The sequence below is a fragment of the Ovis aries genome, chromosome 17 (assembly GCF_016772045.2).
Source record: "Ovis aries strain OAR_USU_Benz2616 breed Rambouillet chromosome 17, ARS-UI_Ramb_v3.0, whole genome shotgun sequence".
Taxonomy (NCBI): domain Eukaryota; kingdom Metazoa; phylum Chordata; class Mammalia; order Artiodactyla; family Bovidae; genus Ovis; species Ovis aries.
In genome coordinates, this window is record NC_056070.1 from 68,977,960 (window position 1) to 69,238,637 (window position 260,678).

Sequence of the window (260,678 nt, forward strand, 5' to 3'; positions counted from 1 at the left end):
ATGGACTTAGTGCCCATGGACTGAAGCACGCCAGGCGGCACACGGCGATACTCTTGCCGAAAAACTGGTTCACGTGTTATGCCAAATGTTGGCCCTCTACTTCCGGATTCTTGGTGACTGTGAGAGCGGCTGAGTGAATGCTAACACTCTATTGGCTGAATATCTGCCACGAGCCACCTCACGGGGAGTTAGCCAGCCTATGGGTGGGCCGTCCTGGAGTCAGGTGCTAGTTTCCATCCAATAAGAGGACACCAGCTGTAGAACCCGAACCTTCAGTCTTGGCCTGAGCAGAGAGGCCTAGGTAGCAAAACGTATGCTCCCGAGGAATGAACTTGATGGGAATCTTATTTTATTGGACAACAGGAGAAACAGGTAGGAAAAGCATTTTTTTTGTTTGTTCATTAGTATTTACTATTTCCTCTCTCATTCCTTAAAGGCTATATACTCATATAACAGGAAAGGGAAAACTGGATAGAAGAAATAGAAGTAAAATTGCAGAGTTGAGGCAGGAGGAAAAGTCACTATTAATACATGGATTTGAGGGGCCAACAGTAGACCATCATTGAACTTCACAATTAGCATTGGGTTTTCTAAAAGCCGAGGTAAAAAGATACAGGATCATCTGCCTAATACTAATTATTTAGAAATGAAGGGCACCTGTGTCTGAATCTTGTAGGCAGAGAATATCCTGCTATATCAGTAACAAGGGATATTGTGACCATCTAGCCATCAACAATTGGCAGCTGCCTCCCCTAAGCTGCACCTTGATGGGATTCAGGGTGCAAAATCTACAATACTAGCGCCAAAAGTTATGGTGCATTTTGAAGGAATGATTTCAATGAGTCCAGACGGCTTGCATCTTCCTATACATAAAAAAGTGCTAAATTCATTAACTTGAGATGTCTGCTTTTTTCTTAAATTAACAGTGATCTTACGATGTTCTCACTACCTGATTTCTGGTGTAAAAATTCCTATATATTCGGCTTCTCCCTTACCTCTTTAGAACAGTCCCTCAGAACTATCAGAGGTTGACTCTCGGGCTTAAGTCCTCCGTATGTTGGCCAAATGAAACATAATTCTCAGTTTTTAGGTTGTGCAAATTTTTTTCTTTTTTCAGCTGACGGAGTAAAGCAAAGCCTTTCCTAACTTTGAACTCTAATGTAATTTCTTACCTGGGATTTTATTTCAGGCAATGATGCCACAAAGTTGGCAGTACAGCTTGGTGGGGAGAGGAGTTTTTGTTATCAGTAGGATTGGGTTTGCTTTTAAAAAAAATTTTAGTGTATCTTATCCTAGACTGCAATTTCTTCAGCTGTAAAATGGTGATAATGACAGTATCTACCCAATTAAGCTGTGAAGATTAAATTGGATGTGTTGTATTGAAATTAGCGGGAAATCTTCTTGATTAATAGCTATTTGTCATGAGCAGTTCTAGGTGCAGGGGATAAAGTGATGAACAAACCAAAGACCCTTATCTTCAAATAGCTTTTACTTAACAATGGGATAGAAAGACAACAAACACTAAAAAAAAAAAGGATAAATAATTGCAGAGTGCTGTGGATAAAAACACTACAACAGATGCAAGGATAGATTTCATTTGACTGATTCAGCCATTTTCCAGAAAAGTCAAAGACAAAACGTTAAAATGCTTATCTTACAGGTGCATCTGTCAGGGCCTGAGGGAACTCGGTCCTGGTCTATAGATTTGTTCTACAAGCTATTGTGTATGCGAAGAGTCGGACAGGACTGAGCGACTGAACTGAACACGTTACAAATTTTTGTTTTTTTGCTTGCTTGTTTGAAAAGACTTCTTTTACCTGAGCTTTGGTGGAAGCAGTGTGAAATTGTATTTTGAGTAGAACCTTGAGCACGCTATATTTACTTGCATTATATTAAATTAGTTTTTTTTTTTTAGTTTTTTATTTTTTAAATTTTACAGTCTTTAATTCTTACATGCGTTCCCAAACATGAACCCCCTCCCACCTCCCTCCCCATAACATCTCTCTGGGTCATCCCCATGCACCAGCCCCAAGCATGCTGCATCCTGCGTCAGACATAGACTGGCGATTCAATTCTTACATGATAGTATACATGTTAGAATGTCATTCTCCCAAATCATCCCACCCTCTCCCTCTCCCTCTGAGTCCAAAAGTCCATTATACACATCTGTGTCTCTTTCCCTGTCTTGCATACAGGGTCGTCATTGCCATCTTCCTAAATTCCATATATATGTTAGTATACTGTATTGGTGTTTTTCTTTCTGGCTTACTTCACGCTGTATAATCGGCTCCAGTTTCATCCATCTCATCAGAACTGATTCAAACGAATTCTTTTTAACGGCTGAGTAATACTCCATTGTGTAGATGTACCACAGCTTTCTTATCCATTCATCTGCTGATGGACATCTAGGTTGTTTCCATGTCCTGGCTATAATAAACAGTGCTGCGATGAACATTGGGGTACATGTGTCTCTTTCAGTTCTGGTTTCCTCGGTGTGTATGCCCAGAAGTGGGATTGCTGGGTCATAAGGTAGGTCTATTTGCAATTTTTTAAGGAATCTCCACACTGTTCTCCATAGTGGCTGTACTAGTTTGCATTCCCACCAACAGTGTAGGAGGGTTCCCTTTTTAAATTAGTTTTATTCTGAGCACAATTACAGGTGAAAGATACTACCATTGTTCGAGCATTGCCTTGCCCCTGGCCGTAGAGCTAGGAAAAGATGCCTCGCCCAAAGGTTGACTTCCTCGCCCATTCGCAGATCCTGTTTCTCTCTTTTCCAGCTGGAGCGTCCCAGCTGCCGGCGTTCGGCTGATCTGCAGCCCCGCCCACCACCGGGGCGTGCCTACCGCCCCAGGCCACGCCCCTTGCTCCGACCGCCGGCAGAGGGCCGGAGCGTGCGCGCGCGTCCCCGCTCGCGGCCCGGCTCGGCGTCGGGAGCGCGCTCTGTGTGGCTGGTGCCGCCATGTTGTTGTGGTTGTGAGAAGGCGGTGGCGGAGGCGCAGCCGGTCGAGACGCTCCAGCGGCCCAGGCGCTGCCCCCCGCCAGCCCGGGCTGGGCGCCTCGAGGGGTGGCGGAGGCCGTGCCGAGACGGGCCTCGCCATGTTCTGCAGCCCGGTAAGGAAGCCCACCCCCACCCCCCCGCCCCGTCTACTCCGGGGGTGAGGAGGAGCTGGAGGAGGGGCCGTCCTCGGCCCCGGCGCCGCGGCTGTCACCCTCTGAGGAGGCGGCGACCCGCGGGGGGCTGGGGACGGCGTGCGTGGCCCGAGGAGGGTGGCCCGGACGGCGGCCGCGGCCGCCAGAGGGAGGCACGGGGAGCGGGAGCGCCGCGGCGGGGCCCGGCCCGGACCCTCGGCGCAGGGGAGGCGGGGTCCGGCCGGGGCGGCTTTTCCGGACCCGGTGGGGAAGGGCCCACGGGGACGAGGGCTGTGAGGCGCTCCCCGGTAGCGTCCGGGGAGATGCCCGCGGACTTCCAGGAGGTGAGCGTGCGGCCCTCACCCCGACCGGCCCCGTGGGCGTCCTCTGTGGCGGGAGGCCGGAGGTTGGGGGCCGCGGAGCCCCCGGGGCGAGCGCAGCGGGCCCGGGACTTGTGGGAAGGAGGAGTGGCCGCCCGGCTGTGGAGCAGGGCGTCCTCCTGAGCTGGTAGTCCTGGGGTGGGAAGGATGGCTCGGAGGTGCTTGAGAAAACTCAGCACTGGTGAGACTGCCTCACGAAAGGTTAGAGTGATTTCTCAGGTGAAAAATCCTGCCGCTTAGGACCCCTGGGATAGTATTGTTGGTTGTACTTTGGGCTGGAAAACTTGCCTCAAAATAGTAAGGGTACGTTTTATGGCCATTTTAATAAACTCCTCTGGGGTCTGATAACCTTACTTGTGAGTTTTCCCAGGAGCTGCTATGGGGGGTAATGATATCCAGGTGGTGTCTCCAGACTGAGGCCTAAATTCTTACCTGTTTCAGTATCTTGACAGACACTTTGTTGTATGACAGTGTCTGCTTTTTTTTTTGTTCCCCACAGTGAGGGAAAAAAAAGTGGGCTTGCTCTTCCAGTTGAACTTCACCTTCGTTTCTCACAATGTGGGCGATGGTGCCATCAAGGCCTGCGCTGAATTATGCGGGATGATTTTTGTTTTTAGTATAAAATAGTTGGGATTTATAGGTGTAGAGGTGTTGGGGGACCTCCCTCTTTCACATCCAAGGCTGTTCCAGTAGGGCTTTGCTCGGCGACCAGGTGAGGGATGCCAGCGTGTGTTGGTGTCAAGCAGAGTCTTCCCTTCTAAGGCTTGTGACTTGGGTGGGAAGAAGAGCTTAGAGAATGACACTGTTTGGAGTAAACCCAGTACAGTTTGTGATATTTAACTAAATTTGGAGGGTTCTAGAATTGTAGATTGGCTCCTTATGAAGGCTGCTTTCAGCTCTAATTAACTCCCTTATTTTCAGGTGGCCCAGAGCTGTTCATGTGACCAGTATGCTTCTGCAGCCCCACTTGTAGTTAATAGCAAGCCATAAGAGAACCCAAGTTTTCCCAGTTTGTAAACCAGGTTTTTTAGTTTGGTGGTTAACTAATTAAATACCAGTTGTCAGAAATAGTACAGACTGCCTGAAATGCTTATTCCAGGCCTCATGTGGGACCTGGTGAATACAAATCTCTGAGCCTTACAAAGCTTCCTGAGTGATTCTAGTCAGCCAGGTTTGTGAATGTCTGCTTTAAGTCACCTCTGGTATTCCAAAGGATTTCCAGTAATTATAACTCCTGAGAGTGTTTTTAACTGTTTATACAATTTGAGAGGTATGGAAAAGAGTGGAGCCTGAGCATCTCTTAAAATACAGTGGATTTAGGTATGGGAAGCAGATCGATTGCCAAAAATTATTTATGCACATCTTCAGGTACATGCTTCATAAAATTAGAGGTATATCCAGAGATATAATGAGCAATCCAGAGGACAGAAGCAGAGAGGCAGAGGCAGAAAGTCTGCTTGTGGGCCACAAAGAGCTCCACTGAAGCTGCTTTCCAACATCACTGTTGCACCTAAACTCTCTGATTCAGGTTTCTAGTAAAGTGGGGGTAGGGCTGGTGAATTAGCAGTCATTTGAGACTAGGGTTGTGAACCAGGAAGGTGTACTGTGGATTGTGAAAAGTTCTTGAAATACGCCTAAGGCTAAGAGGAGTGGAGAAGTCAGCTCTAAAGTCTGAGGTAGTTCTGGTTAATGCTTTCAGTCGGTAAAGTGGAGTGCTGAGTTACCAGAGGAAGTATTCATATTTCAGAGGGGGTGTGGTAAGGTTTGTTATAAGTTTGGAAGAGTTGGAAGAAAATACTGTAGAGAGCAGTGAAGGAGTTTGGTCAACATCCTGTTAAATCATAGTGTCGCACTGTTAGAGAAGCACACCCAGCTGTCCACTACGAGAGCCAGAGGCCTTGTATGTTTTGCTCTTTGGTATCTGGAGTAGTTAGCATAGTTCTCAGCATATATTATGCCCTCAGGTATTTGTTGAGTAAATGGATAGTATTGAGGTGGGAAAAAGAACCGTTTTGGTGGTTGATAACAGTGTTTGTTATTAAAAGCTATTTGATAATTTGCATTGAGTTAAAGAGTCAGATTTTTAGTCCTTGTGGTTTGCCTAAGAGATTCTGTTTTCTAAAGACTGTCATTGGACACTATCCTGTCCCTAGTTTTGGGGTCTTAAATCGGCCTTGGTTTTTTATTTTTAGGTTGTGGTGTTAATTGACTGCTGCTGGGAATGTCACTTCTCTAGACCTCCATTTTCTTATCCGTAAAATTAAAAGGTTTGTAATTATTGACCTAAAGTAGTTTCTCCAGCCTGATTTTGCAAGTCTTTATTAATTTGTAATTGTTATTTAGTATTAATCTCATATAGGTAGATGAACCTTCCGTTTTGGATTCTGCTTTTGACTTATGGATTATAGACATTGTCCAAAAGTGCTCTGGAAATTGCATGCATGTTGCAAGTGTTAAGCAGAAACAACATGCTTATGCTGTTGTAATTCACTTAGTGTTGAAATCAAAACGGATTTCACATAGAGAACTTCATAACTGAGTGTGAAGCCACAAGATTAAGAATGGTTTGGTGCAAGTTTGTGTAATTTCTGTGGTCAGTTGTTTGTTACAGATCACCCAATTCTGTAATTTTCTATGCTGAATTTATATGTAGTTTTATAATCAGTGAAACTGAAAATGAGATCAAATCCATACCCAGTTGAACCAAGATTCCCAATTTTAGAAGCTACCAGAATTGCTGACATTGTTATTTTTCATTTTAATTTTGTGCTTTTATCTTCACTTTTGCATCTAGAACCATAATGTAACTTTCAAGTTCGTATCAGACATTTAAAGAGAAAACTGCTGTAGCATGACAGTGGGTGACTAGTAAGTCCTGAGTTCAAGTCTGGGTTGTGCTCATTAGCTGTGTTTCTGGCAAACCGCATAAGCCTTCTGAGCTTCAGGTCCCTCATTAGTACAGTGAGGATGAAATGGAATGGTGTATATGAAAAGCAGTCTAAATGTCAGTGGGTGATGATGGAGCCCTGTTGTATTAGAATCCTGTTTCCCTGGAAGAGTTGACTTGTGGAGCAGTGGTAAATCTGGTGTCTGCTGTCAAGTGCCGACTTTAGTAATTTCACTAGGAAAGCCACGGAAAAGATTTCTGTTCTGTACTCTTGCTTGGAGAAACCTTTTAGCAGCACTTGCATCCAGTCTGCCAGTAGGAATGATCAGTGTTTCAAGAAACTGCAGAGGGATCTGAGATGTCTTAAGTTTGTGCCAAGGTTTGCAGGCTGCCCACTCCAGTATTCCTGGGCTTCCCTTGTGGCTCAGCTGGTAAAAAATCTGCCTGCAGTGCGAGAGACCTGGGTTCGATCCCTGCGTTGGGAAGATCCCCTGGAGAAGGGAAAGGCTACCCACTCCAGTGGAGAATTCCATGGACGGTATAGTCCATGGGGTTGAAAAGAGTCGGACATGACTGAGCGACTTTCACTTCACTTCACTTGCCTTTAGAGTACATTTGCTGGATTTCACCCATCTTTTTATGTTGGAAAGTGATAGGGTCAGGGAGTTTAGCACATTCTGTGTAATGTTTTAGGGCTGTGTTTAATGAAATCAATGTGGTGATTTCTAAAAAAAGAATTAGCACATAGAAAATGGTAAAATGAACAACTGATTTGGGAAAATTTATTATACGTTACTTCTGTTACTATATGTGTACTGTTGCCACATAAAATGTAATTTTATAATTACAGTCCCCCCACCCCCCACCCCGCTCTGTGCAGCTTTTGGGATCTTAGTTTCCAGACCAGGGATTGAACCGGACCCCTGCAATGAAAGCGCAGAATCCTAATCACTGGATCGCCAGGAAATTCCCAAATGTATTTTTTCTTGAGTTGTAAAACTTGGAAGCAGTTGCTCAGGGACACGGTACCGGGTACCCGAGCTTTGCAGTTAGGATGACTATAAAAATAGTGAGACATAAATGAAAAGTCACAAGAAAATTATGAGGTTTGGTTAAATTTAAAGCTGTTTTGTTAAGGGTGAAATACTGTGTGTGTGTTTGTGTTTGAGCTAGCACACGCAGTTACATCCGAATCTGCGACCCTCTGGGCTGTAGCCCACCAGGCTCCTTTGTGAGATTTTTCAAGGCAGGAATAGTGAAGTGGGTTGCTGTTTCCTCCTCCAGGGGATCTTTCCGACCCAGGGATCAAATCCACATCCCCTGCTTGGCAGGCGGATTCTTTACCTCTAAGCCACCTGCGAATCCACAACATACCTCATAGCTCTGTTATAAATTGTTGACTTAATGAACATAGTTAAGACAAACTTATGCTAATATTCTAACTCCTTTCCCTTAAATGGACTGTCTGGTAACTACAAAGATGTCGTCTCGTGGCGTGCATTATTGCATGGAGCATCATGTTGGTTGTATGTCCAGACCTAGATCTGTTACATGCCTGTTTGTTTCTTCATATAATGTTTAGAATGATTTTATTATGAGAGATAGTAGAAAGCTTTCCTGATTTCACTTATGTTCTAAATTTATTTTCTTTAGCTAATGCTTCTGTAATTTAGTTGCAGAAGATACATAAATTTATTTCTCTGAAATATTCATAGACTGATAATCTGGCAAATGTAAGGAGTTATAAGTATATTGATAAATCCTAACATTTGAAAGAATTGGTAGAAAGACAGGATGGTTTACTTGAAATAGGGTCATTCTTATTTTTTAGTTCATGCCTATCATGTTTCTATAAGATAAAACAAATTTGTAATTGTAAAGTATTTAGACTGATTCCACAAACCACATGGGGCAAAGTAGTGTGTTTAAAGTTTTAGAAGTCTACAGGGCAATAATTAAGGAGCTTTAATTTAATTTCATTTTAAATTTCAAAATGAAGTTTTTATTTCTGATTATGAAAGCTACAGTACATATTTGTATGAGTGTGTGTGAAACCTACAAAAAAAATGGAGATAATGTAGGAGAATGAAGGAAAGTAGAGCTGATCCCTCATCCCATTTAGATGTGATGTTTGGTGTTTGTCTTTTTTACTTATCTACTGAAATACTTAAGAGCAACTTCCCATGTCAAGTTGATGTTCCTTTAATGGGTGTTTAGTATTCTGTGATATGGGTGCAGCGTGGTTTACAGCAATTCCCTGTTAACGGACATTTCAGTTTTCCCTCATAAAATCATAAAACAGAGCTGTGATGAACTCCTTTGGTTTTTTTTTTTTTTTTTGCTGTACCAGATGGCTTGAAGAGTCTTAGTTCCCTGACCAGGGATCAAACCCATGTTCTCCTCAGTGGAAGTGAGTAGCCCTAACCACTGTATTGCCAGGGAAGTGTCTCGTTTGAGCTTTTAAAAAGACAATTATGCTGCTGTTTTCTCAGGCTAAATTCCTAAAAGTAGGGTTACCTGGCAAAGGGTTGTTTTTAAAATTTCAAAATACTCAGGGTATCCTCTAAATAGGGTGCTATTTTAAAGTCTCAGCAACAGTAATATCATTGTCCGATTCCAAATATTCTTTCTAGTGATTTACTACCTTTTAACTTGCCTGGAAAATCCATGGACAGAGGAGCCTGGTGGGCTGCAGTCCATGGGGTCCCTAAGAGTCAGACACGACTGAGCGACTTCACTTTCACTTTTCACTTTCATGTGTTGGAGAAGGAGTGGCAACCCACTCCAGTGTTCTTGCCTGGAGAATCCTAAGGACGGGGGAGCCTGGTGGGCTGCCGTCTGTGGGGTCGCACAGAGTCGGACACGACTGAAGTGACTTAGCAGCAGCTTGGTGGGAATTTAAAATAGTTTGGAAATTTCCTTTGTCCTTTTTTCATCATCAGCCCTTACTCTCTACAGCTTAGCTGTGGAAGGGGCAGGTGAAAATGGAAGGGCAATGATAGAGATTACTTAAAAATTATTGCGTGTTAATCCTCAATCCTTAACTATTTACTTTACAAATAATATGTATAGTAACTGGTTATTGTGTCTTATAAAATATAGAGAAAAAAATTAACAAGGATGAGAATTAAAGTTCAGATATCTTTCTCCTTTACTGCAGCGGAGCATCTTGGGTGCTCCTTGGGTGTACTGTGTTCTGCTTTGGATGTAACTGCTTTAGACACTTAAGATGTAATGTTGGGCTTTTATGGTTGACTGTTTCAGAGCTTTTCCACTAGTTCTGCAGGTGGTCCAGCCTAGTTGGATTAGGATAGTCTTCAGAGTGTCCCATGCTATTGAGCCACGTCTGCAATAAGGGCAAACATGAACCTTGCTCAGAAAGCACCAGTTGAGGCGCTTGATTTGAAAAGGGCCAATCAATGGGATCAGAGAAGGCCATGGCACCCCACTCCAGTACTCTTGCCTGGAAAATCCCAGGGACGGAGGAGCCTGGTGGGCTGCAGACCATGGGGTTGCACAGTGTCGGACATGACTGAGCGACTTCACTTTCACTTTCATGCACTGGAGAAGGAAATGGTAACCCACTCCAGTGTTCTTGCCTGGAGAATCCCAGAGACGAGGGAGCCTGGTGGGCTGCCGTCTATGGGGTCACATAGACACGACTGAAGCGACTTAGCAGCAGCAGCAGCAGTCGTGGGCTAGGAAGCAGTCTAAGTAAGTAGTCTACTTCTCTTAGAGATGAACTGAGACTGTGTAGAGTATATTTTAAAAAGTCTCTGCTTTATGGAAAGCAGTTTGGTTGTAACATTTTTGTTTTCTAAGAGCTTAGGTCTTGGAGACTGAAAAAGATGAATAATTGGTACGTACTAGCTTTCCTTTGCTTGCAAAATACCACAATTAACCTGTCACTCTTTAACTCCATTTGGAAGAGCCTGAGTCAGTAACTTAAATGCTTTCTTGGGCCAAAATTTTCTGAGTCCTGGATTAAAAGGTGACTTTTTTCTTAAAGTTTGAATATGTTCCTGTTTTCAAAAAATTTAAACTTCTAATTTTATGTTGGAATAGAGCCGATTAACAATGTTGTGGTGGTTTCAGGTGCACAGCCAAGTGACCCAGCCGTTCATACGCATGCCCGCTCTCACCCACACTCCCCTCGTCCAGGCTGCCCTGTGACATTGGGCAGAATTCTTCGTGGTTAAGTTCATAAGTTACTTTTGATTTGCCCCTCTCCTCCCTGCTGCTTAGTTATGAAATCTGGAAATGGTGCCTTTCCCCTACAAAAATGAGTCTCCCTCTCTCTTCCTATCATGGGGAGTTTAATTTCAGTAATTTTATATGGATTGGTCATTATCGGAGAAAGACGATATTGAAGTCTTCAAGATTGTGAAAAGGGCAACTTGTGCTTGCTTTTTGCTAGTTAAAAGAAGTTTTTTTTGCCAGTTAAAAGATAATTTATATTGAAGGTGATTGCTATATATAGTATTTTGGGGAAGAGGCCAGGTATTCCTTTTTACCTTAGGTAGCATGATTTACAAGCATGATGTCTGTTGTCACAGACATCTTAGATCCTCATTAGGGTTTGAGAGCATCATTTAATCACGGATATTGTGACTCCTTTGAGGCCACATGCCTCAAAGCAGTGTTTGACATCATGTTTGAAGACTGTAAGCCTGAAGAAGTAGGTGGTATGTAGTCGTTAACTCATGTCCGACTCTTTTGCGACCCTGTGGACTGTAGCCTGCCAGGCTTTTCTGTCCATGGGATTTTCCAGGCAAAAATACTGGAGTGGGTTGCCATTTCCTCCTCTAAGGGATCTTCCCCACCCGGGGATGGAACCCTCGTCTCCCGCATTGGCAGGTGGATTCTTTACCGCTGAGCCACCTAGGAAGCCTGCAGAAGTAGGTACTGATGGGTGTTCTCCTTCACTCCTCAGCACTTAATGTACTGCCTGGTATAAAGGAAGCTATCAATTTTATGGACTCTTTAAACTCTTACCTATATATTTACACATGTTAATAAACTATAGTCTTGTGAAACCAACACATCACTTTCTGCAGTTAGATTGTTCCTTCATCTGATGTGTACAGAAAACATTTCTGGGGGAGAGGTCATTAATTTTATATCAGCCTTTCAGATATCCTCTTTCTTTCTCTTCAGGATAGATGCATGGTGACAAGTCTTGATGTAATTCCTTTCATTGTGTGGGTTCCTCCTACTGGCAAGACGTGTGTGTGTGTGTGTGTGTGTGTGTGTGTGTGTGTGTGTGTGTATGTATGTATCTGTATTTATATAGTAGCTTGCTATTTGAAAAGGAAACATACTCAGTTTTTGGGTGTATAATGGTTCTTCAAACATGGACTGCAGGGTTTGCCATAGCATGAATGAAAAGGAGCAAATATAATTGCTGACACTTATTCTCTCCAGTTCCCTGTACCTGTGGTTTTGGTTTATTCCGAAAAAGGCTGAAAAAAATTAGTCTTCTGAAGAAGCTAGTCTGTTATTGCCCCTTTGATCCGCTGAACTTAAAATCATGTTTCCTAAGTGAACTAATATACTTTCTTTTTTTTTTCTAATATACTTTCATACATAAGAGAGACTCTATAAAGACAAGAATGGAAGTACTAATAGTGATTAGTTTCTGGCTGGAATAGTGACCATTTTCTGCCTCATATTATTCTGTCGTTTTCCAGTTTTCTGTAATGAACACGTGTTACTTTTTTTTTTGTTTCTCTTATAATTAGGGAAAACGTGCTATTTTAAAGTACATTTTAATGTCCTTAGTTTTCATTGGCTGGCTTATGAAGATCTAAATCAGTCAGCATTAAAAACATGGGTTGTGGACTTCCTTAGTGGTCCAGTGGTTGAGACTCCACACTTCCACTGAAGGGGGTATGGTGAGGAGGTTCTGCGTGCCATGGGGTGTGACCCTCCCCCCAAAAAAGAACATTAATTGACTCCAGTTCCTAAGAGTGGCAGCTGTAGGAAGCAGTATGGGAAAATGGGGCAGGCAAGCTGATTTGAACTTTCTTACTGTAAATTCCACTGTGACACTGAGGCAGTCTGGGCTTTGGTCACAGTTAAACACAAGACCTCCACCTGATATTTCCCTTCCTAATGAGCTGGTTGAGAATTACGAATGATATCTTGAAAAGTCAGATACTGTGAGCTTAAACACAGGACTCGTCCAGAATTCCTGGTTTTCCTGCTGACTTGCCATGTGGAGTAAGAACTGTAGCCCTGTGTGTATTTAAAAATGGGGAAAAAAAAATCAAATAGAATTACAGCAACTCAGATGTGATACTGATTTTGCACATGTAATTTGAACTGGAAGATACTTAGATAAATGACTTTTATTTTGACAGTTGGGGTTTTGGTGTTAATGTGTATGGCTGGGAGTTGAGCCACTGTAAGTTTATTTACTCATTCATTTGTTGATATTCTAGGGAGATCTATGTAATATATCCAGAGTTTAAGTGATTAGGAAAAGCCTATTCAGCTTTTGCTGTTTATTGAACATTATAGTAACTTCAGTTTTTGTATAGACAGATGATGTATCATTCAGAATGTAAGATTTCTGGGGTAGAACATTATTAACTGTCTGCCCTTTATTCTTTTAAAAAATAAGATTAAAGTTCAAGGGCAATCAAAGTAATAAAGGTAGGTACTAATATAAATTTATAGGCTTTTTTAGTTTAAAATTTTATACTAAAGATATATAGGTTTATTTAAAAGTTGATTAAGCCCATTTTTCTGTTCCCAAATCCCACAATCTTGGCTTTCTTTTTTAAAAGAAAATTTAAATATTTCAAAAATTCAGAATATGGAGAATAATTTAACAGACACCAAGGGCCTAATTTAAAAGATTTAGATTTAATAGATGTTGATGTCTTGTAAAATTTGCCTCAAAGAGGTATTTATATTTGTTTTTAAAAAGCAAAATATTACATAGTTGGAGTCCTTCCTGCATTCATCTTAAATCCTATTTCCATTATCCAGAGGTGGTTTTACCATTTTAGGCCATGCTGTGCTGTTTTATTCCTAAAGATGTCTGTGTGTTTGACATGTAGTATTAATGTGTTTCAAATGCATATAGTACCTTAGTGTATATATTCTGCTGTTTGAAAAAGCTTGAAATTTATCTATGTTAATATATGTGTGTTTGCTTAATAGCTATGTAGTACCCAGTTGTATGAATAGGATGTAATTTTAGTCCCATATTGTTTGTTTTCGATTAATATATAGATCTTAAAATTTGCCTTTAATATGATCAAGCTGTACATGGCTGATCTACAATTTTTTTCTCAATAATGTTTTTATAAACATCTTACCCTATTGCAAAATATTTACCTGTTTTTAAGGACTGTAGTTTTTTTGAACTTCTTATAGACACAGGACAGTTATTTACCCAGACCTTTACTGATGGACATCTGGGGATTTCGTTTTTTTTGCGGGGTGCGGGGGGGGGGTTACTTTTTCCCTGTATTACAAAAAGTGCTGTCTCTGATGGATATTCTTGTACTTTATCCTTTTGAACAGCTGTAGGGTAATTTGTATAGAAATAATTCTGCAGAGTAAATTTTGGGGGACTAGAACTGCATGCAATAAATATTGATGCTAAACCAGTATGTATATTTATAACTTTCTCAGGCCTGGTCTGTTCACTTAGGTTCGTTCAAAATTGGGTGCTATGTAAGAGGTGCTGAGCTGGGTAGTTTTGCCGTATAAAACAGCTAACATGTTAAAGTTGCATAGTAGAAGCTAGGAGGAGTTCAAGCTTTACTTAGGTAAGGCACATAGAGCTATGTTTGGGAAATAGTTTTAGTTTTGCTAGCACAGAATAGAAGATTCAAAATAAGTTTGTAAAGTGCTAAAAATTGAAATAAAATGTTAAAGTACTTGAAATTTCTTTTACTCTCTGTACTGAGCCCTTGCAGGGAAGAGATGTCCTGTGGCAGTGTGTGTAATTGGGAACAGGCAAAGATTGGAAATCAGTGAAAAATCTGTCCTGTACTCAGAATTAGGTAGTAAGGACCTGAATTAAGGTGGTGGCAGGGTGGTGATTTAGTTTGCTAATTTAAGCATTCTTAGTTGACAGCCTGAAGGAAATGCACATATACTTGTGAACTGGTTGAATGGGAAATTTAGTGGCAGGGAATCAGCGTTGGTGGGTTTTGGGCCTCAGAGACTAGTGATGGTACAAAAATGTAGAAATGGGACGGGGAGTTTGGAAAAGGACTGAAATGAAACCCTTCATACATTTAACGTTGAGACCAGGGAATATACAAGTAAAAATGTCTCACAGGAGCTCAGAGATAAGAATTTGAGGCAGGAAGAAAGGTAGGCCTTATCTGGATGAGATCTTGAACCTAGAAGAGCCAAAGATTGAGATCACATTTAGGGGAGTGGGAGAAGATCAAATTTTTTAAAAGCTGTTAAAATTAGGTTAATGAGGCATAGTGGAGGCCAAGGAGAAGAAATTTTCAAATGAGTGATAATTAAATTTGAGTGAGATGGGAAATACGTTAGTGATCCATACTACTCATCCATCATCATTTTCTTATGTATTTTTTAACATTTCTCCTCTTCACCCCAAGGCCTATTAAAAATTTATTTATTTGGTTGTGTTGGGTCTCAGATGCAGCATGTGGAATCTAGTTCCCTCACCAGGCATTGAAGTGCCCTGCATTGGTAGCATAGAGTCTCAGCCACTGAACCACCAGGGAAGTCCCCGTTTTCTTAGGATATGCCTTCAGAATATTGAAAGAGACGAGGAGTGTGACATGAGACAGCATGTGTGACACGTGTTGTTCAATAGAACTTTCTCCAGTTCCTTCTGACGCTTGATAACTGCTGTTCAGTACAAATTGAGCCTTGGAATCTGGCTAGTTGGAACAAGGAGCTAAACTGAACATTTTAATTAAATTTAAATAGCCACGTGGTTAGTGACTGCATGTTGGACAGCACTGCTTATGGACTCTGAAAATGAGACAGTGATGCAGATTAGCAGGAGGAGGAGATCTCAGGATAAAATAGAAGCATTTACTTATCTAAAACTTTTGTTGCAGTGCCATCAAACTTGCATTGGAATTAAGTATTTTGTTGCAAACCAAAGTTTTGCATTTTTGTATTGTTGGCTATAGTTGACAACTCTTTTATATAAAAGAGCAAAACTATTTTTAAGAGACTTAAGAGTCTGCACTTTCTTCATGATGTCCCTTCCCTTTTTTTCTTCTGTCTTGCTTTTTAAAGGTTATAATTCAATTTTATGGATGAAAGGATATTTATTGAGATATTTTGGATTTGTTTTCTTCTATTAAAGTAATTCGGAGAAGGCAATGGCAACCCACTCCAGTCCTCTTGCCTGGAAAATCCCATGGACAGAGGAGCCTGGTAGGCTGCAGTCTATGGGGTCACTAAGAGTCGGACACAACTGAGCGACTTCCCTTTCACTTTTCACTTCCATGCATTGGAGAAGGAAATGGCAACCCACTCCAGTGTTCTTGCCTGGAGAATCCCAGGGACGGGAATAACCCCAGTGGGCTGCCGTCTATGGGGTCACACAGAATTGGACACGACTGAAGCGACTTAGCATTAAAGTAACTGAAAGTTTCTTAGAACTCTCATTAGGGAGAGAGAGTACTAGTTATCCTTTAAATAAACCAATACCTTAGATACTTTATGGCTTGAGAATTGGTTTGCTTTCAGAATGATTGATGGTTTAAATTGAATGTTTGATGGCAGTGAGAGAACCTTTTTTACTCCGTGCTGTTCTGTGCTCAGTTGAGCCTGACTCTGCAACCCTGTGGACTGTAGCCTGCCAGGCTCCCCTGTCCACGGGATTTTCCACCAAGGATGCTGGAGTGGGCTGCCATTTCCCCCTCCAGGGGATCTTCCTCACTCAAGGATGGAACCCGTGTCTCTTGCGTCGCCTGCATTGGTAGGCAGATTCTTTACTGCTGTACCACCTGGGAAGCCTAAATGCACTACGTCTGCAAGAAGAAAAAGTAAGTGTATGTGGAAGAACCCATTCACAAGGCAGCGCTAACTGTGTGATTCCATTTTTATAAAGTTACCAGAACACTCCTGATAGATGGCAGCAGAAGTCAGATTAATGGTTATCTTTGGTAGTGAGCGCGGGGAGACTGGGGTTGCTAGTTACGTTCTGTATCTTCATCTGGGTAGTAATTTCATGGTTTGCTTTATGAGAATCATTGAGTTGTGTACTTAGGATGTATATACTTTTTTTGTATGTATGTAACACTTCAGTTTTAAACCTTTTACTGCCTCACATAATTTCAGTGAATATAATTTTCTTCAGCTTTTTAAGTTTTCTTCTACCTCTGTTCATACATGAATACACTTAATGGAGAAACCTATTTTATCTTTTCAAATTACAGTGTTAAACATGTGGAAGGGTGCATAAAACAAATGTATAGCTTAAATGAGTATATTGGAGGGACTTCCGGTGTTCCAGTGATTAAGACTCCAGGCTTCCACTGAAGGGGGCAGAGGTTCAATCCCTGGTCTGGGAACTAAGATCCTGTGTGCCTTCCTGCATGCTGTGTTGTGGGGCCAGAAAGGACATTGGAGGGTTTTGAGTGTGTCATGCCTATGTCTGTAAGAAGGGAAGGAATTGATAGAAGGCTAGAATGTTTGAAGAGAACAAAGTTTTGAGGACTCTCAGAATACCAGATCTGTACCTTGGCTTTGTCTTCACTTTGCTGTCTCTTTGGGAAAGTTACTTGACTTAATTTGGGCCTCAGATTTTTCTATAACAGTAGGGACAATACCTAACTTTTGCAAGGTGACTGGTGCAATTGAGGTAAAATTATAAGAACATAGAATAATATTATTAGGCGTTTAGGCCATTGAATTTTGGCCTCTGACATCACAGAACAGAATTGTGATAGGAAAAGAAAATGATTTGTACAAGGACACACAGTGATTAAGATCATTCGTTTAGATTGGCTTAAAAATTTCTGAGACTTCTAAGTATGCCAGACACTATTCTAAGCAGTTTGTATGTATTAAGTCATTTAATTGTCTGGGATTATTCCCAGCATGTGTGTGTGCTAAGTCTTTTCAGTTGTGTCGGACTCTTCGCGACTCCATGGACTCTAGCCTGCCAGGCGGCTCTGTCCATGGAATTTTCCAGGCAAGAATACTGGAGTGGGTTGCCATGCCCTCCTCCAGGGGATCTTCCTGACCCAGAGGTTGAACCCGAGTCTCTTTCCTGCATTGCCTGGGGGGTTCTTCACCACTGGTGCCACCCGGGAAGCCCCAATTATTATGTTTAATTATAATTATTCCAGTTTTACTGACGAAATCAAAGCAAAATGGGGTTAAGTAACTTGAGAGGTAGTTGAGTTCTTTGCTGTATTGCCCAGTTAAGTGAAAGTTCTTAAAGATTTTAGGCAAATGTTAAAGATCTTTTAATAATCTTTTGCAGGTTTTGTGAAGTAAAATTTTGGGTTTTTGAACCAAAATTAGAAAAGGAATCTTATTTATTGTGACTGTCGTGATTATGGGAAAGATTGATGTTAATATTTACTGTTTGAATTTTATTCCCTCTTTGACAAAGCTTATTTTCTTCTTAAAATACCTGCGATGTAAACACTAGATAGTTTTCTTTTAAAGATGGATTTGTTTTTTAATCCTACGTCAGTTTGTTTCTGCCTGCAGATACTGTTTAGATTTGTAGGCAAAATGTTACTGGAAGGGAGCTGTCAGGCTCGGAGGCAGCTCTAACAAGGTTTAGTGTTCTGCTTCGGTGGTTGCGATATCAGATCCCTGGTTTTCAGAACGATAATACAGATTCTGTCACATCTGTGGTTTGAAAAAAAAATTTAAAGTATAATCTGTATACAGTAAAAGTCACCCTTTTTGAGTACTGTTCTGCAGGTTTTGGAAACACATATGATCAGTACTCATCAAGATACAGGAGTTCCATCGTCTCAAAAATTTTCCTTCTGGTCCTTCAGTGAGAAGGACTCCCACTTCTTGTCTTGGCAGCTCCTGATGTGTTTTGTCACTATAGTGCTGTCTTTCCTAGAGTTTTATATAAATGGAATCATGCAGTATGTAACTTTTTGAGGTTGGCTGCTTTTATTTAACATAATGCACTTGGAGACATTCATACTTTGTGTATCAGGGATTACTTTTTATTGCTGAAGCATCCCATTGTATGGATGTATCCCAGTTTTTATGTTCACGTGCCAAGATCATTCAGGTGGTTTGCAGTTTTTGATAACTATGCCCAGAGCTGGTATAAACATATTCACACACATGTATGTGTGTGCCCATATTAATGTGTTTTCTCATGGTTTAAAAAAAAACCCTGGTGCCTAGAGGTGTTTTTAACTTTACTATGGAACCTTAAAAAGCTTGTAGTATTCACAGAATTTTGTTATTTTATCAAATCCCTCCCAAAATTTCACTCTTAGAATGAGAGTAATTTGTTATATAAATAACTTTACAGTGTAAACTGTAAATAGTACTTTTTAAATTAAGGACATAGGCACATGTGCTTAATCAGTGGGTATATTCAGTTATCAAACTCCTTAGTGCATAATTTCTTTTTTTTAAGTTTATTTTTAATTGGAGGATAATTGCTTTACGATATTGTGTTACTTTCTGCTGTACAGCAGTGTGAATCAGCCATAGGTATACCCATGTCCTCTCCCTCTTTAACATCCCTCCCACCTCCAACCCACTGCATAATTTCATATTTTGTTTTTAGTAGCTCTTGAATTATGAGCCCTTGACTTTCTTTTGTTCCTCCAGCTAGCAGAATGGTAATATAATTGGTTGTGAAAAGTCTTAAGGAGAACAGGCTTTGCACTGTAGACTCCCCCAAGATGATTGGAAATACTAACATTGGTGGCCTATTTCATGTGAACATGTCTTGAAACTTACAGTTTATGGTTGATTAGCTACTTGAATTAAATTATCCTGTTTGTGTAGTGACTGACCTTTCTTTTTCTAATGGTGTGAAGCCAAGAAAAAGGTAAGGCCATTTTACCTTGGAAAGGAAATTGCAGGCAAGTTTTGCAAATTAATATTGAGGTTCCAATTCTGACCCTTCAGAGGACTACAGAGACCACAGGTGATATGATTGAGCATGGTATGTGTGTATTTCTTTGATTAGTCTGAGTCTCAGGTTGAGCCTTTCAGAGACTGAGGTGTTTGGTATACAGAGCTACAGAGCTTCTTTCAGCAATGGACATTTCTTCTGAGTTAGAAACTGAATGAATGTTGTGTTTAGAACCAAGATGTATTGCACTTCAAATGTGAACCTTTGGTTAAGGGGATATCTCACTTGTGGGCTGTCATTTTCTAGCTATTTCCTGTGGAAATATCTACCTGGAGATGCCCAGTTTTGACAGTAATGGGGGTTGAAAGTAACCCTGCCTCTTCTGTATGTGGTTGTTGGATAGGGGTAAGACTTAGGCTCTTTACTTTGCCTGAGACTGCAGTATTGGTGATTCATGTTGAGAATTCCAGAATAGGGTTGCCAGAATTAGAAACATGGGAATATGGAGGTAGCAACTGTTATGGAATCAGTATTACAAATAAAATTTTATTTAGTTGTATTAGTTGCACACTGAATTTTCACTGCTACCTTGTGAAGTAGTCAGAGCAGGGGATACTATTAACTCTCACTTAACAGGTGAATAAATTGTGTGTAAAAGCTGTCATTAGTTGTCTGAGATTGCTCTGCTAGTGAGTAGCTGAACTAGAACTTCAGCCCCGATCCTCTGATACCAAGTTGGATGCTCTTTTCACTATTCCGGTTTAGTATGATGAATAAGAGCTCAGGCTTAGGTTTGGATCATGGTTCTACCACTAGTACTCTGATCTTAGACAAATTCCTTAACTTCTTGCTTCAGATTTCTCAATTTTAAAACAGGGATAACAGTATTCCGGGGGCTTTTGTTAGATTCAGCAAGTGCTTTTAACAGCTAGCACTCCATATAGGCCTGTTGTGATTGTTGCTACTGTTACTACAGTAATAACACTGCTTCTTTCCCTGAAAGCGTTATAACTGTCCAGTACTTTATTTGGAGCTAGGAGCTTTTGCATTCCTGCTCCGTGGAAGTACTTCAGTTGCACTGCATATCCACTTCCCCCATTCCCAACAATGCTTTACCTTCTCAGAACTAGAATTCCAAAAATTTATTAGTGAGTTCCTCTAAAAAGGTACAAAAATAGATTTTTCCCCTTAGAGATATTTGTTGAGCCTTCAGAGAATTCCTGGGTATCTCAAACTTTCTTTAACTTGATAATTCTTCAGCTAGCTTGCCTGATACAGAGAAAAATAATTTTTCCTTCAAGAGCATAAAAAACTTTAAAATATACCCATTTGCATAACACCTACTTAAACCAAGTTACCAGGAGATTTTACAGGACATTTTTGGACACTTGCGCTTAAGAGAATCTTTTAACATGATGCTGTATAAACCTGCTTGTGTTATTCCTTCTTTTACTGAGATACGTGAGTGGCTTGCTTGGATATGTATCTGTGTCCTTTCTTTGATAAATACTCGAGGGAGCCTTTTGAAATGCAGTGTTTTGGCCACCGTTGCAACTCTACAGAAATATGGTTTCATGATAAAGTTAACAGAAAGCACATTGGCAGCAGTCCAAAAGCTGACTCACCAAGGAGTAATGATAGACCCTTTGAAGGGAATGGCCTATCCCAGGGTCCTATTTCAAAGCTTCATACTAGAATACCATCAGTGAAAGTCAGCCAAGAAATCAAGATGAGATCTTACTTGTGTCTACTGGGAATAATGATAAGAAAGATTTCCATAGTAGGATGCAAGTAAGATGTTCCCCTAATGTTGTAAAACTTGGGGATGGACAACAACGTGAGGATACAGAACGGTGGTGGCCTTTGAGGGGCTGGGGTGCTGTTTCCTTTTCTGGGACTGGGTGAGAATAGTCTTGTCATGACGAAGGGTTAACTCAAGAAGCCCAGTGCTGAATCAGCTTTCTAGAGTTCGGGGAATAGACTTAGCTCAGTAAGCACAAGCATCATGTTCATGTCAGACACTAGCTACTGTTTCCTCCTTGAACAGGCTCGAAGAAACTGAAGCAAGACCAGAGTTGATTCAGTTTAGCGGAACAGACCCTTGGCCTACTAGCTGCGTGTTTCAGGAGTTAAAATGCTCTGAAAGGGGGCTTGCTTCAGAGTCATGAAGTATCTAAATCATTAGCTATCTCTGTGACTTGGGCAAGTTAACTTATGTTTTTGTGCCTTAGTTTCCCCCTTTGTAAAAAGGGATAATACGTTGTAGGGTTGTTTTAAGATTAAATGACTAATGTGAAGCATACAGAAGAGTTCTCTTATGTGTTGGCTCTTAAAATTGTTATGAACAAGGACCTTCTCCCATACACTATTTGCAGCTCTATATTTTTGTTATTTTTCATAAGCAGTATGACTAATAGAACTTTGTATTAAGGAATTTCTTTATCATAAATAAACTTGCTACTTATTAAAAAGAGTATCATTTTATTCCCTCAATTTGAGCCTGAAAGATAAGAATTAGTAGAGAGTGAGCCTTTTTCTATGTCTTACAGGTACTCAGATATTACTAAATGTAGGTCATCGTTTGAATTGAATTCTGAGTGTACATGCAGTTATGTAGAACAGAAACAGCTTGTGTAGGACTGGAAATGCCGGAAAGATAAAAACTGTAGAAGGTAGCAAACTGTCGTTTAAACTGCGTGGTGGATCAGCAAAGAATTTGAGGTTGCTGTGTTTTCTTAATAACAGTCAGTTGTTGTCAAATGACTAGCCCTGAAACAAAGTAATTTAAAACTTAGACTATGCTGCTGCTGCTAAGTCGCTTCAGTCATGTCCGACTCTGTGCGACCCCATAGGCTGTACAACCCCATAGATGGCAGCCCACCAGGCTCCCCCGTCCCTGGGATTCTCCAGGCAAGAACACTGGAGTGGGTTGCCATTTCCTTCTCCAATGCGTGAAAGTGAAGTCTCTCAGTCATGTCCAGCTCTTGGCGACCCCATGGACTGCAGCCCACCAGGCTCCTCCGTCCCTGGGATTCTCCAGGCAAGAGTACTGGAGTAGGGTGCCAGTGCCTTCTCCATAGAATATGTTGGGAAATTTGATTCCTTTTCACTTAAAAAAATGTCTCTTTAAGGAAGGAAGCCGGAATTCCCCAGTGGTCCAGTGGTCAGGATTCCACTGCAGGGGGCCTGGGATGGATCCCTGGTCAGGGAACTGGGATCCTGCATGCTATATGACACAGCCAGAAAAGGAAGGAAGCATTTCTCCAGAGATAATTAACTCCCCAAGTGTTGTATGATTCTTAGCCATTGCTGTGTTGACTGTATGTGAAAAGTGAAATCGCTCAGTCTTGTCCGACTCTTTGTGGCCCCATAGACTGTAGCTTACAAGGCTCCTCCATCCATGGGATTCTCCAGGCAAGAATACTGGACTGGGTTGCCATTTCCTTCTCCAGGGGATCTTCCTGACCCAGGGATCGAACCCAGGTCTCCTGCATCGCAGGCAGATGCTTTACCCTCTAAGCTACCAGGGAAGTCCGGTTGACTATATGATCACCAACAAATAAGTGTCTCAGATTAGTGCTATCAGAGAGTGAATTTTAAAAATGAGATTGCTTTGTCTCTTGCTAAACTATCATAAATATGTATATACGTTTGCTCATTAAGTGGACCTTTTCCTTTTTCCCCCTGTGTTTGGACTTTTTTGTAATTTTAGGTCAGTGATCTAGAGCCAAGGGTTAGATTTCCTTATTTTATACAATTTGGATGATATCTGGAGGATTATTGCTAATTCCTACATTGTGTTCTTTTTTTTTGTTTTGTTTTGTTTTTCCCCTACATTGTGTTCTTAAGCCGACACTTGATTATACTAGTAGTGAAAGGAGTGGGGTTTTCATTGGAGTTTTGTTTTTGAGATCCTTGCATTTGAGTTGTGAAATCAAGGTAACTTACAGAGGCAAGTTGCTGCTTTTGATTTATTCAGCAGGATTTTTCAGTCCTCATTTTCTTTTGCATAAAGGGTTGAGCACGTGTTAGACCTGGCCAATTTCGTGTCTGTATCACTTGTAGTACTGATTGGCATTTGACACAAAGGGCCAATAGGTGTTCTTTACTGGTATTGTTACACAGATGACAGGAGCAGGCTGTCAGTTTTCTGGATTTGTGAAGCTGGGACTGCCTCTAGTGGGAGGCAGGAGGTTTGCCTGCAGTGGGAGGGAATGAGCCCGAATGAGTCAAGAGGAGCCTGAGATAAAAGAACCGGATCCGGTGGCATTGAGACCTCGAGGCCCTACTGCCTGAAGTTCATTCTTTTTGTTTCTGTGCACCACTTTCATATTCTTCTGTGAGCCAGGCAGTTCTGACTTAAAAAAAAGAAAAAGGTTTATTTTTGGCTGTGCTGAGTCTTTGTTGCTGTGCAAGGGCTTTCTCGTGGTGAGGCGAGTTGGGCCCACTCTCCGGTCACGGTGCTGGGCTTGTTGCGGAGCACAGGCTCTAGGCCCGAGGGCTTCAGCAGGTGTGGTACTTGGGCTCAGTAGCTGTGGCTCGCAGGCTCTAAAGCACAGGCTCAGTGATCGTGCACAGGCTTAGTAGTTAGTTGCTCTGAGGCATGTGGGATCGTTCCAGATTAGCAATCAAACCCATGTCTCCTACTTGGCAGAGGGACTCTTTACTACTGAATCACCAGGGAAGCCCAGGCAGTTCTGATTTCAAGTTAGCTTGAGTTTCTTTCACTTAAAATTAAAAATTCTGATCAATATATCTAATATTAGTCTAATAACGTTTAAAGATAGTTTGGACTTTAATCTCAGGGTAAGCATTTAATATACATAGGTAAATTCAGTTTGTATATAAAATGATATTCCGAATCAGTGAAAATGATGACGTATTTTCAATTGTGTTAGGATTGGTATAGAATGGATCAGTGTTCTTTTCTGTTTATACCTGTACAATGTAGAGGTTTCCTTTAAAGAGGTTATAACCATAAGTAGTAGAGCAAAGGTAGAAATTAGATTATAATCATAATTTCACTCATCAGTCATGAATATCCTCTATTGTTTTCTCAAAAAGAGGCCATGGTAATTGTATAAAGGCTGCAGAAAGAGGGAGGAGAAAAAATGAAAAGTAGAATAGATAAAAGGAAGTGAAAAGTTCATATGCTGAGAATTAGTGAACCTCTAGTAATTGCTGTGGGTTCCGTGGATTGCCTACTTCTGAGTTCTATGTTAGACTCTTGTGAATGAATTGGTGACAGACATGAAAGGCTGAGGTTAAGATTCATGTGGTTATTAAGTATTCAGAGCAATTTTCTTGTGTTTTAAAATAAGCTGTTGGCATTATGTTTCCTTACAAAACCTGGTTCTTTCATTACTTGGCCCTAATTGCTTGATTGTAACATATAAGGGGAGAATGAAAGATACAGTTACTCAAAACTTTGTTTGAGAGTTGTTTTGGAAACCTTTGAATAATGGGATTAATGCGCAAGGCACTGCAGTGAACATGAAGAACTTTAAAATAATCTATTCCCAAAATAAACTTGACCACTGGGGAGAATGTCCTAAGCCAAGCATTTGAGAAGTCTGTGCTACACCGTCCAACTTTTAGCCTAATCTGTTTTAGCTGGCTTGCCCCAAGTAAACTGAAACTTCCTTTACTGTTCACTGTGGGTTAAATGCAGTTCCTGGAGCTTCATCGAAATGGTTTCAGTTATACAGATTCTCATGGTCATCCCTAAAGCCTGCATTCTTTGTTTTAGATTTACAATAAAATGATTTGTATCCCCAAACATGGTTTCACCAGTAATTGATAATATGATTTGGGGGCAAGACATTAACTTCTTAGAGCCCTATTCTAACTAAGATTTAGGAAAAAAACTTGCCTTATCTAGAGCATATGTTTATACCTTTGACTTTTTTTGCTAAATGGGGTCAGAGGGAGGCTTCATTGAAGTATAATGCACAAAATTAACTTTTTGTTTTTGCCCTGCTGCATGGTGTGCAGTATCTTAGTTCCCTAACTTGGGATCAAACCTGCATCCCCTGCAGTGGAAGTATGGAGTTTTAACCAGTGGACCGGCAGGGAATTTCCAAAATTGACTCATTTTTAACTATATAGTTTTGAGTTTTAAAAATTGTGTACAGTCATAAAAATACTCTTTCTGTTACTCCAGAAAGTTTGGATCACTGTCCTTTCCCGTCACTGCCTGTGGCAGTTACTAATCACTTTCAATAACCATAGTTTTGCCATTTTTCTAAAATGTCATATAAATGGAATAATATTAACGCAATGCATACTATTTTGTGTCTGCCCTCTTTGATTTAACATGATGCTTTGGAATTCACTCCTGTTGTTAAAAGTAGTATTAGGTGGTTCTGTTTAATTGTTGTGCAGTTGCCTAGTTGTCTTCAGTTCTTTGTAACCTCACAGACTGCAGCACGCCAGCATTACCTGCTCTCAACTATCTCTTGAGTTTGGCTCAATTAATGTCCATTGAGTTGGTGATGCCATCTAACCATCTCATCCTCTGACGCCCCCTTCTTTTGCCTTCAGTGTTTCCCAGCATCAGGGTCTTCTCCAGTGAGTCAGCTCTTCACGTCAGGTGGTCAGAGTACTGGAAGTTCAGTATCCGTCCTTCCAATGAATATTAAGGTTGATTCCCTTTAGGATTGACTGGTTTGATCTCCTTGCAGTCTAAGGACTCTCGAGTGTTCTCCAGCACTGTAATTCAAAAGCATCAATTCTTCGGCGCTCAGCCTTCTTTATGGTCCATCTCACATCCCGTACATGGCTACTGGAAGCACCGTAGCCTTAACAAGATGGACCTTTGTCAGCAAAGTAATGTCTCTGCTTTTTAATACGCTGTCTAGGTTTGTCATAGCTTGCCTTCTGAGGAGCAAGCGTCTTTTAATTTCATGGCTGCAGTCACCGTCCGCAGTAATTTTGGAGCCCAAGAAAATAAAATCTGTCACTGATTCCACTTTTCCCTTTCTGTTTGTTAATTGTAGTAGTATTCCATTGTATGGATATTCCACAGTTTCTTTGTTCACTAGTTGTGGATATTTGAGTTTCTAGTTTTTAGCTGGATAATAAAGTTCCTTATGTATGTTACAGGCCTTTGGGCATTTGTTTCAGTTTCTGTCATTTAAACACCTAGAAGTGGACATTACGGAGTTACATAGCAAATGTATGTTTATAACTTTGTAAGAAACTGCCCAGCTATTTTCCAAAGTGACTACGCTGTTTTTCATTCCCACCAGCAATGTATGAGAATTCTAGTTGTTCCACATTCTTTTTAACACTTGGTATTGTCTGTCCGTCTTTGGAGAAGGAAATGGCAACCCACTCCAGTACTCTTGCCTGGAAAATTCCATGGATGGAGGAGCCTGGTAGGCTATACAGTCCGTGAGGTCGCAAAATCACACGACTGAGCTACTTCACTTTCACTTTCAGTGTCAGTCTTTATTCAGCCATTCTTGTGGGTCTGTGGGCGTCCCAGGTGGCTCGGTGGTTAAGAATCTGCCTGCTAGTGCAAGAAATGGGTTTGATTCCTAGGTCTGGAAGATGCCTTGGAGGAGGAAATGGTAACCCACACCAGTATTCTTGCCTGGGAAATCGCGTGGACAGAGGAGCCTGGCGGGCTGCAGTCTGTGGGGTCACAGAAAATCAGACATGACTTAGCACGCGTGCATGTGGGTCTGTAGTGACATATTATTGTAGTTTTACTTTATAGTTTTCAGATGAGTAACACTGATCATCTTTTCATGTGCTTAATTGCTATTCATTTATCTTCTTTGAAGTGTTCTTTAAAATCTGCCCAGTTGAAAAATCAGGAATTTTTTTAAGTTGCATGAGTTCTTCATCTTTTCTAGGTTATTGTTGCTGTTGTTCAGTTGCTCTAAGTTGGGTCCGACTCTCTGCGACCCCATGGACTGCAGCACTGCCAGACTGTCCCTTGGAGTGTGCTCCAATTCATGTCCACTGAGTTGATGATACTGTGTAGTCAGTCTCATCCTCTCTCATCACCTTCTCTTGCCTTCAGTCTTGCCCAGCATCAGGATCGTGTCCAATGAGTTGGCTCTTCGCATCAGGTGGCCAGAGTATTGGAGCTTCACCATCATTTCTTACGTGAACATTCAGGATTGACTTACTTTGACATTCACCACCAGATACATCCATAACTGAGCATCGGCTCTGCTGTGGCCCCTGCGCGACGTTCTTTCTGGAGCCATTGATGATTGCTGTCTGCTCTTCCCCAGTAGCATATCTTTTTGCCTTTTCATGCTGTTCATAGGGTTCTCGAGGCAAGAACACTGGAGTGGGTTGCCATTCCCTCCTCTAGTGGACCACATTTTGTCAGAACTCTTCACTGTGACCTGTCCATCTCGGGTGGCCTGCACAGTATGGCTCATAGCTTCATTGAGTAGCCCACCTGCACCACCAAAAAGCTGTGCTCCATGAAGGGGATTTTCTGGATATGAATCCTTTATTACAGATTTTACAGATCATATTTTGTAGAATATGTTCTCATCATTTGTGGTTTTTCCCTTTTCATTTTCTTAATAGTATCTTTCAAAGATTGGAAATTTTAATTTTTATGAAGTGTTATTTGCTGACCTATTATATTTAATATTCTTTACAGTCTATCTCAGGAATCTTCTGTAGGCCTAAAGTCACTAATATTTTCTTAAATTTTCCTTCTGGGAGTTTTGTGGTTTTATGTTTTACATTTAGTTTTGTGAAACTGAAGTGTTTTACAACTTGAAGTAGTTAGTCTGTTTAATGAATGAGGTAAGGGTTAAGGGTCATCATTTTGTATACAGATTTCTAAAATTTCCTCTAGGCAATGCTCCAGCTGCAACCCACAAATTGACGCACTATGTCAGATATTGTCTAATTTCTCTTGTAATGTCCTTTTTTTGCTATGGATTATTTAGAAGTGTGTTGTTACTGATTTCTAATTTAATACCCTTGTGATCAGAGAACATACTCTGTAGGATTTCAGTCTTTTGAATTTGAGATTTATTTTGTGATGAGGCACATTATGGTGACTATGCTGTGTGTCCTTATCCTGCAGGTAGACATCGGTTTTGATTGATACCGTTGTTAGTCTTTTATATACTTAAGTTTTTTGGCCTGCTTGTACTGTCAGTTACTAAAAGAGGAGTGCTTAAGTCTCAAACTACATCTATAGATTCAGTTCTGTCAGTTTCTGCTTCATGTTTTTTGAAGTTCTGTCTTTAGGTGCGTATATAGTTCACAGTTGTGATGTGTTCTCAGTAAGTTAACCCTTTCATCATAATGACTTGTCCTACTTTGGTATTATTTGCTCTCCCCAAGGCAGCTTGGGGAAGGAAAGCTATGACCAATGTAGACAGCATATTAAAAAACAGACATTGCTTTGGCAACAAAAGTCCGTCTCGTCAAGGCTGTGGTTTTTCCAGTAGTCGTGTATGGATGTGAGAGTTGGACTATAAAGAAAGCTGAGCACAGAAGAATTGATGCTTTTGAGCTGTGGTGTTGAAGACTCTTGAGTCCCTTGGACTGCAAGGAGATCCAACCAGTCCATCCTAAAGGAGATCAGTCCTGGGCGTTCATTGGAAGGACTGATGCTGAAGCTGAAACTCCAATACTTTGGCCACCTGATGTGAAGAGCTGACTCATTGGAAAAGACCCTGATGCTGGGAGCGGGGGGACGACAGAGGATGAGATGGTTGGATGGCATCAGCGACTCGGTGGACATGAGTTTGATTGAACTCTGGGAGTTGTTGATGGACAGGGAGGCCTGGCGTGCTGCACTTCATGGGGTAGCAAAGAGTTGGACACAGCTGAGTGACTGAACTGAACTGAAAGGCAGCTTTATCTGACATGAGTATGGATAGCTCTTGTAGCTTTCTTTGGACTAGACTAGAATTTGGATGGTCTTTTTCCATCCTTTTAATTTCAAGCTATCTGTGTCTTTATATTTACAGTGTGTTTCTTATAGTTATCATATAGGTTTTCATGCAAAGAGTCAGACGTGGTTGACGCAACAGAGCACACATTGATCCTAGTTAGTTTAAGTTTTGCCTAAACTTGCTGCTTGTTTTCTTTTGTGGGGATCCGAGTGCTACATGATTATTCTGAACTAAAGGCATTTGATTTTCAACAATTTAGAAACAAGCCTTCTTGGAGTTTCCTTTATCTCTAAACAGAAACTTCTGGATTGAGGCTCCCATAAATCCTCTCTCCAGAGAAATTTACGGCCATGAAGAAAAATCGGTAAGACCACCTTATACTTGTGTAAACATTATCACAAACTTTCCTCTGTGTATTCCTCTAGAAATCTATATGTTGTTCCACATGGAATTCTTTTCATCTCCTACACTTTCTTTTATATTAAATGTATAAGCCTCTGCCTTTCACTGTTTAAAGAATCACTTCTTTTGGGCACTTTTCATACTGTTGTTCACTCGCTAAGTCGTGTCCGACTCTTCGTGACCCCATGGGCTGCAGCATGCCAGGCTTCCCTGTCCTTTACTGTCTCCCTGAATTTGCTCAGACTCATGTCCATTGAGTCAGTGATGCCATCCAACCATCTCATCCTCTGTCACTGCCTTCTGGTCTTGCCCTTTGCCAGCATCAGAGTCTTTACCAGTGAGTCGACTCTTCGCATCAGGTAGCCAAAGTATTAGAGCTTTAGTTTCAACGTCAGACCTACCAATGAATATTCAGGATTGATTTCCTATAGCGTTGACTGATTTGATCTTGATGTCAGAGGGACTCTCAAGAGTTTCTTCCAGCAACCCAGGATCAATTCTTCGGCGCTCAGCGTTTTTTACAGTCCAACTATCACATCTGTACCTGACTGCTGGAAAAACTGTAGCTTTGACTATACAGACCTTTGTTGGCAAAGTGATGTCTCTGCTTTTTAATATGCTGTCTAGGTTGGTCATAGCTTTTCTTCCAAGGAGCAAACATCTTTTAATTTCACGGCTGCAGTCTCCATCCTCAATGATTTTGGAGCCCAAGAAAATGAAATCTGTCACTATTTCTGCTTTTCCCTGTGTATTTGCCGTGAAGTGATGGGACCAGATGCCATGATGTTAGTTTTCGGAATGTTGAGTTTTAAGCCAGCTTTTTCACTCTCCTCTTTCACCTTTATCAAGAGGTTTTTTAGTTCCTCTTCAATTTCTGCCATTAATGTGATATCATCTGCATATCTGAGGTTCTTGATACATCTCCCAGCAATCTTAATTCCAGTTTGTGCTTCATCCAGCCCTGCTTCGCATGATGTACTCAGCATATAAATTAAATAAGCAGGGTGACAATATACAGCCTTGACATACTTCTTTCCCAAGTTTGAACCTGTTGGTTGCTCCATGTCTGGTTCTCACTGTTGCTTCTTGACCTTCATACATACTCGGGAGGCAGGTAAGGTAGTCTGGTAGTCCCCTCTCTTGGAGAATTTTCCAGTTAGTTAGGATCCACAAAGTCAAAAGGTTTTAGCATAGTCAGTGAAGCAAAAGTAGATGTTTTTCTGAAATTCCCTTGCTTTTTCTGTGATCCAGCAAATGTTGGTGATTTGATCTCTGATTCCTCTGCCTTTCCTCAACCCAACTTGTACATCTGGAAGTTCTCAGTTCCATGTACTATTGAAGCCTAGCTTGAAAGATTTGGAGTATTACCTTGCTGGCATGTGAATTGAGCACAGTTGTATGGTGGTTTGACCATTCTTTGGCATTGCCCTTCTTTGGGATTGGAGTGAAAACAGTATTTCCAGTCTTGTGGCCATTGCTGAATTTTCCAAATTTGCTAACATATTGAGTGCAGCACTTTAATTGCATCATCTTTTAGGATTTGAAATAGCTGAGTTGGAATTCCATTACCTCCACTAGCTTTGTTCATAATAACACTGCCTAAGGCCCACTTGACTTCTAGGTGAGTGACCACACCATCGTGGTTATCTGGGTCATGAAGACCTTTTTTATATAGCTCTTCTGTGTATTCTTGCCACCTCTTCTTAATGTCTTCTGCTTCTGTTAGGTCCTTACTGTTTCTGTCCTTTGTCATGCCCATCCTTGCATGAAATAGTCCCTTGATGTCTCCAGTTATCTTTGAAGAGATCTCTAGTCTTTCCTGTTCTGTTTTCATCTGTTTCTTTGCATTGTTCACGTAAGACTTTTTTCATCTCTCCTTGCTGTTCTGTGGAACTCTGCATTCAGTTGGGTATATCTTTTCCTTTCTGCTTTGCCTTTCCTTCTCTTTTTTCAGCTATTTATAAGGCCTCCTTAGACAACCACTTTGCCTTCCTGCATTTCTTTTTCTTTGGGATAGTTCTGGTCACCTCCTCCTTTACAGTGTTATGAACCTCTGTTCATAGTTCTTCAGGCACTCTGTCTACCAGATCTAGTCTGTTGAGTCTATTTGTTACGTCCACTGTGTAATCACAAGGGACTTTCTTCAATTTAAGACTGAATTTTGCTATAGGGAGCTCATGATCTAAGCCACAATCAGCTCCAAGCCTTACTGTATAGAGCTTCTCCATCTTCAGCTACAAAGAATATAATCAGTCTGATTTCGGTATTGACTATCTGGTGATATCTGTCTTTTGGGTTGTTGGAAGAAGGTGTTGCTATGACCAGTGTGTTGTCTTGTAAAACTTGATTAGCTTTTGCACGGCTTCATTTTGTACTCCAAGGCCAAACTCACTTGTTACTCTAAATATCTCTTGATTTCCTACTTTTGCATTCTGATCCCTTATGATGAAAAAGACATCTCTTTCGGTGTTAGTTCTAGAAGGTCTTGTAGGTCTTCATAGAATTGTTCAGCTTCTTTGGCTTTAGTGGTTGGGGCATAGACTGGGATTACTGTGATGTTGAATGGTTTGCCTTGGAAATGAACCGAGATCATTCTGTTATTTTTGAGGTTGCACCCAGGTACTGCATTTTGTTGACTATGAGGGTTACTCTATTTCTTCTAAGGGATTCTTGTCCAGAGTAGTAGCTGTAATGGTCATCTGAATTAAATTTGCCCATTCCTGTCCATTTAGTTGGCTGATTTCTAAAATGTTGATCTTGTCATCTCCTACTCGAGTATGTCTAATTTACCTTGATTCATGGTTCCTATGCAATACTGTTCTTTACAGCATTGGACTTTACTTTCAGCCCCAGACACATCCACAGCTAAGCATCATTTCTGCTTTGGCCCAGCCTCTGCCTTCTTTATGGAGCTCTTTCTCCTCTCTTCCCCAGTAGCATATTGGACAGCTACCAACTGGGGGGCAGGGGGGCTTATCCTCTGGTGTCATATTTTTTTGCCTTTACATACTGTTTATGGGGTTCTGAAGCAGGAATGCTGAGTGATTTGCCCTTCCCTTCTCCAGTGGACGATATTTTTTCAGAACTCTACCCCATAACCTGTCCTTCTTGGGTCACTGATTAGTGACAGCTCATTCTGTTCTTGTTCTATCAATATAAACACCTTTAGAAAAGGATTTTCTGTTGGTTTCCACCAGCTAGAATTCATTGGAATTTGGAAATAACTCAAGAGGACTAGCCTCTTAAAAGCCCACTTTAACCTTAGAAGAGGAAAGGTGATTCTAAGTGGCTTTTTTTTTCCTGCACGTGAGGGTGGCATTACATTTTCATATGTATTGCTTAGAGAAGAAATTGTGTCCAAAGGTATCTCTTGTGGCTGGGTCTTTATTTAGGACTGCAGGCATCAATTTTGTTTTCTTAGTAGTAGTAAGTCTCTACTTCCTCAGCATCTGAGAAAAGACCATTCATATAAGATTTAAAAAGTTGTACTGGGATTTGCATTAAAAGTTGCAGCACATAGCTAGTAGACTTGATAATTGTAACGTGTGATTTTCACCTACTTAGTAGGACCATCTTTGTTTACCAGAACCTTTATTTCTCTGGAACAAATCTTGGTGTCAGTTTTAGCAGTACTCAAGGACGAGTGCTAGCATTTAAATACTGACAGATGTCATTTCGTCATCATTATTTCCTGTCATTTTGTCATCATTTTTTAGTTCAGTTCAGTCGCTCAGTCGTGTCCGACTCTTTGCGACCCCACGCCAGGCCTCGCTGTCCATCACCAACTCCCGGAGTTCACTCAAACTTATGTCCATCGAGTCTGTGATGCCATCCAGCCATCTCATCCTCTCTCGTCCCCTTCTCCTCCTGCCCGCAATCTTTCCCAGCGTCAGGGTCTTTTCCAATGAGTCAGCTCTTCGCATTAGGTGGCTAAAGTATTGGAGTTTCAGCTTCAACATCAGTCCTTCCAATGAACACCCAAGACTGATCTCCTTTAGGTTGGACTGGTTGGATTTCCTTGCAGTCCAAGGGACTCTCAAGCGTCTTCTCCAACACCACAGTTCAAAAGCATCAATTCTTCGGCCCTCAGCTTTCTTTATAGTCCAGCTCTCTCATCCATACGTGACTACTGGAAAAACCACAGCCTTGACGAGACGGACCTTTGCTGACAAAGTAATGTCTCTGCTTTTTAATATGCTGTCTAGGTTGGTCATAACTTTCCTTCCAAGGAGTAAGCGTCTTTTAATTCCATGGCTGCAGTCACCATCTGCAGTGATTTTGGAGCCCCCCAAAATAAAGTCAGCCACCATTATTACTACTAGATAAAAGAAAGCTATAAAGATTTTGTGCGTTATTTAATACTTTTTGCTTTTGTTTTACAATTTTTAAAGTCTCGGTAAAAAGTCATTTTATAGGTAAATTGACATATCGAGTCTGTGATAGGTGGATAGTGAGATCTTTGTGTAGCTTGAAGACAGCTTATGAGTAAATAATAGTTGGAAACAATGGGATTTGAATAAGTGGCAGAGGATCATTTGATACGGAAATGTTGCTTATTTGTCTTGAGATTGGAAAGTACTTTTTCCCATCTGAAATCATCAGGTGTCATATGTGGCTAAAGCAGATGATTCAGGTGATTCATTTAGCAAAGATGAGTAAATACTGGTGTTATGTGGCATGAGATAAACCTTGAAGGAAGTGTTGGGAGCCTGAACTGTATAGGGCTATTGAGAACTTTCTTCAGAGCTATATATATATATAGCTCGCTCTCTCTATATATATAGCTCTTTCTTACACTAACCTCCTGATGTATGCAAAGATAAGATGTAACTTCTTGTTGTATTGAGAAATAAGTCCATGATGTTAAACAAGCATCTTTAAATTGATCATATAATTTAAAATAACTTTCATGTAGTCTAGGTAACTTAGAACTTTAAGGTTCTTCATTTTGATAGCAGTTATGAGTTCTCTGAAGTATTTTCTCTGCCTTGAAACATCTTCCTCTTTATTATCCTTGCTTGTTTTCTCTATAGGATTTGGCTTAGGTTTATTAATATAATAAACATTTACCAGATGCCACCTATTTACTGACACTGTTATGTCCTAGGCCTGTGGATGCAGTGGGAACCAGAATGACCTCATTCAGTTTGTAGCCTATAAAGGAAAGGAATAGGAATAGGAGTTGGGGGATTATCTTGTTTGTTTTTTAATAAAGTCTCCAAACTGATGAATGATTAGGACAAGTCTCCTGTCTTTTGGTATACTAGGGGTTTCAGCAGAATCTGTCTAGAAGTTCTCAATCGGCTGTTAATTTAAAGGGACTATATCGTGTCATACGTTAAGAGTGAAGGGAATTTTAACTAAAATCATGCTACTGGTTGTGGATACTAAAAGGTAGAGGTGCACAGTCTTATTTGCTTTTAAGAATACAAAGAAGGGATAGTTGCTTTGTACAGTTTTCTTCTTCTCTTCCCATAAGAGACAGTTTGTATCATGCTAAAATCTAGAATTATAGTTCTTAATGTTCGGGGAAATAGTATCATATGACTGCATAGCTTTGGTGGTAGTCTCTGGGTAATTGATTGTTTCCTCATTCTATGTTTCCTGTCCTTTTTCCTTTTACCCTCGGGGTGAAAACAGTTTGCTCAAAGCCCCCCTCTTCCTAATTCTTTTAGCATGGCACATTGTTATTCTCTGTACTAACAGTGCACCGCTTGACAGTGAATGCCATTATCTTGCCGTAGAGTTCTCACTGACACGTTTGGTTTGAAGTGGTTTAAACTGCCTGATTTTGTGTATGTTGACTGCAAAAGCTAGCCAAGAAGGGAGGAAGGAAAGTTTTTATCAAGAGGTTAATAAAATTATTGTTGTAAAACAGTGATATATGCCCAAGTAAGAAATTTGGCTCTTGAAAAATAATGTTTCTGGACTACTGATTTATATTGGCCTTTGGATGTGTTTCCAATCTTAGTTTTAATTTGTAGGAAATATTTTTCTAGGTTAAATTCAACCCAGTATAATTATGTTTATAATTTATTTCAGATATCTGACTTTATTAGGATACTGGTTGATGACTCTGTGCTTGCAATTTATTTCACTTGTGCTTTTCTTATTCTTGAAGACTTAGGTAATCTGCTTTAAAATTGGAGAACTCAGTGGGGACAGAGAGGGATGGACTGGGAATTTGGGGTTAGTACTTTCAAACTATTATGTTTAGAATGCATAAACAACAGGGTCTTACCGTATAGCGCAGGGAAATATATCCAATCTCCTGGAATAAGCCACAATAGAAAAGAATATTCAAAAATGTATGTATGTGTATAAATGAGTCACTTTGCTGTACAGCAGAAATTAGCACATCATTGTAAATTGACTATACTTCATTTAAAAACATTCAAAAAATGCATGAGAACACTAAAAAAAAATTTAAACTCACTAGTTCAGTTTTCTAAAACATTAGGTTACATACTATGTTAATTTAGTGACTTATTTATGCTAATTAAACCGTCTGTAATAAGCTAAAGAAAACATTTTGTTGGAGTCTTACTATGTAAAACTAAGCCCACCAGTAAGTTCATGGCTAATCTTAAGACTTTAGGAATACAAGGTTCTTAAGCTGAAGTCTGAATGTGGGAATTTAGTAAAGTCATTGTTCATGCTGAATTTGTCTGTTCGTATACTTTTTTTAGAAAGAAGCTGCAGGGTTTACTGTGTTTGTGTGGGTGTGGGGTCTCAGTTCCCTGACCCGAGATTGAACCCATGCCGCCTGCGTTGGGAGCTCAGTCTTAACCACTGGACCTCCGGGGAAGCTAATGCCGTCTATTCAGTATTGATTCCTACTGGCATTTAGAATATTTGAATGTTGTATTATGTTCATTGGGATATTTATTTTTTCCATCTACATAACAAAAAGGAAATGGCTGTTATTTAAACTTTCTGAATGCTAGGAAAAGAATCCTAGAGGCAAAGGAAATCATGTCAAGACCAGTGTGGTACCTCTATTAGGAGTAAAGATTTTTTTTTTAACCTCGTGTGTAAATAATTCTCTAGCATAGGGATTGTTCATACTTTGATTTAAAGCACAGATATGAAGTGCATTTGGTCTAAAGATTGTCGCTTAACCCATGGAGCCAACTTTGGCTCATCAAAACAGTGTCAGAACTGTCCCAATAGAAGGCGTGTCTTCTCTGAAAATATGAAGCCAGTGATTTGTATACACAAAGCAGCTTTTTACCACCACTGTCATTGGGTGAGGATAGCAGTAGGTTCATATGAAATCATTTTTGTTAGAATGTGATGGAGTGAACATAATTTCTACTAATTTTGTGATTTTTCTGCGAGAGTACTGAGGTGAATGTCCTTGAATTTGTTTCTTTGTAAGTGTCTTTATGTAGTGATAATCATAATTTCCCTGGGAATTGGAGTTCTTCTCTGCTTTTAGCAGATCCTGGGCAAACCAAGTAATACCCTCACTGATGCCTCACCTTCCTTGGTCTTGAAAGATGCACATCCATACAGGTGGGAGAAGGAACCAAGCTGTGGGCAGAGGTGCTAGGGAGGGGTCACAAGCCCAGGCTCAGTTTTTCCCCTTGTTTCTTAATACACTGTACATTGCTCTCTACGTCTTAAGCTTTCTTCAGTAGTATGTGTTAGAGACAGTTGCTTAATATTATAACATTCCCTATATAAACTTTGTTTTGTTGTTACTGTCTGTTGCAGTGAAGGTTTTTCTCTATCTCAGTGCACGCATGACTACTCAAGTTTATCAAGAGAAATAGTTACTGGGTTGTATGATATGCATGGCTATAGTTTTACCACACTGCCAAAATGGTGTTCAGAGGAGCTGTAACAGTTTTGTCCTACCAGAAGTGTATGCTGAAGTAGTCATTTTCCATGCTCATTTCAGAATTTGAAATTAAACAGAATCTTGTTGCCAGTCTTAGAGATGGAAAATAGTTATTGTCATTGTTTTCATTTGTATATTTCTGGTTATCTAGGTTGACCATATTTTCATATTTGTTGAACATTCGCATTTTTCCTGATTTCCTGTTATCATTTGTCTAATTTTTTCAGTTGGATTATTTTCAATCCATATGGATTATAGGAGCTTTTAAAAAGAATATGCTCAACTATTTTTAGGTTATTATAATCTAATCTCTGTTAACCATAAATTAGTTTTATAGAATTTAATATAAATGATCATTCCCAGATCTTTTATATGGATTTCTGAACTTATGATTATATTCAGTTTGTTATTAAGAAAGGGAACTTAAAAAATACTTGAGTTGTTGGCTAAAAAAATTTTGAAGTAGAGTTGAGTGGTTTCTGAGTAGTTACTTGGCAACTTCACTGTTTAACTAGAAAAAAATTTTTTTGTTTTAAATTGTGCAGTGGAAACACTGACACAGCAAGGTTAACAGTACTTGAATCTCTGAAATGAGATATAGCCCAGTGGAAGGAAGATAGCAGTAGCTGATCTACCCCTATCTGTTTCCATACTTGCCTCTTAAATGTTAGTTTTGTGGTTCTCTTTACCATTACATACATTGATTTTGGTTGATATTGCCCTGTACATGCAGATATTGTTTTGAATAAAGGACAACATCCAGAGTGTAGTGTTTTAGTTTTTGCCAAAGCCATATTAAATTTTTTTAGTCCCATAGTTCCCCCCAAAGGGGAAAAAAACTTGCAAGTTTATTTTTTCAAGCAGGCTAAGACAGAATAGGGGAGGATGTCTAACCTGATTTCTAGACTTTTTGTAGCACAGTTAATGTTACAGATTAGTCAAGATTACATGCTATTTGGTGGGAACTCCTGAGCCGTCTCTTCCTTCTTCCTTGCATGTGCCTTGATCTCATTGTGCACCTTTTTCTTAAAGTTCTACAGTGTTTGTTTTTTTTTTTCCCCCGCAAAGATATCCATCTCAGAGCTCCACTCATGTTAATGAAGGTTACAGGGACCAGTTAGTGGATCTGAATGCCAGTGCAATGTAAGTTAGTGTGTTGCATTGTAGATTTCGTATTTGAGCCAAGAACTTCTCTGAAAGTACTTTTTGTTTTAATTAAAAAACAACTGAGATAATGATATGCATGTAATGAAGTTAAGACTCCCACCCTTTCCCAGTCAGTTATGTACCCTAAAGAGAGAACCAACAATTTTGACTTCTGTTACTGCACTGCCTTTACTTTTGTGTTTAATTCCTTGGTAAAAGTTCTTTTGAAATTCTTTCTTTTGTTTGGTTGTAAATTTAATAGAACACTGGCATGGTGGACCTAACCTGTTAGTAAAGTTATAATCAGAGATTGCTTGGAAGACATGGAAATGAACAAGGCAGATTATGTGATTCACGTGATTCATAACATCGTTCTAGGGCAGTCTTACGCAGCCTTCCTCGAGTTCAGAATATACAACCTGTTTTCTTGTTTGGATTTTGTTTTTATCATATGAGAAAGAATGACGAATGTTCGTGTACCTATAGACTATTTATTAATCTTCTTTCACATTTGTGGCAAATTAAAAGTTTTCTGCTTTGATATTATTTCAGATTTAGTAAAATCTATGGAAGTAATATGAGGAGCTTACCAGTGTCCTTCACCAGTTGTTTACACTTTGTTTAATGTTTTATCATACTTTTTTTTACTTTTAACCATTTGAGAGTAAGTTTGAGGCACTGTGTCCTTATGCTTCTTTAGAGTTTATTTTGTAAGAATAAGGTAGAGAATATTTTCTTATATAACCACAGAGCAATCTTTTATGGGTTCTTCTTAAGTTTAATTTTGTGGATGATTTTATATCTGAGTTCTTGGATATATGTCGCAGTTGGCAAAATACTCATGTTACATCCAGTTCCTATACCATCAGAATTTTTAATGTTTTTACGTGTCTTGTAGTTGTTGCTTGTTTTGCTGTCAGTCAAGACATTTTGACATTTGAGAATCAAAATCCATCTAACTCATTTCTTGTATTTTATTGTGGTGTTGTCAGCAGGTGTACTGCATTCCAGCATCTTGACATAATTTTTTAATTGAGAGGTGCTAATCAGACTTTCCACAATTAATTGTGATCCACGCAGTCAAAGGCTTTGGCTTAGTCAATAAAGCAGAAATAGATGTTTTTCTGGCACACTCTTGCTTTTTCGATGATCCAGCGGATATTGGCAATTTGATCTCTGGTTCCTCTGCCTTTTCTAAAACCAGCTTGAACATCTGGAATTTCATGGTTCACGTATTGCTGAAGCCTGGCTTGGAGAATTTTGAGCATTACTTTACTAGCGTGGGAGATGAGTGCAATTGTGCGGTAGTTTGAGCATTCTTTGGCATTGCCTTTCTTTGGGATTGGAATGAAAACTGACCTTTTCCAGTCCTGTGGCCACTGCTGAGCTTTCCAAAGTTGCTGGCATATTGAGTGCAGCACTTTCACAGCATCATCTTTCAGGATTTGAAACAGCTCAACTGGAATTCCATCACCTCCACTAGCTTTGTTCGTAGTGATGCTTTCTAAGGCCCACTTGACTTCACATTCCAGGATGTCTGGCTTTAGGTGAGTGATGACACCATCGTGATTATCTGGGTCATGAAGTTCTTTTTGTACAGTTCTTCTGTGTATTCTTGCCACCTGTCCTTAATATCTTCTGCTTCTGTTAGGTCCAGACCATTTCTGTCCTTTATCGAGCCCATCTTTGCATGAAATGTTCCCTTGGTATCTCTAATTTTCTTGAGATCTCTAGTCTTTCTCATTCTCTTGTTTTCCTCTATTTCTTTGCACTGATCGCTGAGGAAGGCTTTCTTATCTCTCCTTGCTATTCTTTGCAACTCTGCATTCAAATGGGAATATCTTTCCTTTTCTCCTGTGCTTTTCGCTTCTCTTCTTTTCACAGCTATTTGTAAGGCCTCCTCAGACAGCCATTTTGCTTTTTGCCTTTTCCATGGGGATGGTCTTGATCCCTATCTCCTGTACAGTGTCACGAACCTCCATCTGTAGTTCATCATGTACTGTATCAGATCTAGTCCCTTAAATCTATTTCTCCCTTCGACTGTATAATCATAAGGGATTTGATTTAGGTCATACCTGAATGGTCTAGTGGTTTTTCCTACTTTCTTCCATTTAAGTCTGAATTTGGCAATAAGGCCAGCACAACTGGACATGGAACAACAGACTGGTTCTAAATATGAAAAGGAGTACGTCAAGGCTGTATGTTGTCACCCTTATTTTTTAACTTATATGCAGAGTACATCATGAGAAACACTGGGCTGGAAGAAGCACAAGCTGGAATCAAGATTGCCAGGAGAAATATGAGTAACCTCAGATATGTAGATGACACCACCCTTATGGCAGAAAGTGAAGAGGAACTCAAAAGCCTCTTGATGAAAGTGAAAGAGGAGAGTGAAAAAGTTGGCTTAAAGCTCAGCATTCAGAAAACCAAGATCATGGCATCTGGTCCCATCACTTCATGGCAAATAGATGGGGAAACAATGGAAACAGTGACAGACTTTATTTTCTTGGGCTCCAAAATCACTGCAGATGGTGACTGTAGCCATGAAATTAAAAGACACTTGCTTCTTGGAAGAAAAGCTATGACCAACCTAGACAGCATATTAAGAAGCAGACATTACTTTGCTGACAAAGGTCCGTCTAGTCAAGGCTATGGTTTTTCCAGTAGTCATGTATAGATGTGCGAGTTGGGCTATAAAGAAAGCTGAGCGCCGAAAGAATTGATGCTTTTGCACTGTGGTGTTGGAGAAGACTCTTGAGAGTCCCTTGGACTGCAAGGAGATCCAAAGAGTCCATCTTAAAGGAAATCAGTCCTGAATATTCATTGGAACGACTGATGCTGAAGCTGAAACTCTAATACTTTGGCTACCTGATGCAAAGAGCTGACTCATTGGAAAATACCCTGATGCTGGGAAAGATTGAAGGCAGGAAGAGATGGAGGTGACAGAGGATGAGATGGTTGGATAGCATCACCAACTCGATGGGCATTGAGTTGGAGCAAGCTCCGGGAGTTGGTGATGGACAGGGAGGCCTGGTGTGCTGCAGTCCATGTGGTCTCAAAGAGCTGGATGTGACTAAGCAACTGAACTGAATTTTTTCTCTTAATGCCTAAGTTTCAGTGTTTTATTGTACATTGTCATATTGGTAGAGTTTGAAAAATCTTACTGTTGTAGGGAAAAACTCAACTCAGGTGATCATTCACATCATGGTGAAGTGACTATCCTGGTATTTTAGAATCTAGAAAGATATGGGGTCTTTGATTTGGGGCAAATTACTTAGTCTTTTGGAGATTTGGAGTCCTCTCTCTGAAATAAGAATGAGTTGTCCTACCTCAGCATCCCTATGAAGATTAACTAGGATAATGTATGAAAAGTCCACAGCTCAGTGATTGGCACACAGTTCAGTAAATGTGTGCATGCCAAGTCACTTCAGTTGTGTCTGACTTTTTGTGACCCCATGGATTGTAGCCTGCCAGACTCCTCTGTTCATGAGATTTTCCAGGCAAGAATTCTAGAATGGGTTGCCATTTCCTTCTCCAGGGAATCTTCCCCACCCAGGGATCAAGCCCACTTCTCTCACGTCTCCTGCATTGGCAGGCATGTTCTTTACCACTAGCTCCACGTGGGAAGCTCCCCAGTAAATACTAGCTCTTAAATATGAAGATAATGGTGTTTATTCAAAATTTGGTTTTGTTTAACAAAATAATGAGAGATTCCTTTAGTCTGACTAAGCCTATATTACCTTATTATGATAGTATTAAATCAGAGCTCTGTGTACAGTATTTTAACTGTAGTTCTGAACTGTATGATTGATGTTTCTGTAATTAAGACCTTTCAAGAGTTATTCATGTATATTAATTTATTCTCCAGTAATTCATGTATTTTTTTGGTCAGGGGAGGTAATTAAATTTTGAGAGTTCAAGAAAGATCATTAGTGTGTGTGGTATAAGGAGTTATTGATACATATCAGGGCATTAGTATTAAGCTAACGTGTGATTACTAAGTGCCAGGTACACTTCTAGTTGCTTCTGTGTATTAGATCATTTAATCCTTACAATAATACTTTGAGGTATTGTTGCTGTCAGAAGGTTATTATGAAGAGTGACCTGCTCGAGATGACAGAACTAGTAAATGTCTGAATCAGGTTTTGAGGGGCTTCCCTCATGGCTCAGACGGTAAAGCATCTGCCTGCAATGAGGGAGACCCGGGTTCAGTCCCTGGGTCGGGAAGATCCCCTGAAGAAGGAAATGGCAACTCACTCCAGTCTTCTTGCCTGGAAAATCCCATGGACAGAGGAGCTTGGTGGGCTACAGTCTCAGTCTGTGGGGTCGTAAAGAGTCGGACACGACTGAGCGACTTCACTTTAGTTAGGTTGACTCTGAAGTTGTGCGGGAATGTCGAAAAACTAACACTTTATAATGCTAGTGTATGTTTTTAATTCTTAAACATTAAGAATTAAAAGTTCTGGAGGCTTTGTTTAAAACAGGAGATAATGCAGAGATACTGCATGGTCAAGCGGGAACCAACCGTATTCCTTTGCTCCACCACAAGCTGCGGGGAGCAAACAGAGGAAAGCAGGAGAGGCCGTGTTAAATGTGGATTTTTGCAAAAAAAAAAAAAAAAAAAAAAAAGATGCCCTTCTGATTAGGTGTACTGTCTGGTTAAATAATCCTTTCTCTCCTGTACTCATTCCAGGGAAAAGCATAGAAGCAGAGGACAGCTGTCTATCCACTCTGAAACCCTTTATTGTGTTGGTCTCTCTTCTATAGTCTGCACTTAAAATTGGAACAAGATTAGTTTTAAGAATAAAAGATTCTTTAACTTCTGTGGCTTTGTTACAGTGCTGACCCTAACCCCCTGATAAATCTTCTTTGAAAATCAAATAGTTTGGGTATACTTGGGAACTTTCAGGTACTTGTAGCCTCATTAATACACTGATCACATGGACCAGATTCTCTAGTCCAGTCAGCTTTTTGCTTCCTTGCCCTTATATTTGTGCTGGTGTCCATGACAACACGAGCTTACGGCCCAGCAGTGCGGGGCAAGCAGGCTTCCTTCCTGCCATGCAGTGTTTCCTGTACCAGATAGATGCCAGCCCCGAGGGCGGTGAGCCTGGGAGGTCAATGGGAAGACCTGGCTCCTGACTCGCCCTTTAGATTAGATTGCCTCAGTGCTGAAGTAGAAAGTTGGTAGAAAGCAGTGCCCGGCTTGAGGATATCTAACAAATGTTCAGCTTTAGGGTAAATGGATTTCTTGTTTTAACATCTCAGAGACTGTTAATGGCTTCAGTGTTACTATTGAATAATAATCTGTAGTAGAACATTATTTAGTGACACAAAAATTTCAACTTAATAGTCATTTATTTGCCTTGGTAAATTCTCTGCATTTTCCCATAGACTCCAATCCCTGTTTCTATTCAGTTTTCTGAGTTAATTTCTTTAAATAGAATATAAAATTGTATTATTAAAAAATGACCCCCTTCATCGTTTCCATTGGAGTTTTTAAATGCTTTTTAAAAATATATGTGTTACTGGTGGGGCTGAAAGACATTCTGAATAATTTGTGTTTTTTTTTTTGAATTTTAAAGATATTTTATCCCCTTTCCAGAAACTTGTCAAGCATCCGCATATACAGTGGAAAAAACTAAGCTACTTCTTGATAAGTATCTTAAGTAAGGATTAAGCTTCTTTATTATATACCTTCTTATTCTGTTACCTTTTTTCCTACTGATTTTTACTAATTCTACTAATTTCTACTAATTTTTCAGCCTCACCCTATTTTGTCTTCTGTGGATTTGGAGTTTTAATATTCTTATCAGCAGGGCGGAATCTTTTTTTTTCCTGAAGAGAATGCTGACAGTTTAAATGGTTATAGACATTGGATGTTTGAGTACCTACTGAGTGCCAGGATGCCTTTTCGGGAGACTTCTTTCCTTACCACACACTGTTTACCTTGCGGCTCAGGAGCTGTTTGCTCTCTTTTGTTTGTTGTTTACTTTTGTTTGCTTGTTTACTTGTTCTTAAAACTTTGAAGACTTTTGAAAATAAAATACTGGTTTTTAGAATATAAAATTTTGAATAATAGCACTGCATATATAAATTTTGGGTGACAGTGAAAGTGAAAATTGCTTAGTTGTGTCTGACTCCTTGTGATCCCATGGACTGTACAGTCCATAGACTTCTCCAGGCCAGAAAACTGAAATGGGTAGCCTTTCTCTTCTCCAGTGGATCTTCCCAACCCAGGGATCAAATCCGGGTCTCCTGCATTGCAGGCAGATTCTTTATCAGCTGAGCCACAGGGGAAGCCCATGTTAGTGAAGTACACATCAAAATGGATTTCATAAATGTGTATAAAAGGACTAACATCATTGAATGGTGGAATAAATGAATCAGTTATGATGCTTCAGTAGATATAAACCTTTTTGAAATCTAAGTCTCTGATTTGGAAACATATGTATAGTTCTGGCCATAATAAGGAGGAAGAAAAATTTGTGTTAATTTGTGAGCCCAGAAGTAAATTTTCCTTGGTCACTGGAGTACTGTTGTTTGTAAATTCGTTTCCTCTTTTCCCATAGAATTGTGGCACAGGACAGAATTTCAGAAATTTAAGATTCCCACCCCACCCCCAATTTTTTTTTCCAAAAATTAAGAATCTCAGAATGGCTACAGCATAGCATTAAACCAAGTGTGCATGGGTTGCAGACTCATGAAGCTGGCCCTGTCCTGAGTGACGTGTTCAGTTCTCCAACAGGTGACTTAGAACCTACACTTTGTAGTTGTGAATGCATACTTGTATATTTTACTGTCTTCATTTGATGAAAATGTCTAGAATTTAAAATAGCCTTAAAATGGTTTACATTAGTTTTATTTTGTAATGTAAGATCTGGTTAAGGAGTGTCACAGTTCAAATTTTTAGTACAAGTTTAAACAAAATCCTGCATCTAAAAGATGGGAAAGGGACTTTGGTCCTAAGTTGTGACTTGAAGTCATGTGCTTACCTCACTCTTGAGGTATAACCTTAGAAATCTTTTCAGGCATGCTAATTGAGGTTAGCTAAAACCGCTTTTAGCAAAAGCCACATGATACTTTTCCTGTTGAACTACATAGCCTTAAAATCTGAGGATACAATTTTAAATTAAGCTTTTGAGGTAGACATTATTCTGGGATGGTTTGGTGTATGGAGGTATAGCTTGGCTACTGTTTCATTCAGAAGAACAGTTGATGTGGACTTGCAGATGGTGCTGTACTTGTGATGATGATACTTTATTTTTAATAGGTGAAAAATATTGATGGGAGTTGAAACTAGAACTCCCTTTTTCTTCCAGATGGGAAATTGGAAATTTCTCAAAGATGCAGCGTTTCTTTTTTAATTGTTGCTTGTTACCAATAGACTAGTGAGTGGTTGAACAATTTTCTTGATGAAAGATGCAAGGTAACTGATGAAGCCACCACATAGCACATGCCTTTGATCATGTCATGAACTTGATCTCCTTGGAGGCAAGTTAACGTCATGGAAATTTCAGTACCTTAGAAGAACCTCAGACTTGACCCCAAACACTAGTCACCTGTAAATGTATGCTCTTTGGTTATAGGGGAGGTCAGGAGTTCATATGCATATCCTCAGGAGTCTGGGGACCTTGGGAGGATGGTGCATATGAGGTGGTTGGTTTTTATTTAAATGTTGTCAGGTTCAGCATTTGTTAAACTTAGTTGTAAAGTCTTTTTTTTTTTTTTTTTTTAACCTGAGGTTAAAGTTTACTGCTTTTGACATACAATTCTCTTAGTTTTGATAAATGCATGTTGTAGTATAACCAGCACTACAATTCTAATACAAAACAGTTCTGTTGCCCCAGAAGTGTCCCTCATATTTATTTTTATTTAAACCCTTCCTCCACCCCTCACCTCTGGCAACCACTGAACTTTTCCCTGTTCTCATATTTTTGTCTTTTCCAGAATGTCCTGAAGGTGGGATCATAATCATGTAACCCATGGATGTACCTATGAGAAAGCTTTTAGAGATGTCTGAATAACGCAGGCATGTGTGTCTACTTTTTCAACCACAGATTTATGAAATCAAGATACAGATCATATATTTCTTATAAAAACATGCAAGTTGATTCTGTTTGTTCACACTTGCTTAAACCAACACAAAATTAATGTAAATAAGATACCATATACAATGGCAAAGATCTGTATACATATTAAAATTACTTATAAATTAACCAAGTTGTATGACCTTTGCTAAAGACACTACTTTTGGATGAGGATTAGAGCCTCTGCTTTAGGATACTATTTCAGGATTTTTTTAACAGTTAAAATAGGTTTTATTTAGTGAAATACACAGATGGAAGTGTGCAGTTTGAGTTTCAATAAATATTTGCAACTCTGAAGCCACTACCTCAATCCTAATATAGAATTCATGCATCTTATTATAAAGTTCCCTCTTGCCCCTTTCTGGTTATTTCTTCTGCCTAAACTACTGTTCTTGTTTGTCAGTACAGATGAGTTTTATCTGCTTTTGAACTTCATTTAAATGGAATTGTATAGTATTCTTTTGTAACTTGCTGCTTTGAGTCAACATAATACTTTTGAGTTCATCCATACTGTTGTGAATGTCAGTAATTCATTTATGAAGTGAAGTGAAGTTGCTCAGTCGTGGCCAACTCTTTGCGACCCCATGGATTGTAGCCTACCAGGCTCCTCCATCCATGGGATTTTCTAGGCAAGAATACTGGACTGGGTTGCCATTTCCTTCTGCAGGAGATCTTCCTGATCCAGGGATTGAACCCGGGTCTCCCGCATTGTAGGCAGACGCTTTACCGTCTGAGCCACCAGGGTTTAAAATTCATTTACTGCTGAGTAGTATTCCAGCAATATTTCTATTCCAGTAGAAATATACCACAGTGTATTTGACCTGTTACTGAACACAGTTATGCGTTTTTTCCAGTTTGGGGCTATTGTGAGTAAAGCTTTGAACATCTGTCCAAGCCTTTCTGTGACCACGTGTTTTTCACTTCTTTTGGGTTAATACCAAGGAGTAAAATTGTTGGGTTATAGGATAAATGTACGTTTACCTTAATAAGCAGTTGCCAATCTGTTCTCCAAAGTGGTAATGCCAGTTCACATTTCCGTGAGCTGTGTGTGAGTTCCAGTTACCCAGCATGCTAGCCAGCATTTGCTCTTGTCATCTCTGTGTTACTCTGCTGGCTGTGAGAGATTATCTCATTGTGTTTTCATGTGCTTTTTGCGGATGACTGACAGTGCACATTTTTATCTGTTTATTGGGTTTTTATATATCTTTTGTGAAATTTCTGTTAAAATCTTTAACACGTTGAAAATTTTTTCTATTACTGATTTGTTAATTTTTTGAACAGTTCTTAACTTTTTAAAATTTTTATGTTTTGGCTACAGTGAGCGGTATGCAGGATGTTAGTTCCCTGACCAGGGATTGAATCCACTCCCTTTGATTGGGATTGTATTGGATTGTCAGCTCAGACTGAGAGAACTGATAATTTAGGGTTTGTGATTTATTTTGGTCGTCTTTACTGTCTTTCACAACTTCCTTATAATCCATCTTTGTTGGACTTAGTCCTGAGTGCTTGATGCTTGATATGTTTTGATGTTATTATTTACATACATTATATCTTTAATTTTCCCCATTGTATATAAATTTTTCTTTCAGTCTTGCTAAATCTTTGTAATCCTATGCATTATATATTTCTACATCAGACTTTAGGTTTATATAATATAGAATCATTGTTTTCTTAGCTTGAACATATTATCTTTATGAAAGGCTCTATTACTAGTAATGCTTCTTTCCTTAAGTGAAATTTGCTCAATTGCATCTGACTCTTTGTGAACTCATGGACTATACAGTCCTTGGAATTCTTCAGGGCAGAATACTGGAGTAGGTAGCCTATCCCTTCTCCAGTGGATCTTCCCAACTCAGGAATTGAACCAGGGTCTCCTTCATTGCTGGAGAAGGCAGTGGCACCCCACTCCAGCACTCTTGCCTGGAAAATCCCATGGATGGAGGAGCCTGGTGGGCCACAGTCCATGGGGTCTCGAAGAGTCGACACGACTGAGTGACTTCACTTTCACTTTTCACTTTCACGCATTGGAGAAGGAACTGGCAACCCACTCCAGTGTTCTTGCCTGGGGAATCCCAGGGACGGGGGAGCCTGGTGGGCTGCCGTCTATGGGGTCACAGAGTCGGACATGACTGAAGCAACTTAGCAGCAGCAGCAGCAGCAACTCCTCCATTGCAGTCGGATTCTTTACCAGCTGAGCTACCAGGGAAGCCCCCTTTCCTTAAAGTCTCCTTTTTTTTTTTTTTGTTTAAGTATAGCCAAACCCAGTTTTCCCTTTGTTAATACTTGCCTGACATCTTTCTTCATAATCTGTTTTCCAGATTTTTTGTTTCCTTAAATTTTCAGATGTGTGTTTCTAATAGCGTGTAGTTAAATTTTTTTTTTTCCCTTTTGGCTGCGCTCTGTGGCTTACAGGATCTTAGTTCCCCAACCAGGGATTGAACACAGGCCACTGAATTGAAGGTGCTTAATGCTAACCACTATACTACCAGGGAATTCTCTTGAGGTGGAATTTTAAATTTGAGGGCTGCTGAGTTGGTATAACTCAGTCACTCTTCAGTTCCATCAAATTACCCGCAGGGCAGATGCCAACCCAGATGTTGAACTGGACTCTGAATCTCAGTTTTCTTTTATGTCTCAGGGAATTTGATTTTGATAATAGCTCATTGTCTGTTTAGGTCTTTGCTTTGAAGAGAATTTTAAATATTTTATCTAGCTTTTTAAGTTGTCTTCAGTATGACTGGTGATTTGAATTATTGGGTGGTGTTGGAAGTATTTAAACCTTTGAGTTTTCTGCTTAGGATTCTATGATAAAATTTTGTCTGTTCTCATTCTTTCCAGCTAAAAATTAGAATTAAATAGGTAGACTTTAGTGAGGGTTGCCTTGGGTTATGGAATTGGGGTTAGGGATGCAATATGAATCGATGTTAGAGGTGAAGATATAACTATAAAATATTAATGTGAACTTTTCAGTCACATGCATTTTTGTGACTTCATCCTGGGATGAAAGCTGCTCTAACTTATCTGATACACTCCCATTAGTTTTATAGTGAACTGCAAGAAGCCTTGTTCCTTCTTTTGCTAGGTTGAGAAGCATTAGAATGAAGAATGGATGCAGGAGGGAGTTCTCTGGTGGTACAGTGGTTAGGACTTGGCAGTTTCACTGTTGGGGGCCTGCATTGGATCCCTGGTCGGGGAACTACAGATCCCACAAGCTGTGTGACAGTCAGTAAATAGATACATAAATCTTTAAAAAATGGATGCAAGAGAAACGTGCAACAGTGTTGGAATGAAAACCAGGGATGAAGGATCCTCAACCAACTTTAAAGCTCCTTGAAACTGCCATTTCATACCAGTGTGATAATCTGAAATATTTTATAATGTATTTTAAAAATCTTAGCTCTATTCAAGGTTGGATGAAAATGCAAGATGAATTCGAATTCTAAAGAAATCTTGAGTGACTCTTGGGTCTGCCAACTGGGTGACAAAAGGAATAATGTTAAAAACAGGCTGCTGAAACATTAGGATGAAAAGAATTTAGAAAAAAATTTCTAACTGATTTGACTATATGGGAAAGGTTAGAATCCGAGACGTACTAGATAAACTAGGAGTTAACATTTTTCATTGGGAGGAGGACATGATTAACCTAAATTGATGCATAGGTATCATGGTATAAAGATCACTTGATTCTTTTTTTAATACACATTATCCCCTGGAGCCCTGTTTTCTTTCTCTCATCTCCTGCTTCCATTCCTCCTTGTTCTTCTCACTTGACTGATTCAGACACTGCTGGGGGGTTGCAAACGGGTGTTCAGACCTCAGTGGCTTGATGTTAAGTACAATGAGATTAACGAGTTGTATTTTTTCTTTAAATGTTCACTTAGAAAAGAGTATAATCTCTATCTCTTTTCTCTCATTTCATCTCTAGGCCTCTGGGAGTTTATGCAACTCAGTAGTCCTCACAGTCCACATGCTCTTTGTTGTCGTGAGTCGCTCAGTCATGGCCGACTCTTTGTGACCCCATGGGCTGTAGCCGCCAGGTTCCTCTGTCCATGGGATTCTCCGGGCCAGAATACTGGAGTGGGTAACCTTTCCCTTCTCTAGGGGATCTTCCCAACCCAGGGAGTGAACCCAGGTCTCCCACATTGCAAGCATGTTCTTTACTAGCTGAGCCATCAGCGAAGTAGGTCTGCATAGATGCTTTATCCCAGGGCGTAAAAACTGGCTGTAGTTGCCCTTATTAATTGGTATGGTTCTGACTTCAGCTTTTCTCACTTTTGAAATGTTTACTTTTCTCTCAATTGCAATAAACGAAGTGTAAATTGTTCTCATTGCTGAAGTCACTGCTGTCTTTGATTTCTATTAACAGATCTTCGTAAAGTAAATATGAGTTCTGTATGAATTTGTTTCTGGAAATCAATTTATTTCTGGAAGTCAATTATTAAAGAAAATATTTGACTTTTAATGTTCATAAAATTGAATGTTTTACTTATTCTTTGAAGCTGTAACTTGAGTATAGTAGAATTTGATCGCTTAGAAATTTTCTAATTTCTAATGTGAGTTTGAAAGAAAAAATGTGGTATGATTTATACTGTCATCTCATGAAAAATTAATTCAAATGGGTATTTTTGTCAAGATATGTGCAGAACTTTAAAACTAAATTAAGTATACAGTATCTAAGAGCATTCTTTGTTCAGTTGATTCAGGAAATAGTAAACAGAATGATTTATATTTGAGTTAAAGTAATGCCCTAAATTGTGTAAAACAAACAAACAAAAAAAAACACCCACCCACAAAAACAAGCAAACCCTGATCTATATTAGTGATGATTTTGCTAAGAAAATCAGGCTGAATGTTTGAATCATCTGATTTTGTTATTTAGGACTTTGGGTTGCTGGTAATAGAAACTGAATTAGAGAGCTTAAATAACCAAAAAGAAAGGGATGGTTTTACTGGCAGAATACTGGAGCGGCTCACGTGACTGAACTGTGGCAGGCAGCTTGGGGCCTCTGAGGACTGGGAGTGTCTAAGGTACTGTAGCTTTGCACCTCTCTAGGCACTGGTGTGATTCTCCCAGGTTTCTCCTGGTTCATGGCTGCATAGTCCAAAGTCTCTTATTAGCTGTCTCAGTAATATTTTCCATGGTGCCTGCCCATTGGCCAAAAAAACAGCTCCATTTGTTAAGTAGTTAAGACCAAACAACCTAAGTACTTATTTCCTGACAGTTTAGTTTTTAAAAAAATTGATTCACGCAATTTGAAGGAGAATATTTTGATTTTCTGTGCATGTGGCTGTTGGATACTGCACAGATTCTCAAGCCTTAGAATCAGGTCAGACATTATACCTCTATTTCCTGTTCCACACTGATTGTTACATGGTGCTTGCTTTTTATCATAGCAGCTGCTAAATCTCCTGCTTCTTAAAGAAATGATGTCACTGAAAGGAATGTTTTGTGAGTTAATGGTGAAATTATGAATGACCTCAGATAGTCATTTGTGTGGTCTACTAGATGTCAGTTATTGCTGTTTCCCTTAAAAACTCAAAACCATCCTTACTGTTTTGAACTCACTGTGGTAGGTCCAGGGTGACTCGGTGAACTGATTGTCGTTGAAGAGGATTCTCATTGGTTCCCCCTTGGATCACGGGGTTGACGGAATAGGCTATGACTCAGTTAACCTGGGTTACTCACCCAACTCCTGTGCTTAGAAGGGCATAATATTCCATTGTATGGTTGTCAGTTTCCTTATTTCCAATTGTTTAAAAATTGTAAACAGGGCATAAATTAACATCTTGTATATCATTGACTGTTTCTATAGCATATAGATTCTGTTAAGTCTCAACACTTGAAAAAAATGTTTATGAAATTAAAAACATGATCATTTGTGCTTTAAAATTATCTGAGTAATTGAGGATCAGAGACCTAAACCTGAGAGCTGGAACTGTGACACTCTTAGAAGAAAACATAGGGGAAAGGTTTCATGACATTGCGTTCGGCAGATTTCTCTGGTATGACATCAGAAACACAGGCAGCAGAAGAAAGAACTAGGAAACTGTCAACCGAAGGAAAGACAACAAAGAATTAGAGAAAATATTGGTAAATTATGTCTGATAAAGGATTAATAGCTAGATTATATAGAGGATCACAACACCGTAAAACAACCCAACTAGAAATGGGCAAAGGATTTGAATAGACATTTTCCCAAACAGGTTACACAGATGGCCAGTAAGCACATGAAAAGAGGTGAGTATAACTGATCATTAGGGAAGTGCGAATCAAAACCTCAAGAAACCACTTCATACCCATTATTAGGATAGCTGTCATCAAAAATTGGAACAGTATTGATGCAGATTTAGAGAAATTAGAACCCCGGTGCATTGCTGATGGGAATGTGAAATAGTATAGCTGCGGTGGAAAACAATCTGGTGGTTCCTTAAAATATTAAACAGAATCATAATAGGATCCAAGAATTCCATTCCTTAGGCATCTACCCAAAGAAGGTAAATCAGGGACTCCTAACAGGTATTTGCACATCAGTGTTCATAGCACTGTTCGTAGCAGCTGAAAGGTAGCAACAGCCTGAATGCTTGTCGGTGGATGAGCGTATAAACACAGCGGTGTGTATGGCAGAGGGAAATGCTCAATATAAGTTAGCTGCTAATAAAAAATGCTTAACAGCTGCCACAATTGACGCATTAATGTGAGATTTTATTTGTTTTGAGAGTATTTTCTCACCTTGTTCTTTCCATCACTTAAGTCCAACTTTAAAAAAAAATAATTGTTCAGGTAGTATGCCAAATAGTACTTCTATATTTTTTGACTCTGTAGAGTTAACTGTGTGTGTGAGTGCAGTACTGTTGAGAGGATCTTTGCCAATTATTAGAAAGCATTAAATGTATATGATGGAAAAGTTATCTTGGCTTCAGATTGGAAGAAACAATTTTATAATCTCACCTTTGTTAAGAAAAAGTTGAGAGAAAGGGAGTCCAATTTTGGGGGTAGAAGCAAAATTATTACACAATGAATGGAACATGAGAAGGATGCATTAGGAGTGGCTTGATCAAAGAGTCCTGCTTGTACAGTATTATCAGTGATACCACAAACCTCTTTAGGAAGATTATTTGTGCTTTAAGAAGAGACATGTCATTGATGGATCAGAACATTTTGAGTAGCTCTTGAGGGAACTTGCTTCTGTATTTGAGAGAGTGAAGGAGGAAGAGGAGGAGGAGGGTGAGAAAATTGGGGGAGGGAAAGAAGTAGACTTGGGCAAAAGAGAATAGATGTTAAATCCTGTACACTTGGAAAAATGCAATGAAAGTTTAGTGGTTTGGATTATTAGTGAAGCTCTAGGGATCTGGTTGGTGAAGAAAGGGCCAGCCTGGGTATAGGAAGTAACATAAACAATGGCAAGGAATTTGGAATGAACATAGAATGTCCTAGAGGGGAAGAGTACAATGTTGGTTTGGGGGAGACCTTGTCATTAAGAAGGAAGAGCCTAATTTTGGGGAGGCCTTGTTGAGAGGTATGCACTAGACCTTGACAAGCACTGAGAGCGTCCTGAGAGTTGGGAATGTGTGGAGAGCAGCGGTTAATATTGCTTGGCTCAGCCAGTTATTTCTTCTTGGTTAGCCTCAAGTGCCTACAACTAACATTTTTGCTTCAGCAAAATCACATTACTTAAAAAAATATTTTGGACTTAGAAAGTTTATAATGAATAATGGAAACTTACACATCTGTCAGTCCCAGGGATTTCTTCTGTATGAAGAAAGGCAGGTAGAAATGTTGGATTTATGGTAAGAACTAGAATTAGAGGTTTTAAATGGGCATGGGTGTGCTTGAAACGTTTATTCAGTGGGTAGGTAATAGAAGGCTCTGGTTAATTTCTTGTATTGACTTAAATTGTGCTTTTTTTTTTTTTTTTAAATCCAGAAAGCAGTCATTGAGTATCTTTCTTGTCCTCATCAGAATTAGTATTCATTGAACACTGATTGGAAAATGTATTGATGTTATCTCCATTTTACAGATGAGGAGACTTGAGTGAACTTCCCAAAGTGATTCAAATAGGTTTGGAGCCAAAATTCACATCCAAAATGGTCTAATTCCAAAAACTGTTCTTACCTAGTAATTTGTATTGTAATGCATCTTGTGAACAGGTTGTGTATGGCCCTTGAGTTCAGATGTTCAGTAGGAAAATTACCTATGTAGCTAATCATAGTCTAGACAAACAGAAATGTAAATAATTATAATGGCATGTAGTGAGCTCTGTTATAAAATAGAGCTATGTTGAAACTGTACATTGAACTCTGAAGGGAAAACTTTCATAGTGAAATTACTGTTTTCAAACCAGATATTGAAGGATATGTAGTAAAGTGAAAGTTGCTCAGTCGTGTCCAGCTTTGCAACCCCGTGGATCTACAGTCCATGGGTTTCTACAGTCCATGGGATTCTCCAGGCCAGAATACTGGAGTGAGTAGCCTTTCCATACTTCTCCAGGGGATCTTCCCAACCCAGGGATCGAACCCAGGTCCCCCACATTGATTCTTTACCAGCTGAGCCAGCAGGGAAGCCCAAGAGTACTGGAGTAGGTAGCCTGTCCCTTCTCCAGCAGATCTTCCGGACCCAGGAATTGAACCAGGGTCTCCTCCATTGCAGGCGAATTCTTTACCAGCTGAGCTATAAGGGAGGCCTGGAAGGATATGTGGGAGTTATCCAGGAGGATTAGGTGGGATGTGTAAATGAGGCAGAAGTAGTAGCAGTGACAGAAACTCATGCGTGAAAGGTTGTCAAGAAGCCTCAAGTTGTTCATTCTGGGCATGTATGCGGTAGCACATATCTTTTTTGAGAGGGACATTTTATTAAAATGTCTGTTGACAGGATGGTTATGCCAGGTAATGTTCGAAAGAGGAATTGACCAGAATCATTTCTTAGCTGGTTATTTTGTTTCTTTAGTAATAGGTCTAAATAAATTTAATTCAACAAATGCTTGAGAACCAGTTTGCTAGACCAGTACTGGTGGCGTGAAATGGAAGGATGAAAATTGTGCATTTTGGAGAAAGCGATGGGAGATGGTGGCAGATGCTGTTGGAAATAGTGTCAGATAGTTTCCAGCCTTGAAGACCTAGGCTGACCAAGAGTCCCAGTGAAATGTTGAGAAAGAAGATACGGTGTGGAGAGGGAAGGGAGGCCAGTGGTGGCTTCTGCTTGGAATACGTGGAGTTGTGCTACATTGACAGTCCAGGAGTAGGTCTGGTATTCTGCTGCTGTGCCAGCAGTCGCTGTCAGGATTGGGGAAGTGGTGGACGTTTTCAGGTAGTAGCAGCAGAAACCTTGAGAGAAGCTGTCGTTTCTGTAGGGGAGGACTGGATGTTTGAGGCCCTGATCATGCCTGCTTTGAATGATTCAGACTTTTAATGGACTGGAAAAGTAGGTCTTATGAAGCAAAATGAGAGAATAAAGCAACTCGAGGAAAGACAGGTAAGTAGCAGTTTGTATTATGAAGGGTTTGCATTAGCGTACAGTGAGATACGAGAGCTTCCCAGGTGGCTCGGTGGTAAAGACTCTGCCTGCCAGTGCAGGAGATGCAGGAGACACGGGTTCAGTCCTTGGGTTGGGAAGATCCCCCGAAGTAGGAAATGGCAGCCCTCTCCAGTATTCTTGCCTGGAAAACTCCCTGGACCGAGGCGCCTGTGAGCTGCAGCCCGTGGGCCGCACGGAGTCTGATGAAGGCACGTGCGTGTGCTAGTGCGGTGTCTCCCGGACGCCACCTTAATACGCTGCTTACATGATGGGTGTTTTTGCAGTATCTGTATACCAAATGGTAATTTATCTTAAGATCAAGTTGATTTTTTTTTTTCCTTCTTTGATGATGTGTAAGTTTAATTATGTACCTTGAACTCAACAGCATTTCAGAGTCAATAGAATGAGGGGTGTTTTATCCAGTGTTCATTAGCACAAGTATATATATATTTCAAAGGCATTTATGTTACATTTAAACCATCTCACATATCACCAATAGTATGTATACCATACCATGGAAACAATTGAAAAAATACCTATATATTGTAGAATATAAGTTTTAGGTTAGATGTTGATGTTGTTCAGTCACTAAGTCATATCCAACTCTTTGCAAGTCCAAGGACTGCATCACACCAGGCTTCCCTTTCCTTCACTGTCTCCCAGACTTTGCTCAGACTCATGTCCTTTGAGTCGGTGATGCCATCCAACCATCTCATCCTCTGCTACTCCCTTCTCCTCCTGCCCTCGATCTTTTCTAGCATCAGGGTCTATCCAGTGAGTCAGCTCTTTGCATCAGGTGGCCACAGTATTAGAACTTCAACATCAGTCCTTCCAGTGAATATTCAAGGTTGATTAGGATTGACTGGTTTGATTTCCTTGCTGTTCAAGGGACTCTCAAGAGTCTTCTCTGGCACCACAGTTAAAAAGCATCAGTTCTTTGGTGCTCAGCCTTCTTTATGGTCCAACTCTCACATCCATACATGACTACTGGAAAAGCCATAGCTTAGACTATACGGACCTTTGTTGGCAAAGTGATGTCCCCTTTTAATACGCTGTCGAGGTTTGTCATAGTTTTTCTTCCAAGGAGCAAACATCTTTTAATATCATGGCTCCAGTCACCATCTGCTGTGGTTTTGAAGCCCAAGAAAATAAAATCAGTCACTGTTTCCATGTTTTCCCGTCTATTTGCCATAAGTGATGGGACTGGAAGCCATGATGTTAGTTTTTTGCAAGCTGAGTTTTAAGCTAGCTTTTTCACTTTTCTCTTTCACCTTCATCAAGAGACTCTTTAGTTCCTCTTCACTTTCTGCCAGTAGAGTGGTATCATCTGCATATCTGAGGTGGTTGATATTTTTCCTCGCAGTCTTGATTCCAGGTTGTGATTCATCAAGCCCGACATATTGCATGATGTGTACTCAGCATATAAGTTAAATAAGCAGGGTGGTAATATACAGCCTTGATGTACTCCTTTCCCAATTTAGAACCAGTCCATTGTTCCATGTCCAGTTCTAACTGTTGATTCTTGACCCGCATACAGGTTTCTCAGGAGACTAAGGTGGTCTGGAATTCCCATCTCTTTAAGAATTTTCTAGTTTGTTGTGATCCACACAGTCGAAAGCTTTAGCGTAGTCAATGAAGCCGAAGTAGATTTTGTGTGTGTGGAATTCCCTTTGTTTTTTCTGTGATCTGGTGGGTGTTGGCCATTTGATCTCTGGCTAGGTTAGATGTTGAAGAGTAAATCAGTAGAAAAGTGTAAACTCTTCCCAAGGTCTTTATATTTCTTTGCATGTTAGCATATGTGTGTCCTGGGTAAAAATGAAAGTAGTACAGGATATGTTGTCCATTCATTCATGGGCCTGATATTTACCAGAGAGCTTGAGTGATGCATTATTTCTTAGACCTTTATTAGACTTGAGTTTCATTGAACTTTAGTTCCTTTAGTTTCATGTTGGAAAATGCAAGAAACATGAGTGGCTCAGATTGATCTTGAAAGTGTGGTATTGTTCTTAGTAGTTATGTTCACATGCTTATTGGAAACTTGAGAATTCCAGTTACTTGTCTGTGTGGATTTTTTTTTTTTGCCCACACCATGCGGCATGCAGGAACTTAGTTTCCAACCAGGGATGGATCCTGTGTCCCTTGCAGTGAAAGCTCTGAGTCTTAACCACTGGACCACTAGGGGAGCCCCAGTACTTAAGTTTCTTGATGTCTAAGCAATATCCTTAGACTCCGCAGTGTGTTTAGAATAGGTTGATATTAGGCTGTGTGTTTCAACAGTTTTTAATTTTATTTTAGATAACTATTTTACTAATACTTGTATTTTAATGTGTTTTGTATAAATACAAGTAATTTAGCCAGTGTGCTGTTTCAAAAAGCCCCCATCCCCTTTTCTGATTAATGGGTTAAGCGAAATGATAGCTTAAGAATTCTTAAAATTCATGGTTTGGTTTGTCTTCAGTTTGAACCTATGACTTGTTTAAGGTTTTTAAAGTGGTTAAGTGCAGTTATTTAAGGAGAATCCTCTTTACTTAATAAGACAACTTTATTTCTTATTAGCTTAGGACTTTTGTTCTCCTTTTAAGTAAAGCATTTTCTGAATTCTACTTTTTGACTTGAGCTGAAAAAGTTTTTTATCCCTACATATATTTCAATGGCAGTTACATGTTTCCCTCTGTTTACATGAAATAAATGTCACTAGTTTAAAAGGGTGGGTTGTTTTCTGGGCATCTGTTGAATTGTATTGGTCCTAAAAGGATTCTTAAGAAGATGGTGTTCTGGTCTTTTGGCTCTTTAATAATTGAGGAGTACTGCTTCAAAAGAGTGGATATTTGAGCTCACCATTTTAAATAGAGCCCATGTTGTCGTGTGTGGTTATGAGAGGTTATTTGGGTCTTCACTGGCTTGTTTTCAAAAATATGAGTAGCCGCCTGCCTAGTTGCCAGAATATCACTTGTAGCTCAGATGATAAAGAATCTGCCTGCAATATGGGAGACTTGGGTTCGATTCCTGGGTTGGGAAGATCCCCTGGAGGAAGGCATGGCAACCCACTCCAGTATTCTTGCCTGGAGAATCGCCATGGACAGAGGAGCCTGGTGAGCTCCAGTCCATGGGGTTGCAAAGAGTTGGACACAACTGAGCAACTAAGCACAGCACACATAACTGGACCAGGGTAAGAGTGGATTCTTTTTGTTGCTCATATAGCCTCTACTCTTGGAATTTTGTCTCTCTTCTCTGAATGTGCCTGTTGGCTATCTGGAGTTGGACAGTTTATAATCGAGATGACAGCACTTAAAATCTGTTTCTTCTCTTTATTGTTAAGTTGTATGCTTAAAGGGTGGATTTGCATTTTCATTCAGCTTTCTGGTCCTTGTCCATTTTGTTGCCTATTATTCTGCATAAATCTAAGTAGAGGGAACCACAACTTTTCTAAGAATCTGTTTGTAGATGGAGAGAAGACCATTAATATTCCTATATATTATTGATAAACTAATAAGCAATATACAGATTAACTAGGTTTGGAATGCTGATAGCTATTTTTTGAGTGTAGTTTAATTCCAAATTTTTCTAGAATTGGTTTTGAGCATCCCAAGTACCTAGGCCTAATAGCAAAATCATGTCATTTATACATGGGCGAACTCTTGATTTCTATGGTAAGTTGACTTTCAAACTAAGTTGCTGTCTTCCTAGAAAAGAAACCTTTTATCCAGCTTGAGGGCAGAGGATTGGTATAAAAAGGGTGGGGTTTGGAGAATGTTCTTGCCCTTTTAGGGCAGGGTCCAGAAGCAAAGCATATTGGAATAAACAGTGTGAATTTGCACATTTCAAAATGACATTGGTAGTTGAATTTTGCATAATATTTTAGTTGCCTTTAACAAAAGTAAGGTTTTGTTCTTTGCTACCTATCTCATGATTAGTGGTCTTTTTCTGTTGGAGTACATAAGAAATTGGAGCTCATAATTTAAGCCTTATTAAAAAACCTTTTGAGAACCTATTGTAAACCTGCTCATCTTCATAGGTAGGAGTTGGTTATTTCAGTGTTTTGTCCAGGAAAATGCAGTTATAATTTTATTCTTGGACTTGTAGGAGGCATGGTCAGAATGTGCAGGCTCTGTTGAGATAATCACATGATGTTTTAAGGGGGGCAGAAGTCATTATAAGGTTATAATTAGGAAATTTTAAGTTTCCTTGAGGTATGAATTTCCTGAGTAGGAATCTTTTTTAAAAAATAGAACATTTGCCCTATGATTGCCCATGAGAACTTCAGTTTGGGATGGTGTAGGGAGAAAGGGGGACTGGGGGAAACAAAATTACTTCTTTCCTCTTCACTAAAAGTTAACTGAGAGCAAGTGGCAGGACATAAATGAGTGTGCAGGAATTTACCTTCTTTTATTAATTTCCCAAAGGTAGGCCTTGGAACTAGTCAAAGAAACAAAAGTCAAACATTTTCCCAACACTGGAGCTGGTCTTTCTGATCTTTCTATAGCAGTTATAAATATTGAACTACCCCTGGCACTTAGATAAAATGATCTTGCGTGGCTTTCAATTAATTTCTAGTGATTTGAATGCCTGGACTTTCTCTGTCAATAACCAAAACTTAAGTATTTGTTTTCTGATAGTTTGTTTTTTCTTTCTTAGGTGTTAGGGAACATCTCTCCATTTACCATGGTGAACCTAAATGTTGCCTCACAAAGCTAAATTTAAAATTCTTAATTTCAGTAGTAAAATAATATCTGCCTTGTGACTTTTGGTGGAGGATAGAGAGTCAGAAGATAACATTACAAATTACTCATAGAAATTTATAATCCTGTTAATAATTTTAATATATCTGAGTTAGTAGAATGAAGTGGATGTTTTCTTTAGAGAAGTGATTGTAGAGCAAGTCAAAACATTAAAACAATTCTTGAAATTATTTTTACCCTTTTTAGTAGACTGTATTATGTCTTCAGTTTTAATCTTTTCTGGTCACCACCAGAAAATGCCTTCACTGAACTTTTCAGGTCTGTATCCTACTTTTCTGTATATTCATTCTTTTAATTTTTGAGTTTGATATTGAAACTCAAACTGAAAATCTTCTACTTAAAAATAATTGTAATAGTGGAACTATATGTAACTTTGTTCTGTATTTTCCAAGTTTCCTGTAAATGTGTTATCATACTTGCATAATTTAAAAAATCAAAAGGAAAATAAGAAAATGTCTTCACCAAGACATCATGTATGATTTATGCATGATTTATGCTTCCCCTCTTCCTGTCTTTTCAATAGGGAGTAAGTTTAAAAGGGAAACACTTATAAGAAATAAGTGATTTTAAAAGGTACAAATCAAATTTGCTAAGGTTGATTTGATCAGTTGATCTTTCTGAGAAGGTGGTCAGGGCTTCCTTTTGCCTTCTTGAGATGTGAAAAGCAAAAAGGTACACCTGAAATGCAGTCAGATCTTAATATTTAAAAACACTAGAGCACAATTTCTTTGCTTTTGACTTCTCATATTTTGGGGTCCCTTTTGGAAAAAGCAGCTGTCAATGTTTGTCACTTAAGTGGAAACAAATGGTCCTAAGTATTGATCAGTAACTAAAATTCTGTGTGTTACAGCAGCACCTCCTTTGAGGAATGTATTTGAAACTTTTCCACATTTGAGAAAAAAACAAAACTGATAGAATGAACCACACTTTTGTACTACTGATGTATTCACAGAATTATACACGATCTATACTTGGTTATTATCTATTGAAATAGAACTTGTTAGAGTGAACATTGCCATAAATATTGCTGGTTCAAGAGACTTACTGCTTTTTGATAAAGAAATTAGATTATAACAGTTCATCTGACCATTTCTGAACAACTTACTGGATTTTTGTTTTTCAAGAAGATGGTTGTTTTTTTGCTTAGGAAATGATAATATTTTAACTGCTTATCTGTAGTCTACAGCTGGCAGAGGAATGCATAGTCTCATCGTGAACTTGTGTCTGGGTCCCTGAAAACACGCAGACCTTAATGTTTTTGAAAGAGGTGGGAAAGACATACAGCATCTTTTATTTTTTTTTTTTAAGTAAATTAATCTCATTTGGAAGTGTCACTGCACCAGAACACTGACTCAATTTCACATTTAGTTGTTTTTTTTTTTTCCACTTTTAAAAAAAACATGATCCTTATAAGTAGGGGGGAAAAGTCTAATTGAGAGCATTCAGCCATGCCTTTTGAACCGTTTCTTGGTTTTTATTTTCATTTATAGTTGACTTCAGCAGCAAAAGTTTTAGAAAGCTTGAGGTTTGGGATATTGTCCGGGGAGTAAGACCAAACCACAGTGGTTTTACTCAGCTGATAAGTTTTGGGATTTACTAGTGATTAAATCATCTCTCCACCATGGAGTAATCTCCCCAACATGCCATGGAATCCTAGTTTGGGAAGGTCATGTCATACATCAGCTATCCAGAGTCACCAGGCGCACATGAGGAAACACTGGGAACCTGAAGAGCCCACCCAGAGTGGTAGCAGTCGTAAAGCCACTTACTGAAAATTACCATCTGTTAATTATTTTGCCTCCACAGTCAAGTCTTGCTGTCAGTGTTTCTTAGTGTGTAATACATGTGCAGGAAAAGCCATTTCTTTCACATACAGTGAAAATGAAAGATTCTTTTAAAATGGCTCAGTGTTGTCTTCTTAAAGATTTGAACTCTCAATTATTCTTACATTTGACAGTGAGACAGGTCTGTAGGGAAAAAATTTCTTTTTTCTTCTGAAGTGAAAGCATACTGTAGCCCAGAAAGTGCTGCTTTAGCCCTTTCTTCCCCTGAATCCCACCCCCCACCCATATTATAGGAGGACTGACTTGAGTCTCTAAGTTTTCCTTGTGTATTTGGTTTAATCTAACTGGTTTTTGTAGTTTAGCTTCACATATTTTATTACAGAAATGGTCCACATTGGTGTGGCTCTTGGCCCTTGTTGAAGCGGATATAGTAGTGGCCTAAGATGACGGCAGATTGTTGCAGGTGTCCATTCCTCATTAGCCTTCTCGGGGCCTCCATGCCCTTCCTCATAATTTCTCATTATCTTCCTGAAGGACCTTGTGTACAGTAATATCTTGTATTTTAGTATTTAATAATCAAGTATGTCTATTTTTTGTTTCCTCTTAAAATAGATAAAATTCAATCCATAGTATATTACATGATTGTAAACAGTTTACCCTCTTACATCAGGTAACTTCAGAAAGTCCCCCCGCCCCCCCTTTTAACACTGCTCCCCGGATGGAACGTAAAAGTGACCATTATTAACTCTTACTCCAGTGCTGCGCAGGTTGTTCATCAGTGCTTAATGTGCTTACGAATCCATGGTCTTAGACGCGTGAGGTTATTGCTTAGATTTAACATGACCACTTTACATTCTACCTCTTCAAACGCATGGCTGGTATCACGGGATACTATCAGGCTTCATGAGACAGTAGCTTGTGGCACCAGAGAGCTTCCTTCAGACCTACTCTACATGCCTTTATCGGGCAGATAGTCCGAAGAGCCATGGGCAGTCTTTAAACTTTGGTTGGCAGTGTTTGACAGTGGCATACTTGTTCCCAGCTAAGGGGGTGTTTGGTTGTGGTACAAGGAGTCACTGCTGGCCTCGAAGCAGACCTGCCTGAGCCTTTCGTTGGGTCATCCTGTTGTTTGGTCCATGTCTTAGAGCTTTACACCTCTGGAACCTTTACCCACTTTGCTATTAATGGACTTATCCTATCTTTGACAGAATAAATTACCAAGTAATCTCTGAAACTATGTCACATGATTCTTGTAGTAGATAGTAATTTCTTTGAAATGGAACACCATTAATTCATTCTTACCCCTAGCTTTGACCTGTCTCTTGAATCTAATCCCATTTTACCCCTAATTACTGGCTGGACATATATTTATTTGCGAGGCCACCTTTAAAGCCAGTATATCCTATCTGGTGTTGCCTCCTTGGAAGCTGCTCTTCGGTTCTTAACAAAACCATTCTTTTTCTGCTCATTTCTAAGCTCAAAATTCTGCTTAGAATTTTGCGGTTATCTTCGCCAACTTGCTCTGCCTCCTTTTCTCATTCCTAATTAATTACCAAGCTTAAGCAATTAACGTTTTCCACTCTGGTGGTGCCTCTGCGTTTTTACTATCATTAAGATATTGGGCTCTTAGCAGTTCGTATCTGAACTCCTAGTCTGGAAACATCGTAAGTGACTTTTCCCCTTCAAACCATCCTGCTTGCTGCTTTCTCATTCGACCACTCTTGTGTTGTTGTTCTCCTGCTCAGGAAGCTTTTGGTTTTATGCCATCGAGTGAAATCTGAACTCACTGGCCTGGCATTGAAGGCCCACAGTGTGTGCTGTCTTTTTAGTCTAATTTCCCTGAATATGATTGCTCTTCTAACCTACTCTCTGTTGCTCAAAATGTGTCCTCTTCCCACTGTGGCATTAGTATCCATCCTCACTTGGTTTACCTCCCCTCTTTTTATTTAAATTCCACCTAATCTGTAAGACTAAGTCGTTCTCTGCCTCCTGTGAAGCCTCCCTGCTTGTCTCTTTCTCTGAACTCTGAGCACTTGCATGTCACTGGAGTGACCCAAGAAGTATCAGAGTGCTACAGCATTTATGGTGAAATGTCTCATCGTTTCTCGCATTAGTGCTTCCGTGGGATGTGCCATCATATACTAATATATTGTCTTATCTGGTTGTTTTTCAATAGCTAAGACAAAGAGACCCAGCATCTGTACTTTTTGACAAATGTTTTATTATCCTAAATAAAGTTCATAGATGATACAGTGTACCTACAGACATAATTTTAAAAAGTCAATAATAATCTTACTGTAGTATAAAGGAAAAATGAAAATAATTGTAATTTGTATTTCAATTTTCAAATACTAAGCAAAAACTATGCTTTAGCAACAAAAGTTCCTGCAGATTTAAAACCTTTAAACTTTCCTGCTCTACTGTGTTATACCTCATTAAACAACAGAACCAATATTGATAGTAGTATATTTTGTATCTCAAGTTGCAAATTATGAATAGCCTTAGTTCCCATATAGCATGTTGTTAATGTGGCCCAGCCTGAGTTGTAAAATTTAAAAGTTACTGGGAGACAAAAATACTACTTGTAAAGTGGTTCAGTTCAGTTCAGTCGCTCAGTCATGTCTGACTCTTTGCGAGCCCATGAATCGCAGAACGCCAGGCCTCCCTGTCCATCACCATCTCCTGGAATTCACTCAGACTCAACGTCCATCGAGTCCGTGATGCCATCCACCCATCTCATCCTCGGTCGTCCCCTTCTCCTCCTGCCCCCAATCCCTCCCAGCATCAGAGTCTTTTCCAATGAGTCAACTCTTTGCATGAGGTGGCCAAAGTACTGGAGCTTCAGCTTTAGCATCATTCCTTCCAAAGAAATCCCAGGGCTGATCTCCTTCAGAATGGACTGGTTGGATCTCCTTGCAGTCCAAGGGACTCTGAAGAGTCTTGTCCAATACCACAGTTCAAAAGCATCAATTCTTCAGCGCTCAGCCTTCTTCACAGTCCAGCTCTCACATCCATATATGACCGCAGGAAAAACCATAGCCTTGACTAGACAGACCTTAGTCGGCAAAGTAATGTCTCTGCTTTTGAATATACTATCTAGGTTGGTCATAACTTTTCTTCCAAGGAGTAAGCGTCTTTTAATTTGGTGGCTGCAATCACCATCTGCAGTGATTTTGGAGCCCCCCAAAATAAAGTCTGCCACTGTTTGCACTGTTTCCCCATCTATTCCCATGAAGTGATGGGACTGGATGCCATGATCTTCGTTTTCTGAATGTTGAGCTCTAAGCCAACTTTTTCACTCTTCTCTTTCACTTTCATCAAGAGGCTTTTGAGTTCCTCTTCACTTTCTGCCATAAGGGTGGTGTCATCTGCATATCTGAGGTTATTGATATTTCTCCTGGCAATCTTGATTCCAGCTTGTGTTTCTTCCAGTCCAGCGTTTCTCATGATGTACTCTGCATAGAAGTTAAATAAGCAGGGTGACAATATACAGCTTTGACTTACTCCTTTTCCTATTTGGAACCAGTCTGTTGTTCGTGTCCAGTTCTAACTGTGGCTTCCTGACCTGCATACAGATTTCTCAAGAGGCAAGTTAGGTGGTCTGGGTATTCCCGTCTCTTTCAGAATTTTACACAGCTTATTGTGATCCACACAGTCAAAGGCTTTGGCATAGTCAATAAAGCAGAAATAGATGTTTTTCTGGAACTCTCTTGCTTTTTCGATGATCCAGCGGATGTTGGCAATTTGATCTCTGGTTCCTGTGCCTTTTCTAAAACCAGCTTGAACATCAGGAAGTTAATGGTTCACGTATTGCTGAAGCCTGGCTTGGAGAATTTTGAGCATTACTTTACTAGTGTGTGAGATGAGTGCAATTGTGCGGTAGTTTGAGCATTCTTTGGCATTGCCTTTCTTTGGGATTGGAATGAAAACTGACCTTTTCCAGTCCTGTGGCCACTGCTGAGCTTTCCAAAGTTGCTGGCATATTGAGTGCAGCACTTTCACAGCATCATCTTTCAGGATTTGAAACAGCTCAACTGGAATTCCATCACCTCCACTAGCTTTGTTCGTAGTGATGCTTTCTAAGGCCCACTTGACTTCACATTCCAGGATGTCTGGCTCTAGGTGAGTGATCACATTATCATGATTATCTGGGTCATGAAGATCTTTTTTGTATAGTTCTTCTGTGTATTCTTGCCACCTCTTCTTAATATCTTCTGCTTCTGTTAGGTCCATACCATTTCTGTCCTTTATCGAGCCCATCTTTGCATGAAATGTTTCCTTGGTATCTCTGATTTTCCTGAAGAGATCTCTAGTCTTTCCCATTCTGTTGTTTTCCTCTATTTCTTTGCATTGATCGCTGACGAAGGCTTTCTTATCTCTTCTTGCTATTCTTTGGAAGTCTGCATTCAGATGCTTATATCTTTCCTTTGGTTAGAACATTTTATATTTACATATTTAGCCTCCTCTTATATGGTTCTTGTATAAAAAGTGTTTTCAGAGATTGTGAGAATAATGCAAAATGTTGACCGACTCCTTGATTTTAGGACTTTGATATTTTGTGCAGGGTTGTTCATATGTGTGACTTTATGTCGCATAAACAGCTCAAAAGGATAAGTTGTCTGCAAATACTGAGAGAAGTCTTTACAAAGGAAATCCGCCTGCAGCGCAGAAGACCTGGGTTTGATTCCTAGATCGGAAGATTCCCCTGGAGGCTGAAATGACCACCCACTCCAGTATTGTTGGCCTGGGGGGCTACAGTCCATGGGGTAGCTAGAGTCAGACATGACTTAGTGATTAAACAGTAGATTGACGAGGTCTTTTAGCTCTGTAAGGGTCAGATGTTGCCTCTTTGTGACAGGAGTTTTTTGTGTTTAGACTACACTTTGCCCTTCTGATCTTTTTTTCTTACACCAAAAAGATCCCTTGGTAGAGAAGCCAATAACATGCACAAATCAACTTCAACCACCGAGTCGAAGTCTAGATCTCCTGCAATTTTCTTAGTTTTTCAAAGTACTTGTTCTTTTAGTGGCAGAGATTTACCTGAGAAGCCATCAGAAATGATATTTGATTGACAGAGCAAAACTCTTAAAGAGGAGTATTTGCAGGTTCTGGGAACGTTCTGTATGGTTCCGCAGTTTCTAAAGGCATGTTAAGGCCCGAATTGGCCCATTTTGCACAATTAAGTATTCTAAAATGTGGTTCATTAAGAAGTTCACATTGTAGCAATTTAAAAATTAATGTATTGTCATGGCATTCCAGCTTGTAGAGAAAAGTCTAGTGGGAAAATCTAAGTGGCTTAACTGGATACTTAGGATATTTGTCATTGTTAAACTACTGGTTTTTCTTCTGCAGATTTTCTTGTGAAACCTTCAAATAGAAAAAGCTCTTCAGACAAACTTTATTTGGTAAGTTTGTTCCCCCTACCCTTCACCCTCTACTACACTCAGCTGTTTTGAGGCAGCAAAAGACAATTGACAGATTAATTTGGGGGCCCTGTTTGTCTGTGGGCATTTAAGTGAACTCTTGTATGTTCACTTTAATGTTAAATCTTAAAATTTGGTCTCTCCCCACCATCAGGACTCGAGCCATTGCCATAGTATGATACACTATGCCTAGAAACTTGGATTAAAGTTGAGATTAAATGAGTTGTGGCCTTAATCATTTGTTTAAAATAGTTTTAAACATGATCTTTTAAATTGCAACTTGATTCTTTGAGTTTTCTTAAATTGTTAAATCTGTTTGAAAATCAAGGCCTTGTTACTCAACTTCAGTTCAGTCTCTCAGTCGTGTCCGACTCTTTGCTACCCCATGAACTGCAGCACAGCAGGCCTCCCTGTCCATCACCAACTCCTGGAGTTTACCCAAACTCATGTCCATTGAGTCGGTGGTGCCATCTAACCATCTCATCCTCTGTCATCCCTTTCTCCTCCTACCTTCAGTCTTTCCCAGCGTCAGGGTCTTTTCCAGTGAGTCACCTCTTCATGTCAGGTGGCCAAAATAGTGGAGTTTCAGCTTCACCATCAGTCCTTCCAATGAACACTCAGGACTGATCTCCTTTAGGATGGAATGGTTGGATCTCCTTGCAGTCCAAGGGACTTTCAAGCGTCTTCTCCAACACCACAGTTCAAAAGCAACAATTCTTCGGCGCTTAGCTTTCTTTATAGTCCAACTCGCACATCCATATGACTACTGGAAAAACCATAGCCTTGACTAGACAGACCTTTGTTGGCAAAGTAATGTCTCTGCTTTTGAATATTCTGTCTAGGTTGGTCATAACTTTGCTTCCAAGGAGTAAGCGTCTTTTAATTTCGTGGCTGCAATCACCATCTGCAGTGATTTTGGAGCCCAAAAAAATAAAGTCTGCCACTGTTTCCCCATCTATTTGCCATGAAGTGATGGGACCAGATGCTATGATCTTCGTTTTCTGAATGTTGAGCTTTAAGCCAACTTTTTCGCTCTATGCTATGATCTTCGTTTTCTGAATGTTGAGCTTTAAGCCAACTTTTTCGCTCTCCTCTTTCACTTTCATCAAGAGGCTCTTTAGCTCCTCTTCACTTTCTGCCATAAGAGTGGTGTCATCTGCATATCTGAGGTTATTGATATTTCTCCTGGCAATCTTGATTCCAGCTTGTGTTTCTTCCAGTCCAGCGTTTCTCATGATGTACTCTGCATAGAAGTTAAATAAGCAGGGTGACAATATACAGCCTTGACGTACTCCTTTTCCTATTTGGAACCAGTCTGTTGTTCCATGTCCAGTTCTAACTGTTGCTTCCTGACCTGCATACAGATTTCTCAAGAGGCAGGTCAGGTGGTCTGGGTATTCCCATCTCTTTCAGAATTTTCCACAGTTTATTGTGATCCACACAGTCAAAGGCTTTGGCATAGTCAATAAAGCAGAAGTAGATGTTTTTCTGGCACTCTCTTGCTTTTTTCAATGATCCAGCGGATGTTGGCAATTTGATCTCTGGTTCCTCTGCCTTTTCTAAAACCAGCTTGAACATCTGAAAGTTCACGGTTCACGTATTGCTGAAGCCTGGCTTGGAGAATTTTGAGCATTACTCTACTAGCGTGTGAGATGAGTGCAATTTCAGTCTAGTCTGTTCCCACCCTGCAGCCAGAGCCTCCTTCACGCCACCTCAGGCCACGCTCCCAGGCACAGCTGTGTGAGGCTCTGTGCCCTGCTGCCGCCATGGCCTCTCTCCCCTTGCTTTCATTGATCATAAAGCATCTGCTTTGAATATTGAATCCCAGACTTGCAAAAATATGCAGTATTCGTGGAAGTTTAGTGAACTAGAAATGCTGGCTTTGCATGTAATGTATCTGTTTTATATATATATATATACACACACACACACACACACACACACACACACACACACATTTAGAAAGCTATTTATTAAAGTGATAGTGTTCTTAGTAGCCTGAGTTTCTTGTTCGGTGTTCCTCCCCCAGTATCATAGTTGTTTCTGAAAACCAGGTAAAGGCATTAGCGCGGCCCGAGTTTTCACTGAGCGCAGGATGTTGGGGTAAAAGACTTTCTTCTTTCATATTTTGTGTACTAAGTCAGTTCGGTTCCCACAGATGGGGAGATCCGTTCTGAATTTACAGGATTCACAAAAACATGCTGTATAATATTGTAAGAATTACATTGTTATATGCTGTATTTTCATTCACAAGTTGGTTTTAATTATTGCTTTATTATTTTCATCTAAGGTTTATGATAGTTTTCATGTTGTTGTCAACTTTAGGAGCGTGAGCTTTCGCAATTGTTTTTGCTCAGATAGGTTACGGCCAGGATGATTTTCGCAGCGCTTTAAAGGATTTTGGATTTGACTAGTGGGTTGGCTGGGTGACTCTCAGCTTTTTCTTGGCTGACTCTGGTCAAGTCCTTCGGTCCTTGTATATGGAGTTCCTTTAATTAGGGTATGGCCAAATGGGAAATTGGGCTTCTGAGGTGGTGCTAGTGGCAAAGACCACCCCCACCAATGGAGGAGATGCCTGAGATGCTGGCCCCATCTCTGGGTCAGGAAGATCCCGTGGAGGAGGGCACGCAACACGCTCCAGTGTTCCTGCCTGGAGAATTGCATGGACAGAGGAGCCTGGCGGGCTGCAGTCCACAGGGTCGCACAGTCAGACACGACTGAGCAACTTAGCACACACCTGGAAAATTACCAATTTTGTCCTTTTCCTCCCCTCAAGTTCCAGGCGTAAAGGAAAGAAAAGGCTTGCCAAGACACTGAAGAAGGGACGGAGATCTCTCCTCCTCACCTGGGCCTCCTGTCATGGTAAGTACGGAGAAACAGCAAGACAGCTGGACTTGAACTCTCCCCTGACAGTGAAGTGAATACTAGTGAGTTTACAGTTCCTGCCATCAGAACTGTCTGTTGTCTTTTATTGTTTACTTCGTATCACTAGTAATAATTTGAGTATTTTAGTGTCTTAGAGCAGTTTTGCTTCTACTCACTTTAATCGTGTGAGTTAGATATTGTCTGTTTTCAGTCAGGTAGTGTAAATAGATTCAAGAACAAATGTTTCTTGGACTTCAGGTTTCTTATTTCTTTTCTGGGAAGGAAGATACAGTAAGAAGCTTTTCTCTGTATGTGTTGCGTTGTGGAGAATTAATATGGTCATACACATATTCTTTATGAATTTACCTTTCTGGATGAAAGCGGTTCCCTGTCTTCCCTGTTTTTCCTCTTTAACATTGTTTTTATCCCAAAGAAGATGAAGTAGCTCTGCACAAGGCCTGCCTGCACCTGTGACTAAAACGAGTATATTTCAGTGACTTGCGAGCCATTTAGGACCCACTTGAGGCAGAGAAGTGGGAGCAGTGAGCCAGCTACATTTCTATCAGTCCCAAAAATATGTAGACAGAGCTTCAAGGCTTAAGGAAGAAATGGCCCTCTGTAATATTGTCCTGCTTCTACCTTGGTGATGTTCGCTAGATCCAAACTGTCATGCTGGCACACAAAGAAGGAATTGAAAAGGCCATGCTAATTTCAAGCATCATTGGGAACATGGATGGAAAGTGCCTTTCAACATTAAAAACAAACTAAAACCAAAAAACCTAGGTGTATAGAAGTCCCGTTAAAATGGGAAAGGTAACACCTGTCATTTTTAATCTTTGCCGGTTTTTTCTCAGTTTATGGTCACAACAGCTTTCTGATGTATCCTATACCCAAGTACTGATGAGCTTTTCTTTATGCTGTATTATTTTATTGGTTTTCACGAGTTTTTAATGAATTGAGAGCATTTGCCTAATGTTTATCTGATCTGTATGCCAGCGCTAGTGAGCCACCCGTGGCGGGCTCGTGAAAGCAGCTCTGCTGGGCACAGAAGGGTTGCGCTTCTCTGTGTTCCGCACAGCAGCCCTGTCCTTGCTCTGGTGCCCTGCAGATAGTCGTGTGTGCGCGCACCGTGTTCAGGGAGCCGGTGTGACCATGTGTTTAAAAAAAAGCTCTCATTAAGCAGCTTCATAGTAAGTCTTTAGAAGTGCTCATTGATAATCCTTCCGCCAGAGCCCGTGGTGGTATTCCTTTCTGACTAGTTTATGTGCCTGTGCATAGTTTATGTAGTTGGAATTAAAACATTAAATTTCTGTTTTGCTTATTTCACTAAATGAATTAAACATTTTTCTTTGATTCGTTGGACTCCTAATGATTTTTTACTAGCTACCTAACACTTTTCAAATTGTTGAACCATTGGTGTAAGTAGTATTAATTAATATTTTCTGTTTTAACTATTTGGTTAGTGTTCTTAATCCTTATTTTTCTGTGTAGAGAATTCAGAAGCACTGGTTTTTCTTGAATATCATCCTTTCATACTTAAAAAAAATTCTTGAATAAAATTGAGATCTTTTGGGGAGGCTAAGCATTAGGAAAATGTTTTTGTGTTTCATTATGGAAAAATCTCAAGCCTATGTAAATTGAAAATAGTATGATGAACCCTCCTAAGCCCCACATAGACATCAGCCAGATGCAGTAATCAGTTCATGACCACGTTTGTTCCTTCTGACTCCCCACCCCCACCTCTTTGGATTATGTTGAAAGAAATCACAAACATTATATCAACAGAAATTTTTATTTTTGACTTTTAATGCCACTTTTAAGAATGGTAACTAAAATTGACAATGAGACTGATAATCACTTTAAACTTTTACATTTTTTAAAATTTTTTTTGTTTTCTATTTTTTAAATTTTAAAATCTTCAGTTCTTACATGTGTTCCCAAACATGAACCCTCCTCCCACCTCCCTCCCCATAACATCTCTGTGGGTCATCCCCATGCACCAGCCCCAAGCATGCTGTATCCTGCATCAGACATAGACTGGCGATTCAATTCTTACATGATGGTATACATGGTAGAATGCCATTCTCCCAAATCATCCCACCCTCTCCCTCTCCCTCTGAGTCCAAAAGTCCGTTATACACAGCTGTGTCTCTTTCCCTGTCTTGCATACAGGGTCGTCATTGCCATCTTTCTAAATTCCATATATATGTGTTAGTATACTGTATTGGTGTTTTTCTTTCTGGCTTACTTCACTCTGTATAATCGGCTCCAGTTTCATCCATCTCATCAGAACTGATTCAAATGAATTCTTTTTAACGGCTGAGCAATACTCCATTGTGTTTCTACACATATGTGACTCTAAAGAGTAGTTTTTTTAAAATCCTGCAACATTTATACATAACTTTAGTTTATAGACATTTCCAGTGGTTAGCCTCTACTCCCCATGTTCTTTAAATATTTATCTTTAATGTTGACTTCCCCCTGACTTATAGACTGACTTCTGTTACCTACATAGCTTACCAAGTAGCAGAAGTTAGCCTGGGACGGTGGTGACTGATCTGTTTTCAAGATTTTATAGCGACCCCACATGGAGCTGGTAGGGATTAATAAGTATGAGATTCCACCATGCCCGGTGTTCCTCAGTGATATCAGGAAATTGACCAAGTGGATTATATTCTCTCTCTCTCATCCTAGTAAACTACTGCTTGTAGCTAGCCCAGGGTAAATTTGTTTTCAAGCCTCTTAACAGGTTAACACACCTGCCAGACTTTTCCTCGTCCTTGCCTTCGTCTCCTTCCAGCTCTTCCCCCATCAGCCATCTCAAGTTTGGCCTCCCTTTTACCTATGAAACTAAGTAAATATAATAAATTCGGCAGTTGATTCAGCTTATGTTTAGCTAAGTAATATTTTTACCATTCTTTTTGGAAAGTCAATAGTCTATCCTCAGTTCAGTTCATTTGCTCAGTCGTGTCCGACTCTTTGTGACCCCATGGACCGCAGCACGCCAGGCCTCCCTGTCCATCACCAACTGCTGGAGTCTACTCAAACTCATGTCCGTTGAGTCGGTGATGCCATCCAACCATCTCATCTTTTGTCGTCCCCTTCTCCTCCCCACTTCATGTTTCCCAACATCAGGGTCTTTTCCAGTGAGTCAGCTCTTCACATCAGGTGGCCAAAGTATTGGAGTTTCAGCTTCAGCATTAGTCCTTCCAGTGAATATTCAGGACTGATTTCCTTTAGGATGGACTGGTTGGATCTCCTTGCAGTCCAAGGGACTCTCAAGAGTCTTCTCCAGCACCCGAGTTCAAAAGCATCAATTCTTCGGCATTCAGCATTCTTTATAGTCCAACTCTCAGGATTAGGGTTAGTCTATCTTAATCCTTCGGAATTAAAGGCATTTTTATATACGGGGGGAAATCAGTTCAGAAGCTGTACATGTATTGTGTACTAGTACAGTCTTATAAAAAGAGCATATATTTTATTTGACTGTGAAAAATTATTTATGTTCTTGTCTTGCCAAATTCTCATATGTTGAAAAATCATTCATTCCAGTTTCAGTTTTCAGTAACTACTTAGATTATATACATTGGCCTGGAGTAGCATGCAAGTGAATGTGCCAGCAAAAATGAATTGGTAAACGGCTTCTCTGGGTTTTTTTTTTTTAAAGCATGCTATACTATTTTAATTCTACACTATTTAGAGGCCAGTAAAAATCTAGTTAGGAAATCACTTAAATGATCTGTGGAATGATCTTTAAGAGAATAAAAGTGTTTTGTTGTAGTTGTTTAGTTACTAAATATTGTCCAACTCTTTGTGACTCCATCAGTTGAAGCCTGCCAGGCTCCTCTGTCCATGGGATTTCCCCAGTGAGAATACTGGAGTGGATTACCATTTCCTACTCCTGGGGATCTTCCGACCTAGGGATCGAACCTGTGTCTCCTTCATTGGCAAGAGTGTGTCTTACCTCTGAGCAACCAGGGAAGCCCCCTTCTGTGTTTCAGTTCAGTTCAGTCGCTCAGTCGTGTCCGACTCTTTGTGACCCCATGAACTGCAGCACACCAGGCCTCCCTGTCCATCACCAATTCCTGGAGTTCGCCCGAACTCATGTGCATTGAGTCGGTGATGCCATCCAGCCATCTCATCCTCTGTCGTGCCCTTCTCCTCCTGCCCGCAATCCCTCCTAGCATCAAAGTCTTTTCCAATGAGTCAACTCTTCTCATGAGGTGGCCAAAGTATTGGAGCTTCAGCTTTAGCATCAGTCCTTCCAAAGAACACCCAGGACTGATCTCCTTTAGGATGGACTGGTTGGATCTCCTTGCAGTCCAAGGGACTGTCTAGAGTCTTCTCCCACACCACAGTTCAAAAGCATCAATTCTTTGGCGCTCAGCTTTCTTCACAGTCCAACTCTCACATCCATACAGGACCATTGGAAAAACCATAGCCTTGACTAGACGGACCTTTGTTGGCAAAGTAACGTCTCTGCTTTTGAATATGCTATCTAGATTGGTCATAACTTTCCTTCCAAGGAGTAAGCGTCTTTTAATTTCATGGCTGCAGTCACCATCTGCAGTGATTTTGGAGCCCAAGAAAATAAAGTCTGTCACTGTTTCCCCATCTCTTTGCCAGGAAGTGATGGGACCAGATGCCATGATCTTAGTTTTCTGAATGTTGAGCTTTAAGCCAACTTTTTCACTCTCCACTTTCACTTTTATCAAGAGGCTCTTTAGTTCCTCTTCACTTTCTGCCATAAGAGTGGTGTCATCTGCATGTCTGAGGTTATTGATATTTCTCCCGGCAGTCTTGATTCCAGCTTGTGCTTCCTCCAGCCCAGCGTTTCTCATGATGTACTCTGCATATAAGTTAAATAAGCAGGGTGGCAATATACAGCCTTGATGTACTTCTTTTCCTGTTTGGAACCAGTCTGTTGTTCCATGTCCAGTTCTAACTGTTGCTTCTTGACATGTATACAGATTTTTCAGGAGGCAGGTCAGGTGGTCTGGTATTCCCATCTCTTTCAGAATTTTCCAGTTTATTGTGAACCACACAGTCAAAGGCTTTGGTATAGTCAATAAAGCAGAAGTAGATGTTTTTCTCAAACTCTGTTGCTTTTTTGATGTTGGCAGTTTGGTCTCTGGTTCCTCTGCCTTTTCTAAAACCAGCTTGAACATCTGGAATTTCACAGTTCACATACTGTTGGAGCCTGGCTTGGAGAATTTTGAGCATTACTTTACTAGCGTGTGAGATGAGTGCAATTGTGTGGTAGTTTGAGCATTCTTTGGCATTGCCTTTCTTTGGGATTGGAATGAAAACTGACCTTTCCCAGTCCTGTGGCCACTGCTGCTGAGTTTTCCAAATTTGCTGGCATATTGAGTGCAGCACTTTCACAGCATCATCTTTTAGGATTTGAAATAGTTCAGATGGAATTCTGTCACCTCCACTAGCTTTATAGTGATGCTTCCTAAGGCCCACTTGACTTCACATTCCAGGATGTTTGGCTCTAGGGTTGTGATCACATGATCGTGATTATCGTGTTATCACATGGGTCGTGAAGATCTTTTTTGTGCAGTACTTCTGTGTATTCCTGCCACTTCTTAATGTCTTCTGCTTCTGTTAGGGCCATACTGTTTCTGTCCTTTATTGTCCATTTCTGTCCTTTATTGCCCATCTGTGCATGAAAAATTCTCTTGGTAGCTCTCATTTTCTTGAATAGATCTCTAGTCTTTCCCATTCTATTGTTTTTCTCTATTTCTTTGCATTGATCACTGAGGAAGGCTTTCTTATATTTCCTTGCTGTTCTTTGGAACTCTGCATTCAAATGGGTATATCTTTCCTTTTCTCCTTTGCCTTTCACTTCTTTTCTTTTCATAGCTATTTGTAAGGCCTCCTCAGACAACAGTTTTGCCCTTTTGCATTTCTTTTTTTGGGGGATGGTCTTGATCACTGTCTCCTGTACAGTGTCATGAACATCCATCCTTAGTTCTTCCGGCACTCTATCAGATCTAATCCCTTGAATCTATTTGTTACTTCCACTGTATAATTGTAAGTGATTTGATTTAGAAGTCAAAGCTGAGAAACCCTTAAAATGTTCATAAATTCATTTTAAAAGTAACAATACCAATTTCCCATAACATTTTAAGTGAAAAGTAACGTTTTTCTCATCCAGCAATAATTAATGTAAAAGAGTGATGTTTTACATTTTTACAGTTTAAAAAAATATTTGGTTTAATAGATGATAGCTGGATTCTCTTATCTACTTCCTCATCTGATTTGTTACAGTGTATTTTTTGAAATGAAGTAAATCCAGGCTTACTCAGTAGTTAGAAAATGAAAGAGTACTTTAGTAATTTTTCCAGGTAGTTATATTTGTCTGTTACACATCAAAAGTTGACAAGTGTCAGTTCTTTGAAGGTTAGTTGCAATGTGGAATTTGAAGTCATGTCAGTGAACTTTTTGTTCAGACCATCAGTTGTCTTGCACTTTAAATGGATCTCCTATCCATGCATGATTTTGTAACATCATGAACAGGTAATTTTGAAAATAATGAATAATGAGAAAATGAGTAATGCAGGTCTTCCAAAGGTAGACCTATTTTGCAATAAAATTTATTTTAAAAATCACACTGGTAGTATTGCCACTGGGCATATCAGGAAAGTATTTGGTACTGGAAAGCTGTAAAGTTCCTTCCGGCAGATGATGGCCTTTCAAAATTCTAATTTTCTCATTAAAACTTCATCACTGGCAACTGATGGCATTTGAAGAAAAGACCTGCTGAAGTCCGAATTACCATAGTTTGTCAGTTCTTTTCACTTGCAAATGGTGCTCATTGATCTGCAAAAGAAGTTGCTAGTTCAGCTTGTAACTGAAACAGTTGCACAAGTGCTTTACCTTGAGACAGCCATAATACTTCAGTGTGCAGCAGAAGGCTTTCATGTGTATTTCCTGTTTATTTATTTTTTAATATTTTATTTGATATATTTATTGGACATGCAGCATGTGGGATCTTAGTTCCCCAACCAGGGATTGAACGCATGCTCCCTCCATTGGGAGCTTAGAGTCTCAACCACTGGACCACCAGGGAAGTCCCTGTTTCCTCTTTAAAAAAGAAAAAGACTTAAGGGTCAGAATGTAATAAAATTGATCATTTTTCTCCTACTTGTTACCAAGGACATTCAGAGTGCCACTGCTAGATTATAATAAGGGGCCAGCAGGTTTACCCACTGAAGCTCTCTGTGCTGTTTGTACAAATGTCAATGCAGAGAAAAAAGGCTATTATCACAGGCTTAGTATTTAAAAAAGTCTCAGTATTACTGTGACTGTGATTTTAACCTTATAGAGGCCCTGAAAGGGTCTCAGAATCCGCAGATCACATTTTGAGAACCCTTCTATTAGAGTGTATGCTTAAAATTGCTATTGTTCTTATAAAACTTGCTGTGTAAATAATTTCATCATAATTTACCCCTGGACTTCCCAGTAGATTCCTTTTCCCCCTGATCTTTGTATACCATACAAATTTATAATGTAAAAGACTGGTTTTATGTAAGTTACGAGTAGTTCAAGTACCATTTAGATTATAATTTAATTTTTTTTGAGATTGCCTTGTGAAAGTGAAGTTGCTCAGTCGTGTCCGACTCTTTTGTGACCCCATGGACTGTAGCCTATCAGGCTCTTCTGTCCATGGGATTTTCCAGGCAAGAGTGCTGGAGTGGATTGCCATTTCCTTCTCCAGGGGATCTTCCCAACCCAGGAATTGAACCCGGGTCTCCTGCATTGCAGGCAGACGCTTTACTGTCTGAGCCACCAGGGAAGCCCTTAATAGAAATAAATATGTAATACAAAGATTAAACTAGGGGTAGTGGTTCACACACGTTTTCAGTTTGAGGATTCAGTTTTTCAGTTTACATTGAAAAGAAAGCAGTTTTTGTTATGGAAAGTTCCCATATAACCAGAGTAGACACTGAGGTATAGTGAACTCTCACTTAAAGTTCCATGTATTAATCCCCTCATAGACAGCTGTTTCATTTATGCTCCGTTCACTTCCTTGTTACCCTTCCCCCTCCAAATGTTTTGAGTCATATTCCAGATATTGGTCATATCATTTCATTCTTAAATAATAATTCAGAATGCATCTTTTAAAAATAAAGATTATAACTTAAGAGAAAAAAGCCACTATATCTTAGTTTCTCCTAAAAGTAATATACTAACAACTTATTAGTGCTTAATAGAAATGTTCTTAACCTCTTTGACTTTCTTTGGTATTGATGTTTTTTCCATTTAGAGGCACCTGGATTTTCATTGTGATTATGCTACTAGACATGGCAGAAAAACCAAACATGGAGTAGAAGCTTTGAAATTATTTGAACATTTGGGTTTTTTCCAGGATGAAGAGACTCGGCACAGCCTTGAGTGCATCCAGGCCAATCAGATCTTTCCCAGGAAGCAGCTGATCCGGGAGGATGAGAATCTTCAGGTAATTCCAGGCCACATTTGATTGTGAAACAAGTATGAAGCATCATAGTGACAATGTAGCAGAGCCAGTGGATTGAAGTAATGCCCTGCATGTAGGAATACATCTTAGAGAAATGTAGTTTTTTCCCTAAACCACACACATGACAGAAATGTATGCTGGAAAACATCTCTTTTAGAAGGACTTTCCCACTGAGGTGTGGTCATCTCTGTGTCATTCCTTCTTGAGTCTTAAATGTGAATAACTAGGTTTTTGAATCTTGCAGGTGTAAACCCATCCTCTTTAGGTCCCGTACCCATTTATGTGCTGTCTTTGGTGACAGTGTTTATAGTCCATTCACCTGACCTGTGTTTAAAGGCTTTGCTTTACTACTTCAGGACTCTGAAGCATTTCTTCTTCCACTTTGAAGGTCCCTTTTCTTGAACTTCATGGAGAAAGCACAGAGTACGTGGGCCGTGCTGAGGATGCCGTCATTGCCCTTTCTAATTACAGACTTCACATCAAGTTCAAGGAGTCGCTTGTTAATGTAAGTGCTATCAGCTGTTCTTCCACTAACGTAGATGGAGAAAGGAAGTAAAAAACCTTAAGTTTCTCACGAGAGGAGTGTTAATAGGGTTCAGCATGAAAACATTGTGTACTCTGCTTTTTTCTCAATTTAAGCACTGGGGACGCTACATTAGCAAGCAGCTCTTTCGCTTGATTAAAATGGTATATGTAGTTGTCAGCTGAGGTGTCCATTGTTAGCAACACTGCATGATTTGCAGCTGGTAATGCTGTATCGTCGAGATTTGTAATGGTGCAGAAGCTGGGTGGGCTTTTATTTCTCAATTTTTAGTCGTTACCGACTGCCTCAGGTGAGAAAATTTCCTAGACCTTAATGTCAAATGCTAACAGTTCTGTCAAGAAAGTACAGTGGTGATAGCAAACATCCTTTCCCAACAACACCGGGAGATGACTGTGCACGTGGACATCACCAAAGGGTCAATACCAAAATTGAGTTGATTATATTGTTTGTAGCCGAAGATGAAGAAGCTCTGCACAGTCAACAAAAACAAGACTTGGAGCTGACTGTGGCTCAAATCATGAGCTCCTTATTGCAAAATTCAGTCTTAAACTGAAGAAAGTGGGGAAAACCACTAGGCCATTCAGGTATGCATTAAGTCACTTTAGTCATGTCTGACTCTGAGTGACCCTATGGTCTGTAGCCCACCAGACTCCTCTGTCGAGGGGATTCTCCAGGCATGACTACTAGAGTGGGTTGCCATTTCCTTCTCCAGGGCATCTTCCCAACCCAGGGATCGAACCTGCATCTTTTACTTCTCCCGCATTGGCAGGCAGGTTCTTGACCACTAGCACCACCTCCTAAATCAAATCCCTTATGATTATTCAGTGCAGGGGATGAATACTATAGACAGAAGTTTATAACATTGTACAGGAGCCAGTGACCAAAACCACCCCAGAGAAAAAGAAATGTGAGGAGGAAAAGTGGTTGTCTGAAGAAGCTTTACAAATAGCTGAGGAAAGAAGAGAAGCAAAAAGCAAAGGAGAAAGGGAAAGATTTACCTAACTGAATGAAGAGTTCCAGAGAACAGCAAGGAGACACAGGACCTTCTTAAATGAACAATACAAAGAAGTAGAGGAAAACAACAGAATGGGAAAGATGCGTGATCTCTTCAGGAAGATTGGAGATATCAAGGGAACATTTCATGCGAAGATGGGCATGATAAAGGACAGAAATGGAAAGAACCTAACAGAAGCAGAAGAGATTAAGAAGATGTGGCAAGAATACACAAAAGAACTATACAAAAAAGTTCTTAATCACCCAAATGACCACAGTGGTGTGGTCACATCACCTCGAGCCAGACAACCTGGAGTGTGGAGTCAAGTGGGCCTTAGGAAGCATCGCTATGAACAAAGCTAGTGGAGGTAATGGAATTCCAGCTGAGTTGTTTAAAATCCTAAAAGTTGATGCAGTTAAAGTCCTACACGCAGTATGTCAGCAAATTTGGAAAACTCAGCAATGGCCACAGGACTGGAAAAGCTTAATTTTCATTGCAATCCCAAAGAAGGGCTATGCCAAAGAATGTTCAAACTGCCATACAGTTGTGCTCATTTCGCACGCTAGTAAGGTTATGCTCAAAATTCTTCAAGCTAGGCTTCAGTACATGAACCGAGAACTACCAGATATACAAGTTGGGTTTAGAAAAGGCAGAGAACCAGAGGTCAGATTGTCAACATTTGTTGAATCATAGAGAAAGCAGGGCTTCCCTGGTGGCTCAGTTGGTAAAGAATCCGCCTGCCATGTGGGAGACCTGGGTTCAGTCCCTGGGTTGGGAAGATCGCCTGGAAGAGGGCATGGCAACCCACTCCAGTATTGTTGCCTGGGGAATCCCCATGGACAGAGGAACCTCGCAGGCTACAGTCCGTGGAGTCACAAAGAGATGGACGTGACTGAGCAACTAAGTGCACAGATAAAACAAGGGAATTCTAGAAAAACATCTGCTTCATTGACTATGCTATAAAGCCTTTGACTGTGTGGATCACAACAAACTGGAAGAGTCTTAGAGATGTGAATACCAGACTACCATAACCTGTCTCCTGAGAAACCTGTTTATGGGTTAAGAAACAACAGTTAGAACCCTATATGGAACAGCTTACAGGTTCAAACTAGGGACAGGAGTATGATAAGTCTGTATATTATCACCCTGTTCATTCAGTTTGTATGCGGAGTAATCATGCGAAATGCCAAGGTGGGTGAATCACAAGCTGGAGTCAAGATCGCCAGGAGAAATGTTAACAGTCTCAGAAATGCAGATGATACACTCTAATGGCAGAAAGCGAAGAGGAACTGAAGAGCCTCTTGATGAGGGTGGAAAAGCTTAAAACTCAACATTCAGTAAGATCATGGCATCAGGTCCCATCATTTCATGGCAAACAGAAGGGGGAAAAGTGGAAACAGTGATGGATTTTATTTTCGTGGGTTCTAAAATCACTGTGGATGGTGACTGCAGCCATGAAATTAAAAGACGCTTGTTCCTCGAAAGGGAATGCATGACAAACCCAAGTAGCGTATTAAAAAGTGGAAACATCGCTTTTCCAACAAAGGTCTGTCTAGTGAAAGCTGTGGCTTTTCCAGTAGTCACCTATGGATGTGAGAGTAGGACCTTAAAGAAGGCTGAGCACTGAAGAGTTGATGCTTTCAAACTGTGGTGTCAGAGAAGACTCGAGAGTCCTGTGGACTGCAAGGAGATCAAAACAGTCCATCCTAAAGGAGGCCAACCCTGACTGTTCATTGGAAGGGCTGATGCTGAAGTACTTTTGCCACCTGATGGCAAAGAGCTGACTCATTGAAAAAGACCCTGACGCTGGGAAAGAGTGAAAGCAAAAGGACAAGAGGGTGGTAGAGCGCAAGATGGTTAGATAGTATCACCTACTCCATGAACATGAATTTGAGCAATCTCCAGGAGATAGAGTACACTACTATAGCGGCTCAGACGGTAAAGCGTCTGTAATGCAGGAGACCCAGGTTCGATCCCTGGGTTGGGAAGATCCCCTGGAGAAGGAAATGGCAGCCCACCCCATTATTCTTGCCTGGGAAATCCCATGGACCGCGGAGGCTGGTAGGCTACCATCCATGGGGTCGCAAAGAGTAGAACACGACTGAGCGACTTCACAGGAGATAGTGTAGAACAGGAAAGCCTGGCTTGCTGTAGTCCATGGGGTCGCAAAGAGTTGGACCCAACTTAGCAACTGAACAGCAACGTCAAATGATGAGATGTACTTTGAGTTCAGTGCAGGCTTCTGTTACAGAATGAAGTGACTCACGTCGTCTTAGTGGTATAAGGACAGATGTTAAATAAAATGTTTATTTGCGTAATATACTGTGTATTGCTGAAGAGAGGGAAAGCTCAACTTTTGCGTGCATTCCTTTTCAATTAAGAGGGTATTCTCAGTGAACTGGGTCTTCCAGCACTATTGCCATCCTTAGTATTTTTCAGTAAACTTGTCTTCCAGCACAGAAATGCCAAAGTTCATGTATTCTAACCAAATGAACGCTGCCTTCTTTCCTCATTGAACAGTGTTGTGGCTCTTTGCACTTTGGTTCTACCACAAAGAAGTGTACTATGACATCTTATAAAAGCTCAGGACTGTCCCTTCATTCAGATAGTGTGTTTGGGAGCTCATTTTGGGATTCTTAGAAAGTTGTTTTACTCAGCCATCCAAGTTACCCAGTTCCTTCATCATATTTTTTCCTTGTCAAGACTCGAATGGCTGACATTTTCTTTGTGGTTGGTGGTTATTGTTTTAGTGTTGATGACTGTCCTGTGCCGTTAAGCGTTTACATCCAGGAGTCACTGTGGCCTGAATTCCTTCGGGCCTGTAGATTTGGGCTATGATCGTAGCTCTTGTCTTAGTTTTCTGTCAGCTAAAAATACACACTGGATTCACCAAGGCAAGAGGCATATTGTGCTTTCATACCATGTACCGCTGTTCAGAAGGGTCTGTTTGGAATTGAGTGGCCCTGATAAGAGGGGACAGGATGGAATCTCCTATGATATTCCAGCAACCAGACCCTACCAGCTCCTGTGGAAATAATGACAGCAATATTTAGTAGAATTACCCAATTTAATTTTGTGTTTTAATGTCTAGAATTGGTGAAATTTAATTAAATTGCATGTGGAGATAACGTAGTTTTCTATCATTGCATTTTTTCATGCAGTCCCGTCTCTCAGCTTTTTGGTTTATGGCCAGGTATTTCAGAGACTATTTTTAGATCTGTTGGGGTAGAGGATCTATTGGAGAGAAAGCATGCATTGGATCATGTCATTGACCAACCTAAAGGCCTTCAGTCTTTCTTGATTTCTTCTGAAATGAAATCACTTAACACGGTGTCACCCTAAGTGGTGTGATCCTTGGTCCTTTACAGCTTTTCTGCCTCACTCTCTCTCGCCTTCTCTCCTTTGTATTAGTAAAACCACCCTCTTTGGGCTCTCAGACACACCTTATACCTCTGAATTTTCTCTTCTCCTACCCAAGGAACTTTTCTTCATCTGTCAAAACCCAGTTCAGGTGATAATGTTCTTCTGTGAAGCCTTTCTCGGTCCCAGCTCCCTCCCTGACAGTTTATTACCCTCTCTCCTGACCTTTTCTGTGTCTTGAACACAGTTTGACAACTTTTACCAGATATGTTGTAATTTTTTGTTTGTTCATCTTTGTATCTTTAGAATCCAGTGTGTTTACTTGTGCCATAGTATTCAGTAAATATTAAGTGAATTGAAGTTAATAATGGGTTTGAAATAGATATTAGACCATTTTAAAATTTTTTCTGGGTTTAAAGCTCATTTTAAGTCATCTTTTTCTCTAAGCCTTCATCATCTTTTTCTCCAGCAGTAGCTGTATGAGTAGGTTGTTTACTGGAATTGTTGGTCCCCGAACTGTGATTGAGATACAGTGTTTAAGAAAACTTACCCTTGTTTTTAACTTGTGACCCGTTTCTTCACCAAAGTGTTTTCCATTTAGCATGATAACCCTCTAAGGCACAGAGGCTGCCTGTCGCTTTTTTAAAAGCCCAAGGTAATGGCTCTGCACTGAAAAATGGTTGTGCAAAAGCATTTTGTAGTTGCAGTGATTTTAAATAATTCAGATTGGAAGAGACTAGGACTTCTTTGTACAAATAAGTTAATCCCATCACAGCGCCAAGCTCCTAAAACCTGTGGTCACTCCAGGAAACCATGGCTCCTCCTATTCTGGTCCTCCCTCAGCAGATGAGTATTTCAGTAAAATCTGTGATACTAAGAGACCCCTCCCCTAAAGGTTACTATATCTAAATCAAACATATCTCAACCATCAAAACTCAGATGTGTCAGTATGTATTGTGGCATGCTCCAGTTTGCATCATTTAGTATGTCTTCAAATGAACACATGTAACTCTTAAATGACTTACACCATCAAGCTTTACATAGTTGTCTGATATCATATATTCTCTTAATCTCACAGCACATTGAGATACATCATATTGTAATGCACATACATTATATCAACTTTCCAATTTCTAGGGTAAAGAACCTCCAGTATAGTTCAGTTGTAGCATTTAAGGTATGAATTGCTCCTATTCCATGCTTTTCCCAGACTGTATTTTTACATATGTATAGGTATATTTCTTTGCTCAGCCAATTTACAAACAAGTAAGTGTTCAAGTGAAGATAATGAAATTTTAAAACGATTTTTGTTGTGTAATTCAATAGACCGCCTCTCAGTCTGCTGCTTCTGAAATCCCAGTAAGTAGCATGAGAATTGTAGGCGGTTGTTGCACCTGTGCTTGGGAACAAACTGGTTTTGAGTGTCAGATGCTCACCTTGCCAATCAGCAAAATGTGTCCTCTCTGCATGAGTCCCTTTCCTCATATTAGAGAAAGTTCTAGTGGTTTTGTACATGAGGACAGTTTGTGGAGTGGGGGTAAAGCCCCATAGTCCCATGAGCAGATGGAATTGTGACTTTCAAAAAATGTAAACTGAAGTTCAACCAGAAGTAAGGACCACGTTAGTACTTAAAAGGACAGTAAAATTCCATTTCTAGACTGGTCTGTTAATGCTTCTTAGGAACAAGCTGGAAGTACACCTGGAAACACCTTCCTTAGCATTTCCCACATTTTTTACATTGCTAACTGTTGTACGTTGAAAATCTTTGTTACTCTCCAAGCATCAGAAGTAGGTTATTGTTAATGATGCCCTTTGGCCTTAGCATTCATAAATCAGAGGAGGCTTCTGAAAACACATGTTGGAAGAGTACGTTGTAAATACCAGAAGTGAGCAATAAAGAATTTGAGTCTTTAACCTGTGACCATTTTCTTCTGACTGGTTTTTAAATCGTTAGAACCCAGATCATTCACGGTGTGTTATATAGATTTTAGGTTAAGACTCATTACATTATTTTTACTCTGTTACTGCCATTTTTACTTGCAATGTGTATGCAAGGTTAATACTTCCTCATTCAGTCTCTAAAAAGGGCATTTGTTATTAAAAAGTATGCATTATCCCCCTTTTAAATTCTGGTGCTTAGTAATTCACACATATACAGACCCAGAATGAACTATGGTAAATACAGTAGGAAATAACATAAAATTCCCTCTGGAATGAGTACTGCGACTCTCTTATACTTATGCATGTCTATTATGTTCTTAAACTGCCTCTGTCCTGCTCTTTTGGATTGATGCTCTCATGAGTTTTGGTGTATGTAAGGTAACTTTTGACCTTTAGAGGAATTGATTAACAGCACTGGAGTGTGTTTGATGTATTTTAAGCATGAGTTTGGTGGGTTTTATAGGGAGAAAAGCACTGTAATGGGAGAGAGAATTGCCTGGCGGGAAGGCGGCAGAGAAGAAAGGAGCAAAATGAGGATGCGCTGGTGCAAAGCACTGAACCATTGGGTTAGGGAGGACATGACTGTGACTTCAGAGTTCTTAGAATTGCCTCTAGAGAATCTTGGTTGGTTTACATTCTGTTTTCCGCTTAAGATCCCTGGTGAAGAGCCTGCTTAATAGTGAAAGAAAAACTGAAGTAGTGCTCACACAGAAGGGAAGGGCGTCCTAGAGGAAGAACGGAGCACCATGTATGTTGTTGGCAGGGCCCTGAGCTGGAAGGCAGCCACGGATTCTGGTCCTGACTCTGCCACCAGCTTTAGTGAAGTGTCTTAACCTCACTGAGCTGTAAAATGGCCTGCCTCATGAACGTGTATCTCTTTGCTGTTGGGTCTGTCTAGTGACAGAAATGGTAGGGATCCTCCTCATATGTGATGAAAGCTGAGAAACCTGAATCAGTGGTCTTGCCTTTAAAGAAGTAGAGAAGCTTATTTTATATTTTGGTTGGCTGGATGAAGAGGAAAAGCTAGCTAGCTTTCACCTTTTTCAAAGGGAAGGGAAGGCAATCTCGAGGGTGGGGTGGGTGCATTGAAGAGTAACATTGAAATGAAAGGGGAAGAAAAAAGGGAGCTGTTCATCTGATACAAAAGCAAGTGTTTCTCTTTTATGCCCTTGTTCTTGCTGCACATTAAACTTCCTTGCATGTGATAATCTGCACGATTATTAAAATCTGTTTTCTCTATCTATGACTTGAATACACGTGGTTGTTGTGATTTGGTAGGATCGTTATACTAGCAACCAGTATTTCTATCCTTCTTTCTTTTTTTTTTTTAATACCCTTCTTTCTTAAGTTTGCAGTTTTAAAGTACATGAAACATTGCACACTGGGAGCATGTGGGCAGCGAGTGCTCTGCATGCTCTGGGGTGTTGCATCTTTGTATTTTAGAAGTCTGAACCTAGGCTCTTGGGCTCTAGTCCAAATAGGAGGGATGTAAAACTTTTATTTTTTGTAGCAAAATAGCACAGGCTGGTCCATTCCCTCCAGCATCTGGTAATAATGTTAGTAGGTTTTCAGGTTTTCTAGTTATAAGGTAGGGTGTTGGAGGGGACATGGAACAGGTGATTGCTGTGAGAGCCTGTGGATTTGTAAAGCTCACTCTCACTCCACCCCAGGCTCTTCCCATTCCCTCTGCCCGGGCCTTCCTAAGCTGGGACCACCAGAAAGCAAAGGCTGGTGGCATATGGGAAGGTTAGAGGATTGTCCAAGGAAGTTGGTAAGCAGGCAGAATTTTGGTTGATAAAATTTTTAAAAATTAAAATTAGAACTCAAGCCTCTGAACTGCCGGTCTGGCATCTCTTTTCCTTTTTGTTTTTAGGGGAATGTTGGGGGAGAACAGGGACTGTAGGTTTAAAAAACAAAAAACATAACATGAGTGTCCCAGAATACACAGAGGACTGGCCTGAGGGAAGGTCAGTGTCCCCTTCTGATCTCTCAATCTCCTGTTAGGCCTTCACAGTTCATCCCTACTGAGATGTTGTTGTTGTTCCTTCTTAGATGTACAGGTCTTGAAGGAATTTTTAACTGCATCAGCTCTGCTTTCTCACAGTACCTTGGGGTAGAGGACCTAAAAACAGAGGGCCAAAGGTCCTTTTTCTTTCTCTGAACACAGGCAGGAATTCTTAGTCTTTCTCTTACTTCTGGTCCTATTATAAAGGAATTTTGTAGATAAATCTAGAAGGCTCTACTCTGAAGTAGAACTCTCAGCCATAACCTGAGTAACAGTATTTTGTTTTCTTTTTTTGAATCCCTGCCCCAGTTTCTTTTTGTTTGTCCGACGTGTCCATCATACAGGCTTCTTTCCACATCTTTGTTCTGAGAGTTCCCAGCTAACTTTGGTGACCACACAGTGTGGCAGGGTTTGCCCGAAGCCTGTTTCTGAAACGGGCTCAGCTAGCAGCGCTCTCTTGTTTCTTTCTATGCTGGAGGAGACTGCCTCCTCCTCATGTAAAACACGAAATGCTGGAATGCTCCTTGCAGCTCCCAGAGCCACATTTTGATTGGGCTTGATACAGCGTAAAAAGATCCTTTTTCAACAAGTGAGAGCATCCACTACAATTTTTACCAGGTTCTCTTTAAAAGTTTTGGGAATTGGAAATTTTTGAGGTCAGGGGGTTGTCAGGAAAAGTTGAGGGACAGATGGAGGGTTCTAACACCAGCTTGAGGACTTATCACCCTCTTCAGATGCTTTCCCTCCTGTCTGCCTCCCTTCTCTGATCCCCCTCCACTGTCATGCTGATCTTGTTTCAGTGTCAGATGACCAGATTGGCAGAGAGAGAACCATCCCAGCTTACTCATACCTTGAGCCCTACTTGGCAAACAGGGCTCCTCAGCTTGTCTTTTGAAACACATTAAACCTAGCTGATGAGGCCACTGTTGAGAGGGTAACAGGCAGGAAGGCCAAGGGTCTCCAAATGGAGGAAATAGCCTGCAAGTGTCAGACATTTTTATCTCCCTTAAGCGGCATGAAGAAACAAACTAGCGATATTTTTTTTCCTTCTCTATACAAATTTAAAAAGAGGTTTCTCTTATAATTCTGTGTTGCCATAATGACACCTGGTTTCACTTAAAGTTAACCATTTCCTTTTTCTTATAAAAATGTTTATCTTAAGCTATGCTAATGTACTATACATTTACCCCAAACTCTGTCTTCAAGTCGGTTCCACCTTTTGGGCTCAGAACCTCCTTGATAAACCAGTATGTTATACTCTGATATAATCTATAATCTATATAAGACACTATTTACATAATGTTCTGCCCTTCAAAATTCAAGTTAATCCTTTTATGGCCCAAGATAAACCATTTAGAACCAAGATTATCCCAAAATACATCTTATGGGTGACGGGCCTGGTGCCATTCTAAGTTTTGAGACATTCCTTCCTTTCATTAACAGACTGCTGGTGACTATATAACATCCAGCTAAAGACTAGCAGGGAGATACTCTTTCTGCCCCCTTCTGATGCCTATGTCAAAAGCTTTCTTTATCTCCTTTATACTTTAATAAAACTTTATTACACAAAAGCTCTGAGTGATCAAGCCTCATCTCTGGCCCCAGATTAAATTCTCCTCCGGGGGCCAAAAATCCCGGCGTCATAATTCAACAACAACCTTTCACTGTGAGAGCTGTCCCTCCTCTTCTGCTGAGCAGAGCGCCTGCCCAGCAGCTCCGTCTGCTGTCTTGGGCTTTCTGTGCTACCGCAGGCAGTTCAGACCTCCAGTCTTTTTCATGTTGCTGCTTTGCTGACACAAAGGCCCAGGCCCACCTTGTCGTTGGGATAGGCGACAAGTATAGTCCCACTAGTATCTTGATCTGCAGCTCTTTTTTGTCAACAGGACAGGATTAACTGTTCTGGTTCCCTTCAGCTTCTGTGTCACTGCAAATCACAGCTAGCTCTAGCATCATAAAGTGGTGCTTTGAGAGAGAAGATTGTACGTTTGTTGCCGGAGAGATGACACGTTTCTGTATTTCCTTGTCCTTCGAGATGCGGTGCCTCCTCTTTGTTTGTTGTCCTTGTGCTGTGACGTGACTTGAGGGCATTGACTAGAGGCTGAGGAAGGGAAGCCCGAGTCACCCAGTAGATCACTTGAGTGCTGCGGAGTCACAGGAGTATGCAGTTCTGTGCTGCTTTCTCCTGTAGAGCTTTCTAGTCACTCTTGCTGGACACTTTGCAGAACTGCAGGGGCAATGCCTTTTTGACTAAGGGAACTTCATCTTTTTTTAATTGCAGATTCCATTGCAGCTTATAGAAAGTGTTGAATGCCGAGATATATTTCAGCTTCATTTGACTTGCAAAGACTGCAAAGTTATCAGGTATGTGACATGTTTATGCTGTTGTTTAGTGTGGAAAATACTTTTTAAAGGGTGGATTCATGATTTGATAACAAAAACTGCTTTTGAGGGTCAGCCTAGTAAGGAACATTTTTCTGAGTAGTTAGTCCCTGAAATATTTTGTCTTCAGGCTACTTTGTTACTGGAAAGATATGTTTTCTTTTTTATTTGGATATAACTGTAAATTTGCAAAATAAGTACAAAGATAAAAATCATAAAGAGCACTAGTACTGTTAACACTTTGCCCCATTTGTGTTATTTTGTATGTGTGTGAGAAATTCTTGTTCTGAACAATTTGAAAGTAAGGTATGTAATCATGGCTCTTTGCCCCAAAATACTGTAGTGTGCTTTCTTAAGAATAGGGGTATTTTGTTACATAACCACAATATCATTATCAGCTTCAGTTTTACACTCGTAATGATTTTATCCAGTCTGCTACACATGTTCTAATTCTGTCAGTTGACCAAATAATGCCCTTTATAGCATTGCCCCTACCTCATTCAGAGCAAGATTCAGTCAAGGGCACATACTGTATCTAGTTGCCATGATTCTGTAGCTTTCTTCAATCTGGAATGTTTTGCATCACCTTTCTTTATCTTTTTGACATTAGCACTTTGAAGAAAACAATCTTTTATTATAATAGAATGCTTTTCTGTCCAGTGTTTCCTTAGGAATAAATTGAGGTTGTACATTTTCAGCTGGAATACTGTACACGTGAGGTTGTGTTCTCTTCAGGCTATTGTATTACAGCTGGAGGCAAACAGTGCCCACCTGTTCTTACTAGTGATGTTAGTTTTGATCGCTCTTTCAAGGAATCACCCGTTTTCTGTGTAATTTCTGTATTTTCTCCGTTGCAACTGATAGCAGTTTGGGAGGCACTTTAAGACTCTACAGATGTCCTGCTGCTCGTCAAATTTCTTCAGTGTTGGCTTCATCGTTACAATGGTTGAAAAGGGATGACTGAAATGCATTTTAAATTTAGTAGCTCTCCCAGTTTTTAGCTCCCCCAGTTTGTTTTATTTTTATGACCTATTCTAGAGTGCCAGTAAACATTGTGTGGCCATGTTGATAAGTAACACTAGTTGGGATGAGAGAGAGGTTTAAATGACCTCCTTGTTTGTTTGTTTTTTCCAATTTTTATTGGAGTATAGTTGATTCCTCCTTGGTTTTAAGGTAAATATTTAGGTTGCTTTTTAGCCATTGAGATTTGGCTTGCTTTTGATAGATACTGGTTATAACTTACAGTTTAAAAAGCTTGTGTATTAATTACTCAGTTTTAAATACTGCATTTGAAAAGATTAAGTATTTTTTACAGTTTTAATTATTTTAAATTATTTTAATCTCCTAGTTATATATATGCACTGAAATTGCACTTGATAATAGAATTGTTTTGGTCTCTACATGGTCACAGCTGAGAGTTTCAGTGTAATGTATCTGATTTTCAATCGGAAGTTGCTGATTTATTTTAATTGCTAAGTAGATTACTTTTGAAATTATTCCCTAATTGGCTAAAAGTAATACTGTGAACTGTTTCTGAGTTTGGCGTGATATGTCGTAACAAAACAAAAACGGAACATCTTTCTTGAGAGGGACAACCATAAAGCTTTGGTGGGAGAAGTGGAATGAAACCCCATTCCTGGAAGAGGGACTGCTATTTTACTTCAATAATTTTCACTAATCAGGCTCAGAAGAGGTTTTATTCGTCTTAAAAAAAAAAGTTTTTCCACATGTCTAGCTTTCTTCTTGACATTTTGCATCATTGACTAAAATTTGTTGAATGTGTTTTTTCAAATTATAAATCATAAACATTAGACCACCTCTATACTAATGATTTTTAACTGTAATTATTGTTTCACTGTGAGTAGGCACTCTTGAGATGGTGGCTTCCCTTAGATTTCATTGTCAGCTGTCTTCTGATCACATTTGTGCTTGTTTGGCTTTACAAAGGTGTCAGTTCTCAACCTTTGAGCAGTGTCAAGAGTGGCTTAAGAGACTGAACAATGCAATCCGACCACCTGCTAAAATAGAAGACCTCTTCTCGTTTGCATACCATGCTTGGTGCATGGAGGTCTACGCCAGTGAAAAAGAGCAACACGGAGACCTGTGCAGGCCAGGTAGGCCTTCCTAAATGTGCAAATGGTGGCTTTACTGAATTACTGCTTGAGACACCCTTACAGGAAATGAGACTCCTAAAATTGATGTATTTATTAATCAGTGTACTTTTCACGGTGCACCTAGCATGTGCTCATCATTTTTCTAAGCTCATTATAAGGTGTTTTCTACTTTTCACGGGTAAGAATTGACGTCCCAATTTACTGAGACTAAAAATACTGAGGGTATGGGTGTTACGGAAACCCGCTGGAAGGGAGCCATGAGTGTTGTTTGTGAAGACTTCATGTTAGAAGTGGCGTTTGAGTAGGCTTTGAAGATTGGAAAGCTGTTACTGATGATAGAATGGGGAAAAGGATTTTAGAGCAAGTAGCATTAACAAAGGTGGAGGTGTGAGGTAAGGCCACAGAATAATGGATTACAAAGTGACCTTTTGCTGTCTTCGAATTTTCAAGTCCTAGATAACCTTTTGTAGGTAATCTAGGAGTCTGGGTTCCAGACTTCCTGACTCCTTATGAAATCTTTGTCATACTCACCGTGTTTCTCTCTCAAAAATGGCTCTGACCAAGTTCATGTCATTTCTCTGTGTAATTTTCTATAAATTGTGTGTTGCCATAAATAGAAGTTTGCTGATCTACCACTGAGTCTTAAAAGATATGTTCAGCTTGAAAACAATGACTTGAATTGCTAAGCTATGAAACGATGTGAGCTTCCTTCTAATCCAGTTTACTTTAGAGATTTTTTTTCCTTTAAACCTTAATTTTCAATCCTGAACCTTCAATCTTAACACTCCTGCTCTGGGTTGTGTTAAACATGGGAGGCTAATCTAACAAGGCTTGTATCCTTTTGTGTCCTGGCTCATTTACTGGTCAAAGCTTTTGGTTCATATGTTTAATTAAATCATAGCAAACAGATATGTTTAAAGGTTCTTTATACTTTTGTTTGACCCTCATGACCTTGTCAAACGGTCAGAGTAGCCTGGTGTTTCTGTTTTGGGAGCCAGAGAAATGAAGACTCAGAGGCAAAGCCTGGTGCACAGTCCCACTCAGTGAAACTATGAGCCATGCCTTGTAGGGCCACCCAAGACGAATGGGTCATGATGGAGAGTTCTGACAAAACGTGGTCTACGGAGAAGGGAATGGCAAACCACTTTGGTATTCTTGCCTTGAGAACCCCATGAACAATATGAAAAAGGGAAAAGATGTGATACTGAAAGATGAACTCCCTGGGTTGGTAGGTGCCTGATATGCTCCTGGAGAAGAGTGGAGAAATAGTTCCAGAAAGAATGAAGAGGCTGAGCCAAAGTGAAAACAACGCCTAATTGTGGATGTGGCTGGTGATGGAAGTAAAGTCTGATGCTATGAAGAACTGTATTACATAGGAACCTGGAATGTCAGGTCCATGAATCAAGATAAATTGGAAGTGGTCAGACAGGAGATGGCAATAGTGAACATCGACATTTCAGGATTCAGTGAACTAAAGTGGACTGGAATGGGTGAATTTAATTCAGATGACCATTCTATGTACTACTGTGGACAAGAATCCCTTAGAAGAAATGGAGCAATCCTCATAGTCAACAAAGAGTCTGAAATGCAGTACTTGGGTGCAATCTCAAAACGACAGAATCTCTGTTTTCAAGGCAAACCATTGAATATCACAGTAATCCAAGTCTGTGCCCCAACCACTAATGCCAAAGAAGCTAAAGGTGAATGGTTCTATGAAGACCTAAAAGACCTTCTACAACTAACACCAAAAAGAGATGTCCTTTTCATCATAGGGGACTGAAATGCAAAAGTAGGAAGTCAGGAGCTACCTGGAGTAACAGGCAAGTTTGGCCTTGAGGTACAAAATGAAGCAGGTAAAAGGCTAACAGCTTTGCCAAGAGAACGCACTGGTCATAGCAAACACCCTCTTCCAACAACACAAGAGACTGTGCATGGCCATCACCAGATGGGCAACACTGAAAGCAGATGGATTCTGTTCTTTGCAGCCAAAGATGGAGAAGCCCTGTACAGTCAGCAAAAACAAGACCAGAGCTGACTGTGGCTCAGACCATGAATCCTTATTGCCAAATTCAGACTGAAATTGGAGAAAGTAGGAAAAACCACTAGACCATTCAGGTATGACCTAAATCAGATCCCCTATGATTACACAGTGGAAGTGAGAAATAGATTCAGGGATTAGATGTGATAGACAGAATGCCTGAAGAACTGTGGACAGAGGTTCCTAACATTGTATAGGAGGCCAGGATCAAAACCATCCCCAAGAAACAGAAATGCAAACAGGCAAAATGGCTGTCTGGGGAGGTCTTACAAATCGCTGAGAAAAGAAGAGAAGCAAGAGGCAAAGAAGAAAAGGAAAGATAGATCCATCTGAATGTAGAGTTCGAAGGAGTAGCAAGGAGAAAGATAAGAAAGCCTTCTTAAGTGATCAGTGCAAAGAAATAGGGAAAACAATAGAATGGGAAAGACTAGAGATCTCTTCAAGAAAATTAGAGATACCAAGGAAACATTTCATGCAAAGATGGGCTCAGTAAAGGACAGAAACGGTATGGACCTAACAGAACCAGAGGATATTAAGAAGAGGTGGCAAGAATACACAGAAGAACTATACAAAAAAGATCTTCATGACCCAGATAATCACGATGGTGAAACCAACAAGCACTTAGAGCCAGACATCCTGGCATGCAAGGTCAGGGGGCCCTTAGGAAGCATCACTACAAAGCCTAGTGGAGGTGATGGAATTCCAGTTGAGCTATTTCAAATCCTGAAAGATGATGCTGTGAAGGTGCTGCACTTATTTGAGCAAATTTGGAAAACTCAGCAGTGGCCACAGGACTGGAAAAGATCAGTTTTCATTCCAATCCCAAAGAATGGCAATGCCAAAGAATGCCCAAACTACTGCACAACAGTACTCATCTCACACGCTAGCAAAGTAATGCTCAAAATTCTCCAGGCTAGGCTTCAATAGTACATGAACTGAGAACTTGCAGATGTTTAAGCTAGATTTAGAAAAGGCAGAGGAACCAGAGATCAAATTGCCAACCAACATCTGTTTGATCATAGATAAAGCAAGAGAATTCCAGAAAAAATCTTCATTGACTATGATAAAGCCTTTGACTGTGTGGATCACAGCAAACAGTGGAAAATTCAAGAGAATACCAGACCACCATGCCTGCCTGAGAAATCTGTATGCAGGTCAAGAAGCAACAGTTAGAACCAGACATAGAGAAACGGACTGGTTCAAAATTGAGAAAGGAGTATGTCAAGGCTGTATATTGTCACCCTGCTTATTTAACTTATGTGCAGAGTACATCATGTGAAACGTGGGGCTGGATGAAGCACAAGCTGGAATCAAGATTACCGGGAGAAACATCATAACCTTAGATATGCAGATGACACCACCCTTATGGCAGAAAGCAAAGAAGAACTAGAGAGCCTCTTGATGAAAGTAAAAGAGGAGAGTGAAAAAGCTGGCTCAACATTCAAAAAACGAAGATCATGTCATCCAGTCTCATCACTTCGTGGCAAATAGATGGGAAAACAATGACAGACTTGATTTTCTTGGGCTCCAAAATCACTGCAGATGGTGACTGCAGCCATGAAATTAAAAGATGCTTGCTCCTTGGAAGAAAAGCTATGACCAACCTCGACAGCATATTAAAAAGCAGAGACATCACTTTACTGGTATTTCCAGTAGTCAAGTATGGATGTGAGAGTTGGACCATGAAGAAAGCTGAGCACTGCAGAATTGATGCTTTTGAACTGTGGTGTTGGAGGAGACTCTTGAGATTCCTTTGGACTGCAAGGAGACAAACCAATCAGTCCAAAAGGAAATCAGTTCTGCATATTCATTGGAAGGACTCAAGCTGAAGCTCCAATACTTCGGCCACCTGACGCGAAGAACTGACTTATTGGAGGTGACCTTGATGCTGGAAAGATTGAAAAGGCTGGAGGAGAAGAGGACCACAGAGAAAGAGATGGCTGGATGGCATCACTGACTTGATGGACATGAGTTTGAGTAAGCTCTGGGAGTTGGTGATGGACAGGGAGGCCTGGCCTGCTGCAGTCCATGGGGTCACAAAGAGTTGGACACGACTGAGCAGCTGAACTGAACCGCAGGGCATTGACAGAGCCAGAACTTGAAAGCAGTTCTTAGTTATTGGGAATTGATTGTATGATGTGCCATGGATATGAGGTGAAAAACAGGCAGCTGCCCTTGGGGAGCCTCAGGGAAAGTCTTAGGAATCTCGGTTTCCCACATGCGTGGTCAGCCAGGGGAACGAACCCACAGTGGTTCCCACAAGTCACTGACAACAAGCCTTGGAAGGTGATGAGAATGTGCCTAAGCTCTCTCTCATTTCACTCCCTTATCCGTTCCACCTTTCTTTTTCCTTCTTTATATGCCATTGGTTTTTTTGTTTGTTTGTTTGTTTATGGGTCTTTTCCTTTTGTTTTTGAGTTTTTAAAGTAATTTTACGTCCAAATTTGTGAATTTTACATGTATATTTGCTAAGTTTTTAGCTATTACATCTTTTTTTTTTTTGAGTTGTTTTTATTTGGCCACACCACATGACATATGGGATCTTAATTCCCTGTGAAAGTCGCTCAGTCATGTCTGACTCTTTGCGACCCCATGGACTATACAGTCCACGGACTGAATTCTCCAGGCCAGAGTACTGGAATGGGTAGCCTTTCCCTTCTCCAGGGGATCTTCCCAATCCAGGAATCGAACTCAGGTCTCCCTCATTGCCCTGACCAGGGATCAGATCTGTGCTTCCTGCAGTAGACGCACGGAATCTTAACCACTGGACAGCCAGAGAAGTCCCCGTTACATCTTTTCCTTTTTTTTTAATGCAGATGTCTCAGACTGTATTCTTTGGCTGTGGTGGGTTTTCATGGTTGTGCATGGGCTTTCTCTAGTTGTGGCGAGCAGGGGCTGCTCTTCATTTCAGTGCACGGGCTTCTCACTGCGGTGGCCTCTTTCGCTGTGGAGCACGGGCGCTAGGTAGGTGGGCTTCGGGAGGGGTGGCTTGCGGGCTGTAGAGCAGAGCCTTGGGCCGAGTTGCTCCGTGGCATACGAGGTCTTCCCAGACCGGGGAAGACCAGGGAGTCTCTGGGCAAGGCGGGGTCTTTTTCTTTCTTTTAGTACTTATTCATTTTGGGCTGTACAGGGTGTTTGCTGCTGTGCAGGCTTTCCTCTAGTGGTGGCCAGCGGGGGCCGTGCTCTGTCGCAGCGTGCAGGCCTCTCATTGCTATGGCTTCCCTTGTTGTGGAGCATGGGCTTCAAGAATTCCAGCACCTGGACGCAATAGTCGCGGCTCCCGGGGCCTGGCGCACAGGCTCATTAACCGTGGTGCTGCGGGTTCAGTTGCTGCATGGCGTGTGTGGCATCTTCCCGAATCAGGGATCGAACCTGTGTCTGCTGCATTGGCAGGTGGATTCTTTAAGCACTGAGCCACCAGGGAAGCCCCCAGTATGTCTTAGGGATTAGATTGTTTAATCTCTGCCATTTCCTTGGATGATGAAGTTATCGGGTGTACCTTGTTGTATTGTGTTAAGAAGTGATTGTGTGTACCTTGTATTATGTTATATAAGAACTTTGATTTAAGGCTCCTAATTCCAAAAGGCATTTCCTAGTTTTGGGCTTTAGTGTTTAGTTAACAGTGTTTTTAGTTTCAGTTAACAGTGTTTCGTTAACAAGGGTTGAACTTGACCTAACCTGTTTCTCGCACAACCACAGACTGCAAATTCCTCATCGTTAGGTGATTCCTTCTTTCCTTGATGACTTAATTTCTTTAGGATTCGAGTCAGCTCTTAGAATATTCCTAAGATGTGCCAGGTCCGAACTCACTCCTGTTTGCTGACTACAGCTGGCTTTGTCCTGAGCTACGGTGGCCTTGGCTCCCAGCCCTTTCTTTCCTGAAGATTTCTGGTGTCCGTTGGCCGCCAGGACGTCCACAGTTTCCTGCTTTTTTCGTGGGTTTGTGGATGGAGGCATTTGGGGGGCAAAATACTGATTTAGGGACTAGAAAACCTGAATTCAAACCTGTACTCTGACATTTAATTTTTGAAATGGCACTGGGCAAGCTGTTTCTACTTCCGTTTCCCATGTTCCTCAGAGTGTGGGACATTTTTCTTCTTCCTGCCCAAGCTGATCTGTATATTTTGAAAATCAGCTCTGTTTCAGTTCAGTAAATGCTTGAGTGCCTCCTGAGTGTCATGCTTATGAAAACATCTTGGAAAGTATGAATATATAAAATGATACCATTGGAACTGACTCCAAGACTACAGGTTGTATTTTGTTTTTACTGTGCGTGCTCCACACCGAAGTCAGCCTGCTGCAAGTCATATGCAGTCTTGACTTGAACTCCAGTGACTTGGTTTGAATACATGTGTATATGTATGCCTTTTTCCTTTCATATATTTTCACTGTGAAGTACAGAGGAAAAACTTGCCCATGAAAAATACTGTGGTGGCATTTTTAAAGCCAGTCAACCTAGTTCTTCTGTCTCTAGCCAATATTGTTGAGTATTGGTAGTGGCTACAGCATTACTCACCAGTTAGGAGCAGACCAGACAACCACATTCTTTTAAGTCATCTTTAGGTGAGACAGCACCTGAGATGTTTCAGAGTCATGCCATTTTTAAACCTGCCCCAGGACATGAGATCACAGGCATAGACTCTGAAGGGTAAAAGTTAGTTTAGTCTTTCAGAGGTTATTAAAACCTTTTATGGACTCTTCTCTGCCTAGCCTGTTAAGAGTAGAATGTGTCAGAGAGGAGGGAAATGGGAAAATTATATCATTACCTTGTTTTCGTGTAAATCTTAGTTTCTGACTGTTGAACCTGTCATAGTTAGCCAGCCATGCTGTGGCCACGTTGCTCAGCCTTAATCCGTTTTGGAGGAAGTCTCCATAATGCTGTTGGAGTTCTTTGCAAAACTCTTGACTGTGCTGTTGGCCCCATTTCAAAGTCTAAATAAGAATGGACGCAAGCTGTGTGCTCCACATCCTTCTCGTTTCAGCTGTCTTCTTGGTGGTAGTTCTGGATGCGAGCATTGATCTGGAGTCTGACAGATGCCTGGGCAATTGAGTTGCTGGTGTAGTGGCATCAGACCCGCCTCTCTGGCCTCTTCTCTGTGAATTGCCTGATTAGCACCTTTTGATTAACCCCGAACAGCATGACTCCGGGCCGTACACTGTTGTGCAGCTGCCTGCCTAGATGAAGTAAAAGCCCTTGTCAGCAGAGTCTGCTTTCCGTGTTTGACCGCAGTCCCGTAATTGTGCATCTAGACGACTGGACTGGGCCCTGTGCTCACAGAAAAGAAGGGTTCTGCTCTCCATATTTGAAAATCTGGAGGCTGTTTCTCACCTTCTCTGACTCTGGTACTGATCTTCCTCACAGCTTGGGTACGGGCCTGGCCTTTCTGCCCCAGGCCTTTAGGTTACATATAGTTGTAGGTGTGAGTGAGTACTCAGAACCGCCCCGGGAGCTAGACTTTTTGGGGGAAATTTTTGTAGACTGCTGGTTGATAACTGTATTTATGGTAGAGGGACTTACTGCTTTAAAGAAAAGTTTTTATTCTTATTAAAATAATTGCTGGACTGTATGTAGTATAAGAAATACAAAATGTTAAAGAGGTACAGACCGTTATTTGGGGATGGGGAAGGCCCATAGGAAGGGTCAAAATGGAAATAAAAAGCAACAAATAAATTGGGGTATCACAGCATATGTGATGTTGAATTGGTGGAGATACGAGAATTCTAAGAGGGGAGTTCTTGAGGAAAACACAGCAATATCTGTGCTTGGCTTGCACTTTTCTGGCAGGGTGAGCAAAAGCCAGTTGAATTACTCTGTTTATGTAAGGTCTGCTGCCCAGTTTTTTTTCAAGCAATGGTTTTCAAACTGCAGGTTGTGATCCACCAGCGGGTCATGAAATCGAAGTTTTAAGAAATGAAGTATGAAATGAAACACTTAGGATAGAAAACATCAATGAGTCACACACACAGTAAGGGTCAGTATTGTTTTATGAAACTCTTAAAAAATACATTGTATTGAATTGTGGTGTAAAACATTCTTACTGTAGGTTGTGATGGTCGAATTCAAAGTTGATGAAGTCACTGCTTTAGAGAATACAAAGAGAATTTAAACTCACTCTTTGTTCTCAAGGAACTTGCAATAACAGATTTTTTAAAATGATGGCTACTCAGTATATGTTTGCAGCTCAGTTTCATGCTGGGAATGGGAATTCTAAACCCATTCTTGGGCAATAGTTCTATGTAAAAAACTGTCTGAGGAGGAGGGGAGGGAGGTGGAGATGGTTACTCTTAAATTTATAGGATTCTATTTAGGGTGTCTGGGTATCCATTAAGATAGAGGTACTAATGTAAATGACCACTAAGTAAATACCTTTTTACATTTTTCAGAGACTTGGAACTATATTCCAAGTTGGGAGAAAATTTGTCATTAATTAATGAACTTGAAGTTGCCATAGTTCTACAGCTTTTGTATTGTGATTCTAAGTGAAAAGACTCCCTGTCTAGAATTCTTGATGGTCACCATTCCTTACAGTTTGTAGACAGATGGCACTCCCAATTCAGATAGCTTTTTCCTGTTTGAAAGATTGTATCACTTTTAAAACTTTGCCAGAATGGAGTTGAGTCAGTTGACTATTTCCTCTTGCATCTCTGAACCTCATCTTTTTATAGCTATCCTTCAGGAAACATACAGTACCTAGTTTAAGCTCAAGAAGAGCAGTTTAAATGGGAAATAGTTTTATAGACTTGTCCTTCATTCAAGTAATTGCCGTTTCCTATTCTGAAGCTCTTCTCCCTGGGAGAGCAAAACTCGGATCACCAGTGCCGGCTGTTCTGTGCTTTCGTTATTGTAGTTTCTCCCAGAGCCCACCAGTGTTTTATAGCCTATAATGCTATGTATATGTTAGAGGTACTGCTGAGTGGTTTGTTTTGTTGTTTATTCTTTATAAAATTACTGTTCTAGGACTCTGTTCTCATGGAAGGAAATACTTCAGATTTAATGACTTTTATATTTGGTTCATTTCTGCCTGTGTAGCTCGCTGTCTTAAGGAAGAAGGAGCCAAATCCACGAGGGCAAATGTAGGCAGGTTATACTTGTTTTGGGTGGATGTTCTTACAAATGCTCGGCGTTCTAGTTAGAAGTATGGTGTTTCTTGAGATTCCTGGATACAGGCAGTTAAAGTCCTATAATCTTTTATTTATTGGCTGTGCTGGGTTTTTGTTATTGCTTGGCTTTTCGTGGGGGCTATTCTCTATGGTACACGGGCTTGTCATTGTGGTGGCCTCTCTTGTTGCAGAGCATGGGCTGTAGAAGTGCAGGCTTTCAGTAGTTGGCAGCTTGTGGGTTCAGTAGTTTCGACTCTGGGCTCTGGAGCACAGGCTTCATAGCTGTGGCACAGAGGCCTGGCTGTTCGAGGCATGTGGGATCTTCTTGGACCATGGGTTGAATTCATATCTCCTGCATGGGCAAGCAGATTCCTTACCACTGAGCCACCAGGGAACCCCATGGTCTTTTAACTGCAATTCTGTAATCTTTAAGGTTCTGAAAATCAAAGATTTTAATTTTATTTGGTGATTTGACTTGATCTGAGCTAGCTATTTGCTGCTTTATTTAACCCACTTAGTTTGAGTTAACCATGTATTTCACTGTAAAGATGTTAATGTTTGTTTAATGCTTTTGAGATCATTAACCCAGCGTTGCCAACAAAGATCTGTCTAGTCAAAGCTATGGTTTTTCCAGTAGTCATGTATGGATCTGAGAGTTGGACTATAAAGAAAGCTGAGCGCCGAATAATTGATGCTTTTGAACTGTGGTGTTAGAGAAGACTATAGAGAGTCCCTTGGACAGCAAGGAGATCCAACTAGTCCATCCTAAAGGAAATCAGTCCTGAATATTCGTTGGAAAGACTGATGCTGAAGCTGAAACTCCCAATACTTTGGCCACTTGATGCCAAGAACTGACTCATTTGAAAAGATGCTGATGCTGGGAAAGATTGAAGGCAGGAGGAGAGGGGGACGACAGAGGATGAGGTGGTTGGATGGCTTCACCAACTCGATGGACATTGAGTTTGAGCAAACTCCAGGAGTTGGTGAAGGACAGGGAAGCCTGGTGTGCTGCAGTCCATGGGGTTTCAAAGAATCGGACATGACTGAGCAACTGAACTGATAATACATATCCCACCTTAAAATCCAGAAAGCTCGATTTTTGAAATCTGGCCCAGAGGGTTTCTCATGAAGAGTTACAGATCCATGTTACTCGTCTTGGTGAACTTACTGATTTTATTTCTTATGTATACCATCAGTCTGAGTGTGGAAATAGGAAGCTAGCCAGTATAGTGACAAGAACATGGGTTTTGGGATCAGACAGAGCTGCCATCATAATCTCCCCAGTCTGTTTTATTCTCTGTAACATGCGCTCGGTGATACTGCCCTTAAATTTGATAGTAGTGATTAGATGAGATTATTAATTCCTTCTTAACTTTTTAAATTTATGTTTAATTGAAGAGATACTATTCTTGATCAGAATTTCCTCATATTTTAATAGTCTTATCCCAGCAGAGATTTGTTTTAAAACTAAATATGGTATTTATTACAATACTTTAAAAAACTAAGGGTACCAGTGCTTTTATTCCAACTGTTTTGCAAAATCATACTCATTTCTTCCTTTCTCCTTTCTTTGGTCCCTAGGGGAACATGTAACGTCAAGGTTTAAAAACGAAGTGGAGCGGATGGGTTTTGATATGAACAACGCCTGGAGGATTTCTAACATCAATGAGAAGTACAAGTGAGTTGTATTTGGTCCCTGTGGACCGCTACCTTTTCAAGAAATCCCAATTCTCATGTGGCAGAACATTTGAATTTAAAATTTTTCTTCAAAACAGTTTTTATTAAATATAAGTGCATGATTTTCAGAGTACTTGTTGAGCCTTCTGTTTCCATTGCTATCACTGGAGTGGAAAGAGATTCTTACTTAGTAGGATCCTGGAGTCTTCCTTCCGGTCCCCTCCAGGCCTCTCTTCTGGCACATGTACGTCTAGATACCTATAGGCAGGCAGTTTCTGTTGTCCTCATCACTACTTGATAAAACACTTAGGAGCTGGTTTTTACGTACTTTTACCCCAGATCGTATGAAAAGGCTTAAGTCTTATTCTGTTCTTTAATTCATTGATCTAAAACTAATGTCAAAGCTATGATTGTGTAACCTTTAAATATTAATGGAAACATTATTAAATATTTCCTTGGAACGTATAAGAACTTTGATAGGGAAGGGCAGTTAATTAACTATGATTTTGGTGATTCAAATTTCTATAAAATGAAAGAAAGTTGTCCAGAATTTTTAAGTTAACGTATCCTTCTCCCCCTAAGTTTCCCTGCCGCAGCTGGAGACATTAATCACTCTGTTATCTTTCCAGCTGCCTCAAATTATGATAGCTGTTTTCTTGGACTGTTTGTGGGTAGCCATCAGAGCATTTCATTTTTTGCTGGAAAAACTGCAGCTAATTACTATATACAGCTCTTAACACGGACCTTGGCCAAGGAGGTGTTGCCAAGAATCAGGAGCTACGGATGTGTCATGCCTTGGCCTGTTCTCAGCTGACAAGTCAAAGGAGAGAAGCACGGTGGGAGGGGGGTCCTCAGGGAGCCTGCGGCTGTGACTTTGCTCACATGTAACCCACCTTTCCTATACTGGAGACTGCTTATCTGCCAAGTGAGCAGCTCACACTTGGTTAAGAGCTGACTACTGGGTAATGTAATACTTAGAGGACAGGAGTATAGTGATCCAAATATTGAGTGACATAAGACAAACAAAACACCTACTAATATTTTCCCTAATGAAAACAGCTTTTTAAAACACAACACTGTAAGTCAACTGTAAGATAAAATAAAAATTAAATTAAAAAACACTGGCTTCCCCCCCGCCTTGAGTGTAGTTCTGAAGTGTGTTTTATAGAAATGATGATTAATAGCATACTCACATCACTGACCTGGCTTAATGGGGCTGTGATGGTGTATGCAGGTGGGGCTGACCCACCATGCTGCATCTGTATACCCACAGCTGCACCTGTCACCTACAATTAGGATACCTTGTTTGGTTCACATCAAGCAACACATTAGTAATCCTATGAGGTCTCTGGGAAGTCGAAACTGTGGGCTCTTGCACTGCTTGTTTCCCTGAAAGACTGAGGGCCTGGTAGAGTAACACAGACTTCCAGCTCTGCAGTTAAACTGGGTACCTGTGTAGTTAGAAATGATCCATATATTGGTTACAACAGTTGGGAGTCCCTTTTTTTCATTGATTGTTAAGATGGCCAGATTTCTGAAAGGCGGCATCAAGTGGAACAGTCCAAGATAGTATCACTTGGCGTGTGTAACGCTTAGGGCAGCCCACTCCATTAAGCAGGGCGGAACTTCGAGTCTTGCTCCTTGCTGCCTTTGTAACTGGCTCTGGGGTAGCTTGATGCACACCCTTACCCTGGCTCACTTGAGTCTCTCCTCCTCCTTCCCTTCTCCCTCTTCTTCACCGTCCCTGTTAGGCTGTGTGGAAGCTATCCACAGGAGCTCATAGTGCCTGCCTGGATCACTGACAAAGAACTGGAAAGTGTCGCAGGCTTCCGGTCCTGGAAGCGCATCCCTGCTGTCGTCTACAGGTGAGGAAGCCTGGCCAGGCCCAGCTTGGTCTGTGCTGCTGCCCAGTGCCTTTGGTCTGTGCCTCTGGCGCGGCTAGCCTGGGGGTGGGGTGGGGCTGCTTCAGGGAGCTCTCCAGGCTATTGCGCACCTCCTCACGGGTAGAGTTGCCCATCCGGGCATGTACCGGGCAGCGCTTCACTGGGGCACTGCCTGATGATGCAGCTGGCACTGAGAAGAAAATTTTGGTTAAAAAATGGCTGGATTTACTATTTCAAGATCCTTCTGACATTGGTTTTTAAAAATGTTTATTCATTATGTCTGCGCTGGGTCTTCGTTGCTGCATGGACTTGCTCTAGTTGAGGCGAGTGGGGTCTCCTCTCTAGTTGCGGTCCACAGACTTCGCATTTGCAGTGGTTTCTCTTGTTGCGGAGCCTGGGCTCTAGGGCAGTGGGCTTCAGTAGTTGTGGCGCACAGGCTCAGTAGCTGTGGTGCAGGGGCTGCTCCACAGCCTGTGGGATCTTCAGGACCAGGGATCGAACCTGTGTCTCCTGCATTGGCAGGCACATTTTTTACCACTGGGCCACCAGGGAAGCCCTCTTCTGACATCCTATGGGAAGATAATGTAGTCACTGCTTTTAGCTTCAGTTGATGACCTTTGGATTGAGAGAGGAGTCCTGGACTGTGAGAATGGGGAATGTAGATTTGTGATTGTCTTTGTGGTTGAAATATTGCCACACGGAAGAAGTTTGTTTTGAGAGGGAGCATTTAGAGAAGGCTAGTGCTTGGCTGGTTAGAAGATACTAGAGATTAGAGGCAGGAGAGTCAAGGGAGCCAAATTCTAGAAGGGGTGGTGGTGTGGTAACAAGCGCAGGTGTTAGAACTCGTCTTCTCTCTGACCCGCCTTGCTGTGCCACCTTGAGCAAGTTCCCTGACTGACCTCAGTCTGTTCCTATGATGTTCTCAGTTCACAGGTATGCTGTGACATCTGAAAGACTCTGTAAGCCAAGGCTTCCTAATCAGTGTCTGGAGTAGATTGTATTCCTGAGGGCTGCTTTTATAATTCAGTGACTAGCTGAGTTCTCACAAATCATGTGAAGTTTTTAAGAAGTCATTCCCTCATGTTTTGGAACAATTTCAGATGTCCTTGTAATATCCACAGTCCCCATTTCATTTTCCCCATTTGCAGGCTTTATGGACTCTCCTTGAATTTGGGCCAAACCAGTGAGGCTTAGTTAGAAGCTCATGCCAGGAGGAAGTCCATTGAAATACTGAGGTGGTAAGAAGGGGTTTAAAACTTCTTGTATAATTCCTAGTGAGGTAACCAGCTTGTTTTCTTAGTCCATGGAAGGCAGATTTTAGTGGCCATCCCAAAGAGGGAGAGATGTGAAAGTACAAAGTTGCTTCTGGCCCAGTGAAAGTCGTTCAGTTGTGTCTGACTCTCTGTGACCTCCTGGACTGTAACCTGCCAGACCCTTCTGTCCATGGAATCCTCCAGGCAGGAATACTGGAGTGGGTAGCCATTCGCTTCCCCTGGGGTTCTTCCCGACCCAGGGATCAAACCCAGGTCTCCTGCATTGCAGGCAGGTTCTTTATTATCTGAGCCACCAGGGAAACCCATTAAATTTTCAATCTGTTTTCATCACTGTTGTTTTCAGACACCTCTAGAAAAGTAGGTCACCAAATTTACCTATCATTCAAGTGGTAAGGCTGACAACAGGAATTAGAGAGCAGCGCAAGCTGAAAGGATTTAGGAGTCTTACCAGGGATCGGCCCAGCTCAAATAGGGAAAGCTGCCAGCTGCTGCTGTGCGGCCAGCAGCTGTGTTAGATCAGCAGCCCTGTCATTTGCGGAGTTTGCTGACTTTGACCGTAAGGGGAAAGGACTCTCATCTCAAAGCAAGGGTCGTTCAGTGAAATTCTCCCTGTTGGTAGAGAGGCCTAAAAGTGTAGGCCGAAGAAAGACTTAGAATAAACACGGGAAGCTTCTTTTCCCTTCCAGAGTTTATGCTGGAGAGAATGAGCTCAGGTGGCAGGATGCTTCTGAATCCAACATGTGTTTACTAAATGTAGTTGTCTGTCGATCGCTAATGACTCTTGAGGTTGCTGGCCACACTTAACTTGAAAGCACCACATTGAACCAGCATCTGATCAGTGCTTTCTCCCATGGTGACGAGAGTGCTTAATTGGCTTTATTATTGAAGATGGAGATTGCGTTAACACAGCAAGACAGTGCAAAGGCTGCCCATCTGTAGTGCAAGTCACAGCTCTCTCTCAATGAGTGATTATTAGAAACTTCTAGTCATGGGGCTGTCTGGTGGCTCTGATGGTAGACAATCTGCTGCAACGCAGGAGACCCGGGCTCCATCCCTGGGTCAGAAAGATCTCACGGAGAAGGGAATGGCAACTCACTCCAGTATTCCTGGCTGGGAAATCCCACAGACAGAGGAGCCTGGAGGGCTACAGTCCGTGGAGTCAGAGTTGGACACAACTTAGCAACTAACACTTTTACTTTTCTAGTCATTTAGGGAGTTTGAAACTTCGGGATAGTTTAAACATTTGTATCTTTCTATATGTAAAATTGAAGAATACACTGTTTAGTAGGGGACTCATCCATTGAACATCTGAAGTTTTATTTTTCCGGCTCTGTTTTAAAATGATAGAAACACTCTAGTGATTTTTAGTACAGTGTTTTTGTTCTCTTTCATGCTACCTAAGCATTTAGAAGACTGCGGAAGCTGGTTTTTGCAGCAGTTCAGTTGCGATCTAGCTATCATACTATGACCCTTAAAACCCAAGACCCAGGCTGACGAGTGCCATCTACTGTTCTCGAGCGTTGCTGGGAAAAATTTCGGAAGAAAAGGATGTGCAGCAAAGGCCCCACCAGCCTATTTTGTAAAGAGCTGCCGCCCCTCAGCTCATTGGTTACCCAGCATCTATTATTGTATGCTAGTAGGCATTTTAAGAATCAATGAGGTTTTATTTATAGTTTGGCTCCATTCAACAGTTGACCTAATTGTTGTGTTGGCAATACACAAGTACTTTCTATTATTTGTCTCTCCTAATGAGGGAGGATTTAAAAACGACAAACAAACTGATGATTCCAGTGGAATTTATTGTTGCCAAATTTAATTTTATTGTTTGAGTTTTAGGATTAAAAACAAAAAATGTTCTCACATTGTCCTTTGAACAAAACATATAGATGCAGTAGTCTGTTTAAAAACCCGTCTGTGCATAAGGCATCCACATATGTTCTACGTGGATGAATGTGCATTTGGAAACAATTTTAATGGAGTAAAGAACAGAGACTGTTCTCTCTAGGATATAGAATTTGGGAGATACTAAAATTTTTTGCTTACTAGCTTTTTACTCATTGACTTTTATAGTGAACTGACTACTTCTGTAGCACGTAAGCGGCTTTCTTGAGCTGCCACGTACAGTCCACCTTTTCAGTGTGTGCAGCTCAGTGGTTTAAGTATGTTCACTGTGCTGTGCGACCGTCACCACACTTCCTTTAGTGTGCTCTCCCCGCCCTGAAAAGCAGCCCCCGGCCCGTTAGCAGACACTCCCCGTTCCCTCCTCACACCCCCTCGCTCTGGGTTATCAGTAAATCTACTACTGTCTCTATAGAGCTTCTTGTTCTGGACACTGTATAAACGGAATCATAATGTGGTCTTTTGTGACTGACTTTTCACTTTGGAGCAATAACATACTCAAGGTTCATCCATGTTGTGTTATATATTAGAGCTTGATTTCTTTTTGTCACCAAATTACATTACCCTTACAACTTCTTAGTTGCTAAAATTCCTAATTAGGAAAAGCTTGGATAGACAATATGATTTCTGGTCTTTTTTTCGTGAAAAGAGATCTTATCAGAGTATGGCTTATTGATGTTTTATGCTATTCATTTCCATCTGCCTATAGTAAGAGCAGTTGTGACTCATGAAATCTCAGGAGGTTTTGTAAAGCAGTCCACTGTGGGCCAGGTAAATATTTCAGTCCCAAATGTGGGATCTTGTTTTGAAAAGAATCCTCAAGCCAGCCATAATTGCACAGTTGCTATGCTGGGTCCTCAGAAGTCAGGAGGAAACAGATGTTTGTCTTAGCATCCATTAAGCTTGGATATGCAGGTGTAGTATTAAAAAGGAGAGATTATTGCTTCATTATTAAGTAGCAGAATTAGTGTGGTGTTGGTATTTTTTTTTTTACCCAATTTTCCAAAAGCAGTTTTTCATATAGTCTTCATGAATATTTTGTTTTCTGTAAGAATACATATTTATCATTTCGTTGGTTATTCTACAAAGGTCTCTAAAATGGTATGATAATCCAGAAAGATTCAGATAGATTTCATTATTCTTGATGGTTTATAAGACTTCTGCCCTGGGAGGCCTTGAAGTTAACCCATCACGTACCATTCATTAAGGCATTTAAAATCTACTGTGTCACTTTTTGTATGAGCTCAGAGTATCCGAATGGGGCCATGGCGTTGGGTACAGTTGTCGTCTTGTTCCCCGCACAGGCACCAGAGCAACGGAGCCGTCATTGCCCGCTGTGGACAGCCAGAGGTCAGCTGGTGGGGCTGGAGGAATGCTGACGATGAGCACCTGGTGCAGTCTGTAGCCAGAGCTTGTGCCTCTGACTCCCGATCCAGTGGCAGCAAGCCGTCGGCTAGGAACAGTCCCCGAGACTTCCCCTGTGCAGGAGACCTCTCTGACGTGGAGTTTGGTAAGGAGTCCCTGGGCCTCTGGCAGCAAGTTTTTATAGCATCTGAGAAGCTTTTCTTGAAATGGCCTTTTTCTTTTAAGACAGAATTTGGTTTCATAGAAGAGCGAGAGTGAAGCTTCAGTTAGTGAGATTGTTTGGGGAGTCATGTATCTTGGCAAAAACCAGAAGACCTTCTCTTTCAAACTTGGTTAAGAGGGCTAGAGTGTTGTCTTTCTTGCCATCGTGACAAGATGGACTGTACATGTGATAGGGGACCTACAATGTTTCCAGACCATGAGGGAAACATTGGGCTTACGTTGCAGTCATTCTAGGTAGAACTGAAGTATAAGAGATTGTAGGCAAAATAGAAAACAAACTCGGGAGAGAAGTCCCATTGTATTTAGGTAGTTTGGGTTAGGTGGACTTCACTTAATCGAACTTCTTGGGTACTGTAATAAGTGTCTTTCGTTTTTATTTTGCAACAATTCTGAGATAGGTTCATTTCGTTTTTTCTTCCTGCTCCTGTTGTCCCCAGATTCTTCTCTGTCAAATGCTTCAGGAGCAGAGAGTTTAGCCATCCAGCCACAGAAGCTTTTGATCTTGGACGCACGCTCCTATGCAGCCGCGGTGGCAAACCGAGCCAAAGGAGGAGGTTGTGAGTGCCCAGGTGAGGCGCACAGTGCTTCTGTCCTTGGGAGTCCTGCCCACGCCCTCCTGGGTCGTAGTGCTCAACTCAAAATGAATGGAAAGCCATGTTCCTCAGCCTGTCCTGAGAGAGCCGCAGCTCCTTGGATTCACAGTACTGCGTGCTCTTCTCATGGGAGAAATGGAGATTGGAGTGCAGTGAAACCACAGATTCTTCCTGGTGCCAGCCTTTTGGTGATAAGGAAAGTCCCTTAAGAAGGCCTGTTAGGTTTGGAAGCTGCTTCTTTGGTGACTTGATTTCTCAGCCTTCTAAAAGCTTTTTATTGTGTTTGACATTGGGTATGCTCATCACTGGCCCCATGGAAAAGTCCTCACATGGCTTTTACTTGAAAAACATGGGGTAGAAATTGAAGTAAATACAACTCTAGTGAAGCACCTCAGTCCTGACTTACAGCAGCCCCAGTGTTTGCATACTGGCTTTCTCCGAGGAGGGACCTCTTGGGTGCCAGTTGTGTGCCGATGGAGCAGGTAGAGGCACTAAGCTCCTTATTCAGATGTGAACTAATTGCCGGAAAAAGCAGTTTGAGCACAGAATTTGAATGCATAAGTATGTGGTCCTGCCATGATGCAGGTTAGCAGAGACCCAAGAGGTAAACCTGGGGTAAGGTAGAAAAGTGTGTGTGGGCCCTCCGTCATTCAGTCATGTCAGACTCTTCATGACAGCATCAGCTGCAGCCCACCAGGCTCCTCTGTCCATTGCATTTCCCAGGCAGGACTTCCCGAGTGGGTTGCTATTTCTTATTCCAGGGGCTCTTGCTGACATAGGGATCGAACCCACATCTCCTGCCTTGGCAGGTGGATTCTTCACCACTGAGCCACCTGAGAGACCCTAAAGTGGAAGTCAGAGCTTTTTTTTTTTTTTTTAATAAAAGCTTCTATTTTATGTCATTATCTTCTTCACATGGAGAAGGGAATGGCAGTCCACTCCAGTATTCTTGCCTGGAGAATTCCATGGACAGAGAAACCTGGCAGGCTGTAGTCTGTGGGGTCGCAAAGAGTCGGACACAACTGAGCGACTGACACATCCACACGTCTTTTTCAGAAATCCTTTCTTTTCGAAAAGATGGCTAGAAATCAAGCGCTGTTTTCATCTCATAGAAAAGGACTGGGCTAATAGGCATCAAACACCAGCATCTCATCAGTCAGCAGCTACAGTGGATTGTTTTATAGCCAGTTTGCTCCTTTTGAACTTGGTGTTGTGGATGTTAAATTCACCATATTTGTGTTCTCTCTGTTGCTCTCTCCAGAGTATTACCCAAACTGTGAAGTTGTCTTTATGGGGATGGCAAATATTCATTCAATTCGGAGGAGTTTTCAGTCTCTGCGTTTGCTGTGCACTCAGATGCCAGATCCGGGAAAGTAAGACCTTGGCCTTGGCTTTAAGTTTGCACTGCCCTTTTTTTTTCTTTTTTAATGAGTTGGAGGGGGTCTTTCTACTTTTTTGGTAAACTTCAGTTTTACCATGAGTCCGTGGGTGTTCTCCTTCCTGTGTGAGGATCATTCAGCAAAAAGGAGGAGCTGGGAGAAAAATCTAGCCCTTTGAAAGGTATGGAAATGTGCAGCAGAGAATAGGTCTCAAACCCTCAGAGTGGAAGCACCGCTGCCTTACTTTTCCTGGGCCCTCTTCTTTCTCTTCTCCATGTTTTTGACTCAGAGTAACTTAATTCTTTGTTTTCTGACATCCTGTAGTGACACTTAACCTCCTCTGAACTGGAGTGTTTTACCGTGAACAGTAAAAGTGTATTCATCATGTTCTAGAAAGGGTTAAACTTTTAAACATGCCAGGAGATCAGCTCCTTTTACATTTGCTTATGATTTTAAACTGCTTTCTTATTTACTAAAAACATTACCATGATTTTTATTGCTTATTAAAAATGAATGGCTGGCATTTGCTGTGAGGAAGATGAAATAACACCCTTCCCCACAAGGGAACTGTTTGAATACAAGATAAATTAGGAGGAACACTCTGTAAAAACAAATATGGACAGATAAATATTTGAAGGCCCCAGCTTCACTATTTCGGAAGCTGGAAATGGTGCCGGAGGATAGAGTTTTCTCCTTTCTGGTGTTTGTGCTAGAGCCCGTAGCAGTTTCCCTGAGTTCTGTTGAGTAGATCTCATGACTGCATTAATTTTGCAGCATTCTTTGATTGATTAAATCAAATGGTGGCTGCCTGAATCACTTGTATGAACTCCTGGTAGCAAATGATCAATTTCATCATAGTTGCAATTAGCCAAGAGGGTGAAGCAGTTGTCCTTGGGGAAAAGCCTGACCAGAGAAGTGATGGCTGTCTTGCCTGAGGGTCAGCAGTTTGCATCTGCTACGCGAACTTAGAGCCCAGCTAGTAGTGCTCCCTTCCCTGCTGATGGCACACACAGTCTGCTCAGGTCCAGGGTGCCTGCCACTGACTGCGTGACTTGAGCCAAGGGGCTTCATTCCTGTGGTTATCAGTTTGTCCTGCCTATAAAAAGGAGAGCGTCAGTACTCCCTGATCTCTAATATCTTCCATAGGTTAAAAGTCTTTCTTAAAAAGCTGTTTTTAAGCTCCTGAGTCACGAAGATGTAGTTAACTAGCCCTTGTTTGGCCCACATGGATGTCAGAGAGGAAGGAGTTTGTAGAGGAAGAAGGAGATGGCTTGTCTGTATTCGGCACAGATCACAGCGCATCACTGACGCGTCCCTGTGGATGAAGAGGCGCTGTGGCCGTGGCGGGAGCAGCCATAAGCCGGCCTCCTGACACTTGGTGTGCATCTGGGCAGGGCCCGGGCCTGGGTGTGTTTCTCTCTCAGATTTTGAGAACAGGACGAGGGAGGCTGCAGCGTCAGCACCTCCTCCGTCGGCAGATTTGGGTGCAGTTCCTGTGTTAGGCTGGAGACACCGACCGGGTTGTAAGGATGAGTCAGTCAGGTTCAAGAGAACCGGGTTCTCAGTGGCTGTTTCTCCAGGGGCCAGGAGGTAACTTGCCATTTGTTCTCCGAAGCCCCACCTTTCAGTTTTCTTTTTCAAGACTGTATGAGGAATAAGAACGAAGAATCCACCTGCAAAAAATGTTTCTCAGGTATTTAATAGGCCATAGAAAGTCTTGAGATTCAATTTTTACCCACGACTTAAAAAGTAGGAACCTTCAGTGTATGCTAGGCACTGCACAAGGCAAATGTGACTGTGCCTGAGGCAGTGTCTGCCCTCTTAGGAGTCAGTCTGGTTGGTAGAACAAGCCAGTCCTTGTGAAGCCAGTGCTTATGCAGTACGTTCTGTTGTCTGTTTGCCTGGAAAGACCCTCTCTTTGGGCTATTCCAGAAATTCATACTTATCCGACTCGTCACAGCAAAAGCCTTCTCATAGTCCCCTGACAGAAGTATTGATTCCCTCCTCAGACTCAGTGTTTGAAGGGCTGGACTATGGCCTTAACCACAGATCTGATGATGATTTGGAGAAATTTGAGCTTTTTGTTGGGGGTGGGGAGTAGAATTCTTGGCAGGGCAGAAGAAACAAAATGTCAGCACAATTTTAAAAAAACCTATTGTCATCATTCCCAAGGGGTAATTCTTGGGATCTGATACTTTTTGAAAGCCTTTTGAAAAAAGAGTTTTTTTGATCCCTGCTGAATCCAGTCTTTTTTTTTTTTTTTTTTACTTTATTTTACTTCATAATACTGTATTGGTTTTGCCATACATTGACATGAATCCGCCATGGGTTGAATCCAATCTTCACTAAGCCCAGTAACAATGTGCAGCCGTTGGCTACTCATTTGTGTAAGTCTAAATCATTAGTTTGGGCCTACCCAGTTCTAATCCATAAACATTCAAGACTGGATCAGCAGTGGTAGGTGATGTTATCTGCACTGTTTTTGGAGTGGCGTCCAACTTGTATCTTGTTGTAAAAGTGTTGGTCCCTTGGTCATGTCTGTCTCTTTGCGACCCCATGGACTGTGGCCCACCAGGCTCCTCTGTCCATGGGATTCTCTGGTTAAGAACACTGGAGTGGGTTGCCATTCCCTTCTCCAGGGGATCTTCCTGACCCGGGGATTGAACCAAGGTCTCCTGCATTGTAGGCAGATTCTTTACCATCTGAGCCACTAGGGAAGCCACTGTATCTTGTTACAGAAACATACTGCTTTAAAGGTATTTAATTATTTTATTTGTGTATGCCAAGTCATGGGTGCAGCATGTGGGGTCTTGAGTTGCGTATGTGAACTTGTAGTTGCAGCATGTGGGATCTAGCCCCCAGACCAGGATCGAACCCTGGCCCCCTGCATCGGGAGTGCAGAGTCTTAGCTGGACCACCAGGGAAGTCCCCACAGACATAGATATTTGAGTTTTCCTTTTTTTTTTTTTTTGAGAACTTGTTAGGCAGAGTTGCTGATTATTAAATATAAATATTTTCTCTTTTCCATCTCAGAAGTGGTTGCATTTTTTTCTTTAGGAGAAAATTCCAGAAAGAACTAGCTTTACTGGGTAGATACAACTCTTTACAGACTGAAAATTATTAACTCTCCCTGGGTAATTAGGAGTAAGATTTTTGGAACAAAAGGTGGCCCTGTTAATTACTGTCCTGTTTCTAAGGCTTTCCTGCATTGCATGGTAGCGCCTGGGCCTAATCCTTGTATGTACTTTATAAAGACAGAGATTTTCTGCTTGTTGTATTTGGAGGGAAATGTCTTTGGGAATTGCTTTTTAGTTTGATGGGTATTTGGCATGATCCAGTGTCTCATGGAAAGCGGCATTTCCTGTCCGCTTGTGTTTGGTTTTTCAGTTGGCTCTCCGCTCTCGAGAGCACCAAGTGGCTGCATCACCTGTCTGTGCTGCTGAAGTCGGCGCTCCTGGTGGTGCATGCCGTGGACCGCGACCAGCGGCCTGTGCTGGTGCACTGTTCCGACGGCTGGGACCGGACCCCCCAGATTGTAGCGCTGGCGAAGCTCCTGCTGGACCCTTACTACCGGACCATCGAGGTAGGGCGGAACACTTCAGGGTCACCAGGGGACGCCGGGCAGGGTTTTAGCATAAGTCTTGGTTGAGGTGGTCCTCCAGTCAAAGTGGAATTCCTGTGGTTTAGAATCACTGCTCCTTTACCTTGAGCTGAATTGTGGTAGTACCTACCACAGTGCCTGTTCCTCTTAAAAGGGGGTGGATTGTAGATAACAAGGTACTAAGCATACAGACATATTTTCCTTTACAGAATATCTACTTGGAAAAGTTTTGGCTACCCCGGAAAATGGGGTTTCTGTAGGAAGGATCTTGACGTGCTTATTAGGATAATGGGTCTAAATATCACCACAGTGTTCTGTGGAGAAAGAACCCTGTTGTGAAATATCACCTGTTGGGCTAGAGAGACAAGAAAAACCTTGAAGGTACCCTAAAATATATGTAAATCTGGGATAGGGAAAGATTTTACAAACATGACTTCATAAGTGTAACATGAAAGAAATTTAAAAATAAGATATGAAGGGGACAAAAGTGTGACTTTTTAATAGTGAATGAAGCACTAAAAATAGTCTTAACAAACACTTGGATAAACGCTTAGTTACCACTCCTCTGCTGATTGGGGAGTGGAGGCAGGGGAATTGGGAAACCGTCCTAAGTATGTGTCCCGTCGTTTGGTCACGGGGCTGGGTTGGGGCTCCTGATGGGCTGAGTGGAGGCCGTTGAAAGGGATTCCTGCTGGTGGCCTTGGGTTCAGGACAGTCGTAGTTTGGATAGATAGGCACAAACAGGTCTCTCATGGGTGCTTCCCCGCAGGGTTTCCAGGTCCTCGTGGAGATGGAGTGGCTGGATTTTGGCCACAAGTTTGCTGACCGGTGTGGTCACGGGGAGAACGCGGATGATCTGAATGAGCGCTGCCCAGTGTTTTTGCAGTGGCTTGACTGTGTTCATCAGCTTCAGAGGCAATTTCCATGCTCTTTTGAGTTCAATGAAGCATTCCTTGTGAGTCTGTGCTTGTGATTCTTCATTTTGGGGACCTTCTAAATTCATAGGAGTATCAGTGTAAGTGTTAGTGGGCCAGTTTTCACATTAAACAGCATCCTTTCTAGATTTAATTAAGGGGCTATTCTTTTTTTATTTTAGAAAAAAGGTAACACAGGTGTTTGTTCATTTAATGAATCCATGTGCACTAAGTTTATGTAAAGTCTTTGAGTTGTTCCAGATGTAGCTTTAAAAATGGATAATAGAAGCACTAAATAGTAGTTAAAAATAGAAACAATAGGTTTTCGTCTGCTCCCTCCAGTCAGTCACACTAACCCGCCTGGGTCTATTCCCCACTCTCTGCTCCTGACCTTTGAAGGAGGACACACTGGCCTTGCCCTCTTCCAGCCTCCCTCCACCTGGGCACCAGCTTCCACGCCCTCCTCTGCTCAGCTTCACGGCTTCAGCATTCCTGCTTCCTGCCCTCTGTCGGCCCATTCCCGCTTTTCCGGATCACTGCCGTCGGCATACAAGCCGGGTGCAGTGCCTCCTATCTCAGCACGCCTGTTCCTGGATCCTGCGTCCTCTCGAGCTGCAAGCTCATGTCTTGTTTCTTCACAGCAGAGCTCCTTGGGCCTGCTACATTTGCTCTCCCAAGTTTTTCTCGCCTTCTCTCTTAAACCTGGTTCAGCCAGGTGTTCACCCCACTTTACCAGAGCTGCTCTTGTTAAGGTCACCAGTGATCTTCACGTCGCTAACCCAGTGATCAGTTTTCAGTCACCTTTTAAAGAATTGGCAGTATGATTGACAGGTAACATTTTGTTAGTTTCAGGCATACAACAGCGACTTGACACTTACACATATTGCTGGTTAGCTAGTCCAGCCGCTCAGTCGCATCCGACTCTATACGACCCAGTGAACCGCAGCGCGCCAGGCCTCCCTGTCCATCACCAACTGCCGGAGTCCACCCAAACCCATGTGCATCGAGTCGGTGATGCCATCCAGCCATCTCATCCTTTGTCGTCCCCTTCTTCTGCCCTCAGTCTTACCCAGCATCAGGGTCTTTTCAGATGAGTCAGCTCTTCGCATCAGGTGGCCAAAGTACTGGAGTTTCAGCTTTAACATCAGTCCTTCCAATGAACACCCAAGACTGGTCTCCTTTAGGATGGACTGGTTGGATCTCCCTGCAGTCCAAGGGACTCTCAAGAGTCTTCTCCAACACCACAGTTCAAAAGCATCAATTCTTTGGTACTCAGCTTTCTTTATAGTCCAGCTCTCACATCTGCTAGAAGATACTGCAAAACCTAGTTCACGTTTGTCACCGTGCATAGTGATGAAGTTTTCTCTTGTGATGAGAGCTTTTAAGATGTGCTGTCCTGGCAGCTTTCAGATTTATAGCGCAGTATTACTATCTTACGTCCGACCCCCAACTTAGATCCTCCTAACTCACGTCCCCTCCTGCTGACTTGTCTTATAATAGGAAGTTTGTACCTTTTGACTTGTCTTCCTCTTTGGTTCATCGCTAACTTTTGGCATAATTGAGTCACCCCTGTCTGAAACACTTTCTTCAGTTGACTTCTAGCACACACTGTTAGTTCTCTGCTTCACCAGCTGGTCCTGTCTGTCTCCTCAGCCGGTTCTTTCTTGCCGCCCACTTCTGAACGTTGGAGTGCCCCAGAGTTCAGGCTCCTTCTCTAGGGATTCATCCAGTCCTCTGGCTTTAATTGCTATCTGTGATTCCCACATGTATAGTCTTCAGCCTAGACCTCTGTCTCTACATAACTCCGGGCTCTGATCCACTTGTGACTGCTCAGGATCTCCACTTGAATGTCTTAATGATATTTCATTTTCAGAACTTAGTTCTTAATATCTATATCTCCCCACCTCAACTGTCTTCCTTCTCAGCAAATGGCAACTCAATCCTTCAGTTCATTTAGGGCAAAGCTTTTATGTTGTCCTCAACTTTCCTTTCATATTCCGCATTCAGTCTGTTGGCAGACTCTGTCGTCATGCTTTAAACATGTGTCTAGACCTGGTAACTCACCGCTGTCTGTGCTCTTCCCAGCACTGGTCTAGGCCGCCATCAGCTGTTGCCCCAGGTGCAGATAGGCCATCCAGCAGCCTCAGAGGTCCTTCTGAAACGTGACGCAGACTGTGTCTTTCCTGTCAGGAAACCTCTAGTGACTCTGCTTTTCCACACAGTAAAAGTCACAGTCCCTCTAAGGCCTGCAGGGCTCTGCAGAGGTTACCGTCCAGGCTTCTTCCCCCCCGCCCTTCACCTTGTGCAGTGTCCGCCCGTCACACTGGCCTCCTCCAGTTCCTCAGCAGCTGCAAGCCTGTGCTCCCCTCAGGACCATGGTGCTCGCGGTTGCTACTGCCTGGAGTGGCCTCCCAGTTCTGCCCCCCAGTGCGCATACGCCCTGCTCTCCCCTCTTCAGCAGGCCTCTGCCGCCGAGGCCTCTCCCACTGCCCTGCGTGTGCCCCACCTCCTTCCTGCCCTCCTGCCTCATTGTGCATCGCACTGCCCGTGCCTCCCTAGGGCAGGAGAGCAGGCTTCTCACTGCTGCTCCTCTGCACTCACAGACACGTCTGCGCTGCTCCATAGCAGCGTGTTGAAGAAGCTGTTCTGAAGTGTGCCCTCAGTTCAGACTTGGCGGCGCACTGACCCGCTCTTGTGCCCAGTTAACTTAGGACCTCGGAAGTTGTTTACAGGGCGGCTAAGAGGATGGGGGTGCCAACGCCCTTTTGAGTCAGGAGTGATGGTGGTCGGGGTTGTGAGGAGGCTGCAAGTTGGTTCCCCTATCCTTCCCGAGTGTGAGCTGAAGTGCACATCAGGGGTGTTGAGGAAGGTGGCTCTGCTGGGCTGACTTCCCCCCAGAAAACATGTATCCCTTGCTTGACTTTGCTTCATGTTGGATCTCAGGTGAAACTGGTGCAGCATACCTATTCCTGCCTCTTTGGAACATTCCTGTGCAACAACGCCAAGGAGAGAGGAGAGAAGCACACTCAGGAACGGACTTGTTCTGTGTGGTCGCTGCTTCGGGCGGGCAACAAGGCTTTCAAAAACCTACTCTATTCCTCTCAGTCAGAGGCCGTATGTATCCTTCAGCCTTTTTGCTCTCAGCAGCAGAATAAATTCGGGGATGGGGACACATGGGGTCCTTTCAAGAAGCGGCTGTTTTCTCGAAGGCCTCTCGGTGGTCTCTGGATAGCTTAGTTGCCTTTTTTTTCCAACCACTCTGTCCCGAGAAAGGCCTGTTTTCTGGTTATGCTTTGCCCTGCTTCCAGCCCCTCTTTGTTTGGGGTGGTGTGACCTAACACATGTCTCTACTTGGCCACTCTAGATAATAGAGTCTTTTCTAAGCGTCTCTGCCAGAGGTTAACCTACTCCCAGCATCTCCTGACAAGTAGAGGGGCACTTAGGTCATTCCCCTGGATGCCTGACAGCTCAGAAGGTGCTGCAGGCCCCCCGCAGCTTCCCAGTGTCAACAGGCAGTGATACCCACTGCAGCTTCTGCCTCAGCAGAAAGCTGCATGTGACGCTGGCATGTCTGTCTGATTCTCCGCTCACATGGAGAACTGGCAGCTCCTTTAAGACTTTGCTCCTCAAAGGAACACCTTCTGTTAAGCAGAGAGAAGGAAGCACGCACATCTGTGCATTGGTCCGTGGTCTCGTTCCTCGTGTCAGAGTGCACCTTAAATTCTAAGTCACAAGGAGGCTAATCCGAGGTTATATTGATTTGCTGGACTGTTAATGGATAACTTCTTACTTCAGTTAAGTAGTCCAAGGAAAGATTGGAGCTAGCTGCTTCTCTCTCTCCTGTGCCTGCTAGACAAGTAGCAGTATGGAAGAAAGCTTCCTTCCTTCCTTTCCACATGATTAACTTAGATGATCCTATAAAACAGGTTTGACAGTGTGTTCTGAAGCCAGACTCTATACCAGGGAACAGACAATCACCATCTAGCAGAATGACTCACTTTCTTGTGCAGTAAAAGCAACAAATTAAGCTGAGAAAAGCCAGTCGTTCAGTAAAGGTGACCTAAGAAATAACTAATGAGCAGTGGAGTTTTGAAAAATGTTTAGATTTCACAGAGGCTCTCGGGTGAAAAATGTCTACTGCCTGCTCTTGGCCCCAGATAAGAGGTGCATTCGCTCATGTAATGGCTTTTAGAGATCTTGGAGGACTGCTGGGCATTCCCACTTGTGCTTGCTCTTCCCCTCGTTTCTAGACATTTCTGGCAGACCTGTGGGAGCGTGTTTGAACCAGTGCCCCCGCTGTCTCCTCAGGTGCTGTACCCTGTGTGCCACGTGCGCAACCTGATGCTGTGGAGCGCCGTGTACCTGCCCTGCCCGTCCCCGTCCACCCCCGTGGACGACAGCTGTGCGCCGTATCCAGCCCCAGGCTCCAGCCCCGACGACCCGCCCCTGAGTCGGTGAGCCTGGGGCTGATGCCGAGTCCTCAGGTCCTTCGTGGGTGTATTCCTGTGTTGGGGTGTACGCAGGGATGGTCGGAGATTTTGACATTGTCTGGCTCCACACGTCTTTCTTAGCTCTCTTGAGGTTTTCTCAGGGAAGGTGTAAGGGTTTGGAGCTGTGAGGCTCTGGATCGCTTGAGCCTTGTCCCTGAAGAGTACTGGGCACCCTTTCCGCTCTGTTCTTGGGCAGTTTCTCAGTGATGGAGCAGATCCTCTGGGTTTCTGTGACCCTCTGGCTTGAGTTGCAGCCACAGCTCTGTGCTCCTGCCTCTGTGCCGTGACTTGTCACCTTGCCCTTGAAAGGCAGAGTTTATCAGATGATAGTCTGCTTTGCAACCTATGACTTAGCTTCATTGAATTCAGACTGATGAGCAATAATTTAAAATATTGTACTGTCAGAAAACCAGCAACGCTACTTTTCTTTGCTACTAATTGAGAAATGCAGAAGCATCATGAAGATTGTCTTTCTGAAACCGTGTTTGGTGTTAGTTCATCTGTATGTGTTGGGCATGGGGTAGGGGAGGTGCCCGAGAGTAGAAGGTCTCAGCCTGGACCTCCTCTGCCTGCCGCAGCCTGAGCCTTATTCCAGATATGCCACAGCTCCTTGAGTAGCTGTGATGGAGCCAGTGAGGAAATGACTGCCTGTTAAAACCTGTTGTCTCTGACTTCCCCCAGAACAACCTCAGATCCTTATTTCCCCCAAACTCCTTTCTTTAGGCTACCAAAGACCCGATCATTTGACAATCTGACCACCACCTGTGACAACACAGTGCCTCTGGCCAGCCGGCGCAGCAGTGACCCAAGCCTCAACGAGAAGTGGCAGGAGCACCGTCGCTCGCTGGAACTGAGCACCCTGGCCGGTCCTGGGGAGGAGCCTGTGGAGCCTGACAGCCTGGGGAAACCGACCAAAGTGCTGGGTGGTGCCGAGCTGTCTGTTGCAGCTGGAGTAGCTGAGGGGCAGATGGAGAACATTTTGCAAGAGGCCACCAAAGAGGAGAGTGGGGTAGAGGAGCCTGCCCACAGAGGGGTGCAGGAGGTCAAAGAGGAGGCTCTGTTAGAGGAGGGGAGCAGGGGTAAGAGCCCCGAGGGCTCAGCCTGTGAACTTGGTCAGCAGCCAGAGGTGGGTGAGGCTACCCTAAGGAGCCACCCAGGCACCAGCCTTCCTGGGCTCACACAGGGTGTTCCTGAGCAGGGTGGGCACACTGTTCTCCCCAGTTCTCTCCAGGAGCCCCCCAGGGGAGAGCTTTCCCAGGAGGTCCCTGTGGAACTGTCTCAGATAGGAGCTACGGCAGAGGCCAGGGAGGAGGCATCCCTTCCCGTCTCAGCAGCTGTGGAGGTTGACTCGGGTACCTCACAGTCAAGTTCTCTGCCCTCCCAAGTTTCATTTGAGACCAGAGGACCAAACATGGATGGGTCTGTGGACATGTTAATGGAAGATAAAGTGAAGTCAGACAGCGGGCCCCAGGGCCATCATAGACCTGGCCCAGTCCACAGTGGCCGGCTCGGTGGCAAGGACGTGCTTCCTCCAGCCGTGGAGCCCAGGCCTGCAGAGAGAAGCCTGGCCGAGAGGCCCCAGCTGGGGCCTGCGGTGCACAGGACTTCCCCCGGCAGCGCCCGGAGCCCAGCACATTCTCCTAGTGCCTTGCCTTTAGCTGAATGTAAGGAGGGGCTTGTGTGCAACGGTGCCCCAGAGACTGAAAATAAGGCCTCGGAGAAGCCCCCAGGGCTTAGTACCCTCCAGAAGTACCCCACCCCCAATGGACACTGCGCCAACGGGGAGACCGGGAGGAGCAAGGACTCCCTGAGCCGCCAGCTGTCGGCCACAAGCTGCAGCTCTGCCCACGTCCACGCGAGGAGCTTGCACCCCAAGTGGCTGCATGGCCACTCGGGGAGACGGTCGGCCGCTGGCAGCCCTGAGCAGCCTTCCCGCAGCCACCTGGACGACGACGGTATGCCCGTGTACACGGACACGATCCAGCAGCGCCTGCGTCAGATTGAGTCGGGCCACCAGCAGGAAGTGGAGACCTTGAAGAAACAAGTCCAGGAGCTGAGGAGTCGCCTGGAGAGCCAGTACCTGACCAGCTCCCTGCGCTTCAACGGGGACTTTGGGGATGAAGTGGTGAGTACACCGTGGTGCCTCCGTAGCTGCACAGGAGATGGGCACGCTGTGGCGGGCGCCCTCTGTCCGGATTTCAGAAGCAGTCGGAAAGGTTTAGAGCAGCCCCGGTGAGAGGCTGCTGCACCTGGCTCCTGCCAGGTGCTGCTCTCCCGCCGGCGTACCCTCCGCAGGCGTCCTGTCTACAGGAGAGGCAGGAAGCGAGTGCACACTCGCTGTGTGGCGGGTCAGTTCTCTGTGCAGAGAGGGTCAGGCCTTGAAGAGCGTGAACTCGCAGAATGACATTCGTCCAGCAACACCAGATATGCCTGTCGAGTCACAGTGCCTGTACTAACCCCAATAGCTAGTGAGCGGTTAGTCCCCACCCCCCAAGTACCGTGAGCTGTGGCTTGGAAGGTCTAGTTCTTTTTAAACATATTTGTGCCCATCTTGTGGCAGGTGGTGGCAGTAGAGAAGGGAAGGAGGATTGGTTTCTAGCACAGTCGGGAGTTAGTGCAGATGGGCCTGGGGACTGGAGGGGGGAGTACCTGAGGGGAGGGTCTCAGGGAGACACTCTGCTTCCTGGTGGGTCTGACTCGGCGTGATTAAGAACAGGTATGAGTCTGGCTCTGAATCAGTCAGCGTACATTAAAGGCGGGCTCATCCAGTGACTTCACTTCAAACTGACTTGGTTTTTTCATTTTCCGGGAGAGTCCTTCAGAGAAAGGAGGACACGCCAAAGCACTGTTTCAGCACACAGGTGTCAGTGGCAGGGTTAGATTGGCAGGTCCCCTGGAGAAGCCGACACGGCGTTCCCCCTCCACCCTGGTCACTTCTGCCTACTCACTCCCTGGAGCCCGAGCGAGGGCTGCCCCTCCACTCGAGAGTCACTGCACCCGGCCTTAGATCTGTGTATCTCTCTTCCAGCTGAGCTCAACCCTGTCTCTGCACCTGCTCAACCCAGCTCTCGATGGCTGAGGCACCTAGAGATTCAGCAGCCCTAACACCCAGGCCCGCCCACATTCCCCGTGCTCCCTTCTTTGCCAAGCTCTTTCTTCTTCTGGGAGGAGACCAGGTTCATTCTGTTCAGCTGTGTTTGTTTGCCAACAGACTTCAATTCCCGACTCGGAAAGCAATCTGGATCAGAACTGTTTGTCTCGCTGCAGCACAGAGATTTTCTCTGAAGCCAGCTGGGAGCAGGTGGATAAACAGGACGCGGAGGTACAGGCTCAGCCCCTGTTCTGAGTGCCAGCCCTGCAAGTGTTCGCGTCCTTCTCCGCCCCCACCGTCTGTCCCCCCGCCCCAGCCAGGGGAGACCTCGCCACACACTCGGCCCTCTCTGAGTCTCAGCACCTGTGCATCCCTGTCACGTCTGGAGTTTCTAAGCCAGGGAGACTTGAGCCAGCCCTCTTTCCTCAGTGCCTCTGCACTAGAGCGTTGCCCACTCACAGCGACCAGGCTGCTCTGGCTGCCTCTTGATCTCAAGGGAGTTTGGAGTCCCCTCGAGGGGAACAGTTTGGACGCCTTTCTTGTACTGCTGACATCAGGCCTGACTGGCTGGCACCACTGGAGCCGGTGTGGTCCTTGTGACCCTTGCTGCCCCAGCATGGCTCCACTGGCTCCAGCTGGGTGGCCCATCTCCTGTCGCTGACCTGGCCCCAATGTTTTACAGATGACCCGTTGGCTCCCTGACCACCTGGCCGCCCACTGCTACGCCTGCGACAGTGCCTTCTGGCTTGCCAGCCGGAAGCACCACTGCAGGTACCCCTGGGGGCAGTGGCGGGGCGGGCGGGGTGTGGGGGCCGAGGCTGGGGCAGAGCCTGCGGACGGAGATGCGGGCATCTGGCTGGCAGACCCAAGGGTCTTCAGGACCCTGGCCCACCTTTTGTGCTTCTGAAATCGGTGTTTGCAGGACTTCATTTGATGTCTGTCTTCCATTTTAGAGTGATTGTAAGTTTTGAAATGTACATACGATGTCCCTTTTTGTTTTTTCCTCCTTGATTGGTGAACAGTAGCTGTTGCCACCCGAACCGCCACTCCGTATTCTAGAGTGACCGTGCCTCCCGTGCAGCACAGCTGCTGTGGGCAAGAGCTTTCCTGCTGTGGGCGGGGAGCTTCATTCGCCTGCCCCCTGCCCTGCTCCCTGGCCTCATACTCCTTGGGGGTGGGGGGCTGGTGGGGACTGGCTGAGAACACAGTTTTCGGTCCACAAGGCTCTTTCTTCTTTTTGGGCTGCAGAGTGAGTGGCTACGGATGCTTTGCTCCAGGTGGGGTGGTGACTGGAGAATGGTGTTCCTGGGATAGGAATTTGATCTGAATTGTGACAGAGCTCACCCGCATGAGTGGACCTGGTTTAAAATGGAACCACCTATCTGTCCAGCGATGATGCTTCCAGGACTGTGTATCTCCCCGCCCTCACCCCAAGCCCAGATGTCTGTAGTTGGCTTCTCCTCTGAGCTCTCTCTCCCCTCCTTGCAGGGACACTGATCGTGTTGATCAAACGTGGTGAGCATTTGCAACAGCTTGTCTGTGGTGTCTGCACATCTCCAGTAACTTCTCCACACTAACGCTCCCATTCCCCCTCTCTGCACTCACTGGGATGAAGCTTGGGGCTGGGAGCGCAGGCAGGTGGGGCTGGGGGCGTGGAGGCACCATAGCCGCTGGCTGAGGAGACCACTGGAGCTGGTCAGGCTGCAGCCGAGGGTGCGCCTGCTGACTGCACAGGTCAGGCGAGCCATCTGGCTGATGGCAAGAGAGGTGTTTCAGCAGGGGCTGGTCTTGTGAAGTGGCCAGTAGAGGGGTATTTAGAGCTTTGTCTTTTGGGTCAGTCAGTCCCTGAGATGCCAGAATAGTACTGGCATCACTACTCTTTAAGAAAAAAAAAAAAAGAGCCCAGGACCAAACAGAGGTGGTCTTTCCAGAGAACTGCTAGCATTGAAAACTGCAAGACCAGACCCCACGTGGCATCCATCAGGATTGCCTGAGAGAGGTCAGATAGACAAGCTTAGCTTATCAAATTCATGTCAGGCCTTTGAGCTGAATTCCAGCAGGTATGTGAAATAAATATACACATTCAGAAATAGATTGAGGCAGTTTCTCTCTGTAACCACAGGTTTCTTACTGATACATGCTTTTCAGAAACAGTTATGAATTACTGCATTCCAGAGGATGAAGTCTTGTGTGTTGGTTTTCATTCCGTCTTTTCATTGCCCCTTTCCTTTTGTGGTATTCTTTCGTCCACAAAGGGTATTCAGCATTCTCTTTCGTGCTTAAGTGGCCCTTAATCCAGCAGTGGGTTTCCGTTCTGAGGAGCATAAAGGAGAGGTCGTGAGTGATGCTGGCTGAGGAGGAGTTCCCCTTTAGCTTTTGACCCTACGTCATTGGAGGGCTGCATCAGACTCCTTGGAGTCTCCTGTTGGGCTTATTGGGGTTGCTTTTAGGGCCTCCCCAGGGTGGGGCTGTAAGGGGAGCAGAACCTCAGCCTCTGCCAGCTCCCGTTCCTGGAGGCCATACAGAGCATCTGTTTGGGTGTGCAGACACCTGTGCTGCACACACGCGTCAGAGCTGGGCTTTCAAATGGAGGAAGGGTGAGAGGTCAGGGTGCAGTCAGACTTTCAGAGAGCAGATCCTCCCTGGAGATGCATGCAGGCAGCAGAGTGACCCACAAAAGTGACTGACCCTTGTCTGATCGGGGGTGTGTGTGCACGCGTGTTCACCTGCATTGTCCTCTCACCCTGAGCGTGTGGCACTGGTTGCTCGTCTCCTGGCTTCGCATGCCGGCAGCACAGCAGTCCTAGATGGCAGCAGCCTGCTCTGTTACTGCCTGCGAGCCTTTGGGCACGGGCTTCTCACTCCCCAGGTGGGCTGGAGGTTTCTCTCATCTGAGCGGCTCGGAGACCGATTGAACTGGTCTCTGGCCTCTTCATGATGTCGAGCTACACAGAGGCCATTGCTCAGGTGGTGTGGCCACAGGGTTTTCCTGGGCCGAGACTCAGCCATCGAGCCCAGTAGCTGCCTTCCGCCCTGGGCCCGTTTGCTTTCATGGCTCTCTGTTGAGCAGTGCCTTCTGACAGCTGGTAACCGTGAGCTGTAGTGATAAGGCAGCCAAGTGTCCTGGACCCTAAAGTGAAAGTGCTGTGCGACTGTGCTCGGGAGGGCTCCCTTCCCTGCCTGGCTTCTTCCTGGGTCAGACCCACCGGACTGTTTGGTGTAGAGGAGTCTCCGTCTCCAGCATATAGGAGTTGCATACCGGGAAGCCCCGTCTTCGGAAGCTGGTTCCCCAGCCTGTCTCTGCTGCTGACGCTAACTCTGCTTTTGTTTTTTCTCATCTCAAGGAACTGTGGGAACGTATTCTGCTCCAGCTGTTGTAACCAGAAGGTTCCAGTTCCCAGCCAGCAGCTCTTTGAACCTAGCCGAGTGTGCAAGTCTTGCTATAGCAGCCTGCATCCCACAAGCTCCAGCATTGACCTTGAACTGGATAAGCCCATTGCTGCCACTTCAAACTGAAGCTCCGTGACCTGGGGCGGGCGGAGGCCAAGCTGCTCCCCTGACAGGCCCACGCAGCCTGGGCAGACCTAGAGGCCCGTGCGCTTTGGAATGGGGGCGTGAGCCAGCTGTGCAGAATGGCGGCCCTTTGGGGTGTGCCGCTGGGATGTGCTGAGTCCTCCCTTCCCATCCCGCCCCCACTTTTTTTCCCCTCCATTTTCTATCCTCCTTCTGCCTCCAAAAAAGAAAAAAGTACCCTGGTTGTCTTAAAAAAAAAAAAAGAAAAAGAAATTTTTTTTTTTTTTTTTTTTTTACGAAAGACCAGAGGCTGCCAGCTGTCAAGCGATGCTGAGCGGTGCTTTGTTCTTCAGGATGGGAGGAGGCTGGTTGAGTCAGGAGTGGAGGCCTGAGCTAGATAGCAGGGAATAACGCCGGTACTGCTGTTTGTGACCAATCCTCGTTACCACCGCCACAATCAAAGCTGAGTGGAAACCTTTGCTTCTGAGGACGCCGAGAGCATCTGCCCTAAGAGCAGTGCCCCTGTGCCCTCTCCCTGCCGAGAGGGGCTGGGCCAGTCCTGCCACAGGCAGAGGAGTGGGAGTGGGGTTGGGAGGGGGCACCCTCCAGAGGCCCTGAGAGGGCTGGCCGTGGGTGGCTGGCATCTCCTTCTCCACAGGATTCTCTTGTTATATCGTTAAGGGACCCAGGTGTCTGGGCTCCCCTCACTGTCAGTGGTTGGCCCCCTCAGCCAGGCCGGCAGCTCTTCCCACCCTTGGGCGTCAGACCAGCCAGAGCACAGCACCCTGCTGCTGCGGTCAGGGCCAGAGTGCGCACTGAGCCTGGGGAGCGCCTGAAAGCCCCCTCACAGGCCTGGTCCCCCAAACACTCTCTTCTTCGGCCAGCACAGGGAAGTCCAGACTCAGAGTTCCCAAGCCGCCCCACTCCCAAACAATCCTGGATCTCCTCCTCGAGGGTAGAATCGGTCTTTCAGAGTGCAATCGTCTAGAAAGGGGAGTGTGTCCCACAGAACCAGCCTTCCTCCACCGCCCTTTGGAGCCCGGCCCTGCTGTTGTGCTGCTTGTCGGCCGCAAGACGTGGTGACTGCAGGGTTCCTTAGAGAAGGGACATAGCCCGTCGGAGATGCAAGGCACCTCTCCTCAGCAAGCTTTGATGTGGCCCTTTGATAAGGCACTCAAAGAGCCTTAAATCAGGATTTGTGGTGGAGGTGGCTATGGAGAAGGGTGGAGCAGAGTTGAGGTGTGTGCTTTGTGATCTTGGTGTCCATGTTTGTGCCTGCCCTCCCTCCCTGGGGAAGGGCCCTGCTCGGCGCTGCAAAAAGCTGCTAACTGGTAACGGGGCGGATTGTGGTGAGCAGTGGGGGTGCAGCCTGGGAACTCTCCCGACCTTTTGGGAGCAGCTCCCTGGCGAAGGGTAAGTTGTGTCTCAGGAAGGTGGCTCCTGTGTGTGCCTGGGTATAGCTAAGACTTGGCCCGAAGCCTTCCCTGGAGCTGTCAGTCCAGGCAAAGCCAAGGGCACCTGAGCACGGCTGACTTTCCAGTGGCAGCTGGCTGCTCAGAATTTGCATTGAGTGAAACAGGGTGTAAGTTCTCCTCCACACTCGGTGTGGTCAGGCCTTGCAGGTTGGGAGAAGTCAGTCTAATTGAAGATTGTGCAGTTCCTAGTGACAGGTGCCAAGAGGTAATGATTACGGGTTTCTTGGGTCTGATGTACAGTGTGAATAAATGCTTGCAGCTCTTAGCCCTTTTTTGATCAATGAAGCACTTTTTTATTAATATTTTTCTTTGTATGTAAAGGAGGAACCGTAACTCTCCGTAGCTGTACATATAACCCTTTTCTCCTAAAGAGGAGTCGATCAGCGCTCCTGTATTTTTCATTTTTTGTCAAAGCAAGAAGTAAATACTTTAGAACTGTTAAATATATAAATAAAGTGAATAAAGTTTAGTGTTCCGCATGGTAGCGTTTGCTAGCACGTTCTGATTTTTCTCCCTGTGGTTTTATTTCCCTTCATCCCATTTCCCTCTGACACCAAAGCAATTTGAGGTGCTGCTGAGAAACTGAACTTTGACACAGGAAAGCTAGATTTCTTTTTAGCTCTAGACCTTGGCAAGCAGCCTGCACCGTGATGCCCACACACTAAAGCACATTTCCTTGATGGGTTTTGCCCCTATGATCTCCAAAGTTAAAAAGGCAAAGCACACAGTCAGCTATTCTTCCTTATCCGAAGAACTGAGTGTCAACGGTAATTAAAACTACCTCTGTCCTCCAGGCTTTTTTTTCCCTGCTGTTACTCTGATTTCAGCCAGTGCTCCGGCCCCTTAGCCCCACACACCAAGGGAGCATCGGCAGCGCCTGCAGCTGCAAGTGAGCACCGAGGCCTGTGTGCAGTGGAGACTGAACGGGGTTTGCGGGAGGGCGGCCAGAAAGCACCCTGCCTCTGCCTGTCCTTGGCAGAGACTCCTTGGGGCAGAGGAGACCGAACTGGGTGTGAGTGGACTGTGTGCATAAGTAGAGGCCGCCTGCCGCCTCCTCCAAGAGGGAGGAACCTCCGCCTCTTAGATCTGCAACAGTTGGCAAGGCCGTAGCTTCCCGTCACTTCCTGACTTGCTCCTGCTCTCTGTAGAGGGATTTTCTTGCCCATGTCACTGTTGGGCACCCTTCCCGCCCCTTGGGCCTCTGGGGGACATAACGTGGTGTAGTTCTTCCCAAGGGGGGGTAGGTACCAAGCAGTGCCCAGCTCGGGTCGCCAGCCTTACATCTGAGGTGAATTGTGGGCTCTTGACAAGTGGCCTGCGGTGAGCCACCTGAGCGCCTCCCAGGGTCGCTCTCTGGATGTACTCACTGCTTAAAGTACACACACACTTAAACACACTCCAGCTGGTTCCAGGCTGAGATCTGTGTGTGCCACGTGGCAGGTGTGTGAGGGAGGTGCCACTTCAGCGGCCTGCAGTCCATCAGGGAGCTGTCTGGGCTTAGACCACTTTGTGAAAACCTGAGTGTGTGTCTGCAGAGCTCCTGTTCCTGAGGGCTAATGGTTCAGCCCTTGGTAAGTTAGAAATGCTGGGAGAATCTAACAAAGCTGTCGGGGCCACAGATGGGGAACTGCGGGCGTTAGGATGGATGACACCTGCAGTATGGGCAGAAGGCAGGCAACTGCCCCCTGAGGGAGGCTGTACGTGGAAGAATTGGTTATCCGAGGACACGGCCAGTGTTCCTCACTCAGGGCTCTCTGAGCCCTGGAGCACTAAAGGTGACCTTGAGGTGCCAGGTCGTCATTGTCATCTCCGGATTTGCCTTTCCTGGGTCTCAGTAGTTCCCTGCTTTCTGTACTTTGGTCTTGATCCCAGTCCAAAAAAATGATAGAGTTGCAGTGATCCACTAAGACTTCCTAGTAAAGGTGTACAGAAAATTGATTTTGCAAAAATGCTCATTATTTCGGCATTAGCAAAGAATAGTCTAAAGAATTAGACACTGGCACATTTAAAAGGGAATGAACAAAATGCTCCCAGAGCATCCAGCTATCAAAAAAAAAAAAAATCAAAATGGGAGTAGAGAGTAAACCCTAGAATACAGTTTTCAGGCCACTTGGCTTGATACACCCGGCTTGGCCCGCGAGGCTGGGTGATGCCCTGCCCCTGAAAGCCCCGGGTAGCGGAATGCCGTGTCTGCCGAGGCTGCGGCTGCCGGTGATGATGGGCCTGGGCTGTGCAGCAAAATGACTGAGTCTCCCCTTGGAGTTTGGAAAACATGGCGGGGTCTAGCTGTTTGATTTCATTGTCTAAGAGCATCTGTTCTAAGGAGCTAACCGATGAGCTATCTGGAGGGCAGGTGAAACGCGAGAGGCGGCAGGTCCGCTCCCAAGCCTCGGACTCCTTGAGACGGTCTCCCTGGCCCTGGTGCCCCGGGCTGTGCTGCCTGTGTCCCCTCCCTTGTTTGGGGTCTGCTGCTGCTGCCTGTTGTGCAGATACCAGCTGCTTCCCAGTCAAACGGGGCTCTTCTAGGTTAGGCAGCTGGTCAGAGCCGTGAGGGGAAACGGTACCCTCCGAAGTAGGAATTAACAAAGGTTTTAAGTGCTGTTGTATTTTATTTACCACTTACTGTCTTTTCTATCATATCCATGTTCTTGGCTTCCGTTACATTGCTCGTGGCAGTTGGCATTTTAGTTGTATTTTCAGTGAAATTTTACATCAGCTTTCAAAATTGACTTGTAACTGCTTCCAGACTGGTTTTAAGATTTTTTTCTAAATGCAGAACTTAACCCCTGAGGCTTGGATCCTGGTGAAATAGCCTGTTGCTGCTGACAGTGGTGCCTGCTACTGCCTGGACTCTGCTGTAGACTGACTGTGTAAACCAAGGAGAGACCGTTTCCACCCACAGTTGTTCAGCCCCTTGCACGGTGCTTCGCTAGTCAGGCGCGTGGCCCATGTTTAGGCGCCTGGAGTAAATCCACTCTTCCCCTTAGTCTGTTCAGGAGACAGAGGGGCCTGGCCAGGAGGCGATAGCAGGAGTCCCCATCTGTGTCTCAGAGGCCTGGGATTTGGAATCCTGACGTTCGAGGCGGGTCAGGGACCTCAGGTGGGTAGGTGTGTGGCCTTCATCCTCTTCTGTGGGGACCAAGCCTCAGCCCTTTTTCGTATTGGGCTTCCACGTAAGATCTGATTTGAAGAAAGATTTGGATGATTAAAATTACTGAGTTAACCTGCCCTCCTGGTTTTATTTTTTACAGTGGTTCTTGTTGGTTATCTGTTTTAAGAACAGCAGTGTGTACATGTGAATTCCAAACTCCCAAACTGTCCTTTCCTGCCTCACCCCACCCTTCCCCTCTGCTAACCATGCATTCATTCTGTTTTGTGAATAGTTTTGATTTGCATTTCTCTAACAATTATTGGTGATGAGCATATTTTTATGTGGCTGTTGGCCATCTGTATATCTTCTGTGGGAAAATGTGTAGGTTTTCTGCCCTTTTGATTGTTTTTGTTGTTGTTAGTGAGTTGTGTGAGCTGTTGGGTGACCAATCCCTTGTGGGTCACGTTGTTTGTGATGCCCTTTGTTGTGTAAAAGCTTTCACGTTTAATTGGGTCCCCTTTATTTTTGTTTTTATTCCCATAACTCTGGGAGATGGACTGAAAAAGATATTGCTGCTGTTTGTTTATATCAAAGAGTATTCTGCCCATGTTTTCCTCTAAGAGTTTTATAGTATCTGGTCTTACATTTAGGTGTTTAATCCATTTTGAGTTTGTGATGCTTTGTTGAGAAAAATGAGATTGAGGGAGCAGCAAAGATTCAGCCAGGGTTACCAGTGAAAGCAAAATGTGAATAAGAAATATTCTCTCCTGATGCCTTCCCCTCACAGCTCTTGGGCTTCCAGAAAGCAGCCTTCGATAAATAGTTATTCTAACCTGGTTCTCTTTGAATTAGCCAAATCAGAAATCTTGGAGATGAGCCTAGCAGTCACTACACAAAAGCTTAAACTAAGTCCTCCGATCCCTGGTACCAAAATCAAAAAGTTTTGATATCATATATAATCCATTTTTTTTTCCTTTTAACCTTTCCAGTACCTAAAAACAATGTTAATAAGAATGAACTAAATTCATGTCATAATGTCTTAAAATCAGTGCAGTGGTAAGGGTCAGAGTGGGGAAGCATTTCTGACTAGTGCAATTTGTGAACTCAGTTGTCCAATTCATACCTGTTTTTATTTGGAATGCTATAGAGGAAAAAGCCTGATTTTTATCTATGTAAGTGGAAATAGTTACAGCTTGTCTGCAGTCTCTGGTTATAGACAAAACTGAAGTAGATGCTTGAAAAAAAGGGTTAATAGAGGACTATCCAGGACCTGCTTTCAGGCCTTTTCTTCCAAACATCAGGTGAGAAACACCCAAAGGTTATAATCACTAAAATTACACATGGTGACAGCCCCTAGCAGCCAGGTGTGGTGACCCCAGCACCAGGCTTGCGCCCTACCTGCAGGCTCCAGCAGCCTGAGCCACGCACGCTGCGTCTCTGAGCGTACCTGTTCCGTGTGATTTTCACTGTTTAATATGACACCTGGAGGGAGGGAGTGCAGGGAACCTCTGAGGTGCTGCCACAAAAGCCAGTCTCAAAACCAGTTATTGGGTGTGAAGACTCGGGGGTTTCTGAGCCCACAAGCTTGGGGTGGAATCCAGTCCTGCAGCACCAGCTGAGCGCCTCCTCAGCTGGACTGGAGTGCTGGCTCTGGGGTGGGGTCGATGATGAGGACCTAGTAAGTGCTCCCCGCCCCTCTGTCCATGAGACAAGGTGACTTTCACTGCTGGCGGACATTGGGAATGATCAGAGCCAGACGGGCTCCTGTCTCACCACTCTTAAAACTTGAAGACAGCTGGCCCTGCCCTGGGTCTTCCACCCTACAGAGGTAACATTCTGATCTGAGTTTACTTACAGTAACGTGCAACTGTGTCACTACTCGAAGACTTCGGAGTTCACATGTAAACTTTAATATCGATATATTTTAATGGATGCAGGTCTGGAGGTGCACTGCTGCTTTAGAATCCCCTAACAGCAGTGGGAAAGAGGGGCCAGAGAAAAACTGCTTGGAGCTGAGGTGGCCTCAGTTTGCCGAACAGCTGGCGAGGTTTAGGTTCCTGACTGAAGACTGCATGAGCCAGGAGCTGCACAGAGCCGCTGGCTCTGCAGGCTGCGCAGCAGGGGAGGGAGAGTGAGGGGGCCTTGCCTCTGCGCAGCGCGGATGTCTGAGGCACGGGCCTGGGCCGGGCTGTGTCTGCTCTTAGCAGGTGAGCCTAAGGTTGCAAACGAGTGATGACCTCGCCTTCAGCTCACCCCGCTTGCCATCTCCAAGGCCGGAGGAGCGCGGGGGGCGGGGGGGGGGGGGGAACATACTTAAGGCTTCGTCACCCAAATTAAAAGACTGAGTTAATTATAAATGGTTCCTCTACTGTACTTTGCCTGTTGGACAGTCATCCCCTAGAACTGGAGTCTTTCAAGTCCCCCTTCGATGCTGGTACCTGCCGACACACTCTACTGGGGCGGCTCCCAGTTTTGAAGTTCCTGCCAGCCCTGGGGACCCAACCGGGGTGACATTTCTGTTCTTTCATTTGACTTGACGGACCAACCAGCTGCTGCCTCAGACATCTGTGCCCAACACATGTGCTCTGGGGTCCCCAAAGACCTGCCATGCCTGCTGGCTCTTCTGCCTCTGCAGCTGGCCTTCCAGGCTGTGCCAGACTGTCCCGTCCTTGCTCCTGTGTGGTGCTGGTGTTCCTGACGCTCAGTTGTCTGCTCTCCTTCCACACATGCTTCCTTGGAGACGTGTATAAATCAAGGTACTTTATTAACAACAGTTCCATCCATGTCTCTGCCAGAAACGCACTGAAGGCCTCCTTCCCCAGGGGCTCGGAGAAGCTGTTAAGGCACCAGCTATTCCCCTGAGCAGCCCGAGGCATCAGCCCGAGGGACTAGTTCCCAGGGGCCTAGGACTCTGCTCACCCAGTCTTGTCAGCTGGAAGGAGGGCTGAGCCCGAAGGCCTGTAGCCTGGGCCTTGTCGCCAGTCCTCTGCGCGCCGGGCCTAAGGTGCTGGGATGGCGCAGTTCCTTCCCAGTCAGCCTGCAGCAGTTGCGAACCTGATGCCACTCTGCCTTCCTCGCCCCCACGTCCAGGTAGGAAGTTAACCTCCTCTTTCCAGACGGTAGCTGAATTCCTCCCCAAAGCCCCGCCCGCCTTAGGAAGTTCTGAGCCACACTAGGCAGGAAGGAACCTTGGCAGCTAAAGCAACTGCCCATGGCTCCTGTGCGCTGCCGAGGCGGGGAGGGCGAGGGGGTGAATCCTTTCCCTCTCCTTACATGGACATGTGGATCACCCTTGCCTCTCATGTCCTCCGTAGCTCTGCCCTCCAAAGAAAGCCCTCTAAACTTGCGGAGATCACTGCCAAGGCCTAAAAAGCTGAGGACAAGAGCCTGGGTGTCTGAAGTCACCTGTTTGCCCTTCATCTCTGGGGCCCTAACTGAGACCTCAGCTTACACTTTGCTTCTGACAGCTCTGGGTATACCAGCTGACTCACTCTTTTAACAACTAATGAGACCAGTGGTTCTGCACAGCCTTCTTTGGTGACTTAGATGCATCCCTATCCCAGGAGATAATGTGGCATTTCTGTCTCTGGCACTGCCGTCTGTTAGGAAGACTGGGCAGATAAAAGATCCTCATTATCCAGAAAGAACTGGGACCTGGAAAGCCCTTTTAGAACTAACCCACTGTAGACAGAGACCAGAGTTTCACATAGGAAATAGTGAAAAAGGCTTGATTGGAACAAGTATCTATAAGTAGAGTGTATTTGCAACTATGAGCTAATTCTTTGAGTATTTTATATATATATTTCCATGCTAAACTTATGTGATTGTACACAGGACATGGTTTCATGTTTGATTCCCATAGCACAGTCAGCCACAAGGGAGGCTTTTAGTCAAGGCTGTCTCCAGTTTTCCAGAGAGCTTCCCTTCAGCCCTTTGATAGTCAAACCACCCGCCATGCAGCTCTTCTCACCTGTTCCTGGACCTCGTTCTGAGTCCTCACTGGCCAGGGGCTGCACCCATTGGTAAGTGGCAGCAGACACCAACTCCATCGGGCTTGAGACAACTCTCAGCCTGAAGAAGCCAGAGTGGGTGTTTGCCTAGGCCCGTGCTACCCTAATCCAGAGATCGTGGGACCTGTGTTCTGGCTCTTTCGCTGATTTAGGCTCTGGCCCTGACCACTCCAGGCTGTTCTCCTCTGTGGGGAAGTTTGTCTGGTTAACCCACAAAGCTGTGGAGGAACCAATGAGGAAATAGTTGTGTTTTACAAAGTTAATTGCCATGCAGCCTGGGGGGCAGCATCCTGAAAGCGCGCACTTGAACTTCTGCTCTGCCGGAGTGCCCCCCATACCTGCTTTCCCATGTCGTCCAGAGTTGGAGGGGGCAGGAACCCTTCTTGTTTGCTAGGCAGTCGGCCTGCTCCAAGGCAAGGAACTTCTCTCGCCTGTACCTGCCCAACTGGAGGGAGAAGGGGGACGTGTCGGGCTCTCAGTGCTCACAGGATTCCTGGCCACCTCTAGCCAGGGTGGTCCCCAGTGTGAACTAGCGAAGATCCAGCCACTGTGGTGGGCAGTGTGACCGGGGACAGCGTCTCTGGCTGGGTGGCCCTGCCTGGGAGCCTCACTTCCAGGGCAGGTGAGGGCTAAGCCACAGGCCGCGGTGCTGGCGCCTCACCTCCATTCTGGGCAGTGGCGACCCCTGAACTTCCCAAACACAAACCTCTTGATGCCTGCCCATCTTTGGAAAGGAGAGCCACCAGAGGTGCCTCCAGGGAGCAGAGTATGGGCTCAGACAGCAGGTACAGCAGGTGGGGGAGGTGAACCCCGTGGTCCGAGTAAGGGTGAACTTCTGGAGGGGCCCTCCGCCACCCTTTCCTCCACAGCACCGCCCGGCCTGCTCCCAGAGCCCTCTCTGGGCCAGGAGTCCCTCCTGCCTGCCCACCACTGTGCCCACGGCTGCTTCTCCCCCACTGCTTCTGCTCCAAACCCCCGTCACCTTGGCAAGTCCTCCAGGACAGCCTCGCCCAAAGGCAGTGAAAGCACACAAGCCAAAAACAGCGGGGCAAGGGGTCAACAGTCTGAAATGTTCCCCTGCAGAGCATAACCAAGCAGTGAGTGAAGGAGCTGGTTGCGTACACAGATGCGTGGGTGAATCCCCGTACACTGGATGGAGGAAGAGGAAATTCTCTGCCAAATGATTCCATTCTTTAGAAGTTCAGAATCGGGCAAAAGTGTTATTTTCAGGTGCAAAGACATGGTAACTACAAAAGCCAGGGCCCTGGCCCCGTCTAGAGGTCGGAGAGGATGAGTGACCTTCCGGAGAGTGGTGGGTTTCACGACGGCTCATCTCATAACTCATCAACCTCTGCACTTTAATGTACTTTTCTAGTCATGTTATTTTACAAAGGTAAAACCACCACCCAGTCCCTCCGTATCTTGGGCTTCTCAGGGCATCGACCTCTTGGCATGCACACTTCTCCCGTGATCGGTCAGCCTCAGTGGGGAGCTGTCAAGGCCTGAGAAGCAGCGTTGGCTCAACCGCGCGGGTGGCCCTGGGTCGATGAGCGGAGGGCCGCCGTCATTCCCCCCGGGGGGTGAGCTTGCCCCAGCCCAACTGCCTTCCCAGGGAAGTGTGTGTCAGTCTGGAGCACGGGCTTCCTGGCTGCAGCAGCCTGGCCCTGTGTGGGTCTTACCCGACCCAGGTCTGCTGCTCATGAACGGGATCTGCTATGATGAGTGGCCCCAGCGCCCGAGGTCTAACTTAAAGCAGGTGGGGTACTCCTGGTTTCCACTGCTTATACAATGTGGTCATCTGTCCACTTACCTGGAGTTGGTGGGGGACCATTACAGGGACCTCCCCACGCCTGGAAACCTTTGATTATGTACAGGGAGAACAGTCAAATAGCAAAAAACGAACCCCTACTTCATGTCAGGCACCTCAGTAGCCGAGGCAGAGAAAGCCAGAATCCCGTGCTCGTGGAGAAGGCTGTCTGCAGAAGATGGTAAGCGTGAGGACGCTGCGGGAACCTGCAGCAAGCCAGGAGAGGGTCCCTAGGGAAGCAGTGTGCAAACTAGGGCCTGAGGGATGAAGAGGAGACAAGAAGCCGATCCGCTGAGCATGTGCTGTGTGCTAAGCCCCTTTTGTCCAGACCACCACTGTTTAAGATAGGTGTTCTCATCCCCATGTTACAGATGCAGCAGCTGAGGCCCAGCGAGATGAAGAGCCCTATCCAAGGTCGCTCAGCTAACCTGCAGCAGAATGAGGACTTAAACTCCAGTCTGATGATCCAAAAGCCAGGCAGTGAGGCTGCTGCTGTCACAGACAAGGCCAGAAGTGGGGGTGGCCTCAGTGGATCCAGAGCCGCAGACGTGCAGGCCCAGCAGGGACCTGAAGGGAAGTGACAGGACTCAGCGAGCACTGCTGAGGCAGAGGGGCAGGACGCGCTGCAAGCTCCGCCCTGACCAGCTGGACGGACAGCATCCGCTGGGTCATTTACTGCAGTGGAGAATGAGGGGAAGGAGAGAGGTTTAGAGGGGAAAAACATCTAAACTTGATGTACTCTACTTCATAAAATAAAACTGGGGTAATCCCATGCCTAGAAACTCCCTCTCTTCAAGCCTCAATCCCAGTGTTCTCTCCACCCATTCCTGCCCCTCCTCCCGGCGTCCTAAGGCCTCCAGTTCTCTTCTGACCCTCCAGCCTTCTACTACCTCACATCGGAGTTGGGAGGCCCCCCATCTGCCCCCTGGCCCCCCGGGCTTTGTTCAGGCCTCTCCTGATGCTCCCTCCGCTGTAGAGGCCCCGCCCAGGGAGGAGCTGCTTGTGTGCTGAGCTCCTCAGGGTGGAGTCTTCCCCCAACCCCTCCCCCGCCACCAGGACCCAGGACATTCTGTGCGCACAGCCTCCACAGTCACACGGCTCAGGAGGGCCTTGTCTTGGTCTAATGCGCTTCTACTGCAGTTCCAAATATATTCCTACTGGATATAACAAGGGGCCCATGTTTTCATCTTGGATTAGGTCCTGACACTAGCTGTCCTGTCCCTGGATTGTAATGGTGTCGACCCTGAGTGGCAGGCAGCCTTTCCCAGCTGCGGGAGCGAGCCTCATTTCTAGCTAGGAAGGCCCACTGTTTCAAAGCAGGAGATCAAATAGAGCTCACCCACTCTGTTTCTATGAAATACGGTTTTATGTGCAGTTCTACGCTTCTTCATGGGTAATAACTTAGGAGGGAACCTAGGGAACAGAATACAGAAACAACAGATTACGGGCCATTAACTGCGGTTAATTGTTTCTTTACAGCCTAGTGCGGAGGCGCATCTGGGTTGCTTTGCCCTTGCAGTCACAGGTAGGGAAGGAGGTCTGCTTAAGCATAACCTAGCAGCTGGTGGCCCCAGCCTGGCTCCCAAAGCAGGCAGTGCTGTCACGGCCTCACTCCAGCTAAACAGTGCTTCTCCCGAGCCTCATCATCGAGCAATCGTGGGCCGCTTTCCTGAGGTCCCGTCGGCTCTCAGGTGTGCAGGCGGCCCACGTGCTGTCCAGGTGCCCTGCAGCAGCAGCCTTTGGGTGTAGCCCACGCTTGCGCCCAGTAAGCTGGACGAGCCTGCCACTCAGGCTCCGACAGCTGCAGGCCACTGCTTACTTTAGTGAACACCTGTTTAAAAGAAGAAATGAACTGAAAAAGTGCTGGACACTTCACTCAAGAGAGGCCCCCCTGGTGAGCACTGTGGGCCTGCCCGTCCCGATGAGCCACCGGATGGAGCACCAGGACCGCTGAGAGAGAGGCCTCCAGAGTCACTCCCCAGAGCAGCAACCCGAGCGACGGGACGAGCACACAGAAGAGAAAATCCAGCCCCACGTTCCTTTGCTCAGAGACACAGCCTGTCTCCATCCAGACTGGCTATGGAAGGCCTTCTGGAATGCACTCGGTCATCCTGTCACCCTCTGTTGCGCTGATCCATGTAATTCAGCTGTCCCGCCCCAGGAGCGTGGCTGACCTCCTTCAGTTCACAAACTACAGCCCAGATTCCTTGCTCTGACAGCAGCTGGCCTCCCAGGCATACTCAGCTGTTCTTCACCCCATGGAACTTCTCCCCTTAACTCTTCTCATCCGTCTCCTCTCCCTCAACTTGCACATTTCTGAGTGCCTGTCCTTGCTAGACCTGGGGGACATGGAGGGAGGGAAATAAGCCGGGTCCTCAGCCTGAGCTTTCCACCTAGTGAGTCCATGGGTTATGCGGACCTTCATGGTAAACCCTGAGGAGGGCTGTGACAGGGCTCTGAGCCCGCATCAGGAAGGGTTTCCCTGAGGAGTGTGATTTCTGTGGACAGAAAGAGGTGGTAACCAGGCACCAACCGGGGGCAGGAGAGGCTGCGAAGAGGGCACACTGCGGCCAGGCCAGCAGGGCCGTGGGCCAGAAGCGAGGCCCTTTGCAGGGAGGCACTGTAAGGCCAGTGGGGCTGAAGAGCAGGGGGCGGAGGGGGATGGGCTTGGCTCAGACAAGCCAAGTCTGGGCTCGAAGAGGACGGTCTATGTCCCTAGAGCTGTGGGAAGCCTCTGAGGGGTTTTCAGCGAGAACACCGGAATTGTGTTTTCAAGAACCTTCAGGAGGAGGTACAGGGCCTTCGTGCTCAGGGTGAGAAGGGAGCAGCCATACCGTAAAGAAAAGTATCTGCCCTGCAGAGAGGGGAGAAGCGCACGGGAAGGACGACCATGCCACCTGCTGGAGGGTTTGCGTGCTCAGAGGGAGGTGGGGGCTGGGGCTGGACATGGGGGAGAGAGGCAGTGACAAGGCAGGCAGGGGATGGGCACCTTCTCGCTCACCCCCGAGAAAAGAGGTGGCCGAGGACTGAGCCAAAGGCCAGGGAGAAGAAAGGAGCTGGCAAAGCAGGCCAGGAAGGAGAGGAAAAAGGAAAGCAAGGCAATATGCTGCCGATCTCTAGGGAAGAAAGTATGTCAGGAAGGGCCAACCCTGGAGGATAAACAGAAGCAGCCCCACGAAGAGAAAAGAAAAGAAAAGAAAGGCAAAGGGAACAGGAAGCCCACAGCCCAGAGGGCAGAGCGCCCCGGAGCTCTGGGAGCTGGAGTCGGGGAGGAAGCCTGGAGGCTGGCGGATCAAGAGGGGCCTCAGTAAGGAGTTTGGACACGGATCCTGAGGGCCAGCGGAGGGCTGTTAGAAGTTTCTTTTTAGCTAGAAACAAGATTTATGCTCCTTGTAAATAAAACAAGATGAACCCCCCCCACACACACACAAAAAAACACAAAACTCTAGCAACAAAGGTATATGTTAACAAGTGAAAGTTCTGCCAAATGCCCCTCCTTCGGTATTGTTCCAGACCTCTTGCTGTCACTCACCAACATCGTTAGTTATGTGCAAACAGGATTCCGCTGCATACAATCTCCGCACCTTTCCCCATTCGGTCAGCAGCCATCTCGAGTGTCCGTCTGGGTGGATACACGCAACATGCCCGCGGGGGTGAACGGCTGGACCGTCCGCCACAGCCTGCAGGTGTGAACGGCTGGACCTTCCGCCACAGCCTGCGGGGGTGCTTCTGCCGAGGGTGCTCATTTATTTTCTGTAACCTAAACAGGCTGTGGAGGCACCTAAGGAGAGGAGTGTTCCCCGGGGCTCTGCGACCCGGGTTGGTTCTACCATTAAGTACCTGGCTTTGGGGGTGACACGACCCCTCCTGGGCCTCAGTTTCCCGGTTCACTGCGTGCTGGGCACTATTAACTCATAAAACAAGGTGAGTGTTGATATTTCTCATTGGTGAAGGGCTTTAGCTAGAGGACCGTCGTGATTAGATTTGTGCTTCAGAAGGATCACTCGGGTTGCAGTCTGAAAAATTCCTTGCTCTTCTCATCCACATTTATAAAAAAAAGAATCTTAGTCTGTCAAGGCCTAGTTCAGTTTCCTCTTCCAAAAGTGCTCTCTCCAGCACACAACCTCTTAACTGGAATTCTCCTCTGCCCAGTTCTCCCCTAGAACATAAAACCCCTAGAAGTTGAGAGTCATGCTTTTCATCCTTGCATCCTCCACAGGAGTAAGTCTGTACAAGGACTTAGGAAATCTCGGCAGAGCTGTCCATGCACTAAAGAAGTCATTTTGGTTGACAAATAATTGGCCACTCAATACTTGTTTGGGACCCGAGCCTCCCTTTGATACGGAGTTTTAGCCACAGGCCTCGAGACGCGTATGATTAAGCACTGCAGGTGGTATTTTCCTGGCTCTGAAAGGCTCTGACCTGCCCTGCCTGGAGTGCTGATGTTGAATGAGACTGTCTGGAAAGACGCCCTAAAAGCCAGCCAGGTGTATTGTCCCTGGGCTTTAAGAAGATCCTGCAATTCGGAAGCCTGAGAGCTTCCTTTTCACCTTGCACAATACACTGATAGCTTTGCCTTCACTGGACTATTGCTGTATAGGAATGAGTGACCTGCTTTTTCTTTCCTTTGAAAGTTTTGCTCATTAAATACAGTTTTCTTAGATCCATGCGTTTAGTGTTATGGAAATAAAAAGCTTGCATTGAACACCTGCAACTTGAAGATCAGTTCTTCTGTTTCATAATTTAAAATAACTTACAAAATGGAAACAAATGGGACCTAATTAAACTTAAAAGCTTTTGTATAGCAAATGAAACCAAAACTGAAATGAAAAGACGACCCACAGAATGGAAGAAAATGTTTGCCAACAGAGCAACCAACCAAGGGATTAATCTCCAAAATTTACAAACAGCTCATGAAACTCACTATCAAAAACACAACCCAATCAAAAAATGGTCAGAAGATCTGAACAGACATTTCTCCAAAGAAGACATACAGACGGCCAACAGCCTCATAAAAAGATGCTCATCACCACTAATTATTAGAGAAAGGCAAATCAAAACTGTAATGAGGTTACCACCTCATACTGGCCAGAATGGACATCATTAAAGACTCAACAAATAAGAAATGCTGGAGAGGGTGTGATGAAAAGGGAAGCCTCCCACACTGCTGGTGGGAGTGCAGACTGACACAGCCACTGTGGAGGGCAGCACGGAGGCCCCCTGAAAACTAAAAATAAGAGTTGCCATATGATCCAGCAATCCCGCTCCTGGGCATACACTCAGACAAAACTATAATCTGGAAAGATACACGCACATCTAAGTCCACAGCGCTATTCACAATAGCCAAGGTGCGGAAGCAACCTCAGTGTCCACTGACAGATGAATGGACACAAAAGATGGGATATGCGTATTATAATGGGATATTACTCAGTCGTTAAAAAGAATGAGATGATGCCATCTGCAGCAACGAGGACAGACCTAGAGATTACCCTACTGAGTGAAGTCAGTCAGAAAGACTCACACACCAGGTGATGTCACTTACAAATGAACACATCTGCAAAACAGACGGACGCACAGAGGACAGACTGGGGTTGCTGGGGGGCCGGAGGGGCAGGGAGGCGTTGGGAGTCTGGGATTAGCAGATGCGAACTATTATATATACAGGATGGTTAAAAAACAAGGTCTTACTGTATAACATAGGGAACTGTATTCAATATCCTGCAATAAGCTATAATGGAAAACAATATGAGAAAGAATATATATGAGTCACTTTGCTGTACAGCAGAAATTAACACATTATAAATTAACTATACTTCAATAAAATTTTTTAAAAGAAATCAATAACAGGAGATACTGTGGGAAAATCACATATATGTGGAAACCACACAACACACACCAAAACAACCAAGAGGTCAAAGAAGAAAATTAGGAAATTCAAGGAAAATTGGGAAATTCTTTGAGATAAATAAAAACAAGAACAGAGTGTATCAAGTTATTCAATGCAGCTAAAGCTTAGATGGAAAGTTATGGTTATAAATGTTATCCTTAAAAAAAACCTCTAATTAATTATTAACCATATACCTTAAGAGGCTTCCTTGGTAGCTCAACTGGTAAAGAATCAGCCTGCAGTGCAGGAGACCCCGGTTCGATTCCTGGGTCAGGAAGATCCCCTGGAGAAGGGACAGGCTACCCACTCCACAGTTTTCTTGGGCTTCCCTGGTGGCTCAGATGTTAAGGAATCTGCCTGCAATGCAGGAGACCTGGATCGGGAAGATCCCCTGGAGAAGAGAATGGCTACTCACTCCAGTATTCTTGCCTGGAGAATTCCATGACAGAGGAGCCTGGTGGGCTATAGACCATGGGGTCGCAAAAGGTTGGACACAACTGAACAACTAACACTTTCTATATACTAAGCACATATACCTTAAGAAACTAAAAAAGATGTGCAAAATAAACCCAAAGCAAGCAAGAGGGAACAATACACATTCTAGCAGAAATAAATTAAGTAGAGAACAGAAAAACAATAGAAAAAAAATGGATGAAATAACAAGCTGATTCTTTGGAAAGACCAACCTGACAAACCATCCGTTGGAAAGGCCAAGGGAAAAGAGAAAAGAGTCAAATTATGAAAAGATGGAATGAGAGAGAGACATGATAGCCATTCTTATAGCAATAAAAAAAATCAGAGGATTTTATGAACAAATGTAAGCTAACAAATTAGATAACCTAGGTGAAATGAAAATATCCATATAAAGACACAAACCACTGAAAAGGAATCAAGAAGAAAAAGAAAGCCTGAACAGGCCTGTAAAGCGAAAGGACTGTATCAGTAATCAAGCACTTCCCATAAGGAAGAGCCCAGAGCCAGATAGCTTTACTGCTGAAATCTACCAAACGTATATGAATGAGAACCCACGAACTTGTTACAAACAACAACACAAAAGGAGGGCCTTCCCTGGTGGTCTAGCGGCGACCCGGGTTCCGTCTCAGGTCCGGGAAGAGCCCACGTGCCACGGAGCGACTGAGCCTGCGCACCACGGCGACTGAGCCTGCGCTCTGGAGCCCGGGGACCGACTGCAGCTGTCGAGCCCACGCGCCTTAGGGCCCGTGCTCCGCAGCAAGAGAAGCCCCCGCAACAGAAGCCTGTGCACCGCAACCAGGAGTAAGCCTGCTCCCCACAGCGAGAGAGCAGCCCGCACAGCAAGGGAGACCCCGCACAGCCAGGAAGAAACACATGATCAAAGAGAAAAGATGGCAACACTCCCCACATCGATTCACTTTGATTCACGGACCTAACATTCCAGGCTGGTATGCAATACGGTTCTTTACAGCATCGGACTTTACTTTCACCACCAGACACATCCACAACTGAACGTCGTTTCCGCCTTGGCCCAGCCTCTTAATTCTTTCTGGAGCTATTTCTCTGCTCTCCTCCAACAGCATATTGGACACCTACAGACCTGGGGGACTCATCTTCTGGTGTCATATCTTTTTGCCTTTTCATACTGTTCATGGGGTTCTCAAGGCAAGAATACCGAAGTGGTTTGCCATTCCCTTCTCCAGTGGACTATTTTGTCAGAACTCCCCACCATGACCTATCCATCTTTGGTGGCCTGCACAGCATGGTTCATAGCTTCACTGAGGAACCAGAAATAGCCAACATCCGTTGGAGCATAGAAAAAACAAGGAAATTCCAGGAAATATCTGCGTCATTGACTATGCTAAAGCCTTAGACTGTGTGGATCACAACCAACTGTGGAAAATTCTTAGAGACGGGAATAAGACCACCTTATTTGCCTCCTGAGAAACCTGTATGCAGGTCAAGAAGCAAGTTAGAACCAGACATGGAACAACTGGCTGGTTCAAAATTGGGAAAGGAGTACATCAAGATTGTATATTGTCACCCTGCTTATTTAACTTCTATGCAGAATACATCATGAAAAATGCTGGGCTGGAAGAATCTCAAACTGGAACCAAGACTGCCAGGAGGAATATCAACAACCTCAGATATGCAGATGATACCACTCTACTGGCAGAGAGTGAAGAGGAACTAAAGAGTCTCTTGATGACAGTGAAAGAGGAGAGTGAAAAGCTCGCTTAAAACTCAACATTCAAAAAACTAAGATCATGGCATCCAGTCCCATCACTTCATGCAAATAGATGGGGAAAAAGTGAAGACAGTGGCAGATTTTATTTTCGTGGGCTCCAAAATCACTCTGGACAGTGACTGCAGCCATAAAATTAAAAGACTCTTGCTCCTTGGAAGAAAAACTATGACAAACCTAGACAACGCATTAAAAAAACAGAGACCTCACTGTGCCATCTAGTTAAAGCTATGGTTTTTCCAGTAGTCATGTATGTATGGATGTGAGCGTTGGATCATAAAGAAGGCTGAGCACTGAAGAACTGATGCTTTCGAACTGTGATATTGGAGAAGACTCTTGAGAGTCCCTTGGACTGCAAAGATATCAAATCAGTCAATCCTAAAGGAAATCAACCCTGAATATTCACTGGATTGATGCTGAAGCTCCAATACTTTGGTTACCTAATGCAAAGAGTCGACTCATTTGAAAAGACCCTAATGCTGGGAAAGATCAAAGGCAGGAGGAGAAGGGGACGACAGAGGATGAGATGGTTGGATGGCATCACCGACTTAATGGACATGAGTCTAAGCAAACTCTGGGAGATAGTGAAGGACAGGGAATCCTGGTGTGCTGCAGTGTGAGGTTGCGAAGAGTTGGACATGACTTAGTTACTGAACAACAATACTCCCCAGTCTGCATATTCAGTGCAATTCCTATCAAAATCCTAGGTGCCTCTTTTGCAGGAATTGGCAAATTAATCCTAAAATTAATGTAAGGGAGGGGCTTCCCTGGTGGCCCAGTTGTACAGAATCTGCCTGCTAATGCAAGAGACACGGGTTCCATCTCTGATCCGGGAAGATCCCACGCGCCGCAGGCCAAGTCAGCCCAGCACCACACCTACTAAGCCTGTGCTCTGGGGCCTGGGAACTGCAACTACCGAGCTCACGCGCCCAGCTTCGGGAGCCCACGTGCCCTTTCGCCCGTGCTCCACAGGAAAAGCCCCCACCCCCGCTCAAAGCCGTGGAGACCAGTCCCGTCAAAATAAATAAACAATTTTTTAAAATTAATGCACAGGACCCAGAATTGCCAAAACAATCTTGAACAAAACGGGAAGATGCACACTTCTCTGATCGCAGAACTTAACAAAGGGCACATGATCAAGACAACGTGCCGGTGACAGAAGGATATAGATACGTGTATGTGTGCGCGCGTGTGCGTGTGCATATATACATAGAGAACAGAATAGAGATTTGAGCCTATAAATAAACCCTCACAGGTTCGGGTAACTGATTTTTGACAGAGGTAACATGACAATTCAATGGGAGAAACAGTCTTTTCAACACTTTTGTTCTTGGATCAATGGCTAGTCTCATCTCATGCAAAAGAATGAAGTCGGGTCCCTACCTCACACGATATATCCAAGTTAACTCAAAATGGACTGAAGATCCACACGTAAGTATAAAATTCTTAGTGAAAAACCACACTCGTATAACATCATCACCTTGAATTGGCAATGATTTCTTAGATAGGAGAGCAAAAGCACAAGCAACAGAGAAAAAACAGGCTGTATTTCATCAGAATTAAAGCCTTTTGTGATTTGAAGGGCGTCATCGAGACAATCCACAGAATGGAAGAAAGTATCTGAATGTCAGGTGTCTTTTAAAGGACTTGTATCCAGAATATATAAAGAAGGCCTACAACTACTGTAAGAGGAAAACCCACTTTTTAAATGGGCATAGGATTAGAACAGACAATTCCCCCAAAGAAATACAAATGGCCAACAAGCACATGAAAAGGTGTTCACCGTCAGTCAACAGGGAAATGCAAATCAAAACCACAGTGAGCGATCATTTCACACAATGGCACCGCACTCCAGCACTCTTGCCTGGAAAATCCCCTGGACGGAGGAGCCTGGTGGGCTGCAGTCCATGGGGTCGCTGAGAGTTGGACACGACTCAGTGACTTCACTTTCACGCATTGGAGAATGAAATGGCAACCCACTCCAGTGTTCTTGCCTGGAGAATCCCAGGGACGGCGGAGCCCGGTGGGCTGCCGTCTATGGGGTCGCACAGAGTCAGACACGACTGCAGCAATTTAGCAGCAGCAGCAGGATGGTTTGAAACAAAAAATGCTTGGGGAGACGGAAAGGACAAGGCACAGATGTGGAGAAGTCAGAGCTCTCAGATACTTTTGTTGGGAATACAAAACAGTGCAGCTGGTATGAAAAGAGTTTGGCAGGTAATCAAAAAGTTCATATCAGGATTATTTTTAACAGCAAAAAGGTGGTAACCCAAATGTCCACTGGCGGAGGAATGGAGAGCAAACTGCGGCGTAGCCATGCAGTGGAGTACTGTTCAGCCATAGAGAGGAATCAAGCACGGACGTGAGGCACAGCGTGGACGGCTATCACACTGTTTACTAAATGAAAGACGTCAGACACCAAAGGCCATACGCTGTCTGACTCCATTTGTGGTGGCAGTCAAATCCACGGAGGCGACAGATGGATGGGGGACAGAGGACGGGGAGGAACAGAGGGTGAACGACGGCTAACGAGCGAGCGGCTCCTCTCGGGGTGACAGGCATGTTTTGGAATTGGCGGTGATGGCTGCACAACTTTATGACCATGCTAAAACCTACCAATTGGTGTGTTTCCAAGTGGTGAACTGTATGTGCATGTAAACAGACATTCCATCTAAAAAAGATGGTTGGAGTTCAGGCCAAGATGGCAGAGCAGGAAGGCCTGAGCTCCCCTCCTCCATGGGCGGTGCCCAAATCACAGCTACTTACAGAGTGACCACTGCTGAGGAAGACCAGGACCCAGATACCAAGGAGGGGCCACGTGGCCAGATGGGCAGGCGGGGTGGAGCGGCACAGCCAAGACCCACACCTCTGAGTGGGGGCCACAACCTGGAAGGTAAGTACTACTGCAGCAGCTCTCAGCAAGGAGCTGTGGGTCTGAGCCCCACACTGGGCTCCCCAGCCCTGGGGTCCTGCCCCAGTAAGACGAGCCCACAGAACATTTGGCTTTGAAGGCCAACAAGGCTTACTTTTGGGAGTCCCAGAGGACTGTGGGAGAGACTCCACTCTTACAGGGTGCACACAAAATCTCACATGCTCCAGGCCCCAGGGCTGAGGCACCAGTGGGTGAATACCAGCCTCAGGACCACCGCAGCCCTGCAGCCTGCTGTGGTGGGACCTAGCCCACCTATCAACAGGCCAGCGCTGGCCCTGGGACCACCTGGGCCCCTGCTGCCCACCCGCAGGCCACCACCAGCTCTGAGACATTGTGGGCCTATCTGCCAGCCACCCTGGGGTCTGGTCCCCCCACCTGTGGGCCAACACAAGGCTTGGGACACCCCATATCCTGTAGCTAGCTGTGTCAGGAAATGGCCCTGTCTACCAGCAGACCCACACGAGCTCCAGGATCCCCAGGGCCCTGCGGCCAGAGCTCTGGGAACTGGATCTGCCCACCAGTGAGCCAGCCCGAGCCCCAGTAACCCCAGGCCCTCGGCTACACCCCCCAGCAGTTCAACAGCAGCTCTGGGGCCCCTAGGCCTTGCAGTCAGAGCCCACAGGACCTAGCACTGCCTGCCAGTGTGCAGACACCAGGCCCAGGACCCACTTCACCCACTGATGGGAGGCTCCAGCACGGTGACCCTAGGCCCTGATCTCACCCTCCAGCAGGGGGACACTAGCCCCAGGACGACCACAGCTCCACAGCCTGCCTTGTCAAGGCCCAGCCAACATCCCAGCAGCAGCTCCGGGACCCCCACCGCAGATCCCCCCTGAACCCAGCCCTGCCCACCAGCAGGTCAGCTCTGGGACGCCTTGGGCCTCTCAGCCAGCAGCCCTGGAATCCATCCTCACCGCTCCCAGCAGGCCAATACCACCTCCACGGGACCTCGGTCTCCTCGGTTAGCTCTGCCAGATCCAGCCCACTCACCACTGCCCCAGAACCAGCTCCGGGACACCTCGAACCCACAGCCAGCCACGTAGGAACTGACCCCACCTACCAGAGGGCCAACAGTAGGTCCAAAGACCCTGGCCCCACCACCTACTGTCCCAGAACCTGGCTCTGTCGGCGGGCCGGCACTAACCCTGAGACCCACCAGGCCCTGCCAACCAGAGGCCGCAGCCTCCTCCCCTGGCAGGGCCTGGCAACCTGACTGGACCGGGGACCTGCCACACCCACCATGCCGCCCACCATAACAGAAGGACCCGTGCAGCCTACACGGGGCACTCCGAGAGCACGTGGACCTGGTGAGCAAGGGGCACAGTGCTGGACACAGAGGACATCACCCACAAAAGGCCACTTCGCCAAACTTGGGAAATAGAACCAACTTACTAGAGACAGAAATAAAAACAGCAAATTTGGCAAAATGAGGCAACAGAGGAACACGTCCTACACAAAGGAAGAAGATAAAACCCAGAAGAACTAAGGGAAATGGAGCCACAGGTAACCTACCGGCTACAGAGCTCAAAGTAATGACCATAAAGATGGTCAAACAGCTCAGAAGAAGGATGAGCACAGCGAGAAGGTGGACAAAGAGTTAAAAGCTACACAGAAGAACCAAACAGAGCGAAGAACACGATAACTGAAATTTAAAACACATGAGAAGGAGTCAGTAGATTGGAAGATGCAGAAGAATGATCAGTTGAGATCACTGAAGCTGAACAGAGAAAAGAACAGAAAGACATGAGGCCAGTTTAAGAGTCCTCTGGGACAACGTCAAGCATACTAATATTTGTATTATAGAGATCCCAGAAGGAGAAGAAAGGGGTGGAGAATATATCTGAAGATATAAGAGCTAAAAATTTCCCTAACCCAGGAAAGGAAACAGACATCCAGGTCCAAGAAATACAGGATAAACTGAAAAGGGATCACATCAAAACACACTGCAATTAAAATGGCAAAAATGAAAGATAAAGATACTATTAAGAGCCGCAAAGGGAAAGCAGCAAGTTATGTATAAAGGAAATCCCATTAAGTCTGCCAGCTGAATTTTCAGCAGAAACTCTGAAGACCAGAAAGGAGTGGCAACTATATATTTAAAGTGATGAAAGGGAAAAACCTACAACCAAGAAAACTCTATTCAGCAAAGTTTCCATTCAGGACTTGATAGAGAAAACAAAAGTTTTACAGACAAGCAAAGACTAAAAAAGTTCACCTCCAAACTAGCTTTACAAGAAATGTTAAAGGGACTTCTCTAAGCAAAAAACAAAAGGCCACAACTAAAAACATGAAAATTACAGAAATCAAATGCTCACTGATAACAGGAAGCACACAGAGAAGGTAGTAAATCAATCACATACAAGCTAATAGGAAGGTTAAAAGAAAGCAGTAAACCAGTCTGTATCCACAATAAGTACTTAAGGGCTACGCAAAACAAAAGACGTAAAATATGTCAAAACCAGTGATCATGGGAGAAGGGGGATATTAAGGAGGGGTCATTAAAATGCATTTGAAATTAAGAGATCAGCAAGTTAAAATGATCATGTATACAGACATGCTGTTACATACAAACCTCATGGTAGCCACAAACCCCAAAATAATAGATACATGCACAGAAAAGGTAAAGGAATTCAAACATCAAATCATAAAAGACGCCATCAGATCACAAAGCCAGAGAACAAAAGAAGAAAGGGGCAGAAATGAAGTGCAACAGCGCCAGCAAAACAATTCACAGGGCGACAAGCACGCTTCTATCAATGACCACTTTACATGTAAATGGACAGACAACTCTAATAAAAAGACACAGAGCAGCTGCACCGATGAAAAAACAAGACCCATATATACTTATGGTGCCCACAGAGACTCACTCCAGATCTGAAGACACAGACTGAAAGGGAGGGGCGGGAAAAGGGCACGCCGTGAAAATGGAAATCAAAAGAAAGCTGAGGCAGCAACGCTTAGAGCAGACAAAACAGACTTTCCAACAAAGACTGTAATAAGAGACAGAGAAGGGATCAATCCAAGAAGAAGATGTAAGCATTCTAAGCACATATGCACCCAACACAGGAACACCTGAACACACGCAGCAAATATCAAGTGCGGCAACTCACGAGGCCGCAGAGTCGGACACGACTGAGCGACTGAACTGAACTGAGCTATTAAGTGGCAGAAAGGGAGAGGCTGACAGTAACACAATGATCGGAGGGGACCCCACTTCCGTCAATGGGCAGATCATCTGGACAGAAAATCAGTATGGAGACACTGCCTTGGACGACGTACTAGACCAAACGCAATACACATATATATGTATAAAACATTCCCTCCAAAAGCAGCAGAAAACACATTCAAGTGCATACAAAACATTCTTCAGGAGAGATCACATGCTAGACAACAAGTGTCAGTAAGTTCAAGAAAACTGAAACTGCATCCAGCATCTTTCCCACCACAATGCTGTAAGACTAGAAATCAACTATAAGAAAAAACTGCAAAAAAATGCAAACACGTGGAGGGTAAACAATATGCGGCAAATATATGACAAAGGTCCATACAGGAAAAGCTGCGGTTTTCCCAGCAGTCGTATAAGGATGTGAGAGCTGGTCCATAAAGGAGGCTGAGCACCGAAGAACTGATGCCTTTGAACTGTGGTGCTGGAGAAAACTCTTGAGTCCCTTGGACTGCAAGGAGATCAAACCAGTCAATCCTAAAGGAAATCAGTCCTGAATATTCATTGGAAGGACTGATGCTGAAGCTCCAACACTCTGGCCACCTGACGCAAAGACGTGACTCACTGGAAAAGACTGATGCTGGGAAAGACGGAAGGCTAAAGGAGAAGGGGTCAGTAGAGGATGAGACAGTTAGACAGCATCACTAACTCAATGGACACGATCTGGGCAAACTCTGGGACAGGGAAGCTGGCATGCTACATTCCATAGGGTTGCAAAGAGTTGGACACGATTTGGGGGCTGAACAACAAACAATATGCTACTAAACAACCACTGAAGACGTCAGAGAAGAAAGTTAAAAAACACCTGGAGATGAATGAAAATGAGGCTACAACAATCCAAAATCTGTGAGGTGTAGCAGAAGCAGTTCCAAGAGGGAAATTCATATTTATGCAAGCCTACCTCAGGAAACAAGAGAAATCTCCAAGAAGAACTGAACCCTGCACCTAATGGGATTTTAAAAAGGAGAGCGAACAAAACCGAAAGTTAGTAGCAGGAAGGAAACCATAAAGAGCAGAAATAAATGAAATAGAGACTTAAAAAACAATAGAAGAGATCAGTGAAACTAATCTTATCTTTGATAAGATAAACAAAATGGACAAACCTTTAGCTAGACTCATCAAGAAAAAGAGGGCCCACATCAGTAAAATCAGTAATGAAAAAAGAGAAGCCACAATCAACACCACAAAAGTACAAAGGATAAGATTACTATGAACAACTATATGCCAACAAAATGGACAACTAGAAGAAATGAACAGATTCCTAGAAATGTACAGTCTCCCAAGACCCAACCTGGAAGAAACAGAAAACATAAAAAATTTACCAGTAATTAAACTGAATTAGTAATAAAAAAAAAAAATCCCAACAAACAAAAGTCCAGGACTAGATGGCTTCACAGGTGAATTCTACCAAACATTTAGGGAAGAGTTAATACCAATCCTTCCCAAACTATTCAAAAAATTGCAGAGGAAAGAAAGCTTCCAAACTCACTCTATAAGGCCAGCATAATTTGAACGTATCCCCGTTAGTCACTTGGATATTTGGGGTTCTTACAATAACATGTGCAGTCACTCGATGTGTTTACTGAGTAAGTCCTATATCTAGTCCCTTTTCAACAAATAAAGATTGGTGGGGGGAATATCTACAGCATACTGATGAAGTCACACTTTGAATTTTCTCAATGCCTCTTAACTACAGTCTTTCTGTGCTGTGCACTGAGGTGGCTGAGGTTAACACAGCCCCTGGCAAATATGAGAACATGACTTCAGAGAAATCTGGCTTTCTGGTATAGCTTTTCTAGGTGTAAGTTACAGCAAACCTCTGAATGATGCCTTCTTGCAATTCTCTCTCCCTTTCATTTTTAAAGCTCTACTGGTAATTTACTGTGTAATGTCTTACTCACTTTCCAGCTCTTTAACCTTTCTCTTGGCAGGAAGCAGTTGCTTTTTGTTTGTTTAATGAGAAAAGATGTTAGAAAGGCCTGCCTCAGATGTCTTATATTATTGTATTCAGTTCATGCTCAGATTGTAAGTATCCTGAATCTTAAATTAGGGATCTTCTCAGTCAGAGGCTATTAGTACTTACATATTTGCATTAGGTTAGTATGAACTAAAGGAAGGGGGAAAAAAAGCCTCTCATGGGGCTGAGTTGGACTATGTTCTCATAGGACTTCTAAACCAATTTTGGTAACTGTCATTTTCCAAGCATCAAAACGTAGAAAGGGCCTCAAAATATGGACTGTCAGCAACGTGGCAAATCACCTCTCAGATCCATGTACAGATGTACCACGGTGCAATCACAGAGAGGCAGTTTAAAAATCTATTTCCTTTGAAATCTTTTCTATTAAATGATAAACATTAAGAATAAAATCATTTTACATGTCAACAAAGTTCATAGCAGCAAACAGAACTAAGTAGCCAAACACAACATTTCTGTGTTTGAGCATTCAATACCTTCCCTAGGGCACTCAAGCAGGCAGCAGCCTGTCACCACACAGCCCCTGTCATTTCCTGTTCCAGTTCATTAAACCCCAGGCTTTCCCCAGAAACATACAACCCACATGGAGATTCCTCTGCCAGTCGGAAAAGATCAATTCAAAGGATGCATAAATTGATACGCCACTTTGGAGTGGGCATGAACGCCATAATCCTACACAGGCAATTGTGTTTTAGGTTGATAGCATGTGGGCAAAAGCAGCAGGAGCCTAAGTTTAGACCTTGTATTCGGGGTTTCTTTCATACTGACTGGCTTCTCTGTGGCTGCCAATGAATGGATCAAGTTCAAAAGCTAAAGCCAAGTTGGCAATTTTTTATCTTTGCCTTCCTCTCTAAAAAAAAATACAATAAATAAGTAAGGATATAGCCAATTTACACACACAGGCTGATGAAAAACTTCAATCATTTGTCTTTCCTTCTCAGTGATACTTAAAATGCTAGGATTTCAGAGTCACATTCACAAACACTTTTATAAACACCACTGATCCCCTCCCCCCCCCCAAAATCACATGGCTACTGTATGCCCCAATGGAAATGAGGATAACAGCTTAATGCAGAAGTGAGAGGGCTCAAAACCACCTAGCTGGCATACTCCCCTTAGCCGCGAGCGAGGCACCTGGGATTGCGAAGCAGCACTGAGCTTTCAGAAGCTTGTTGCTGACAGGAGTGGAAAGACAGGCTCCTCCATCTCCCTTTCTTTCCTGCTTCTAATGTCGTGGGCAAAATGTCTGCTTTTATTGTTCTGAAGTGGCCAAAACCACTGCCATAAAATGTGCAAAGCAAATTATATATACACATTCTCCTCCTAAAATGCCACCTCCTTTGTGACGCTGTCTTGAGTCCCCATTCAGAATGCAGAACTCCCTTCTCTACATGCCATCATATAATTTCTACCTCCATTAATGTTTGCAAACTGTTTTCGATTCGAGTAATGTGTTCACAGGTCTCCCTCTCTTACCAAACTCCCTCTCTCTGAAAAGTTCCACAGCTCAGGGACCAAGTCTTTATGTCTCTGGTCCCTACAAGGCCAAGCAGAGTTCTTTATAAATGGTAGGAGCAAAATAAATGTTTGATGAATGAATAAATATGGTGGTGTCAGATTCATGATGGCTAGAAGTTATGATGATGTTAAGAGCAGCTGCTCCTCCACTTCAATCTCTTTTCTCTGCATTTGGCATCATGATTATGTGCACTGAAGAAGGAGAGAGATTTAGAGATTACATTTTATATTCAATATGTCTATTTTGATAATGCTCAAGTAAAAACTGTCTTTTGGAAATATTTCCAGTGTTAAACTGAATTTGGTGGGGAAAAGTTTCAGTCAGTCAGACAAAAGGCATCTCTGCTTTCGGGGATGGCAGTGTGCTCTCACACACCAGGAAAAAAAAAAAAAAAAAACACGGCAAAATACTAAAAGTTGAGAGGACTCCACAAGTCTCTCACCATAACACGAGGTGCTACCTACAAAAATTGCCAAGAAGAAAGAAGGAACCCTAAATAGTCTTTGGTCCTCAAAAGCGGAAGTCTGCCTAGATGCTAATGAGTGAGTGACAGCTGTTTCAGGTGCACGGAGTACAGGAGACACACGTGTCTACAGAGGGAAAGGTCAACTTTAGACAATGAAAAGTCATCTCAAAAGAGACGTTCCCCCTCCATTTGCATCTGTTTCACATGTTGTTTATTACTGGATATAGGATTTGGCAAAACTGTAACAACTGGTTATTTGTAAATTTCTAAACAATGATCACTTTCTCCTACAACAAAGGTTTTTTCCTTCCAAAACAAACAAGATACTTTGCTTTGACAGGGGCAAGTTCCAATCTCTTAGCACTGAAAGGCATAAAAGAAGATGGAAAATTGTTTGAAATACCATATAGCACTTTTGAGTTTATGAGGCCATTATCCCAAGGGCTGGATTTAATCAAAAGATGAAGAGTACAAGCTCAAAAGCTTAGCTGACAAGAAGCAAGTCTTGGGATTTTTGTGTTTAAGCTGTAAGCCAGGTTCTCAGAAAAGTAATCAGGAACTAGACTGGCTGGAAACAAGAAAGAGCCTTGAAGTGAGAGGTGTGATACCATGGGTTGTAGCTGTGATTTGGTCTCTCAAAAACTCTGGCGACCTTGAGCAAATTACCCAAACTCTCATCTGTAAAGTTCCTTCATAATTTCTAAAGCCCCATAAGTTTTTTTCATTATTTAAACAAAACATTTAAAATATTTTTTATTTGGCTGCACCGGGTCTTAGTTGCAGCATGCGAACCCTTTGTTGCGGCATGCAGAATCTAGCTCCCTGACCAGGGATGGAACCCAGGCCCCCTGCACTGGAGCGTCTTAGCCACTGGACCACGAGGGACACATACGTACATGCAAGCTCAGTCATGTCCGACGCTGCGACCCCACAGACTATAGCTCGCCAGGCACCTCTGTCCGTGGAATTTTCCAGGCAAGAAAATGGGAGTGGGGTGTCATTTCCCTCCTTCTCCAGGGGCTCTTCCTGACCCAAGGATCTAACCTGTCCCTCTTTCGTCTCTTGCACTGGCAGGCAGATTCTTCACCACTGTGCCACCTGGGAAGCCTAGCATGATCCATTTTTAATTGTCTAACGTTGCTCCTTAAGTCATCTATTAGTTCATCCAACAATATGAATACTTATTGAATACCCTCAATAAATATAATAAAGGACAGTTTCTGTCCCCAAAGAGTGGTTCAGTCAGTGAGGAAAGTGACGGTTTCACCCACAGCTGCTTGTGCTCATTTATCCATTTCAGTTCTAAACAAAGGTCACAAAGGAACGCAGAAGGGACAATGAATGGAAAGGAGTAGGAGAAACTCCACAGAAGCTCTTGGGAGGAAAAGAGGGTAATTTATCATTTCAGTCCATCAAATTTATTGAGTGATTACTGTGTGTGAGCCACTGTGCTGGGCACTGGGGATCCTGTGGGGACCTGAAGAGATGAGACCTTTAATGAAGCTTACTTGTATTCTTGGTGGTGAAGAAAGAAAAACAGGTTAACACATAAATGAGATCCAGATTGCGCTTAGTTCTAGGAAGAAAACAGTGATAAGGAGAGAGAATAATGGTATGTGTCTGTGGTGGGGACTTCATCAGCACAGGGAAGGATCTTTGGAGATGGTGGTGATCGGCTGACTGAGAACTGGAGGCAGGTGAGAATGAGCACAGCCAGCACAGCAGGGTTAGCGGCCCAGCCAGAGCGAAGCAGGAAAACGCTGGGACCGGAAAGGGCTGGAGCAGAGAGACCATCTGCATGGGAGCTTAAAGAGCAGTTACTTTTGGAAAACGTAGAATTAGAGTGGAATGGCTGACCCTTGAACAACACGGGTTTGAACTGCATGGGTCCATCTACACGCTGACTGTTGCCAATAAATAGTAACTCTACGATCCACAGCTGGCTTAAACTTCAGAGGCGAATCTCAGATGAGGGTGGCTGACTACAAATTTACACTCAGATTTTTGACTGTGAGGGCTGTCAGCACCGCGACACCCCAGTTGTTCAAGGGTCCACGGTAGTTCTCAACTAAGGGTGATTTTGCCGCCCAGGGGACATCTGACAATGTCTGAAAATATTCTGAGTTGTCAAATGATTTGGATTTGAGCCGGGCGGGTACTACTGCTGAGACTGAGAAAACCTGCACTGAAGGAATTGGCTGCCCAAAGATGGGTTTTAGCCGTTATGTTATAAACTCACGGTTTTGCCAACTTGGATCTTTTTTTTTTTTTTTAACTGTGAAAACAAATTAAAAGTAGGTTTCAAGGGACTTCCCTGGCAGCCCAGTGATTAAGAATCTGCCTTCTAATGCCGGGACACAGGTTCGAACTCTTGTGGAGGAACTAGAATCCCACATGCTGCGGGGCTGCTAAGCCTGCCGACCGCAGCAAAAGATGCCACAATGAAGATGCCACGTGCTACAACTAAGACCAGACACAGCCAAAGTTAAATGAAATAAATACTAAAAAAAAAATAGATTCCAAGTGACCCGCCGCTTCATCCACTCTCGCAGGAAACCCCACTGCAGAGGTTCGGGGGCTCTGCGGCCCGCGGAGGATCTCCACAAGATTCTCCGTGTGCAGCGGCACCCGTGGGAACTGGGCCTGAGGGGACGCACCCCACTGCTCACGGGGGTTAGCCCTGCGCAAGGGACGAGGTGAGGGGCAGTGAGAGAGGAGTACATGTTAAGTGCTTATTTCCAAAATCACCAACGCGTATTAAAAATAAGGCAAAGCGGGGTCCACACCGGGAAGAACTAGAGATGCCCTCCGGCGCGCAACCTCCGTGGCCTGGGCCTCCAGCGCCCTTCGTCGCCGTCAGCCCGCTCTCTCGGGCGCTTGCCTCCCGCCCCCTGCGCCGCCCCCGCGCGGGCGCCCTGGCCTCTCTGGGACCCCTCGCTCCGGGCCTCGCCCAACACGAACCCCACCGTCCCCCAGGCTCCAACCCAGGGCCCTCGCTGCCCGCGAGATGCTCGCCGCCGCTCTCTCCCCTCAGCCGGCAGGCGTCTCCTCGACGTAAGGTTTACCGCGCGGAGCGGCCCCGAGCCGAGAGCCCCGTCGAGGTCCGCGTGCGGCGCCTCGAGCTCGGCGCGCGTCCCTCAAGCCGGAGCGAGCCCTCAGAAAAGCGAGAAGCGCCGCAGAACCGACGCCGCGCCGGCGGCCTGACGGCTCGGCTCGTGGGCTGCAAACCGCCGCCCGGCCGGGCACGCGGACCCGGCGTGGGGGGCGGGGCTAGCTGGGGGCGTGCCAGTCAACGGGCGCCCTCATTTGCATATGCATGAGACGGCGCGAGGCCGGTCGCTCGGAGCGCGAGAATTAATGAATTATTCACGAAGCGTCTCGTCTCGCCCCGCCCAGGAAGGCCTCGGTGACTGTTCACAAGCGTCAGAGGCGAGTTTCAGCCAGAAAAGGCGGTTGAGGCCCAGTCACCGGAAGGCGTCAAGCGGCTGAGGTGAGAGCTGCCCAAACGCGAGGAATACAGTTCTCTTAGGGTTTTGTGTTTTTTTTCGTTTCTTTCTACCTGAGGCTTTAAGTTTGATTTGAAAGTATTTCTCTTGAGGCCCGAAGTACTCTGAGGAGTAGCAAGAAAGCCGGGGCTGAGAGAAAGGACAGAGGAAACCCCCAGGTTCCATTTTCCCCCAAACGCTTGATGATGAAAAATGTCACATTTACTGAGGGGTCGGGGGCAGGGGTGGGGGGGGGGGGGAAAGAATTGTGCTGGAAACACTCACATTTCCACTATCAAGGTAGCTTTTAAATGAAATATCGGTGGAAAAGAAGGAATCAATTCTGGGGGAGGGGGCAGTGGCAGCCCCCAAAACCGATACCTGCATGCTGCAACACGCAGTCAGATGGGGAGCTTTGGGGATTATCTTCTCTATCAGGTTTTCTCCAGCCTTTTGCCAGAATCAATGGCTGGCGCAGACCAAGAGGGGAGCGAGGAGGGTGTGAGTCCCCACGGGCTGACCTCAAGTTTGTCTTTCGCCTTATCCAGGATTTGCCATTTAATCTGGACTTTAGTTTCCCAAACAGTGCAGAGTGTATCTTGAAACTCAAGACTAGCCAGTCACCAAAATGTGTTCAGTTGTGCAGAGCGCTGGACTCGGTGTGCAGTAGTACATCGTGTACTTGGCTGATGAAATCGAAGAAAAAGTAAAGGAGTTTTAATCTAATTAGGATAATCTGATTTCTCCTCCACTGGGCCATAAATCTCTTGAGATGGGAACAGTATTTTACATCTTTGTAAGCCTACTCAAAGATTCGTGCATGGTAGTCACCCAGTAAATGTTGAATAGAATGAATAAATGAAGTAGCATGAAGAAGATATTAAAAAACCAAAAGAGCATGAACAAATACCCAGTTAATACGGTGGAAACCATTTACTCTGAGTGAGCGGGGAGTAGGGGAATTAACAGGACCAAATGGGATTTGTTAAAATAGAGAATAATAATTTATGGGACCAAACTCTGTGAAACCTCTGAGTAACAGGGTGAATTTTGGCAAACAAAGTCCCTTTGCTGGATTTTCCTGGTCTTTGTAGTTTTATATTTTACATTTAAATCTATGATCCATTTTTAATTAATATTATTATGTGATGTCAGATTTAGGTTGAGGGGTTTGGGGGTTTTTTGGTCTATGGATGTCCTGTTGTTCCAGCACTATTTGTTAAAAAGACCATCCTTCCTCCACTGAATTGACTTTCCTTTTCTTTAAACCTGAAGGGAATGGGTTAGTTGCAGAGAATGTCTCCTCTTCCTTCCAACTTTATGATGCAAGCCCATTTATGTTGACATGTACTTCCTTTGAGTAAAGCCATCCTTCATATCATATACATGTAAGGAAGGTCATCTAGCTGCATTTTAGAATCCAGCTATTGGATATTATTCCTTTGCTCGAAAATGGATTTTCTTGTTTTAAAAAAAAAAACACAAAATGGTCTTGAAAGATTGGGAAAGATGGGTCGAAATCATTAGGAAATCAACTGTTATTGCCTTTGGGCACATGTAATGAAACTGTTTTTGTGTGTCACTCAGAATGCCACCTCCCCTTCCACACACGCCCCTCCCCCCAACTCCCGCCTTCCTAGGAGGCTTAGGCCTTCAGAAACTAAACAATAGCTGGTTAATCTTTATCTGAATCTTGGATTCACACAGGAAAGGGTAAAGTAGTTATTGTGTCTCTATTTTAAATAGGCCAATTGACACGTAGGTCAAGAGGTAAGCCCAGGGTGAGTCTTTATCTGAGAAAACACAGAAATGTTGCCTTTTTCAGGATCATAATCCTCATCGGAGCAGACATATCAAGCATAAGAATGAATGGTATTGAGGCCCTGTGAAGTTTCAGATGTGTGTGAATCCAATACACGAGTAAAGTGTAAGACAAATGTCAAAGACATTTGAAAGTTAGAGTTCTGTTCTTAAAACTCACAGTTTCGAAATCTCTTAGGTTTTTAGATAATGAGTCAGAACAAGGGGATAAAAAATCAGAATAATTCTCTGAGAATCCATGATCTATGGAGTCATAAACTCCTGGGACTGTCATCTTGTAAGCTTTCAAAATTAAGCAGTTTGTACTTGAATAGGAGACCTCCACAAAACACCTGCTCAAAGGGAAAACAACAGTTGCAACAGAATAGTTAGAAGTTGAAAGGAAACTAGCTATTTAAAACAATTATTTAGATCTTTTTTGCCTTCCTGAAGCCAGCTTATTTTAGAACATGGAAAAGAGACACTACCATGTTTAGAAACCAGCAAGAAAGCTCAGCAACTAGGAAGGTGCTGGTAGTGCATTATTTTGGATGCAGTGAAAGCAAGGGAATTTAATTGTGCTGAGTCACTGTAGGAAAACCCCTAAATTATGAGTCAGTTTTCTTGATTTTTATTCTCAGTTCTGCCACTAAGTGGTTGATTGACCTTGAATAAATCAACTGACTTCTCTGGACCTTGATTTTTTTCATCTAGAAAAATAAATGTTTGGACTAGATCATTCAAAGTTCCTTCTGCCTCTAAAATTCTATAATTCTTTTCTAGACCCTTAATTCTTCCTTGTCCCTGTATTACTTCTCTATTGATCCAGCATATATATTTTTTAGCACCTACCGACTTTATTCCAGAACCGCATGATGCAAATCACTGCAGATGGTGACTGCAGTCATGACATTAAAAGATGCTTGCTCCTTGGAAGGAAAGCTATGACACACCTAGACAGTGTATTAAAAAGCAGAGACATGACTTTGCCAACAAAGATCTGCATAGTCAAAGCTATGGTTTTTCCAGTAGTCATGTACAGAGAGAGAGTTGGACCATAAAGAATGCTGAGTGCCGAAGAATGGATGCTTTCAAACTGTGGTGCTGGAGAAGACTCTTTAGTCCCTTGGACTGCAAGGAGAGCAAATCAGTCAATCCTAAAGGAAATCAATCCTGAATATTCATTGGAAGGACTGGTGCTGATGCTCCAATACTTTGGCCACCTGATGCAAAGAGCTGACTCACTGGAAACGAGCCTGATGCTGGGAGAGATTGGAGGCAAGAGGAGGAGAGGGCGGCACAGGATGAGATGGTTAGATAGCATAATCAACTCAATGGACATGAGTTTGAGTAAACTCCAGAAGATAGTGGAGGACAGAGGACCCTGGTGTGCTACAGTCCATGGCTTTGCAAAGAGGCAGACCACTTAGCAACTGAAAAACAACCACCGACTTTATTCCAGTCCTGCCTGGTGCTGACGACTCCAGAATGATCTAAACTAGACACAAACGTTTATATATGATTCCACTCTTAGGAAATAAATGTCCAGAATAGGCAAACTGATAGAGATGAAAAGTAGATTAATGGTTGCAAGGAGTCAGGGGAGGCAAAAATGAGGCGTGATTGCTAGTGGAAATAGGGTTTCTTGTAGGGTAACAAAACTCTTCTGAAATTAGATAGCAGTGATGGTTGCAAAACTCCATGAATATACGAAAACCTGCTGAAGTATACCTTAAAACCTAAAAAATAAAGAACAAACTAAGCAGATACAACTTTGCCCTCATGTTATCTCACAGCAGGGTGGGATGGATACATAAATGCAAAATGATACGGTATATATTACAACATGCACATAACTGGGACTTGATGGTGAACCAGGGAATAATTCCTTGAGAAACTGACACTAACCCCATGTCTAGAAGGTGAGTAGGAATTGGAAAGGAAGGAGGATATTTCAGGCAGAGGGAACATTGCAAAAACCTGAAAGCTGAGAGAATATAGGTTAATTAAGATAAAGTTCATGGGGTTGCAAAGAGTCAGACCCGACCAAGCGATTAACACTTGTTTTGGGCTTCCCTGGTGGCTCAGTGGTAAAGAATCTGCCTGCAATGCTGAAGACCCAGGTTCAGTCCTGAACTGAGCAACTAACACTTTCAAAGTAGACAAGGGACTCCCCTGTTTGGGAAGAATCCGCCTGCCAATGCAGGGGACATGGGTTTGATCTCTGGTCCAGGAAGATCCCACATGCCACAGAGCAGCCAAGTCCATGTGCCACACACAACTACTGAGCCCATGTTTACAGCCTGTCAGCTGCAACTGCTGGTGCCAGCACACCTCGAGCCCATGCTTTGCAACCAGAGAAGCCACCACAGTGAGAAGCCCACACACTGCAACTAGAGTAACCGCTCATGAGCAGCCAAAAATAAATCCATTAATTAAAAATTTAAAAGTAGATGAGAATAGCTGATGCATAAAAGTATACGGGAAAATGGTTAGAGATGTGGCTAAGGAGGATTGAGCCCAATCTTGAGAAGTTTGGATTTCATCCTGAGGGCACCAGGGGCCCACGGAAGCATTTCAGTCCAGGAAATTTCAGAGTCCTGTTGGTAATCTAAGAAGAATACTCTGGCTGCAATACCAAGAACAGACTGGAGATGGGTAAGGCCAATGACAGACTGGTGGTTGAACAAATCCAGGCGAAAGATGAAGCTGATCTGATCTAAAGCAGAGATGACAACCATGTGCATCAAGTAAGGAGTGGACGCTTGAGAAACATTAGGAGACTGGCTGTAGGAATGAGGAGGGAACAGAGCTGAGTCAGAGTTTTTAGGCTTGAGAAACCCAGGTATTTGATGCTGTCATCCACTCAGCTAAGGAACAGAAATCGGTTTAGGGCAAAAGGATTCACATTTGGATATGCTGGGAAAATCCAGCTGAAACTGGTTCATAGTCAGAGGTACAGATCTGCAACTCCCCAGCAAAACCTAGGTCGGGGTATACATATAAGAGTTGTTAGAATAGAATAGTAATTGAAACAGTGAGAATGTATTTGTTCACCCAGGGAGTGTGTTTAAAATGTTAAAAAGAAAAAAGCTAGGACAGAACCGTGAAGAGCACCAAAAGCTTAAAATGGGGCAAGGAAAAAAGCCTGAAGATGACAGTGAGAAGGAACAACTGGGAGGTGGGAAGAAAACAAGTTCAGACACAAATGTCAGATTTAAAACTAAACGTGCATATAATGAAATGTGTGTCGGACAGTGTTCCAAATGCCTTACAAATAATATTTAGTCCTCACAACAACCCTGGAATGTAGATACTATTCAGTTTAGTCGCTCAGTCGTATCTGACTCTTTGCGATCCCATGAATCACAGCATGCCAGGCCTCCCTGTCCATCACCAACTCGCAGAGTTCACCCAAACTCATGTCCATCAAGTCGGTGATGCCATCCAGCCATCTCATCCTCTGTCGTCCCCTTCTCCTCCTGCCCCCAATCCCTCCCAGCATCAGAGTCTTTTCCAAATGAGTCAACTCTTCGCATGAGGTGGCCAAAGTATTGGACTTTCAGGTTTAGCATCAGTCCTTCCAAAGAACACCCAGGACTGATCTCCTTTAGGATGGACTGGTTGGATCTCCTTGCAGTCCAAGGGACTCTCCAGAGTCTTCTCCAACACCACAGTTCAAAAGCATCAATTCTTCGGCACTCAGCTTTCTTCACAGTCCAACTTTCACATCCATACATGACCACTGGAAAAACCATAGCCTTGACTAGACGGACCTTTGTTGGCAAAGTAATGTCTCTGCTTTTGAATATGCTATCTAGGTTGGTCATAACTTTCCTTCTAAGGAGTAAGTGTCTTTTAATTTCATGGCTGCAATCACCATCTGCAGTGATTTTGGAGCTGCCCAAAAATAAAGTCTGACACTGTTTCCACATCTATTTGCCATGAACTGATGGGATACCATGATCTTAGTTTTCTGAATGTTGAGCTTTAAGTCAACTTTTTCACTCTCTTTCACTTTCATCAAGAGGCTTTTAGTTCCTCTTTGCTTTCTGCCATAAGGGTGATGTTATCTGCATATCTGAGGTTATTGATATTTCTCCTGGCAATCTTAATTCCAGCTTGTGTTTCTTCCAGCCCAGATTTTTCATGATGTACTCTACATATAAGTTAAATAAGCAGGGTGACAATATACAGCCTTGATGTACTCCTTTTCCTATTCAGAACCAGTCTGTTGTTCCATGTCCAGTTCTAACTGTGGCTTCCTGACCTGCATACAGGTTTCTCAAGAGGCAGGTCAGGTGGTCTGGTATTCCCATCTCTTTCAGAATTTTCCAGTTTCTTGTGATCCACACAGTCAAAGGCTTTGGCATAGTCAATAAAGCAGAAGTAGATGTTTTTCTGGAACTCTCTTGCTTTTTCGATGATCCAGCGGATGTTGGCAATTTGATCTCTGGTTCCTCTGCCTTTTCTAAAACCAGCTTGAACATCAGGGAGTTCACAGTTCATGTATTGCTGAAGCCTGGCTTGGAGAATTTTGAGCATGACTTTACTAGCATGTGAGAACAGTGCAATTATGTGGTAGTTTGAGCATTCTTTGGCATTGCCTTTTTTGGGGATTGGAGTGAAAACTGACCTTTTCCAGTCCTGTGTCCACTGCTGAGTTTTCCAAATTTGCTGGCATATTGAGTGCAGCACTTTCACAGCATCATCTTTCAGGATTTGAAATAGCTCAACTGGAATTCCATCACCTCCACTAGCTTTGTTCGTAGTGATGCTTTCTAAGGTCCACTTGACTTCTTTATAAGGCCCACTTGACTTCACATTCCAGGATGTCTGGCTCTAGATTAGTGTTCACACCATCATGATTATCTTGGTCTTGAAGATCTTTTTTGTACAGATCTTCTGTGTATTCTTGCCACCTCTTCTTAATATCTTCTGCTTCTGTTAGGTCCATACCATTTCTGTCCTTTATCAAGCCCATCTTTGCATGAAATGTTCCCTTGGTAGCTCTAATTTTCATGAAGAGATCTCTAGTCTTTCCCATTCTGTTGTTTTCCTCTATTTCTTTGCATTGATTGCTGAGGAAGTCTTTCTTATCTCTCCTTGCTATTCTGTGGAACTCTGCATTCAGATGCTTATGTATTTCCTTTTCTCCTTTGCTTTTCACTTCTTTTCACAGCTATTTATAAGGCCTCCCCAGACAGCCATTTTGCTTTTTTGCATTTCTTTTCCATGGGGATGGTCTTGATCCCTGTCTCCTGTACAGTGTCACGCACCTCCGTCCATAGTTCATCAGGCACTCTGTCAGATCTAGTCCCTTTAACCTATTTCTCACTTCCACTGTATAATCATAAGAAATTTGATTTAGGTCATACCTGAATAGATACTATCACTGACTGTATTTTACAGATGGGGAAACTGAGGCAAACGTGTGCATGAAACAGCATAGCAATCGGAGTGCAGACTGGGGCTCGATCCCAGGCAGTTTGGCTCTACAGATGTTCATGTGCCTAACCACTATGCTGTGTTTCCTCTCCAGATAAATACATGTCCTGATGAACACTATAGGAGCCCTGAAAAGCTGGGTTTACTGTCTCCTTTTACAAAAAGGATCCCGAGGCCCAGCAAGACTAAGTAATTTGACCAAAACATAGAGTTGCTAGGTAGTTGAGCAGAATTCGAACCCAGGTTCCTTAACTCCAAAGACTTTCTCCCAGACTGCACTAGCAGTGCAGTTAATTTTCTCTGTATACATGCATATGTGTCTGGAAAATTTAACTTCACTAATTTTATAAATGTTAATTCCGCAGATAAGTACCAAATGCTTAATAGTGATTAGCTTTGAAACCCTTCTCAAAAGCAAGTATCCTGGAGGTTTGGGCTTTCGGCGATAATATCAATTTAAACCAGGTTATTCATATATTCCAAATACATGGATGTAGTAAATGCATTGTGTTCTAATAGCCTGATATTGTATTCAGGACTTGATTTTCTAGAAATGCCATCAGAATACCTTGCCATCATAGAGAAATTATTTAAAAACACACCAATATAGAAAGCCACTTGAAATAATTATTCCCTATTATTTATTGTCTCTAATAACTACCTCAACGAAATGAAGTTGATCAGTCGTGTCCGACTCTTTGCAACCCCATGGACTGTAGCCTACTACACTCCTCCGTCCATGGGATTTTCCAGGCAAGAGTACTGGAGTAGGTTGCCATTTCCTTCTCCAGAGGATCTTCCTGCCCCAGGGATCGAACCCAGGTCTCCCAGGGAAGTGGTAGTTTATCTTGGTTTACTGGGTCAAAACTGGAGTGTAAACTTTTGTAGTTACTTATTTTTCCCATTTTATTTCTTGAAGTTGTAAAGGAGACAGTGATCATATTGAGTCAGTTTTGAAGGTTATGCTCAAAAACGAAGGTTATAATCTGAAGTCAACAAAAGACACCTTGGGATCTTTAAGGGCCAAAGGACTATCAGGTGGTTGTCAGTCTCATTTAAATCTTGTAAAAGGGTGTCCCCTAGTGCTACTCTGAAGAAGTAAATTGAGAGAAATTATTACCTGTTTATAATCTCTATCACCACCTTGTGGCAGTGTCCTTAAATAATACTGCCCTCCTTTATTTGCAAAATCGTTGAGAATCGTGTGTTAATTTATACACAAAATCAAGTCACAGGCTCTCCTAGGTGATCCAGAATTTCTTGAAGTGGTTTATTTTACTAATATTTTGGTCAGAACTCCATAAAATCTTGAAACTACAATTAAGTCCTTTAAAAAGAAAAAGGGAAATTTGCTTCTTTTTTGTTAGTGAAGTGATAGAGTGAAAACCGTATGTATTTTTAAACATAAATGCTTTTTTATTGTGGTAAAATGTATATAACAAAATTTATCATCTCAGCCACCATTGAGCGTGTAACTGAGTGGCACTAAGTGCATTCACAGCGTTTGGACAACCTTTACCACTACCCCTTTCTAACAATTTTACATCATCCTGAGTGAAATTATGTACAAATTGAGCTCCCCATTCCTTCCACCCTGTAGCCCCTGGTGACCTCTGTTCTCTTCTCTGTCACCATGAATCTGACTCTATTCATACAAATGGAATCATGTGATAGGCATCCTTTTGTGTCTGGTTTATTTCATTTAGCATAATGTTTTCAAATTTACCCATGTTGCAACATATATCATAATTTCATTACTTTTTGATACTGAATAACATTCCATTGTATATACCGTACTTAAAAGCCCACTCAGCTGTTCCTGGGCCTTTGGGTTGTTTCTGCCTGTTGACTACTATAAATAATACTGCTCTGAACATTGGTGTGTGTCTGTTTGAATCCCTCCTTTCAATACTTTTTGGGCTTCCCTGGTGGCTCAGATGATAAAGAATCTGCCTGCAATACAGGAGATATGGGTTTGATCCCTGGGTGGGGAAGACCTCCTGGAGAAGGAAATGGCAACCCACTCCAGTATTCTTGCCTGGGAAATCCAATGGACAGGAGCCTGGTGGGCAGCAGTTCATGGGATCACAAAGAGTTGGATACAACTGAGCAACTAACACTTTTTGATACTTCTGAGTTTAGAAGTGGAAGTGCTGGTGGTATGGTAAACCTATTGACCCTTTTGAGGAACTGCCATCCTGCTTTCTACAGCAGCTGCACCACCTTACATTCCTACCAGCAGTGTACAAGGAGCCCAGTCTTGCCCCATCTTCACCTACACTTGTTACTTTCCATCTTGTTTGAATAGCCATCCTAATGGGTATGAAACTCTAATTTTTGAGTTGACTTTGAAAATCAATTATATGTGAAGTTAATTCAAGAAATACTTTTTAAGCCCCTGTTATAAAGAGAGCACTGTTAACACTCTGAGGGACTAACAAAGATGAGTAAAATACATTGTTGAATCTTTAGGGGATTTGTAATTTATTCTCCAGATGTATTTGGGAACTAGTAAGTCAGCTTATATTTTCCTTGGGTGGTTGGAAAAACTAATCCAGAGATCTTACTCTAATTTATAGAAAATTGGTAGTGGAGATGTTTATTAAACTGATTTTCCAAAGAATACAATCAAATGCTAATTATACAGTTCTTTGGAAGATGTATAAGAAAAGGATTATGTTAGGCAAGGTCTCTAATTAATTTTTTTTTCTACAGGTTAGATTTGTTAAAAGAATCCTGATACATTACTATCATGGCCACTGTTCAGCTCTCTCGCTCTATCAGAATTCACAAGACATCTAAGGTATTTATTAAGAATTAAAAGAAAATCAATGACTATTTAGTGAGTTAATTCAGAATCATGACTTTAATCTTTGGTGTTTTTTAAAACAGCAGCTTTATCAGTTAATTGGCACATAATATCCTGGCAGAGTATGTATACATTTTAACTGGCTAATGGACTGAGGATGTTCAGGAAATTAGAATAGATTCCTATGAAGTAACTTCCTGGGTGCTTATTTCATGTTTATGTATCTAGACTTTCTAGAGTAAAAGAGTTTTGTGAAGTTATAAGTCCGGAGAACTACCAGTTGAGGGAAGAGTTCTAGATTTCAGGCTTGAAGCATCTTCAGATGAAGGTTCATCTCATGAGACATTCAAAAAACGAAGATCATGGCATCCAGTCGCATCATGGCAAATAGAGGGGAAACAGTGGAAACCATGACAGATTTTATTTTCTCAGGCACCAAAACCACTGCCGATGGTGGCTGCAGCCACAAAATTATAAGGTGCTTGCTCCTTGGAAGAAAAGCTATGACAAACCTAGACAGAATATTAAAAAGCAGAGACATTACTTTGCCAACAAAGGTCTGTATAGTCAAAGCTACCATTTTTCCAGTAGTCATGTATAGATGTGAGAGTTGGACCATAAAGAAGGCTCAGCGCCAAAGAATTGGTGCTTTTGGGCTGTGTTGTTGGAGAAGACTCCTGAGAGTCCCTTGGATTTCAAGGAGATCAAACCAGTCAATCCTAAAGGAAATCAATCCTGAATATTCATTAGAAGGACTGATGCTGAAGCTGAAGCTCCAATGCTTTGGCCGCCTGATGTGAAGAACTGACTCTTTGGAAAGGACCCTGATGCTGGGAAAGATTGAAGGCAGGAGGAGAAAGGGAAGACATAGGACAAGATGGTTGGATGGCATCACTGACTCAGTGGACATGAGTTTGAGCAGGCCCCAGGAGATAGTGGAGGACAGGGAAGCCTGGCGTGCTGCAGTCCATGGGGTTGCAAAGAATCAGACACTGAGTGACTGAACAACAGCAAGAGTAAAAGAAATCAGAAACCAAAAAAAAATATTTAAAGAGAAAGGTTCTTTGTTAGACATTCACTTCCTGACACAATTAGGAAGCTTCTGATACACACTGATGCAATTATAAGAACTGAAGGAGAGGGCACTGAGAGAAGCTAGGACCCTGAGGGAGCACGCCAGGGCCAGGCAGCCTTGCTGGGCTCACCTTGGCAGTTTATCTTGTCCCATGACAGCCATTAATGAACCATTCATTTATTCACTGAGAGCTTAGTATTACGTAATAGATATGTAACACTGTGTTCTTTCCTGAGAGAATTTAAAAAAAAAACAGAATCTTCATGTTCCAGAAGTTTATAATCTGGTTGGGGAAATGACTTACAGGAGGTAAGTCAATATACAATGCAGTATACGCATTAAATGTTTGTGACAAGAGTAAAACAATACAAACGATAGAAATTTAGGGATTGTTGTATAGACTAGAATGGTTTGTATATTCCTCAGGAGGGAGACAAGATTTAAGGTGGGCCTTAAATAATGAAAAGGGTTAGGATGGAGGAGAGAGAAGAGAATTCCATGAGGAAAAACTAGCATATGCCTTGGCTCAAGTAAGTAATGAGCATGGCGTGTTTCAGCGAGTAACAAAGAACCCATCCTTACTGGAGTGGGGCTTCATCATGTTGGACAGAAGTAGGAAAATTCATGGAATAGGAACTTTGGGGACAAATTAGTGTGGATCTTAAAAGCCAGGCCAAGTAAGGAGCCTATGCTTTATTCTGAAGTCAGTGGAAAGTCAGCAGTTTTACCAGGACAGTTGAGTAAATTACTGTTTTAAGAATATTAAGCTGTAGCAGAGGTAGGAAGGATTGAAGTTGAAGGAGAATTAGGGCAGAGAGAAAGCCGTCATCTTTCTGGCTTGAATTCAGTACATTCAACAAGCAGACTCCTGATCTCATCGGATTTCCTAAGTGTGCTTCCTTCCTGGGGTGAAAATGCTTAGCTGGGTAGATGAATTGCAATCAGTTTGGCAGTTATTTTTTGCGCTGTCAATTAACACATTGACCTTTTGATATAAACAGATCTTTGTCTTTGTAGTTTGGACTGCATGAACTACTTCTCCCAGCAAATTTCAAGTGACTGTATGATTTTGCTATTTTTTTTTTTACTGAAAACAACAATAATTACTATAGAAGCTAACATTTATTCAGCACTTACATGTGTTGGGCACTGTGCCAAGGGCTTGGTATTATTATTTCAATTAAGCCTTGAAACAAGGAGAAAACTGAAGCTCAGAGAAATACTATAACTTGCCATAGGGCTTCCCTAGTGGCTCAGATGGTAAAGAATCTGCCTGCAATGTGGGAGATCCGGGTTCAGTCCCTGGTTCGGGAAGATCCACTGGAGAAGGAAATGGCAACCCACTCCAGTATTCTTGCCTGGAGAATCCCATGGACAGAGGAGCCTGGTGGGCTACAGTTTATGTGGTTGAAAGAGCTGGACATGACTGAGCAACTAACACACACATGTAACTTGATGGCTGAGCTCTAGAGTCCATGGGGTCACAAAGAGTCGGACACGACTGAGCGACTCACACACAGACAGCTTGACAGTTGAGCTGTCCAACATTACTTACGTCATTAGCACACTTTCTGATTAAAATAACTTATAATAGTTTTCTATTATTAAGCCACAGTATTTTCATGTATTAGACATTTATGAAAATGTGCATGATACCCCTTAAAATATTAGACCAGTTGAGCTGAGAAAAAAATTCCTGGAGTATAGAAAAATAACAATTCTAGAGGCCTTTTCCAATCATTGATCTTCATTACTACAAATGGCCCTTTTGATTCCATATTTAAAATAAATGTCTTTATATTTTTAGATTATTTAATTTTACAGATGGTTATTACTGAAGTATTGTCTCTAAGTTTTGGCATGTTTTCAGTAAGTTATTATATATACATATCATGCCAGCTATTACCCAGTTAACCCCAAAGAACCTTAATTTCTCAGAATCTATGGGTACAAAAAGCAATTTTCCGTAAAATTTTACACACTTACATGCAGACACGTGCACATTCCATATCAAATTCCCTTTGAACTGTGATCTTTCCTACTTCTGCTATAGCTTAATATTCCTAAAACAATTATTCTACTGACCCGATCAAACCTGCTGCCTTTCCACTGGTTACAGAATACAAATAAATAGCCTTAGGCTGGCTTTAAGATCTCTATTAATTTTTCCCCCCAAATTCCTCTCATACATGCAAGAGTAATAATTATATCTTTTTAAAAACTGAATATAATGTAGTTTGACCAAAAGGATGAACTGATAATTCATTTCACTATATAGTGTACCCAGGAAGCAGCTTACATTGCAAAATCATGTCCAGAATGTCCAGAAGACATTCTAGAACCAGATCTGGATACAGAAAAGCTTTGGGGGCGTTCTCTTTCATCTAAAGGCATATTCGTGGGTAGTACCTGCCTCCAGGTAACAGAATTACTAAAACTGAACAGTTGAAACTGCATACCATAGTTTAAAGACCTCTGAATTTGAACAAGGTTGTTGGAGCTTTACCATCCTGGCTTCTAGTAACATGGACTCATCTCACCTGCTTTTGCATCTTGTATAGGGGCAGTCATGCAGTAGTACTCATTTGTGCCAGGTTTCCTGTGCTCAGCTTCACGTGTGAGAGTCACCTACAGTGCAGAACTTTTGCTTAAGCAAAGCACAAAAGGTGAAAACACATGGTAGCAGAATAGTCGATGAAGAGCAGCTGCGTGTGGCTAAAGAGTAGGGTGCGTGGGAGAGGATGAAGGGGGGTCGCTGGGAGATGAGGCAAGAAAACTGGGCAGAGCTAAGGTTTTGACAGTTCCCAAATGCCGCACTTGAACTCTATCCTGTGTGAACGCTGGGAGTGTTATGATAAGATTTGTATTCTTTCAAGTGAATGATGACGGCAACGTGAAGGACAGATTGAAAAGAATGACTGGCGGGGAGGTCAGAGGCTGCTGCAGTGGTAAAGGGAAGAAATGAGCACGTCCTGAGCCAAGTCAGTGAGAAGAGAAAGGAGACAACGAGTTGCTTCTAGATAGCGTTAAGAGTGCTGAGCGATTGGATATGGAGTATGGAGGGGCGTGAGAAGCCAAAGGTGACTCTGCGTCTAGCTTGGATGATTTGACTGAAGTGGACACTGATTCATTTGTTTGAGGTTGAAGCTTGGGATCAGGTTTCAGTCAGGGTGAGAGAGAGAAACTGAGAGGTCTACAAAGTGGTCTGGGCATAGATGTTGGGAAAATAGACATGGAAGTCAAGCTCAGAACAGAAATAAGGACATTTTCTCTGTACTGGCTGCAGGTAAAGCAATGAGACTAGACGAAATGACTCAAGAAGAGAGAGCTATAGAAAGAGAAAAGACTGGAGACAGAATTCTGGGGTGGGAGCAACACCCAGAAAATGCAGAAAACCCGAAGGGAAAAAAAAGAGACTGAAATAGCTATGGAGGATAGATGGGGGAAAAAAAAACAAGAAAATAGTGTTATGGAAGCTGAGAGCGAGTGTGGGCAAAAGTGTCAGACACTGCAGTAGAGTCGCACGTATGGGGACTGAGATGAGGCCGATGATAGGATTGCTTGGCGACTGGAGAGGAGAGAACAGGATGGAGGGGTAAAGGGCGGGTGGCAGCGCCCTCTGAGTGAGTGAAAGGGAGGATCACATCATCAGACTCCCAGTTTTGCCTCAGATCCACAGATCATTGTAAAATAAATTATATTAGTCTTGACTTACTTGACTACCTGTCTCTACCTTTCTTCTCTACCTTGCCAGTGAAGATCTAATTTAAAGCAATATTCAAAGGCTTGTTTCCTTTTGCTTATCTCGAAAGGTATCAGACTTGAGGTCTTGAAAAGTCTTTCCATTTTGCTTGTGGTAATGACATGATGGGCTGACTATATTAAAGAATACTAATCTTTTTCATTTTTTCCTCCCTCCTAGAAAACAGTTTTCCCATCTCAAATCACTAACGAGCATGAGTCACTGATAATGGTGAAGAAACTTTTTGCTACTTCTATCTCGTGTATAACGTATCTACGGGGCCTATTTCCAGAGAGCTCTTACGGAGAACGCCATTTGGATGGTAAAGTCTAACTAAATGGTTACTTTGGCTGGTGCGGCCCTTTCCCTCTATTTGGCAGGAGTACACTTTAATTTCTCATGGAGTGTGGTAATTCCAGGTCATGGGCCTGTTTGTCAGGATCAATTTGCTAATTCATTTTCCATTTTAATTTCACTCTGTGTAGTGGTTTTACCTGTAGGAACCATTAGTTCCTGGCTAGATACCAAATGACAGGCTGAAGAAAAAAAGAAATCTGTATGGACAAGCCCAGTAATTCTAAACTACACCCACAAAAGCAGTGGCCAGGTTGGAACCTCTGTGGGTGCTGTACGTTCACACTGTTCTGTGTGTCAACTTTGAGACAGACTTCCGCATTGAGGAACTTTCATTGAGAAGTTTTTAAAAATTCTTTCTGTTCACATGTAGAAATAAGCTGGGAAAAAATGCATACCCATCCCAAACCCATCTGTTGATTGACATGGAGATGTCAGCAATCACTATTCCAATCAGTTCTGTTCTTTTCTCTATTTTCTCTCTCTTCTAGTTTTCCTCCTTTTATTTCTTATGTCCTTAAATTTATGATCTCATTTCCTTGTATTACAAGCTGTTTCTGTCTCCTTTCCTTCTCTTGTATGAAGAAGAATGTACCTAGCTAGGACTCTTCAGTTTTTCAAAAATCTTATTTTTAAAAAAAGCTAGATTGTGATAACCATTCAGAAAATCTTGCTGATTTGTCACCAAAGTGGGAGAGTATCATTTGGAAAATAAATATAGAGGGCTTAGGGGGCTACAAGTTTCCTTGTAAGATGTTATTTTTCAAAATCTAATTTTACTTTGTTTCTCACATCTGTATTTAATGATAACTTAGGCCTCATTCCAATTTATTTTTTCTTAAACACCATTTGCTTCTCTACATGCGCATCAGTGAAATCCATGTGTGCTGTAAACACAAAAGCATATTTGCAGTTGTGACAGCCTCATTTGTGTTGTGCTCTTCTGGCCAGGATAGAAATCTGTAATAGTGAAAATGTTTCTATGCAGCATATAATTGTCATTTCTCCTCTTGTTTGGAATATAGAATTGGAGAAAGCCACGTTTGGGGTAATTAATTAAGCACTTACTGTGTGCCAATCACTAACCCATGCATGGAGGGCAATACCATTGTTTACACCTTTATCTTTTGTGATAGTTTTAATGGAAGTTATATATTTTCCTCTCAGTTTTTATACTTAAAGTAGCACATGACATCAAAATGCCCAGTAATAATTTTCATATCCCTCAACAGCAACAGAGGTAACATCAGTTTTAGAATAGGAAAACACTATGAAAAGGAGAAGTGATTTATACGAAGTCATACATGAATCAGTAATCAATTTAAGACTAATCTAAACCAGACTGTTAATGCTTTTCTTATTCTTCCTTCCTATAGTAAGGTGGTTGAATTTCAGATGGAAATTAATATCTGAGGAATAACCCCTGAAAAATTTCTTATCCCTTTTTTCCCCCCACTGAGAGAAATACCAGATAAGTGATTTGAGATTGAGGTGTATATTTTAAATTGCTTGATATAGCTGGTCTCAGTACTACCTCATGATAACTTAAAATTCAGCAGAAGCAGAGAAGTGACACATTGATCTCACAATCACCTCAGTTGTGTACCCTGTAGAAGAGGAGACTGCTAATCTATAATAAAAACGGGAACTAAGCCAGTCATCAACACAGGATTTGCTTTAAAATTAGACATTTAGAGATTCAAAATGTTTTTATAAGCTATAAAACTAAGTACGTGGTATAAATAAAATCATGAAAGGAAATACCCTTATTTAGCATGGATAGTTTTAGTACAGCAGACTATGTTTCTATTTTTGTAGACCTCAGTTTAAAAATCCTCCGAGAAGATAAAAAATGTCCTGGGTCACTGCATATTATCAAGTGGTAAGTAACTGAAATTCCACCAAAGTTAAACAGCATTATTTTTATTATGGCTGAAATTACCCATAAGACTTTATTTGGTAAGATCATTTCCTTAAAACTGTTGCCTTCTTCTTTTCTTTCTATCCATGTATTTTTTTTTTTACAACTTCCTAGAAATGTGTAACAATTATCCAATGTTATTTTAAGGTACTGATTTAGGTTTTTTTTTTTTTTTTTAAGAATACTGACTTTATACAAGGAAGAAAAATATCAATCAAAATTTGATTACTTATCAAATACATGTCAGTGCACTAAACATTACAGGATGCAAAAAGAAAAATAAGATGTGATTCCCTACCTCAAAATTGCTTACGTATTATTTATTATAAGTACTGTTAATACATTAAGACATACTAGGAGTTTCTAGAAAATGATTAAATGGGTGAAAGGTGAGGTGGTTATCAACTTAAAGTATTTCAAAGCAAAAAAAGTAAATTGGTTTTGTACTTGGGATTCTTTTTGACTTTGCATCTGATCCAAATTGACATCAAGCATTTATTTCTTGACAGGATTCAAGGTTGTTTTGATGCTTTGGAAAAGAGATACGTAAGAACGTCTTTAAATTTATACCAGGATCAAAGACTCACCCTTTATCCCTTTAAAAGAAGATTTTAGCCTTTATTTTGTTGTGTTTTAACAGTACCCCAGTTCCTACATACGCCTTCATGAACCAGCTTCTTTTACTTTGTGTCTCTGTTGTCCTGTTGATGTCTCGTTTACATCAGTTAGAAGTGACACCCTCAGTTTTCTCTTTTACATACGTGTATCTTTTTGACCACAGAATTTCCTCTGAAGTCACTGGAAGAGACCCACAGGATGTGGGACAGGGGAGACAAGAATCTGGCATTCAGCACATTGTGCTGCTTCAAAATCGTGGTGATGCAATGTGCAGATATGAAAAGAAAAAGTGGAATTGAATACTTGATTTTTATTCTGTGTTAGTTATTTCATTGTCTATGTTTGGCACATGTATATAACCTGTTCCCTCAAAATAGCTAGTATTATAGCTTGAATTTTGAAAAATGCAACCTGAATTTTAAGTGCATTAGATTTTCCTCACTGCCCAAGACAGCTGCGAAGGGTATAAAAATTAGAAGCTCCAGTCTAGTGGAAGAGATAATTTAATAAATGAACTTTGCACCGCTGCTTCCTCCTTTTCCCCATCTGTGTCTTTTTACCCCTTTTCAATTCCTATTCCGTTAAGAAAACTTAAGGTGAGTAAGCCTTACATTGGATTATTTAGTTGCACTGATACATTTCCTTTTTCATTGAACATTTATTACTAATGAGTTATTCAGCACTGACCGGGAGGTTGAGGAATGCAAGAATAAAACAGATTTGAGATTGTGCACACAAAGAGCTTATGACCAAGGCAAAAGATGAATGACATTCATATGCACAACTGATGATCAGCTCGTGAACACTGGTGTGGCTGTACCTTTTGTTAAAATACTGAAGTACTCTATATCCAGTGCTAAATAAATGCTTCTCTGAGGCCCCAAACGACTCCCACCATGTCCTCCCCCTCACCCCACCAGTCTCTGGGGAGTCTTGGATCTCCCTAGACTGTTCCATAACCTAGCAATTAAAGGGATGACAGCTGGCTCAGGGGGAGCTTCCAGGAACCCAGCCTAAGGCTAAGCTGGCACCTTTTCTGATTGGTCTCTACCTGTGCCAGGATGGGCTATTAAATTTTGAGTTTTTTCATATCAGTTTGATATTTTTATTTAAAAAATTATCTTTATCACAAGTATAAATAATCATGATATTCATTAGAAAGTGATGTAATGCCAAAGGCAAGATACTGGTCATGTGCAAAGGAAGTATGGAAAAGGTGGGATTACAGCCAGTGAGAGGCATGAGGGAAGTCTTTGGGAGAAAATGACTCCTGAGATTTGAAGGCCCTTAGTATTTAGATGGGTTGAGAGGGGTAGAAGGCCATCATCAGTACACCAAACAGCACTCATTCATTCTCCTGTCCATTCATTGAGCAACATTTCTTGAGTGTCCATCATTGAGGGGCAGTGCAATGTAGGTAAGAGCTCAAGGCTTGGAAAAAGCCAGCCTGAAGTGAATCTTAGTTCTGCCACTTAATTCCTGTGTCTTGGCATGTAACCTACCTCTTAGGGTTTCTTTACAGTAATATTAGAACCTACCTCAGGGTTGTTTGAGAATTAAATAAGTTAATAGTCCAAGGCAGCAGTTTTCAAATGTTAGCTTGCATCAGAGTCACCTGGAGGGCCTGGTAAAACACACATTGCCAGGTTCCACCCCCAAATTTCTGGTGTGAGAATTTTCATTTCAGATGAGTTCCAAGTGATGCTGAGACTGCTGGCCTAGGGATCACACTTTCTAAGGCATCAATCTCACCATTGTTCACCAAGTTCAAGCCACACAAGGATTCTAGAACATGCTGAGTGCCTTTAACCTTTGTACATATTGTTACTTTTCCTGCAAAAGTTTCTTCCCTACCCCACACCCTTTATCTGGCTAATTCCAATTTATCCTTCATGTCCCAGCCTAAATATTTACTTCCTCCGAAAGGCTTTCCTTGACAAGCCCCGGCCCCCTGCCACCCTTCTCCCAGCCTAGATTGTCCATCTGTTTAATGTTCATAACCTAACTGCTTCATAGCAATGAACACACTTGTGATGATGTACCTGTGTGTGTGTGTGTGGTTTTTTTTTCTGTCCTCTCCTGCTGGTCTGCATGTTCCCTGAGATCAGGGGCCATTTCTACTTTTGAATGAATGAATGAGCTATTACTTAATGTAAGTTAGAGTTTCACTGGGTAGTCTTAAAATCAACTGTATGCAGTAACCAAAATGGCCACACAGCGTCACTAAAGTTTTAGTCCTTTGGGTGAAATAGGTGGATAATTTGATACGAAGTTATGGTCCTGAAAATTTTCTCATCTGTATCACAGTGTTTAAAAGTTTGTGATAGACTTGATTCTGTCTCTGTATCTCTGTATTCTGTTATTCTTTCAAACAGAGAGAATCTGATTTGTAATGTATACGTAGGGAGGGCAGGGGTTTTGTAGAACTCATATCAGACTTCAGATTTTTAACTCTAGTAGATTCCTTTCCAAGGGCAAAATGTTTTAGAGATGCTTATGGCATATTTAACTCTTATCATGAATTATTTTGTGTATCTTTTGCCTCCCAAACTAGAATGTATTAAGTATAGTTATCTTTTTTTTTCATCCTTCCCCTCCCCAGCAGAACTCACTTGGATGAATGGATTAGTATCCATTTCTCTGACCTTTTGAATATTTTTTCTACCCAAATTTTTGGAACATCTCTGATGTCATAGTTTAACTAGACTTTATTGAAAAAAACAATAACACAGGTGCAAGTGTGTAGTAACAACAGTTTTCTCTTCTCTTACAGCTACACATGGCAGTACTAACAGTAAGTACACATTTAAACTAAGCCTGTGTCTCTGCTTCATTGTCTTTTGGCAAGTGAAAGGTTCAGCTGTGTACTGTGTCCCATCCTCCTTGAATTTCATTGTCTGTCCTATGACATTTTGGAATAAAAAAAAAACTCTATCAGAACTTTTACTAAAATGTCATAGTCTATATATTTCTTTGGTATATTATAATAACTGAGGAAATATATAGGCTATACTGTCTGTTCTATCTACTAGCTATCAGGATTTCATTTTCTGAGTTACTTTACAGACTCAAAGTTCCTTGTTTTTGAAGTGTTGCAGACTTTTCTGAAGTTTTGTATGCTGCTGGCTGTAGCATGGTATATGTCATTAAGAACAGAAGGAAAATATGAGACAATACTACTGAGAGTCTTAGATGTATAAATTATTTTAAAATTTTAAAACCATAACCAATTTTTTAGAATTTATTTGTAGCTCAGCTGCAGTAATTGTAAAATACCTGGCTGTCAATTTCCTTACAGTCAGTGTTCATGGAAACTCCAAAGCCTCTCTGTGTTCACAGAATTAGGGCTTATTCCACCTCTAGCTTGAAATGTGTATCTCAAGATATATATAATCTATGCATATATGTGTTTTAGTACTCAATTAATATAGCACAAACTGAACTCTTCACATAGCAAATGTATTCTGTGAGGAGTAATCTAGTTTCAGAAATTAAATGCTGTTTATTTTTCCTTAAATAGCTTTACACAAATCCCAAGGAACCTGAGGTAAGAACACAGAGAGAGACGGGCAGTGTATGTATATTTAAATATGTTTACCTGAGTTGAGGCCATAGATTATGTCACTAGACTACCAAATGAGCAAAGTAACTCATAGTGAGCTGTTTCTGTGTGTTTTATTATAAATGTCACCAATTCTTTATTATGCGGTTTAAAAAAACTACCTAGCAGTACTGGGAGAAAAACACTGAGTGGAACCGAAGCCTATTCCCTAACACCTTAACGGTGAGAATCTGACTTATGAAGACCGCCTTTCCTTTTCATTTTGACTGATGCTGAATCCTTTCTATTTGTGGTCTTTGGGGCATAAAAGTGCTAAACCTTTTTTTTTTTAAAGACTAACTGAATTCTCCCGCTCTGACCTTCTCATAGATTTCCAAGCCATACCTTTTTCCTTCTCTCTGTAAATTTCTTCCCTCTGCTTATTGAATCCTATTCATCCTCAACGCCAACTTATGTCTGAAACTTCCATGAGAGCCTCTTTGATTATTTTGTTCACACTAAGTTCTTGCTTCTCTGAATTCCCTTTCCCAGTAGGACCTCACAATTCAACACTCTTGATTCCTATAGATTACTTTATCTTCCTAGCCAGACTGTGAATTCTTGAGGACAAGGGTCTTGTCTTCTTTTCATCCCCCAGAGTGACTGTCAGTGTGCTGAGTACACAGCGGTTACCTGTGCTGCTTTGAACAGCAGCCGAGGTCACAGCCCAGGAACGGAGGGAGATGCCCTTCCTCCTTTCTTCTCATTCTGACCTCTATTTTCCTCTCAGCTTTCTTTCCTCTTCCCCTTTCCTTGCTTTCAATTTTCTTTCCCTAAGCCTATGAATTTAGCCTAAATGGTGACCTTCACAGCTAAGCTGAGCATTTTTTTAGCCTTTACTATTCACTCTTTGGCAAGATTATAAATAGCTGTTTGAGCAAGGCCGAGAAAACTGGTGCGTGCAGGTGGGTAACAATTCCTCAGTGCCCAAGCTACCTCTGTATATCTCTATCTCTAGTTTAGTTCTCAGGGGTTTTTCCAGTACATTTGAAAAGTTTCCCAAAGTAAGGTCTCCAATAAATTGTTAATAAATTGGTCATTTCCTTCATGCAATAAATTACTAAGTTTTTTTCTGCATGCCAAACTCCTGGTCTGAAATTTTTTGAGGCTTTTTGAGGTAGTACAATGCTTAGGAAATTGGGCTTATCTACAGAAAAATATCACAGAGTGGGAAGAAAACTTAAATGAAATTTGATGTAGGCAATATATATAATAAAGTTAGAAAGCAAAATCTGCTTATTATATGATAAGTTCTAAGCCATCATTTATGACCCAGAAAAAATATTCTGAACTCTTACGTATTGTTTCCTATAGCAATGATCCCTAACCTCTGTGTTCATGGAACACTTTTGATTACTAGATAATTTGGTGGCATGTTTAAGAGGATTAAAAGACTCAAAAAGACTCCACACATCTCAGCAATAATTATGGTATAACTATGGCACAGCGATGCTCATAGCCAGAGAGTATCCATGGGTTACACTGTTTCATGATTGCTCTTTAGCATCAAGACACTGAGAGAACTATTTACGTCTTTGATCTCACTCTTTTATATACTCTCAAAACAACATTCTCACATAAACAGTCTTATCTAATATGGTGCCATGTTTCTTAACTCATATTGGTAGAAGCGTAGCCTCCCTTAAGCAGAATCGCACAAATAATAACAACATTAATATTTACCTGAAGCAAAAAAGCACATTACACATGGACTGAAATTTGCAGTGCTCCTGTGAAGAGCTGTCATGGTACACCAGCTGAGAGCCTCTGGCTTAAACAAGTGTGCTTATTCTGTCCAGAGACCCGCGGAGTTTGGGGCATTACACAAAGCTGTGGTGCTTCTGTACCTGAGGTTTTGTCCTGGTTGCTCCATCTCAAGAAAGATGAACTGACAAAAGTAGCTAAAGCAGTGAAGAGGGACAGTGTAGCTTTCCTGCAGATGCATGCTGCGGAATGGGTGGAGGGTATTAATAAGATGTGTAACCTAACACATGCTAGACCCATAAAGAATTACTGTGTTTTAATAAAAGACGCTTGTTCCTTGGAAGAAACGCTGTGACAAACCTAGAGAGTATAAAAAGCAGAGACACCACTTTGCCAACAAAGGTCCGTCTGGTCAAAGCTATAGTTTTTCCAGTAGTCACGTATGGATATGAGAGTTGGACCATAAAGAAGACTGAGCGCCAAAGAACTGATGCTTTAGATTGTGGTGTTGGAGAAGGCTCTTGGGAGTCCCTTGGACTGCACGGAGATCCAACCAGTCAATCTTAAAGGAAATCAACCCTGAATATCCATTAGAATGACTGATGCTTAATCTGAAGCTCCAATACTCTGGCCACCTGATGTGAAGAGCCAGCTCGTTGGAACAGACCCTGATGCTGGGAAGGATTGAGGGCAGGAGGAAAAGGGGGTGACAGAGGACGAGATGGTTGGATGGCATCACCGACTCAGTGGACATGAATGTGAGCGAACTCCAGGAGATGGTGAAGGACAGGAAAGCATGGCATGCTGCAGTCCGTGGAGTTGCAGAGTCGGACCCAACTGACACCACAACACAGATCTTGCCATTTCGCCATCTGGTTTTCTTTGGGACTATTAGAGGTGGTCAACTCCACTTTTAATAGATCATTTCAGGAACTGAAATACAGAGGGTCCCTGTTTCTAGCCACAATATACTTTTGGAGACTTTTTAAATTCTGTAAGATGAAATCCAATTGAGTGTGAACTCTATCCTGGCTGACTATTTATTCATTCACCAAGTATTAATTAGGTTCCACTTATGTGTCTGACACACAGGAATTAATGGGATAGACAAGGTCCCTGCTGTCTGGAAGCTTACATTAAGCTTATGAAGGAGGATAAACAATAAACAAGTAAACAAAAGTTAGCAACAGTTTCAGATACATCATAAAGCTATGAAAATAAAAGAAGATGGTATGCTGGAGAGTGCCAAGTGGGAATGGAGGAAAAAAGATTGGAGAGCAGTCCCTGGAAGGTCTCCCTGAGGGGCCACTGTTTGAGCTGAGACTCAGTGGCCAGAAGAGCCGCCCTGTGCAGGCTTGTGAAAGGCAACAGCATGGGACTGGCATAACAATACAGGAGTTAACACTGCAGATGTCAGAGTCAGATCCCAGCTCTGCTGCTCACTAGCTTCATCTGTAATGGTGTCGTGCCTGCTCCCAGTCTGGCTATGTATAGATGAACAGATGTAGGTCCACTCCAGTGCTCTTGCCTGGAGAATCCCAGGGACGGGGGAGCCTGGTGGGCTGCCGTCTATGGGGTCATGCAGAGTTGGACACGACTGATGTGACTTAGCAGCAGCAGAGCATTTAGGGAAGTGCCCAAGTTGCATGATGACTATCATCAACTGGAGACAACATACCCCAGAGGGCAGTTGTGTGGAGGCCTGAAGGCAGGAAGGCATCTTGTATGTTCATGGACAGAGAGGCTGCCCTGGACCTGGAGCTGGGTGAGTGGGGAGGAAGGAAGAGGCAAGAGAGAAGGTCAGAGAGGTTGGCAGGGCACAGATGAGTCAGGCCAGTGGACCAAAGTAAACCGGATTTTATCCTGAGGGCAGTGGGAAACCATTAACAAAGGAGCAACACGGTCTGATTTGCATTTTCCAAACTCTTTTTGGCCATAGAACAGAGAATGAATTTGGAGGAGGAGGAATAGTTTGGAAGCAAGCAGATCAGATGGAAAGAGCTGGTCTTGGCTTGGATGGGGTGAAGAGAATGGAGGTGAAGAGAACCAGATGGCCTGGGGATGCGCTTTGGAGACAGGCCTGAAGTCTTGCCAGTGGGTTGGAACATGGAGGGAGAATGAAAGGCTGTATATATTGCTGTTGTTCTGGTCCATGTGGATACATTCAGTATGATTAATAGAAACCATTGGTAAGCAACTTAAAGGCTCATCTTTATTAGGCAACACGTTAATCTGAAAAGCAGGAGAATGTTTTATGAGCTGTTAAGAAGAGACTAGTGCCTGCTGTAAATAAACCGTCTTTGATCAATCAGACACAGATTGAAGTTATTAAGGATGAGCATCTTCTGTAAAACAATTGGACTTCCCTGGTGGCTCACAGTAGTCTGCCTGTGATGCAGGAGACCTGGGTTCAATTCCTGGGTCAGGAAGATCCCCTGGAGAAGGGAATGGCTACACACTCTAGTATTCTTGCCTGGAGAATTCCATGGAGCTAGAATTCCATGCAGCCTGATGGGCTGCAGTCCCTGGGGTCGAAAAGAATCAGACACAACTAACACACACAGTGTAAAACAATTACAAACATGCCTCTTCTATCAGTTGCCCTACAGACCAAATGAGAAAGTATCAATTTTTTATCAACCACTACAGGATCTACTCTTGGTACAATTAAAAGATAGCTTGGAGCATCAAAAAGCTAGACCTGGTTGGGAAACATGGGCGGGCAGGAAAAACAGGCATTGTTTACCTGACAGGGCAACTACACCCTCATCCACGAAGAAGGGTGTTATGTATCTAGCCTGTCTGGAGGAAACCTGTTGCCGTAGGCTCCTCCGGTCATACATCTCTCTTACTGGACTCTCGAAGCAGCCTTCTGATCTTGGTTTAATTTCTCACATAGATTGTTTTGCTAGAAAATTTTTTTTTCTCTTAAAATTAACTCCATTACAAATTAGTCTTTTAATAATGTAAGCAGCATGAGCCAGTATCCCCAGAACCCGCTGACTGTGATTAATGGGACACCAAATATCAGATAGAAACAGGTAACAAGAACGTCCACTGGAGAAGGGAATGGCAAGCCACTTCAGTATTCTTGCCTTGAGAACCCCATGAACAGTATGAAAAGGCAAAATGATAGGATACCAAAGAGGAACTCCCCAGGTCATTAGGTGCCCAATATGCTACTGGAGGTCAGTGGAGAAATAACCCCAGAAAGAATGAAGGGATGGAGCCAAAGCAAAAACAATACCCAGCTGTGGATGTGACTGGTGATAGAAACAAGATCCAATGCTGTAAAAAGCAATATTGCATTGGAACCTGGAATGTCAGGTCCGTGAATCAAGGCAAATTGGAAGTGGTCAAACAAGAGATGGCAAGGGTGAATGTCGACATTCTAGGAATCAGCGAACTAAAATGGACTGGAATGGGTGAATTTAACTCAGATGACCATTATATCTAGTACTGCGGGCAGGAATCCCTCAGAAGAAATGGAGTAGCCATCATGGTCAACAAAAGAGTCTGAAATGCAGTACTTGGATGCAATCTCAAAAACGATAGAATGATCTCTATTCGTCTCCAAGGCAAACCATTCAATATCACAGTAATCCAAGTCTATGCCCTAACCAGTAACGCTGAAGAAGCTGAAGTTGAACGGTTTTATGAGGACCTACAAGATCTTTTAGAACTAACACCCAAAAAAGATGTCCTTTTCATTATAGGGGACTGGAATGCTAAAGTAGGAAGTCAAGAAACACCTGGAGTAACAGGCAAATTTGGCCTTGGAGTATGGAATGAAGCAGAGCAAAGACTAAAAGAGTTTTGCCAAGAAAATGCACTGGTCATAGCAAACACCCTCTTCCAACAACACAAGAGAAGACTCTACACATGGACATCACCAGATGGTCAACACTGAAATCAGATTGATTATATTCTTTGCAGCCAAAGATGGAGAAGCTCTATACAGTCAACAAAAACAAGACCAGGAGCTGACTGTGGCTCAGATCATGAACTCCTTATTACCAAATTCAGACTCAAATTGAAGAAAGTAGGGAAAACCACTAGACCATTCAGGTATGACCTAAATCACATCCCTTATGATTATACAGTGGAAGTGAGAAATAGATTTAAGGGACTAGATCTGATAGATAGAGTGCCCGATGAACTACGGACTGAGGTTTGTGACACTGTACAGGAGACAGGGATCAAGACCATCCCCATGGAAAAGAAAGGCAAAAAAGCAAAATGACTGTCTGAAGAGGCCTTACAAATAGCTGTGAAAAGAAAAGAAGCAAAAAGCAAAGGAGGAAAGGAAAGATATAAGCATCTGAATGCAGACTTCCAAAGAATAGCAAGAAGAGATAAGAAAGCCTTCAGCGATCAATGCAAAGAAATAGAGGGAAACAACAGAATGGGAAAGACTAGAGATCGCTTCAAGAATATTAGAGATACCAAGGGAACATTTCATGCAAAGATGGGCTCGATAAAGGACAGAAATGGTCTGGACCTAACAGAAGCAGAAGATATTAAGAAGAGGTGGCAAGAATACATAGAAGAACTGTACAAAAAAGATCTTCATGACCCAGATAATCATGATGATGTGATCACTAATCTAGAGCCAGACATCTTGGAATGTGAAGTCAAGTGGGCCTTAGAAAGCATCACTACGAACAAAGCTAGTGGAGGTGATGGCATTCCAGTTGAGCTATTTCAAATCCTGAAAGATGATGCTGTCAAAGTGCTGCACTCAGTATGCCAGCAAATTTGGAAAACTCAGCAGTGGCCATAGGACTGGAAAAGGTCAGTTTTCATTCCAGTTCCAAAGAAGGGCAATGCCAAAGAATGCTCAAACTACCGCACAATTGCACTCATCTCACACACTAGTAAAGTAATGCTCAAAATTCTCCAAGCCAGGCTTCAGCAGTACATGAACCGTGAACTCCCTGATGTCCAAGCTGGTTTTAGAAAAGGCAGAGGAACCAGAGATCAAATTGCCAACATCTGCTGGATCATGGAAAAAGCAAGAGAGTTCCAGAAAAACATCTACTTCTGCTTTATTGACTATGTGAAACCCTTTGACTGTGTGGATCACAATAAACTGTGGAAAATTCTGAAAGAGATGGGAATCCCAGACCACCTGACCTGCCTCTTGAGAAATCTGTATGCAGGTCAGGGAGCAACAGTTAGAACTGGACATGGAACAACAGACTGGTTCCAAATAGGAAAAGGAGTACGTCAAGGCTGTATATTGTCACCCTGCTTATTTAACTTATATGCAGAGTACATCATGAGAAACACTGGACTGGAAGAAACACAAGCTAGAATCAAGATTGCCGGGAGAAATATCAATAACCTCAGATATGCAGATGACACCACCCTTATGGCAGAAAGTGAAGAGGAATAAAAAGCCTCTTGATGAAAGTGAAAGAGGAAAGCAAAAAAGTTGGCTTAAAGCTCAACATTCAGAAAATGAAGATCATGGCATCCGGTCCCATCACTTCATGGGAAGTAGATGGGGAAACAGTGGAAACAGTGGCAGACTTTATTTTGGGGGGCTCCAAAATCACTGCAGATGGTGACTGCAGCCATGAAATTAAAAGACGCTTACTCCTTGGAAGCAAAGTTATGACCAACCTAGACAGCATATTCAAAAGCAGAGATATTACCTTGCCGACTAAGGTCTGTCTAGTCAAGGCTATGGTTTTTCCAGTGGTCATGTATGGATGTGAGACTTGGACTGTGAAGAAGGCTGAGCGCTGAAGAATTGATGCTTTTGGACTGTGGTGTTGGAGAAGACTCTGGAGAGTCCCTTGGACTGCAAAGAGATCCAACCAGTCCATTCTGAAGGAGATCAGCCCTGGGATTTCTTTGGAAGGAATGATGCTAAAGGTGAAGCTCTAGTACTTTGGCCACCTCATGCGAAGAGTTGACTCATTGGAAAAGACTGTGATGCTGGGAGGGATTGGGGGCAGGAGGAGAAGGGGACGACAGAGGATGAGATGGCTGGATGGCATCATGGACTCGATGGACGTGAATCTGAGTGAACTCCGGGAGTTGGTGATGGACAGGGAGGCCTGGCGTGCTGCGATTCATGGGGTCGCAAAGAGTCAGACACAACTGAGCGACTGAATGAACTGAACAAGAACGTTGTGATTTTTTCCTCATCAATCTAACATTCCCATTCCCACACTGTCAAGGAACAAAACACTGAAACGATGAAGGAAGAGTCTTTTTGTGTTCTGACTTAAACTCACAGCCTTTGCCTGTCTGTTTTCAGCGCCTTCTCCAGCTCTGTGGATAGATTGCTGTTGACTCTCTAGCAAGGAAGGGGTTGGGGTGTCGGCCCCATGCAGGGGAAGGCCATGCGTAGTTCATGGCAGGCCCTCCTTGCACAGAGTTCCTCTGTATCCTTGGTTCTGCATCCTCTGGATTCAACAATCACGTATCACATACAGCTGTAGTATTTACTATCGAAAAAAAAATCCATGTTTAAGTGGGGCTGCATGCTTCAAACCTGTGTTGTTCAAGAGTCAACTGTGTGTGTATCTGGGTCAAATGTTAGCTTCAGCTGCTAGGTGATCATTTTATTTTAAATGGACTACATCTCTCATGAGGAAATCTGTCCCTCTCTATTTCTAGCTTATTTATTTATGTTTGTCTCTGTTTATAGCTAGCAGATAGCAGTGGTTTCTAGTTTTTAGTGCAAGATCACGAAAGTTAAAGAAAAAAAGATCTGATACCACAGACTCTGGTTCTTTTTCAGAATTTTCTAGTTTACCTGCTGCCATTGTAGTCTTCCCTGAATTACTACCATCTTAATTACTCTCATGGTTCCCACTTCTCTCAACTCCTAAAATAGCCAAGGTGATCTTTAAAAAAATGTAAATCACTCCCATGCTTAATACCACTCACCATTCACTTCCTGTTTACTTGGAATAAAGTCCAAGCCTCTTAGTTACAAGGCACCACAGCTTCCTCTACAACCTCATCTCCTACACCCTCCCCTCTGCTCACTCATCATCGGCCACTTGGCCTCCCCTGTAATCCTGAAGGAGGCTTCCTTTCCTGCTGTAGAGCGTTAGCCTTGCTGTTTCTTCTGCCTGGGGTGCCCCGCCTTCCCCCACATCTGCGCAGGACTGACCCTTGTCAGGGAGGCTCAGCTCAAACACCACCTCATTAGCGAGGGCTTCCTTGGCCCTTCCCAACCCAGTCAGCACCTCGCCCTTCCGCCCCCTGTCACAGGCTGCGCTTCATATTGTCCACAGCACTATTCCTACCTGGAATTGTTTGTTTACTTATTTACTGATTTCTCCCTCCAGTCTGTGTACTCAGGAAAACAGGGACCTTTTCTGTCACGTTCACCACAGTGACTCCAGTGCCTGGCCCAAAGTAGACATTCAATAAATAACTGTTCCATGAATGAGTGGTTTCTTAGCTGGTTCCACTGTTACTGACCAAAGCCAGGTCAGACACTTGCCTCTGGACTTTAGTTTCTCCAGCTTTAAAGCAGTAACAATAGACTATGCCATCTAACTCATTTTTAGCTTGGAGGAGAAAAACTGTTAGCTTTTTATCTGGAGCTATCACTCCTGAATAATGTCATGCTATAAAACAAACAGGTATGTGGGAGGTATAGAAGGTAAACAGGAAGGTATATGCTGTTGCTAGATAAGCAGACACCTGGAACACCTGGCAAGTAACTCCTGTTACTAGATAAGAAAATCCAGAGTTTCTGAAAGTAATTTCTTTCTTTCTTCCCTTTGATATTTCTAGAAAGTGACTGAGATATACCAGTTCAAATTCAAATACACACAAGAAGGCGCCACTATGGATTTTGACAGGTAGAATCTGTTTAATGAACATAAGAAATACATAGGATTGAGGTAGACGTATACCTCTTGAAGCCAGAGATAGGCCTTATACTTCCTTGTAACCTCCCCAATAATCTTACAAAAAACTTGCTATTATAAAAAGGGAATGTAATAATTGTTTAAATTTCTGAAATCCGTGGATGAAGGTGGTGGGAGAAGAGGCTTCCTTTGCTTCTTTCCCTCTTCTTGTAGGTGATATTAGTAGGTCTAAAGGCAGTTAAGTTTAGTGGTCAAGAGTCCTAATTCTTAAGGCAGAAAGATCTAGCTTGGATCCCCAGCTCTGACATTTCTGGTCATATAATTTTGGACAGAATATTCAGCCTCCCCAGATGTTAGCATTCTCATCCACACTGTAGAATTAATAATATCTACTTCATGTGGTTGCTGTGCTTGTTAAATTATAATGCACAGGTAAAGCTTTTCCCGTCCCTGGCAGGTAAGAAGCACACGGTACACGGTACCAAGTGGTCACGGTGGTGATGGTGGTGGTCTTTATGGTGGCTGGTGGGTAGCACAGCAGTAGAAATTATATTGATGGGGCTATGCATGTGGTGTTCATTGAAGAACTCTGTGAGGCTCTATCTAACCACTAACCCGAAGCTTCTGAATTGCTATGCCAAGAAAGCGATCCTTTCTACCCTCAGAACAGCCAGATGGGGACTGGGATAGGCGAAGCCCCTGCTCTATTTACCTGTAGACACAAATATTCTCATCTGCTTACCCCCGTATGCCATACGAATATAACCATCTATATTGTATCCTTGTATGGAAAAGACTGGAGAGCACTGCGTTTTCCTGTCAAGCCTAAATTTTTAAGTTTTACATACACTAGTGGATTGAACAGCAAGGACAAGGACAGTCGCTTCAGAAGGTCCTCAGCTCGTATGGAGATGTTTTATTCCCCTCCCAGCTTTTGGATTCAGATAGAGCTGAGTATCCCTAATGAGATGGGGTAGAAGCGGGGCGGGTGGAGGATGGAGGAAAGTCCTGGGTGGCAGAGAGCTCCACCTCAGAGGCAGGAGTCTCTCTGAAAGGAAAGACTCTGAAGAGAAATGTGGCCTCAGTCTCAGTTTTCCGTACGATGAGTTCTCTCATCACTCACTACAAGCTTTACAGCTTCTCTCCAAGATTCATACCCTTACAATCTTCTCCCTTGTAAACTCTCCAGACAGCACTAGGCTGTGAAGAGGAAGTAGGTTCTAGAAATGAGAACCAAGGCACTAACATCCTCAGCTGCCATCTGTATGCTGCCGCACAGTGCTCAGAGCTTCCATGTCTGTTCTCTTACATGAAGCAGCTGCCTCCTGCTCTCTAAAATTCAGACCTAAGTGCCACTGACAACCAGGTTAGTCTCTCTTGTCGTGAAGGCGCATATTTCTAGAGGTGAGCAGTATAACAGGAATGGCCAAATCTTTCTGCTACTCAGGGGAAGAGAAGGTAATGCATACTAGACCCAAGCTGGGCCTTGGTTTGGGTGACTGTTTATACACAATTACCTTATCACCTCTTACATAGTAAAGATGATTTTCCTTTTAAAAAACAGTACAAGGAAGCCTTGAATATGATTTTACATGACACGGTTTCATGACTGTGATGTATACTGGAGGAGCCCATGGACTTCATGGCTATCACCCTTCCCTCTGGTTACTTATTTCAAACTGGCTAGATCCTGGCAGACAAAACTTTAAGTTGTTCAAAACTGAAAAAGGAGCAAATGTGTTTACTTAATAATGTTTGTTTTATGAATTCACACTACCTCTAGTAGTTCAATTACTAAGGATTATTTTTCAGTATTGCGTACTTACTACGTGGAAGGCATTGTACAAATATATTGCAGTCATAGTCCTTCCTGGAAACTACTCAAATGTGAGACTAATCGGGGGAAATTTTTGGAGAGAAATAAAAAATGTTTAGAGTTGGAAGGTAATTTAGCCCAATTTGTTCATTCATTCAATAAAACAAATGTTTATTGAGTACTTACCGGGGTTGGGCACCAAACTTAGTACTGTGGAGATGAAAAATACAGCCACTCAGTCTAGAGGGCACGTACGGTTATACATGGGGGTGCGGGGTGGGCACGGCCAGAGAAGACCTCCTGAAGAGATGACACGTGAGTGTCAGGGAGACAAGTGGGAAAGCTCAGTGTGAGCAGAGTGAACAGCATACACAAATGCATAGGAGTAGGAAGGAGTCAGGGACTAGTTACAGATGACGGTGGAGGCGCGGGTGTGGCTGGTGAAAGGCCATTGCACACACACTGTTCTCGAATTTCACTGAAAAGTAATGGATACAATATAAGAAGCTTAAGAGAGTGATGTGAGCGGATTTTCCTTTTAGGAATATGTATTAGGAGTGCTGTGGAGAATGTTTTGCAGTGTGAACAAGAAGGAAAACAGGAAGAATAGTCAGTCATGGTGATAATCCATGCAAGAGTGAGAAGGGGATGCCTCTGAGAGATGCCCAGATGGTCCAAAGGCCAGAGATGATGACTGATTTAATTTGGAGAGATATAGAAACATGTGTAAGCTTATCTCACAATGGAGTTAACTGACCTGGTGTGTTTAAGTGACTTGACCGGAGTCATTCAGCTAGTTAGCAACAGAGCCAATATTAAATGTCAAGTCCATTGTTCTCAGTATTAAATTATGCGGTCATTTATAAATGAAATTTTTAAAAAATGAGGTCACATTTAAAATGCCTTAAGGGAACTTGCTACTTAAGAACCCCTTTGAACATTCATTGCAAAAAGTACAATAACTCCTTTAATTTACATTCTAAAATAGTCTCAAGAGTGTCCTGCGTTTAGTTTATATTTATCTGCTCATACAGTAAAAATTTTTGTTCTTTTTGAAATAGATTTTCAATATTATATGTGATTGAAAAGTGTGCTGTTTTCTTATGTGGTTATAGCAGTAACACAAGCTTCGAAAGTGGGACAAACAGTGAAGATATTAAGAAAGCCAGTGTTCTGCTGATCCGTAAACTGTACACGCTGATGCAGAACCTTGGACCCCTTCCTAACGATGTTATACTGACTATGACTCTCCACTACTACAATGCAGGTAGGTGGAGACCTCTAGTCAGATCCCCTCTTTAGTGCTGAAGTAGTATTTTGGATACACAGAAGGATTTTGGCAAGCCTTTGAAAGAGACGGCTGTTGTTACACATGAAAGGCTAACCTGGCTTGCTCTCCCGAGACTCACAGTTTTCTTGGTTTTCTGCCCTCTCCATTTTGCAGTGACCCCAAACGATTACCAGCCCCCTGGCTTTAAAGAAGGAGTAAGCTCGCACTTCCTGCTGTTCGAAGGGGAGCCCGTAAACCTTCAAGTGGGAATGGTCTCCACTGGCTTTCACAGCATGAAAGTAAAAGTCACAGCCGAAGCCACCCGAGTGTCTGATCTGCAGAGCAGCCTCTTCCAGGAGAGCGACACGACCGAGATCGCCCACCAGGGCCTCGACTGCGATGAGGAAGAGGAGGAACGCAACCCTGACGTAAGGCAAAGCCGCAGCGCCCCTCTACTGCTTCGGCTAAACCCAGCTGACGCGCTTCAGCTCCCGCACAGCTCATATCACAGCATGACCATCCAGCGGAGTGTGCTGGGTATAAAAAGGAAAACAAAACTAGACCCTGACCTCGAGTCTTTATTCTGAAAAAGCACTATCTTCAAGAAGGAAATAGGCTTTGTTAAATGAAACTGTCCATGGCTAGGAGGGGGAAATAGACCTTCTGTTGGGTTGGCCAAAGATTTTGTTTGGGTTTTTCCATAGCACCTTATACAAAACCCAAACCAACTTTCTGGCCAACCCAATAATATACTTCTTTTTACAAAAGGTACCCATGAAGTTGGGAAATTTGGGATTTTCTTTAACTTAAAAGAGCATATTAAACATTTGAAAATATTCTAAGTGTTTATTCATACTCACTGGAAGTATAATTAAGTTCTTGATGGCCAGGGTGCAAGTGTTATGGATAACCCTACGTTAGAGTGCATTCATTTCACTGCCGTAGAATGTTCTACTCTTGATAGACATTCTTTCTCTTTGTAATTGTTATAAACGTTCATGTATACACCTCCTTGTACACATATGCAAGAGTGTCTCTGAGGACTATTCCAAAGAGTCCTAGGGCTGGCACGTTTTCAGCTTCCTTTTCCTTTGGAAAAACTGTTTTCCAAAATAGCCGTACCGGTCTGTGCTCCGGTACCAGTGGAGGGGGTGCTTGCCATCCTTGGCAACACCTAGTGTTACCCACGTTTATGGTTTCTGCCTAACTGCTGGGTGTAAATGGTAATGCCTCATGATTTGATTTTAATTTGCATTTCCCTGATTATTAATGAGTTTAAGCATCTTTTCATGCATATTGCTGTTGTGGTTTTTTATGTATATAAAGTAACTATTCAAGACTTTCATGCATTTTTCTACTGGGTTATTTATCTTTTCCTCATTGATTTAAAAAATATATATCCTAAATAATAACTTGTTTCCATTATTTATGTTACAGTATTTTTTTTAGGTTTGTGGCTTATCTCTTCACTTTCTTTAAGCTCCTTTTTGCTAAAGAGACGTTCTTAATTTTAATATAGTCAAACTTTTCCTGTAACAGGTGCTTTTGGATATTAAGAAATCCTTCCTTATCTGAGGTCATTTATGATACTTTCCTTTAATTTGTTATAAAAGTTTAAGGTTTTTCTTTTTACAGTTAAATTTTTATTCCACTTGGAGTTAATTTTTATTTGTGGGGTAAGGTAGATCAGACTCCTTTTACGTTTTCGAACCCAAGTATAATACGCACACAGAAAACAACGTACATCATAATATATATCTTGCACACGTGCTCGGTCGTATCTGACTCTTTGCAACCCCACGGACTCCAGCCCACCAGGCTACCCTGTCCATGGGATTCTGCAGGCAAGAATACTGGAGTGGGTTGCCGTGCCCTCCTCCAGGGGATCTTCCCGACCCAGAGATCAAACCTGCATTTCTTTATGTCTCCTGCATTGGCAGACACATTCTTTACCACTGGTACCACCAGGGAAGCCCATATATCATAATGATACAGCTCAATAAATATTCACCAACTGAACCCAAGCACTGGGATGGGAGGTAAGAGAGAGTGCCACCTTCAGTACAGCTCCCTAGGTATCTTGCCTGCCTCACCCTATTCCAGCCCTACTGAACACACATGTGAAATCAGCACCCAGATCAAGAAACACAGCAGTACCAGCACTCTGAGAAAACCCAGTCCTGCTTTGCAGTCATGGCTCTATTCAACAGGAATCTCTCTCTCCTGGCTTCTATCAGAATAGATTAGTTTCTCTTGCTTTTTATTTTATAGATGCGGAATCATGGAGTGTGAAACACTTTTTCACTTCTTCAAGTATTCTGAACATGTTTTTTAGTAAAATATACACATTTCTGGTAGGAGTAGAATTGCTGGGTCACAGGATATGAGTAGCTTTAATAGACACTACAAAACAACTTCCAAAGTGCTTGTGTCAACTTACACTTCCATCAGCAGGTTTTGGTTGCTCCACATCCTCACCAACCATTGGCATTTTCCATCTTTTTAATTTTAGCCATTCTGGTGGGTGTGTAGTGGTATGTCACTGTGGTTTTAATTTGCAGTTTCCTGATGACTAAGGAAGATGAGCACCTTTTCATATGTTTCTTGGCCATGTTGGATGTCCTCTTTTGTGAAGTTTCTTTTTAAGTCTCTTGTCATCTTCCTATTGGGTTCTGTTGGTTTTGTCTTTCATTCTTATGAATTTGTAGGAGTTCTGAATATATATTCTACAGAAGTCCTTAGTCAGATACATGTATTGTGAATATCTCTTCAACTTTATGAGTTGCCTTTTTACTCTCTTAATGGTATGTTGTGATGAACAGAATATTAATTTTAGCATAGTTCAACTTATCAGTCTTTTCAGCTATCTTTGGCAGTTTTTATTTAAAAATTTTTTTCCCTCTAAATTTTACAGAGATGTACTCTATATTTTTCCTCTAACAAGGAGAAATAGCTACAGAAACAGAGGTGAATTTTAAAATTACAAGATACCTCCATGAATAACATCACACAAAAAATAGAAATAACTCACCTTTCTCTCTCCTGTCTTCAAGTATTCATATTTTGGTATGATACTATTCATGGAGGTCTAATAATTTTAAAAATCACTTCTGCTCTGTAGTTATTTCCCTATTTTTATATCTGGTATTTATTTGTGCCTCATTTGTTTTTCTTGGGTTACACTGGCCCAAATCAGTGCGTTTTTACTTCTTTCTTCACGGTCATCTTTTGGTTGTGCTGGTCTCTTCTGTGGCTCTGTTTTTCTATCTTGCTCATGTTTGGCTTTCATCTTTGTCTTCTTCTATTTCTCTGGTTTTGTCTCTCTATTCCAAACTGACCTCTCCATCAATATGTAGACATATTTATTATATGAATACCTCAAATTCAGCATCAAATGGAATTTCAGCTTCTAAGCAAACATGCTCTCCCTCCTGCCAGGTCCTTATCTTTGTATTGCGTTGAATCTTTACCAAACAGCCTGACCAGGAATGTGTTCAGCTCCTATTTTCTTCTCACTTCACACATCCTTTTGGTTACCATTTCTGTTTTGTATCTGAAATACTTCAGACCATAATTTGGTCATGGACCAGAAATCATGAAAAGAGACAAACTTGAAATTTAAAAATTCTTAAATGATAAGAACTCGTAAAACCAAACTCCACTTCAGAAACAGGACACAGAACCCAAGTAAAGAGACCAAGGAATCCCAGGACAAAACAGGTTTATGTAGCACTGTCTGAAAAATCCTATTCTAATGTGTCCTTATCATTTCATCTACTTTGGCCACATCTTCAGGACAGGTCTTCCTTCCTCATAGGGTGTTTTGAGCTTTAGGCCTTAGGTAGTAAGGCCCACAACACAGCGTCTGTCTCCTCACAGTACTCCGTGAGGCGGGGCCTGTTTTCTCTGTTGCGGTCAGCTGCATAGATAGCAATAGTCATGTACCCTAGAAAGAGACTCTTGGATAAGCTTCTTCTTCAAAGAACTCATCTATATGGTGACAATAACCTGTGGATATAGAATTTAAAAAAATTTTTATGCTAAGTTTAAATCCTGAGGGAAAAGTACTTCTTTCTAATACAGGTAGTTAACCCAGGCTTCTTAAATGACTCTAGTAATTACTAACACATCCAGACAGCTATAAAAAGATGGCCAGCTAATGTTGTACCATGTCAATTGTAGAGACTGATGTTCTTAGTTTATTAAGCCATTAAAGCTTTTGGGAAGAGGGTGTTTGCTATGACCAGTGCGTTCTCTTGGCAAAACTCTATTAATCTTTGCCCTGCTTCATTCCGTATTCCAAGGCCAAATTTGCCTGTTACTCCAGGTGTTTCTTGACTTCCTACTTTTGCATTCCAGTCCCCTATAATGAAAAGGATATCTTTTGGGGGTGTTAGTTCTAAAAGATCTTGTAGGTCTTCATAGAACCATTCAACTTCAGCTTCTTCAGCGTTACTGGTCAGGGCATAGACTTGGATTACTGTGATATTGAATGGTTTGCCTTGGAAACGAACAGAGATCATTCTGTCGTTTTTGAGATTGCATCCAAGTACTGCATTTTGGACTCTTTTGTTGACCATGATGGCTACTCCATTTCTTCTAAGGGATTCCTGCCCGCAGTAGTAGATATAATGGTCATCTGAGTTAAATTCACCCATTCCAGTCCATTTTAGTTCGCTGATTCCTAGAATGTCAACGTTCACTCTTGCCATCTCCTGTTTGACCACTTCCAATTTGCCTTGGTTCATGGACCTGACATTCCAGGTTCCTATGCAATATTGCTCTTTACAGCATCAGACCTTGCTTCTGTCACCAGTCACATCCACAGCTGGGTATTGTTTTTGCTTTGGCTCCATCCCTTCATTCTTTCTGGAGTTATTTCTTCACTGATCTCCAGTAGCATATTGGGCACCCACTGACCTGGGGAGTTCCTTTTTCAGTATCCTATCATTTTGCCTTTTCATACTGTTCATGGGGTTCTCAAGGCAAGAATACTGAAGTGGTTTGCCATTCCCTTCTCCAAAAAGATCTTCACGACCAAGATAATCACGATGGTGTCATCACTCACCTAGAGCCAGACATCCTGGAATGTGAAGTCAAGTGGGCCTTCAGTTCAGTTCAGTTCAGTTCAGTCGCTCAGTCATGTCCGACTCTTTGCGAATCACAGCACGCCAGGCCTCCCTGTCCATCACCAACTCCTGGAGTTCACTCAGACTCAACATCCATCGAGTCAGTGATGCCATCCAGCCATCTCATCCTCTGTCGTCCCCTTCTTCTCCTGCCCCCAATCCCTCCCAGCATCAGAGTCTTTTCCAATGAGTCAGCTCTTCGCATGAGGTGGCCAAAGTACTGGAGTTTCAGCTTTAGCATCATTGCTGTATATTGTCACCCTGCTTATTTAACTTATATGCAGAGTACATCATGAGAAACTCTGGGCTGGAAGAAGCACAAGCTGGAATCAAGATTGCCAAGAGAAATATCAATAACCTCAGATATGCAGATGACACCACCCTTATGGCAGAAAGTGAAGAGGAACTCAAAAGCCTCTTGATGAAAGTGAAAGTGGAGAGGGAAAATGTTGGCTTAAAGCTCAACATTAAAAAAAACGAAGATCATGGCATCTGGTCCCATCACTTCATGGGAAATAGATGGGGAAACAGTGGAAACAGTGGCAGACTTTATTTTGGGGGGCTCCAAAATCACTGCTGATGGTGACTGCAGCCATGAAATTAAAAGATGCTTACTCCTTGGAAGAAAAGTTATGACCAACCTAGACAGCATTTTGAAAAGCAGAGACATTACTTTGCCGACTAAGGTCCATCTAGTCAAGGCTATGGCTTTTCCTGTGGTCATGTATGGATGTGAGAGTTGGACTGTGAAGAAGGCTGAGTGCTGAAGAATTGATGCTTTTGAACTGTGGTGTTGGAGAAGACTCTTGAGAGTCCCTTGGACTGCAAGGAGATCCAGCCAGTCCATTCTGAAGGAGATCAGCCCTGGGATTTCTTTGGAAGGAATGATGCTAAAGGTGAAGCTCCAGTACTTTGGCCACCTCATGCGAAGAGCTGAGTCATTGGAAAAGACTGTGATGCTGGGAGGGATTGGGGGCAGGAGAAGGGGACGACCGAGGATGAGATGGCTGGATGGCATCATGGACTCGATGGACGTGAGTCTGAGTGAACTCCGGGAGTTGGTGATGGACAGGGAGGCCTGGCGTGCTGTGATTCATGGGGTCGCAAAGAGTCGGACACGACTGAGTGACTGAGCTGAACTGAACTGAAAGCTTTTGGGGGGCTTCCCTGGTGACTCAGATGGTAAAGAATCTGCCTGAGACCTGGTTCAATTCCTGGGAAGGGAATGGCAACCCATTCCAGTAGTCTTGCCTGGAGACTCCCATGGACAAAGAAGCCTGGTGGGCTACAGTCCATGGGGTTTAAAAGAGTCAGACCTGACTGAGTGACTAACACTGGTGGCTCAGTGGTAAAGAATCCATCTGCCAATGCAGGATACATGGGCCCCATCCCTGGTCAGGGAAGATTCCACATGCCGTGGAGCAGCTAAACCCGTGTGCCACGACTACTGAACCTGTGCCCTAGAGCCCAGGAGACGCAACTACTGAGCCCGCATACCGCGGCTACTGAGCCCACTCTAGAACCTGTGCTCTGCAACAAGAGACGTCACCGCAGTGAGAAGTCTGTGCACCGCAACCAGAGAGAAGCCCCCACTCGCCTCAGCGTGAGAAAAGCCCCAGCAGCAGTGAAGACCCAGCACAGCCAAAACTAAATAATTTTAAAAAGAAAGCTCTTTGGGAATTTGTATTTTTATCAATTTTTAAGTGGGGATCCACAGGCGGTAATTTTCTAATTTTGTGAGCTCCTTATGAGTCTTTGTTCCCTTAGAAGGGGTTGCTTTTTCTTATTGATGAATTCCACAAAAGAATACACATAACAATATATGGCTTACCTGAATGCATTTTTTTCCCTGTGTGAAGGCCATTTCTTACCTTTTGTGCTAACACATTGGATTTAAGTATAAATGATTTGTTTTTGAGAAATTAGAATGTAAAGTATATTAGTGCCCAAGTAAATGGGCACTTAAGTGTGGACTAGAAAGATATTTTCTGAAACTCCTTAGAATTCCTATGTATTCTAGTCAGTGGATTAAAACAAGAGCCTTTTTCACTCAAAACCCTATTTTCTCCCACTAAACTCTGAAGTTTTGAATTTTTGAGGTATAGGCTGGTGATTTTCATATCATTACATCTCATGAAGCATATATGCCTTGTCTGATACAAAGTAGTGTTGGCAAGAATATCTTAGATTCTTGGAAATGGAGTTGATTATTGAAAACGTTGGAGGAGGCTCATTATCTACAGAAAATATTCAGACTTCAAAACCACACATCCTTCTCTTTATCACAGGGCTATAGTCCTTTTCACAAAGTTTCTTTTTGTCTAATAGGACATTTTTTTTTCCAACTAAATTTTCTGTTCTGCATTACAGAATATAATTGTTATCCTCTGTTAACCATGAAAAGGAATGAAAGTTGGTTAACTTTCCCATCAGTCATATAAGTCATCTTTTTTTCATATATGAATCACTCTTTAACATATCAGAGAATTATTTCCTTCCTGTTGTGAGTAGGAATAGCCACTCTGATGAGCTGTGTATGTATCACTTTTACATAAAGGAAAAAAGAGTATATCGATAGATGTTGTTTAGTCTCTAAGTCATGTCTGACTCTTTTGAGACCCCATGGACTGTTGCCCGTCAGGCTCTTTTGTCCATGGGATTTCCTAGACAAGAATAGTAGAGTGGGTTGCCATTTTTTTCTCCAGGGAATCTTCCCAACCAGGGATCGAACCAGCTCCTGCATTGGCAGGCGGATTCTTTACCACTGAGCCACCTAGGAAGTCCATATTGATACATAGGGGTGTGTGTGTGTGTGTGTGTGTGTGTGTGTGTGTGTGTGTGTGTGTCTGTGTGTGTCTGTGTGTGTCTGTGTGTGTGTGTGTGTAATAGCAGAAGAAAAGCAATAGTGAGCAGTCTTAGGTAGCAACACTTTGGATTCTACTGTCACTAAAGCCTAAAAGAAGTCAGTTTTGTTGTGTTGCTGTTTTTAAAAGAGTAAGACTGAGAGTAAAAAAAGGGCCTGTAATAACCCGAAATAATACAGTGTTATCATGAGACTAAGACCAGTGCAATATTAGGTTAGGAGCAATCCTCTACTGTTTGGGAAAGTCTGTGAAGAGTTGGCATTAATTTTTCTTTGAATTAAAGTAAGCCATCTGGGTCTAGGCTTTTCTTTGTGGGTAATTTTAAACTTATTAACTCAATCTCTTCAGTTGTACAGAGCTATTTAGATTTTCTGTTACTTCTTGAGCCAGTTTTGGTAGTTTGTGTCTTTCTAGGAATTTATTATTTCATTTATGTTATCTCTATGGACATAGACAGCAAATGACAAGGGATTTATATAGCACCTCTTTATAATGCTTTCTTACATTTTTGTAAAGTCAGTAGTAATTTTTGCTGTTTTAATTCAGTGGCTTCCCTGGTGGGTCAGATGGTAAAGAATCTGCCTGCAATGCAGGAGACCTAGGTTTGATCCCTGGGTCAGGAAGATTCCCTGGAGAAAGAAATGGCTACTCACTCCAATATTCTTGCCTGGAGAATCCCATAATTTGAGTCTTCTCTCATTTTCTTGGCTATAGGTTTGTCGATATTGTTGATCTTTCAAAGAAGCAGTTTATGGATTCATCAATTTTCTCTATATTTGTTCTTGTATTCTCCATTTCACAAATTTCCAATATAGTCTTTATCTCCTTTCTTCTGCTTGTTTTCAGGTTTAATTTGCACTTTTCTAGTGTCTTAAGTTGGAAATTTAGGTTCTTTGAGGCATTTACACCTATAAACTTCCCTCTAAGCGCCGCTTTAGCAATAGTTTTCTTCTGTTGTATCTTCAGTGACTAAGCACAGCACATGGTTGCTTCACAATGCTGTAGAACAAAGTGACTTCGCTGTATGTATGTGTGTGTGTGTGTATATGTGTACCCTGTCTTTTTTCCTTCCTCCCACCCTGCCCACGCTCCACCCGTCTCGGTCACACAGAGCACAGACCTGAGCTCCTGTCTTACACATGCAGGAGCACAGACATCAGTCCCCGTCTCCCAGTCCATCCCGCCTCTTCCCCGGCAGCCCAGGGCCGCACATCTGTTCTCTAGCTCTGCATCTCTGTTCCTGCCCGGCACCTAGGTTTATCTGTACCATTTTTCTAGATTCCACATATTCGTTAATATTTGATGTTTGTTTTTCTCTTCCTGATTTCTACAGCAAGATCTTTTTTGACCCAAATCCTAGAGTAATGAAGATAAAAACAAAAGTACACAAATAGGATCTAATTAAACTTAAAAGCTTTTGCACAGCAAAGAAAACCATAAACAAGACAAAAAGACAATCTTCAGAATGGGAGAAAATATTTGCAAACGAAGCAAATGACAAGGGATTTATCTCCAAAATATACAAACAGCTCATGAAGCTCAGTATCAAAAAAACAAACAACCCAATAAAAAAAATGGGTGTATCTTCTCTTTTATTCATCTCAAATAATCTTCTGACTTCTCTTTTGATTTCTTCTTTGACCTATTGGTTACTTAGGAGTATGTTGTTTAATTTTCACATATTTGTGAGTTACCCAATTTTATTCCGTTCTTTTTTTTTCTAATTTTATACCACCGTGGTCAGAGCTAAAACTATAAAACTTCTAGGAGGAAACAAAATGTCCAACAAAATGTTTTTAAGCAGTTCCCTGAAAACACTGACAATAAAAGGAAAAATACTGATATATTGAGCTTTATCAAAATTTAAAACTTCTCTTCCAGAAAGATATTGTTGAGAAAATGAAAAGGCAAGCTAACAACTGAGTGAAAATAGTCTTCCTAAATAAAAATCTGTCAAAGAACTTGTATTCAGAATGTATGATGTTTATATGTACAGATTATATTTATACAGATTATTTTCAACTCAAGAAGACCAACCCCATTTAAAAACATGCCCAAGAATATGAACAGACACTTTACCAAAAAATATGTACCAATAGCCAAATAAGACATTAAAAGATACTTTATGTCATTAGTCATCCAGGAAATGCAAATTTAAAACCAAAATGTGATACTAGTCTGCATTCACTAGAAGGGCTAAAATTAAAATTGAGAATACCAAGTGCTGTCAAGGATGTGGATCTTTGGGAATTTTCATATCTTGCTTGTGGGTATGTTAAATGGTACGGCCACTTTGGAGAACATTTTGTCAGTTTCCTATAAAGTTAAATATTTGCTTACTGTGTGGTACAGCAATCTCCTAGTTATTGGAGAGAAATGAAGACATATAATCACAAGAATATTGGAACACACATGTGCACAGCGGCTTTATTCATAATAACTCCTAACTGGAAACGACTCAGATACCCAACAACAGGTCAAGGGATCAGTAAATTGTGGTATCTCAGTACAAAGGATTAGTAGTAGCAATAATAAGAATAAAGAATAAACAACTCTGCAAAACCGTGACCGAATTTTTAAAAGTCAGATAAGAGTACATACTATATGATTTCATTTGCGTGAAATTCTAGATGCAAAACTAATCTAAAATGAGAAGAAACAAACTGATGTTTCCCTAGGTGTGGGGGCTGGATGGGGATTTAGCGCAAAGAAGCATAAAGAAACTTTAAGGTGATGAAATGTTCTCTACTTTAATTGTAGTGTGGTTACAAGGATATATACATTTATCAAGGCTCCTACAAATGTATAATATGCTTAAAATAGATGGAGCAGCATATGTGTGCTGTGTGTGCCAAGTCGTTTCAGTCATGTCCAACTCCGTGCGACCCTATGCACTGTATCTCTCCAGGCTCCTCTGCTCATGGGATTCTCCAGGCAAAAATACTGGAGTGGGCTGTCATTTCCTTCTCCAGGGGATCAACAGTATGCATAATAGTATATAGACTTTGCCTCGTTACAGTTAAATTTTAAAAAGCAGTGATCCATGGTATTAATTATTACCATTAAAGCCCTGTTGATAACTGTTCCACATTGGAAAGAACCTAAGTATCCCTCACAGAAAGACTGGCTCAGTCAGCTTTGGTAGACCAAGCAAATGAGACGCTACGTAGCCATTAAGAACATGGTAGAGAAGGAAGGGGCTTCCCGGCCGGTGCCACCTGCCAGTGCAGGAGACATAAGAGATGCAGGATCCATCCCTCAGTCAGGAAGGTCTCCTGGAGGAGGGCATGGCAACCCACTCTAGGATTCTTGCCTAGAGAATCCCATGGACTGAGGAGCCTGGCGGGCTATGGTCCATAGCGTCACAGAAAGTCAGACAGCAACTGAAGTGACTTAGCACAAATGCAGAGAAATAACATTATTGATCTGGAGAAAGTATTTGTACCTTTTTTGGTAAGTGAAAGTAAGATAAAACAAGCCACCTAATACTTTCCAAATATGTAATATAATTTGGGTTATATCATTAATTTGCAGTAGATTCTTTCATCTGTATAATTCTACAACAAGCCGAGTTATGCAGGAAGTCATGATTGCTTTTCTTGCATAAATTTTTGTTTTTCCTGCAGTTAATAACTGTTCATTTGCTTAGCTTTTTCTCTGCTTATTCCTAATTCAATTCCTAACTCTCTGACCTGCACTGTCCAAAATGGTAGCCGCTCACCACATGTGGCTGTTGAAATTTCAATTAAATGAGTTTAGCTACTCAGTCACCCACTTGTAGTGCTCTGCCTAGTGACTACTGTGTTGGGCAGTACACATGCAGAACATTCCATCTTCACAGAAAGACCTGCTGACAGTGCTGCTCTAAGACCCCTCGAGGATATTCAGATGCAGTAGCTCTGTCCTCACTGAGAAATTTCTCCTGGAGCTTTTCACCTTTGACCAAATCTGCATGACTGCTCTGCCTGGTGCCTGCCTCTCATACTGAAATCTCCCTTCCGTAGCTTCTGGGGACTTCTGTGCCTCTCCTGTCTTAGACCTTTCATTTCCTGATTTGTTTTTCTCCCTTGTTTCTGTGGAGCCTGTCCTTTAATAACTTCCTTAGAGAGAGGTGATCGGTGATAAGTGTTTGAGATCCTTTAAGCCCTAAAAATATTATTTTACTGTTACGTTTGTCCAGAAATAAAGGTCTAGGAGGACAATTATTTTTCATGAGAATTCTGAGGCATTGTTCCTCAAAATATTATAGTTTCTGGTGTTTCTGTTAAGAATTTCCAAGTCATTCTGATTTTGAGCTTTTGTCTATTATCTGTCTTGTTTTGTTTTGTTTTCCTGTCTGGAAGCTGTTTCCTCAGATTTCTGAAATTTTATTAATTATTTTAATTAATTATTTATGTTTGTCACTCTGGCCAGTTTGAGTCTGGTAACCTGGGTGCTCCTTCGGTTCTGGGAAATTCTCTTGAATTATTTCCTTGATGAAAATTATGTCTGCTCAAAACTCCCTACTCTTTCTTTCTGGATCTCCTAGTATGATATTCAGATAGCAGACCTGCTGTATATAGTTATTCTATTTAAAAAAATCTCTCCTGTGCCATTTCCGCATCCCTGTGCCTTCATTCTGTGCTCTCGGGGATAACTCCGAGCATGCTAACATGACCCCGTTCCTCTGTTGAGTCTTTGTTTGTGCTACTGTGTTTCTGTTTCCAAGAGCCTTTTGTTGCTGTTCTCTGGGTGTTCCTTCTTACGGTTAGGCATCCTGCTCTCGTTCACACTCACAGAATGGTCTCTTATCTCAGGATATTGATACTCCAGATGCATTTCTTCCCTCTGCATGCCTTTGTTTCTTCTGTTTGTTTGCTGTTTCCTCCTCCACCCTTGTTCGCCTTCTCGACTTATCTCCCTGCAGAGGCCAAAGACGGCTGGTGGTCCTTGGTTGGCTGCTCGTGCTTAAAAGTGCAAGGACTAGAAAGCTCTGAGCTCGTGGGCCTTCGCTGTAGAGTGCCACGATCAGGCCTCAGGGAATGCTCAACATCTGTATTTTTAGGTGATTCCTCTTGGTCACTTTCCTGAGTCTGTGTTGGTCTCTGCTGTTTTGGGAGCCAAGTAGAGACAGAGGGCTGAGGCTCTGTACATTCACTGTGCGTACTTTCACTTAATGCCCCTGTTTCCGGCGCCACAACCCTGCCTCAACTGTGATCTAGAGCTCACTACCTTCTGCAGCATTCTTCAGGGAATTTCCAGTTTTATGCCTGGGTGGGCAACTGTTTGGTTTTGCAAAGTTGAAGAAGGGGTCTGAGGAATCCAGCTGCTTCATAAATGTCTTTTACTAGGTCTTTAGTTAGCTGCAGGCTTCCCTCATAGCTCAGTTGGTAAAGAATCCGCCTGCAATGCAGGAGACCCTGGTTCAATTCCTGGGTTGGGAAGATCCGCTCGAGAAGGGATAGGGGACCCAGTCCAGTATTCTTGGACTTCCTTTGTGGTTCAGCTGGTAAAGAATCCACCTGCAATGTGGGAGACCTGGGTTCGATCCCTGGGTTGGGAAGATTCCCTGGAGAAGGGAAAGACTACCCACTCCAGTATTCTGGCTTGGAGAATTCCATGGACTGTATAGTCCATGAGGTCGCAAAGTCAGACACGACTGAGCAACTTGCACTTTCTTTAGTTAGCTCCAGGTGGCGCTAGCGGTAAAGAACCCGCCTGCCAATGCAAGAGACAAAAGGGAACCGGGTTTGATCCCTGTGTCGGGAAGATCCCCTGGAAGAGGGCATGGCAACTCATTCCAGTATTTTTGCCTGGAGAACCCCCACGGACAGAGGAGCCTGGTAGGCTCCAGTCCATGGGATCTCAAAAAGTCGGACACCACTGAGCATCCAACACTTTCACTACCCACCATTCTCATTCCTTATTCCAAAAGCACCTGATGCTGAAACTCTTTATAGTTCCCTGTACATGGGGGTAGTTCTCGGTTTGCCCCACTGCCGGTTTAAGTTACCAGCGACACTGCTGCTGCTGCGGCTGCTAAGTCGCTTCAGTCGTGTCCGACTCTGTGCGACCCCATAGACGGCAGCCTACCAGGCTCCGCCATCCCTGGGATTCTCCAGGCAAGAACACTGGAGTGGGTTGCCATTTCCTTCTCCAACGCATGAAAGTGAAAGTGAAAGGGAAGTCGCTCAGTCATGTCCGACTCTTCGCGACCCCGTGGTCTGCAGCCCACCAGGCTCCTCCATCCATAGGATTTTCCAGGCAAGAGTGCTGGAGTGGGGTGCCATTGCCTTCTCCACCAGCGACACTAGTTACCTCTTATCTGTCTGCTTTCCAGCTTCCAAACTCCCATTGCTGTTGTTTTCTCTCTTACTCTTCCAGTCCTTTGGGGTTTCTACTCTTAAATCTCTTTACTGTCGCTCTAGTGAGGTTTGGAACCCACTCCAGTGTTCTTGCCTGGAGAATCCCAGGGACGGGGAAGCCTGGTGGGCTGCTGTCTATGGGGTTGCACAGAGTCGGACACGACTGAAGTGACTTAGCAGCAGCAGCAGCAGTGAGGTTTGGGGAGGAAACTAAATAAATATTGATGGAGTGTCAATGTACCATTTTCAATGTACCATTTCACCCAGAAATCAGTAAATGTACTCCTCAAAAAATAAATATTTCAAGAATTGACTTTTAGGACCAGCAATGCATTTTTTTTTCCTTTAAGCATTTTGGTTTGAAGAATAATGGTTTGGTCTAACTTGCTTTAGACAGGACTTCTCAGAATTGGTGAAATATTGCTTAACAATTTTAACATTAAAAACACTTCATAATCCTATAAAACTACATTAAAATCACATTTAAAGTATTTAAGTCTGAATGGTCTTAAGAAGAGAATATTAGCTCATAGTCTCCGACTTGGAAATAAATATCTCAGATGTGTAGAAGGCCACTGAATATAATAATGATATTATCTGAAAATGTTTGCATGTTTTAAATTTGTCATGCATACTCTATCTTTTTGGAGCTTCTTGCCAGGACATCCATAGTCTCAATTTAGGGGAAAAAATATTAAAAGATAGTTTGAAAGTCCACCAAGATACTTTCCTATTAACTTAGGAGAACACACAGAGATAAATTCTTCCACTTGGTTTTGGGAGCTTTGTGTCACAATCCTGACTCTGTTCAAAAGCGGGACTTTGACATTCTTGTAGTAGAAGATGAGGAGGAAAATTTGGATGAAGCTGTTCAGACATTAGGTAGAAGAAAGCTTCGCGTGATCCTGCTCATCCTTCTAGTTAACCGTGCTCTTTCCATAGGCAGTCTTTCATGAGATGCTGTCCATTTACTGCACCTTCTCACCTGCTCTTTGAATCAGAAAGTGTGCTTTTTCCCTCTTCTTCACCTTCCTTCACTTTTTCTAACAATGACTTTGCCAATAAGATCTCACAGTCTTTCCTCTTTTAGTTGTCATTCTTCTTGACCTGTTTTATGATGTTGCTGTATATTCTCTTTTAAATGTTCCTTCTTACTCCTGTGACATCACACTGTTCTCAGTCTCTTCCACCCTCCTGAGCTGTCATCCATTTCTCTCTGTTACTTTTTGTTTCTTCTCCCGCCTCTAACTGTGGGCAAACCCCAACCTGTCCAAGGTCTTGACTCCATACTCTTCGAAGTCTACATACTTTACCTGGGAGGATTCATCCATTCTCAGGGTTTTGATGACCACATGTGTACTGCTGGCTCCCAAATGTCTCATCTTGTGCCCTGACCATGAGAACTGAACAGAGCTTCAGTTCTGTATCTTTAATCTTCTGTTGGGCATTTCCACCTTGATGTCCCACTATCGTGTCAAATCCAGAATGCTCGTCTTTTTATTCTTCACTGCCCTCTCCTTCCCACACCCAAAACAGATTTCTTTATCCAATTTCCCTGCCTCTCAGCATCATCTTTATCCTCTTAGGTACAGAATCTTGAGATCATTTATTTAGTCGGGTATCAAAATTTCCCCAAGCGTTCCTTTCCAGTCTGTTCTTACTGCCAGAACTTGAGTCCAGGCCTTCATCCCCTTGCATCTGAATTGCTGCCACAGCCTCCAAGCTCTCCCACCGCCTCCTGCTCTGTCCCGCATCTTCTTTAAATGCAACTCTCATCACATCACTTCCTTAATCAAAATATCTCATGATTCCCATTTCCTACTACATCAAGTCTAAGCACCTCTACCTGGCCTTCAGGCTGCTCCCGACCTGCCCCCACGTTGCCTGTCCTATTTCCCACTATCACCGAACCTGTCCCCCTTCCTGGAGTCAATTTTCTCAGTGTCACGAGAACAAGCCAAGTTCACTTCTGCCTCCTTAACTTAACAAGTAATCTTCTCTCGCTTGGAATGCCTTTCTTCTTTCTGTTGACCTAAATCGTATCCACCTTGCAAGAGAGTTGCCTGCGCTTGCTGTGCCCAGTTCCCTTTCTCTTCTCTTTGCATGCCACGGTAATCAGGCCTTCATCCCCACTCCTCCTCCACTGTCCAAGACACAGTTATTTTCCTATCATGAATCTGTGAACTCACAGCTCTACCACCAGTTCCCATCTAATCCCATAGAAATTCTGGCTTTATCTCTTTCCATATTTGTAACTTCTTTCTCCATCAGTGAGAAACCTGGCCCCCATTATACTTAACATATTACTTATGGTATTCATCCTCTCAAATGTAACCAACCTCCCATCCTCGCCATCTTCCCCATACACGTATAGGTACCCATGTCACCCTGCTCAGGCTCTGACACCCCAAGAGTCTCCCATACCCTGCTCCATTCAGCCTCTGACTCTTCGCGCCAGGCCTGTCCTCCATGGGGACACCCTCCTCCCCCTGCCCAGGCCCTGACACCCCCCGTGCACGAGCCTCTCTGGCTCCGCTACACGCATCATGGGCGTGAGGACCGAACTGCTCATCGAGGAAGCACCACTAGGGTCAATAATGTATTTAGAAAAAGCTTTCCAATTTGTTTCTGTTTCCTTTCTCCTACAAAAGCACCTATTGTCAGTATCAGTCAGTCTGAAATACCACAGAAAGCAGTGGACAAAGAAACCAAATCATTTGTAAAAGAATATGCAACCTACATCAATGTAGAAACAAAACACCCAGCTTTAAAAAAAAGAAATATTTCTTCACATTCTCCATCTCTTGCTCAAATAGTTTGATATTATGGCCACAGCCTCAGAATCGCTATCAAGTTCCAGGGCTTTTGGTAAATTCATGAACTTTACATTTTTTGAAGATGGTGGTTTCTGATGCCTGAGGTGCAGAATTAACTTTATCTTTTAAAACTGAGAAATGGAGATATTTCGTCGTTCAGTTAGACCTCTGCAAGATCACCCTTGATAGCCAGTTCACAGAGACGAAGCGCTGACGAGGAGACAGAAGGCAGTCATCAAAGGGCCTGCAGACAGTCCCTGGAGAGCACAGCTTTCCCAGGACAGAAATACCCAAGTCTGCCTCCAAACCCTTTAGAGACGTAAACTAACCACTCCAAGAGGCAGCTTTCTCATTCCTACTCTTAATCCCAATTTTCTTTGTCTGAGAAAGGCAAATTTAGCCCTTCTTCTAAATCAAGATACAATATGACTGGACTTTTGTTTAATTCTAAGCCAAAACATTCCCAAACTCCCACTGCATTCTTGGGAAGCCCTGCATGCTGCTGAAGTGCGCCCTCGGCCATGTCTCATCCCTTCAGGGAGCCGGCTCGCTCCATCTGTGCCCACTCAGAGGCCGTGGGAAGGGGGCGCGGCCTCCATGGGTGCCCCCGCCAGGTGGGTCCAGATTAGCTCTATGGCCCACTCACGAGGAAGTGAACAAGGCTCCTCTGTGGGTGTCTGAGCACACGTTACCAAACTGCTGGTGACCTCATGAGCTGGAGAAAGCAGGTCTCACATTGTGGACTAAGCCTAAATATTAATACTACTTTATATTTATGTAGTGTCTTTTTTCCAAGGAGCTCCAACCTCTTTACAGACATTATGTCATTAATCCTCAAAGCATTGCTGTTTGGTCCACGGCAAATATGATCCCCCTCCCTTTTTTTTTTTTAACTGTGATGGAAACTTGCAAGTCAGTGATGGAACCCAGCCCCCTAGTTCTCAGTCTTTGCACTATACCGTGAAAATAACCAGATGAATAATTTCTCAAGCAGACTCATGGCTTCTTGGGTGGGATTTGAGAGGATGGCTCCGTGTGTATGCTTTTCAGTGTTCAGTGCCGCTGCTGCACTTACAGGAACACGACAGGTTTTCAGCTGAAACTTGAAGTGGAGGGCTATTATTAAATATATAATTTCACTTATCACTCGGAGATCCTGTATACTTCTCATACCCCAAGAGAAGGTAGGTTTTTAAAAGTTGGTACACCAGCTTAGGGCACATTTCACCTACAGCAACCACATATTCACCAAAATCAGGCAAAATCAGGCAGCTAGACACAATCAATTTGTATTGAGTGATTAACATGTACCAGATACTGTGCCAAACGTTTTCAAATCCATGATCTTATTTTATGTATATAATATTCCATGAGAACCTGTTAGATTAGGTCTTATGTGTATGGAAACACTCTGAGTGGGGCAAGAAAATAAAAAGGCACTAATAGAAATATGGCCTCAGCTGCTATGTCCCTTCCATCATCCCCCCAACACACATACCCCAAAGAGCTCTGCTAACTCGAATCCCCTTAGTGGAAATCCCCAGCGTAAATATTTCCACAAAAAGGGAAAATGTGGGTAAACTCTAAAAACCACTAGGAATTAGCTCAATACCTACCCACCAAAAACAAAAACAACAAAACCCAGCCCCAACAACTTAAAAAAGATCAGTACCTGCATATTCACCAGTTAATGCAAAACACAGAGAACAGAACACAGCTGTATCTAACAATGACAAATGTTTCTTGATTTCACATGGCTGGCCGCTTCCGGACCAGGAATATTCGACCGAGGAATTATGAACCATGCTGGCATAACTTTAAACATGCACAGAAGCTTTTTCCACATTGTTGTTTTATTCTCTCACGTGACCCACCATCATATTCTTTCTCAAATGGGTAGACGTCCTTACCCCGCTGGATTTGACAATGGCCGTGAAAATGAGACGTGCTGAGGGGAAATCAGGAAAACTCTTCTTGTGAAACTTTCAACTTTGAATCATAAACCTAAAACCCTCAGAATGACAATGTATGTGCCGGACTCCCTGCAACAGTAATACCATTCCACGCTGTTCTCTGGCTGACTTGATTTGAAATAGCCTTACGTTTCTGAATGAATAATATTTGAGACTGAGCAGCCCTACCCCATCATGGAAAATCTTTATGCACACTATGCCATATTTTAGGTTTATAATCTAGCCACATTCTGTAGCATAGCTACACTGCAGTTTATACTCAACAAACTTGCAGTTTTAAGAAAGCATATTCATATTTCTATATATCTGATTTCTTATCATAGAAAATATTAGCCCAAAGGAAAATCTTGTATCCCAAGTAAAAAAGTCGAGATGGAGAAACTTAGGCAGTGGTCGCGCAAAAAGTGACGTTTGTCCTCATAGGGTTGCCACGCACACAAGGTTCTGTCGACAACGTTGTACAATTCCAGGGGCACCGAAGTCACGGGCAGCGATGTGAATGGCGCCCCCTGGGGGCGAGCAATGCCTGGCAGCCTCGATTTTAATTAATTAGTGAAGCTTTGAAAATGAGTGTTTTGTTTTGGTTCTGAGTCCAGTCGTAAGCTGCGGGGGGGACTTATTATTAATATCTACATTTTTGTGCGTGTGCAAGTTCTGAGTGCTTCCTCCCCATGTTGGTTTTTAAAGGCTTCCCTATTGACTGAGCTTCAGCACATGGGGCTGGCGTTCTCCCAGCTCTGGGTTTTCATGAGTCAGGGAGAAACGTGTGCTGTTTTGAGAAGACGCTCATCAGACATGCTCAAGCAGCCCTGGGCTGATTGATACAGCCCCTCCCCCCATTCTCTCTCTCCCTCTGTGTGCCTACAGCATCCTGCTTGCATCTAGATTTAGCCCTCACTTCATCCTACCTGTGGGAGATACTGGCGAGAGCTCACTGTCCCACGTCTGTGTTCCTCACCACCGTGCAGCGCTCTGCTGCCCAGGCCTCCCGCATCATCACCTGAACGCCTGGGACCTGAATCTGGTACTCAGCCTGCTACCTGAACCTCTGCTTGCCCCACCCTCATTCTTACCCTCATACAGTCCGGTTCTCTCACTTCCTTTAGTCCATGTTGAGGAGGAAAACGGGGTCTCCAGACGGGGAAGATAACTGATAACTGGAGGCAGCGGGAAGAAAGCCCACCTTCACGTGCTATGAGACCAGGCGTGACCCTGCAACGAGGTCGGGGACTTGGTCACAACCCTTCACTTCCTCATCAGTCCAGGCCTGATCCAGCTCTAGTGAAACAACTTGAAGAAGATGATACTGCGAACTTTTTTCTAGCAGTTTTAAGTTTTTTAGCAGTACACGCATGCTAAGTTGCTTCAGTCGTGTCCAGCTCTTAGCGACCCCATGGACTCCCTGTCCATGGGATTTTCCAGGCAACAGTATTGGAGTAGGTTGCCATGCCCTCCTCCAGGGGATCTTCCCAACCCAGGGGTTGAACCCGCATCTCCTGTGGTTCCTGCCCTGGCAGGCAGGTTCTTTACCACTAGCGCCACCTGTACAATTATTTTCAGAATGGAAACACAACAGTTTCTGAGAAGTTGTCCAAGAAACTGGCGGAGGTTGCCTTCTAGACAGGGCACTGAGTGGCAGGGAGAAGCTCACTGTGTGCCTTTATTTTGCATTTTGAATTTCATACCATGTGACTGTACTAGTTATTGCAAGAGATGAATAAAATCCAGGAAAAGGAATCAGGCAGTTAAATAACTAGATGTGAACTGAACTGATGCCATGCAAAGTTCCGTTAATTATAGGAAAGGATTCAACTATATTAGCAAATAAAAGTAGATCAGAAAGAGAGGTATGATTATTTTCATTTTCTGTTTAAAACTTGGAAAATGTTCACTGTTTGCTGAAAAAGCAAAATACAACTTAAGGTTAGGTGTCTGTCCCTCATATAAAACCTATCCACACTCTAAACACTCAACTTCTTTTTAGTTGTTTTCCTTTGTTTCTTCAAGTGAACTTAGGGCCAGTTTAAAGTGAAAATCTGACTTCTCAGTGAAGGGATCTTTGCCATTCTGCCTCCACCTTGTATGCAAGAACTGTTTCGGGGGTGCCAGAGCTCCTAAGTGTCATCAGCTTTGCCCTCTCTTTCCTGCCAGTGGGAGCAGGCAGTCAGGACCCAAGGTCTGGACATCACACCAATAGGAGCTCTCCCACCTCAGATAGTCCTCATACCACAGTGGCCCTTTCCTGCCTGTTTTGCGGGGCCCGTCTATAGAGTCATTTCTGTACTTACGGTTATACTGTTTCTTTTAACACCTGCTGAAGCGCTTTTCAGAGACTCAGACTCAAGCAAATGACCTACATACTACACAGCGAGTCTATGAGAAGCGGGTATCATTTCCAATTCTGTACCTATTATCTGTTCATCTCATTTTTGAAGAGTCAGCAAACCTATGTCAAGTTTAGCACATCTAATAACATCATCATGTCATCGCCTGTACATTTCCTCCTGCATGCGGCAAACTGAAAACAACTGTTTCATTTTTATAATTACTTCAAGTATGTGCTTGAATGTGTTTATATGTGTTTTATATTTCTACTTCAGTTACCACAGAATTAATAGTTAATTACTCAGGCATGTGGAAGTAGGAAAGTAGCTGACATTTTTCTATTGAAAAGTATCTAATAATAGTTTAGAATATTTTATAATTGTAAAAGGTAAACCACAAAAATTTTAAGGCTTTTAATGTTCTCTTATGACTTTCCCAGTTTACGAATTAAAATAATGTAGTAAAACTTTCATCACATTGAAATATAGGAAAACAAAGAGATAAAGATTGTTGGTTATAAACAGCAATTAATAAAAGATATAGTTTTAACAGAATAAACAAATACGGAACTTCAAATTTCTAATGCAACTATTTCTATTGGGTTGGCCAAGAAGTTTGTTTGGGCTTTTCTGTAAGATGTTTCAAAAAACTCAAATGAACTTTTTTGGCCAACCCAATACAATTTACACATGAATACATTCTCACAGATAATTTAAAAACCACCAGTAAGGATAGTGCATATCACTGGCTTTGAATTGAAAACACACAAGATGTGCTGTCCAGCGTGGCGGCCAGGAGCTGCAGGTGTCTGTAAGCCACTTGGAATGTGGCTACCTTGAGGTGAAATGTGCTGTACGCGGAAAATACACACCAGACTGTAAAGACATAGTATAAAAAATGCAAAATATCTCAATTTTATATTGATTACATATTGAAATAATATTTTTTATATATGGGATCAAATAATTATTAAAATTTAATTTCATCTGTTTCCTTTTACTTTTTTCAGTGTACCTACTAGGAAATTTTAAATTTTATATGTGGCTTGTAATGGTGTCTTGCATCTGTTTCTACTGGACAGCACTATATGCGCGTATGGGAATGTATGCCTAGGTGGTATATATACCTACACATATATGCATACACTTATGGATATTTTAAAAGCATCAATGGGATAATGGCATCTTTTCCTGAGACTTGCTTTCTTCACTTAACACATGTCCTAGAGATTTCTCCTTGTTAGTATATTTAGAAAACCCATGTAACACTAGTTGTCCTTTTGCGCCTGGCTTATCTCACTTAGCGTAATGTCTTCAAGGTTCATCCGTGTTGTGGCATGTGTCGGAAGTTCCATCCTTTTTAAGATTAAACAATATTCCACTGTTTGTATCCACTGCATTTTGTTTACCCGTTCATCCGTCTCTGGGCATTGAGATTGCTCCCGCTTTTTGGCTGTTGTGAATTATGCTGCCATTAACATGAGTGTAGAAATATCTGTTCAGGCTCACACTTTGGGTTCTTTCGGACATGTACCTAGAAGTGAAGTTTTTGGGTCACGTTGTAATTACACTTTTGATTACATGAGGAACTGCCGTCCTGTTTTCCATAGCAGCTGCACTGGTTTACATCCCCAGCCGCAATGCATAAGGGTTCCAGTTTCTCCACATTGTCCCCGATACTTGTTATTTTCTTATTTTTTTACTAATAGCCATCCTAATGAGTATGAAGTGATATTTCACGGTAGTCTTGATTTGCATTTCCCTAATGATTAGTGAGGAGAAGGCAATGGCACCCCACTCCAGCACTCTTGCCTGGAAAACCCCATGGACAGAGGAGCCTGGTGGGCTGCAGTCCATGGGGTCGCTAAGAGTCGGACACGACTGAGCGACTTCGCTTTCACTTTTCACTTTCATGCATTGGAGAAGGAAATGGCAACCCACTCCAGTGTTCTTGCCGGGAGAATCCCATGGACGGCGGAGTATGGTGTCGCACAGAGTCAGACACGACTGAAGTGACTTAGCAGCAGCAGTCGCAATGATTAGTGATGTTGAGGATCTTTTTCATTTGCTTTTGTGCCACTTGTATATTTTCTTTTTCGCCCACTTTTTAATCAGATTGTTTTGTTGCAATTGTAGTTTATATACTCTGGATGTTAATGTCTTATAAGATGTGACTTGCAAATATCTCCTCTTATTCCACGGGTCATCTAGGCCACCTCTTGGTAGTGTCCTCTGGTGCACGAAAGGGTTTAATGTGATGAAGTTAGATTTACCTGTTTTCCCTTTTGTTGCTTGTGTTTTTAGTGTCATGTCCAGGAAAATCTTGCCCGATCCAATGTCACGAGACTTCCCCCCTTTGTTTTCTTCCATGGGTTTTATGGTTTTAGCTCTTATGTTTAGGTCTTCAGTTCCTTTTGAGTTAATATTTGCATGTGGTACAAGGGTCCAACTTCATTATTTTGCACATGGATATCCATGTCTACCACATCATTTCTTGAAAAGACTTTCCTTTCCCCACTGGGCATCCCCTCTGTCAAAAATCAGTCTCCATGGGGCATCCCCTCTGGACATCCTTGTCAAAAATCATCTGACTACATATGTGAGGGTTCATTTCTGGACTCTATTCTATGTCTTGGTCTGTATGTCTGTCTTTGGGCCAATACAACATTTTGATCACTAGCTTTGTAGTTGTTTTGAAATCAAAAGTGTGAGGCCTATACCTTTGTTCTTCTTTTTACAGGTTGTTTTGGCAATTCAGGGTCCCTTGAGATTTCATATGAATTCTAGAATGAAGTTTTCTATTTCTGAGAAAAAAAAATCACTAGGATTTTGACAGGGATTATATTGAATCTGTAGATTGTTTTGGGTAGTATTGACAGCTTAACAACATTAGGTCTTCCAATTTAGGAACACAGGATAACTTTCCATGGTTTTACCATTTCATATCTTGCTTAGAAAGGTCTTTGGAGGAACTTCCCTGGTGGTCCAGTGGCTGAGACTCGGCGCCCCCTAAGGGGCCCAGGTTCAATCCCCCACCAGGGAACTAGATCCCACATGCTGCAACTAAGACCCGGCACAGCCAAATAAATAAACATTTCTTTTTTAAGTTTCTGCAATGCTAAAGCTATAAACGTGTTTTTCCATATTTTCTTCTAAGAAGGTTTTCTATTGATACATTTTCTTCTAATAAACTAATTTTAGGTTTTACGTTTGGCTCCCTAAGCTAGCTGGGTTTTGTTTTTCCTGGTGTGAGAGAGGCTTCCCATTGTGGTGGTGCTGAATTGCTACCCTTTCCCTGCTAATCTGCATGCTACTTCTATCATAAATGAAGAATCCTGGATAGTGTGTTTTTAGACTTGCTATTGTCTGTTGCTCTGCTGATTGATAGGTCTGTTCTTATTGCTATTGTGCTCTAATTACTCTGTGTCTGCAGTCCGGAAAACCAGCTCTTTCCCCTCCTCATAGTTCTTTTTTAGTATTTTAAAGATTTTTCTGTATATTTTCACTTTTAGACAACCATTAGAATTATTTTCAGTTCCAAAAGACATATTAATGGGATATTGGTTGGGATTGCATTGATTTGATAAAGTAATCTTGGAGAATTGTGACTTTTTTACAAAGTAAAATGGTTCTTTGCGTTTTTGAGGAAAATTTATTTCTAATGTCACTACTGTCACCAAGGTCCCTAGGAAACGTGTCTGCTTGGATTAGTCACAGATTGCCTCTGTGAAGCATCTCTGTGCAGGGGAATGTCACTGACGATGACAGTGTTCTGTACCTGTGACGTCTGATACGTGGTTATTCTGCACTTGAATTGAGCACCCACAGGTGGCTTCTGAACACTTGAAATGTGACTAAGGCAACTGAGGAACCTAATTCTAAATTTTAATTAATCTTGACTAAATTTAAGTGGTCACGCATGTTGACGGTGCAGTTTTAGGATGTGTGATAACTATGTAATTGAATACTTTTGTAAGTAGTTCAGATAGATAGCAAAAGAATTACTGGTGTGTGTAAAAGACACCATGTAAAGCATTGCAGGGAGTCTAAAAATCATATTAATATAAACTAATTCCTAAAGAACTTAAAACCCTGTTCTAGGTAAAGGACAAATTGTTTACAAATATTAATGCCGTCAGGAAAACATAATTACAAAAAATGTGCTGTGGGTATTTGCTCAAGAAAGAAAATTCATATCAGATTAAAGAAACAAGAAAGACTTTGTGGATGAAATACTTTTAGAGATTGACCTTGAAAGAATTATTCAAAACCTAGGAGGGTAAGTATTAATAACAGAAGATTTCTGTCCTCTGAAACGTGGAAGAAATAGAGAAGAGGGGAGAGAATGAGGTGTTTTGGGGGAATAACTGTGTTAGATTCCTAGGGCTGCTGTAACAAATGACCACAAATCTTGTGTCTTAAAACATCAGAAATGTATTCTCTCACTAGAGGCCAGAAATCCCAGACTCGGTCACTGGGCCGAAAGCAATCCATACTCCTCTAAGTGTCGGGCCTGGCTTTTGGCCACATCACTCCAGCCTCTGCCTCAGGGGTCACACGGTCTCTCCCTCATCTGTCAGTGTCCCAGTCTCCCGCTCCTTCCCTCTTATAAGGACACACGTGCTCATGGGCAGCGTCACCTGGATAATCCAGGATAACCTCTCCATCTCAAGACCCTCAGGCACACCTGCAGAGACTGCCCCCGCAATGCCTTTTTTGCCATATGAGGTATTGTTCACAGGCTCCAGGGACTAGGACATGGACACCTTTTGGTGGCCCTTCTCAGCCTACCGCAAGGATCCAGGCTGGCTGGGGTGGGAATGACGACAGCCACCAGGCGCTGAAGGACTTGCAGTGGGAGACGGGCCAGGCGCCCCATCTGTGCTGTTTCACGCACTCATTGCAAGAGCGCTGTGTGGGCATTAGGAAATGAGAGAGGAGTCTAGGGTGACCGTGTTTTCCACCTTTGATGACTGGGAAATGGTGATTAACAGAAATTGAAAAGTCAGGAGGAAAAATTGGTTCCAAAGGAAGATTAATGAGCTCAGCTTTGGCTTTTCGTTTGAGGTCCCGGCAGGCTGTGCCCACAACGGTCAGCCTCAGACAGAAACCGAGGAGCCCTACCCAGAGTTCTGATGGCTGGGTTCTCCTATCTTTGTTTCCCCTTTGGGTTGAAAGCAGATTATAAAAAGTACTGAATTTGAAGTCAGCAGACCTGTGTTCAAGACTTCCACTTACTAAATGTGTGAAGTGGACAAGTCATTTCATTTCTCTGAGCTTCAGTTTTTACATCTGTAAGAGAGGAGTAAATTTCTCTGTCCTCACATAGTTGTCGCAGGAATACATGAGATGACATTTGTGATGTTCTTAGCAAGTCTATTGTAAGCATTCAAATGGTTGTAAAAAGAAGAGCAAAATGTTTAATATGTCAAAGTCACATTTTTTCATTTGAAGGTGCTGTGTCTTAGTTACCTGAACCCAAAGCAGTAACTATTAGTTTTGAAGGTCCGTCAGTGGCTCCTTCCCCCTCTGCACGCTTACACCATGTAAGTGTCTTCAGTGCCACCCAAGACAGTTGACTCCCTTGCTAAACGACCTGAACTCAACTTCACAGAAATGACTAAGCCCAGCAGGAAGGAATCAGTCAGCCTCCTGCCCCGCTGTTTAAAGAGGTGCCTGTACCTATAGCCACTTCGCCCACCTTCCTGCTGGAGCTCAGGTAACGGCCCGTCTTTGATGTGAAGTGAATACACCTTCCCTGTGCTCCTGACACGGTGCCCTCCCTCCTCCTGGGCTCCAGATCACCTAGCCAGGGCCCTGGGGGACATCTGCATTTGGAGAGCTCACCTCCAATGCAGAATCTTGGAACCGGAGTCAGTTACTTCTCCGCCCACCCTCCCCACCTTGCTTCTATTACCCACCCCCTCAGCTTCCTCTATTTCCCATCTTGATTATTTATTATTATTATATTATTATTACTATATTATTATTATTATTATTATTATGGCATCATTGATCATTTTTGTCATTTTGTTTTACTCCTTTCTTTCCTTTGCCATCTCTGTGCCCATCGCAATGAATGGCAATGATGTGTCAGGGTCCAGGTCCAGACCCTCACTCTCTCTCTCCTCTGCCCTCTGCCCCCATTGCCCGCCCTGGTCTAGCCTCACTGCGGCCCTTGTTCTCCCCTGGATCAGTTCTCCTGAAGTAACCTTCCTGCTCCTCGTCTCACTGCCCCCGGCTCACCCCTACACTGCTGCCATCGGGACCTTTCCACAACACACCTGCTCTGAGAACTCTTTGGAGGCACTCCATGACCGCACAAAAAGTCCATACTTGGAAGAATGACACTGTCTGACCCGGCCCACCACCCTATGCCGAACGATTCCCTGTCCTCAGGGGTATTCTGCTTTCTATCCCATCCCTGCGCTTCTCTTGTCTAGAATGTCCTCTCTAATGCCACCTGCCTGGTGAATGTCTGCTCATCTCGCCGTTCTTAGTTCGGTGTTCACATCCTCTCTGAAGCCGTGCTCGGCCTCCCCAGGAAGAGCTGGCAAGATCTTTTTGGAACCTTCCCCGTGCCCTGCACAGGACTCGCTATCGTTTCATCTGTAGCCAGTTTGTTTCCCCGCCATAACCTCTGGGAGGACATGAAGTATGTCTTGATCAGCTTTGTGTCTTTCGTGCTCAGCACAATATCTGACACAGAGAAGATGCCCCAAACATTGGCTGAGTAAATGAATTAATTATGGAACTTTTAAAGCCACATGATGCATTAGAAAATGTACAGGAAGGAAGAGCTGATAGAATAAACTCTAGAGATTAATGGAAATATGTGATTTCTAAGGAGACTACATATTTACCTCCCAAAGAGAGGTAAACGTGGTCCAGAACCCTAAGACAGTGGGCAAACTCTTCATAAATCCCAGGAAAATGCAAGACACTTCCCAACGCATCAGAGAGCTCCCAGCTCCACGGGAGCTGGAGGTCAGCATTCCCTTTAAGCGTTTGGTTTCTTAACCGCTCATTCATCACAATGTTAACAACAAGCTCCATTCGTGCGAATAGCATTTATTGGATAATCGCTGTTGATCTACCTTTCACTGTGAAAAGATACATTTTAAGGGAGAGGATTTGAAACTAACATCATGGCTATAACTTAGTTATAAGAGCACAAACCCTCTCTGAACCATAAATGTCCTTGATCTGGGAACTTCTAAGTCCAGAGATTCCATACTTCACACTTGATTATATATACATCTATGCTGGCAAGGACTGACTTTCTAAACAGAAAACATTTTGCCAGATCTGACCTGGCAGATAGTTTTGAAGTAATAAACAAATTCTCTGCACTGTCACCCCAGGCACAAAAAGTTCTCACGGTATTTCCTGGTCGTCTGGGGCTGCCCACCCGCTCTGTTCCCCAGACAGATCAACCCCCTAATGCAAAGCACGGCGCCCTGACTGCTCTTTCTGCGTTGATACTTATCTGTCTTCTTCCCAAAGCCTGTGAGGAGACCATTTGATAAGCTGACTTACACTGATATCATACTGAGTAATAATTAGAGGGGAATTTACATTTTTACCAGGAGAGTGTTGATGTGTAGCACCTCGCCCTAAGGGCCCATCTAATGAAGGGACATTTCTCACTGTTGCATGTCCCTTCCACGTCTCTTCATACCTCAGTGCTTTAAACATGCTGAATGAACCTTCCACCTAGAATGACCTCTCTTACCCACTTTCCCCGTCTCCAGTGCAGTGAACCCATACTTTAAGACCCATCTCAATGTTTCTCTTATGCTTAGGGGCCTTCTCTAAATTCCCCAGGTTGAGCTGGTCACTCCCTCTTGACTTTTTATAAAACTTTGCATACTTGCTGTCTCAATGTCTTTAATTTTTTATGCATTCTTCAACTGACTTCAAGGTGATGTCCGACCCCAGACAATGCAGCTAGTAACTTCCCTGTCTAAATCAAATAGACATATTTCTGTCCTTATCATCCTTGACTTCTCAGCAACCCCTGACACTTCAGGAAAAAAGAGCCTTCATCGCTTTTATTTTCTCTATTCCCTCTTCTTAAACCTCTCTTCCCTTGGCTTTCTTTGTAGGACAATCTAGACTTCTCTGTCTCTTTCTCACCCTTCTTTGTTGGCTCTCTTTCACCTAATCTCTAAGTGTTGGAGTTCCTTATGGCTGTATCCTGGCCTCCTTTCCCTTCTCACGCTCTGATCTCTCAATAAGCAAACTCTTCCACACCCACAGCATTAATCAGCCTCCATATGCTGATGACTCTCATATTTACATGTCCAACCCAGACTTCCATCCCAAGCTCCAGTCCGTACATAGCTGCCGATCCCCTATGTCTACTTGGGGTTTCTCAAGTACTCCAATCACAGCAGGTTCAAAACCCTCAGTGTTCTCTGCCTGAGAGAACAGTCCCTCCATCCCTGAAGTTAGCTGAACCAGAAACGGGGAGTCATTGTTGACCTACCCACCTCTCCTTTACCACTGTGTCCAGTTGATCATCCTCCTGACTCTGTCTTCTCAATACTTCTCTCACTGTTGGCGTCTCTCCGGCATCGGTGCCCAGGGTTATCATGTGACTACTCCAGTAGCATGACTCACTGCCCTGCCTCCACTTGATGCCTCCGCACACCTTTCTACACAGCAGGCAGTGTTGTTGAGGATTCATTCATTCATTCATTCATTCATAGGAAAAAAATGTATTCAGGCCCTACTGTATGCTAGTTTTGACCAAGGCAGGCAAGTGCCTAATCTCCTGGGACTCTATTAACAGCATATGATTGGGGTACCTAACTTAACAGGAATAGGGTAGGGAAGGCTTTTTGAGGAAATAATGTTTCATCTGAAGAAAGAGCAGGAATTGATCAGGCCACAAAGAGGACCGGTGGAGGGAGAAAGAGCTTGCTGAACAGACGAAGCATCGTGTGCAGAGGTCCAGAGTCAGGGCAAAGCTTTGGCGTCACGGCTTCCTGTTGCATCTCACCACTCTTAGGCGAAGTCCAGAGTGCCTGCCTTGGCTTTTCATACACCATCAGTGGTTCTGGGAAAAAGAGGGGCCCCAGAGGGGCTCTAAGACCCTGACGGCAGCTCTGCACTCATTCCTTGGGAAAATGCTCCTGCCCCAACTCTCTCTCTCTCTCTCTCTCTCGCTCTCGCTCTCGCTCTCGCTCTCGCTCTCGCTCTCGCACACACACGCGCGTCCACTGTGATGGGCCATTTGCCAGTCGTTGGTGCTGAGAAAACTGAGCGGGCAGAGAGTGAGACAGTAGAGGAGATGCAGCGGGTACTGCTGGGCACAGCCAGGCCCTGGCAGGTGGCGACTCCAGCTGCAGGGTGTTCAGGGGCTAGCAGCCCCCACAAATAGCAAATGGCCCATCACAGCGGATGCGTGTGAGTTGGGGGCAGGAGCATTTTCCGAAGGAATGAGTGCAGAGCTGCCGTCAGGGTCTTAGAGCCCCTCTGGGGCCCCTCCCTTTCCCAGAACCACCGATGGTGTACGAAAAGCCAAGGGAGGCACTTTGGACTTTGCCTAAGAGTGGTGAGACACCATAGGAAATCGTTAAGCAGAAAAGTAACATGGCCGGATTGTAAAGTCTACAGGGCAGGGATTTTTATCTCGTTTGTTCACTAATGTGCCCCAAGCACCCAGAACAATACCACGCACAGAGCTGGCACTCCATTAGTAACTGCTGAATGAATGAGTGTCTACTATGTTGTGCTGCCTTATTTTGCAATCATGTGCTTAATGTCTCTCCCTTACAAGATTCAATCCTTGGAAAAAACTGTGTCTTATGTACTCTTCATTACCAGGGACACGGTATTAGTGCCAGCACAGAGCATACTCATTCATTCGGCCAATAGTTCCTGGCACCCAGTGACAGAGCAGGAGCAAAGTATGGAGCAGACCCCAGGGGCCAGGTCCAGTGTGGGGCGAGCGGGGGCCACATGAGAGCTGCGATTGGCCCAGGAAGTCTACAGCAAGGCGGAGCTGCAGAGATGGGCCGGGCCACAGAGAGTGTGCGCTTCGTCTTGAGAACGGTGGGAAGTCACTCACGTGGGTGATGAGTCAGGAGAGCCATGTAGTCAGATTTGAGCAGAGCCTACGTAGGCTCCGGACTGGGAGAGTGGATTGGAGAGGCAGGAAGAGTGGGAGTTTGAGACCCAGGAGCTGGGAGAGATGATACTGGCCTATGGCAAACCAGAGGCAGGGTGAGAGAGAAAAATGGATGGATCTGAAAGATATTAAAGAGGTAGGCTCGACTGGAATTAGTGATGAGTTAGACTTCAGGGTGAGGATAGTGGAGTAGCCATGGATGAATCCCAGGGTTTTAACTTGGACACCTCCAGTGGAATGCTTGCCTGGGTGGCTTTGGCACCAACGATGCAAACTCAGCGAGTCGGAGCGCACCTGAAAAATGTTTCTCAAATGTTGCTTTGTATGGGTAAAACTTGTGGGTTTATATAGTTCAGAACACGGACTATTTATCGATGTTAGGAAGCATCCCAACTGATCACGTGCCTGCTTTCGAACCCACTAGTTTCCTATGAACCATTGGACTTCCCAGACCGCACTCGTTGCCTTGTATACGTTATGAAGATGTTTCAGTGAATTCGCTGCAATAAAAGTAAAGCTCTGAAGCTTGTAATAGAACTCTGGTTGACTCGAGGAAAGAAGAAAAAGAGAACAAAGCTATCAAACCATCAGGCCAACTTGCACACCCATCTTCTCTCCTTCCCAGTGTAACCTGACTTGATAGAAGTGGGGATACTTTCATTTGAATGGGAAGCATACCCAAGCAGCATTTTTAGAAAAGCTAGATTTTTTCTTACAGCTACACTGAAACAGATTCACCTCCCAGATAAAGAAGTCGGTTTTTGTGCTTCGGGTTTTTATGCTGCTATTTCCTTACCTTTAGAGCAGACCAGTTACTTGATGAGCAGCTCTGCTTATTTTCTCAGTTTTACTGTTCCACATAGCCAATGTCTTGGTTTAAGCCAAAGGGAATTTGTGGTTTCTGAGATCAGAAATTCAACTACTTTCTGAAATGCAAAACTGGTGATGAAATTAGGTGTTTGTAGAACCAATCGTTGGTTCTCAATGGTACTTAGCTGCTTTACTGATACTTCCATTATTTTGTAGTAAAAGCATGTCAACAATAATAACCTGTACCTATAACAAAGGAAAAGAATAATGTTGGAACTTCTACTAGATATTCTGACAAGTCTTGCTTAAAAATATGTATCATATTCCATTTTCCTCCAAAGAAAGAACAGAGAACATGGAAAAACCTTTCCTCCCATCTAGTGGCTGGAAAATATAAAAATGTCCTCCATGCCGGTCTTGGAATTCCAGGCATTAGGGATTGTCTGACATCGAGTTGTTTGCTCGGTTAAGCAAAAATAAATTCTAAAATCTTTACCAAAGCTGAGCCCAATGGAGAAATATATATCCATGATGAGTCACTAACCGAATTCTCTTTCGTCAGTAACGTAATTCTCATCAAGCAGAAAGAAGGTCATGGTCCCACCTTGTTAATATGAACCTATAGTTTAAAAAAGGTAAGACTGCATGATTCTGCTCACTGAAAAGGTGCCTTGAATTATATTTGCCTCTAAAGCTATCAGTGCCCTAGATCTCTCCTGACCCTTAATGGCTCCTTGTTAGCTCCACCTCTTGACAGCTCTTTTTCTCAAGAGCTGGATGTGCTGAATTCACTAAAGAGAGCCAAGAAACTGTCCCCGAACCTGGCTGCCTCCAGGGGCCTCAGCTCCTGAAAGCTGGAATGCCAGGCTCAGCTCCTGGCAGCAGGGCCCCCGAGCAGGGCTCGCCCAGCCCGCAGGAAGGCAGGTTTGGATCCGTTATGCCGCTCAGGGGATTAACGCTTGGTCTGTGTTGTGTGCCTTGAGCAGATATCAGAGTCTCTGCTGAACTGTGCCTCTCTCTGGTGATTCTCACAGATTCAAAAGATGAATTTCGTGTGCAGTCAGCAAAGTTCTGAGAGATCCGGAAAGAAGAGGAAGGTCAGCGAACCAGTGAAAGTCTTCATCCCTGACAGAAAGTGAAACTTGGCTGCCTTTGCTACTTTTATTCTAAAATAAGTTCATTTTGCAACAAGTGTGCATGAAGTGTTTTAGTAAGAAAGTAAGTTTCTATCACCAAAACCCTTTACTAAATGTGTTGCTCAACTTTCTGTGTTAATTCACTAAGTGCTGAATGACCGGGTAGGACACGGGTTCACTTGGCCACAAAGAAACGAGGTCACCAGGACTGCTTGGGGCCAGCAGTACTTTGAGGCGGAGTTAGAGATGAGACAGCCTTTATAGCTGGAAAAGAACCACAGCAGCTCTTTGGAAGAGAAACAAGCTGTCCTTCTCAAAGGAAAGAGGATTTTCTTTGCATAGTTCAACTCCCCAGGTACTCAGCCAGCCACAAAAGGTTTTAACTTGTTGTAACCTGTGTGCTGGAATCCCTCTGCAGTTCATTAGAATTCCCACGGAATCGCATAGCGAGTATGAGGCGGTGCTGATCCAGGTGTGATTTCTGGGGTAACTTCAGTCACGAGGTTCATCAGCCAAGTGCTGGACCGAAGTGTAGTCTCCCTGTAGAGTTCCCCAAAGCCGGCCCTGTGCCCTCTTCTGCTGGCCAGCCCGAGACGGGAACGGGCTGCAGTGCAGGAGCCTGGGTCCCTCCCGAGAGCCCCTGTGACACACTCCCCCCACCCCAAACTTCAGCTCATCAGTCTGTAACCTGCAGATGATGCCCCCAGTCCTCCCGTCATTCTGGAAGAATTCTGATAGACTGAATGATCAGCAGCAGATGAATAATAAATGTCAGTGTTATTTGAATTATTTATATACCATGAAACTTAATAACAATTTAAATGGATAGGACCAACAAGTTAAATGTTGTAAATGTGTGTGCTTTCTAGTTAAATAAAATCAAAACACAAGGTATTTTTTGGCTCATCTAGTTTTCTTCATTCAGATCAGTGTAGTAAGGATATCAGAGCCTGGAGTGCTTGTTAAAATGCAGACTACTAGGCCTGCCTCATTTCTATTCATCAGAACCCCAGGGGGGGCCCTCTGGAGAGCTCCCTGGGTTCTAATGCACATGAAGGACTCAGAACCCAGGACAGACCTCTGATCCGGGCTGAGAGGAGACTCTCAGGGGCCAGACGTGCACTCAAGCCAGCGGCAGCCTGTGGTTGTCACACTGCCCTTTGGGAGGCTCTCCAGCTTCCGATTGCCCACAGGCAGCCCCCCAACTGGGGTCCTGAGTTGGGTTGTGGCCCCGAGGCCTGCCAGGGAGGACTGAGTTCCCTTCCCCCAGCACGTGGACTGTCCTCCCATGAGCTCACCCTGCCACTAAGAGGAGGAGGAGGGGGAAGGTATGGGCTTATTATATCCTTGATAGAGCTGGAGCCTGAGTCACCATAACTTCTCTTAAGAGAATCCTATGAAGAGATTAGCTGTCTAGTAGAGGGATTAGGTTCGTTCTGTGTCTCCAGAGTGCAGAGCGTAGACCAGACTGGCAAAGGCTATAGGAGGCCACTCGTGCTCAGTGCCAGGAGGAGCGGAACACCACAGGCTGGCAAAATCTGACGGGGCAGACCCTGTGAGGCTGAGAGCCTGCCCCAGAGCCTCAGGTGTCTGAACACCAAGCAGCTTCGTCAATACCCCAGGAGGCTCTGACTCTCAGAGCAGACGAGTTACAGGCAGCAATTAGTCAATCTGGATTTCAGAGAGAACCATTTTGTTCAAAAGAGGAATTTAGCTCTCAATCTATAATTTTCATAAACCTAGCCTAAGGTGGGGGATCCTTTAAGTCAAAGTCTAGAGCCTGAATCTGTCTGGAGAGTCTCTCAGTGCTTTTCTTGTCTCTATTAACACCCCTCTCCTCCTGCAGTGGATGCCAGCAGGCGGGATGTGTGTGTCTGATGGAAACAGGGAGAGAGAGAGAGAGAGAGAGTGTGTCTCAGCAGCAGAGAGGTGCTGGAACTGTGCCCCGGCTGGGCACATCCAGGAGACATGTTGTCAAGAGGATCCGAGAACCATGAAAACGTGAACTCGCTGATTTGACATAGCAGAGCTCAGATGTTCAGCCAGCTATCAAGATGGGAGGGTGTTCAATTCTATTTACTGGATAATTTATTGGGATGGGGAGAGGAAAAAAATTTTTTTAAAAAAACCCTTTTTGTAGCTTATTCATTTCTGTCCTTAATAATAACGGAATGAACAACCACAAGTTCATCATGAAGCTAGAAGTTCGGTGAAAAGAAGGACAACTCAGACCCCAGCTGGGGGCCGAAACCACAGCGCTCTAGCCAATCCCTCACCCCAACAGCGCTGGCGCTTGCGAAGATCTGCCGCAGGCCGCCTGGAAACTGGGATGTCGTTAAACTGAAATCTATGCAGGGGAAATTTGACTTGGGCTGCTGCGGTTTTTCTGTCTTGACAGAAAATTGGTCTAGCTGGGAAGAGGGTTGGTGTAGCTCACGACTGCCACCAGCCTTTGAAGCCAGGCACCAAAACCACACCTTCATTTCCCTTCTCAAAGGTCCCTCTGGTGTCAGGGTGCTTTCACTCTCCCGCTCACCTCTACCAGGAAGAGCCTGGAAAGATTCACCAGTGTCAAAGCGACATTCACACACGTTCAAAGTTGTGTATGTTTTGTTCTTTTTATTTTTAATGGGAGGATAATTGCTTCACAGCGCCGTGTTGGCTTCTGCCGTACATCACCGTGAATCAGCCACAGGTATACGTATGTTCCCGCCCTCGTGAACCTCCCTCCCACCCCATCCCAGCCCTCTAGCTTGCCACAGAGCACCAGGCTGAGCTCCCTCTGCTAAACAGCAACTGCCCACTAGCTATCTATTTTCCACATGGTAACGTATACATTTCAATGCTGCTCTCTCAGTTCATCCCACCTTCTTCCGTCCCTGCTGTGTCTGTAAGTCTGTTCTCTATGTCTGAATCTCTACTCCTGCCCTGCAGATAGGTTTATCAGTACCATTTTCTAGATTCCACATGTATGTGTTAATAAATAATATACAAATTTTTTTTAAAAATAACACTATTAGAGCCAGTTCTCAGGCTGTCTTAACATTGTCAGCTCACGGTTTCAAACCGAGTAGTACTGGATCTTTAGAGATTCCCAGGAAGTTTCTGGATTTATAGTAAAAATAATTCTCAGTGGTGATGATCCTCAGTGAGAAGGAAGACCCAGATGATAAAATGAGACCCGCACTGTACTCGTAAGAATCAAAGCAACGAGCAGCCCTCCCACGGCGTGAGTCTGAGATTCTGTACAAACGAGGAGATGCCTCTGTTTGTTCCAAATGTATCCCCTTCAGAAATTATTAGTGCATATGTATTTTTTAAAGGTAATATTTTCAATGTGGTTGTGTGTTTGGGTAATGAGGCCCTGGCTGAGACTTGCTATGTAGTTAGCAGTTTCCGTTAGGATGAGGGCCTTAATTAGTGGGCTCTTTGGTTAGGCAATGGTAAAGCCAAAATCCTACCCAGAAATGGAAAGACCTGAGGTGCTAATCGACTCACATCACTTCCCCTGGGTGACTACATCTCTACAAACAGGGAGTGTCAAAGTCGTTGAGACTGACTCTTGGAGGTGGCGGACTCACGGTTACCAGTAGCCTACTGTAGGGGAGGCAGAGGGTCTACTGACCCCTACAACCCAGCCGGAAGCTGGACGTGAGATCTGCTCAATAGGACCCCCCTGGGGACAAGTCTCCCTAAACACTTTCATCCCGTCCTAAGTGTGCCCCGAGGCTCAGCTGTAGAAGGTTTCCCCGAGACAGGAGTGGCGAGGCAGCGGATTCAGAGAGCCGGGAACGCCCGAGCAGGCTGGTGGGGCATGTGCCGTTCCTCAGGGACTCAGGCACTTGGGGGCAGAAAGCTGGTGTGAGAGTGGGGCTCCTCACGGGGGATCGTAGGACTCCCGAAGGCTGGAGAAGGCTGGGGCATCTGGAGTCCGTCTGAATAATTACTGGTCAGCTCCAGGGTAAGCAGACACAGTTAGGTGTTCATCTTTCTTTGAGCAAGGTTGTTAAGGAAAAGGCTAGGGTGTGGCTGCCAAACCTGGCTGGCATTTTTTAGATAGGCTATTTCCCTCCTCCAGCTCGGGTTATTCAGGATAACAGTGGCGCCTACCTAGTGACACACTTGTGAGGATTAAACCAAGCAACTCAAACTAAGTGTCCAGCATGTACACAGCTGGTGCTCAACAGGTGCTCATTTTTAGCTCTTGGCCTGTCCCGTTGCTTCATGTCAGGACTTGAGGGTCCCAGCGCGGCTTTTCGCCTATCCCCGAGATCCTGTATCAACACCCGAGCCACCCTCCCCTCTCCTTTCCCAAATCGAGACTCTCTTTCCCGCAAGACAGTCTGATGGGAGGCAAGCTTCAGATGGAGCTCAATGGGCTGCCCTCCCCACATCTGCATTTTAAAACGGAAGCTTGTTTGTAAGAAAAGTGAATCTCACATTGGGAATGCGACAGGAGAAGAGACTGAATAAACGGGAGAAGAATGTCTAAGGAGAACTTCACAGCTGTCTGCAAACTGGGAGGCCAAGTCAGGAGATGAGGGAACCACAGACCCAATCTGGGTTGTTCCAAAGACAGAACACAGACCCGGTAGGAAGTGGCTGCAGGGAGGCAGGTGTGGGCTCCAGAGCGGGAAGACTTTCTCCTTCGTGCCCTAGAGCGGCGCCCGGCTCGAGGACGTGATCTTTCCGTCATTAAACCTGTCAGCCCATGACGGTTTCTGGCTGTAATGAGTTCCCCTCACTAGAAGCACTCAAGTTGAGTTGACCAGGATGTTGCTCTTTGGCTAAGAATCAGATCAAATGAGGGCCTTCCCTGGTGGTCCAGTGGCTAAGACTCTGTGCTCCCAAGGCAGGGGCCCCTGGTCAGGAAACTAGATCCCACACACTGCAACTTAAAGGTCCCGCACAATGAAGACCCCGCATGCCACAGCTATGAGCAGGTGCAGCCAAATAAATAAAAATAACTGTTCTATAAAAGAAGAATCAAGTAAATAGAATATCGAGGGCTCTCCAAGCTGTAAAATTCTATTCTATGACATTGTTATTAAAGGTAGAATTTCAACAGAGATGGAGCAAAGGAACATTTTCTAAATGCTTTTCCCAAAAGACAGTAGATTGAAGTGGTTAAAGCTGAGGGTTCTGCTGCCATATGTCCCAGCAATCCCACTGCTGGGCATGCACACCAAGGAAACCAAAATTGAAAGAGACACGTGTGCCCCAGTGTCCGTTGCAGCACTGTTTACAATAGCCAGGACATGGAAGCAACCTACATGTCCATCAGCAGACGAATGGGTAAGAAATTTGTGGTACATATACACAATGGAATATTACTCAGCTATTAAAAACAACGCATTTGAATCAGTTCTAATGATGTGGATGAAACTGGAGCCTATTATACAGAGTGAAATAAGTCAGAAAGAAAAACACCAATACAGTATATTAGCACATATATATGGAATTTAGAAAGATGGTAATGATGACCCTCTATGTGAGACAGCAAAAGAGACACAGATGTAAAGAACAGACTTTTGGACTCTGTGGGAGAAGGTGAGAGTGGGATGATTTGAGAGAATAGCCCTGAAACATGTATATTATCATATATGAAATAGATCACCAGTCCAAGTTCGATGCATGAGGCAGGGCACTCAAAGCTGGTGTGCTGGGACAACCCAGAGGGATGGGATGAGGAGCGAGGTGGGAGGGGCGGTCGGGACAGGGGACACATGCACACTGTGGCTGATTCACGTCAATGTATACCAGAAACCACCACAACATTGTAAAGGAATTCGCCTCCGATTAAATGAATTAATTTTAAAGAAAAAAAAAGGCTGAGGGCTCTGGAGTTTAGACACTGCCTGGGTTCAAACCCTGGTTGTCCTATTTCCGAGCTGTGTGACCCTGGGCAAGTTGGCTGTGCCTTAATTTCCCCACATGTAAAAGTGGGGGCCATGATAGTGTCTCCCTTCGGAGTTATCGTGAACACTGAGTGAATTGATTCAAATAAAGCCCTTAGGAGGATGCCTGGCACAAAGAGAGTTAATGCTTCAGACACATTAGGGACAAGGTACTATCCCATAGCCTTGCCACGCTGCCGCTTTCTGCGTCTTTTCAGTATGTGGAAGGAAGTCCCTTATACCGTAATTGACCCTGACCTTGTTTTTTCCCTGAATCATGTGCCAGCCCCGGCCACTGTAATTAACCCGGGCCCTTTCTATCTCCTGTAAGCAAGCTTTCAGGCTGAACAAGCACACAGGGCCTGTGACGCACCGTTTGTGAAGGGTCGTACGGGAGAGACACAGCCCTAGGCACCTAACCCTGCTGCCTGCCTGGCAAGTGGGGGCTGCCCAGTAAACATTTGCTGAACGGACGGACGAACTCGGCAGGGTTCTTGTTATTGCCTATGTTTTATTTATTTATTTTTTTGATTAGGTAATTCATGCACGGGATTGAACGTTCAAAAGCAACGAGAGGCCATAGAGCGAGACACATCCCTCCCGCCCTGTCCCGAGGTCCCCTCCCCACCGGTGACTAAGACAAGCACTTTCTCATACGTCCTTCAAGAGCTATTTTAAGGCATAAACAGGTAAACCAGCCGGCATGTGCACGTCTGTCTCTTTTCCTCCTTTTTAAACGAACGGCCACATACGCCGGTCCAGGTGTGTTTATTGACACGGTCACAGAAGCGAGGGTGAATATGTCCGCATGGAGGGGCGTTAGAGAAGCAGTCGCTCAGAGACACAAAATCAACCGGGCAAACTCTGCATTAACGCAGACAGCAAGTGGTTACACGGCCTGGGCTGATACATGAAAGGGGGTGATCAGAGAAAGAATGGTCTGAGTTTTAAGTTTACACCAGGCTAACCGCCACCACAATCAAGATACAGAGCCTTTCTGTCACCCCCAGAAGTTCCTTCATGTCCCTTTGTAGCTGGGCCCCACCCTGGACCCACACACCCACTCCTCTGCTCTGTCAGAGTTTTTCGGATTCTGTGTTTGAGGCCTGCGTGCTGCGGCGCAACCTCCACTCAGCCAAGCTAATCGCGGTATTAGTCAACTTCGGTGGGGCTCGCTCTGGGCTGGGAGTTCTGCTGAGCACCCACCCACTCATGCTCATTCATTTAATCCCCCCACAACCAAAGGAGGCAGGTCCTGCTGTCCTCTCGATTTCAGACGATATGTCTAAGACACAGAGAAGCAAAACCACTTGCCCAAGGTCATACAGGCTTTGTTGTTCAGTCATTCAGTAGCATCCCACTCTTTGCACCCACATGGACTACAGCATGCCAGGCTTCCCTGTCCTTCACGATCTCCTAGAGTTTGCTCAAACTCATGTCCATTGAGTCGGTGATGCCATCCAACCATCTCATTCTCTGTCGCCCCCTTCACCTCCTGCCTTCAATCTTTCCCAGCATCAGGGTCTTTTCTGAACCCAAAGCAATGTGAAAATAATCAAGAAAATACTCAGACTCCAGCAGAAAGACTTCATTACTTTTTTTTTTTTTTAATATTTATGTATTTGGTTGCTCCAGGTCTTAGTTGCCCCATGCGGGATCTAGCTCCCTGATCAGGAGATTGAACCCGGGGCCCGCTGTGTTGGGAGCATGGAGTGTTAGCCACCAGACCACCAGGGAAGTCCCAAGAAAGATTTCATTACTATTTAACAAGACCAAGGCGTGTGGGGGGTGGGGGGAACCCTGAATTTTATGTTATTCTAGAATGGATCTGTCCAGCAGCCTCAAGTGTATTTTAAGTGGCCCTTCTTCACAGGCATCAGTCAGCACAGGCAGCGTGCACACTCACCACGCCGCTCTCTTCTAAGAAATTACAACACTGAGAACTCTCTCTTAATGTTAAAGAGCTGGTGTGGTCAGGGTATTACTGAGAAGACAACTATCTCTGAGTATCTACAGGTCCAAGAACACGCATGTCATTCTGAAACCACAAGGAACGTGGTTAAGTCCCCCGGTCACATCTCTCAACAAAGATTGATCTGTTTCACTGCTGCCTCCAAGGGCTTTTCTCCTGGACTCGGATGTTAATTCATAATGATGTCTGCTAATGGGCCTTCCCTAGAGAGGAGGCTATTAAAGGAATTAATCACACTGCAGGTTCAGAAACTTCCTGGCACATAATGAAACGGCTCCCCAGCCGAAACAGTCTGAGAAAGAAACCACCGTTCTAAATCCTGAGGCCAGTTCCTATAAAGGGAAAGGCAAGTTTGCTCAGATAACTGCAGATCCTGGGAGAAACAGGAGAGTGAAAATGTCAACAATGAGACCAATGTTCACTCACTGGTGTGAGTGTGTGCTAAGTCGCTCCAGTTGTGTCCAATTCTTTCTGACCCCATGGACTGTAGCCCGCCAGGCTCCACTGTCCATGGGATTCTCCAGGCAAGACTACTGGAGTGGGTAGCCATTCCCTCCTCTAGGAGATCTTCCCAAACCAGGGATCAAACCGGAGTCCCCTGTCTCCTGCACTGGCAGGCTAGTTCTTTACCACTAGTGTTACTGGGAAGCCTTCACTCACGGATGGGGTTTCACTAAATGTAGGCCATATTTTTCTAAAAATTTCTAGTTCTTTATTACCTCCTCTTATTTGAGACCTATGTTTGCCACTTACCAATATTGCCAATTAACCTTACAATGCAATTTTAATGTGCTTTCTTTTTAATAAGAAAATAGTTCTCAGGACTCCTCTGGTGGTTCAGCGGCTAAGGTTCCCCACTCCCAACGCAGGGGACTCAGGTTCAACCCCTGGTCGGGGAACTAGATCCCACATGCTGTGACTAAGACCCAGCACAGCCGAATAACTAAAAATAAATGTTTTTTAAAAACCCAGTTTTCTCCACGTAACATAGAATAAGTGATAGTGGACCGAGGATTGGGAGGATGGATACATGTGTATGTGTGGCTGAGTCCCTTTGCAGTCTACCTGAAACTGTTACAACACTGATATTCAGCTATGCTCCAATACAAAATAAAAGGTTTAATAAAAAAAAAAAAAAGAGAGAGAGAGAGAGAGAGAGAGAGATGAAGGACTTAGGATGGATTACATTTCATTCAAACTCAAGAGAAGGTGGTAGGATTACCCGCTCTGGAAGTCTAGATAGGTTTCAGCGCAGCCTAAAGCCTGGGGAGCAGATTAGATGACTTTCTGGTCTCTCATTCCTCAACAACAGCAGCAGAAGAAAGAGAGGACGGCAGGTGAACTACAGTGCTAGCTACTGATGAGCCGCCAATTTGTTGGTTTCCAGGTAAACTGAGGGGGGCAGGGTAGCGTGATGCGCAGAACAGACCAGAGATCCTGTCCAAGTCGGTTTTCATCGTGATTCTGGATCTCCCTTTATTTCTGGATGAGGCCTTTATCTCCTCTCTTCTTCTCTTCCATTAGCAGCGGAAAGCAGACGGTGACCACATAGGGCTTTGGACCACCGAGAGGCAGAAGCTCGGGGTGGTGACGGTCCACTCTAGACGCAGCCTGGCACCTGGACGGAATTCCTCAGCCTGGCCTCGGGGCAGTTTGCGGGGAGGGAGGGCGAGCTCTCTTGGGAGCCCAGCTGGAAAGATTGAGGGCGAAAGGAGAAGAGGGTGGCAGAGGATGAGATGGTTGGATGGCATCATCGACTCAATGGACACAAGTCTGAGCAAACCCCAGGAGATAGTGAAGGACAGAAAAGCCGGATGTGCTGCCGTCCATGGGGTCGCAAAGAGTCAGACATGACTTAGCGATTGACCCAACAACTAGAGAAAGCCTGATCCTCATGAGTCAGAAGGGACCGCACCAGTCCTCTGGCCCCTCCTCCAGGGACTGAGGTCACTGTTGAGCAAAAGCGAGATTTATCTGAACCTAGTCTATGGTCAGCTGTAACATGGGCTTCACTTGGAATGAACTCAGCCATAAGGATGGAGCCCAGGGGAAAGGGGTTTTTTTAAGTTATTATTGTGAATGAAACTCATTTACAATTACAATACAGAGAATGGTCATTTGCATGCTTTAAACTCTTTAGCAGATCATGGTGACACACTGTGTTAACTGACTTTGAAAAGTTACAAGATGATTAAACACTGTCTGGCAATTGCTTGGATTTTTAAGTGTTTCTTAGAATGGGCAAGCTACATAAAACCTAACCAAGTTCCAGCTAAAAGTCTAACAGTTCTGATGGAAACTGTTAAACCAATTCTGCAAAAAGAGACAAACAGCTTCAAACTGCCAGGTATCAGTATTATTGTAATATTCCCTTTATCAAAAACCTATAACTGAAATTTATAGGTAAGAATTTACAGTAAGCAGCAGGTACTTGGAAACTTGTCAGTTAAGATTTCCCATTAGAGAAGAGATTCTGCTGTAAGCTTTTTAGCCCTCTAATGTCAGAGGAAAAAAAAAACAACTTTCACAATTAGTTTCTAAGGAAATTATATAAAAGTCATAATAACTAAAAGGAAAAGCTTTAGATTGTCATTTCCAATAGGACACAACCTCCTAAAGAAAACGCAACCTGGTGGGTTGTTTTTAGAAGACTATACATAAGTAAAAATCAAAATCTATATTCTTTATATATTTTTAAAGAAAATAGTTAACAAAATCACCTTAAAGTGACTTCATTTCCTGCTGCTCTCCCAACCTCCTCAAAACTGAGAATATAACAAATATTTGCATAGGTTTATTATTCACATTTAATCATGAATAATTCACTTTGTACAGACAGCTGGGTAAACAAGAGTTTTGGAGTTTCCTTTTTCTAGAATATTTTCCCCTTGGCTGAAGGGAAACAGCTTCAGTGTGGTTTGACATGGTATCCAGTGCCCTCCTGTCCTGTCTCCTGAGCAGGAGGGATCCCCTGTTTCAGGCATTTTCTTTCTTTTCCTTTCTTTCTGTCAGCTCTTAGGTTACAGCTCACAGCCATACATATATACTATGATGATGATGATGAAATGAAAAATGAGCTCCACCACTCAAGTCTGTGGTCGGCAAAACAAGTGAACGGTCCCAGATGTGCTTCTGGGTGGATCCTCTTCTGAGTGCTGGGAAAAGATCTCCCCAGCTCATTCTGCCTCGTCATTAGCTCCTTCACCTTCTCATATCAGTTCATGAACAATTTCACAATTATTTGACCATCTGCCACAAAGCCGGCTCCCGTTTCCCTCTGCTCCTCCCAGGCCTACGTGAGGAAGTGAAGCACGTACCACTGTGCACCGGTTTACCCAGGGCATTTCAATCTGGGCAAGGGGGCATCACTTACCAAAGGTCAAGGATCCTTCCGGCTCTGTGGACGTCACCAGCCAAACTGTGATAGTATAACTTGTGGTTTAGGAGACAATTAGGCTTGCCGTCACTCGGCTATGACCGAATGGGGGGGCTGTGGTGGGGAGGGGGGGACGTCACAGTATACCCTTGGGAAATCCCTGCTCTTTGTCACGACCTGGCAAATAGCTTTGAGAATCTTAGCCACATGTCCACCCTAACTGTGTTAGTTGAGGGCAGACACAGGCCTAGGGATATACGTACCCTCTCAGCAGTCAGCGTTGTAAAGCATGAATACCATGGCCGAGAGCATTCCAGAGAAAATTAGCCGCAATTCGACTAAATTAGAAAAATGGTACTGATGAAAATACTGATGAACCTGTTTGCAGGGCAGCGATAGAGACACAGAGGTAGAGAATAGACTTGGGGGAGGGGGAGGGGGAGGGGCGGAGACGGTGGATGAATTGGGAGGGTATATACACGGTATCATGTGTGAAATAGACTGCCAGCAGGAAGCTGCTGCGCAACACAGGGAGCTCAGCCCGGCGCTCTGCGCTGACCTAGGAGGGTAGGGTCGGGGCAGGAGGGGCGCTCCAGAGGGAGGGGATACATGTATACATTATGGCTGATTCACACTGCTGAATGGCAGAAGCTAACGCAACATTGTAAAGCAATTATACTCTAATTAATATTTAAAAGAAAGTAAAAATTTTCATTGAACAAAAGTGCTAGACATGCTCTAAGCACTTTACACACATAAACCCTTTAATTGCTATAACCAGCTTATATAATAGGTACAATCCTTACCCCCACTTTACAGATGAGGAAAATGAGGCACAGAGGAATCAAGTAATTCCCTGAACGCCACCACAGGACGTGGGAGGGCCAGGACTCACACCAGGCAGTCTGGCTCCAAAGTCTAAGCTTTCACTCACCATCCTCTGCTATGGGCATAAATCTCTGCTTACGGTAAAGAGTTTAGAAAGAGAAGAAAAACTTGAAGAAGAGAACAATTACTCCTAGTCTCACCACCCATTTTAGAGTATTTCCTCTGTGTGTGTGTGTGTGTGTGTGTGTGTGTGTGTGTGTGTACAACAGCATTGAACTTGGTGGAATTTCTCATCAACTCCCCTCTTTCAATTTTCTGTGTCTTATGAACATTGTCTCCCATGGAAAGATATTAATTTGATTGAACATTCAATTTCCTGAGTCTACTCTGTAAATACCCACCCAGTCAACTTTGGCAGCACTTATGATTGGAGGTGGGTGGGGGCTGGGGGGCCACCCAGGTGGCACAGTGGTAAAGAATCCACCTGCCAATTCAGGAGACACAAGAGAAGAGGGTTTGATCCCTGGGTCAGGAAGATCCCCTGGAGAAGGAAACGGCAACCCGCTCCAGTATTCTTGCCTGGAAACTTCTACGGACAGAGGAGCCTGGCGGGCTACAGTCCAAGGAGTCGCAAAGAGCTGGACACGACTGAGCAACAGGGTGCAAAAACACACACACATACGACTAGGGGAGGGGGCGCTCGGGGGCATCTGGTTGCGAAGAGGCCTTATTTCCCCAAACGCAAAGAGCTTCTCTGAAAATGGACTCAGCGTGGTTTCTTTTAAGTGACCTGGAAAAAAAAAAAAAAAAAGTGTTGTGTCTGGAAACATAGCGTGACTCTCCCCTTCAAAGCTTTTCATGTGTGTCCACTTCGTATTGTTCCGTTTCCTCAGGGGCGGGGCAGGGGGAGTGAGTCTGGGTGCACAGAGGTATGTGGGCTAGTCAACAGGAAACCCGAAACCCCTGATGCGGCAGCGGCCTCTAATCACAGCCCGGCCGGGCCGCTTTCTCTTTCTTTGACAGGTGTTGCAAAAATAATAATAAATGCTCGAACCATTTGCCCGGTAAACAGAGCTGTTATTAAAAACTGGCATCACATACCAAGACACTGAGGAGCAGTCTCGGAAGCCAAGACAGTAGCGGTCACGGCTATGACATGGGGACAGCGTTTGGCCGAGTCACACGCCATCCCGTCGGCAGCCAGAAGTCGACAGCACAGCAGTGGGGCCGACCTAACCCCAGAACCTCTCGGGAGCACCAGGAAGCTGGCCTGAAAAGGCCGTTTCTCTTCCCCCCCGCCTTGTTAATTGAATTTCTAGCTCTAATTACAGCAGAAAGAGAAAACAATATTCTAAAGGGAAAGTCAAACAATGACCCGCTTCTGAAACAGACGAGTCACGGAGCTGTTCGAAACACAGCGGCACCCACCCTCACGCTTTCCTTGGGCTGTTTTGCCCACCTACAGATGAGGCTGCCGCGAGCAGGGGGCCCCGGGCCAGGATTTTCAGAGGGCCCTCACTGGGAATTACTCTCACATGCACATACATTTCCCCAGTAAGCACATTCTGGAGTTTGCACACGACGGAGTTAAACGCTTCAGAGCTTCCTGTCCAATGTTCTAACTTGAGTTGTGCAACCAGAAAATCAGGTAAGCATCTCGACTGCTAGGTCAGACTTGGCTTTTTCTGGAAATTAGATCTCACGAACTTGAGCCCCTAAACCTACCGCCCTGCCTTCCCTTTAGAAGACATTTTACCCATGGTCATTTGTCCCAGGTCTGCCTGGAGTTGTCTGAAATGCAAGCTGCAATACCAAGCAGCCAAAGCGAGAAAATGAAATTTTTCTTTGACCCCAAAACTCAGGTCAAATCTGTTTCCTCTTCCTTTCCGTTGCAAGTGTTTTGAAAACTAGTTCTGCTTCTTTCGGTCTGAGCCTTCTCATCCCAGGGGAATGACAAGGCACTGGGACAGGAAAGTAACCAACTCTCCTAACCATCAGCCTGGTAGGGATGGAGGGTTCCCACTTCTCCCAGATTCCATAGAGCCTCCTTCAGGGAGGGGCTGATCTGCGAGAAGTGAGAGGTGAGGACCAGACTAATGACTCGTCCCCTGGAGAGGACCTGAGTAGATTAAATAACCAAACCACAACTCAGGACCACACAGAACTCACCGTCTCATAGGATGTGCAGAGTACCTCTAACATCCATTGTTTCTTTGAAGTTCTTTCCGCAACCATCTCTTGGTGGGGAACGACTGTCGCCTGCAGCCTGGAGAGGTTGTGTTGGCTGGCCTGGATCATAGCATTCACCTAGGACCTGGGTGTGGGGGCTGCGGGGCCCACACTGGCCTTGCTCCCCCCACCCTCTGTGTGCTTCGTCCGCACCTTGTCCAGCTCAATGCAGCACCTTCCCTACAGTTGAAGGCTGTCTTCTTAAAAATATAGAATTATTCATATTTAATAAATATAAACCCGACTGTGCTGGGTCTTAGTTGCAGCATGCAGACTCTTAGCTGCAGCAGCGTGGGAGCTAGTTCACTGACCAGGGATCGAACCCGGGCCCCCTGTGCTGGGAGTGCAGAGTGTCAGCCGCTGGACCACCAGGGAAGCCCCGAAGGCTGTCTTTCAGTAAGGCACGCTGATGAATTAAATGATTCTGCTGAACAGTCAACATCTGATCTTGGTGGCTGTCTACCCCATCCTGAAGGCTCCTCTGCTAGGATCCTGCAGGCAACACCACACCAGGCCCCCGTCCTGGACAACCACTTGGGCCATCAACTTGGGCCTTTTCTCCCATGATTAAACCCACTCGCTCTGAGCCTCATCTCCCCAAGTCCCATGTAGGGGGCAATTTGTGCTAAGAGACTATAATATCCTACTACAGGATATTACCGGATATCCTAATACAGGATAATATCCTAGTACAGGAGGTTGGGGCTGACATACATACAGTACCACGTGTTAAACACGTAGCTGGCGGTAAGTTCCCATAGAGCACAGGGACGTCAGCTTGGTGCTCTGTGATGACCTAGAGGGGTGGGATGGTCCAAGAGGGAGGGGACATATGTATGCGCATAGCTGATGCATTTTGTTGTACAGCAGAAACTAACATAACATTGCAAAGCAACTATATCCCAATTAAAAAAAAAAAAATTCTGATTCCCCGAACCCTTGTTGGCTGTGTGTGCTTGGACAGGCAACTCAGCGGGTAACCCCCTCCTCCCGAATGTCACCAGCAAAATGGAGATACTAGTTCTTTACAACTGAGGATCGAGTCAAGTCACAAGTCAACGGAATCCCTTCTCTTCCCCTCAACCTGTCTTTCCCTCCTAAAGCGAAGCTCGGAGCACTGCCCTCTCTCACTCAGATCACTGCAGCGTCCTCTGACCCGTCTCTGCTTCCAGACAAGGGCCTACCACACATCCTCCACCCTGGCTGAGGCAATCCTGCCAGAGAATAAGTGTGAACAGATTTACTTTTCCGAAAACCCCCAGCGGCACCCCAGGGCCCCAGAGTCAAGTCCGGGCTCCCAGCTCAGCCCACACACCCGCAGCCTCGGCCCGTGTTCGCCTCCCCAGCGTCTTGTGCTCAGAGCCCAGCGGGGACCACGCGCTCCTCTGCCTCCAAGGCCCTGAGCAGGCTGTTGGCCTACGACATTCTCCCTGTGGCCTCTCTCATTCCTACCCCTTTTTTAGCATCATTTTCTCTAGGAAGTCTCCCTGAGTGGACTCTGATACTTCCCCTGCTGTCCTGTCTGTCTCCTGATCCTGGCATCCAGAACACATTGTCACTGCCTGGCTGCTCACCCTTTGCTTGCTCGTAGCTGTCTTGTGGGTCCCCAGCCCTTCTCCTGACCCAGAACAAGCAAGAGAGCAGTGAATATTCATCCTGGAAACTTTCCTGAAGCATGTGATTTCTTTTAAAAGTATTCTACTCTTTCTTGAAAATATTCGCATTTCAAAATGCCCATCCTTTCCTTTGCATCTCAGAACACCCTCAGCCTTCAATGCCTTATGCCACATAAAAGAGTAACTTGGGAATATTAATTCTAGCCAGTGAATATAGTACTTTTTATTCTAAAGGGAGAGAGGGGCCTCATATAATAACAATATAGTAAGGTAAATTAGGGTTAATACTTCTATGGCGTGAGCTTCATAAAAGTGGTGCAGTGGTAAAGAATCCGCCTGCCGACGCAGGAGATGCAGGGTCAGGAAGATGCCCTGGAGGAGGAAATGGCAGCCCTCTCCAGTATTCTTGCCTGGAAAATCCCATGGACAGAAAAGCCTGGCGGACTACAGTCCATGGGGTCTCAAAGAGTCAGACACAACTGAGTGACTGAGTACGCACTTCTATGGTGTATTCATACAGATATCTCAATTTATTCTTTAAAAAATTCTATGGATTGGGTTCATCTGTTACAGGATATTTCAGCTATAATTCTGCAACTGCAAGTGGCAGGAACCATCCTCAGTTTGCTTAAGCAAAAAAGAAAAAAAAAAAAAGGGAAAAAAGGAGGAGAATTTGTTTTATTTGTGCAGGGGTGGAACCCCAGGCTTACAGACAGAGCTTGGGAAGGAATTCTCAGGCTCCACTCCCAGAGACCAGATGCAAGGAGTCTGAGATCTTCCCAGGAAGCCCAGCCAGTTCTGATACAGGAGCTCCTCCAACACCCTTTCGCAGGAGCCGCTGGGCCCAAGTCACTAGCTGCAGAGCCAGAACAGAGACCCAGGTTCCCTGATGTCCAAGTCACGGTTTTCCCCACCACACTCCACTGCCTCTTCAACTCTCCATTTGTTAAAAATAACAAACTTCACTACTTAAAAAAAAAAACCAGAATCAAATGACAATGAAGGGCTAAACAGTATATGGTCTATACATACAGTGGAGTATCATTCAGCCTTAAGAAGGAAAGAAATTCTGACACGCACTACGACAGAGGTAAACCCTAAGGACGCCATGCTAAGTGAAATAAGTTGATCACAGAAGGACGCACGCTGTATGATTCCACTCATACGAGGTACTTAGGGCTGTAAAAACCACGGAGGCAGAAAGTAGATGGTCATTGTCAGGGGCTGTGAGAGAGAGGATGGAAGTCATTGTTCACTGGGCATGGTTTCAGGTGGAGAAGAAGAGAAAGTTCTGGAGATGGGAGCTGGTGTTGGCCACATGACAGTTGTGAACTTACTGCCACAGAACTGTATACTCAAAAATGATCAAGAGAGTAAATTTTAGGTTCTGTGTAATTTTACCACAACTGAAAAAACAAAAAAGAATCAAAATTTTCTCTGCCCTGCAAGCAGATTTCACTTTTGAGTCAGCCCAAAACTTCATTTGCGTTTCTCTGTAAGACGTTACCTTTTGTGGATGGGAGACATACTGACAGGTCAGCTGGCTTCTGGGCCAACAGGAGGGAAGGCCAGACTCACAGAAGGCTATTCATTTAGAAGGAAGCAACACTGAGGATCCACACAGCTTCCGGAATTTGTGTTCTATCTCAGAAAGCCTTACCAGTTCAGTAATTCCAGTTAATCTACCAAGACAATGAAACTACATTTCATTCTGTATGGCATACAACAGCGCACCCCTACTCTGGTATCAGTATTTCAATAAAGTTTTGATTAAGGGCAAAAAAAAAAAATCAGCTGGCTTCTGGACGTAGGTTCTGGATGTGAAGTCCACCCAACTGCTTTAACTGTGCCTTCAGCAACCCCCAGAACGGTCCTCTCTCATGCTGCTGACTCTGACTGCTGCCATGAAGCTCTGCGTTGGCACCAGCTCTCACCTCAGCCTGACACCTGCTCAGGGGGCAACAAGGGTCCTGGGGTCCTGGAGGCTCACAAGGATCTTGCGAAACAAGGGAGGGAAAAGTGGGGGCTGGAAAGAAACTCCAGAAATGGTCACAGCGGTCTTGAGCTCACATGAAGCGATAGCCAGGGAAAGCATCAAGTTGGGAAACTCTATGTGGGTCCTTTCATTGAGAACTGCAGTAGCTTTGTAGTGTCCTAGGAATACGGATGAAGGTGGTGAAGGCAGGAGTGAAGATCCCTGAAAATGGGCTTCCTCCTGATCTCGGAACGTCCAATCACAGAGAACTTATAAGAAAGGCCCGGGTCTCCTTGATGGCTCAGCGGTAAAGGAATCCACCCGGCACTGCACGAGACCCGGGTTTGATCCCTGGTCGGGGAAGATCCCGCATGCAGTGAACAACTAAGCTGTGAGTCACAACTAATGAGCCTGTACTCCTGGGGCCCGGGAGCCGCAACTCCTGAGCCCACGTGCCCCAGAGCCCACGCTCTGCAGCAAGAGAAGTCACCGCGATGAAAAGCCCATGCAGTGTTGAAGACCCAACACAGCTAAAATAAAGAAATAAAAATGTTTAAGGGAGGTGGTGGGCAAAGCCTGAAATCCACATAAGTCCTTGTTGATAGCTGGGAGCCCAAATTCCATTCTTAGTGGGAAAAAGGGATGTAAATTGCCTTGAGCAAGAAGAGAGTGAGGAAGGAGGGGGAAAGGAAGAGGGGAGAGGTCAGGGCTGACCCAGGGGTGAGTTTTCTCTCTCTGCCTGGAGTTCACATGGTGGTCGTAACCATCGGGCAATTTCCCAAATATCTGGGGAAGTTACTCATGAAGGAGAAGCCACCTCCAGACAGCCAGTTGGGAAATGTGGAGAGTCAGCCGCCTGGGTGGTTTTCATACTAATCCCAGATTTGTTAAGGTCAGAAAGCAAGCAGCAGAAAGGGTTTGATAATCAGAGCCGTCAGTGTTTCGATAGAAAGGAAAATTTCTCTCTGGTCTGAGGGAGTTGGCTGTCTCAAAGGGCTGGGACGAGGGAGGGCTCCTTTAGTGACTGGAGGGGCAGAATCGCTCCCTTCTAAGCTCCCTCCCCTGAAGGGTACAAGGCATTCCATTGCAGTTGAGAGGGAGTGGACTCGAAGATCTGAAACAGCTAACTCCCCCTCACCCCAACCTAGTCCCCAAGTATGGTGTGACCCGACATCAGCACCTTCACCAGATTCTTTTTTAAAATATCTACTTTTATCTATTTGACTGCATGGGGTCTTAGCTGCACCATGCAAACTCTTAGTTGAGGCATGTGGGCTCTAGTTCCCTGACCAGGGATCGAACCTGGGCCCCTGTGTTGGGAACTCATAGTCTTAGCCACTGGACCACCAGGGAGGCTCCCCTCTACCGGATTCTGATGCTGCTGCTGTTTGGGGGGGGGGGGCGGGGGCAGTTTAAACAGGAGGATTTCATTTTATAACATTGACTTTTTATTCCAAAGTTATATGGAAATTCAATTGTTTTAGATCTATAAAGGTAGTTCAAGAAACCCGACTGGAAATCTTTTTGTAAATCTGTTTCTGAAAGGCGGAAAGTATTTTGCATGTGGCTCTGATTTTTGATTCATCTCCTTTGCCTGTGCAACATTCGGGATGTTTTAAGTGTTGTATTTGGACCATCTGTGTCATGACCTAATCTTGATTTCCCAGACTGTTACATCAACCAGGTTGGTTTCCCTTAGTTGATGATCCAGTAAGTCTATAGCTTCCTTGGGATTTTATAAGATACTGCATTTTTATTCTTAAAAAAAAGTTTTTTTCACACACTGGAAGACCACACCACCTGGCTCTAGAGCACAGCTTAGGCTGAAGTTCCAATAAAGGGCTAATCAGTAGGCATAAACGGAAGCTGGCTTTCAGTGGTCAACTCAAGCCATATACCTTGTTGGGAGAGGGCTTGGTGTGAGGCCAGGCTGAGCATCATGAGAGGAAGATCCGAAAGTCTGCCCAGGTGGCAGCAACAAGCCCCAAGGAGGAATGTGGTTAACGAATTCCACGAGGACCCAGAGCACAGAGAGACCTGGAATGCGGAGGGGCCCCCTTCCAGCTGGATCTGGAAAGGAGGTCAAGGTTTAGCTACTCAGAGCCGGACAGGAAAAACCTTTCCTACAGAGGTGTGAGGATAGTGGTGTTACATTTGAGGACAGACAATGGACACATGTGGCAGGGTTTCCAGGAAGGTTAGATCCTGGAAACGATACAAAAGAAATTAAGAATTAAAGGTTTGCAAACACTTATGAGAGAACAGTAATTGTTAGGAATCACTAAGCATGGATTCACTAAGAACTAGTCATTTCCTGTTTTTTCTAGGATCACCAGACTGGTAAACTAGAGGGTGTTGTCAAGGAGATTCTTGCCATTGGCTGGAAGTCTCTGTCGTCCTGGGCAGGAGTGGAACAGGAGGCCCTGAGTTCTAATGTGTATCTCATTTCAGCAGGGCACTTGACACAGCCAGGCTGAGTGAGATGCTTATCAAGAGTGGGGTTTGCATGAGAAAACATTCATTCCCAAAGGCAGCTGGTGCCGACTGACGGCTGGATGGAGCACAGGCTGCAGTATGGACAGGGGCTTCACATTTGACCCCTTTTCTCCGTCTCCATCAGTGTCTTCCAACAGCAATAAGGAAACACACACAGGCTGATCCATCAGGAAAAATAAATGTATTCACTGATATATCAAAGAAAGGTTTTTGGGGACTAGAGCAACGTCTAAAACAAGCAGCAGAAATACAATAGGTATTCAGCATAAAATGCTGGATCTGTGGTCCAAAAGTCAACTTCTTAAGAAGCAGATGGAGAAATATGTCTTAGGAAGAGTTGCTGCAAGAAGAGACATTGGGCTTTTAGTTCACGGCAAGTGAAACCAGTGTGATGTGCTTGGAAGACTATATTCAGGAAGCATCCAGTGTCTATATGGGGCTACCTTGATGGCGCGGCTAGAAAAGAATCTGTCTGCAATGCAGGACACACATGAGATGAGGGTTCGATCCCTGGGTCGGGCAGAGACCCTGGAGGAGGAAATGGGCAACGCATTCAATATTCTTGCCTGAAAAATCCCATGGACAGAGGAGCCTGGTGGGCTACAGTCCAAAGTGTTGCAAAGAGTCAGACACCACTGAACGACTAAGCACGCAGTGTCTAGATAATCTCTGATTCAGCGAATCCTTATTTAGCCATGTAGTTGTGTGTCAGGCACTGACTGAGTTGGGCAGTAAGCACACCAGAGGACCATTCAGGTGGGGTACCTACCCACACGTGGTCTATAGTTTTCTAGGGCAAAGCAGCAAACGCACAGATTTGCTGAAACTTGTGACGGGGCCTAGGAGGACATAAACAAAGGCTGGAAAGAGTGTGATGAGGGATGTACTTTTCCTGGGGTGGCCAGGCCAGGCCTCTATGGGAAAGCGGCATTCAAGCCAAGGCCATATGAAGGGGAAGGGGAGACAGGGAGATGGGGAATATTCCAGGCAGGACAAGGGGTGCATTGGCCGTGACCTGGAAGGAGCTTGCTGTCTCTCCAGAACTGAAAGCCCCGTGAGGCTTGTCCACATTCGTGGCTGCCAACGTCCTTTCTCCCGTTCCTCCCTGGGGATGGTACCACCTTTCCCAGCCTCCCCTGCAGCTGAGTACCTTGGGCTGAGTTCTCAGCAGTGAGATGCTAAGAGGTGGTCTGTGTTGGGAGCTGGGGTCCTTACGAGGTGGACACACCTCCTCACTCTCTGGGTTTCCTCCTGGTTGCGTCTGGGACCCGGCAGCCAGGCAGCCTGACCCCATAGAACAGCGGCGCTCCAGCTGGAAGGGGCCTGGGTTCCTGAATGACTGCAGAGGACCGGGTCACTTGCCAATACCTGGATCGCTCACCTCACCCAGGTACTTGAGACAGAGAAAAAACATCCTATATTCTCTAAGTCACTGAGTTGCTGTCGCATCTCTTACCTGACCTGTTACAGAAACACAGGAGGCGTACCCACGGGTGCACGTTTAGAACACTGCATTTGGTTCAAAGCCTCACTGTTTTTTCTTAAGGGACATTGACCATCTGAAGCACGTAAAGCACAACAACATTTAGGAATCCAAAAAGCAAGTCAACGAACATCTGTTTAAGACACCACAGTTTAGACTGGAAAAGAGGTTTCTCGGGGGTGGCACGTCTTCAAGCACTGCGAAAGAGGAATGAAGCTGAAATGGAGTGACCGCTGCAGGGGCGATGGGCGGTTCGGATTTACTCCACGAGGCAGGTTCTGAATCAACAGAGGAGAGACGTTCCTAATGATCAGGGATGATTCGGAAAAGGCCAGATGGCTCCAGGATCCGAGGTTTCTCCCTGCTGCTCTGTCCCAGCAGGGACTGGCTGCCCACCTGTGAGGAGGTGTTTGCAGGACTGATTCTGGCATCACTGGATTTCACAGCCCACACACTGGTCATTTGATGCTTGCTTGCACTAGCATCGAAGTAGCCATTTAAGGATAGCCGAGAGTAAAGAATTCAGATTTTCATGACTTTATTCTTGAGATAATCCAAAAAATATTTGGGGACCAGCATTTTTTTTAACTTATCTTCGGAGATGAAGGAACTCAAAGTACTTTACACCCCTGTCTCATTCAGGCTTGTCACATATCTGAGCTGCTGTGTCAGGGGCAAGACCATCAAACCCCTCTCTCAGATAAGGAGAAGGACTCACAAAGAGGGCCAGTGAGCTGTCCAAGGTCATGGTGAGTCACGGGCACGGTGCTAGGGCAGGCTCCTCACCCGAGGTCTCCCACGCTGCCATGAGCCCACGCAAAGGGGACCCTCAGCTAAGAAAGTCTCCCATGGACAGGAGGAACCAACCTAAACCAACAGTCTTTCCAGAGTTGGAAATGACCGGAGACATTTCAAGTTCAATCAATTTCATTTCACAGGTGAGGAAACTGAGGCTTACATGAGGTCACCTGGACTAAGGCAGAGCTAGGACTTAAATCCAGTGCCCAGGATCACATCCTGCCTGCTCACAAATGGCCCGGGAACAGCCCCCTACACAATTACCTGGAGTCAACTGGGTCATCACCATTAGCTCTGCTGTCTGGAAATCTAAAGGCTTGTATTGGCTTTGGCCACCAAAGAGAGGAAACAGTCTGCAGTGCTCGAAGACTCAGCGGAGGGGGGCGGGGAGCATCATTTGTGCCTTGTATTACAAAGTCCAAAGGCAAAACATATGTTTCCCATTTGTCCTGGGATGGGAAAGAAAAACTTTTCCTTTCGCTTAATCTTGGTTTAAACAAACAGAGAGACTGCCCTTTTTGTAAACTCACCCAACGTCAAATATTGTTCACTCGCCCAGCATCGGCTTACTAAGCCACTACACAGCGCCTTTGCCTCATGTAATCCCCTTATGAGAAGGCACTTCAGCTCAAAGAGGGGGCAAGTAAGACAAGACACATTTCCTCTGATGAAATGAACAAGAGTCAGCTGATGGGAGTCAGGTTTCCAAATCTAGAACCTCTGGTTTCAGCCAGAGATCCGAGGCAATCCGGCTTCAGTTGTGACTCAGGGTTTGGGTAGTGAAAGCAATCACGTCAAGTGATGTAAGAAAAATCCCCCCCATTCCCCCATCCCCCTGGCATCCTCCTCCCCCAGGGAGCTGGCGGGGCGGGGCGGGGGCGGGGGGTTCAGTCTGGGAGCCTTCGGGACAGCTGCAGCCCAGGCACTGGGTCCCATCCCCACTGCAGTGGCAAAGGAAGTACTCAGTTACAATTACTTTCCTGTTGGCCTATGAGCTCGGATAATTGCTTTGCGATGTGTGTGTGTGTGTGTGTGTGTGTGTGAGAGAGAGAGAGAGAGAGAGAGAGCGCGCCTCATAAAGTAAACCAAGAAACAGAAGGGCCAGGTCTGGCCTGAAGAGAAGTGTCAGGAGAGGGAGGGAGGCTGGTGATGCAAGCCTGCCTTTGAAGTCACTTTGTTTGTGAAAAGTCTGCTGTGCGCCTCTCTTAAGGAAACTCCACTGGAATGAGGTTCCTGTGCATGTGGGGTTTAGGGCTATTGTTTTTGGCTCCGATGTTCACCTCAAGCCCTAGCTAGGACATGTATAAATCTCATAACAACAGCCTGACATGAAATTGCTCACCCTCGCATTGCATCAGGGGACTTTTACTCAGGCGGAGTTTGAATGGCTCATTGTTTAATGGGACAGGAAGTTTACTCTTGATGCAAATGAAGAATCTCTTTTTTTTTTTCTCCTTACCTCCTTGGAAGATTTTCACAGAGGCCTGTCCTGTCATCCCTTGCTCTTTCCATGGGAGCAGCTGTACCCAATTTCCTTCTCAGAGTCGGGTTTTCTTAGGACCGGAGGGCCAGTGTGAGGCAGGCTTCTCCGTCCGTGAAGGGAACACTGGGAGATGGGCCAAGGGCCCCCAGGAACACAGAAGGGTGGGTCTTCTGAAAAGGGCTGGATGTTTCTCTTTTCAGTTTCTTTCATCCTGATCTCAACCTCGGTTGGTTTCTTCTACATACAGAGAGGGAAGCCCCATCCCCAAACCCTTTCAGGTTTTGGGGTTTTTTTTTTCTCTTAAGCTTAAGCACCTGGTGACCAGCTCACACTGGGGTCATGGGGCTAGGACTCTGGCATCCACAAGAAGACACCTCATTCAGAACCATGACCCTCACCTTCCACTGGAGCAAATCCTTAAGATAGAAACTTCTAGAAAAAGCCTTTGGGGGTTCCCCATCTGTGCATACTCTCTAGGCAAATTCTCCAAAAGGCATTAGAGGATCCCTCTTAACCTTCTGCTGATGCCCCCTGACCAAGAGACCGGCCAAGAGAGACCCCCAAAGAAAGAAAGGGTTCACTACTTTCAGTCAAAGGAAACCAGATCAGGATGGGTGAATGACAGGAACGCTGACCCAAAGCCCTAATTTACTCGGTTCCGTATTTTCAGAATCTTTTTTTGAAAGATACATCCTATACATCCAAAAAGAAATCGTTCATGGGAAGGAAGGAGGAAAGAAAGGAGAGAGGAGGAAAAAAAAAGAAAGAACTCGCAGGCTACACATGCGACAGAAGCTACGGGTATGCCCCAGGGAATAGCCTAAGGTTGCAATTTCACTGCAATTGTCTTCAGCCCCAAATTCATCAGTGCGTTCCCCAAAGTCACAATGCTACCTGACAACACATATGCTAGATTTTGTTTGCTTAAGATGACAGGGTTTTTCCATGTCTATATGCACGTATGCGGGTGTGTTGTCACTGTACCACATCAAGTGCAATTAAGCAAGAAGGAACCACCTCACTCCTGGCCAAGCTCTGTTCTCTTGCTGGCTCTCCCCTTGGTGTCCCCTGCAGATCCTGATTTAATCAGGCAGTGCTGTGACCTGGAAGCAGATTTGTTTTTTAAGTTCCCCAGGTCACTGCCAGGTGCATCCAGGGTGACCATCCACTGCCCGCGGCCAGCCCCCACGCGGCCTCCCTGCACGGGCCCATAGTCAGCCACACGCCTTGCACAACTTCCCTCTTACTCAGGCACTGGCACTTCTCTCTGTGGTCCTCACCCTGGCTTCACCCCATCTGGGATCTGGCATCTCCTGCGACCATCAACCAAGGCAAAAAAAAAAAAGTTCTGGAAATGCCCGCAAGCATAATTTCACATTCGAAGTTACTCCTTCACACTCAATAAAAACGACTGTGTTTGTAACACAGCTGGTCATTCTCACATGAGGAGGTGGGAGACACCAAGCCATGTTCGGTGGCACTTAACAGCCTGGCTGCACCCTTCCTTGGCAAGTGCGTGCCCCAGCGTCCTCAGGGGGCAGTGAGAATCCATCCCGTGTAAGGCACACATCACGATCTGTCGCCAACCTTCTGGGCTCAAGGCCTGGCACATCAAAGAGGCTCAGCAAACTTCTGATGAAACAGAGGCGACTGAGTCTGCAGATTCTGGGTGCTTCCCCAACCTAATTTAGGTCTGGAAACTCAAACAACTGGGTTGAGAAAAAGATGTCCTGGTGGTTACAAAACCCCATCTCTGAGAGCACAGCAATGGGCAGAACCAGCCAGGGAAATGCAGCGATGATCAGCAGATATGCAGAGATTCCACCCTTCCTGCTCTCTCCCCCTTTCCAGCTCTTTCGGGGGGTGGGGTGGGAGGAAGAGCGTCTCCTGTCTTCACAAGGCCTTCTTCCCCATGAGCGCATCTGCACATCTCCAGAGCTTTTTGTAAGGATGCCAGTCACTGAATCTGGGGCCCACCCTACCCTAATATGGGTTTCCCTGGTGGCTCAGATGGTAAAGAATCCATCTGCAACACAGGAGACCCGGGTTCGATCCCTGGGTCTGGAAGATCACCTGGAGAAGGAAAAGGCAGCCCACTCCAGTATTCTTGCCAGGGAAATCCCACGGACAGTGGCGCGTGGTAAGCTACAGTCCATGGCGTCACAAACGGTTGGACCAACTGCGTGACTAACACTACTCCAACGTGGCCATCTTGACTGGATGACATCTGCAAAACCCCCTACAAAGTCACACTTACAGGTGCCAGGGGTTAGGACTTTAACCTCCTACGACATCCAGTATGCTGGTCTCTGATCAGGCTACACCTAGAATTCTGGGTCCAGCTCATGAGGCATATTTTAAGATGTCCAGTGGAAAAACTGCTTACATTTGTGTGATATGAGGAGCAGTTATGGGATCTATATTCAGTTTAGATCCAGGAAGCATTAAGAGTAGTACGTGTCTAGAAAACCATAATTTGAAAAGATACAGGCACCCCAGTGTTCACTGCAGCATCATTTCCAATAGCCAGGACACGAAAGCAACCTAAATGTCCACTGACAGAGGAATGGATACAGAATATGTGGTATATAATGGAATATTACACAGTCGTAAAAAGAACGATCAAATGCCATTAGCAGCAACATGGATGGACCTAGAAATTGTCATACTGAGTGAAGTCAAAGACAAATATCATATGATGTTGCTTATATGTGCAATTTTTTAAAACAGTAGAAATGAACTTATCTAAAGAACAGAGATAGAATTACAGATGTAGAAAATTTATGGTTGCCAAAGGGTAACAGGTGGCGGGGGGATAAATTGGGACATTACTACTATATATATAGTAGGTAACTTGTAAGAACCTACTGTATAACACAGGGAACTCTACCCAATACTCTCTAATGGCCTATATGAGAAAAGAATGTTAAAAAGAGTGTATGTATGTATCACTGATTCATTTTGCTGTGCACCGGAAACTAACACTATAAATCAACTGTACTCCAACAAAACTTTTAAAAAGAAAGAAAAATAAAAGAGGAGTAAATGTTTGTGATCAAACCAGTCAATCCTAAAAGAAATCAACCTTGACTATTCACTGGAAGGATCAAAGCTGAAGCTCCAATACTCTGATGACTTCATGCAAAGAGCTGACTCATTGGAAAAGACCCCGATGCTGGGAAAGATTGAAGGCAAAAGAAGAGAGCCACAGAGGATGAGATGGTTGGATGGCATCACTGACTCAACGGACTTTAGTTTGAGCAAACTCCAGGAGATAGTGGAGGACAGAGGAGCCTGGTGTGCTGCAGTCCATGGGGCTGCAAAGAGCGGAACTTAGCAACTCAACAGTATGCTTGCCTTCCTTTAGTTATGGCTTTTGTGGTACACCTAATCTGCATTGATTGAGGGAAACACATTTTGGCTCAATAGAATTTTCTCAAATATCCCAATGATCTTTGGATGAAGGCCATCTACCACGGGCTGTCTACCCAGCGGTGAGTTACCGCAGCCTTCATTCATCCGATAAACTTGTACCAAGGCCCATTATGCAGCCACGCAGCAGGCTCCTGGCCAGACGTCTGGGGCAGCGACAGGTCTTGCTCTCAGTAGTCTTACCGACTAGCGACTCCAAAATGGTCCAGGCCACCTGGGTGGGCAGATGCTTAGGGCGTTACCCAGGAGGTTCTCTGCGGAGAGGGTGTGGACCACCGCATCCCCTCAGAGCTAAGGCACTGCACCCTTTATGATCCCTGAGAGGCGAAATAGAGAGGAAATTGGAGGTTTGGAGCCGGAGTGCGGGGGCAGAATGATCGAAGAAAATATTTTAAAGGGTTTCAATGAGCCCAGAGCGGTTTTCACTGGTGGAACACGTGCAGAGAAGCGGGTTGCCTCGCACCATCACGCAGAGGAGGGTTTTTATCTCACAAGCCGGAGGCTCCCTCTCTCCACCCACCCTTAGGAGCAGACACTCAACAAACAGCCCAAATCCACCAGGGCTGCTAGAGCTCAGCAATGGAGAAACGGAACCCCTCTCCCAACTCTCAGCAGACAAAACATCCCAGGCCCTGGGTGCTTCCCTCTGCCGGGACTCCCAGCCCCGAGGAGCAGAGCGAGAAGCTCTAAATCAAGTGTTTTTCAGCAGAACCAGGACCCTGAGGTGGAAGGGAGAGGCCTGCACTCTCTACGGCTGCTCCTCCATAATGAGCCTAAACAAAGCCGGTGCCAGGGAAGTTAATCTGCGCTGAGATAGGCGAGCCACGCCCGAGGTGGAGCGGGAGCCCGGGCCCGGGCACGGCAAGCCCAGGAAGCTGGGCCCGCAGAGTCCAGCCGCTGGCAAAGGTAAACCTTCCTCTGCGATGCCCAGGGTGGGCGGGCCCAGCCCTCCAGGAAGAGAAACCCCCTTTGCCTGCATGCTGCCCTTTGACCACGTGAGAAGATAAATACATTTTTTTAAAAAAAGAAAAGAAAAAAAATATCTGTCCTCGGTGCTGGGAAGCGCCTGGTACAAAACACCAAGGAGGTCTCGCAAAACAAGGAAACCATCTGGTCGCCATTACAGCGCTCCGCCCCGCGCTGCCCATCCGCGGCCAGCTCCCCACGCACGCGCAGACGTCCTCACGTGCGTGCGCAGCCGCACTCGGGAGCACACGTCCTCACACGTGTATGCACACGTACACACGGGCGCACACCAGCCTGCCAGCGTTCACCTTGTTTCACCCTGCCGCACACACTGCCACACATATTCTCACACATACAGACACAAGCCTTCACACAGATATGCATATACGTCCACACGGGTGTACACACCCACCCTCACACAGGACACACACGTGCACCGCCATATAGAAACGTGTGCACGCACATCTTCGAATACAAGGCAAAGTGGCCTTACCATGCACAGTGTTCTCACGCACCTGCATCCACAAACATCCACTGTGCACACACACACAGACCCTCAGTCTTCATGCATGTCTGCCCACTTGTATTGCAAACACACCCTCACACATAAATGCACCTTTACACAGAAACACACACGTGGGTACACGTTTTCATACCATAACATGTCCTCACACGCAGCAAAGGTTCACACCCATATGCGCTTCCCCAGACACACACACACACACACACCCTAATATAAACACACATCCTCTATTGTACAGTACAGGGAACTCTGCTCAGTGTCACTGGGCAGCCTGGGTGGGAGGGGAGTCGGGGAGAACGGACACGTGTGTATGTATGGCCGAGTCCCTCTGCAGTGCACCTGAAGCCGTCACAATGCAGTTAATCAACTATGCGTCACGCTCAGTCACTCAGTCGTGTGTGACTTTGTGACCCCATGGACTGGAGCCCACCGGGCTCCTCTGTCCATGGGATTTCCCAGGCAAGAATACGGGAGTGGGTTGCCATGCCCTCCTCCAGGGGATCTTCCTATCCAAGGATCATACCCATGTCTCCTGCATTGGCAGATGGATTCTTTACCACCAAGCAGCCTGGGAAGCCTGTAATCCGCTATTCTCCAATACAGAATGAAAAGTTTAAGAAGAAAAAAAAAAAGAAGTAACTAATACAGCGTGAAACAAGTTAACAAAAACAAAACACACCTTCACACCTGGACGCACACTCACCCTCATGTGCACGCACCTGTCCTTTGCTGCTGCTCCCCCGGCCTCCAGCGCATTCAGGGGAGGACCAATGAAATGCTAGTACTGAAAGCCGGTCATGTTGTTGCTGGTAAAAGGGGCATTTTATGAGGTATCTGGCTATCCTCCCCGGGAGGGCCCTCCCTTTGTGAAGTCTGGCCAGTTGGAGGAAAGAGATGCTGCAGGAAAGGAGATCCAAAGGAGCGGGACCTGAAAGAGCCCCACAGCTGCTGCCTGAAACATCTGGAAGTACGGGAACGGGCATGAGGAAGACAGCCCGGCGCCAAGCCACCTCCTGGCAGGGGCGCCAAGAGCCGCCCTGGGAGCTGGAGCTCCTCTCTGAAGCCGCCCGGTGCAGGGGCTGAAACACCGAAACGTGCTCTGAATTCTCTTCCCACCAGCCAACACTGCCTGGCCTGTTTCTTGGTCTCTAAGGCGAGAGGCTCGCGGGGACAATGACCAAGCCCATACTTCTGGGGAAAACATTGGAATAGCGTGAGTGCCAGGCACCCCACTGTGCTCTGCACTCACATCATCTGGTGGTTATTAGCATACCCATTTTACAGGTAGGATAACTGCTCAGAGAGGGTGTCCGCCTTGCCAAAGATCACAGAGCTGGAGAGGGGACAGAGTGAGGATTCAAACCCTGAGCCACTTGTCGCCTAACCTCCGTGCACTCCTGCCAAACAGGCACAAGTGTTCATCTGGCCGGCTCTCTGCCGCCCACGGGGGCCAGGAAACCCCAGGACTGAGCCGCCGGAAATGGATGACCTCAGCTAGCCTCCTGTTTCACAGACAATGGGGAAAGTGGAAAGGGCCAGGGACTGGCCCAAGGTCTCGTCCTGCGTCCCATCCTCATTCCCGGACTTCACTCGCCCCGGCAGCCCCCGGAAGGAGCTGGGGAAAAAACCTTCAGAGACATCCCTGGGGAAGACAGCTGGAAGGCAGGGCGCGCCAGCGCTGTAATGGTGTGGTGATGAGGTGGTGACGATGGGACTGCTTCCCCCTTTTGAGAAATGCTCTGGCGTCAGACAAGTCCTGGGGGGCGGAGGTAAGAGGAATTTGGCAGGATCTGGTTAGAAGGCATCTGGAGGCCGTGAGTACCAGAAAAACCTCTGCGGGGCCAGTGTGGGCTCATTCCTGAGCATGTGCACAGCCCTCTGCTCCTGGAGGCTCTGCAGGGACAGGGGAGAGTCAGAGAGTGGTGGCTCTACCCACGATCCCACGCCAAGCAGGGACATTCTCCCCACCTGTCTTGCAGCCTTTGTCCTGGAGGGCCAAGCGGGGCCCCACTGCACACTTGCCTGCCCGCCTGGGAACAATCTCCCGTCATTGCCTCGAAGGGGTGGGGCGGGGGTGGTCCTAGCGCAAGTCACTATTGTTAGGCAATTCTGTGCCGCGACTGTGGCCGGCATATTACCCACATTCTTGCTTCATCCTCACCACCGCGCGGTGGAGGTGGAACCAGTACTGCCCTCCCACCACCACCCCATTCCTACTCCAGGGCCCTGAGACCCAGAGAGGTTTCATGAGGCCTCCCAAAGTGATAACGATGGAGCCAGAACTCAAATCCTGAGGTGGCTGAGGTCCCGGCCAGAGTTCCTGGCCACGACGTCGCGCTGCACCTGTTTCACTATTTCCTGGCGCCTCGAGGGACACCTGAGCATCCCTTAAGCCAAAAAAGAGCTTGAATCCGGGCCATCGCCCCTCCCCACCCCAGCCCCACTTTCCCTTCTGAAGGGAGGGGGCCTGGTGAGAGGCAGACCCCAGGAGATTCCACCCGTCGCCCCGCGTTGGCCTCGCTCACCCACGGATGAGTCAGCTGGAATTTTTGGACACCGCGGGCTCACAGCCGCGGTACCAGGAGCTGTCAGGGGGCTGGAATGCAAGGAACGCGGCTCCCTGGGCTGCCGCGTGCCCCCCGCCCCGCCCCCCCCCGCCCCGCCCCCAGGTTGGGAAGGTGAATGACACAGTGTTTGTCAAGGGCTTGGGATGACAGGTGCACGCGAACATGAGGACAAAGACCGATTCTTTTCTGCGGCGCTGCAGCCACAGTTTCACGTCCCTCCCACGCACGTCCGCGTTCCAGGCCCGGATGCTCCGCGCCCCGGGCTCCGGCGAAGGGCAAGAACCCACTGATTAGGAAGCAAAAAGGAAAACGAAAAAAGAAAACACGTCCCGGCTTCTCGAAGGACTGAATGTTCGACCTCTGCCTAAGTCTGCCTCGGCCCTGCAACGCCACCAAATACACGACTTGGAGTTTGTCGCCTGCCTGCTCACGGGCCTCGGCGCGCCTTAAGGTGGTGGAGAAGGCGGCCGCAGCCCTTCCCTCTCCAGCCTGCTTTCTAGAGGCAGGTTGAGGGAAGAAACGTGTGAGCGTGTAATTACAGAATGGAATCAGGTGAGGAAGGAGGCAGACCAGGTGCAGGATGGAAAGGGGCAGGCGGTTCCTTTAAAATGAAATCTAACCCTTCAGGGCTGCGTGGGGCTGGCTAAATTTGTCACGTGTGTCTGAGGCCTTAACTCCTCCCAGCCACCCAGAGCCCTTGTGGCCTGCCTGTCACTTTGCCAGGTGGATCCTGGCTCACCTTCTGAACTCTCTGCCTGCCTGGTGAGCCCCTTGGGAGCCAGGAAGCCTGGTCATATCTCACACTCTGGAGACTCATGGGACTTCCGTCTAACACATGTGGCCCAGATCCCTTTGATTTCGAGGCCAGGCACTGGGGAGACACATAAAGAATACTTCTCGAGCGGATGGGCGTCCCCACACTCCAGCTGACTGTAGGAAGGACAGGAGGGAGAGGGGCTGTGCGCAAAGGAATCGTGTTCAAGAAACTCTCCGTGCCGGAAGTCAGCCCCGGAACCCCACTGGACTCAGAAAGGCCACATCACACACACAGGCTGGTTAAGAGAGACGAAGGGTTGAGGACAAAAACCTGACTGATCAGCCTCTCCTCCGGAAGTTCGGGCCCACAGATGTTGCCTCGATTACCTATCGCAAGGAAGAAATGCCAGAATTCACCCAGGCCCTTGCTGACGCAGGGCACTGGAGAGAGGGAAACCGCTGGGCTGATTATCTTGGCTTTATCCTCCACATCTGTTTCAGCTCAGCATCTCTGCTTCTCGTCTTTAAAGAGATGGCTGCAAGGCTAGAGAATCTCAGAGCTGGAAAGGGCCTGAGAGACCTCACATCTCACCTCCTTCTTTTGGAGATAAGAGCCGTGTCACTTGAGAGGCCGTGACTCACTCAAGGCCACACGGCGTGGAGGGTGGGG

The 260,678-nt window shown here is 43.8% G+C and overlaps 2 protein-coding genes and 1 non-coding gene across 14 annotated transcripts; 2 read left to right on the forward strand and 1 right to left on the reverse strand.

The window, feature by feature from the left end:
* The first annotated feature begins 268 nt into the window (after positions 1-268).
* On the forward strand, positions 269-129,946 carry MTMR3 (myotubularin related protein 3). Of its 11 annotated transcripts, XM_027956749.2 has the most exons (22): positions 2,933-3,114; positions 5,705-5,779; positions 68,190-68,242; positions 71,037-71,122; positions 79,503-79,592; positions 79,999-80,115; positions 90,733-90,815; positions 92,781-92,947; positions 103,668-103,764; positions 105,515-105,628; positions 110,124-110,329; positions 110,844-110,975; positions 112,261-112,372; positions 115,766-115,961; positions 116,749-116,934; positions 119,837-120,007; positions 121,202-121,347; positions 122,107-123,508; positions 124,595-124,705; positions 125,157-125,245; positions 125,963-125,989; positions 127,819-129,946. In XM_027956749.2, exons 4-22 carry the CDS (start codon positions 71,120-71,122, stop codon positions 127,988-127,990), a joined length of 3,621 nt encoding a protein of 1,206 aa, XP_027812550.1. In that variant the 5' UTR covers positions 2,933-3,114; positions 5,705-5,779; positions 68,190-68,242; positions 71,037-71,119; the 3' UTR covers positions 127,991-129,946. The 11 variants fall into 11 exon arrangements, 10 of the variants coding, with proteins under 10 accessions (XP_060257290.1, XP_027812550.1, XP_027812549.1 ...); XM_060401307.1 differs by lacking the exons at positions 2,933-3,114; positions 5,705-5,779 and adding an exon at positions 269-372; XM_027956748.2 differs by lacking the exon at positions 5,705-5,779.
* Positions 129,947-159,975: 30,029 nt separating this feature from the next.
* On the forward strand, positions 159,976-228,502 carry HORMAD2 (HORMA domain containing 2). Of its 2 annotated transcripts, XM_060401309.1 has the most exons (11): positions 159,976-160,080; positions 170,039-170,126; positions 175,130-175,271; positions 177,122-177,185; positions 177,734-177,770; positions 180,616-180,636; positions 181,363-181,389; positions 190,915-190,982; positions 193,923-194,074; positions 194,252-194,505; positions 227,510-228,502. In XM_060401309.1, exons 2-11 carry the CDS (start codon positions 170,076-170,078, stop codon positions 227,612-227,614), a joined length of 921 nt encoding a protein of 306 aa, XP_060257292.1. In that variant the 5' UTR covers positions 159,976-160,080; positions 170,039-170,075; the 3' UTR covers positions 227,615-228,502. The 2 variants fall into 2 exon arrangements, with proteins under 2 accessions (XP_060257292.1, XP_027836089.2); XM_027980288.3 differs by lacking the exon at positions 227,510-228,502 and having other exon boundaries at positions 194,252-199,364.
* Positions 228,503-246,785: 18,283 nt separating this feature from the next.
* Positions 246,786-246,857, reverse strand: TRNAG-CCC (transfer RNA glycine (anticodon CCC)). Its single transcript has one exon. It is a non-coding gene; the product is annotated as a tRNA-Gly (tRNA).
* Positions 246,858-260,678: the final 13,821 nt, after the last annotated feature.

Bases quoted from the DNA above. Each gene is read 5' to 3' on its own strand.
- HORMAD2 (XM_027980288.3), top strand. From the start codon at position 170,076: ATGGCCACTGTTCAGCTCTCTCGCTCTATCAGAATTCACAAGACATCT. The intron at 177,186-177,733 runs GTAAGTAACTGA...ATTTCTTGACAG, and splicing joins TCACTGCATATTATCAAGTG to GATTCAAGGTTGTTTTGATG. The intron at 190,983-193,922 runs GTAGAATCTGTT...ATGTGGTTATAG, and splicing joins GCCACTATGGATTTTGACAG to CAGTAACACAAGCTTCGAAA.
- MTMR3 (XM_060401307.1), top strand. The intron at 121,348-122,106 runs GTGAGCCTGGGG...TCCTTTCTTTAG, and splicing joins GACGACCCGCCCCTGAGTCG to GCTACCAAAGACCCGATCAT. The intron at 123,509-124,594 runs GTGAGTACACCG...GTTTGCCAACAG, and splicing joins GGGACTTTGGGGATGAAGTG to ACTTCAATTCCCGACTCGGA.